This window comes from Archocentrus centrarchus, chromosome 1 (assembly GCF_007364275.1).
Source record: "Archocentrus centrarchus isolate MPI-CPG fArcCen1 chromosome 1, fArcCen1, whole genome shotgun sequence".
In the NCBI taxonomy this organism is placed as follows: domain Eukaryota; kingdom Metazoa; phylum Chordata; class Actinopteri; order Cichliformes; family Cichlidae; genus Archocentrus; species Archocentrus centrarchus.
This window is the reverse complement of record NC_044346.1, coordinates 7,220,960-7,472,525: the sequence shown is the minus strand read 5'-3', so window position 1 is coordinate 7,472,525 and position 251,566 is coordinate 7,220,960. Positions and strand designations below refer to the sequence as shown.

General features: G+C 41.9%; 8 protein-coding genes across 16 annotated transcripts; 5 read left to right on the top strand and 3 right to left on the bottom strand.

The window, feature by feature from the left end:
• The first annotated feature begins 25,346 nt into the window (after positions 1 to 25,346).
• On the top strand, positions 25,347 to 40,383 carry c1qtnf6b (C1q and TNF related 6b). Of its 2 annotated transcripts, XM_030744178.1 has the most exons (3): positions 25,347 to 25,427; positions 29,728 to 29,920; positions 37,116 to 37,663. In XM_030744178.1, the coding sequence occupies exons 2-3, from the start codon at positions 29,731 to 29,733 to the stop codon at positions 37,661 to 37,663; spliced, it is 738 nt and encodes a 245-aa protein (XP_030600038.1). In that variant the 5' UTR covers positions 25,347 to 25,427; positions 29,728 to 29,730. The 2 variants fall into 2 exon arrangements, with proteins under 2 accessions (XP_030600038.1, XP_030600047.1); XM_030744187.1 differs by lacking the exon at positions 25,347 to 25,427 and having other exon boundaries at positions 29,731 to 29,920; positions 37,116 to 40,383.
• Positions 40,384 to 87,772: 47,389 nt separating this feature from the next.
• Positions 87,773 to 136,276, bottom strand: mgat3b (beta-1,4-mannosyl-glycoprotein 4-beta-N-acetylglucosaminyltransferase b). Its single transcript, XM_030738884.1, has 5 exons — positions 135,805 to 136,276; positions 92,871 to 93,276; positions 90,207 to 90,844; positions 88,505 to 88,787; positions 87,773 to 88,306 (listed from the first exon to the last, which is right to left on the bottom strand). The coding sequence occupies exons 2-5, from the start codon at positions 93,273 to 93,275 to the stop codon at positions 87,809 to 87,811; spliced, it is 1,824 nt and encodes a 607-aa protein (XP_030594744.1). The 5' UTR covers position 93,276; positions 135,805 to 136,276; the 3' UTR covers positions 87,773 to 87,808.
• Positions 136,277 to 152,064: 15,788 nt separating this feature from the next.
• On the bottom strand, positions 152,065 to 177,373 carry tab1 (TGF-beta activated kinase 1/MAP3K7 binding protein 1). 4 transcript variants are annotated; one of them, XM_030734596.1, is made up of 11 exons: positions 177,309 to 177,373; positions 174,470 to 174,600; positions 173,535 to 173,688; positions 172,458 to 172,553; positions 171,822 to 171,960; positions 166,450 to 166,566; positions 165,087 to 165,198; positions 163,502 to 163,646; positions 163,014 to 163,227; positions 155,040 to 155,193; positions 152,065 to 153,067 (listed from the first exon to the last, which is right to left on the bottom strand). In XM_030734596.1, the coding sequence occupies exons 1-11, from the start codon at positions 177,339 to 177,341 to the stop codon at positions 152,842 to 152,844; spliced, it is 1,521 nt and encodes a 506-aa protein (XP_030590456.1). In that variant the 5' UTR covers positions 177,342 to 177,373; the 3' UTR covers positions 152,065 to 152,841. The 4 variants fall into 4 exon arrangements, with proteins under 4 accessions (XP_030590456.1, XP_030590535.1, XP_030590615.1 ...); XM_030734675.1 differs by having other exon boundaries at positions 152,065 to 153,064; XM_030734755.1 differs by having other exon boundaries at positions 174,470 to 174,603; positions 177,309 to 177,361.
• A 3,230-nt stretch (positions 177,374 to 180,603) lies between these two features.
• syngr1b (synaptogyrin 1b) lies at positions 180,604 to 227,773 on the bottom strand. 2 transcript variants are annotated; one of them, XM_030735262.1, is made up of 4 exons: positions 227,618 to 227,773; positions 186,961 to 187,198; positions 184,737 to 184,882; positions 180,604 to 182,440 (listed from the first exon to the last, which is right to left on the bottom strand). In XM_030735262.1, exons 1-4 carry the CDS (start codon positions 227,717 to 227,719, stop codon positions 182,222 to 182,224), a joined length of 705 nt encoding a protein of 234 aa, XP_030591122.1. In that variant the 5' UTR covers positions 227,720 to 227,773; the 3' UTR covers positions 180,604 to 182,221. The 2 variants fall into 2 exon arrangements, with proteins under 2 accessions (XP_030591122.1, XP_030591200.1); XM_030735340.1 differs by lacking the exon at positions 180,604 to 182,440 and adding an exon at positions 183,453 to 184,482.
• Positions 198,874 to 202,825, top strand: LOC115783900 (serine/threonine-protein kinase pim-2-like). Its single transcript, XM_030734923.1, has 8 exons — positions 198,874 to 199,012; positions 199,870 to 200,286; positions 201,265 to 201,359; positions 201,445 to 201,492; positions 201,600 to 201,821; positions 201,930 to 202,107; positions 202,217 to 202,390; positions 202,513 to 202,825. The coding sequence occupies exons 1-8, from the start codon at positions 198,958 to 198,960 to the stop codon at positions 202,650 to 202,652; spliced, it is 1,329 nt and encodes a 442-aa protein (XP_030590783.1). The 5' UTR covers positions 198,874 to 198,957; the 3' UTR covers positions 202,653 to 202,825.
• LOC115784048 (serine/threonine-protein kinase pim-2-like) lies at positions 205,940 to 209,890 on the top strand. Its single transcript, XM_030735140.1, has 8 exons — positions 205,940 to 206,078; positions 206,936 to 207,352; positions 208,330 to 208,424; positions 208,510 to 208,557; positions 208,665 to 208,886; positions 208,995 to 209,172; positions 209,282 to 209,455; positions 209,578 to 209,890. Exons 1-8 carry the CDS (start codon positions 206,024 to 206,026, stop codon positions 209,715 to 209,717), a joined length of 1,329 nt encoding a protein of 442 aa, XP_030591000.1. The 5' UTR covers positions 205,940 to 206,023; the 3' UTR covers positions 209,718 to 209,890.
• On the top strand, positions 213,006 to 216,957 carry LOC115783974 (serine/threonine-protein kinase pim-2-like). The gene is made up of 8 exons (XM_030735036.1): positions 213,006 to 213,144; positions 214,002 to 214,418; positions 215,397 to 215,491; positions 215,577 to 215,624; positions 215,732 to 215,953; positions 216,062 to 216,239; positions 216,349 to 216,522; positions 216,645 to 216,957. The coding sequence occupies exons 1-8, from the start codon at positions 213,090 to 213,092 to the stop codon at positions 216,782 to 216,784; spliced, it is 1,329 nt and encodes a 442-aa protein (XP_030590896.1). The 5' UTR covers positions 213,006 to 213,089; the 3' UTR covers positions 216,785 to 216,957.
• Positions 227,774 to 227,867: 94 nt separating the features above from the next.
• Positions 227,868 to 239,819, top strand: ift27 (intraflagellar transport 27 homolog (Chlamydomonas)). Of its 4 annotated transcripts, none has more exons than XM_030735531.1 (7): positions 227,868 to 227,951; positions 229,251 to 229,330; positions 237,364 to 237,423; positions 237,723 to 237,782; positions 237,996 to 238,113; positions 238,419 to 238,528; positions 238,697 to 239,819. In XM_030735531.1, exons 1-7 carry the CDS (start codon positions 227,936 to 227,938, stop codon positions 238,799 to 238,801), a joined length of 549 nt encoding a protein of 182 aa, XP_030591391.1. In that variant the 5' UTR covers positions 227,868 to 227,935; the 3' UTR covers positions 238,802 to 239,819. The 4 variants fall into 4 exon arrangements, with proteins under 4 accessions (XP_030591391.1, XP_030591309.1, XP_030591473.1 ...); XM_030735449.1 differs by lacking the exon at positions 227,868 to 227,951 and adding an exon at positions 228,715 to 228,890; XM_030735613.1 differs by lacking the exon at positions 227,868 to 227,951 and adding an exon at positions 228,743 to 228,886.
• The last annotated feature ends 11,747 nt before the right edge of the window (positions 239,820 to 251,566 follow it).

Sequence of the window (251,566 nt, the reverse complement as noted above, 5' to 3'; positions counted from 1 at the left end):
ATTGCTTCCAGTGTGCATGCAGCTTTAAATTCAATTCAATTCAATTTTATTTATATAGCGCCAAATCACAACAAACAGTCGCCTCAAGGCGCTTTGTATTGTGGGTAAAGACCCTACAATAATACAGAGAAAACCCAACAGTCAAAACAAACCTCTATAAGCAAGCACTTGGCGACAGTGGGAAGGAAAAACTCCCTTTTAACAGGAAGAAACCTCCAGCAGAACCAGGCTCAGGGAGGGGGGGTCATCTGCTGTGAGGGGGCTGAGGGGAGAGAAAAGACATGCTGTGGAAGAGAGCCAGAGATTAATATCAATTAATGATTAAGAGTGGAGTAAAAACAAAGTAATTAAGGTGAATGAAAAGAAACAGTGCATTATGTGAACCCCCCCCCAGCAGACTAGGCCTATAGCAGCATAACTAAGGGATGGTTCAGGGTCACCTGATCCAGCCCTAACGATAGGCTTGATCAAAAAGGAAAGTTTTAAGCCTAATCTTAAAAACAGAGAGGGTGTCTGTCTCCCGAATCCAAACTGGGAGCTGGTTCCACAGAAGAGGGGCCTGAAAGCTGAAGGCTCTGCTTCCCATTCTACTCTTAAGTATCCTAGGAACCACAAGTAAGCCAGCAGTCTGAGAGCAAAGTGCTCTGTTGGGGTGATATGGGACTATAAGGTCTTTGAGATAAGATGGGGCCTGATTATTCAAGACCTTGTATGTGAGGAGAAGGATTTTAAATTCTATCCTAGATTTAACAGGGAGCCAATGAAGAGAAGCCAATATGGGAGAAATCTGCTCTCTCTTTCTAGTCCCTGTCAGTACTCTAGCTGCAGCATTTTGGATCAGCTGAAGGCTTTTCAGGGAGCTTTTAGGACAGCCTGATAATAATGAATTACAATAGTCCAGCCTAGAAGTAATAAATGCATGAATTAGCTTTTCAGCATCACTCTGAGAAAGGATGTTTCTAATTTTAGAAATATTGTTTAATATGTGCATTGAAGGACATATCCTGGTCAAAAATGACTCCAGCAGCCAAAAAAAAAAAAAAAAAAAAAAAAAATGACTCCAAGAGACTAACTGTACATATGCTGATCACATAATTTGAGACTTTGACCGTGTTTGTTATGATCATTCCCCACTGAAACAGAAAGATAAAACATAGATTTGCTTTAAAAAAGTACCTGTGTTACCCAATACTGAGCATCATGTTTTTATTCAGTCATAGTTTATGTGAACTCGCCTGTTCATGCTAATGTTTTAGCTTGTTGCCAGAATTAATTCAGCATCAAATGCATCTGAACTTAATAAAGTGGTGAGCAAATAGAAAGCCAGTGTGTGTGTCTGTGTGTGGACTAGTGTAGGTAACAGATTTCACAATTCACAAATGCTAGCATGGTGATCCATTCAGTAATGATGTCAAACACACTCTGTAAAAACAAACTGATACTGCCATGGAAACTACAGTGCTGTGGTGGATAAAGACAGCTGCAAATTTTACTTCTTCTGTATTTGCCAAAGTTTAATAACTGTCTCCAAACCTGGCAGCTCTAAAATCCTGTACACGGGATATTATTCTGCCTTATTCATGTGTGTTTTAACCTCAGCAACTAAATCAGGGATTCTCACAACCCTCTGACTACACATCAAGATTAAGATTGGTTTAAGACTGGTTCAGTTCAGTTAACAGAGTAAAACCAACCAAACAGTGATGCAGGTTTTGTTGGACTCATTTATTTCACTCGTCTCAATAAATGAAAAAATACTGAGCACTGAAAAAGCAAAAGACAGAAAGTGTCAAATCCTCACTTTTATTTTAAATCAAACTCTTCATAAGCACAAATAAAATCTGGGTTGTATTACTTATCATTCAGTTGATTGTTTTTTGCCTTGTGATGCCAACTAGGTCTTTCTATTTTTTAAAGACATTTTTTTCTGTTTTCCCTCTATTGTTCCCCTGGTGTGTGTTTTCGCCATGGTTTAGATTGGGAGAGATGGCTGACATGGGAGAAGGGTGTTTAAAGTGTGCAGCGGTCCAGCAGCAAATATGAAAGAGAGCAAAAAGGCAAAGCTATTACTAAAGACTGGTGCCTGAGGAAAAAAAAAACAATAAGTTAACATCTTTGAGTTAAAATCCTGCTCTTACTGGCTGTATGCTTTTTTTCTTTTTTCTTTAAAGTGGATCGTGACTCAGACAAAAATCATCCTTAAGGACCAGGTACAGCATTCAAGCTTTACCCACGTTACTTTTTTGTCATCTATATTCAAATTATGCTGCCATTCTAAAGAAAAAAGTAATGTAGCTAATGTAATAATAAATGCTAACTTTCCATTAGGTGAGTCTACTATTGATACAGCTTGTTTAGCTAACGTGAAATTAATTTCAGTCACAGGGTAGCCTAGTGCTGTTATCCATGGTCAAAACAGTCACACAAAAATTAGTTTATGAGGGCGTTCTAACATTATAACTCATTAGCTTTATAGCTAGCAGAAATAAAAAAGGATATGATGCCACTGACAGGTGACCAAAATGAAATAAAACTGAATTAAAAAAAAAAAAAATCAGATCTCTGTGGGTTTGGAAACTATTTGAAATATTTGGGCTAATGTAAACAGATAAGACAAAAAAAAGATATAGAACTGATCTAGATGAGTTTAAACCTTTTAAGGCAGAAAAGCTTCATATTACGTGCCAATGCCATTTTTACACTGAGACAGAAAGACCCCAAATGCAGGACACAGCAGAAGCAGTTTAATAAGTTTATTAAAATCAAACAAATGTGCAACAGAATAAGGTTCAAAGTCTAAAATCCACCAGTAAATAACAGGCAGGCTGCAGAGTGGGCAAAAAACAGTCTTTTGACCGACTTCCACTGAGACAGGTAGGGATCCAAGGTTTCAGACAGGGTCCAGTTCACTCCAAGAGAATGCTGACAGCAGCAGTCTCACACACACACCAGAAGGGTCCTGGAGAAAGCAGATGAGTCGAAAGGTAAGTACACTAATACACATGGTTGAAAGAGACTAAATCCCAAGAAGCCTGAGGTTTGCACTTTGACAGCTGAAACAATGGCAAATGTGGAGGGGAAAAGCTGATGCTTTGGTAGTGCAGTGAACTGGGAAGATGAGAAACAGGTGTGCTCACGGCTGCGGGCCCCATTATGATCTGTCAGCCAAGGCACCGGGGAGAGGTGTGAGAGGTGAGATGTGCAACCAGGCCAGGCCTAGCTTTAAACGAGTTAAAGAAAGCTGCAGTTCCTCATCAGTGACAAATGGTGAAATCATTTATAAACCAGACATCTCAGATCACCTTTTTAAGATTCATGGGATGTGCGTAAAAAAAAAGTGTTTAGGATGACCATAATCAGTAGATGGATGCAGCGACTGCGATATCACCCGTTGGTTTTGGACTTTGCATTTTGAAGCTCCAACATTAACATCCTGGCTGCCGTCACGTTGGGTTTTTTGAAGATGAAAGTTACCTTTTATAGATGAAAGGGTGAGGCGGTGCTTTATCAGCCAACACTAGCAAGCCTGGTCACCAAACTGCATTCATAAACTGTTGCAGAAACACACACATTGGCAAATTAGTGCTAAATAACTGCTGACTGACATAATGCTAGAATTTTATTAACCAAACTTCTGGGATGTTCTGTACTCCTCAACAAGCCATAATGTTAATCAGGTCTATAGCAGCACAAACACTGTGAGGAGGTCCAGACCGATGACTTGAAGTAGTGGTTGAGGCATAGCAGCCACTTATCAGGACACCTGCCACTCAGCACAGCCACACCTCAACCCAATTATGCAGGTGGATGAGTTATAAAGAAGTCACCCACTCAGAGTTTTTATGATGGGGAGAGTATCTGTTTTTTGTTTTTAATGCTGCAAGTTTTAACACTGGAGTCTGCAGGGACTGGCTCCTTTTTGTATTGTTGTTAGTATTTGTATATGTGACCATAATATTAAGTAAAGCACATAATGCTGTAGTTCTACCCAGTTAAAGAGTTGGTGTCTAAATCTCTGCCAGCTGTGTCCTAGACATTTAACATAAGCCTGCATTTCCAGGAACCATTTGGAGGTCCTCTGGCGTGAATCATCCTGATCAGGCTATTATGACGTGTTTTAGCCCTGACATTTTAACTTTCAAGAAGGTTGCTGTGTCAGGATGTGGCATGTTTATATACATTCAGCTTAATTGGGATCAGACGTGTCTCGTTTTCCAGCTGGGATGCCCACAGCTCTCTGTGCTGCTGGCCATTACTAATTTCATTTAGGGGTTTTCTTTTTTTCTTTTTTAAGAAAGGTAGGCTCTTGGAAAATTACAGCAGCAATGTTATAAACTTTCGTGTGAAAAGGGAAGTTTTCACAGGAGTCTTATGAAAAATCCCTGTGATTCAGTTGCTTTTAGACCCACCTGTAATGATAAGTGTTAACTAAGGTGTCACCAGCAGGTGTCAGTGTTGTACGAGAGCCCACGTAGGAGGTGTGGAGAAGAAGACAAAGAGTTAAGATGGCAGTTCATGTTACATGTCAAGTCTGAGTCTTTTAATAAATGGCTAGCTGAAGCTAGCCCAATGTTCTTCAAGCTCTTTTATTATAAATAAGACAAGAACATTACATGGTACCAGGATCGGGGTCGAGTAAAGGAAGCAACACAACAAGATGGATGCAGTAAAACCGCCGGGTCCGCTGAAGCTGACTGGAAATGTGGATGCAAGTTGGAGAGCTTTCAAACAGCATTTGCAGCTGTACATGGCGGCAGTCGGAATAGATCGACGAGCAGAGGAAAGAAAAATCGCCGTGCTCCTCACCGTTGCCGGCCCAGAAGCGATAGAAGTCTTCAACACTTTTGTGTTTGCTGAACCTGCCGACAAAGACAAGTTTGACGAGGTCGTAAAGAAGTTTGATGAACACTGCCTGACAAAAAAAAATCAAACGTGTGAAAGATACGTGTTTCGCTCACGCCTACAGCAACAGGGTGAGTCATTTGATAATTTTCTCACAGACCTCAAGATTAAAGCTCAGTCATGTAACTTTGGCGATCTGAAAGACTCCATGATAAGAGATCAAATAGTTTTTGGGACTAATGAAAAGAAGCTCCGAGAGAGATTATTGAGGGAGTCAGACCTCACATTGGCCGAGGCTGTTAAAATATGTCAAGCCGCTGAGTTAGCACGATGCCAGATGCAGACATTTCAAGGCCCTGTGCTAGGAGAAAAGCACCAACAAAATGGCGTAGTGAACGCTGTGGCGCCAAAAAGGACGCAGCGGAGCAAGTTTAATGACAGTGCCGACAGGAATAAAATGAATAATAAAGGGATGTTCGCTTGCAAGCGATGTGGTGAAAAACATGAAGCTAGAAGGTGTCCTGCCTTTGGTAAACGGTGCATGAAGTGCAAGGGACTGAATCACTTCACCAAAATGTGTTTCTCAAAGGGGAAGGAACAAAGCGTGCATACAGTCCAGGAAGACATTGATGACAGTGATAACTTGAGTGAAACCTTTTTCATAAAGACGGTGTCACATGGTGAAAATGTGACTGTGCAGTCCTTAGCTGATGTAAGCCAAATGGTTAATGTAGCAGCTAATGATAAATGGACTGTTCCTTTGCTAGTTAATGGGACGGTGGTGACATTCAAAATTGATACTGGAGCCAAAGCTAACTTGATTAGTGAAACGGATTTCCAGACATTGAAAGAGAAGCCTAAAAGGTTTGCAGAAAAAATCGCTCCTTTGAAAGCTTATAATAATCAGCCGATTCAAACAAAAGGGGGATGTAATCTAAAGGTGACAGCTAAAGGCAAACAGCACAACCTGCTGTTCACCATTGTGCCTGCTGGACATGAATCGCTGCTAGGAGACAAAGCATCAGAAGACTTAGGTCTGGTTAAAAGGATTTACCAGATAAACACAGACAGCCTGGAGATAGCTGAACAAAATAAAAGTGGTACACCGCAGCACTGTGAAGGGACTTCTGCTATAGTGGAAAAGTTTACCTCTGTGTTTCAAGGACATGGAACATTGCCCCAAACTTACAAAATTCAGCTGAAAGAAAATGCCAAGCCTGTAGTGCATGCTCCAAGGAGAGTACCAGCGCCACTTAGACCAGCTTTAAAAAAAGAACTGGAAAGAATGATGCAAATGGGTGTCATTGAGCGTGTGGAAGAGCCTACAGACTGGGTCAACTCTATCACATGTGTCAAGAAAAATACAGGTGACATTAGAGTGTGCCTTGACCCTAAAGATCTCAATGAAAACATCAAAAGAGAACATTATCAGATTCCAAAACGAGAAGAAATCATGAGTGAGATGGCTGGAGCTAAGTTCTTCAGTAAACTTGATGCCTCACATGGATTCTGGCAACTGAGACTGGACCCAGAAAGCAGCAAATATACCACCTTTAACACACCATTTGGGCGTTACTGTTTTCTGAGGCTTCCATTTGGCATCAAATCTGCTCCAGAGATCTTTCACAGAGCTATGGAATCTGTAATTGAGGGTCTTGAAGGTACCAGAGTCTACATTGATGACTTGGTCGTTTGGGGAACAACAAGGCAGCAGCATGATGAAAGGTTGAAAAAACTCTTGGGGAGGGTCAAAAAGAATGGACTCAAACTGAACAGGGACAAATGCCTTTTTGGGGTCACGCAAATGACCTTTTTGGGTGACAAGATCACAAGTGCAGGGGTGGAACCTGATCAGTCAAAAGTGCAAGCTGTACTTGACATGCCAGCCCCTACTGATAAGAAAGGTGTACTGCGAGCCATGGGAATGATTAATTTCCTAGGTAAGTTCATTCCTAACCTAGCTGTCAAGACTACATGCCTTAGAGAGTTGCTACGTCACAACACGGTGTTTGAATGGACAAGGCGACATGAGGACGAATGGCAGAGATTAAAGCAGACTGTTGCTGTTGAGCCAGTGCTCACGTTCTTTGATCCAACAAGGCCAACAAAAATTTCCACTGATGCCTCAAAAGATGGCTTAGGAGCTGTCTTGCTACAGATGCAAGAGGACAGTTGGCAGCCGGTAGCGTATGCATCAAGGTCAATGACAGAGACTGAACAACGTTATGCTCAGATTGAAAAAGAGACTTTGGGCTTAGTGTTTGGTTGTGGAAAATTTCACAGTTATGTCTATGGCTTACCAACGTTTGCAGTAGAAACTGACCACAAACCGCTCATAGCAATCAGAAAAAAGAACCTCAATGACATGTCACCCAGGATTCAACGCCTGATGATGTTTCTACAAAGGTATGACTTTGAACTGATTTATACACCAGGCAAATACATTGTTCTGGCGGATGCACTGTCACGAGCACCAGCTCCAAGTGATGACACACAGTGTAGCCCTGTGTCTGTTGATGTTGAAATGCACATAAACATGGTGACTGCTTCTCTCCCGGCATCAGATGTAATGCTACAGCAAATTGCGCAGGAGACGGCGAAAGACCCGCAACTGCAAAAGGTAATTCACCTGAGCCAGAATGGATGGTCACGAGGTGTTTGTCCGGGTTGGTATCCTGTGCGTGCAGATTTGTGTGTGGCTAATGGTCTGCTTCTGAGACAAAACAGGATTCTCATTCCACAGTCTATGCGTCGAGACATGCTACAACGCATTCATGAGGGACACTTAGGAGTGGAGAAATGCAAAAGGAGAGCGCGAGAAGCTGTGTACTGGCCAGGAATCAACAGAGATATAGAGGAGATGGTTCAAAAGTGTGAAACATGTCTTAAACATCGGTACAAGCAACAGAAAGAGCCGATGCTGATTGCAGATCTTCCCACTGCACCATGGCAAAAAGTAGGTACTGATTTGTTTCATCTACATGGAAAGGACTATCTTCTAGTGGTTGACTACTACTCTAATTATCCTGAAGTAGCGCAGCTTTCCAGTACATCAGCACAGTCTGTCATCACACACATGAAAAGTTTTTTCTCAAGACATGGGATTCCCCATTGTGTGGTGAGTGACAATGGTCCACAATTTGACTGCAGTGAGTTTCGTGATTTTGCAGTTCAGTACGGATTTGAACATGTCACCTCTAGCCCTTTGTATCAGCAGGCTAATGGACAGGCAGAGAAAGGGGTCCAGGTTGTGAAACGATTGTTTAAAAAAGCGAGAGAATGTAATGCTGACCCTTACCTGGCTTTATTGAGTTACAGAGCCACTGCCCTGGAATGTGGAGCATCTCCTGCTGAGTTGCTCATGGGTCGCAAACTGCGCACCACACTTCCTCACATGCCAAGGAAGGATGGCTACAGGAGTGACAACAAGTGGGCTGACAAAAGAATGAAGCTCAAGCAAAGACAGAAGAGGAACTATGATAAAACAGCAAGGAATCTGGTGCCTCTGCAGGAAAAGGATGTTGTGAGGATTGATGGTCCTGAGCTGTGGGACAGAAAAGCAACTGTACTGCAAGAGGTAGGACCCAGATCGTTTGTTGTCGAGACAGAGAATGGTCAAGTTTTAAGGAGAAACAGGAGGAGTCTGTTAAAGATTCAGAATGGTGAGAGTCAAGAGAAAGAGACAGGATGGGAACAAGAGAATGTTGCGACAGAAGTGCAACACAGTGAATCTTCTTCATCATTGCCAGTGACTGTAACACTCAGAAGGTCCACTCGACCTAAGAAACCACCTGAGAGGCTCATAGAACAAATATGAATGAAGTAACGGGTTAACTGTGTAAAGAAAGTGGTAAAGCGTTGCTGACTTTAATGTGTTAAAATGTGTTCCTAATGGTTACAGTTACAGGAAGTGAAAGAGTCATAGTGTAATTTTAAAGACCAATGCTAGTTTGTTTGTTGAAATGTGTTGAAAATACCAAGCTTGAATATATTTCTTTTGAGCCATATGCATACATTGAGTTACAAGACATAAGGAAAGTTCATTACTGAAACATGTATGTTGTTGCATTCTGTTTAATATGTAAGTGCTAGTGAAGACTATGTGAATGAGGAATAACTGCTGTGACACTGAGGTAATCTTTTAAGCAGCTGAAAAAAAAAGGGGGATGTAATGATAAGTGTTAACTAAGGTGTCACCAGCAGGTGTCAGTGTTGTACGAGAGCCCACGTAGGAGGTGTGGAGAAGAAGACAAAGAGTTAAGATGGCAGTTCATGTTACATGTCAAGTCTGAGTCTTTTAATAAATGGCTAGCTGAAGCTAGCCCAATGTTCTTCAAGCTCTTTTATTATAAATAAGACAAGAACATTACACCACCGTTAGCAGCAATAACTTGAACTTTGTCTCCCAAATCATTATGGAGAATTTTGGCTCACTGTTCTTTACAACATTGCTTCGGTTCATTGAGTTTTGTGGGAATGCTTTAATGCATGGCATTTTTCACAGCATTTCAACTGGGTTGAGGTCTAGACTTTGACTGGGCTATTGCAACACCTTGATTTTCTTTTTCAGTCATGCTGTTGTAGATATTCGGACTGTCCTGTTGCACAGCTCAATTTCAGTCCCAGTAATACCAGTTCAGACCACACAGCACGCAGAGAAAGTGCAAAACAAAACAAAGGAAAACAAACAAACCAAAAAAACAGGATCTACATGGCAGACTCTACAGGCCTCAGTTAGTTACATTACACAGAGACAGAATAAGACAATATGTAGCCTTCAATACAATACAAAGGTCAGCTTGACACAGAGAAGTAACAGGATTAGGGCTGCACCTATTGATTATTTTAATAATCAAGTATTCTATCGATTATTCCATCGATTAATCAAGTAATCGAATAAGAAATACCTTTGTCTTATAACCTGATAACACTGGGCAATCAATGCTGAAGTCACTAAAGAGGGATTAAAGCATCAAAAATATTTTGACAGAGCCCCTCGTTACCAAACGGGGTTTCCCGTCGTTACCAAATGATCATAGAATTAATGGCGGCGCCTGCTAGCAAACTGTGGTGATAGCGATCCGTAGCTAACAGCTGAAATTCTCAGCCCAGCGTGCACAACACACACACACATACACACACACACACGAGTGTAGAGAGCAGTGGAGGTGTGGAAAAACGTGTCAGCGATGATCCACTCGGTGTTAAAAGGTTGTTTTTTTCCAAATGACAGAAATCCATTGCAGTGACGGAGACGTTTAATGCTGCTAATGTGGATGAAACGCTCCTCTTACACGGAGACTCCTGAGCGCTGCAGAGTTTAAACAAAGCATCGAAGCAGCAAATTTGTGTTGAGGATTTTTCATGATCTAGTTTTTCAAGTTACTCGAGGAATTGTTGCAGCCATAAAGATGATCTCAAAAATTTCCAGTACGTTCCTCCATTTTGATCATTGATTGATTGCACAAGTATATCACATTTATGATATAAACATCAGACCCAAAAATCCAAATATGTTTAATCTAGGTCATACAAAAAGGAAGTTACTGTTGATATACACAGTAGCAAGCAGTGAGAAGAAATAATAATAACAGAGGTAAAATATTCATTTTTACATTGAACTCATTGATTCTTTGTCAAAGCCAAATAAGGTGGAATCCAGTCAGCCTCAAGCATGAGCACGGTGGTGGAGGGCTGATGATTTGGGCTTGTTTGCAGCCACAGGACCTGGGTGCCTTGCAGTCAGCGAGTCGACCATGAACTCCTCTGTATACCAAAGTATTCTAGAGCCAAAAGTATCAAATCTGTCTGATTTGTTAAAGCTTGGCTGAAACTGAGTCATTCAACAGGACAGTCTACAAACCACAAATCTACAACAGAATGGCTAAAAAAGAAAATAAACACTTCCAATTGCCCAGTCAGTCCAGACCTCAACTTGACTGAAATGCTGTGGTGGGAGCTTAAGAGAGCTGTGTGTAAAAAACCTCCTGCAAATCTCAATGAACTGAAGTAACGCTGTAAGTAAGAGTGCGCCAAAATTCCTCAACAACAACGTGAGAGACTCTAAACTGAATCATCAGGAGTCCTTTGTTTTTCCACAGGACTTTGTGCAGTCATATGGAAAAACTTGTTTTCACATGACACAAATGTTTTAGCCTGAATTTTTCTGATGATTTCACCAATTTCCATACTGCATTCTACTATGAATGCTACTATAAATTTGGACATTAAAATTCTCTTTTCTTGCCACTGTTAGCTAGTATTTCAGTCACGTCCCTTTCACAAACATTACACCTAAATCACTAAAGTTATTCATCACACTTCATAAATAATCTCAGGTCACCTACTTATCGGAAGGTCAGCGGTTCGAATCCTGGCTACTCCAGGCTGTATGCCAATGTGTCCTTGGGCAAGTTGCTCTCTGATGCAACCGTTGGAGTGTGAATGCTAGGTAATAAAAAGCACTTAGCTTGGATAATCATGGAAGTGCTTGTATGAATGGGTGTGAACGGGGTAAATGTAAACATGTTGTATAAGCGCTTTGAGTGCTCAGAAAGAGTAGAAAAGCGCTATATAAGAACTAGTCCATCATCCTGGGCCCTGTGCTGTGCTGTGCTGTGCTGTGCTGTGCTGTGCTGTGCTGTGCTGTGCTGTGCTGTGCTGTGCTTGCTGTGCTGTGATGTGATGTGCTGTGCTGTGCTGTGCTGTGCTCTGCTCTGTTATGCTGTGCTGTGCTGTGCTGTGCTTGCTGTGATGTGCTGTGCTGTGCTCTTTATGTTTGGTTTTGCTCCCAGATGTTTCCACTTCTCTAATTATCCCTCTGATTGCCTGCTGTGTGTGCCTTATGTTCATAGTTCATAGTTAAGTTCATAGTTCATGTTAAACCCATAGTTTATAATTAAGTTTTTAATTTGTGCTGCTGGCTCCCAACCAGTCCTGCTTTGTTGTACATTTGCAAATAAAGCCAAAGTTTAAATGTAGCTCTTGCCTCAGAGTCCTGCATTGGGGTCCTCTGCTGTGCCTGCCATAACGATATATTCCAATTAACCCGGCTTCATTCAAAATTTATGCTTGTTTAACACTGTGCTGATCATTCAGACACTATTTTAACATGGTGAATGTGAGTGTGACTGAGCTTTGCAGCACATTTGTAGGCAGGAATCTTTCTAGATGTCTCACAACTGTCCACCTTTGACAGTTCTGAGAACATGTTCTCCGTCTGCAGATACTGCACAGAGGAAAAATGTGAAAAAGTTCCTCCCATCATCGCTCTGTTTCAGTGCTATATATGTCATAAGCTGGTAAGCCCTCCATTTCTGTTGTCTGTCATGCTGCTTCTCAAAAAACAAAATGCTTTTCAGTGTTTCCTGTAAATACCAACATATTTTAACTCCAGCTAAAGTACTAAAAACCAGAAATAACAAGGACAAAGCGGACAGTAAAAAGCAAAAAGTATCACAGAATATCATATGCCAGCTGACTTGGAGAAAGTGATATGAATGCTGTGATGAATGTAAGTAAACATCTCAATACATTGTTTGTTTAATTACTAGATAACAACGCTGATTTTTATTTAACTTTGAAAAGGGATCAAACAGCAGGACAGACAGCAGGACAGCAGTCTGCATGCTTCTTTTTGACAAAGAAGAATTACAGGTGTATGATTTATAGGGACAAGTTATCTATCTGCCGTAGAACAACACTGTGTAATAAAGGATTGCACATCAACATGTGGCATAGCTGAAATATTACATAGAGACAGAATAAGACAGTATATAGCACTGGAACAGATGGGCTGCACTTTTTCACATTTTTCCACTGTGCAGTATCTGCAGAAGGAGAAAATGTTCTCAAAACTGTCAAAGGTTGTGAGACATCAAGAAACATGCCTACTTACAAGGGCTGCAAAGCCTAGCCACCATGTTAAAGTACTGCATGAATGATCAGCACAGTGTTAAACAAGTGGAAGTTTTGAATGAACCCGGGCTAACTGGAAGCAAGAGACATTTAAAATCACTTCACACTAAACAAAGCAAATAAAATTGAGTTTTGTAAGATTTACAAGTGTAACTAGATTTTTATCAGCGGTGGTTATTTATAAAGTGTGATGAATAACTTTAGTGGTTTAGGTGTAATGTTTGTGCCTGAAATATTAGCTAACAGTGGCAAAAAAAATATAAATAAATTTAATGTCCAGATTTGTTAATGATTGATGGTTTTAGAAGTAAAGTTTTCACTCTAGCTAGTGTTATAGAGTAATCTTGTGGAAATGATGACTATGATAGTGGCATAGCAGTATGCAATATGGGATAAAGAATATGAATCATCTGAAGAATTCAGGCATAAGTACAATAAATGAGTTGAGGGAAGAGCTCAACTAAAGGGAGAGAGTAGACTGGGCACAAAAGATATAAAAAGAAGGAAATGTGATTGAAAGATGATAAAGAGGTGAGGAAAACAGTTCAAAGTTACATCAAAAAAGATGAGAAATGAGGACCATAGGAGGAGGATATGTGGAATGAAACAGTCAGATAGAAAATGACCCCAAAGCCAAAGAATGAAATTCCATAAAGGCAAGCTCCAATCAAATAGACAGCATGACCGAGAGATGAAAAGACCTAAGTGATGTGAGGGAGTGGGGGCGGACAGTGAGGAGGACAGGAGATGACAGAATGGTGGAAGAGGAGAAAATTGGATTGAAAGAGTGAGGGTGATATTAGAGTGAAAAAGAGATAGAAGAAGAAAAATGGTGGGTGTAGAGAGCCTGGGATATGGAGGGAGAGCTGAAGGAGGGGGTGTTAGAAGCAGTAAAGTTTGGCGACATCTCTGATTAGTTAGATTAGTTAAAGTTTTCCACTATTAAATTTAACTCCAATACACGTGACTGAGTTGTTCAAGGCAATATAACCACATATTCATTTGAAAAGGGGCTGTATAGAAAAGAGCTAAAATGCTTGGAAGTGAGCATTTATTCATTTATTTATTGCAGTTTTTAAATGATTTTAAATGGTTTAATATATTATGGGATAAAATCTATCCAGACCTACCTGGTCCTGTGTGAAAAAGTAACTGTCCCTTAAAACTAACAACTGGTTGTGCCACCCTTGGTAGCAAGAACTGCAGTCATGGAGGACTTTCCAGCATGAACGGCCTTTCTAAGGTCATGCCAAACCATCTCAATCGGATTTAAGTCCGGACTTTGACTAGGCCACTCCAAAACCTTCATTTTGTTCTTTGCAGAGGTGGGCTGCTGACGTGTTTCTGATCATTGTCCTGTTGAATAACCCAAGTGCTCCTGAGCTTCAGGACACGAACTGATGGCTGGACATTCTCCTTCAGGAGTTTCTGGTAGAGAGCAGAATTCATGGCTCCATCAATTACAACAAGTCATCCAGGACCTGAAACAGCAAAGCAGCCCCAGAACATCACACTTCCACCACCATGTTTGACAGTTGGTCTGATGTTCTTTGTATGAAATGCTGTGTTAGTTTTATGCAGATCTAATAGGACTCAAATGTTCCAAGAAATTCGGCTTTTGTCTCATCAGTCCACAGAATATTCTCCCAAAAGTTTTGGGGATCTTCCAGATGATTTTTTTGGCAAATGTGAGACGAGCCTTTGTGTTCTTTTTGGTCAGCAGTGGTTTTCTCCTTAGAGCTCTCCCATGGATGTCATTTTTGCCCAGACTCTTTCTTATTGTTGAATCATGAACTCTGACCTTAACTGAGGCACGTGAGGCCTGCAGTTCTTTACATGTTGTTCTGGGTTCTTTTGTGACCTGCTGGTGGTCAGTGGAGTAATTTTGGTAGACTGATCAGTCTGAGGAATGTTCATCATTTTTCCCAGTTGCGTGGATAATGGCTTTCACTGCTGTCCAGTGGAGTCCCAAAGCCTTAGAAATGGCTTTGTAACCTTTTTCCAGACTGATAGATGTCACTGACTTTGTTTCTCAGCTGTTTCTGTAGATCACTTTATCAGAGAGGTTTTATTTAAGTGATTTCTTGATTCAGCACGTCTGGCAGTACTGGCAATTACTCTTTCACATAGGGCCAGGCAGGTTTGGATAACTTTGTTTTCTTTAATAAATGAAATCATCATTTAAAAACTGCATTTTTTATTTACTCAGGTTATCTAATATTAAATTTTGTTGGATTATCTGAAACATGTTCAGGTGACAAATATGCAAAAAATAAATCAGGAAAGGGGCAAATACTTTTTCACAGCACTTTATAAACGGTGAACACTTGACTGATAGCATTGTAGCTTACTTAAATCAGAGATACTTTCTGCCATCCAAGTGCTTTTACATATATTCATATAAAAAACAAAAAATCACCACTCGCCTTACAGGTGGTCTTTGTCCCCCAAGCTCGGATCCTCTACCAGAGGTCTGGGAGCTTGAGGGTCCTGCGCAGTATCTTAGCTGTTTCCCGAGCTGCGCTCTTCTGGACAGAGATCTTGGATGCTCCTACAATCTGCTGGAGCCATACTCCCAGTGTGGGGGGGACCGCAGGGACCACTGTTACCTTCACCTTCCACAGCCTCTAGCTCCTCTCTGAGCCCTTGTTACTTCTCTGGCTTCTCGCGTTCCTTCCTGCTGATCGTGCTATTGCTATCACTCGGTATTCCTACATGTATCACTACAGCTGCCTTCTTCTGCTTATCCACTACTACTATGCCCGGTTGGTTAATCCTCACCAGTTTGTTCGGCTGTATCTGGAAGTCAGGATCTTAGCTTGGTCATTCTTGACCACCTTTGGGAGCATATCCCATTTTGACCTCGGGACTTCCAGGCCATACTCGGCACAGATGTTCCTGTATACTATACCAGCCACTTGGTTATTCCATGTATGCCCTGCCTGCTAGCATCTTGCACCCTGCTGTTATGTGCTGGATTGTCTCAGGGGCACAGCCCACACCTGGGGTATTGGCTGTTGTGGTACCAGCCTCTATCAATCTTGCGCTTAGAGCTTGTTCCTGTGCTGCCATGATTAAACACCTTAACATCTACATGCACATTTTAAGAGATATAACAGAGTTTTAAAGCAACAACATTATTTCAAGGTTTATGTGTCTGAGTTATCAGTATAGAGTTTTTGGAGACGGAGGGCTACAAAACACTGTTCTCCTCTGTTTAAGTTAAAAACCTGCCTTATAGTGAGCGAATGGTAATTCAAAGTATCTACACTGACAGAAATGAGAAGCACAGACCAAAGCAGATATTTGTATGAAGAGCAGATTGTTCTGGTATTTATGTGAATCTACAAATAATGGTTAGAAAGCCTTTTAGAAATAGAAAATTTTAATGCAATAGGTAACGCCCATGCAGAACTGAAAGAGTTACACGTGGCATGAAACTTTAGCAGGTTTGATTTATTTTTTTATATATATATATATTTTCTCTGCAGAGGCATTTGAAGTAACAGGAGACCCTGTGGAAGTCATATTAGAGAGAGACACATAAACTAAACAAAAGCACACACAGAGAGAATGAAGTGTAAACATTTTGGCCCAAATCTGCAGCTGTAGCAGTAAATCATCTCAGTGTTTTGGTCACTAACTGGAGCTCATCTGTAGCTGTGAAATAGTAGTTTTAAGGGACGGAGAAAGCAGTGAAATCAAAGTTTGCCAGGACATATGGGAGAGAGAAATAGAAGAAAAGTAAAAGAGCATAATTATTTATTTTTGTCAGAAACCATCCTCTCATCTGTAATTACTGTTTATCACTTTCAGCTATCCAAAAGAAAGAGAAACCCTGAAAGAGAATCAGTGCAAATTACATCACACGCACACACACACACACACACACACACACACACACACACACACTCGGTTAACTCTTCTACCATCTGTTTAATTTTCTTCCATGTTGAGTGGACCCGAGGTGTCATGCTGAGCTGGGAAATGATACAACTCCGTTCAAAAAAAGAAGATAGCTGGTAAAGCTATTGAGAGATGTGTAGACACACAATGAAAGGTAAGGTGTCAGAGAGACAGGAAGTTTCATATACACACAGGCGACCAGAGGAACTGAACTGGGAATAGTTTTGACAAGTGGAGAAAAACACCAGTCTGAAGAGGCTTATAATACTTGCATTGAATGTCTACACAAAGATCACAGCTACACTAAGTATGATCTTCAAGGAAAAGTGCACCAGATTTATGGGTGTGTTTCACCTTTTCCAATTAGTGTGTGCTTTGATTTATGCTGGTGTTGACTGTAATCTTTTTGGCGTCTCTGAGCAAAACAACCTTTCAGCCTACTGTCTGCAGTCCGCGAGACAAAAGAGACTTCTTATTTTCATTTTTTTTTTTGTTTGTTTGTTTGTTTGTTTTGTAGGATTATCTTGTTATGGGAGATTTTGGCCAACTGCAGGTGCAACCATCAGTTTCTAGCCATGGAGGTCTGTGGGAGGGACAGTGAAGGGGGGGGGGGGGGGGGGGGGGGGGGGGGGGGCTGCAGGAGGACGGTTCCCTTTGACCTCATCAGACCTCATTTTATATAGAAATATTATGTGTCCTCTGAAAGCTTTTGGCTGTATGGCTATTCATAAATAGGGAGGTATATCATAACCTGCAAGTGCAGCAGACAAGGAGTTTATTTGAAATTTCTGTTAAAATCTGTTAAAAAAAAATATTTTTCTCTGTTTTATTCTCCACCAGGTCCTGAAATGTAATAAATTAAACAAAACAAAATAAAATATCTCTTCAGCAGCTCAATACATACCTTCATTCTTCAACGTGTTGTTAACTTTGTTTGATTGAGAAAGTGCGTACTGTGGATTTTTAGGGATTTCATTTTGAAACTGCTGGAACAGTACCAATGAGACTGAACCAACAAGGAAGCAGGAAATCTAAAATGAGTTGAAAGGCTCTTAAACATAAATGCCAATAGGTTTAGCACCTCAAATGATCCCTTTTAATTCATTGATAATTTGAGCCTATTAGTTCATCAGTGGTGAGCTGACACACTGTGAATAACTGTAGTTGTAGCTGTGAATAAATATCTAATCTATATTTATATTCACCTATTTGGAAATCTGGGACTATTATTACACAACTCTGCCTACAGGTGGCAACACATGTGTTAAAAAAAAAGACTTGAAGATACCCCCACCTCCACCTTAACTGTAAATCCTCCCAGTTTTCTCCACACACACTCTTTACAATAAGCGGACCAACTAAACAGACTCCATGGAAAACCACATCTGCAGCCAAGACATGCAGCACTCCTCTGTTAACACTAATTATGTACACCGGATAATAAAGCCGGAAGCCAACGAATGGATGGAGAACTGAGAGGATTAACTTTTAACACATGAAGGGCCAGTCGTTAAAGAAAAATGACTTGGATGAAAATGAAGAGCAGCTTCGCCAAACATGTTTCTTTTGTTAAGAAGAGGCACCAAAATACTTGCTTTGAAGTTTGGAAGGCGGTTGGTTCGTTGGCCCTCTGGCTGAAGGTGCCAAAAGACAGATTGTGTTTACTGCAGCTCGTACTGTGACATGTGTCTAATCATTTTGTGCACGAAATTAGGTTTCTTGTATGTAGACTGTACAGTGATAAAAACCTACTAAATTATAGACTATGCATGGTCACACTAACTCAACTATGTCTCTTCATGTTGCGTCCTCCACTGTTTTCATGGCAGCCGGACACATCACACAAACAAACTCCACATCAAATTCAGCCTGATTTTTTTTTTTTTCTTTGCTGGAAGCTCGAGCATTTTGTATTAAATGTTTTACCTCTGTTATGTCTGGGTCTGAGTTTTCTTTCAGAATTTTGTTGCAGGTTATTGTTGGTGCCAAGACAGTTACAATGGCCAACTTTAACCTCTCTCACAGAGCAACCTAAGACCCGCATCATGGAACCACAGCCTAAAATCCTATACTAGAGCATCTCAAATAACTTGAATATCATGAAAAGGTTTGTTTTTCATTTTGTTTTAATTATCACATAGCACATGAAAATCAGAAATATAGTATGTCATATTATTAGAATATTTCATTTTGAGTTTGAGTAAAAAAGTATTCAAACAGTGTAAATACCATGCATCTCTCTAGTTCAGTATATGCAACCACAATCAATGAGAACACTGCTGACTTGACACTTTTCCAAATTCAGTTCAGTTCAATTCAGGTTTATTTATATAGCTCAAAATCACAACAACAGTTGCCTCAAGGTACTTTTTACTGTAAAGTACAGACCCTGAAGATTGTTTGGGTTTTCTCCAGAAAAGCAAGCACTTGGCGACAGTGGGAGGGAAAACTCCCTTTTAACAGGAAGAAACATCAGGCAGAACCAGGATCAGGGAGGGACAGTCATCCTAAACGAGAAAAAAGAAGACGAAGATCACTGACATCCTCCATGAGGGGGGTAAGCCACAGAAGGTCATGGCTGAAAAGACTGTCTGTTCCCAGAGTGCTGTATCAAAGAGTACTAATGGAAAGTTGACTAGAAGGGAAACGAGTGGTCGAAAAAAGGTGCACAAGCAATAGGGATAGGGATGACTGCAGCCTTAAGAGGATTGTCATGAAAAGCCAATTCAAGAACTTGGGGGAGTTTTGCGATGAATGGATTGAAGTTGGTGTCAGTCCATCAAGAGCCACCACGCACAGACGTCTTCAGGAAAGGAGCTACAACTGTCACTTCCTAATATGAAGTCATCAGAGAGGTGGGTCTTATAACAGAAGTGTCTTACCTGGTCTCAGGACAAAAGGAACTGGACTGTAGGTCAGAAGTTCAAAATACTCTTCAGATAAAAGTAAATTCTGCATTTCGTTTGGAAATGAAGGTCCTAGTGTTTGGCACACTTTGCCAAATACTGCTATATACTCAATACCAAATATTTGCAAAAACTACTACCAAATGGTCTGTTGACCATGTTTTTACTGTGTTTGCAACCTGTGCTTCAACAATCTCTCAGCAGTGCCGCAAACTGAGCACCTCCATGCCATGCCCCAACTGATGCAGGAATTCATGCCAAAGGAGCCCAAACCAAATAGTTTTTCATCAATCTTAGGAAATATTCTAATAATCTGAGAGACTGGATTTCTGATTTTCATAAACTATAAGCCATAGTTATCAAAATGTAAACATAAAGGGCTTGAAATATTTCACTTTATGTGTAATGAATATAAAATATTTGAAAGCTGACCTTTTCCATATGAAATTCTGAAAAAACAAAAACTTTCACAAAATTCACATTTTTTGACATGCGCTAATTAGCTCAGCTCAGCTTAGCACTGCAGGACAGAGTGATCCAAACCATCATCACTTTAAAGCAACACATTCACCACTGCGTGCTTGTCCGGGGGCTCAAATGGGATACAGCAGGTGGGTGAACCCTAACATCAGGTGTAGCGGTGCAGCCTGGAGAAAAAGATTAAATAAATCACACAATAACTTGTTCTGTGAGCTAAAATTTTCTTTATGTGCAGGCTGTGATTAGCTGACCTGTGCTGATCCTCCAGTTTCCACCGCTCTTCGTAAATTTAAAGGTCCAACTGAACTCAACAACATGAAGCAGATGCTTCACAATCTATACAGCTGATTTCCATCCTCAGTATGATGCCAGTATAAAAGGTGAAAAGGTGAGTGAATCAAAAACATCCCCTGATGCAATCTAACACTGAACATGAACTGCCTGCTCTGTTCCAGTGCAGCATAGTGAATCACTGCAAAATTCAGCACACTACTGCCAACTAACCAGTGTATTCTGCACTAAACTACCTGGTATTCTCACACAACCTTTGAATAACACAAAATTAATACTTCAGTTTGTTTTGCAGGACATTAAACAAAAACATAATTCAGCAGCACAGCTTGTATAGATCCAATATCTGATTTAAAAACTCTAAAATGAATGAGGGCATCACAGATAAGCTTTAAATTTGCAGTGTATCAAATTTCCCTTGCTGAGCTGTCCTTACCTTTGAAAATAATCTCTCATCTTCCTCTACTGTTCTCTCTTTCTTGCATCTTTCTCCATCTTGAAAAGTTGCCTTTGAACCTGGAACTTAAACAAGCTTTACTCCACTTATCCTTCTTCTGTGGCCCCAGCTAGATGCTGAAGTATGGTGACCACTTTATTTGAACACATCATGGGGATGAGAAGGGGGGGGGTGTGAGTGGGCCAGGGGGGTGTCATTATTTTCATTATTTTCTTATTATTGAGCAAGTATCTCCATGCAGTCACTTGAACCAACTACAGCACACACAAAAAAATCCCTCTCTGGTCAGTGATGTGCCTTTCAGATTTAAATGCTCATTAACTGAAGGTGCTGTTTAACCCCTGGGCTTGTCATTTTGAATAGAGTGGAGTACTTGCACAAACACAAGAAGGCCTCTGTAGTTCATAATATTCACAAACTGAATTCCTCAGTTCCTATTAATAATAATGCTGATGAGGCCTGGAGTCTATCCCAGCTGAAACTGGGTGAAAGGCGGATACAGCAAATCCAATACATTTTTCACTGTAATCAGTTTCTTGTATCTGAGAAACCCTGATGTGAATGCTACAACAACCCTTAGCCCATCATGAGCCAACAAAATGTGGGTAACTGTAAAGATAAATCAAGGCTGAAAAAAAGCTTTTATAAGTAAAAATTCACACTGTGTAGGGAGAACATGAGCCAACTTCCTTCACAGGTTCGGGCAACTGAAAACACTGTGGAAAATGTGTGGTTTAGAACTCAAAAGCATGCCATGAAACAGGTACTTGATGCAGACACATGAGCTGAAAAAGAGCCAACAAAAACGGGAGTTCCACAATAAAACGGGCAGAGATAAACGGTAGGCCAGAACGACATGAAAACACAGACACACACCCAAAAACAATCTGTGAGTGAAGTGGATGGAGAGGAGTAGGAAGCTGGAAAAGAAATCAGCTGCTTTTGTCCCCAACAAAACATAGCAAAGCATTTTATTAAACTAAACAATGGCACATTTACATTGGATGCCCTGTTATAGCACCCGAGTGTTGCACCAGAGGCAGCTGATTCATTAGTCCAATTTCAGTCTGGCTCATTCCACATGTGCACAAAGGGACTCTCTATTAGTGCTTTCAAATGGACAGTCTAGTCCCAGCCAGACCAAATCACTGTGTGCACTGACTTTTTTATATGGTGAGGCTTATGTGCATGTTGCTGCTGACTGGGTAAATGTTCCTCAAAGACCAGTGCTGCACATTTTTAACAGCCATGTAGCAACCCAACACAGAAGAGCCAAAATGTGCATTTCCTGGTGTCACTAAACACACATGCAGCCTGGTACAGTACAAAATAGTTTTGGTCTATTATGGATAATTAAAAAAAAAAACTGAGTCCTCAAAATGCAGAGTCCATAAATCAATAAGTGACATCAATGTGACTGCACATGTCTTTCATATTATTATTATTATTATTATTATAAAAAAAATTGCACATGATGATCTAATTGAGTGGCTTGTGGAGAAATAGGAACACAGGCAACCAAAACAGAGCGAATACTGAGATGTGAAACCATGAATCTTCTTTCTGTGGAGCAGTGTGAGGTTTTATATCTTTATGCATTCACATTTATAGTCTTGAACTTTTGAACTCGTGTGCTCAGCAGAGCTGCCAAAACAAACGTGTAAATGACAAACTTGAGAAATACTTTTTTCAGTAGAATTTCTCAGAGGTGGCGATGGCTGCTTTGCATGAAATGATTTGTTGTGTTAAATTCTGAAAATAAGACATATGATAGAGTGTAATTTATGTGCAATAGGGAAGTCTATGTGTATGGTGGGGAAGTCTCCCCACCATACAGCAAAGCCCTACAGGGTCAAGATTATCACTGCGTGGGTCAGTCGGTTGCTCTTCACACAGAACTCCCGAGTCTTCTTTGTGTGTTTGTTCTGTTTGGTACTGTCACTTCTGTGGCGTCTGCTTGGCTGGGCGCTCAGCACTGAGCTGGACAGGAAAGAAAGCATGAAGGACAGCCAAGAACCCCAGAGAAAAAGAGGAAAGCCTGTGTGAAAGAATGCTAGAAGGAGGAGAGGGAGGCAGGGCGAAGTACAGATGAAGACAGACTGTGAGAAGTTTTGGGAGGTAACTGTAACATAATTTTATATTTTTATAAAAGACCTTCTACTGTCTTTCCTCTGGACTAGAAAAAGAGAGAAAACGGCCAAAATCGTGTCTATACCCCAAAACCCATGACATCATCGCTAAGCCTGTAACCTGGCTGTACATGGAGTTTGAAAAGCTTCTGACCCTGTGGGCTACTGAGGTGTGATGCAGAAGTTCACTGAGGCAGAGAGTTGGTAACAAATGATCTTTATAAGGCAGCACCGGGTGTGCTTGCTTTATAATTAGCTGTTTTTACCATCACAGCTATCCTTTTGTGTGGGTGTTATCTAACGAGTGCTAAGTGCTAGCTGGCTTCAGGCTGAGGCCACTAAAAAAAGTGACTTTGTTCCAGTTTGACTCTAATCAGTGCTTATAGAAGGGAATTTCCCCTCAGTTGACATTACAGAGATATCCCAAATGAATGCTTCACTGAGCACGAAAGCACTGGGCTAGATTTATTTAGCCAAAAACAACAAAAACACCCAAGTTAATCATTTCTGTTAATGATATTCTACACAGACTAACAAAGGCAGACGATCACGTAAAGGTGTTACCACGTGATTTAAGAATGAAAGCAAGATAAACAGAAAAATGTGGAGTGGTTTAGAGCTCCATACCGACTGTGAGGTAATCGGCTTGGAGGAAGGTGCCTAGTTAGGCTGAACAAATGATGGAGCAGAGGATTCTTTCAAAGGGACTTATCTGGAAGTAGTTGTCAGGCTCCAAGCCGAAAGGACCCACTGCATCGTGGTTCCTAGAAAACTGGAGGGTGAGCCACTGAGACCAGTGCAGGAAAGGTTCCCACCCTCATCTGAAAGGAAAAAAGCATCTATCAAAAAAAGGTTTGGGTATCTATCCTCTCCGATCCAGAGTCACTGCACTTCACTTCAACCTGTGTTTCAAATGTATCTCATGAGAGGAAACGTCTAACTGCCATGTCAGTAACTGATAAGGCACGTTCATATGGACAGGATCATTGGTGGAAGTTGGACATTATAACAGGTAAAGTGGGGGAAGATGCAGAGGATGCAGATGTCTGTTAAAGTTCTGCATCATTTTGTCCCTGCGATAGACTGGCGTCCTGTCCAGGGTGTACCCCGCCTCTCATCCTGGGACATCCACCCTCCCTGTGGACCTGAACTGGACAAGCACTTAACAAAATAGATGCATCAATAGATAGTTTGGCATCCAGTGAACTTCACTCTTGGTTTGCAGAGATCTAAGAAACACTTGTGGATATAAAGGATGGATGGAGCCACCTCAACATTAGCATATTGCATTTTTGGGAGGAAGAAGTGACCGTGTTTATGCAGCTGAAGAGCTAAGTTATCAGCTAAAGCTAGCAGTCTGGATTAGAACTACAGACACCAGTAGTTTTTGTACCATTATGTAAACATGTTATTTTAATAACTGAAATTGTGCGATGGGGACTGAGTCTCGTTTGGAGCCAGCCTCAGCTAGCCATTAGAGGAATGGCCGTTTTTGGCATTTCTGCACTGGCTTCATTTTTCAGTCCCTGAGTTTGCTGATTGGTTAAGAGCCCACTTTCATTATATTGCTATCACCTGACTGAAATCTCTGGGAACAGGGTATTTGCACTGGGCATAAAAACCACCAGTTTCATGTTTTAAAATATCACTGAGCGTGAGATAAAATGTTTTACCACATTTTCTTTTTGTTAAGAATTGGAACAATTTCATATACCAATAAAAAATAAAATAAAACAAATCTAAATTGGCTTACTTATGTTGCATCTTATGCACACATGCATTGCACCACCAGGATGCCCAGATGTTAGATACTAGATTCATCTGATAATGTGCAGCACATGTTTTCCTCAAAAGTACCAGGAGCTACAGCACAGTGAGTGAAAGGGGATACTGGCGTGACAACTTGGTCTTTTACATAGAAAGACAAAGATTTGGGGTTGAGTTTCCACAGTGTTAAACTACAGTGGGAGTTTATGGAGGTGATAGTTTTGGGATGCAGCGCTGGAAGTAATGGAACAAATTAAATCAAAGGGTGCTGCTGCAGTCCAGAATTTGAGTCATGGGTGTCTGCGCTGTGTGGGCAGAGGGAGTAATGACCTATATTAGTGTTTGCGTGGTGACAGTTCCTTCGTGCCACTTTTAGCTCCCTGTTCTAAAATTTCTGGATGGGAGCACAACAGTCTCACTCCCTGTTAAGTAAGACTGATGGATATGGAGTTCAGGGAGAGAGGCTTTGTGTGTGGAGGAGGGTTTGCAGGAAATGGACACACTGGAGAGTAAGAGAGAAACACTGACTTTATGTTATTTGAAGAAAGAGGAGGATTTGTTGTCCTGTGTGAGGCTAAGTTATATACGTACAGGAGTGGGAGGGAGAGAGGGAGGGAGAGAGTGTATGGGAAAGAGAGAGAGAGAGAGAGAGAGCAGGTTTGTTCTCAGTTGTTCCTCCTCTCAATCTGACACCAGCAGTCTGCTTCTCCTCCTCGCCTGAAACTCCTGCAGGTAAGAAAAGCGGCCAGACACTGACAGGATGTGACTTTATGACTTTATGGCGATCGCCCGACACGGATCTGCATCCTAATGCTGTGCAAAAAACAAAACAAAACAAAAAAGAGAAAGAGAGAGAAGGTGGAAGAAGTTAAAGAAAAACGCACCCGGCGGCGCGTTTGCAGAGACGTGCAAGGCTGTAGAAGTTATAAGTCGACAACTCAGCAACAGTTTATTTTTTTGTTTTTTTGTTTTTTGCAAAGTTACATCAGCAGCTGTATCAGCGCGCACCCGCGTCGGCCTACTGCCCGACATTGTGTGTGTGTGTGTGCGCGCGCGCGCCCGCTTTATCCGGAGTGCGGTTTTATGCCAAGCTGATGCTCTGGGGTTTGTACACGTGGCTTCTTAAATGAATTCATTATGACAGCTGCATGTGTGCATATCGCTAATCAGCGCTCAGCTGATTAGCGGTTGTTACTTGTTAAGATCACGGTGCAAATTATCCACACAACACTGTGGGAGGGGGTGCTGATGTCCTGTGGGTGATCTAACAGATTAATTTGGTTCCTGTAGTCTGACAAAAGAGTTTGATGACGTTAAACCAGTCATACAATGTGACTAATCGTTTTTCCTGTTATTACTTTTGTGCCTGCATAGCTTTTAATAACTTTAATACGTTTGTTACACACTTTTTTTTTTTCCTGCCTCAAAGCATCTAATCAATTTGTCAGCATGTTGCATAATGAAATAAGGCCAGGGGTGTGTCAGCATGCTGTATGCTTGCCAGAACTCTGGAAGAATAGCTTTTTATTTTCTATTGATTGCCTTCGCATTTTTGCAGCATTATAAATTTTGAAAATAAAGAAAGCTACTGCCTGAAACCACCACAAGAGTCCTTGATAAAGCAGACCATTAATGTGGTCATTCATTTTCATAACATGAACACCAATTCAATGTAGAACCTCTTAGAGACAGATAGAGATTTCATTAAAAATGTAAGAAGAAATTTTAAAATACTTACTAAGCAATTTGGAAAGAATTGGCCAGCTTAGGATAAACCCCCTGCCGCGGATATCTGAGACAAATGTCATGGCAATTTAGTAATTGCCAAGACATGTTACTAAAAGCTACTAAAGGATAACAGATGGTGCTGGAGGAAATGCCAGAGGATCACTACTTCATTCTCTGGAGACTGATTGTTAAAAATAAATAAATCTTGGGGATCTGTTTAGCAGTTGTTGAGATATTACAGGTTAGACCAAAGTGGGCACACTTAGGGGCAAATCTTAAACACTACCACCAAGTGCACTTTTCCACCAAAAACTGGTGCCACCCACTTCGGGCACACCCCTTTGCCATGGACAGTGGTTGGCCCGAAGCCACGTGATTATATGCCCAACCCAGAACTCCTGTTACCTTTGCGTCTATTTGCGTAGGTACTTGGCTACCAGAGTGAAGGATTTGGGGTGTGCATCTTTTGCAGATGTTTTTATGGTGGCCCTGATGAAGTGCAGAAGCCACACAGTGGCTGTTTCATATGGCACAAATATTGCTGAAGCTTTGACCTGTTAAAACTGTGTTCACACCCACACACACACACACACTGTCAGGTAAGTCCTGAAAAAGTTTAGGGCCCCAGAGGTACTTTGGAGAATGCAGATAAGATTGGACATTAGATGGCCTTTAACCTGCCAGTGGTGGCACGGTGGCACAGTGGTGAGCACTGTTGCCTCACGGGAAGAAGATCCTGAGGTTTGAATCCACCAAACTTTTAACATGTGCACAGGTTCTCCCTGTGCCTGCCTGGGTTCTCTCTGGGTCCTTTGGCTTCCTCCCACAGTTCAAAGACATGCTCGTTAGATGAACTGGTGATTCTAAATCAGCCATAGACATGAATGATTGAATGTCTCTCTTTCTTAGTCCTAAAGTACAGTAGTGAGAACACATCTGTTTCCTGCCGCACGCTCCATGTGAGAAAGGACAACCGAACCACCTGATTCTCCTCACTATCTGAGGCTGATGTGCAAAAACTGCTTCAGAATACCTAAAGATGCAGTTTCTTCATCTCAGTGCACAGCAGCTCAGCACTGACCAACACCTATATTTTCAAGGAATGGTTCCTACTGTATGTTGGCACTATAGAAATACTACTTCCTGTTACTAAGGGTTTGAATGTGGTAGGCTGACAGGTTGATGATCGCTGACTCCAGTTTAACATTTCCACTCGCTGGCTGTCTCTGGGGCCTGGTGGGCACGGCAGTCAGAAAATGTGCCTATGTTTGCCAGGATGTCAGTCAGTCAAGCAGAGTGTCTACTGAGTGTTTCCCTTTCCTGTGTGCTGCATTCCTGTGACGCTGGATTTACTGTTAAAATAAGCTACCCAGTGGAGGACACTGTGGTAACTGGAGCGCAAATATACAGTAGCATGTGGGATTCTTTGAAGTCTCCAAATATATATATATATTTGTGTCACTGCAGTGAATCTGCAGTTGACAGCTCTCCAAGAAAAAAAATCCAAATAATCACTTAGATTCTCCACACCAGCTCAGCGTTCCAACGTAAGCACTTTCAAGCTGCGCCATTCATCCTCTTCTTATGGTTATTCCTTTGTGACAGAAATACAGCTTCAGTTTGGATCGTTTTTAAAGAGAATCGAAGCCCGGTTCTTGTTGCAGTCACTGCAAAATGTCAGAAATATAAATTCATATGCTAAATCTGAAGCTAATTTTTCAGACGTGTTGCAGAACAGAGCAGAGATGTGTTATGCGACATCTGACAGGCTGTAATAGTGAGGCAGATAATAACTGTTATATTTTATTATCAGTAGTCAGATAAAAAATGTTGAGGCAGCTCTCCAGTTATTTCATTTTCTCACAGTCGTGCTCCATCCGTCATCCCAAATCCTTTTAACATTCATCCATCACTGTTAAAACCTCAGGGAATCTCTCATCTGTCTCTTCCCTGTTTATTTTAATGTCCTCAGTTTTCTCCTTCTCTCTCAAACGTTTCCTCTCTTTCGGTTACGTTTTTTCCCTCCTGCCTTTAAAGACGCAGCAGCAGGCCTCCAATTCTATCAAATAAACTTTTCTGAAGACTCTGTTCAGAGATCTCGAGAAACTTTTCTGAGGAGATGGTGAAAATTAACACACATGTAAAAGGAAATAAAATCAGATCAATGTTCAGATTTATTGTAAGGGTGGTTTAAAATTTGGAACACTGAATATGTAGTTAAGAACAGAAAAAAACAATGTGCTGATGGCCTTCTCGGCTCAGGAGGTCGAGGGGGTTTTCCACCGGTTGGACAGTCAGCGTTTCATCCCTGACTCCTTTGGTCTTCGCTGGGTTGTAAGCGTTACTTGAGAATTTCCTGAGTATTTCATATCACATCAAAGTTTATGCCTCTATTTATGTGAGGAAGCTCAAAGATAAAGATCTTAGCATGCCTTTTTTAACCAGTTGGATTTTATGGTTTTGTGTTTCTCAGTGGTGACGCTGAAGGGTGGGAGGGTTCTGGCTGCCTCTGGATTATCCATCTCAGAAACATATGTACTCACTTTACCATAAAGCACTCTGGGTAAAGCATCAACCAAGTGTCATATGGTCTGTGTTACGTTTACTGTTACTGGGGTGGACAAACTTGTTTGTCGTAACCTTAAATTATTTACTTATTTTTGATCAATTATTTTGAAAAGATCATAAATGAACCGAAATATCATAACATTGGTGCGGTCGAGTTTCCCAGCTTCTGAAAATGTTCTCACTCCTGTTTTCAGTTGATAGGAAGGCTCATAGTTCTCACTCCCTCAGCCTCTGGATCCTATACGATAAGGTCTTAAATTTCAAGTGAAAATCCCTCCTGAATCCTTGTACAGTATATTATTGAGTATGCTCTCTATTTTCAAGCCTTTGTTTTTGAGCATGTTTTGGCTGCAGCTCTTACTAAAAATCATAATGTCGTGGCTGCATTCTAGTATATCTTGTATAGAGCCCTAAAAGTAGGCACAAAATGTTAATAAGGACTGCAAGGAAAACCTGTGAGTTACTGTCAGTGCTACCATCTCTTGAGACGATGCTGTTGACGCTTGAGCACATTTCCACAGGAATGTGAAAATTGCAGCACATCAACAAACAATATAACTAACCAAAAAATGTTGGTTTGGGATTGAACTTTTGTTTTTTTTCCACTTTCAAGTTCTTCTGCAGCAGAGAGTAAAAACACCGTTATTTTATGACACATAGTTAGAGCTGCATGCCATTTAGCATTGCCCTGCACTGTTATAATCATATATTTTTTTTCCTTTTATTCCACCCTCAGGTTATGACAGCCATGTTGACAGGGTGTTTGAGGCTGCTTTTGCTCCTTCCCTTGGTTTGCTGTGTCCCCTCTCCCTCCAGACCCCCTTCCAGACTCTGCAGACGATGCTGCGACCAGCAAGATTCCCCAGCGGCCACTGCTCAATATCAAATGCCCGAAGTCCGAACTGTGATCAACATGACCATCCTCAAAGGTACCAGAGCTTCAATTAGCTTCTGTTAACGACTAAAAATTGTTGATTCCAAGTTGTGTTCAGCTGAAAATGCAGCTTCACTCTGGAGCTCTGTGACTTTGGTTTGATGGTCAAGTACGGGAGCTTTTGTAAATGATACAGTGATTGCTGCTTGTTAATTTGTAAAAAAAAAAAAAAAAAAAAATCATCCACCCTTGAAAGCCACATTTCCATAATCAGTGCTTCTCCTTCTCCAGGTGGCCGTGTGTGTGTGTGTGTGTGTGTGTGTGTGTGTGTGTGTGTGTGTGTGTGTGTGTGGCAAGAGTGCTACTTAATCAGAAGAGTAATTATGTATATGTAATAATGGAACAGAGCTGCTAAGTGTAGCCATGCAGTGATGGCTAAGTGGAACTGAGAGTAATATGAGAGACTGTCTGTGAAAAGGAAATTAGATACCCCCCTAATAGAAGGAACCTGGAACCACTTCAGAAATCAAACGCTTTTCAGCATTTTGAAAAGAAGCAGACAGCCAAATGCTAGTGACAATGACGGCTTTTGACAGTATCAGTTGTAGAAAATCAGGATCAATATATGAATGTATGCAAATTTCATTAAATTTCGTTATTAATAAAAATAAAAATAAACACATCAGTCAACAAAGTCTGTCAAAGAAGCATGTCACAATATCTGTATCAGCCAAAGACTGTATAGAAAAGATGGTAGTAGCCTTGGAGACCCACTGAAGGCTTGACCTCTGCCCTGCAGTCACCATCTTTTTTCTTTTTGTTGGGGGGGGGCAGACTTTTGATCAATCAAGGCTAATCGCAGCCTATTAGACTGATGTATGTTTCAAGCCAGGCATGAATGAAAGTCAGTAAATACTAAATACTGGAGGTCTGCGTGGGTTCAGAGCTTTAAAATGATCCATAAATCCAATTCTGGACTGCACCTAACATGAACCTAACAGGCATACATTCGCTCTTAGGAAAATGGGTGACCTGATTTGTGAGGGATTTGAGGATAGTCAGACTTGCTCTGAAGTAAACTCGAAGAAAATTACAACTTATCCAGAATGGAGCCAACCCAATGTGGCCTATTTAGAGAGAGAAAACCAATATTTGCAACAGTATAATTCACCAGGATCTAGACTGGATTGCCAAGTAAGTGGGCAGCCGCTGTGCTATCCCAGACTTTCAGTCGACCTTAAAGGTCCTATGGTGTTTGGTTTCAATAGCTTCTACTAATTATTCCCCAATTACTCTATAATTATATGCTTTTTTCTTTTTTCTCTTAACAATTAAAGTACAATATTAACAGAAATGTAAGGAACCTTAAAGCTTACCTAATCTCGAAACTCTATCTTAATCCACTGTTAATGTCAAATATTTCTGAGCAAATGATACTCACATCATGTATTTACTTAAATAAATATGTGGTTACTTGAAAAAAAAACACACACAAACCAACTAGAGTAAACCAGGGCTAGTTTACCCTGCTGTGGCCACATGAAAGGAGCAAGGGTGAAAAAGGACCCGCAAAATGTGTCCTGCTAACAGAGACAGCCCAGGCCTGCTTCAGTTATAAAGGACTCAACTAGATTAGATCAAACTTGGAACTGGTCCAAACGGACTCCTCAATCTGCCCTCCTACAAACACCGTAGACCCATGAAGACCTGTAATTGTTGCACATGGTGGACTCAGTTCCATATGGTCACCGTAAGGCCCGTCACAGTCAAATCTGTGACAGCTTGTTTGAGTTACTGTTACTGCAGGCAGCGAGGAAGGCCAGGAGTGCCTGTGTTTGTGCATTTGTGTTGCTTTATCAGTATGCGCACATACTAGCACATATATAAGCCTGGAGGAAAGAGAAGGAATAGGAAGTGTGACAAGAGAATCAGCGGGATTAAAAAGTGTGATCTCCTAATGCAAGAGCTGTACAATCAGAGCTGGAGAGGGATTTATGAGAACACGTGTATTTAATATGATAAGCCAAGCAGCCAACTCAGCCAGAGGAGTCCAAAAGATGTGTCATCACTCTGTTGTTTTATCTGTTGGTTCTTTGATTACCGGACATGCCAAGTCTGTTCTGACCCACAGTCAACCCGCAAACCAGTCCAACCGTCTGTGTGCCACGGCTCAACTCTCCCCATCAAAGTCCAACTGTCATCTCATGGATTCAGTGGGGAGCCAAAAAAAAATATGAGCATCTAACTGCATTATCAAAAAAAGCTGATTGACTCGGCCCAGAAAAGGTTATAACTGGACCTGCATAACAAAGTACAATCCATGCCTTTTTTCAGGATAATAATTGTATGGCTGGTAATTGGACAAGCAAACAACCTTGCAGAAATGCATGTGAACATTTTCATGCACTAGCACGTGCTACTGGTTTTACTCAGGCAGCGTGACCCACAGTCAGTCTGATTGAGAGTGACTAGACTGCCAAATTTCTCCAAAGAAACCAGAAGCCTCGGTCAGTTCCCAAATTAAGATGCAAGGTTGTCTTCTAAGTTGCTCGACCGATGGGTCTTGGTCCACTTTCAGGCTCTAGAGCCATTCCGAGTGAATCAAAAGCAAACAGAAAAAGACGTTGCTTCAAATGTACAGGATATATGGGACAGCAGTGTCCCCATTCCAGCTGCATAGCTGTGAAGAAACGCACTTTAACAATGCCATTAGCTAATCAGGTTTTGTTATGTGAACATGAGTTTATCATTGCAGCAATTCTCATTTAACTTCTCATTTGTAACCATTCTTACAGCCTCTGTCCACACTGCCATGTATACTGCTTTAAAGGCCTCAGGTCTGGAAAAGGAACACCATCTGTAATCTTTTTTCCAGACATCCAGTGACTCATAACCATCTGATCGTAATATCCCAAACATACAGACAGACTCATAAAGAGCTGCATTTGCCTACAAGAAGAGCAAGGAGTCCTGCAACACATGGTTCATTTATTTTAGAAGTTTTAGTACAGTTTAACATGTTATACTGTATGCAGTATATTATTAAAATGATCAGATGACACTTAGTAAATAAACTAAACCCATGACCTAAAAGTGTATGTTCCAGATTTAGAACCATTCACTTGTTTGACGACATATTTTTTGTTGAACATGAAAAAAATGTACTAACAGAGCAGATTTAATCAGTGGTGAGTTTTAGGCTTCTCATCCAAAGAAACAAAACAGTAACAATGTATTATTGCCTACTTACTGGAGGTCATCATGTCCAGATGTGCTGCTAAGCTACTGTTTGTGGAAACTGCTGTAACTCTGCTCAGGACTTTTTGTTTGGACACTGGTCACAGCTGGAGAGGTCATTGTGGCTCTGTGGAGAGGATGAGCAGTGTTTACCCCTACAGGAAGTGTTGGTCATGGTCAGTGAGGGAAGCACTGTGGCTTCTTCCTGTGGGGTTTAGCTGTCCCAGAGGTCTGTAACTCATAGCTGCAGTTATAGCTGCCTAAAGAGATGAAAACTAGATAGAACGCCTTAGTTGTAGGTTTCTTTTCATTACCCGAGCCTCAGAGCCTCTTAAACCGACACAGTCTATCATATCAACAGCATTTTCTTTTTTAAAGAAACTGTAGCATAGTGGAACCTTTTGCTTAGTGAGCAAAAGGTTGCTAGCTCAATTCCAACTGGAGACACAAATTCCCTCGTGGTTATGTCGGGAAGGGCGTTGAGTATAAAACTGCCAACTCAAACATGCAGAGCTACCTGTGGAAGCTGTTTCTGCCACTAAAAAAAAAAAAAATGCCATCCATAACTCAAAATTTGGAGTTAGCTCTGTCAATCAAGAAGCTCAATGAAGGTACATCATTTGCTTGTTACCTGGAAGAAGGAAGCTGAAGGCATCAGCTGTTCAACATGAAAACATTGATTTCATACCTTTTATGCAGCCCTTATTTACTAGAAGGCATTCAAAGGTCAAAAACTTGCAAACGTGAACAAAAATTTGTTCACGTTTGCTATACACTGCTAGCTAACAGATACTGTCGCTACCTGATTTTGAGTGCGCATGCATTGGCGTCATCTGCTTCTGGGTAACAAGGAAATGACCTCTTTCACGTGCTTCGCAGAGCCAACTTGAAATTTTGACTTATGACTGCAAAATTTTGAGATACATAACTCCAAATTTTGAGTTATGATAGCAAAAAAAAATTTTTTTCAGTGGCAAAAACAAGCTTCCATAGCTACCTGCTGGGGTGATAAGGGAGCAGCTGAAAGTAGCTTTTATTATGATAATTTCCAACTCCACATTTTTATTCTTTGAGTCCAGAGGAGGCTAGAGAAACTTTGCATGATTCATAATTCAAGATAATATCTTATACTGGGACGTGGTGCAACCTCTTGGTTCATCCACTGTCTTACACAAAATGTATGTAGCTTCTTTTTAGCCATATTTCTTCTTACTGGTTGTCTCTCACAAACATCTGAACAGCAGGTGGCTGGGAGCTTCTGTGTCCACAGTCTCAGATGACCATTTTAGGGATATCCACTCTGTCTGACATGATACAGAAAAGTAGAGAAAAAAAAAAACCCTCTGAAACACTTTAGAGTCCAAGCTGATGCCTCATACTGATGCTGAACTCATTATTTAAAACTCTGGCTATGTTCAACATGAGCATCCAACAGGATATATGGATTCAGGTTCAGTTCAGGTTTATCTATATAGCGCCAAATTACAACAGTTGCTTCAGCCACTTTAAGGTAAAGACCCTACGGTGCTCTGGAGAAAACCTCAAAAGTCTAACGACCCCCTATGAGCAAGCACTCATGCTACAGTGGGAAGAAAAACTTCCTTTTAACAGGAAGAAACCTCCAACAGAACCAGGCTCGGGGAGGGGCAGCCATCTGCTGCAACCAGCTGGGGGGTGAGCCGAAAGAGAAGAGAAGAGAAAAACAGAGCAGGAGACAGACTACGAGAGAGAGAAGAGAAAAACTGTACACTCACTGTCCACTTCATTAGGTACACCTTGTTAGTAGTGTTGGACCCCCTTTGACCTACAGACCTGCCTTAATTCTTCACGGCACAGATTCAACAAGGTGTCGGAAACATTCCTCAGAGAGACACCGTTGCTGCCAAGAGAATTTCCCCCCACATCGCTGCACCACCACAAGCCTGAATTGTTGATACAATGCAGGATGGATCCATCCTTTCATGTTGTTTACGCCAAATTCTGACCCTACCATCCAAATATTGCAGCAAAAATCGAGACTCATCAGACCAGGCAACATTTTTCCAATGGTCCAATTTTGGTGAGCCTGTGTAAAAATTGTAGCCTCAGTTTCCTGTTCTTAGCTGACAGGGTAGCACTCGGTGTGGCGCTGCTGCAAGGTTAGACACATGCATTCATAGATGCTCTTCTGCATACCTCAGTTCTGATGAATGGTTATTTGAGTGACTGTTGCCTTCTTATCAGCTCGAAGCGGTCTGTCCATTCTCCGCTGACCTCTGACATCAACAAGACGTTTTCACCCAGAGAGCATTCTCTGTAAACCCTGATGGCTCTGTGGGAAAATCCCAGCAGATCAGCATTTTCTGAAATGCTTTTCTTTCCCATTCTGATGCTCAGTTTGAACTTCCTGACTATGTCTACATGCCTAAGTGCATTTGACTTCTACCATGTGACTGGCTTATTACATATTTGCATTAATGAGCAGTTGGTCACATATTCCCAATGAAGTGGCCATTGACTGTATATATGGCAGAAAATAAGGAAGAGCCCACGTGGCTGCCTTTAGGCTCGACGAGACAGTTTTGAATCTAGATCCTTGACGATGGATGATTTGAGCCGAATCTGTCAGCTGAATGTGAAACTCGCCAAAATGGTCACCAACTTTTCATCCACTAATTTCAATAAGCTGCACAGTTCCTAAATTGGCTTCTGTTTATGCGTATGAGAGAGCCTTTGCATAGCTCACGTCTCTTTTACAGCTGCTTCACAGTGATATGGAGATGACATTTAGCAGGGCCTACCACATAAGCAGCGTCTCTTGACATGCAAATGTGAAATCGGCTCAAAAGCATTTTTTTTGTGTGTGTTTGGGGAATAATAGCACCCCTCAAAATGTTCACGTAAGCAGAGACATTTCAGTCAGTGCTGACAACAGGAGGGCACACGAAAGCCCATTAATCATTTTCAGAGCTTGTTGTCACGTTACATTTAAATTTGAAATCCAGAGGAAGGTTTGGCATCTGATATAAACAAGAACAGAGCAAATTTAAAATCTAAAAACATATCCTAGTCATTTTTTAACAGCACAGGTTCACCTGAATGTATGAATTAAATGGTTTAGATAATAAGTTTGTATGGCCAAAGAGGAGAGAAATTAAAGGAAGCAACGGAAACGTGGCTCACGGTGAGGAAAGTGAGGTCACCATTTTGGTTCCTTTGGACTCAGTATTTGTTCTTTTATGGAAGCTTTTTGAACCGATATGTTTAATAGTGCGCTCCACCACCATCACGTAATCTTTAGAAGAATGATGCTCATGTTGTGTTGTCCCGGGATCACAGATGACCTTTATCTTGCCAAGACATCTCATGTTGTTTTTTCCTATAATTTGTCTCTTCTGGAACCCCAAATTACCCAACAGCAGGAGCAAAGGCAGAAACACATTTATTTAATTTAAATTACTACAGTTCCTGCTGGTCTTAGGCTGTGGAACCGATTAGATAAAATTTCACGAGGCAGTAGATTCTGGAAACAAATTACTTTTTTCATCCTTCCGTGTTCCACCTGAACATTTTTTGTCTTAAAGTCCACGAGGAGGTCAAGTTCAAAATAAGCACAACTTTAAATACAAGAGCTCCTTTAGATTTATGAGCAGGATTTGAAATGTCAGATGTAAAAGGCTTCCTGGAATTTGTTACTGTTTCTAGATTTGTAGCCACTGTGAAAGCCTTCGTGCTTAATGGCATTCTGCGCATGATAAAATGGAGAACTCAAGAAACTGGGAGACTTGAGAGAAAATCTTTGATGAGTTGCTTTCCAGCTAAAGGCTACACTTTGCTAAACGGCAACATCACTCTGTGTCCATGAAAAAACACCTGGTACAGCCAACTGGGAATGAAGTAAGGTGGTCTCGGCACTTGGATGCTGTGAGCAATAATCTCCATCTGAACTGAACAACAAATATGCCTCACTTAGCAAACGCTAACCACTTCCTTATTAGACCGTCTATTAAGAGCATTTCATTCTGTCCCTTCAGGTGATAAAGGAGACAAAGGAGACAAAGGTACACCTGGAAAACCAGGTCAGGAGGGCTCTCCTGGCTACCGAGGACCCATGGGCCCTAAAGGCAGCAAAGGCCAAGCAGGTGCGCCTGGAGACGCCTGTAAGATCCCTCACTCTTCCTTCTCCGTGGGACGTCGCAAGTCCCTGCACAGCCTGGACTACTACCAGGCACTGGTGTTCGACACAGTGTTCGTCAACCTCTACGAGCACTTTAACATGTTCAAAGGCAAGTTCTACTGCTACGTGCCGGGGATCTACTTCTTCAACATCAACATCCACACCTGGAACTTTAAGGAGACATACCTCCACCTGATGCACAACGACAAGGAGCAGGTGATCCTGTACGCTCAGCCTAGCGAGAGGTCCATCATGCAGAGTCAGAGCGTCATGCTGGATCTGGCTCTGAATGATGAGGTCTGGGTCCGCCTCTACAAAAGAGAGAGGGAGAACGCCATTTACAGTGACGACGTGGATGTTTACATCACCTTCAACGGGTACCTGGTAGCTCCTAGTATCCAGTGAAGAGAAGGCAGGATGGACGGACTGCCTGGATCACATTATTAAGTCTTTGTCCCAGGGATGCTGTTTTGTGCCAAGAAAGAGGAACTAATTAGCGCACAAAACAAGTTAGGTGCTTCTTAAATATTCCTTTCAACCTAGAGAGGAAAATGCTGTTTTGTTAAATCCCAAAATGTTCATACCTAAAGACACAATTTAAAAAAGAGAAAGGTGGCACAGCTGGCACAGCACAGCAGTTAGAAAAAAAAGTTAAAATAATTCCTTTGCACTAGAAATAATTATTGTACAAAGATTTTTTTTCTCTTATTTCCGTGCCGTTTCCCTCAATTGCCTCCTTTCAGGTACTTTTTAATGCCACGTTATACCAGTAATGAGGAATTTTAATTCTGTGCAATCAGTTTTATGCAACATTTGTGGTGTGATGACTCTCAGTGAGAGAGATTCTGTCAGAGGGAAATGTGTTGTGACAGACAGCTATCATTGGACAATTATGTCCTTCGTGCCTTTCGCTGAAGCAATTTAAAATGTCAGTTCATCCAAATTACAAAAACGTCCCACTTCCACTAACAGTATGTAGCCATGCAGAAATGTAAACGCTGAAGCTAAAAGAGGCATCATCCTAATGCAAGGCAGCGATCACGCAAACAGCCAGCGTAGAAAAAGATCCCAATGAGGAGCAGGCAAAAGGCAAAGCTGGTGAAGCAGTTCAGAGGTCATGCACAGAGAAATAACTGTGAACATTGAGAAACAATAACAAAAGAGGCACAGAGCATTAGGAAAACTACCAAAAAACAGGGTGGGGCACGCAATCTCAAAGGAGGGAAAAACTAATAGAAACAAAACTGATGGTTTAAACATGCCAAGAATTAGAGAATAAAACAAAAAGCCGTCATAATCGTTTGTTTGTCTAAACAAAACAGCCAAAAATTAATCCAGCGACTGGGAACAAAGATGGGGATGATTTAGGCGAAGTCATATTCATGACCAGCAGTTATGATTTTTCATGGCAGCAGTAGGATAAATGTTTCACTGGGTCTGACGGGACCATTAAGCACAGCTCTTCTTTGCTACTGAACTGCGCCCTGTTTCGTCAAGTGGATCGCAGTGGATCTGAGCATGCTCCATACCTGCTCTCATCCTTTGTAATTTTGGTGAGCTGACCGTTCAAACCTTTCCCAGCATATCACAATGAATACGGTGCTTTATCGAATGCAGCAATGCATTTGACAGTTATGATGCGTTCTCTCAGAGATTTCAGGCTGCAGAGCAGTTTATGTAAATAGCTGTAAATGAGCTCTCTGTAATATGTTTTACCACTTATGCCTTTGGTGCTGGACTGTGTATGTGTGTGTTTATATAACAATATTTCCTTCACTAGCCAAGTTTCTCCTTGTTTGTAATAGTGAGCAAAAAAAAAAGGACTCATAATTTTATATAAAATCAAGAGCTGTGTATTCCATCAATATGTGAAAATATCCCTTTTTTGTATTAACGCGTCTGCAGGAAATTTTCCTCACCTAACTAATTCTAATACAAGTGACACTCCAGATTAGCGCTTGGCTCACATCTAAGCCACTCAACCCTGCGAGGGGAGCATTATTGGAGATCAAACCCAAAAAAAACCTGGCAAGATTTCTAAAGTAAACCAGCAAACAAAAATGCTTCTCAAACTCTGAGAGACAGCGGATGAGTCCACAGCGTGCCAGCTCCATCTGTTTGGCCATATATCTCCCATTAGCTGTAATGCCGTCCTCAGGGAGGCTCAGGGAGGAAAGGCAGACTGCAGCACTGTAAACACTTTAAGCCTTCGGTGGCGATCGGAAAACTCTGATGGGAAACAAAGCGGGACATCTTTCCTGGATCATCAGCCCAGACTAGTGGAGGCTGTTCCAACATGCACAGCGGGCAAGCTGTTAGTTAAAACGAGCACTTTAGGGGTATAATAGTTTAGGTTTTCCTACTATGTTTTGCTGTTATAGATGGAATATTTACATACTAATAAATGAGTCAAAACAAATAAAAGAAATTAAACGCGGCATTAGACTTAAAATGGCGGAAATAGGAAATATATAAATTAGCAATGAGCCAAAGACAAAACCAGCAAAACTCCTGATTGTAACTCGCACAGGAAAGTGTGCACACATACTGTGTAATCTGACTCACTATGTTGCCCATTAAAAACAACAACAGCACTTGGAATAAATACTCTCACAGTCGATTAAAGCGACAAGCCCAATTAAGTGAACTTTTACAGGATTCATGAAAACAACCGGCCAGTTTGGGCTGTTTCGACTAATCCCATTAAACTTAAACAATGAACAACCAACTGAGACAAATTTTCCTTCCAATTATCCCTGATGAGTGAAAAACACCAGCTATCACAGTGAGCAGTAATGAAATTCTCATTTCTTGTTTGGCAGCGTTCTTTAGTCCGTCTGGGCTGTGGATGAAACTTTACTCTCCTCTCTTGGAAGCACATCTGACCTGAAGATCACGACACACTAACAAGCTTTTTTGTTTTTCCTTTAGCCAAGGGGTTCTTATGCTTAATGTACATGCTACACATTCATCAATTCACATTTAACATGCTAACTGAGGTCTGTAGCTCTTTGGTTTTCTGTAGTTTCTCTGAGCTCTCCACGGTGTGACCTCAGGGTGAATTTGCTGGTACTGCGTGTCCCGTCACATGAGAGATGTTCAAAATAAACAAATGATGCTGAGAACCTTTGGGTGAAAAGCAGCAGTGGTGTCTGATTTCCACGCCTGTGAGCAATTTAGATGATGGATCTTTGTGTTTTGGCAGTTGTAAATGATGCTAAAGGCTTTGGCTAAATTTGGCCCAGGTCATTTAGTGTAAATGGGCAAACACACTGAAGCTGCTACAGCAATGACTGCATATATTCCATCCATCCATTTTCTGAAACTCTTCTGGGTTCAGGTCACAGCTGGAGCCTCTCCCACCTGCTGCAGAAAATGACAGCTGTCCCCAGTGGAGGGGAAGCAGTGCTGTTCTTTCTGTAAAAAGAGCTGCTTATTAGATATAGTTAATTTCTTCATCTGTATTTTGTTTGCACTCAAATAACTATCCAAAAAAAAAAAAAAAGGTTTTGATATAACTTTGTCAGGCAGGGCTGGATCTCAGTGCAGGAGGACAATGTGGAAGTCAAAAACAGCTTTATTTGTCAAACTCTTTTGACAATGTCCAAAATACAAAACCCCCAAAACCAAGGTCAGACATTAAACCACAATGTGACACACTCAGAAACTAAAAGGGAAGGTGCACACAGGGACCACAGACAACAACACAACAAAGAACAGGGAAAAACTGAGGGTTTAAATACACACAAGGAAATTAGGGCGAGTGGAGACAGCAGGGAACAACAGGTGAACCAAATGAAACTAATAACACAAAGGAAGCAAAACCAAACACAAAGCACAGGGAAGACAGGACTGTCAAAATAAAACAGGAAGCACCCAAACAAGACAAACGCAGACTTGACACAACACAAGGAATAGAATACACAAAGGACAAAAGCAAAGAGACACTGGAACGCAGAGATGGGGGAAGACAAGGACGTGATACTATAACTAAAAGCAGAATTCAAAACTATAACAAACCGAGAATCTAAAACTAGTGAACACAACCGGAAATATGACAAAAAAAAAAACAGAACTTCACCAAAAGGACTCAAAACACTGGGCCACAGTCCCGGGATCATGACAAACTTAGAATGAACTAATGAGCGGCTTCTCTCCCGCTGATGTCGGTTCTCTCAAGGCTAAAGCCCAACTTTCTTCATGCTGACAGACTTACAAAAATAAAGCACTAAAGGCTGGAAAAATCCACAAAGACTAAACCTGGGTAATAAGAGCCACCTGCAAAGCAAAGCAAGTTGGAACCAGGCCTGAAGATGCTGGAAATAGTTTTTAAAAAGGATAGGAAATGGAAGCTTGTTATTAGTCCTCAAAGTATCAATTCTGAAGCGTTCCTGTCTCTCAGTAGTCCTACAGTTATGTAACTGGCCAAGCAAAAGGATATCAATGTGTGGAGCTTGTGTGGTGGAGGGGAAGGTTATGATAAATGTTATGAGACTATGAAGACAGGTTAAAGACAGTTTTATTTAAGTTGTAGCCTTTGAAGGCTGAGCCTGAGGCTAACAGCTGTTTTCAGGACTGACTGAACTGCAGCCTGCTCCCCCGTAGATTAGAAACAGGAAGCAGAGCCAAGTGCTGAGGCAGGACTCGCCTAATTACAAACACATGACCTCTGACCACACTCATCTGTCACAGGGAGATGGGACTGAGGGGAGAGAAAGAGGAGCTGGAAGGAGGAAGAGGAAAGGAGGCAGAAGCAAATAAGGAGCCTGGCAGAAAGAAAAACGAATTAAACTGGAAGTTGAATGAAAATATGGACGGCGAATCAAAAGAGGCAGCCCAGCTCCCGACAGATTCTTGAAATCGCAAAATTACAGCTCTTTGAAACAGAAAACCCCAGGATATAAATCTCTAAAATGTAGCTTCTAGATCTGCAATCTAGCACTGCAGCATAAATAGAGCAGACAGGAAGGCATGCTGACAGAGCCAACTACCCTTTCATACTCGCTCCCAAAGTAAGCAACATAATTTCAGAGTGCTGCCGAGTCCTTCTAGATGGAGTGCACATGCAATACCAGTGAGCTACAGTGTGTCAGTGTGTGCATGTGTTACTTAATGGAGACACATTGAGGTCATTCTGAGTTTTATGTTGGCACCAGTCTGCAGCTGCATTTGCTTTTTCTTACTGAGGGATGGAAATAAAGGAATCACCCCAAAAAAAAAAAAAATCAAGTGTCTCATCAGGTTTATGTTGGCGGGTTTTAACATAAACACATGAAAGGAAAGGAAAGGAATGATCATTTACACACTTTCCACTGTTTGCAAGCTGGTTGGTGTTGGTTTGCTTTACAGTCGTGGGACATAAATGCATACAGCACTTTTTTCATTAATCATGTACAAAGACTACAAAATGGGGAAAAAAATGAGGTGCCACATATAAAACTATGTTGGACAAAACTGTAAATGTTTGCCAGCTCTCTGCAGCTGTAGCCTACAGAGGGCAACATTAGCATGTTAATATGTTCATAGTCACAATAACAGCAATGCCAACGTGAAGGCTTTATATATGTTTACTGTTGTTGTGGTTATATTTAAGTATTTTACCAACATTTGAAATAAACGCAAAATATGAGCTTCCATGACTCCTTAGCAAAAACTATTCAGATAGTTTTCTGAGACCATCTGTTTTGGCCTTCTCCAAAATATAGGGTTAGGGTGGAGTTACCACCTGTGATCACTAAGATCATGGAGACTTTGCAGTCAGCTAAACAATACACTGACAAACTGTATTAGAGCTACAGTATACTGTTCAGTAGTTATCGCTTTACAGCAAAGCTTCATATTTAATGTCTGTTTGCACACATCTCAGAAGAACTGAACAAAGTAAAAATAGAGACCTGAGGATAGCACTGCCTGAACATATTATTGAAAATTCATCCTGAGCTTTAATTGGATGTGATTGACTGTAAAAAATAAAACAAACCCAAAAATCTCATTAGCATACTGTTTGTATCTCACTGAGCATTTATCTGAATAATTTTGCACTGCTCTCAGGGGCTCTGCTACTTATTACATATTCAGGCTGGCAGTGGTCTGTTGTTTATTGGATTCTGCTAATTTTGTTTCATTTTGTTTGGGTATTTATTCCCATCAATTCCTCGTCTCGTCTCGGATTCCAAAAACAGATCTTTTTATACTAGTATAACCTGCAAAGGTTTACTTCTACTGTCGTGGTAAAAATAGAGTCTCATCCTCATTAGCATTCAGATAGGGGTGAAATATCACCTCTATCTGAATGTGTATCAGGACATGATAAAAAAAAAATAGTCCAGTGCTTAGCATTTAGGTCTTAAAATGAAGCCAAAAATACAGAAAGTAGCAGCCAAGTGCTGCTAATCAAATGTGCTTGATTAAGTGATCAGCAGGTGTGACCAGGGGTCAAAGTGGGACTTGGCAGGTGGAGGAATCCTTAGTTCAGGTGTAGCAGGGCACTGGGGAGGCAGCTATGTTCTACACCGCATTTCCCATTATGGCTTCTTTCCAACTCCTCACCAGTATAAAGAATTTGACAGCGGTTACTAAAAAAAACATGATGAGCTTAAATTCAAATTGATGACATCTCTTACAAGCACGTCCTCTGACTTACTGTAGCAGCCATATTGAAAAGCATCTGACCACTTATGGTTACAATAATTTTTAAGCATTATCTAAATGATCTTTCATTTTAAAGATCAACTAGATACATAAATCTATATGTATAAAATATTCCGTTAAATCTGATACAGATCGCCTAAAAGTTTGCTGACTTTGCACATAAATAAGATTTTAAAAGCTTCTCCCCGAGTGGTTATACTTCCACCGCTGACTTTCAATCTAAAAGTCTCTTATAAGGTTACAAATGATCTTCTTATGGCCTCTGACAGTCAACTAATCTCTGTGCTAGACCTCAGTGCAGCGTTCGATACTGTTGACCATAATATTTCATTACAGAGATTAGAGCATCCTGCAGGTGTTAAAGGTACTGCTCTGCAGTGGTTTGAATTATATCCATAAAATAGACTCCAGTTAGTTCATGTATGTGGGGAGTCTTCTTCACACACTAAGGTTAATCGTGGACTTCCACAGGGTTCTGTGCATTTAATCACTAGCTATTAATCTCTGGCTCTCTTCCACAGTGTGTATTTTGTCCTGTCTCTCTCCCCTCACCCCCAGCCAGTCACAGCAGATGGCTGCCCCTCCCTGAGCCTGGTTCTTCTTCTTCCTGTTAAAAGGGAGTTTTTCCTTACCATTGTCATCAAGGGCTGCTCATAGGGGGTCGTTTTGACTGTTGGGTTTTCTCTGTAATTATTGTAGGGTCTTTACCTTACAGTGTAACATGCCTTGAGGCGACTGATTTGGTGCTATATAAATGAAATTGAATTGCATTCATACATTTCAATTCAGAATTGGGTGCTATGTCTCTTTTATAAAGTCTCTGCTGCTATGCAGGACCTAACCCAGCAGTGACCAAGGATACCATAGTCTGCATTGCACCAGTCTAATATAGTTCATCACTGTAAACTGCACCACAACACTGCAAACTTTGAATAACGTGGAATTATTTTCATTGAATTTGCTTTCAAAGAAAATTTAGAATATGAAATTTTCAGATGGCTTCAGTAACAGGTCGTGTGCAGATCCAATATCTGATTTAAAAGCTCCAACATGAATTAGATTATTAAAGCTTTAAATTTCTAGTTTATCTAATAACACTGGCTGAGCAGTTTTGCCTTTGCCTGTTGTAACAAGGCTTCTTGGCAATAAATCTCATACTGTTGGAAAGCATATTTATTTCCCCTTAAATGGAGCCACATTTGTAAGGAAAATGCATTTGTGGGTTGAGCAGCAGAGTTGAGCATGTGGGCTGCGTCCATGAAAAACTTGCCAATTCTTCTCTGTCAGTGCTAAATAGCTTATTCTGCTACTGACTTTATGCATATCTCCCAGAACAAATAGCAGGAATGAGATGGCGCCATGCCCAAAGCATGGCTTAAAAGTGCAATTGCTTGCAAATGACCATGTTGATCTGGTGGACTGCTGTTACATCATCAACAGTTTCTAGAATTCCCATATTTATTGTGTTGTGTAACATCGACCTAAATAACTGTCAGTTCACGTCTGAGGACCCAAAAGCACAAAGAGAAAGCAGTAAGAGCAAAAGGGGGAAAAAGTGGAGAAGAAAGGGAGAGTGACGGATGCAGGTGAGTGAAGAAGGATCAGGGCTTCGCCCAGTAAAATGTAGCCGATGGTTTTGTTTTCTTCAAAATGAGAACACACCCAGTTATGTTAACCAAGGCTTGCCTCTCTGATAGCTCCTTTATTGCGTGCACTAGCTTTTTAATACGGCAGAGTTTATATACACATCACAGACAGGATAACTCTTTTGATATACCTGCCAAATGAGAGAAAATGCATCTCAAACCCTAGTGGACACAGTTTCTTGTAAATATGCTGTAAAAAGCAATAAGTTGCGCAGTGTTTCCAGACTGTGAGGTCATAGGCAGGAGGGTGGGGGCGACGAGGTCAGGAGAGTTAGATCTTGGGAACAAACCAAGCAGACTAAACATGGATGGCAGAGTACCGCACAATGACAATAACATGTGGTAACATATTCAGGAAAACAAAACTGCCTTAAGCCTACACAATGTTTTATGTCTCGCAGTCATGTAAGCATGATGACAAGCATCAGAAATGCTTAGATTCGCCTCCCATCATTGGATTCCCAGTTTGTTATTCACTGCTCTGACTTGGCTTCATGTGCTTAGCGTATGACAGAGGAAGGCCATCATGGTGTTTACTGGAAGTAAAACCACATTAAAATTCAGATCCTTAAAAATAAAAGCATTAAAAGTTTTAACCTTTTATGTGAACAGATTAAAGCCACTTTGAGACTGCGGACTGAGTGACGCCTGATCTCAGAGTTTCAAACTGCTCATCGTAGTTGATCGTTACCATAAGACACCACAGTGCACCATGAGGGCTCACAGAAACTCTTAATGTGCATTAAATGCTACGCATAATGGATTCTAAATGGCTCCAGTTAGCTCCAGAGACTGGGCTCCTACATAGTGAAGGTGAAGTTTTGAATGTTAGCGGAGGGAGGGTGGGCTATTTCTAGTGTGGTCAGAAATAAACACTGAATCATAACAACCTTTGAAAGCATCGCACAAAAACAACTGAAGAGGCCACAGTTCAGATTTCCTTCTCTTTCAATGCTAACCCCGTTTTGTGGTTTCTTGTTTTTGTTTGAAACAGGCGTTCTGCAATCAAACTGTATTACTGTATCTGAGTAATCACACAAGCGTCCACTTACATTTAACTTAAAGTCAATTTCACCATTAAGACGCAAGACCGGCTTAAGTTTTTCAGGGTCTAACAGCCGTCTCACTGTCTCCATTAAATATTTTCCCTTGCAGTGTCTCTCCTTCCATCATCCCTCACTCCTCTCCATTTCGCTTGTAAAAGCCTCACTTCTTAATAATTGGGTAATGGCTCTTAGGAGAGCACTGCCAGAGCGCTGCTGGATGAGTCAGATACGAGGCAGGGGAGGGGGGTATATGACACTGCCAGACATGCTCCGCTGGCTTTATTTTATCTCGCTGTGAAGGTCATGAGTGGAGCAAAGACAAGCAGATTCAGGTCTGCGCAAATGAGGTGAAATCTCGTCTTGAGCCAACGGAGCCGGCGAGTCAAGTGAGGACAGCGGCGGGAAGAGTTCCTCAAAACACGATTTAAACTTTTAATGACAGAATCCGGTGTTCATGCATGTTCAGAGCTGGGAAGTTGGTGCTGCTTGGTTCATGTGTGGGAGATTAGCAGAAAGGAAGACGATGATGCCATCTGACTGTGTGCAAGTTTCTGCTGATGACAATGGGCTTCTCTAAGCTCCTGTTTCCAGTAGCCTGTGGTTTGCATGTGTGGAATACTAAAGGTATCATCAGGAAGATTTTTTTTTTTTCCATTATGTCCAAAAACCTTGATATGTGCCAAGCTTTTTGGACATAACAATACATAATCAGCAGTTCTTGACAGATTTGAGTGGTGACTCTGTGTTTTCTGTCCAGGTGTCCACTGGAATTAAAGTTAAATTACATAATGCTTAAAAAATCTTGACGTAAGATGAAGACGTTTCAGGATAGCTGCCAAACTGTGAGACTTGCCTCTGGAAGAACTCTGTTCTAAACTGCTCCCACCAGAAGAGCACAGGCATTGCTAAATACTGGTCAGTGCTTACTTCATGCAGGATTCAGCCATTGCACAACGGATGTCTGACATCCTACATGGATTCTTTTATAGTCGCTTATAATCTTAACCTGAAAATGAGTGAAAAGACCTGAGATTGGCCAAAGCTTCCCAATGCATTTTCAATGCAACTGATTTTTTTTTTTAATGCCTCAAAACAGAATCCAGGTGTACTTGTGTCCAGTAACACCAAATAAACAGTGCTTAGCCCTGCTCTAGTGACAGACTCAGCAGACTGTAGTTTACCAGATATACCTGGATTTTTTTTTTACACCTTTATTTAATTAAATTAAAAAAAAACAACAAAACAAAGAAGTTGGTGCATGATCCTTACGACTACAATCACCACTAACGATTTCAACTTACTTTTTTACAACAGCCCACTGTGAGTTATTTTTTAAAATCCCATGCTGGCAAAAACAAAGGCTAAAGGGTTTTTTTTTTGTTTTGGGGGTTTCTCTGCAGATGTGTATAGAGACAGAAAAAAGTGCTTCTTTTTCCCGACTTGTCTCTCTATCAGAGACTAATTTAATAGTTTGATTGTCTGAGCCAGGGAATGCAGCTGACAGGGCAATCCTTGAGACGACAGATAAGGTTTCTCCTCTGATCCAGGCCCTGATCTGTCCCAGCGCTCTCTCTGGTCCTAAACACTCGCCCCAGGTCAGAGCTCTTATCTACCACCTATGCAGTGTGTGGTGCTGAGCTGGGAAAGAGAAAACGGATTCTCCAGTCAGCAGAGATACTTCTGTGTCAGCGTGCTTTTGGGAGGTACGTGTATGTAGCGCTGCCAGAGAGCTATGGTATATGTAAAGGTTATTTATGCTTGAAAAGAAGTGTCTCATTTGTCAAAGACTAAAAGACTGCTTTCCACAGGATGGCCTCAACCAGGTGTTGTTTGGGAGTCATTTGAGTTCAAGAAATCTTTTTCAATCACTGCTTTTTATTCATCTGGAAGCTTCCTGAGGTCATCTGGGGCCACACGGGATCTGAGGCCCTGGCATGTTTTGGGTCTTCCCCTGTGTTCATGAGCACATACCTGAACTGTCTCAGCAGGCTGTTTCTGCCACAATAAGCAGTCTAATGCTAACATAAGTGACAGAAGGGTGCTTATAATAAACTATTCTCTGCACGCTCAGTAAGTCACAATCAACTCAAACATCACAATTATTTATTGATGTATTATATTATAGGCAAATCAAATCACAAGTTCCTTTTTAATGTAGGCTGCTCACAGAGTTTCTGTGTGTTAGTCTGTTGTGCATTTATCTACATACTGAGTGTAAGGCTAAAGGTTTCATATTAAGCAACAGTGAGCAGCTTTTCTCCTTCAGGTTGCCCACTGAGCTTCAGGCAGCTACATGTCTATAACAGCTCAACAATTTACGACCATGACAGACTTCTAGCAGACCGTCCCCCCTGTTGCTGCTGCTTGAGGGCTGGAAGGTGGTGTGGAGTATCGAGACACACAGCTGAGCACAGACGACACAATATTCGCATCTTACTTTGACCATAAATTCTTGCTGCCTGGGACACACAAAAGAGTGCGCATTGGCCACCAACCAATCACAGGAACAGATTAGTTGACTTGAGCTAATTGATTTTATTTTTTCGGCAGCACGTTATTATCTAATTTTACTTCTTTTACTGGGTCTTATTATTTTATAAGACTAGTGCTGATTTTACTACTTAGTTTTCACTTTGTTGTGTTTTTATATAGTTTCATTTATTCCTTTGTTTTTCTATTGACTTTACATTATCGATAAGATTTTGTAGCTGCAGCCGCTGTGGTTGCTTATTTTTGGTGCAGCACACTGTGCTTCTACCTGGAATGAAATCTACTGTGTAGATGAAGTTTTGCTTGCTTGCTTGGGTAGGCCTCAGTTATGCAGGTGTAGAGACGGGTCAGCAACCACCACCCCACCCCACCCCCACCAGATTTATGATTTCATGAATCATCAGCCTGCAACCACTTGCCAACTGACTGGGGAACACGCATTTTCCCTAGCAACTGGTGATTGCCAGGTGGTCACCAACCAGTCTCTACACCTGTGTGACTGAAGCCTACGTTGATGACGTGATACAGATACAGTCATGTGAACAGTGGCATAAATAATACTTGTTGCTTTGTGTTAGAAACACATACACATGCAAAAAAAAAAAAAAAAAAAACTACATTTTTCAGCCCATCTTTCTCTTTGTTGAGTAATACACATTGTGTACCTGACCCCAACAAATACATCATAAAAGTTGCAGCATTCCCCAGAAATTGACCACAAAGGCCTTTTCTACAAGCTGTAGTTGTTATAGTTAAAGTGCCCTTTAAAAATCATGCAAATTATTGTTTGCAAAATGAGCGCTGATATTCTCACCTGAAAACCTGATAACGTGCCTGAAATGTGCTGCAGTTACAAACCTGAACCACCCACAACAACAGCTACATATAAAGTCAACAAAGACACAAACACACGCAGTACGCATATTACACACAAGCCTGCAGGTACTCATTCAGTCATGCACGCACACACAAAATGACAGGCTGTCTGGCTTCATTTTGGGGTTCCAAATTACAGACTTTTGCTTGCCCTAGTTGCCTGACTCCACCCCGTGCTTTTCTGAGAAGCTACACACACACACACACACACACACACACACACACACACACACACACACCACCACTACCATGCAATACAGGAGCAATACCGATTCATTCAGCCTGAGGCCTTCTGTAATTTCTGTCATCCAGCGCTGCAGCAGCTATCCAGAGTCTTCCATCTGCAGGAGGTTCATGGAAGTTATTATCATTAATGCTGACACGCAGGGCCTCTGGCTCTAGCCTGCTTTGCTTGATTTTCTTGTAATTATTGTGACTTTTCTGCTAAATGTAGTACACTGTTGAGAATTTCAGGAAAAGTGCTGCAGGAGTGAGGGGCTGTAACCCACTGAATGCTGTGCATGATGTGTGTGTGTGTGTGTGTGTGTGTGTGTGTGTGTGTGTGTGTGTGTGTGTGTGTGTGTGTGTGTGTGTGTGTGTGTGTGTGTTCAGGATTTCAGGCACTTGCTTAGAGAGAAAATACCAGCATCAGGACCAGCATGAGTGGTGATGGCTCGGTCTACATCAGTAGTAATAGTTTGGTGGCCCTTTCACACCTAGGTGTGATTTTTCACACCTAGGTGATAAAAAAGCCTTGCGCGTGCGTGTGAGGTGCGTGTGCGCGTGCGTGTGTCCGTGCGTGTTTGCGCTGACGTGTGATAATGACGTATACGGTATCCGTTCAAATCAGCTGATCTCATTGTCTCTCCTTACAAGGGGGCTTTTTCCCAGACGGACATCAAAGAGGTTCAAACTCACAAGACAGTGGCTAAATAAAAATACAAAGGTAAACAATCTAATATCCGAGCCCACCTGTGGTGCATAAAGCACACAACACAGTGCCTAAATTAAAATACTATGGCTAAATAATAGCCGTATATCCTCCTCAACAGTAGGGCTGTTCATTTACATACAGAACGGAGGATGACCCAGTCCTGATTACACATTAATCAGATTAGTAGATTCATCCCTGAAACCCAAGGCATTTATTTAGACACACACACAAATAATTAAAACAGTGGTCTTACTAAAAAACCGATGCACTGTTAAAATAAATTTAAAAAAAATATACTGACATCCACAACATATCCCAACATCCGCTTAGCAATGTGTAACTTTTTAGAAAGCCATAACCCGGCGACAACTTGGAGTACGACCCTGACCTGTGTCAGTACAGGGCGTCTGTGTTAATAAAACTGCACTTCCTGTATGGGATCACAAACATGTGAGTAGGTAATGCAAAGTTAGCTCAAAAATCTCTGAGTTTTGCTTCTTCTAGCAATCTGTCCCACAGACTTTTGTGATGTTCTTGAGTGAAATGAGTAACTACTTTTACTGTGAAAACCAAAGAAATTCCGACAGTATTAAAAATATCAGACTATGCTCAAACTAGGCAATCCTATATCAACATTCTCCTCACAGAGTTAAGACAGAAAAACAGAATCTCACGCTTATCATAAGCTTTATGCGGTGAGCAGTACATTATTTTTCCATGTTAAAGCGTGGAGCGATGAGAGTGTGATCAGCTGAAACGGAGTTCTTTTGTTGTTCTTTCAAATGAAGGCGCAAAGGATCATGGGAGTTCTCATTTCGGCGTTTATGTGTTTAGTTACAATGTTATCGGTCATATTTTGCGGATCTCTCATCGATATTATTAATTTGAGATATGAATTACGCATGCGGTCAGGTACGGAGACTAACTAGTAATGGAACACCGTGACTGAGATGTCTGTATCCGCTAAGGGCCTACCGTCACCGCGGGTGTTTCAGAGCAGCACGCTTGTGTTTCTTGTCAATAAAGCTGTAGTTCCTGGATTTGACCAGTGAGCGAACGTCCGAAACTCTAAAATCAACTCGAGTTCTCCAGTGTTTCTTGTATTTGAGCGTCACAAGACCGTCTCAAACGTTGGTTGTGAAGAGAATCGTGTAGCTTCTTTTTCCCCCAAAGTTTTTCTTTCTAAACTGACTCTGGCGTAACGCTACACTCGGACTTTTAAATGGATTCAGGTAAGCATATACTTTTACACAAAATTATGTGAACCTAAACTGTATTCTGTATAGCAACTCATTCCTTTTTTTAAAAAAAAAAAAGAAAAATAAATAAATAATTGTACGTTTGTGTATTTTGTGTATATTACATTAATGATAACTAACGATGCATGTTTTCCAGACGTTAAAACTTCACCGCCACAACCATCACGGGTGATGACCGTTCCTCCTCCTGATTCTTCATCTTCTTCATCTCCACCATCTCGCCAATTACCTGAAGAGCCGCTGTCGCGGCGCGGGGTCACGGCTGTTAAGATCGCTACACTACACATTCTGTGTAAGGCCGTGCAGAACTATCATGAAGGGATATGCCACGGATGTCGAGTCAAACACCCTAGCTATGATCAGCACAGCTGTAAGCAGGTTATTCCTAATTTCTTTTACGCGCCCCATTACGACGAAGTGATGAAAATATTCTGGACAGATCGTCTCATTCCTGCCGTTCGACTCTTCTTGTGGTCTAACAGTCGGGACGACGCACGTAAGGATTTCACATGGATTGTGGACGCTCAGGTGTCTGAATTGTTGCATGCATTAAACATCTTAGATGCAATAGACAGTCTGTATCATGATCTGAGGGAGGAATATTTCTTTGAGGACTTACCAGCAGAGCTTATCATGGTGGAAAACTACTGGTTAGGCAAACACAGACTGTGTATGTAATGCATACTCTGTATTTTTGGTTTATGGGTTGAAATAAAAAAAAATCAATATTAAAAACTGTACAGACTCCTCATTTTTAAACTCTGCATTCCTCACGGAAAACAGTGCAATATATGTTTAAAACATCTTTTCATTCATTCATAAATACACCACATACTATGTCCCAACAAAACAAACAAACAAACAAAAAAACAAAAAAAACTATGGTTATAGCAATAGTTGTGTATTTTTCCTATCTAAGGTGCGTTTCTTACACCATTCTTGTAATTCTATTTGTTATCACATCTGCATTTTTCTTAAAAAAAAAACAAAAAAACACTAACCGACTCTAATTCTCAGGTACAAAGAGGTCGGCACTCACACGACGTTCATTAGCTGAACTTTCACTCATGTACACTTTAACTATTCATCCCTATTACCAGGGTGAGTTACTTTAGTTTCTGTTTTTAGCACCGAAGATGTTGTCACTGAGCTTGATAAAACCTGACAGTTTGGTGAAATCATTATAGGTGCAGAATCTCATCCTTTTTTCCACACAGCATACCCCAAAGCACGTTTCAAACTCACAACAGAATATCACACAGGAGGAAATAATGTCTCAGTGACGTGTATAATCGTATTTTTGTGTAAGTCAAAACGATGCACCGATTTACCCATTATCCGTGTTTCTATTCTTTTTTTCATCATTAACAGAGGATCTTAGCTTGTTAATGAAACATCTCTGCACAGTTTGTCTTCATCAGAATCAATTCATTAGAATACAGCAGAATAAAAGTTTATTACAGGGTGTTGTTAAAACACATCAATTCGGCTAACATGTTTAAACAAACTCCCACTCCTAAATAACCTTTTATAAAATAACAATGCTAACAGACCGTATGTCTGCATCATGCAGAAGGATTAGGATGTTGATAAATCAGATCATACAGACTAGCACGTTTTTTTTCATGTGTAAACTTTGTTTTTCTGTATCTTAGACTGCATAGTGCCCACAGGGCTAGAGCCAATCAAGGGTGGGCCCCGTCAGAGCAAAGGATCATGGGAGTTCTCATTTCGGTGTTTATATGCTTAGTTACAATGTTGTCAGTTATGTTTTGCGCTTCTCTCAGCGATATTATTAATTTGAGATGCGAATTACGTACGTTTGTCAGGCATGGCGACTAGCTAGTAATTGATCACCGTGACTGAGAAGGGTGTAGCCCTTAATGACTCACGGTCACCGTGACTGGTTCAGAACACGCATATGCTGCAGTACTTACATATGACCAGTAGGATAAGGGCAGGACCTCAGGAGTTGGTGATAAACGCTTGTCTCTGTAGTGTGTTATTATTCACAATGGCCCAGGAGTATGATCTGGTGGGGGTGCATAACTTCCCTGTGGAGACGTGTCAGCTACACGCGGTCGTGCTCGACATTGTTAACCTTACCGTCAAATCCGTTCTAAACATGCTTATTCAAAAACACAAAAGAGAGATTTGCGCAGGATGTGAAGCCTCACACCCCTCACAAAGAAGACACACCTGTGGGGCTCCTGTAGATAGACACTTCTTTTTCAAGTATTATGACCATCTATCAAAAAGATTTTGGAATGGACATTTTATACCTATATTGATGCAAATTCTCCGTTTGGAAGGTTTCAACCCTGACAAACACAGGCTTATGGGTGCAACGGAGGCTTATCTCCATGAGTTAAGAGAGGTCAATGATATTGAACGGGCGCTTTTTGAATTGGAGGACAGTGTTATTGGTGTCAAACAGTCATCTGTTGACCATGTTTTAAATCAAAAGTATCATCTGTGGAATTAACTTCATTGTATGCATTTAAATCGAAATTGCATACTTTTTTTTTTGGCTGGGTCCATCGTTTGTACTTGATTTACTTAACTTTTGTTATAATTTTTTGTTATTTTATGGCTATTTTATGTATATCTTTTAACTATGTGATGTTTGTATTTCTGTTTTACATGATTATATTCTACTGATGCTTATCTTAGTCTGAACACCCATGAAAATAAGAGATTTTTAATCTCAATGGTTCCTTTCCTTGCTAAAATATCAGCTTAGTTTGATATCACTATAGTGGACTTAAGTAATTTTTCATAGTATCATATCATTGTTTGTTGATGTGCAAAGTCTGCAACAATATGTTTTTTAAAATAAAAGTTTGTAGTGCAGTACTGGTGAGGCACAGCAGCGTTTTTATACACAAATCTGCACACTGAGGTCTAGTGAACGTGTAGGCATACAAAGTATTTTGTTTATCTCCACAGTTTGTATATCACTCCTATTGTGGTTTTAGTTTAAAGCAGCTGTATAAGAGAGAGAAAAAGCATTAACTATATTCTAACAGTACATGTGAAAGAAAACTCAAAGTTTACTCAAACAGGGCGGCAGTGCGCACATCTACTATGAAATGGGTGAATATCAGTTAGGATTATCTACTAGGCTTTGTTTTGTGAGTAAAAAATCACTGTACTGAATTATATTACTTAAAACTATGAGGTGAAATTAATACCATCACACAAGGTTGTGATGTTTATGTATCCAAAAATCAAAACATTCAGCGCACTGAATGCATTATTGGCTCAGTGTCCTTTATACACACTTTACAAACTTTGTCCCAATAAAAGTTTACAGATTAGGCAAAATGGCCTCTAAGCAAATGCAAAACCCCACAGACTGGGTGAGATAACTCAGAAAACCTCATCCACACAGTTCAACACCTACCCCCCACATTCACAATTCCTACCAATACAGACATACCCCCCCCCCCCCCCCCCCTCCCCATCACTTCTCCCCCCATCAGGTCAGGACTATCCCTTCACAGCCCCACTATGCCTGCAGTCTTGTGTGTGATTTAAACTATGTTTTTAACTCACACGGTATAACCGCAAGGATTTTATTTTGCTTATGAATGGATCTATACCAACTTTTCATCAGTAGACTATACCAAAGAAATATGTTTCTCTCCACTAAATCCCCCAAAGTTTTTTTTTATTGGAATAAAAGACCTATGAATTTACCGCTGTTTTAACTCCTTTCACGCCAAACCATCATGAGTTATGTTTGAGTAAATTAACCATGTATTTTCAGAGCCTACATCAGTGGTAAGGGGAATCTGAAACTAAGTTAGATAAAAATAATGCAGGTGCACGAGGGTTGTAGGGGTCATACTTACATCATACCTGATAGAGGAATACCAGACTCATGTAGTTGAAGAAACAATTTTAATACATTTTATTTAACAAGATACGGTCACACGTATTTTGTTGTAACCACAAGTTTATTCTGTAGTGAAGATCATGAAATTTTTTTAACATGTGTATCAATTTTAATGATCAGATACACATGAACAGATGTGTTTAATGTGACAAGAAAAAGGTGAAAAGAATCGTTAGTTTGCACATATTGTAGGTGGGGGAAAAAAAAGAGCAGTAAGCACAGAAAAAAGTCCTTTTTTCTTTTTTGGAACACAAAAAACTATAACTTTTAACCCGTACACAAAACGCTGTATCACTCCTGCTTTTATGAATGTTTATCCCATCACATATCACAAAAAACAACATAAGACAGCAAATGATTTATACACATAGGCATATCAAACAATCAATTTTCTCGTAAAATGCTTGTTACTGTAATGTTACAGGTTGTCTCAAACTGATGTGGTGTTTGAGGGGGTCCACCATTCAGATACATAGGGTATGGCCTCATCCTGAATCCAGAGCGGCTCAGGTTCAGATGCTTTCTCCTCAGCCCTGATACGGTTACGTGGGATGTCTAACATTGCAGCTACACCGAAATCCCATCCATTGTTCTTGTTGGTGTGGATACGACGGCGACGTATGTGGAAGTTTGGGTCGCACCACGAACAGGGGCATATTGCTGTCTGTGGGCCGCTCCACCAGGTCAGATCACATGATGAATCCTTAAGCGGTTCGGGGACAGACGTTTTCTCATTACCCGTGGACCCGATGATACCCGCTGAATTCTTTACCTCACTGCGTGGCTGGTTAGGATTGTCTGTCATGACATCTTCAGACTTAAGTGGCTGAGGGTCAGATGTTTTCTGTGGTCCGACGAAAGGATGCCAGGACCACTCTGTTGTATCGATGACTAGTGAAGGATTAAAATGCCACAAATCTTCCTCATCATCCTCGCTGGGTTCAATAGTCCAGGGTTGCGGAGGCGAGTCATTCCAGACAGACGCATCGTCAACATCATACCGTTTTTCAGATGTAGGGATGCAGTATTCAGAGACTTCAGAGTTTCCACTGACTGTACTGTTTGTACTTTGTTTGTCCAGGTTTGTCTGGTCAGAAGAGTCGTAAGACGCCATATTCTCGCCCCAGAGTCTGTGTTGTGAAAATATATGACCTTACAACAATTGACCACGGCTTTTAAAGACCGCGTGTGAAAGGGGGAGGGTATCAAGGTAAAACAGGCGTTGTATTACTAGCATCTAAACTGCAACAGGGAGACTATGCTGTAGTCACGCGAGACTTTGTGAATCTCGGCAGTATCGTTAATGGCGGCGTGACTCTATCAGCAAACATTTGCGTGATTAGCCTTTTTTTTTCTCGCCAATTTATAACTAGACAGGCTTAAAACTAAAAAATATAGGTAGTTTCTTAGCCTAACTTAAATTATTTTCAACAATCTGGAGGACGGTGGAGAGGACCTGGATAGTTTGCTGCGGTACATCGACGGGTGTTTTGAGCGAGTCGTCATGGGGAAAACAGACAAGACGCCGACTCCCTCCACCAGCAAAGCAACGCCGTCCACAAAAAGAAGCCGCCCAGAAGATTCCCCAGAGGCAACTTCGCCACCCACCACCAATATTGTGGACATTCTGGAGTCCATTAATAACAAATTGTCCAGCTTTGACGCCCGCTTGGCCCTGGTTGAAATCCTTCACAAGGAGTTTCAGGCCCTGCGGGAGTCAGTCGAGTTCAGCCAGCATCAGGTGGAAACACTGGCTGCTGAAAACGCTGTCCTCAGAGAGTCGGTGAATTCCCTCACCGAGGAAACGACCCGGCTCTCAGAAGAAAATAAGAAAATTAAAGAATCGATTATCGAGCTTCAGGCCCGCAGCATGAGAGAAAATCTTGTGTTTTCAGGTATCCCGGAGAAGGCAGAGGAGGACCCGGAGGCTACAGTGAAGGAATTTATCCAAACTCACCTGAAGCTCCCGGAGGACGCCGTGAAGACCATCGCCTTCCATAGAGTCCACCGCCTGGGAGGGAAGCGACCCGGAGCACGCAGACCCAGACCGATCGTGGCCAAATTCGAACACTTCAAAGAAAAAGAGCTGGTGAAGAGCCGCGGCCGGGAGCTGAGAGGGACGGACTTCAGCGTCAACGACCAGTTTCCAAAGGAGATTCTGGAGCGACGCAAGGCCCTATTCCCCATCCGGAAGAAGTTCATGCAGGAAGGCTCCCGGGCTGTCATCGCCGTGGACAAACTGTATGTAAACGGACAGCTTTACCGAGACAAAAACACCACGCCATGGCTCAGCTGATCGATCAGGTGATCTGTGTCCATATTAACGTTCTTTTCTGAGTTTTTTTTTCAACTATCTAAACAGTACCATTAAATAGTCTAAATCTGTCTAAGTAGTACCATTAACGCCGACGAGTCAGCATAGTACCGTGATCGTTTGTTTGGTTGTTTGTTCTGTTTTGTTTTCCCCTCATCTAATTTCATTCTTATGTCACTTAGTTCACTTTTTACACGTCTTTTTTCTTTCTGCACTCAGCAATATGTTTACGTCACTTACAATGCTACAGTTTACTACACTAACATACAGCGCAGATGCACACACACCAACATACAGCGCACATACACACGCACACACCAATATAAAGGGCACACGCCAACATACAAAACATATGTACACACACACACACATCCTTAGTGAGCACACAACAGTCCATCAGTTAGTTTAAATATGAGCACACTCAGATTTGTCTCATGGAATGTGCACGGGGCTGGTTCGAGGGAAAAGAGACTAAAAATTTTTAATCGGTTAAAAGACTTAAAAGCAGATGTTGTTTTTCTACAGGAGACACATGTGTCCAAAACATCTGTGCTCACTCTTTCCTCTCCACAGTTCCCTCACACGTACTCAGCCTGCTATAACTCCAAACAAAGAGGTGTAGCTATATTGATTAACAAGAAGATAAACTTTAACATTAGCAACAGTACAATAGACCCTGAAGGTAGATTTATAATACTTAATTTATCTATACAGAATACAGATTTATGTATTGCTAGTATATATGGACCAAATGTTGATGACCCCTCCTTCTTTCATGCTTTGTTCACTTCACTCTCAGATCACTCTGACACCACACTTGTAATAGGAGGAGACTTCAACCTGGTACTTAATGCAGATATTGACAGGCTCAGTACAGCAGCGAGTCAGAGGAACTGGCAGTCTGCAGACATTCTTAAACAGTACATGAAGGATTTTGGACTTTGCGATGCTTGGCGTTCACATCACCCTACTTTGAGAGATTATAGTTATTTCTCACAAGTACACAAATCTCATTCCCGCTTAGATTACTTTTTAGTTAGCAGCTCCATAATGATGGATATCACAGACACTCAGATTCACCCTATCACTATTAGCGATCATGCACCGGTGTCTATGTCTCTGACACAGAAAAGAGTCACACCACCAATCAGGAACTGGAGATTTAATACATCATTACTTAAAGAAGAAGATTTTATTAATTATTTCAAAAAGGAATGGTCAGCATACTTAGAATATAATGATATTCCAGGAATATCACCATGTGTTCTTTGGGAAGCAGGAAAGGCAGTAATGCGGGGCAAAATAATATCTTACTGCTCGCATAGGAAAAATAAAGAAAAAGCACTTGTGTTAGAATTAGAACAAAAAATTAAATCTTTAGAAACTGCTTATGCCGCTTCACCACAAGAACATACAATTATCAGCCTGAGGAAACTGAAACTGGAGCTAAATGAAATAATTGATAAAAGGACACAATTTATGTTGCAGAGGCTGCGTTTGGAAAACTTTGAGCATGGAAATAAATCTGGAAAATTCCTGGCCAAGCAATTAAAACTGAATAAAGAAAAAACAGCTATTTTTTCTATTAAAGACTCGACTGGTATTATTACTCATGACCCACAACAAATAAATAACTCTTTCAGAGACTTCTATGAAGCCTTATATTCACCACAGATTAACCCATCTGATACTGAAATTGAAGAATTTCTTAATAATATAAATCTACCAAAACTAAATGACAGCCAGGCTGCAGCTCTGGATTTACCTCTTTCATTGTCTGAACTTAGTGAAGCCCTACAGCATCTCCCAAATAATAAAGCCCCAGGCCCAGATGGTTTTCCAGCCGAGTTTTATAAAGAATTTTGGTCTGAGCTAGCTCCCATTTTTTTCAGAATGGTAACTCAGATTCAGAATGACCACATCTTATCTCCAACCTTAAACTCTGCTAACATTAGCCTGCTTCTTAAACCAGGCAAAGACCCCACACTCCCATCCAGCTACAGGCCAATCTCTCTCATTAATGTAGATCTTAAAATAATTTGCAAAGCCCTTGCCAAAAGATTAGAAAGTATTACTCCATTTATTGTACATCCAGATCAAACAGGCTTTATCAAGGGTCGGCACTCAGCCAATAATACACGTCGACTGATAAATATAATAGACTATTGTTCTATTAACAAATTAGAGACGACAATCGTGTCTTTAGATGCAGAGAAAGCATTTGATCGGGTAAATTGGAAATTCTTACTAGCAGTTCTGCAAAAATTTGGATTCGGTTCATCCTTTATAAACTGGATCAGAACACTACACAGCTCTCCGAATGCGCGAGTTAGGACAAATGATCTCATTTCACAAAGTTTCAGTCTGCAGAGGGGCACTAGGCAGGGCTGCCCACTCTCTCCCTCTCTTTTTGTAATTTTCATTGAGCCGCTAGCAGCAGCAATCCGTCAAAATGCAAATATTAAAGGGATTCAAACTGAAAATATGGACCATAAACTTAGCCTTTATGCTGATGATGTATTACTTTTCCTTGGGAATTCACAAGGCTCTCTTTTGAAGACTATCACACTGATAGATAAGTTCTCATCTATATCTGATTACTCTATCAATTGGAGTAAATCAACAGTTTTGCCTCTGAATTGTAATTTCCAGAGAACCTCTAGGACCCCACTAAAGTCAGGAAATATTAGATATTTAGGCATAAATTTTTCCGCCAGGCTCTCAGACTTGGTACGATTAAATCATATCCCCTTATTAAAAACAATAGAGGATGATCTCACACGTTGGAACAGTTTACCTATATCACTTATGGGGAGAGTTGCTGCCATTAAAATGATGGTTTTACCAAAAATTAATTATCTATTTTCATTGATCCCTAATAAACCTTCTATTCCTTGGTTCAAGTCACTAGATTCAAACATCTCAAAATTTTTATGGAAAAACAAACCGTCAAGAATAAGCTTAAAAACTTTACAAAAGCCAAAACACAGTGGAGGTCTAGAATTACCAAACTTTTATTACTATTTCTTAAGCAGTAGATTGCAGTATATTTCAAAGTGGATCAAATCCAACTCATTAGACAACCCATGGCTGGATCTAGAACAGGCGTTTTGTGGAAAAATAAAAATCTCAGATTTACCTTTCATTAGTTCCAGTATTAAACATCATAACTGCTATAAAGTCCTTAGTATAAATACCTCTCTGACAGCCTGGTGGGAATTTTTAAAAATAACTAAGTCTTCACTCATCCCCTGTAAACTAACACCCATTTGGAACAATCCAGATATTTGTCAGAAAAAGAAAATGCTGAATTTTCCGTTATGGCGTGATAAGGGTATAAATAACTTAGAACATATTATCCAAGATGGAAATTTTATCACGTTCCAAGAACTTATATCAAAATATAGAATTGGCAACGGTAGATTTCTGGAATATCAACAAGTTAAGTCCGTCCTACAGGGAAGATTTAACCTTAATCAATTGAATCTAGAAATGCCTACTTGGGTAACAGAATTTCTTAACCTCTGTACCCCAAAATTGTTATCAAAATTATATAAATTATTAATAAAAACTGATGATTCAGTTTCCCTCCCAATTACAAAATGGGAGCGTGATCTTTCTGTCAACCTGGATCAAAATTTATGGACAGAAATATGTTTAAATATCTTCAAAATGACTAAAAGACCCCAAATACAACTTGTACAATATAAGATTCTCCATAGAACATACTACACTGGACAAAGGATGTTCCAAATGGGCCTTACACACTCAAACATATGCACCCACTGTACAAGCAATTCAGAGGATAATCATCTACACGCTCTGTGGTCTTGTGTACCAGTTCAGAGATTTTGGCAGAGGATTTGTGAAGATCTATCCACATGGTTTAGCTGTCATATCCCAACTTCCCCCAGACTATGCATCTTAGGTGATGTCAGTGAATTAATTATGGAGTTAAATATATCACACATAGTTCTTACTGCCTTGTGCATCGCTAAGAAGATGATCCTCATGAACTGGAAGACAAAAAATAAACTATGTATTACTCAGTACAGAAATTTATTAGTAGATCATGTTAGTTTAGAGAGAATGTCTGCTTCTTCTAAAAACAAATTGGAGGAATTTGACTCTCTTTGGTTCCCACTGCTCAGCTCCATTACTTAGTGGGGGTGGTGGGCTGCGGGCTCTGCTCCTGATGTGCTTTGTGGGGGGGTGGGGGGGGGACTCCGGGGGCCTGGGTAGCTGGTAGCCTCCTGGGGCTGGGGTCCTGGGGCGACCTTCTGGTGATGTCTGTGTGCCTGTCCTGGTTGATGGTGGTGGGGGCTTGGATGGTGCTGCCTTCGGTCCTGGGGTGTGGGCGGGGTGCTTGGGGGGGTGGTGCCGGCCCTCGGTCGGTTGGCTGGTCTTCCCTGTATGGCTTGGGGGCTGGGGTCTGGGGCCCCGGCACTGGGGCCGCGCCGGCTCCCGGTGGGCCCCCCCTGGCGCGGGGGGGGCCTCTGCTGTCCCGGCCGCGCCGCCGGGTGGGGTGGGTTGGCCTGACGTCGGGATGTCCGGTCTACGCTTTTGGGGCCCTGGGGTGCCTGCATTGCAGGGGGGTGGGGTGGGGGATGGGGCCGCGGTGGGGTGGTTGGGGGGGACTGGGCACTGCATTTCCATGCCCAGGCCAGTATGTCCTGTCGCCTGTTTGTGTCTATTGTTGAGTGAATGGGCATCTAGGAGGAGCGGGCCGCCCTCTGCGGTGGGGGCGAGGGCGCCAACCTCGGGTGCTGCAGTGCTCCGGGATGCTGTCACCGCGGCCCCGGGCTCACCTCCCCCTGCCCTGTGCTGGGGTGTGGGAGGTCGGGGTGCCTATTGAGCCAGCGGCCAGCTGGCTCTCTTCTTCCAGGATTTTTCCTGGTCATATTCCCCCCCCCCCCCTCCCCCTCCCCATACACAAACACACACACACACAGAATACACATCACTCACAGATGTAGGATGGAGAGGCCACGTGGAGAGCTGCACCACCACTTGCCTCTCCGTTTTAATTGCACTTTAGTCATTATAACTCACAACACATACACACTTACACCCTGATACACATAGGACCTTTGGGGCAGGCATGTTACTCAGAGGTTGATGAGATGGGCCGCTGAGGTGGCCCCACTCGGATCCTCGTCACTGTCTGTCTCCAAATTTTATTTGCACTTTAGACATGGAGGGTTTTGGGGGGGCAGTGTGGGCAAGCGCTGACGACCAACAGTTGGCGCTTGTGGCATAACTGTCCCCTCAATTTTAACTGCACCCTATACACCTCATTCACTCACAAACATTAACACATAGACCTACAAGTTGGGGAGGAGGAGGGGTGGATGGGTCATCTTACACCCCGATTTCTTGCGTCTCGCCCGGGGTAGGGGTCGGGTGGTTCCTTGGGGACCGGGCTGGTGGCGTCCTGGGGTCGCTGTTGGCCCTGGGGTGGTTTCCACTTGCCCCGCCTTCAGAGGGTGGGTAGCTATGGATGAATGTGTGTCTTTGTGTATTTGTCACCGTCTCCGTGAGTATGGGTGGGTGAGTGAATGTGTATGTATGGCATATCTGTGTGTGGGTAAGTATGTATGGGCATGTATGAGTATCTGTGTATAAATGTGTACACGGGTGTCTGGGTGTGTTTGTATGTATGGCTGGACCTGGGTCTGGGCCTTGTGCCTTGCCTCCTGGCCGCTCCTTGCTGGTTGCCTCCTCCCCCCTACCCCCCTGGGATGGGGGTGCCTCGGGGTTCCTGGGTGGGGCTGGGTGTTCTGGCGTGGGTACTGGCCTGCCCCTCTTGGGGGTGCGGTGCGGGGCTGCGTTGGCTTCTTCGGCGTGGGGGGGGGCTCTGTGGAGGGTCGGGCGGTCCTTGGGTGCCGTGGGCCCGGGAGCCCTGCCGCCGGCCAGTGCAGGGGGCTGGCCGCTGGGGGGGGGCTGGCTTCTCATCGCCTTGGGTTCCCTGGAGCCCTCGCTCCTCGACTGGGGGGGCTCCGTCTGAGACCACCCTCTCCCGTCTGCTGGGGTAGGTGTGCGGTTGCCTTTGGACTGAGTGGCCGGGGGTCTTCCTGGCCCTTGGTGGGCTGCTGGTGGCCTGGGGTTCTGGGGGCTTTCCGTACCTGCCTCTGGCTTCTGATGGGTGGAGCTGCAGCGTTTTGCCCTCATTGGTAAGTACGTTCCATGACACAGACACAAACATGACACAGACACAAACGCCCACTCAATCACAACTCAACAAAAGTGTTGGTGTGCGTAACATGCTTTGTTAGTTTTGTTTTTCACACACAAATTTATTTTTGCAAGTATTGATAGTATTTTTTTTTATATGTTAAAGTGATGAACTATCTGATTAATAGACTTGTGCTCTTTCCCCTTTTTTTTTTTTGCTCCCTTTCTCTCTCCCTTTTTCTTCTCTTTATTTTCCTCTTCTTCAGCCTGTCAGCTCTGGCTGTTACATAGTATGTGGAAAAATAACTCAGATAAATAAAATAAAGGGTTAAAACAACAACAAGAAGAGCCTATTGAGAACCTATAGAGCTCATCTTGAAATAGCAAATATGTTTGGCACAACAACGCATTCAGATCACAGTTCTGCTTGCAAGATCTACCAGACATGACAGGCTAAAAAAAAAAAAAAAAAAAAAAAAAAAAAAAAAAAAAAAAAAAAAAAAAAAAAAAAAAAAAAGACCGCGTGTGAAAGGGGGAGGGTATCAAGGTAAAACAGGCGTTGTATTACTAGCATCTAAACTGCCTGTAAATTCATGCATTTGTCTATGGTACGAATGTTTGATTCATATCAAGCATAAAACAAAATGATTTACAGGCAGTTTAGATGCTAGTAATACAACGCCTGTTTTACCTTGATACCCTCCCCCTTTCACACGCGGTCTTTAAAAGCCGTGGTCAATTGTTGTAAGGTCATATATTTTCACAACACAGACTCTGGGGCGAGAATATGGCGTCTTACGACTCTTCTGACCAGACAAACCTGGACAAACAAAGTACAAACAGTACAGTCAGTGGAAACTCTGAAGTCTCTGAATACTGCATCCCTACATCTGAAAAACGGTATGATGTTGACGATGCGTCTGTCTGGAATGACTCGCCTCCGCAACCCTGGACTATTGAACCCAGCGAGGATGATGAGGAAGATTTGTGGCATTTTAATCCTTCACTAGTCATCGATACAACAGAGTGGTCCTGGCATCCTTTCGTCGGACCACAGAAAACATCTGACCCTCAGCCACTTAAGTCTGAAGATGTCATGACAGACAATCCTAACCAGCCACGCAGTGAGGTAAAGAATTCAGCGGGTATCATCGGGTCCACGGGTAATGAGAAAACGTCTGTCCCCGAACCGCTTAAGGATTCATCATGTGATCTGACCTGGTGGAGCGGCCCACAGACAGCAATATGCCCCTGTTCGTGGTGCGACCCAAACTTCCACATACGTCGCCGTCGTATCCACACCAACAAGAACAATGGATGGGATTTCGGTGTAGCTGCAATGTTAGACATCCCACGTAACCGTATCAGGGCTGAGGAGAAAGCATCTGAACCTGAGCCGCTCTGGATTCAGGATGAGGCCATACCCTATGTATCTGAATGGTGGACCCCCTCAAACACCACATCAGTTTGAGACAACCTGTAACATTACAGTAACAAGCATTTTACGAGAAAATTGATTGTTTGATATGCCTATGTGTATAAATCATTTGCTGTCTTATGTTGTTTTTTGTGATATGTGATGGGATAAACATTCATAAAAGCAGGAGTGATACAGCGTTTTGTGTACGGGTTAAAAGTTGTAGTTTTTTGTGTTCCAAAAAAGAAAAAAGGACTTTTTTCTGTGCTTACTGCTCTTTTTTTTCCCCCACCTACAATATGTGCAAACTAACGATTCTTTTCACCTTTTTCTTGTCACATTAAACACATCTGTTCATGTGTATCTGATCATTAAAATTGATACACATGTTAAAAAAATTTCATGATCTTCACTACAGAATAAACTTGTGGTTACAACAAAATACGTGTGACCGTATCTTGTTAAATAAAATGTATTAAAATTGTTTCTTCAACTACATGAGTCTGGTATTCCTCTATCAGGTATGATGTAAGTATGACCCCTACAACCCTCGTGCACCTGCATTATTTTTATCTAACTTAGTTTCAGATTCACCTTACCACTGATGTAGGCTCTGAAAATACATGGTTAATTTACTCAAACATAACTCATGATGGTTTGGCGTGAAAGGAGTTAAAACAGCGGTAAATTCATAGGTCTTTTATTCCAATAAAAAAAAACTTTGGGGGATTTAGTGGAGAGAAACATATTTCTTTGGTATAGTCTACTGATGAAAAGTTGGTATAGATCCATTCATAAGCAAAATAAAATCCTTGCGGTTATACCGTGTGAGTTAAAAACATAGTTTAAATCACACACAAGACTGCAGGCATAGGGGGGCTGTGAAGGGATAGTCCTGACCTGATGGGGGGAGAAGTGATGGGGAGGGGGGGGGGGGGGGGGGGGGGTATGTCTGTATTGGTAGGAATTGTGAATGTGGGGGGTAGGTGTTGAACTGTGTGGATGAGGTTTTCTGAGTTATCTCACCCAGTCTGTGGGGTTTTGCATTTGCTTAGAGGCCATTTTGCCTAATCTGTAAACTTTTATTGGGACAAAGTTTGTAAAGTGTGTATAAAGGACACTGAGCCAATAATGCATTCAGTGCGCTGAATGTTTTGATTTTTGGATACATAAACATCACAACCTTGTGTGATGGTATTAATTTCACCTCATAGTTTTAAGTAATATAATTCAGTACAGTGATTTTTTACTCACAAAACAAAGCCTAGTAGATAATCCTAACTGATATTCACCCATTTCATAGTAGATGTGCGCACTGCCGCCCTGTTTGAGTAAACTTTGAGTTTTCTTTCACATGTACTGTTAGAATATAGTTAATGCTTTTTCTCTCTCTTATACAGCTGCTTTAAACTAAAACCACAATAGGAGTGATATACAAACTGTGGAGATAAACAAAATACTTTGTATGCCTACACGTTCACTAGACCTCAGTGTGCAGATTTGTGTATAAAAACGCTGCTGTGTCTCACCAGTACTGCACTACAAACTTTTATTTTAAAAAACATATTGTTGCAGACTTTGCACATCAACAAACAATGATATGATACTATGAAAAATTACTTAAGTCCACTATAGTGATATCAAACTAAGCTGATATTTTAGCAAGGAAAGGAACCATTGAGATTAAAAATCTCTTATTTTCATGGGTGTTCAGACTAAGATAAGCATCAGTAGAATATAATCATGTAAAACAGAAATACAAACATCACATAGTTAAAAGATATACATAAAATAGCCATAAAATAACAAAAAATTATAACAAAAGTTAAGTAAATCAAGTACAAACGATGGACCCAGCCAAAAAAAAAAAGTATGCAATTTCGATTTAAATGCATACAATGAAGTTAATTCCACAGATGATACTTTTGATTTAAAACATGGTCAACAGATGACTGTTTGACACCAATAACACTGTCCTCCAATTCAAAAAGCGCCCGTTCAATATCATTGACCTCTCTTAACTCATGGAGATAAGCCTCCGTTGCACCCATAAGCCTGTGTTTGTCAGGGTTGAAACCTTCCAAACGGAGAATTTGCATCAATATAGGTATAAAATGTCCATTCCAAAATCTTTTTGATAGATGGTCATAATACTTGAAAAAGAAGTGTCTATCTACAGGAGCCCCACAGGTGTGTCTTCTTTGTGAGGGGTGTGAGGCTTCACATCCTGCGCAAATCTCTCTTTTGTGTTTTTGAATAAGCATGTTTAGAACGGATTTGACGGTAAGGTTAACAATGTCGAGCACGACCGCGTGTAGCTGACACGTCTCCACAGGGAAGTTATGCACCCCCACCAGATCATACTCCTGGGCCATTGTGAATAATAACACACTACAGAGACAAGCGTTTATCACCAACTCCTGAGGTCCTGCCCTTATCCTACTGGTCATATGTAAGTACTGCAGCATATGCGTGTTCTGAACCAGTCACGGTGACCGTGAGTCATTAAGGGCTACACCCTTCTCAGTCACGGTGATCAATTACTAGCTAGTCGCCATGCCTGACAAACGTACGTAATTCGCATCTCAAATTAATAATATCGCTGAGAGAAGCGCAAAACATAACTGACAACATTGTAACTAAGCATATAAACGCCGAAATGAGAACTCCCATGATCCTTTGCTCTGACGGGGCCCACCCTTGATTGGCTCTAGCCCTGTGGGCACTATGCAGTCTAAGATACAGAAAAACAAAGTTTACACATGAAAAAAAACGTGCTAGTCTGTATGATCTGATTTATCAACATCCTAATCCTTCTGCATGATGCAGACATACGGTCTGTTAGCATCGTTATTTTATAAAAGGTTATTTAGGAGTGGGAGTTTGTTTAAACATGTTAGCCGAATTGATGTGTTTTAACAACACCCTGTAATAAACTTTTATTCTGCTGTATTCTAATGAATTGATTCTGATGAAGACAAACTGTGCAGAGATGTTTCATTAACAAGCTAAGATCCTCTGTTAATGATGAAAAAAAGAATAGAAACACGGATAATGGGTAAATCGGTGCATCGTTTTGACTTACACAAAAATACGATTATACACGTCACTGAGACATTATTTCCTCCTGTGTGATATTCTGTTGTGAGTTTGAAACGTGCTTTGGGGTATGCTGTGTGGAAAAAAGGATGAGATTCTGCACCTATAATGATTTCACCAAACTGTCAGGTTTTATCAAGCTCAGTGACAACATCTTCGGTGCTAAAAACAGAAACTAAAGTAACTCACCCTGGTAATAGGGATGAATAGTTAAAGTGTACATGAGTGAAAGTTCAGCTAATGAACGTCGTGTGAGTGCCGACCTCTTTGTACCTGAGAATTAGAGTCGGTTAGTGTTTTTTTGTTTTTTTTTTAAGAAAAATGCAGATGTGATAACAAATAGAATTACAAGAATGGTGTAAGAAACGCACCTTAGATAGGAAAAATACACAACTATTGCTATAACCATAGTTTTTTTTGTTTTTTTGTTTGTTTGTTTGTTTTGTTGGGACATAGTATGTGGTGTATTTATGAATGAATGAAAAGATGTTTTAAACATATATTGCACTGTTTTCCGTGAGGAATGCAGAGTTTAAAAATGAGGAGTCTGTACAGTTTTTAATATTGATTTTTTTTTATTTCAACCCATAAACCAAAAATACAGAGTATGCATTACATACACAGTCTGTGTTTGCCTAACCAGTAGTTTTCCACCATGATAAGCTCTGCTGGTAAGTCCTCAAAGAAATATTCCTCCCTCAGATCATGATACAGACTGTCTATTGCATCTAAGATGTTTAATGCATGCAACAATTCAGACACCTGAGCGTCCACAATCCATGTGAAATCCTTACGTGCGTCGTCCCGACTGTTAGACCACAAGAAGAGTCGAACGGCAGGAATGAGACGATCTGTCCAGAATATTTTCATCACTTCGTCGTAATGGGGCGCGTAAAAGAAATCAGGAATAACCTGCTTACAGCTGTGCTGATCATAGCTAGGGTGTTTGACTCGACATCCGTGGCATATCCCTTCATGATAATTCTGCACGGCCTTACACAGAATGTGTAGTGTAGCGATCTTAACAGCCGTGACCCCGCGCCGCGACAGCGGCTCTTCAGGTAATTGGCGAGATGGTGGAGATGAAGAAGATGAAGAATCAGGAGGAGGAACGGTCATCACCCGTGATGGTTGTGGCGGTGAAGTTTTAACGTCTGGAAAACATGCATCGTTAGTTATCATTAATGTAATATACACAAAATACACAAACGTACAATTATTTATTTATTTTTCTTTTTTTTTTTTAAAAAAAGGAATGAGTTGCTATACAGAATACAGTTTAGGTTCACATAATTTTGTGTAAAAGTATATGCTTACCTGAATCCATTTAAAAGTCCGAGTGTAGCGTTACGCCAGAGTCAGTTTAGAAAGAAAAACTTTGGGGGAAAAAGAAGCTACACGATTCTCTTCACAACCAACGTTTGAGACGGTCTTGTGACGCTCAAATACAAGAAACACTGGAGAACTCGAGTTGATTTTAGAGTTTCGGACGTTCGTTCACTGGTCAAATCCAGGAACTACAGCTTTATTGACAAGAAACACAAGCGTGCTGCTCTGAAACACCCGCGGTGACGGTAGGCCCTTAGCGGATACAGACATCTCAGTCACGGTGTTCCATTACTAGTTAGTCTCCGTACCTGACCGCATGCGTAATTCATATCTCAAATTAATAATATCGATGAGAGATCCGCAAAATATGACCGATAACATTGTAACTAAACACATAAACGCCGAAATGAGAACTCCCATGATCCTTTGCGCCTTCATTTGAAAGAACAACAAAAGAACTCCGTTTCAGCTGATCACACTCTCATCGCTCCACGCTTTAACATGGAAAAATAATGTACTGCTCACCGCATAAAGCTTATGATAAGCGTGAGATTCTGTTTTTCTGTCTTAACTCTGTGAGGAGAATGTTGATATAGGATTGCCTAGTTTGAGCATAGTCTGATATTTTTTAATACTGTCGGAATTTCTTTGGTTTTCACAGTAAAAGTAGTTACTCATTTCACTCAAGAACATCACAAAAGGCTGTGGGACAGATTGCTAGAAGAAGCAAAACTCAGAGATTTTTGAGCTAACTTTGCATTACCTACTCACATGTTTGTGATCCCATACAGGAAGTGCAGTTTTATTAACACAGACGCCCTGTACTGACACAGGTCAGGGTCGTACTCCAAGTTGTCGCCGGGTTATGGCTTTCTAAAAAGTTACACATTGCTAAGCGGATGTTGGGATATGTTGTGGATGTCAGTATATTTTTTTTAAATTTATTTTAACAGTGCATCGGTTTTTTAGTAAGACCACTGTTTTAATTATTTGTGTGTGTGTCTAAATAAATGCCTTGGGTTTCAGGGATGAATCTACTAATCTGATTAATGTGTAATCAGGACTGGGTCATCCTCCGTTCTGTATGTAAATGAACAGCCCTACTGTTGAGGAGGATATACGGCTATTATTTAGCCATAGTATTTTAATTTAGGCACTGTGTTGTGTGCTTTATGCACCACAGGTGGGCTCGGATATTAGATTATTTACCTTTGTATTTTTATTTAGCCACTGTCTTGTGAGTTTGAACCTCTTTGATGTCCGTCTGGGAAAAAGCCCCCTTGTAAGGAGAGACAATGAGATCAGCTGATTTGAACGGATACCGTATACGTCATTATCACACGTCAGCGCAAACACGCACGGACACACGCACGCGCACACGCACCTCACACGCACGCGCACACGCACCTCACATGCACGCGCAAGGCTTTTTTATCACCTAGGTGTGAAAAATCACACCTAGGTGTGAAAGGGCCACCAAACTATTACTACTTACATCTATGACCCAGAGACCAAATAGCAGAGACCAAGAGTTCACAGCGACCATACCTGAATAGCAGCACATCAGGTCAGGAGTGTAACCAGGACTTCTCTATGCTTCTCAATAGAGAAGTCATCCCAAAAGTGACCGTGCAGGGATCTATTGTAATCTCCTGATACACCTGAGTAAGAGCAGTTGTTGAAAACCTCCTAAAGTGTGGTGAGTCCCAAGGTTCTTCAGTTCATGGCACTTCAAAAAGGTCAATGAAAAAGGAGGAGGTCCACACACCAAAAAGCTCCTTGAGAAATTTTAATCCATCACTATTTTAAAAAAGTGACGTTTCGGGCTGGAATGCCCTTCTTCAGACTTAACAAGGTAATGTTTAAATACCCACCTGTCACCAAGAAATTGAGTGACAGGTGCCATTCAATGTCCAAGAAAAAAATAGGACAAAGAGAACACTAGAAATCATGGATGTACCAGAATAGTCTATCACATAAATAAGAAACAAATAAGAAAGACCATTTTTAAAACTTCACATCAGTATAGCATACCCAAAAACATCTAAGAATACACCGTTACAACAATCCTAGTCACAATAAAGAAATAAGGGGAAGAAAGATACAAATGAATAAAAGTAAAGTAAACCATTAAAGTATACACTAAAAATTCATCTCCGATCCACAAACAACAAAGGTCCCACAGTACAGTGTCATAAATACACGTTATTGTTAAACATCGTCTATATCAAACTGGAAACAGTCAAGTTTCCGATACAAAGATAGAAAACATTACACTAGCCCATATGTACTAGAAGTGGCAACTGACCAACAGGGCAATTACAGAAAGGGTCTTAAATCAAATTCTTCATTGAGTCCGAACGGAGAAAGGGTATTGAGTGTGAATCTCCAATAAGCTTCTCTTTTCAGTAAGTCGGAATTAATGTCACCTCCGCGTGGTGACAGAGTGACAGATTCTATGCCAAAAAACTGCAAAGAAGAAACACTATGTGCGGCCTGTGTGAAATGCAATGCTACAGAAGGTCACTCACCACCTGCCCTCCTTCCCATACTCGGCTGAGAAGTACCCAAAGAAAAATCAGCTTATTTAGACACAGTAGTGTCAGAATTGTACTTTCAGGGAGGAATCCACACAAAACAGGAGATCTGTGATTGGTTCAAGTAAATCAAGTTTATTCCATTCACAGGACACAGGACATGAGGATGGGTAACAGGTGGGGGATAATTACTGAGGACACAACAAGGGGAAACAAAACTGGATATAAGGGCAAGGGACTGGCAAAAGCCTCCTTAGCATATAATGCAGAACATGTGCAAGTACTCTAGTTTTAAGGATCTCGGCCATATTTTGATGTTTTCAGCAAAGCTGACTGCTATGTATAATATTTAGCTTTTCCCATTCTAATACATATAAATGCTGTAAAGCAAAAGGCTTGAGTCATAATGTTTTTGCTTGTTAATTGTATTCTTACTTTAAAACATTCATTGCTGTGATTAAGGTGGTGCTTGGTATTGCAAAGCAAAACACACACACAACAGATAAACAATGTACAATGTACCAAGGCTTTAAAATATTTCTGCGTCATCATTTCTGCAGGAAAATTATATTATATATATTTTTTTTTTATCTTCTCCTGCATTCGGGAGCCGTGCATTTGCTGCTTCATAATTCACTTCCATTTATTTATCCATCTTGGTTCCCCACATATAACTTGTCTATTGTAATTCTCGGAGAAAGAGCAATTTAATTGAAAGTGCTGAGATGGTGGTGCAAGTCATCAGCAATTAGAAAAAAAAAGAAGCACACGGATATTACCAGATGATGAGAGGAGCTTTACTGCTCGGAAAATGAGGGCTGTGTTGAAAATAAAGTGTTGAATAAAGACAAAGAAGGACCAATAAACGGAAATGAAAAACTTATAAGGATATAAATAAAATACTGTGTTTATTATGTTAAAGTATAAAGTCCATTATTTTCTCTCTGATACTCAAAGATTTACAGCTTCGACTGTGCATCACTAATGGTTTGATAGGAAAATGGGAGCAGAGCTGCGCTTTGTGTGAGTTATGGCACAGCCCCGTGCCTACAGTCATTCGGATGTGAATCGTTTCTGTGAGTTATTATTCAGATATCAATTTTAATAATGTATCTGTGTTGATTTCTGCTATCATTCAAATGGAACCTGTGAAGGAAACTGCAGAGAAGTTGTTCCCTGAAAGGAACGCACCTCAGCAGGTAACCCACCTCACAAAACTGCAAGATGGATCATAGCTTTGGACTGATGACGGCGTCTGTCAGGAGCTCTGACTGGGCTTTCACACCAAAGGCCACAGAGATCTAAAGAATGCAGTCTGACTTGGATTTATCCAGTACATCTGACATGTTGCATAAACAGGCAGAGAGAAGTTAAGCGACCCAACTACAGACCTCCGACCTCTAAACCTAAGATGGGAAGGTCATTTTCAGCATTGTTCAGGAATGATTATCATTATGTCAGAGTTATAAAGGGCTAAAGGTTTTGTTATATAATCCCCACAGGAACGGATAAAAATGAAAGTTTAATCAGTAGCTTAGACGTAGGTAGGTACTTTCAGCTGCTCCCTTATTTCCCAAGGGGTCCCCACAGTGGATGGATCTGCACATTTGATTTGGCACCCCTCCCATTTATCAGCACTAAGTATCACAGTAGCTTGTGTCTCCTCCCAGATATTTTTTTGATCTTCATCACTTGGGCCTACGGTAGGCCACAAATCCAGGACAGGGTGTCTCCTGCAGCCCAATTTGGTAATGAAAAACGTAAACACCCATGTCAATGATAAGTTATTGCAGCGTGAGCTCAGTTTAATAATTTGGTTCACGGTAGTTTAGTGCTTCTGCGGCAGTCGTGGTAAGCAGGGTGGCTGAAGAGGACAGCGAGTGGATGGGCCTGTGCGGGTCAGACTTTGGGAAGAACCCCTCGTGTCTCTCTGAAAGTAAAAAGAGGTCATTCATCGGCCTGTGCAGCTAGTTTTAAAGCGTGACAGTATTGGAAAATTGCAAAACAAATGGAAATGTGCTGAGGACATTGTGCACTCACAGCCAACTCTCCCAGTGTGTGCTGAGTTCACTGATCCACAAATGCACCCTTGACTCTGCAATCTGAGACAGATATTTTTGCACTTTTGTATCTACATGAAGCTACATGATTTGTAGCTACATGACTGTACTGTGCATGTAAGGTTGTAATTATGCATATGGAACCTGTGCCAGCCCATTTTTTTTTTTGTTTTATTTCTATTTTTTTAATTAATTAGCAAAGTGAATTGAGTCAAATGGCCCCCTGTCAGAGTCTGCCGACCCTGCATACAGGTTCCTTAAAGGAAAACAGCACAGAGCACGATGTTGTGTGGATAAAAAAAAAAAAAGAAGTTTAATTTGAATAATCTTACTTGAATAATCAAATTGGTGATCTTAGATGGATGTTTTGGAGCTTTGACCTTCAGGGGACGGCTCTACTTTATAACACTCATCAAATCCAGAAACCCATTAGCTACTGTCTGATGACTCAGCTTATTAATATACTGAATAACTGACATTTGGGACAAGACTTTGACTTCTATGCTGCTTGAAATTGACTTAAATAATAATAATAATAATAATCACTGTCAAGTGATAGCTTGAGTTTTGAATTTGCACTTGAGCAAATCTGTTCCCTCAGCCGTCCTCTTCATCTGCTCACCTGCACGCAGACGATACCTGCTCAAATCTAATTTCCCAGAACACTGTAAAAATGACAGATGGCACCTTTACTTCAAAAGCTAAAGCTGTGACAATTCATTTGATTTTAATTCCTTTTCTGAAGCATTTGAAGAGGAGTTGAATTACATTCAAAACTTCATTCAACAATACTGCATAACACACGCGTGTCATTAGCATTCTTTAAATGCAGCTATAGCAAAATGAATAACCTTGGTTAGTCCAAAGGTCTTGGGGTAAGTTTGTGTTCTGAAGGAAGAAGCGCGCGCCGCTGAAGCTGGAAATGTATTGTTGGCCTCAGTGGAATATTATAATTGGTGGAAAAAGAAAACACAGCTGAGCGGGTGCAGACGGCATGTTTTAAATACAACATGCTGAAACTTTCATTTGAATGTATGGTGACACACGATATTGTCCACATTAGCTTTAAACTGACGTATCCATTTGGGATGTACCGAGCGCTGCAGTGCTTCATGAAACTGAAAGAGAAGCACAGAACTGACTTATCCTCTGACTTCTGTCGTATTACATTTATCCATTTGATCCAATGTTTATTAAAAAATAAATAAATAACCAATCGACTGCTCCGTGTTAGAAACTGTGGACATGTTCTTCTTTGAGGCTGTGCGACAGGAACGGTCTATTTATATTACAAAGACATTTATTTTTCATAATTACCCTCGTGCAGCACTTACATTCGCAGTTGTCGCTGTCAGTGTGTGTTTTCATGCATCCTGCTGGCTGAATGTATTAATGTTTATTTCATGTCTGTGCTGTGCCTGCAGCTGTTGGCAGTTACTGTGTGTGTCTTCAGATATTTAAAGCCCTTTTGTTTGTGGGATTGCCTCCAATTCAGACTGAGAAAAACAGCAGCAGTACATTCCTTGGTGTGTGTGGCTGGGCTGGGAGCTGTTACACCCTGGTCCACTGTGGCTGATCTGGCACTTAAACTCGACATTAACTGAAAATTTAGACAAAGTGGCTCCGTTCTTCCAGCTGAATGCATCGTGACATTACATTTGTCTCTCTTTTGTTTCCAAAAATGAAAACCTTAACTGATGTGGCTGAATTTGTTGGCTCTTTTGGGGTAGCATGCCAGTCTTTTGTTTTTTTACTCTGTACTTTTTACGCACAAACTGAGTTTTGTGGTTATGACTCTCTGCTTTTAGAGCAGGATAGATATTCTCCAGTCATAATCTTGGTCGAGGTGTAAGACCAGTAAAAATGGACTCACGATGAACTAATAAATACAGCACCAAGCAACTATGTTACTGCATAAGACAGGTTAATTCCTCCTAAAACTGTCAGAACTCCCTGCATTTACTGAAACGAGCCTCACCCCATTCTAAAAGTGAGGTGACCTTTCACCTCCAGCCTTTCTAGAGCCTTTCAGCTTCTGCCAAAATGAGAGGTACCAACAGGATCGACATCTTCTGACTCTGCAGAGATGGAGCCGTTATAATACAAAAACTTTGCACTTTAAGACAAGTTTTTTTTGTTTTTGTTTTTTTTTTATGAAAATGGCTCAAAGTAACAAACATTTTAGTTTATTGGTTTATTTGTATATTATTGCTGCTTAATACAACTGCACAAATTGTGACTCTGCAGCACTTAGTCAAATAAAACACCTCTTTCCATTAGGAGTTTTCATCATTAAAATTTTGCGATTAAAGTGAGTCCAGAGCAACAAAGTTTGCACTGTGATGCATCCTAATGAGATGTAATGATGTGTGTTGCAGTGCTGCCCTCTAGTGAGATGATGCAAGTCGCCGCAATCCATCAGCCCATGCTTCGAAGTAAAGGACGGACAGAGTTAAAATTTTAAAATTAATTTATTATATGTCTTTGTCATAGAAGTCATTACTTTGTTCATGGTTAACATACAGTCATTCATATAGAGAACAAATGATTTTTTTTTTTATTCATCATTTTCAGTTAATTTAAAAATTTACACTCTTCATTGTGACCCAGCGGAGGAGAAAAATATCTTTTTTTTTTTTCCCCCCTTCCCCAAAACTATCTTCTCTCAGTTGTTCCCCTTGAGGGAAAAGGCCCTCTGCACTCTCCTCTTCCTCATCGTTCTCTCCCTCTTCCTTTGGATGAATGGACGTGGAGACAAGGGAACACCTGAACACACTGGCACGATGATGAACACAGGCAAAGGGCTGATGTGCAATGGGAGCCGAATACGGAGCCACGAAACATACAGCCTATACCTTCCCTCGCACACATACAGTAAGATACAGTACCTACACACGCGCGCGCTTGCTCATACAAACACACACTCTTTCCAACAGAGACCCATTAAACTGCTTTAAAACAAAAACATAAAAAGAAAATTAAGCCCCAACAATGATATAAAAAAATAAAACTATGTGACCATTTACAATCTATCAGTGCATGGGGATAGGAGGAGGCGGGGCATACAGGTTCTGTAACTATATTACAATGTTGGAGGTGGTACACTCACATAAAGCCACTGTGGAAAAAAACAAAAAAACAAAAACAAACCTTATGACAGTTTCTGCAAACATGTTTTGAATGTTTAAACAATGCAATCTTCATTCATTTACCAAAAATAATAATAAAAAAAACACAAAGTGCTGCAACCCAGTCAATTTCACTGGGATCTTTCCAACAAAAACATTTTCAGTATCCCTGTCATGCCATTTTTTATTATTTACTTTAAGTAAACAAAGTCTGTGTAAAGAGTGGAAAGCTAATTCTGGCAAACCGGCAGGAGGTTGGTGAGCATCAGATGGATATAGATGTGGCTAACTGCCCTGTTGGTTAATTGGCGGCAGACATGACTCTGCCCTGGGGACATGAGACCGGGTGGCAGCACCATGCCGAGTGCCAATCATCTGCTAAGGCTGCACCGCAGATATGTGCATGTGTGTGGTGTCTTACGTTAAGTGTTATTTGTACTTTTCCCAAGGACAAGATGGACGGCAGGTGGATGTGTTTGTGTGGTATATGACGGGGACGAGCAGAAAACCTCCGAGCGGTTTCTGTGCGAGGACGGGCGAGCGTGTGCGCGCAAGCAGATGCAGATGTTGCTTCGCTAAGCAGCAATAAGCCAGGCAATAACGCTTCAGTATCTTTCAGTTGCTTCTACTTCTTCATTTTGGGCCACTGACTGTATATAAAAGATGGACTTAGTGTCCGGGTTTGAGAAGTCAAACAGGCAGACGTGCCTGAAACCTGTATTTATTCTAATGGCCAGCAGGGGGCAAATCATCTAGTTGCAAAAAATTTGCAGATTGTAGTGAAATCTAAGAAAAGATCCTTAATTTCCTTACGCATTTGTGGTCTTAAATGCCAACTTCCAATTTCAAGCCTATTTAATGCAACATGTTATTTTCTTATGTAGTGTTCCCATTTGGAATGAAATACCTAATAAAGCAGGGCACGCTGTAGAGAGCGCCTTCTGTGAGACTGGAAAGTCCACAAACCAATGGGCAACAGCACAGGCTACCATCTTTTATATACAGTCTGTATTTTGAATAAAACAGATTTTATAAAAAAAAAAAAATCTTTTGAGAAAAAAATACACATGCATTTTCTGATGCTGCTTAGTGAAGCAATCGTGCTGCAAACACCAGTGACTGAATCAGTTACAGTGAAGTCTGGCATTAATAAGCACAACAACCCTGTTTAAGACACACATTTCCTGACAAGTTGACAATTACACATTTTATCTTAGAAGTAAACAAACAGTATACATCCCCCTTTTATTTATAGTTCTGTATGCAATAAAAAAAAAATCCCTCCAGATAAGGTGCAATTCATAGTTTTGTAGGCAGAAGTAGTCTCTGTATTTCAGCATGCATTAAAAAAAAAAAAAAAAAAAAAAAAAAAAAGCTATTTTCCCAAATATGATTTGTTTGTTTTTGACATCTTTGTCGGTTTGGAGGAGGAAAAAAACAAAAAACACAAGAAGCAGAAAAAAAAAAAAAAAAAAAAAGCATCAAATCAGCACCACGCTGCTGTGTGACAGGACATTAAACACGAGGGAATAAATGGCAGGCTTTCTTCTGTATTCAGGGTTGCTCTTGGGTCAAGACTCTGGCCCAAACTGGTTCTGAGTGGCTGAGCAACGACAAAAATGTTTTTTGGTCACACAATGGCAGGCCTTCATAGTGATCGCATAACAGCGAGGGCACAAACAGAGCGCCTACAGTAGTCTGACTGTTCAACCAGCAGAGGACACAGCCACAATCAGAGCACAGTTAAAAAAAAAAAGAAGAACAGAGGCTGGACTGTGTGCATCTTTGTGAGCATGTATGTATAATGTGTGTTACCTCCTATGTGTAAAACTCATTCATGAAAATCAAAATAATAATAAAAAACAAACAAAAACATTTAAACCCTTGAATCAGGTGGTTATGCTGTGCTGTCGAGGAAAGGATGATGTCATCAAAAAAAAAAAAAAAAAGTCCCAGAGAGGAAAACAAGATGGCCGCCACAGTATGAATTCCCATTTACGCCATCAAAAGAGGTAAAAGATCTGAGGGTGAGAGGAAGTTACATGTAGCAGTAGGCTGAGACAGTGCTATTGAGCTGACACACACACACACACACACACACACACACACACACACACACACACACACACACACACACACACACACAGCCTTTAAAAGACATTAAATATCAAGCTGCCAAGAGGATGAAATTACCAAAAAAAGTACAAAAACAAAGTCAAATAGAAAAAACAGACGCTCATCTCCTCTCCCTGTTTCTCACACACACACACAAATAAAGAAAAAAAAAAAAAAAACTTTAAAAACAAAACTCCAGAAGGAAAGACATCGATTGACTTCACATAAAAGCATTTAAGTGCAAACCAAAACAAAAAGGGGAGAAACTCTGAACGTGGAAAGTCTGATTTTAAGGAGCGCTCCCTCCCTCCTTTCATCTGTCTCTGGTTCTGATCGAGGGGATTTCAAACCCCCTCCGGAGGCTCACTCTCACCCTCTTTCCCTTCCCCTACCCTCCCCTTCATTTGCCTTTTTTCTAACCTCGTCTCTCTTTCTGTACGAGTTGAGGCCAGGCTGCTGAGTAACAGGAAGTTTCTGATTGCAGGGAGGCTCGAGTTACAAAGCAGATCGCACACAAGCCACACGAAAAGGGACACATCTACATGAAAAAGAGCATGTGGACGGCCAAACGTTACACCTGGGCGTGTGGGCATTAGCGTGCCAGCTCCTTTCTATGAAGGACTGGGACATGGACACAAACAGTTAAGGTTATTTCACACTAGGGATTTCTGTTATCTTATTTTTACTGCCAGTTTGGACCACAGGCAGCATTAAAGTTGGGTGTGCCTTCCAGGTCTGAAAATTTAAGCCAAAGCAGAAGTGCCTTAAACTTGCATTCTTTTAATGGCCACCAGGGGGCGATAGCTGCTGTTGCCTGTTGTAGCTGTGTGACTGCTGATGAGTTTATGGGCTCATGTTGAATTAAAAATGAAGTTCATTCAGAAAGCACGATTATCTGGGATACGATGATTGGCTAACGACTCGGCAGGCTGTTTGCCGATGACAGCACGGTTTTGTAATTAGCTCCACCCCTCTCTCCTCACATCCGGTTTAAAAACACCATCAAGATGGCTACGGCGAAAATGCTTATCAAGGCTTCAAAACAGGACTTCAGAAACCTGTGGGTGGCGTTATCAGAGCTACGTCCGTCTTTTATACTGTCTGAACTTTTATCAATACTGGAAAAAAAAATGCATAAAAAAAGGCCTTTTGTCTAGAAGCAGGTGTAAATATTTTATCCATTTAGCTCCATACACTGCTACTCCTTAAAGACTCATGAGCGCCCTCTAGATGAACTGCAGCCATTTTCGGTACATTACTGGAAAGCAGAGGCTCTTCAGATGTTTTTTTTTTTTTTTTAAACTCTGAAGAAATAGTGCCTGACGATATGTTTTAATTTTGATTGCAGTATTCTAGTCACAGATTTTTAATATTATATAGAAATTTTAATTCAAATTCTCAGAGGCCAGGCCCAAACCGTGAAAAACGCCTCCATACGAGCAGCAAGTGCAAACGCACCGATCGGGATGGCTTCATACTTCTGGCCACATAAACGCGTACGCTCCTCCCTCCGCTTCAGTTTCTGATGGCGTTTGATCTGCTGCCAGGTGTTGGCCTGTCTGCTCGCCCGACTTTTCTCGCACGTACAGTTATGTGTCACTGCGTCCATCTGTCTCTGCGGCGCTCCACTGACTTTCATCTTTTTGATCTGCAGTGTCACAACATATGGACTCCTGGACTTGCCAACAATCTGTCCTGGAACACATTCACAAGTGTTATGACTTCTGACTTACAAGCATGTACACACACACACACACACACACACACACACACACACACACACACACACACACACACACACACCTGTCTTATAAATACCAAGCACAGTCGTTTGATGCATCCCGTTATGTTTACAGAGGATGAATTTGCCAGCCAATTCCACTATTTCATATTCAACACTGTTTCTAAACTGCTCGTTAATATGTTAATGTGTTTCTTTGTTGATGCGACATTGTGTGATAGAGCGAATCTTTTTCTTTCACACCAGTTGGCTGCTTTGCTTTAACTGGAGTGCAGCCATTTGATGAACTTGACTGTAAACAAAAAGGGAGCTTTTACATGTCAGTGCTATGAAGGGTTAGTTCACTGAAATATCCTAACTTGCCACTAGTTTTGATTTGAGTGTTTGGGATATCTTAAAGAGGATCAACAACAACTATCAAAAAACAAACAAACAAACAAAAAAGCATTGCTTACTCCAGCTCATCCACAGGACTCACTGTCAGTAGTTGTGGTAAGGACTCGTTCTTTGGTATTTCCAAGGAAGACTGAAATGACACTAATCTTTAAATACTCTAAGCACCAAAAATGATACATGAAATCCCATTCACCACTAATCCCGTATTAGGGTGGTGGAAGAAACTTCATATCACAAAATGCGAGCAAATAAAACCAAATCTGGAGCATCACATATAAGTGGGGGAAAAGTTCCTTTTTGGTATTTGAGTGAACCGACCCTTTAGCACTTTTGGTCTGTAATACAAATTGATCTAACACTGACAAATCAAAGCCTGAAGGATCAACTAAGCGTAAAAAGATGGGGTAGAGACTTGCACTTGCTTTGTTGCAGCACTTGCGGTTTAAGATCGAGTACTTTTCAATTAGCGGTGACACATCGATGCAGCTGTCGGGGTAAATGTGATTGCTCGGTTTGTGGAATGTAAGCACTTCCCGCCTATTACACGAGGAGAACAACAACATGTTTACAGCCAAGACAGCGGCCCGATGGCAGGCATGTTCCCTTCCCTACAGAGCACATATTTTTCCCATACATTTCTTCCACGCTTTCCAGACTCATGTAGGAGGCAGTAAAAAGAGAGAGAACAAAGAAACGACTTGAACAAAAGTCAAAAAAAAAAAAAAAAGGACCTCCCCACACCCCCTCCTCTCTTTCCGGCCTGCTTCCTGCTAATGTTTCTTGGAAAAGATCAATCGGTGGGGGGCCGCAGGGCTGGCGGGGGGGTGCCGAGGCCACGATGGCATGTGAGCCCCGTAGACGGGCAGCTAGTCGGCTATTCTGCGAGCACAACAGCAGATGGGTGTGGGTGGTGCAGAAACATCTGTGCAGGATACACAAATGCAGAACTATACAAGCATATGTTGATGATTAGAGTGCGAGTGCTGAAAAGAGGGCCGGACCGATATTGGGGGGGGCTTCAACTCAATCTAATTCAAGTGGATGAACTGGATTTCTCAAAGGCGTTTGTGTTGTTGCTGCTTTTATTTGGACATTTTTAATGTGATTTTCAGACAATTTAGCTTGCTGTGCAGTTTACTGTACTCACAGGCTGTTACTTAGCACTAATTAGCAGGTATCTGTTTTTGTGCGATGCGGCTCTACCAGCTTGTTCACGTCCAAATATCGTCATGTTGAGATGACATCACAATGGTTGTGGCCATTTTTTATATGCATCTATGCCTCAACCACAGCTCCTGTTACTGCTTTAAAGGCTTTAGGTTTGATAGTGTCAAAACGATGCAAGCAACAGGCCAGAGCTGTCCAAAACATCAACGTCCCAGTGCTTCAACGCCTGCTGAGTGGTCACAATCAAGTGTCCTTGAGCAAGACAGACACCCCTATTCGGTACTCCTGCCAGCCCCTTTAAAAATCACTGCAAGTCCTGGGAGGCAGCATAGACAACACACCAGCCCATCAACATCACAGCCTCATCTTCACTTAAACTGTCACTGGTTTATAGATTTTCTTTTACGGGGATGATGAGGCGCTCCCTTCATTTGGAATGGTTTTCATTTCATCGCCATGATGGCTCTCTCTCATCAAAGTGAAAAACCAAAGCCGTTCCGTCAAGCTTATTACCTCCCTACTCCCTACGCTTCATCCAATAAGTCTGTCACTGGGAACAGCAGCAGAAGGACTTTTTTTTTTCTCCAAAATGTCTCTTTCTGGATCCCAGTCTCCATTCACCAAGCTTCAGCTTTGTATATTAAAAAAGGACTAATGTTTTTTTTAATTATCATTCTTGTTTTCCTGTTTCTGCTCAGTCTGAAATATGTTTCCCTTCATGTTTCATCCCCAACTTATACCAAAAACTGATTTTCCTATCGACCTTTTCTCCCTCTCATGCAAAACTGTCTGCACACCGTGACGAGCCAGTCAAACCATAGGAAAACAAACACTCTTTTTAAACTCGGGTCAGGTTCTGTATGAAGAATTAAGTGGAAAACTGTATGCATACCTCTTATTATACTGGCCTGCTATCTTGGCTGATGACATCAGCCTGTTCGGGATCTCGGGAACGCATCGAGGGGATTGCGGCGATAACGGGGCAACGGGCCAAGTGAGGTTAACCTGTCTTGTCTTTCAGCAGGCCAGACACCCTTATCTGTCAGCATGTATACTGCACACACAGACACACGCAAAGTACTGCCTAGCAGATATGCAAGCATGCACGCTGTTCACCAGATGTGCAAACTTATTGCAGCAGGCACAGAGTTAAGAGTTTCAACTTTACTTAAAAGCCTCTTGGCAGGTCTTAAACACAAACACACACCCCAGTCCTCGATGGGACCGAACCGACACCCCTGTGATCGCATTTCAGAGATGACATCTAACTTTAAAGCAACTGTAAAACTGCTTGCCCCCCCCCCGCCCTCAACAGAAAGAGTGAGTTTGCACACGAGCACGATCTGAGGCCCTGAAATCAGAGGGAAGCTGGCAAGTTTTGTTTGTTTTGCATGTCAATTTAGAAACTTTGGTCAATCTTGTGTTAAGCGGTGACATCAGAAAAGAGCATTTTTGCAAGAAGCTTTGATATCTAACAGAAAATCATTTAAAAAAAAGAAGAAAATAAGAGCTTCAAGACAAAATAGCCCACTGCATTCATTATTTGAACCAGTGTTGAACCAGGAACCTAGTTACCCACATCCCTTTAACAGTCATTCTGCGTTTCATCAATCATGATCAATCGTTACCTTTTCAAGAGGCAGAAAATCTAATTTAGAAACAACGAGCACTGCATCTGGCATTGTCATCGTTTCCTCTCTCATCAAATCCTATTTAAAGCTCTTTTCACTGCAGCCCCTCTGGGGTTGGATGGGGATTTGGCTCTCGGCATCAAAACCAAACCCCTAACAGATGCCGCCGCAGACCATCGAGGCAGTAGCGCAGACCCTGACACAACTGTCGGTGGCCTGCTGGCTAATCTAATTTTCGCGCCAAGAGCTCACAGTTTTGAGAAGGGATCCACTGGGAGGAACTGAGCAACAGATCTACATCGCAACTTAAATAAAAATTTTTTATATATATTTAATAATAATCTAAGCTTTGTCAGTGGCCATGCAGCTGTAAGCAAAGAGCCGTGTTTCAAGGACTGACTCAAGGACACTTAAACAAGGTGAAAACAATGAGAAAAGAGCATTTGAGGCATTCGATGCGTAGCTGCGTCAGTGTCTTCTGAAATTAAAGCTACAACATAAAATTTTTTTTTAACTAAAGCTTTTGATATATTGTCCGACCCCACAGCAACAGATCATGTTTACCACAAGAAAATTGGTTCATACCTCTTGAGGAGGTCTTAACATTGAAAGAAGCCAGAAGCTAAAGTAAAGCCCAGACAGGCATTGAAGAGCAGATGGGGGATACAGTCAATCTGCAGTTAAGAGAAAAATCAATGCATTCATCATTTTTTGATCGCCATGTGTCTGCCCATTGCACACCTTTCTAAACTGTAGATATTCCTGCTACGATATCCTTGCCCTGAACAAGAATTAATCCTAAACTTCCCACTGGGCTCAAACAATTTTTTTTTTACACACCCACACACACACGTACCCTTGCCAAATTGTCCACAACATCACCAACTTCTGCCAGACCACTTGGGGGTGGGGATCTGGGCATCTATTCCACATCGACAGCTGTTTACAGCAGGGAGGAGGCAAGAGGCATGAGTGCTGCTGCCTAAATGTTTAGATGATCGTGATCTGTGGGGCATAAGAAAGGCATCGCCATGGCAACCGCTGCCCTGCCCAGTCAGGGAAAAAAAATAAGAGGGAGAGAAATGAGGCATAGAAAAGATAAACAGACCCCTATTACTGAAATGGTGCATTCCTGTGAGGATTAACAGGAAATGGATACACACCCAAAATAGGTAAGATCCAGTGCAAGCCTGAAGACGAGTGTGCGGGTTGGAGGATGACTTGGAGAATTTGAGACCGAGCAAAATGGAGAAAGTGGAAAGAAAGAAAAAAAAAAAATATGGAATTAAACACACAGACTCACGGGGTGAGGGGGGGGGACACACGATACGTGAAAGAAAAAGAAAGACAGCCTGTGATTGGCAGCTGAGTAGAAGGCAGAATATTTAACTGAGGGGCCCTAAAGTCGGGGTTGACCTCATCTGAATACTGCCACTCCTTGCCTGATATGAACCCACCCACTCATCTTTATAAAAAAAAACAAAAAAAAACACCCATCCTGTTTCCTCCTTTCCACATAGTTTCCAAGGAAACAAAGTGCTAGACAGAAAGAGCTGAAAAACAGTGAAGGGTGATCTTCACCCAACCAGTATCAGACTGGACGAACAAATAATGGCAGCAACTGACTTAGATGCCATAGACGGGGCATGATTTATTCAGAGCTGTCTGTGAGCTCTGGGAAACACTCTCTCTCTCTCGCTCTCAAACACACAAACACACAGAGCACACACATCCCTGCAATTCTCACGTGTTCTCTTTCTCATTCCTCCTCCTCCTCCTCTCACCTTCTGTCTCAGGTTTCTCATCCCAGCATCCCTCTGTCCTGCTCCCCTCTGTTTCTTTCTTGCTTTCCATTTCTCACCATATGATACAAAGAAAGACCACGCATACCCCCCCCCCTTTTTTTTTCTTTTACAAGCACACAGACAAGTCTAAGGCGCATGTAGATGAATATGAGCATATGTATGAGCTGAAATTTCTCCACTGAGTCATTCCCTTTCATTTGGCAGTCGGTGCTCCAGGGGGGTTTAAACAGGTTTTGTAATGTTCTACAGAGACTCAGGAATAATGAAATCTCTGAACAAGAGTTTGTATCTGGAAGGAGGTCACCAAATATGACAGGAAGACATCTGGAGGTGGAGAGTGAAGCGGGAACCATCAGTAAACTTCAGTAAACACAGACAGAACCAAAACAGTCCTTCCCTTCCGAGTTTGTCATATCCACGGGTTTCACCCGCCTGCAGAAAAGCCGGAGGGTATTTGGCTGCCCTTTTCTCTCAGAGAACAGGCGTGTTGAATTGGTGGGTGAAGGAAGGGCAGGGTGACAAATAGAGCGATAGCTTGGGTTCTCCCTGAAAAGGGGAGGAATGAGAAAATCTAAGATTCTGTTTATCCAGTGGTTGTATCCTCGCAATGTTCTCTTTCAAAATCCGTGGTGGATGTGATTCAGTGTTCCCTTTTTTTGACCCCAATGTAATGATTTTTAAGAGCAACATCAGTGCTGCCTGGTGGAGATACATTTAGTTTCACTCCAATGAGAGAAGCAGTTCATCGGTATCGTTCCACCCACCAAAAACCACTTGGGCCCTACTAGTCATTTCACATATTTTTATTTATTTTTTTTTTTTGCCAACTGACACCTAGCCTTCACTCAGTCTGGACTCTTTTCTGTAAGGGTTCTCCAAGAGGTAGCGATACCTGTCGTAGTTCTCCAGCATGTACTTGGGGGCGTACATGTGCTCTTTGGGGTCCACTGGGGGATACTCCTGCAGGGAGCCATCGAACCAGCCGCCTGTCCGGATGAGATCGCGGATGTAGCTGAGATCACGTTTGTCCTCGTAGTCGCCCCACCGCGGGAAGTCTCCGTTCTGCGCTGACACCAGCTTGAAGTAGATCCCCTCGGGTGTGAAGCACCAGGAGCAGTGCCACCCTGCAAAGTGGAAGGGGCTGCCGACCGACCACTGCACCAGGATGTGGCCGGTGTCGTTCTCGTATTTGCGGAAACCCGGCATGGTGTAATATTCGCGACGGCGCAGTTTGATGCCGTCGCCGTCGTACACGTCACGGAGCATCCTCAACGTGCAGCCTGAAACCACCTCTAGAGACCCAAACTGCTTCCAGAAAAAGCCATACAACGACTGCACACGAGGAGAGAACAGAGTTCAGCAGAGTTACAAACAGTGAAATATGTTGCATTTGTTCTTTCTTTAATCTTAAACAGTAAAAAAAAAAAAAGAACACAAAGAAGACAAAGAGATCTTAATATCCTGTATTAAACTGGCTGCTCGTAGAAAAATCTTTAACTTGCTCCACAAAAGCTGAGATATTTCTGTTACCTTGCGCATGTGGATGGCAAAAGGCTCTGTCCATCCATCAAACAGCTTGAGGAAAAGGAGGCCCTCGTGTGCTGGGATCTCGTCGGCATCGTTGATGACGAAAACATCATCCGATCTGGCGCCAACCACCCTGGACATGCCATTGCGTGTCAGGAACGTACGCAGGTAGTCATCGGCAATCCAGCCGTCCTGCCGCCCTCCCTCTGGAAAATGGTCGAGGAACACGTACAGGATCTTGTGTTTCACGTAGTCGTAGGTTCCGTTCAGAAGGAGCCGCAGGAAACTGTGGGAGGGATTACAGAAATATAATTCAGTGGATTCTTGCATCCAAATGAACAGTAGCATGGATATTTTTTATAGGTCACCATTTTCTCACACTGTTGCGTTTAGATCTTGTGATGCATTTTACCTGCTGTTCCAGGCAGCCATTGGTTTCATTATTTACCATGTAGCAGACATATAAGTTAGCAAGAGTGTAAATGCTTCCTGTCAAGGTAGGTTTGCTGTTTTAGCTCTGCTAAACTTAAATGCTAACCTGGTGAGGGTGCATGCTAATGTTAGCTGTTTAACTATTAGCAGTTATCAGCAGTTGGTGACTGTTGAGGAACACCGAGGAGGGAAATCAATTCAGTACACTTGTTGCACATTGCCTTTTGTTGTAAAACACTATAAAGATAAATTTCCTTCATTATAAGAAAACTCCAAATGCTGGCTTTAAACTGCAGTGCCACACGTCCATAATGTGACATGATATAATGTGCACTGTAATGGATTTCACAGGTTTTAAAAAGGCTGGTCATTTTTTTTCCCCTTAAAAACAGTACTGCATTAAACAGTAAATAAAATACATTCCAGCTGTACCCCATTTATAAAAGGTTGTCAAAATGTGGCAGAAGAGATAAAGAAGCGGGTCAGAAAGGCACTTGTTTGACAAATGGCCCCTTTCAGCACAGAAAAGCCACTCTCTCCTTGCACCAAACTGCCTGGAAGAACAACTCAATTAACCTGTTGATATGCATAGCGAAGAAACAGCGACGGCTGAATGTAACCGCTTTCATGCGGTGTCACATCCGATGACTGAACACACCAATCTCTCCCTTCAAGGCTACACGCAGAGTCAATCATGCTGCTCTTGTCATAATCTGCTGTAAAATTGCTCTCGAGGCATTTCATGTTGTCGCCGCAGGAAAGCTAACTGTAATTGTTATTCAGCACACTGATACTCGAGGGCGGCTGTAAACAAAGAGTGTGAGCTGCAAACAATGACGACTCATCGGAACGACAGAAAAACGACAAAAAAAAATTTGGGAGTGTGTGCAATTGATGAATTATGGACTGCTGGTTATAATAGTTGAGCACAAATGGAGCATCTCTGGTTCACAATGTGGCTTCAAATAAACTCCTTTATCCATATAAAGACAAAGATAAGATGGCGTGGCTTTCGTAATATAGATACACATGCTTTTCTCGTGACTGCATTGCCCTACTAATCCCACCCTGGTGTTTTTAATCCAGCTTAAAGTTTGCTGAGCATGCATGCTATTTTACAGTGCTGTACTGTCAGGCACTAGAGAGTCATAAACTGACGGCCACAGAGCAGCTCAGCGGAGGATTACACATCTCACATAAATACACCTTGACCGCAGGGGGACAGCTTTTATAATCTCCCCATATACACCTGTCCAAAAACTTTACACCATACCTGAGAGGCCGTTTCTCTCCGTAGGCGGTGAAGTTCGATTCACAGACGAGGAACAAGTCCACGGCCTCGTCGAGCTCGTGAAAGCGTGCATGCAGCAGGTCAAACTCATGGTTGACGTTGATGGCGTTGATCACCCTCCGCGGGGTTTCTCTGGGAGTCAGCCGCTCCTTAGTTGGCAGATTGGAGTGGTACACTATTGTGGGAACCCCGCAGTAAGGTCCATGCCACCCAGGCCGACAAACACACTTGACCAGCCGCTTCCCGTTGCCCTTGGCCCGAGCTTTGACCTTTGGCACTATGGTGGGCTGCTGATGAAGCTCCAGAGGTTTCCGTTGCCCAGGAGCACTAGCCCGACCAACTGCCCCGTTAGCCACAGACCCCCCTGATTTTGCAGAGTACTCTTTTGGGGTAGCTACCTCTGTCCCCTGCCTGAAGCAAAGGGCTCCAGCTTTGGTGCGGACAAAATAAGGTGTTTTGTCATCTTGAAGCTGGTAAGTGCGGGTATGAAGGTCTCCCATAAATTCTAAGGGGTCCTTATATTGATGCTCTTTTCCTGCTGGTTGCTGTGGACGGTCTAGCCTGTCAGACTGTGCAGAGTGGACGGGATTCTGTGGCCTCAAACGGTCCTCAGCTCTCATCTAGGTAAAAGAGAGTAACGGAAATGGTTACACAACTTCCCTTTAAAATAAACACTAGTTATACACATTAGACTCACATTAAACTGAATCTGCCTTGATAAGAGTTTTACGGCAGCATTTTTGTATCTAACCAACATGTGCGGCAAAGCCGTGTCTGGGAGCGTTTGGGAGACTTTAAAGTTTCTTCTAATTTGGTTGCTAAACAAATTTTGAAGAGCAGATAGTGTGACACGTTTTCTGATAGTGGCTGAATTGTAGTTTAAGGCAAATAATTATTTTGAACTGTGAAAGAGGCTCTTTGAGAGCAAATATGACTTGACGATAGTACAGAAAGAAAGCAAAAACTGCGGCTCAGCTGATGGCTGGGTATGCCAGTTTTTTGCCTCATTTACATCAATTTTGTCCATCATGAGAACTAAGAGATGCAGTGAGTTCCAATAACATGCTCTCTCTTGCGAAAACTCAAAAGACTAAATGTGAGTCATCCTTTTTAAAGCATATTTTTGCACAAATGCATCATTTCCATTCAGGTGTCAGTGGGAACAGAAGTGAAAATTATTAACTGACTGTAAGAAAAATAGAAATATCAGGCCAAAACTTTTCCATTTGTGATAATACCGCCCCCCCCACGCACACACATATGCAAGGTCCTTGAAACTTTGGAAACCTGTCTCACAGTCTAAAGCACAGCAGCCTCATAGCCTGCCTCTTTATCTGTGTAGCTACAAAGTTACACGACCAAATGTGAGTTCATGTAAATGAGGGCGAATGAATGTTAATGTTTACAGTTTAATTTTTTTACAGTTTCTTACAGTAAATCTTTTGCATAAACATGCAACATCAACAGGTTTAATCACAGAGTTGCATCATCTGTTGAGGAATTATGACCGTTTCATGCACAGCCTCCGATTTTCAGACGCTCAAACAGAACTGGACGGTTGACTGAGAAGCGGCGTCACGGCCGGGTGAGACCCGTTCCCTCGTTATTCCACGACAACTTGAGCAGGTAAAAGATCTGGAGCGATTCCAAATGTTGAACGAGCATTTGGAAGCTATCCTCTATCTGCTGACACAAGATGCTCTGCTGGTGTCAGCCTCAGAATTTAAATGTGCCTAATTTTCACAGGCATAGCTTATTAACTCTGCTTTTAGACTCTGTTTTAAGCATAAGTGAGGCTGTAATGCTGTTAGAAACATGCTGGTGCAGTAGACAGCACGGTAACCACAAGCAGAAATTGCAAAGATGCTTATGCATCAACTAAAACAGCTCCTTGTACTGTTTTAGTTGCAGGAGAAACATGTTGCCTATGTGGTTTAAATAGATTTTGTTGACTTGAGTCAGCCCTCTGTCACGAGTGTGTGTGTGCATTTTTTAAATCATCACTCAGTCTGGATTTAAGTGATGTTATATTAGCTCGCAGCATGCTCCGCAAGATTTCATTTCATATTAGATTATTTTAGTATCCTAACTGCAACCCCCACTGAGATCCCCAGGTAAAGCAGCACAGGATTACGGGAACGCATTTTAACAGACTCGAGTCCAGGGTCGTCTCATCTGGTTGCAAAATGCATCCCATCATTCTTGGAGAAAAGTCAAACGCACTGCAAAACGTCTCTTCAAAGCCACCAGACTGCACTATGCAAAACACACAACCTTAGTTTCCTTCTGGCTCGCCTGGTTAGCCATTTGCATTGCTGCAGTTCTGGTGCAAACTAACATTTTAAAAAACAACAAACTCACTCAGCTGTAGAAAAACAAACTTGGATTTTTCTGCAAGTTAAAAATTTGTGTTTTTAATGACTCGAGTCTGGTGGATTTAGCAGCTTTAAAACAGCAGGTAGCAGTGACAGTGAAACACCATCAGAAACAGGGATCAGATCCACAGGCTTGGTGGGGGTGGGGGTGGGGAGGGGGGTAAATTATGTGGCCTTTAAAAGTAAGCTTTTGAGACAGAGCTGTTGCTCAGCTACACTGTGATGCTCATCTCTCACTGCACGACTGCAGAAAAAGGTTTGCCTGTTTTACCTCATTTGCTGCGTCTCTCAGCTGGTTTTCCTTTGGTTTTTCCCAGGGGTGTGGGGGTGCTGGCTCCTCCCTCTGCCTCATCACATCCGGAATCCCTGGGCCAAACCCTTCCCCTCCCCCTCCTCCCCCGAGACCCACCACACCTCCGGCTTTGGTGTCTGATTGTTGGAGACCAGGTAGTGGAGGGGCCTCTTCGGGAGACGCGGGGCTGAGCGGGGTGGCGGCCATACCCTTCTCCCTCCAGAAGAAGCCGGTCACCATGATGAAGGACTTGATGTTGGGGTATGGAGCCGAGAGCTCACGCAGCAGGGAGACGTAATGAAGGGCCTTGTAATAGTGGAGGAAGGAGATGACACACAGGCCCACCGTGCACAGCAAGAACACCCTGTGCCGCCGCATTTTCATCCTGGAACAGATGGGAGGAGGGGGCATGGGGGAAAGGAGAGAGATAAAGAAACATCAGACAGACTAATATCAGAAGAATAATTCCCCTTCTGGATTGTTTTTACTTTTGTCCCATCTGCACCATTTACCTCCACTGGTGAGCCACAAGTAACATAAAGCAACAGCCTTCAAGTAGATAAAAACAGCCACAAACCTGCCTTTTCTCCTTCTAATATTACACACTTGACAATGTTCACTTTAGGGCTGCAACTAAAGATTATTTTGGTAGTCGAATAATCTGTCATTTTTGTTATCGATTAGTCAACGATTATTTCAATCTTAACTCACCTGTTCAAGCCTGCCCACCTGTTAACATCACCTTGTTCTCTTCTCACAATTAAAATAATGATCCATAAAAATACGAGTTTGGAACTAATCAAATGTATTTTTAACATTAATGTGACCATCACAATAAATATCAAAGAAAAAATGCATATTAAAGAAAATGCAATTTTTATTTTTAAATGAAAATATAAATGTGCAAATGAATAAAAATGGCCTCTGTCCAAAAGTTCAAATAAGGCTTCAAATTAAATCAAAAAGTTTTTTCCCTCCAAAACAGCTGAAAAGTTTACAGATGATTCAGTTCATACAGAGATTTATTATTCAGAATGAACACTGATATTAATTACAGGAGCCAGGGTAGCTGCTCCTATTGTACTTCACTCGTTAGCTAACATAACTGAAATGGCGGTGATTAGCAAACATTATCCACGAGGACTTGTTTCCGACAGGTAAACTAACACAAACATTACTGTACAAACATCAGGTATCAACGACGCCCTAACTACCCATCCAGAGCTGACGTCACAGCTGCAGGGTGCCGGCGTTTTAAACGCTCAGCACTGCAGCGATACTGCCGTGGAAGGAAAGCTCTGCTTTGCAGTCTGCATTCAGCTTTTATTTTTGTTTCTGTCAAATGTTCCCACACCTTTGACAGTCTGTCTCCATTTTCTTTCATTTTCTCCACCCTCCTCTCTGTTCCACTAGCGTTACGCTGTTGTGTTACTTTCTTCTTCTTTGGTATTGTTGTTGCTGGTAGACAATGGAGGCAATACTGCCCCCATATCTTCCTGTGTATTGCAATTACAAAAATCACACGATAAGCGAAACAAAATAGATGGACGGGTTTAAAAGTACGACGCTTCGACGATGAAATTCCACGTCGACAAATTTTTGTAGTCGAAGTCATCGATTACGTCGATGAATCATTGCAACCTTGTTCACTTTGTTCAGTGTTACTTCTTAGAGCCGTTTCTTCTGTTAGCTGAAGGGTAGTAAATATACCCATTAAAAAAAAAAAAAAAAAAATCGGTCTTTGTTCTTCAGATATTGAGGTTAGCTTGAAGGGATTGTGCACAATTGGATGGGAGCGGAGAGCGTTTTCGAACAGTAAAATATACAAGAGAAAAATTATTTTTAAAAAAAAATAGCTGAAAATAAAACGGCTTATTTAGCAGCTAACGATCCATTAATGTTTTCTCAAGAGTCAGTAGAGACCAAAACATTGCTTGAATTAAAGTAAATAACAGACTTCTAGCCATCAGATGGTTGCAAACAGACTCCAAATCCATGAATAAACTAACTTCAATTTTCAGCCTAAAATGTTGAAAAATTACTTCCTACATTCTTAATTGGCCACATCAAAGTCTTCTTTCATGGCAGAGCGGCAGCCTGACCCCATCCAGTGAACTGTAGATAATTCATGCTGATGATTATGATTTAATTTCATCATCATGTAGTTTTTTAAATAAAAAGGACAGTTTTATAAAAATGAGGCCTATACACAAGTAAGAACCATGCATCCAGTATGCATCATTATTCATACAGGCTGAGCTACTAATGGATGATTCTGATGTCCAAAACTGCATGGCATCATAGACAAATTGTAGTCCTTTCTGGCCACGTCCACCCAATATACCGAGTATATCCAGCATATCCATTTTCATGTACTGGAGCCAACAAGCAGCTTTAAAACAGGATTTCCCTGGTAGCCATGCACGGGCACTACAGTCAAGTAACCGGGAAAGCACGCGCCTACACAGCAAGATTTATTCTTACATTTAAGCCCATCCTTTAAAAAAAATAAATAAATAGTAACATGTTGGCCATCTGAACATATTAAACTCAGATGAATAAGAAGCAAAATACTGAGGTAATATGCTCGTCTACTAGATGTGAAATGAGTGTGAAGAAGGGTGGGAAGGAGTGAGGTCCAGCTGAGAGGAGGAGAGGTTGGGAGGACGCGCTGTCGAGAGATGTGGATTTGTTTCACTGGAATGAGGACGGCAATGATCGAGCTGGTTGAGCAGGATATCAAAAAGGTCCATGTTACGAGCTAAACACAACTGTTGCCAGCTTGGTCTGTGTGAATCTAAAGCCCCAACAAAGCCTTACTGCCCAAAAAGGTATTTTTAAAAAGGGATAAACTCCTGTTCCGACTCCCGGCTGAGTTATTTAGGCTCAGAGTCTGGTGGAAGTAAAGATCAACAAGTCCCAGGCCAGGCTAAAGCTGTAAACTTCAAGAAGTTTCAAAAAGCCGTTAAAGAGGTTGCAAGCAGCTCAGTAATAAATAAAGGAAAGCCCACACACACCAGAGGTCTGCACTGGGGCTTATCCAGGTAACTTCAGGGTTAACTCAGGGTTTTTCAGTATTACAAAAGGACGATCATCTTACCAGGGTACATTATGCTGCAGAGCTAACCTGTTTATGAGCAGTTTATGTTTGAGATAAGAGATCAACAGGTATGAAATTACTGCCTGGTGCACAAAAAAATTCTCCAGAAAACAGTGTCACTATTCCTGGAAAATCCCTCAGACCTCTGTGCTGAAGTTTTTCAGTAGCCTCTGAAGTCTCAGTCTTTCCTCGATGCAACTTTATTCCTTGATGTGGTCCCCCCCCACCCCCCAAGCCTACATTTGAATTCTGTTTTATTCTTTATTTTCAGACTTAAATACCACCGAGGCTGCAGGTGAAAGAATAAATAAATTGAATACTAATTTAGTGGAATAACAGTCGTAATCTGTCAGATTCTCCTGTGTGTCAGCGACAGCACAGACACTCTTAACAGTCAGCATTTTTGCTGGCTTCAAACAGGCTAAACTTTATTAAAATAGATAATTTCCAGTCTTACCAACTGAAGCGCTTAAAGAGCGCACACACACACACACAGCTTTTACTACTATACCACTGTTCTGTTTTTCCTTTCCAGACACTCATACCTCTTATTTCTCTGCAGCAGCTGGTTCCAGTGTTTAATCACGTCACATTTTTTTGAATACCACAGTTTTCTCTTTCTGTAACAATCTGCTGCTTTCTGCCAGTACGCTTATTCGTGTTTGGTCACATGCTGCCAGCTCTATCCCTTTTCCTGTGAACATGTGCAAAGCTAGACTGTTAAACTTATCGAGCTGAGAACCACATTCGTGTGACCAGTTACCCCAACATCGGCAGTCAGGCTAAGTGAAGCCAGAAAATGGAAGGTTACCCCGGGTATGTAGAACTCGCTTCATAGCACATGGCCCAGCAGCAGCCTTTCCCAACCTAGAACACACCTGGATCTTCAAACGTAAAGCTCCAAGCTCATTATTAAACCTAGGTCTAAAGACAATCACATAGGTAAAAATGAGCTAAGAGAAATCAAAGAAGTGATCAAGTATCTAATTCAAGTACTTGCATCAAAATACATAATTTGATAGTAAGTAAGAGATAAGAAGCACAATGTCTTTTTAATTTGCATTCTAATGAAGACAATTCTCACCAAATTTAATTGAAATGACACCAGGTTAATGAAATATCCTGCTAACTAAGGTCACACGAGACTGTAACGTCACTGACAGGAGTAAAATAATAAGTACTGCAAGTGCAACAAAGAAAAAAAATGAGATGAAAGCAATCCTAAATAAGCTGTCGGCGCTGTTTTGAGGAAACGCTGTGAGAGAGCATCCTCCACCAGCACAGCTCGCCTTGAGTTAACAAGCCCTGCAGAAATACAGAGAAATATGCAACTGCTGAATACAAGAATAGAGATGCTTCACTGTGTTTTCGAATTATAGATGAAAATACATAATATTTCACTCAACATGAGCCTACATTGGAAGAGACGGAAGGGTTAGCGGGTGCAGAAGGTGGGAGAAGTCAAAAGGTAAAGCAAGTAAAAGATGAGGTGGAAGCTGGTGGTGTTTCGTTTAACACTGCTGCACCACATCCTCTCTCCAAACCCTTTCAGTTCCCCACTTTATTTATCATCTCTAATTCCCCTTCACATTCACTCGCTCTCCCCGCTTCACTTCGCTCTTCTCCGTTTTCCACACAACTTGACATGAAATGGAAAAAAGGAGGAAGTGATGAGTGAAGGCGCATCTCTCCTCCTTCCTCCCACGCACACAGAAATTGAAAGACACAGATACAGAGAGGATTTCAGTTTTTGTTTCTCACGACAGTGAACAGTGAGTGGACAGGAAAGCAGGCGAGGGCGGGGGTGGGGATGGGTACCATGCAGCAAATGGCCGCAGGTCAGCTTTGACCCCGGGCCGCTGACTTTCAGCCCGAAGGCGAATGGTCGCCTGCTCACGCCGTAAGCTAATCGGGCACAAAATACATTTCAGTTTTTCACGTTCGCAGATTCTACCTGAAGATGCACAGATGACCAGATAAAGAGTCAGCTGCAGGCACACTAATGATTTTGTATCGCATCTGCTGTGATTCATACTTTCAGGACTCTGGCTTTCACTAGAACCAAACATTAAAGTGGAGCTAAAGTCTGTCCTCGGGTACCCTTCCAGTGTGTGTGGCTAAGACGTGACGGTTTCTATGCTTAGACACTCTGGCCCCGTGGGACAGATTTACTTTGCATCCTGATAATGTTATCTTAGTGAATTAGCTTTCAATTTGGCCTGCCTTACGACCTTTTAGAGAAGCCTTTACAGAAGCTTTTTGCTTCTTACCTTTCCTGCACAAGCAGGTGTGTTCCAGTGTGCATCTATGTTCCAGTTTTGCCTCTATGTATGACTTCTGTAGCTTTAATTTGCAAATAAAAATAAATCACAATTAGCACTATATAAAGAGCATTTGTTTTTAATCTCATAATAATCCTTTTTCATCTCACACTGGGCCTCGGTGCAGCCCCCCGCCCCCAGTTTATCCACTGACAACCCAGTTTAGTGCCCTTTAGGCCCACTTTTTTTTGTAAGGTCGGCTCCTCCTCGCAAACAAAACATTTAAATTGCAGGTCATGCTGCATCCAGAGCCAAGAGTGGCACAAACAGTCTGAGACGGTGTTTCGAGCACTCTGAGGTCGGAGCTTTTGGGCTCACAGACTGTTACTTGTGAACACACTCACAAAAATAGGTGAAATTTAAGCATTATTAGTGTAAATAAGAAAAACAGTATCTGAGCTACTTCAGTCTGAGGTTGAGGATTCCAACATAATCAAGAAAATCCAGTTACTGTGGGTTTTATCGTCTGAGACACGCGTACCTCAACAAAAGAACAACAGTGACCCAGGGCACTTTCAAACAGACACTCCTTTCCGTTAATCTGATGTTTCAGTTTCACAACTGAATGAGCTCCACTTTTCTGTAAAATCCAAAGCAACGTTACATGGTCGAAGCTCCAAGTATTTACAGATCGTTTTCAACGGGGCCAAAGTCTTCTGCCTGAAAGAGAGCTTAATTCACCAAGAGACTAACAACTACTGCCACTTAATGCTTTCATTTGGAGCTTTTAGGGATACATTTGCATTTACTACTAGCAGTAAGAATTCAGAAAAAGAAGTTTTGCACTGAGTTAGCCCATCACCAGTTTTGCAGAGCCCACCACCAATCCATATATAAAGGCACTTACAAACACAGTAACCGCCGGCATCGTGTTGGCATTTTGTGCAGATTCAGGGATGCCCTGGTACGTCTAAGCCAAGACATGACGGCATGACTTATTCCAGTGTGCTCATACCAGCAGTCGTTGTCAGTCTGCTGTTGCAACCTTCCTTTCCCCTGCGGTGCTGCCTGTCAGATAGTGCAATGCAAAAGGTTGAAGCTTACAAGGCATAGTGTCCACCTAACTAACACACAATTCTGCTTTTACTGACCAGAATCTTTATGGTTTATATTTACCATTACAATAAGTGTAAAAATCAGTGTTGTCTCAAGTTAAAGTTTAAATATTATAAAAGCAACACATTAAAAGAGAAATGTAAGAGAAAAAAAAAAAAAAAAAAAAAAAAGGATCAGCATTAATACTATAAGTGTCTTAGTGAGGGGCACCATAAATCCTGACAAATAATTAAATAAAAGGTTCTGTGTGTCGTGGGAAACAACTTCTAGTAATCCTTAGAATCTGAATAATAAAATGCTGAAGTAAAAAAAAAAACAAAAAAACAAACAAAAAAAAAAAAAACACAGGAAGTACATTAGCCTGTCTGTTGAAGTCTCTTTAAAAAAAAAAAAAAAAAGAAGCAGCAAATTAAAACAGTTCACTGGAATAGGAATGCACTGAATTGAAGGAAGGGGAAAACTTCCTGTGTTTATACTGTGAAAACGTTTATCTGATCCCATTCAAGGTGGACAGACAGTGGCGCCGCCCTGTAGCACCGCCGTGTAGTACCTTTCTGAAACGTCACACTTTGTAAAACTGAACTGGTGGAACCTCATATTCTCTCTTTAACCCAATCTTGGCCTCTGTGGGATTTTAGCACTGCTCACGCAACACTGGCGAGTTTAGAAAAGCCCCCAAACGCTGGCTGACGAAAGCAGCAAACATTTGGTTTACGGGCTCGGAGGCCGAGCCAAAAAGATAAACAGCCACAGAGAGGTCTGTGTGCCGGGAGGAGGAATTTCCCTAGTGCGCTAGTCTTAATTATAAGCATTGTGTGTGTCATCATGGCAAAAAAAAAAAAAAAAGCAGTCCTGGAGACACCCACTGACCCACAAATGTGCTTTTGAGAACTTTGGCATGTGTTTATGTCCCTGTGTGGATGAGGACATTCATTCATCAATGCGACAGTGCAGGAAAAAGAAAACTACTTCCACTGAGTTCATTTCTGACCCTGTGTCAGCTCTTTGGAAGGATTTCTTCCAGTTTCTTGAGGACAGGACCATTTTGTTTTAGGCCTGTCACTTCTTTTGTCACCCACTTCTCCAGTTTCCTCTATTTTAAACAAGTTTTCAGCTAATAGTTCTTTGAGAATCACAACCTGTGCTTAAATCCTTGGCTTTTTTTCAGAGATTCAACTAAAGACATTTGAACGAATGTGTTTTTGTGACTGGCTGCTAGTAACAAAGTGGCTAAAGAGATCATTTAAAATTGGTTCTTTGCTAAGTTGGATGAACCTACACAAACAACCGTCACCATTCTCCCCAGGCCACTTCCCATATACAGTTTAGACGCATCACTCTTCTTTCGTTACACTTCTCAGTGCCACTTTAAAAAGCGATGACACACAGTATCTGTATAACTCTATAAAGACTGTTTCTCACACATAATTGTTTCTGTAGTTAAAACAGTTCAACAGCCGGACTTTTGTTCAATGAAAAGTGGCTTTGAAATTTTTACCACGTCAGCAAAACTGTTTCACAGGTGGAACGATAAATGCTGCACTGCTTCCCCAAATGGCTTAAAGGCTTTTGTTCTCTAACAACTCAAGGCAGTAAAGCTGTGTGCGTCTGTCTGTGGGAGCGAGCCACCTCTAAATCCCCTTCTCTCATGTTTGACCATGCAAACACACACACAAACATTTTTCCACTTGGGAAAGGCTTTCCTACGGTCTCATCTGGACTACAAAGAATTTCTCAGCTTATTCAGCACCAGTCTGCTGGTCTCACCTAACAAGCTCTCCGGGGGGATGGCAAAACAAAACAAAGCACCTTGGGCGCAGCAGTTAGTGAGCCCAGCTCCCAACCAAACGATCAGCAGCACAGCCCAGTCAGACTGCCCTTAATTAAGGTCCTGAACTTTCAGCCGGAGAAGTGCTTCTCTCAAAAAAACCAAACACCTAATTGCACCAAACTGAACTGAGCTACATTTGGAACACAAATGTATCACCTGAATACCTGTCACTATCAAAATAGAGTATCAGTATCACATAGGTGGGCACGGGCTTATACAAATGCCCACACTGACACCAGAAAGGGGGGGGGGGGGGGGGGGGGGGGGTTTATGTATTCACACCCCCAGCCTGCAATCTGTGCGCGCTGCAGATCAGAAACCGGATACTATGATCTCCAACTGAAAACTTACTGTGCGTAAGGTGAGAGGTGGAGGCTTCAAGGCCACAGTTTAACAAACTTTAATGTCTTCTGCTTCATTTCAGGAAAACACACACACACACACACACACACACACACACACACACACACACACACACACACACACACAGCAGTAGGGTATAGGGTAGAATTGACTACTTCTGATTTTATCTTTATAGTTAGCCTTAAAAACTGCCTTGTTTGGCATCATTTTTTCCCCTCATCTCAACTTCACGTGACCGTACAGTAATTCCCCCCGCCCCCCCATACTGACATATTGTATTAACACTGAACCTAAAAATTGTGCAGATTTCAATACTCGTACACGTGGCTGATCTCCAAAAGAGGGAGACAAAAAAACCCTCTCATGTTATAGATTTATATAGATTTTATTTATATAGATTTTGCCAAGCAGATGTTGCAGAGGTGCATGCAATAGTCAGCAAAATCCTACAGGATATAATCAACTTATCCAAACACTGTTGTTTCTACATCTTGTGACCATAGTTTGCTTTTAATGCCCGCTGAGGCACCTTTCTCAATCGGTCGCTCCTCCATTAGCAAACAAGTGTGTTTGACTAAAAGGATGCTGAGCAAATCATCCAAGTTTTAAGGCGCCTCACACTCGGCTTAACTTTAGCCTCTCTTTATTTGCTTTTCCTCCTTTGTTGATGCACAGGGAACTGCTCAAAGCGCTGCTGAGCAGCAAATCTGGTGCGCTGTTTTGATGGTTTGAACTGCTACTTTTAGAGTAATGGCACAGCGTCTCTGTGCCTCAAAGCAGAATGCGAGACAACCACATCTCTTCATACAAGTGGTTTCGAATGTATGCTGCAGACATCCGTCCTAAGATGATCTGATAGAACAGATACGCCCTTAAATTAATCAATGCGTACGAATCTTCACACGAAGCATAGCGGCATGTGCTGTGCTTGTGCCAAGTGCCTGTAAATGCAAGTTCCAGCACAGAGACATCAAACTACCAACTACCAAGGATTTTTTTTTGAAGTAGACTCCCTTTTCCAAGAATGACTTCCCTGATAGTTCTGTGTAGCTAGTGTGCCCGTTTATTTCAGGAAAGAAAGCATCATAAATTCATAAGATTTTACAAGGTCATAAAACCTGGCGCTGGTCACCACCACACTACATGGGTCCTCCTTTTGTTTTGAGGTTGATTGTGGGATTTAAAAACATCCATGTGTTGCAACCCAAACTATTTTTAATAAGCCAGCTCATTTCAGAAGCTCTTACTAGCTCCTATTGGTGTTTAATACAGGATGAGATACCCAAATGTGTCCAAGCATACTTGATTTTGCTGCTTTTATATAGTTATGTTTAAACATGTAAACATTTGCAAACGCCTTCACTCATATTACCATAAAAAGCAGCTTATCTCTTGTTCATACTTCCTACACAAGAGGGAAGCTCGAAGGTGGTTAAATGAAGCTCTTCTTTGCTCGTCTCTTTGAATCAGGAAATTCTGCTCCTCGTCCCTCAGCTTGCGGGTCACTGGTTTGGTGAGTGAGATGTCAGAAGAAAGCCAGTGTGCTAAGTGGGTTTCAATAATGCAGCACGGTGAGGGCCTCAGAAAGGTTGTGTGAATGTGTATGTTACGGTGGATCTGGGGTTTAGGTGTACATGAATATTAGGAAGCAGAAGGCTGGAGCTGCAGTGTGGGAATACATGCTGCCTCTGAGGGGACATGATGGGTGCGTGATAGGAATATTGTTTCAGGTGTAGCAGATGTGATTGTGTGTGTGTGTGTGTGTGTGTCTGTGTGCACGTGTGAGTGATGGAGCATGGATTGAGAGGATGGGGAAAAGCCTGTGGAGTGCCTCCATTCCACCGATCTCATCTATAATTCAGCACCGTAGCGGTCCGTGAGGTCTCTCTCTCGCGTTCCCCTCTGTTTGCTCTCTGTACTGAAGGTGGAGACTAGTGTTTCACCACATCTCCACCGTCTCTCCCCATCTATCCATTCCCCATCCATCGCTAACTCTCTGGAGGCCAAAAACCTGTGAGCAGCAGCTCAGCGAATTTCACTGAATGAAGTCATTCTGAACACGGAGAACAAGCTGGAGTGGGGTAAGGCGTGTGTGCCGCAGCCTTAACCAGGTTAAAACCATCTCGAGCAGCTCTCAAAATGTTTGACTAAATGATAAACAGGAAATCAGTTTATTTTAACACAGCGTGCATCTAATAAATGTGGTTATGGCAGCTCAATGGGTTTTACAGCTTTGCATTAGTCACCCCCATCGTAGAGGTGTGGGGGAAAATCGATGTGAACATCAATTATAAGCTTCCTTCTGCTTTTCAACTGCACATGTAAAGAAAATGATGTGCCGCTGAATCTGAATGAGTCATGATCAAGCACAAATAGTTCACTTTCTACTTCTGTTGTGTTGCAACCCAGCCCCTCCCTTACTTTCAACTGAACAAAGCAATCCAGCACATTTTAGTCCAGTGTATGTGTGAAGCTCTGAAAACATGGGCTCCTACATTTCCTATAATACAACTCAGTAACATCTTTCAGAGAGACTCTGTACAGATATTAGCTCACCCACTGTGACTTCACCCATTGGGTGTGAGGCTTCGAACTGAGTGTTTTGCCATCTTTGCCACAAATGTTTCTGATAAGGCTGCTGACTTTATGGGGAAATCACAATTTGCACAGTAAAACACCAAGCGCTGCAAAATAATTCAATTTTATTCATATAGCACCAAATCACAACAACAGTCACCTCATGGTGCTTTATATTGTAAGTTAAAGACCCTACAATAATAGAGAGAAAATGCCAACAATCAACGGAGTGAAAAGAGGTGAATGAAGAAGAAACACTCGGTGCATCATGGGAACACCCCCAGCAGCCTAGGGCTTAACTAAGGGAGGGTTCAGGGTCACCTGATCCAGCTATGAGGTACAACCAGGTGTCTTTTTTAAAACCGGAACTTTGCCCCCTGGTGGCCATTATAAAGAATTCAGTTTCTGTGCATTGGCATTGATTGACCTGGTAGTTGGGTCCATGTTTCAAGTACAGTCCATGTGTGGACCCCACATTTGTAACAAGTTCTTCCTATTATAGGTGTGCAATGTGAGAGAGAATCACTAAAAGCTCATCAGAAACACCCTCAGGCGAGACTGCTCTTACCTGGAAGATTACACTAGAAGGTGCAGCAATTTATGACTTTTAGATTTATTAGTATCAGGAAATACTAAGTACATATCACTGTATATTGTTTCAGTATTAATGTGTATTTTGCTTTTATGTACTTGTATATCCTTGTGTGTGTGTGACAGTAAAACGACTGCAGAGTGAATGCACCTCAGGGACAATAAACGTCGCTCAGCTGAGCACTTCCTTTTTCCTAACAGCTGATTCAGCTATTTTCTGTTCACGTCTTTCCTTCCATTCATTTCAGCTTTCTCTAATGGATTCCCAGAGGCAACAGAGACATGTCGCAATCCCGAACTGGCCCTCAGCGATACTGAAACGTTTTCCTGTTTTGGATTTCTTTCGCGCCGTTTCTGCAGCGTTTCACTCCTGTCGAAAAAGGTGGCTCTGACTGCAACGCCACACTCTCCTTTTTTCACTTCCCCCAGTCACACATGTAAAGGTCACATGTTCCTGGAGCCTGCAATGATTCACATGCCGTCAGGAAAATCTGTCGAGCTGTGAGAAAGTCTAGTTTAATATTGGGCCAGTTATTTCCAGTAACAGTAACAGACGTCACTGTGATAATAACTGCTTCACACAGTGTATGTAGATGATGCTCGGGTGGTGATGCTCCATGTATTAGTGTGTGGGTCTATTTTGATTAGCTAGATTTTAGATGGGAAAACTCCAGACATGCAACATTGTATTTTGGACATAAAACTGCACAAATTTAAGAAGATCACAACCTGACCAATGAAAAATAACCCTTGTTCTGTGTTACTGAGCTGGTGGTCTGTAGCCAGGCAGATTTTGTTAAGTCCATCAAAAGAATTTCTACTTCTTCAAAAAGATCCAAATATTTTTATTTCACTCTAAACTTCTTCTATCTAGAATCAGAATGGCAGCCGTTTACATTCACAGCTAACCAGACTTCACCTTTTTGTGTCAAATGTCAGCAAAATTAGCACTGGAACTTTTGAGTTAGGCCAAAATGCTCCCAAAATGGGCTCAAATTATGACCAAATTCTAACCAGGTTCGTGAATATTTTTGCCAGATATAAAGAAATCTCTCACCAATACCTGAAAGGTATCACCATTGACCAGGAGGAGGCACCTCAGAGGTCACAGTGACCTTGACGTTTGACCTTTGTTTGTGATAACCAAAAACATAATGGCACAGCTAGTGCTGATATTGAGACACTGGCCCTATTTCAATGTACACCCTGAAGCCTAAACACCAACCCCTCACCTCACAGTGTGGATGAGAGGCAATAATCAAACAGTTTCCTTGTTTTCATCAAAACAGCATCATTAAGCAAATAAAGGTTTGCACTAAAGCACAGGCTGCATTCCAGTTTTCTTATTCCTTCCGTGACAGTTGCTCCTCCCATGCTTGTTTGTAAGGCTTTCCCTGCAACACTGTTTTTAACTTTACACCGCTTTGAACTGTGGGTAATTCCCTCAGGCAAAATCTGCAGAAATACAGACTTACAGAAAGTGTGCATAAAGTGCTAAAAATGTTTGCCAGAGGGCCCTGATGCACTTCACAAATTGACGACGGGACAGGCCAAAGCCCTGACCGGCTTAGCGGAAGCTCGCCTCAGGTCCTGTGAGTCTGGGAGCGTGAACATTGGGACTGGGTCCACGATATACAGCTGGAGGCTCTAGAAGGTGGCTCGAGTTATGATTATTTGGTGAAACTACTATTTCCAAGCTCAAAAATGAAGGCTTAAGCTTATATTTTGTAAGTCTTCTGATAACTGTGTAAAACCCCAAATATGACAAGACTAAACAGGAGGAAATAAGCGGCCCATAATTCACTTGGGCAGCCTCGTCAGCCACCGCTGGCGGTCTTACATAAGAGAATGTGCATATTTTAACCAGCTAGTTGTAACTGAAAGGCCACGTGCCTTCCAATGTTGCATTTCAGGAAGAACGAGAATAACGAGTTAGCAAACGGCCACTGAAACATGCGAGCAGTTTTCTAGGAGTCATCGCCATCACCTTAGTTCCCGCCAATCCTGACAAGAAATTAGTTTTCCTCCATCTGTTTCCAGAACATCCTCTGTCCTGGAAAGCTAACGGGACACCCTGCTGCCCGCTGATCTTGGATCAGCCGCCACAGTCTCGGGCCCTTTTGACTGAACATCAAATTAAAAAGGTAAGCCAATTACACATCTGAGGCCTACGGGAAAACATCCCTCCAGTGCAGAGGCGTGAGTGTGGCTTTTCCCAGTTTCGTCCAACCTCCTGCACCATCCAGCATTGCTGTGCAGCTCCACTAATGAACACTGCTCTCTTAAAAAGCAATCCTCACTGCAGTGATTCACCCTTTTAGTCACTTGCAGCATCCACCCTTCTCTTGTTATCTATGCCCACTCACTTCTATTCTATTAGAGGCTAAAAGGCCAACTGCTAAATCTAGGCTACTGTTAGCTCGTTACTGCCGTGCATCGTGATCGTAAGGCGGACTGAGCTGACTCACGCTGATGTTTTTGTTTAACACTGGTGGTAATGACAGGGCTCTGCAGATCATCTTGACAGTAAACAAAGATTTCTTGGCTCGCAGCAAGGCTTTCCCCAGGTGTGTGATTATCGTCGAGACAAGAATGAAAGCACCAAATCTACTGTCAGGTTTTCCCACCTCTCGGTCTGAGAATTGTTTGCTGCAGTGGCTCTTCGCTTGTCTTTGTCCCTCAAATACCGGAGTGATTATTATTGTTTGGGTGTGTGGATGTTTAAGAGCCAGCCAGAGGGGGTGACAGAGGTCCCTGTGGTGGATCTGCGTGTGCTCAACTTGCTGAACACAGAGGCCTCGTCCTGTGCAAACACACAAGTGGTTTCCTGATAATCATCTCAGTCAGCTTGTTTGCATACACCTCTTACCGTGCTGGTTCGTAGCTGATGCACATCTATACACATCTTGAATATTAGCATCAAAGGCAGTAGCCTTTAAAATTGTTTACTTGTAAACTGAGCAACACACACACACACACACACACACACACACAGGCATGTTCAGAGAGCTGGGATTAACTAAAGTAGGTCAACATCCAAAAAAAAAAAAAAAAAAAAAAAACACAAGGCTGGAGAACTCATTGACACACTCCTATTGTCTGCACAGCTACCATTGTCATTACAGAAACAGGAAGATGGGGGCCATTAGAAAGCTTCCATTTTATCTCTGGTTAAGCCTGATGGTCTTTGCATTTGTCTACGGTCCAGGCGGTAATTGCTGAACGCACAGAATCGGGCCTGAGAATGGCGCCATTGTGTCCGGTATTTTGCTGCGTTATGCACAAAACGGGACGCTCACAGCTGAAAAATGGCCACATCGGTTTAAAGAAAGTAACCACCAGCAGCCCTGAAATCGACAAGCACGCGGTCGGTTTTTGCAGGGTTTGCTCAGCTGAAACTTTCCCCCGGTCTTGTGTGAGGGGGCTAATGGGCACATTTATGCATTTTGCAGCAGATGCAAGGAAGAGCAACGGGACAGCCGGAGTGAGGCGTTACACCTGAACGCAGCTCCTTCGGCCTGGACAACTGTTTTTAATTACAGGGCAATCGAGGCAATATAGGAGAAAGCCTCATCAGGGAGAGGAAAAAAAGAAGGGGGTGGGTGGGGGAGCAGTGATTAAAGAGGGGAACAAGATCAAAAAAGAAGAGCCAGCTACAGGGAGAAATGGAGGCAGATTCAAGTGAAAGCATGAGTGTGAGGAAAGAGGAAGATTAGCGCAAGAAGTGGTGCAGCGGGACGCAATGTGGCCTCAGATGTGACAGAGAAGGAAGGACGGAAGGAGGAAGAGACAGAAACAGGCAGAGATGTGGGGGAGGAATGCAATGGCAGAGCTGAATAAAATAAAGCCAGAAGCCGTGTGTGATTTAGATCACAGGGAGAAGGAGAGCGACAGAGAAACCGATTTGAGAGAGACGCAGTCGAAGCAGTCAGTCCGTTTGCACGCCCGTGAATTAACTGAAGGGGATGTACAGGTTAATTACAGCAGCTTGACTCAGGAGACAACAGAATGTCCACGATGACCAGGCCTACTGGAGTTTTATGGCCAGTATCATTATTATTTTAATATCATTTGACATCAACCTCCTTTTTTTTTTTTTTTTTTTTTTAAATAATGTTGCAGTATCGGCTCATAGTCGCAGCAGATCTCACTAAAAATGACACTTAAACCAAAAACAAACTGATTCCTTTGATCCTTCTCTCACCAGATGTTAACACAACTGCAGCTATTAACAGTGTTAAAAACAGCTGTTTATCTGCCACCCCACAAAACGGAGTACTGTTTTTCTTTCCCCATCGCTGCTCGCAATGCCCCCCCCAGCAGCAGAAGGAACTCACTAAGCTGTATAGGTGCCAAGAGGAATCTGAGTAATCCAGCTGGGTTAATCGAGTCCTGCTCCTGCGATTACAACCTTAATGCGAATAAGATAAATCTTAAGGGGTTTATCTGACAGTTGCAATATTACCCTGCTGGTTCTAATCAAATTATTCAAATACATGTAAACACAGTGAGTGACAGAGGAAAGGAGGGTTAGGGAAGGATGGAGGTAGGCTGGGGCATCAGGGAAATCAAGCTAGAAAGAGATGCAAAAAAAAAAAAAAAAAAAAAAGAGGGGGGAGGTTAAGGTGATTCCTGTCAGCTGTGTGAACATGAAAAGTATAAAGCTGGGAGAAAACTGCTATTAGTCCTGCACTATGGGGCTCTGCTGTCAGCTGCTCCGTTTTTACTGAGAGCACAGCCAGAGAAAAGTCTGAAAAGCACTTGGCATCTGTACCAGTCCCCTCAGATGTGCTCAAAGCCTTCATGATCGTTTCCTAAAAGGGGGACGCAGGGGAGCACTAAAAAAAAGAATAAAATTAAATAAATAAGTGAGATGTATAGTATGACATGGAGGTATAGATTCACTTTACATCAGACTCACAACTTCTTTATTTAAAGGGATTTGGTGGAGTGCTGTACTGTGTTTAAAAAAAATAAGAAGTTTAGTTTGTGTGGGATCAACAGCGCTACACGCCTCCTAACCTTCATCAGCTAAAAAGCAGGTCAGTCAGTGATCAGCACACTGGGAAAAAAATGTATGCAACATTTTCCAAAATATCTGAATGCTTAGGGAACATTTTGGAAACTTTGTCAAAAATAGCCAAACTCTGGCTAAAACCAGAATAAGGCATAAAGTCATAGCGCAGTGTAACAAAGTGATCAGTAATTTTTTACATCAGTAATTTACCATTTTAAATGTTCAAATCAATGTAGAAGCCATGCCACATGTTTTACAGTATTTTACACTAATAAACTGCCAAAATAAAAAGAAATATTGAGATAATACTGTATTACAATTACTATAAAGCTTATATGCAAAACAGCACACTGCTGGAAAGTTTTTTTTTTTTTTTTTTTAACACAGCAGAAAACCACTGTTGTAGTTTACAGCAGCTCCACTTAAAAACAGCTGAATTTAACAGGGATTTCTAAAGTTCATGTAAAAACAAGAAGATATTCAAAGCTCGTTCCCGAGGTGACTGCTGTGTTGCTTGACTTGGCTGAGAGTTTTGGGCTGTGTATGTATTGTTTAGCTATTATCTCCATCCACATCTATCACAACCTGCAACAGAGGTCTGAGCACATGAAGGGTCACGTGTGGTTGATGCTTAGAAATACAGACTGATCCATCTCCACAAAAGTCTATATTTATAAATGGTAAACACACAAAAAAAAATAGTCAATCGCAGTGAGAGCGACGATTAGCAGAGGAAAACGAGCCCACTAAAAACTGCAGTTGAGTCGGAGATCTCAGTCTGAACACTGGACCGGACCGTGCTGGACGAAGCAAAACTCTGCACGCTGAAAGTCATTAAACTGTTGGTGGTGCCAATAAAAGGCTGCAAGTCTGGACTTGTTTACATGCAGAGCAATATTCTGGCTAATAGTTGTCAGAGTGCTGCACAAACACAGCTCTATCACAGTGGTGAACAGTTGGCAACATTTTAACAACAGATGAAATGCTCATCAGATCCCCACCACCGCCACTCAGCTGGACTTTCAAAGTTTAAAAAAAAAAAGTTGGCCGTTTGAGACTTTTCTTACAATTTCCATTTCCTCGTTGGCTAGGCACCTGTGATTAAGCCCCAGTTTTCACTCAAAGCTTTTCATTTGTCATATGCAGCTCTGAAAACTCACATAACAGTTTAAACCAACAGAACCACTTGTAAAAGTTGACACAAGCTTCTAATGAGCATTTTAGCATTCATCTACATAATCTTAACTTTCCCTGTGAGTCTGCAGTTTGTAATAGTGATTTAATTGCTTTAGAGCGCAGCCATTTTTTTTCTTATGTTTTTATTAAGCTGTTTGAGACACTTTAAACAGAGATCTAAGAACAGCTTTGCCTGTAAGGCTGTCTTCCTGCCACACAACTGATTCCAAGACCCTTTTGTTGACTCATACCATAACCATGCAACTCACCTCACGCAACCCCGGAGGAGAGGGAAAAAGAAAAAAAAAAAAAAAATTTCAGACCTGCATTACTGATACATGTGCAAACACACACACACACACACACACACACACACACACACACACCCACCACAGAAACATCCTGTGTTTCCTGCCCCTCACGCTGCCCACAGCTCTTTTCCCTGTCTGAGGGAGAGTTTTCAAGCAGCGTGACAGATTGGTCAGCAGTTGCTGTCGCAAGTGTGAGAGCAAGTGTCCGATCAAGTTTGGCACGTTTCGGCGACCGTGGCGTTGTACAGGCTTGTAGCAAGTCCGGTGCCAACTGCGATCACAAGGCCTGTCTGTGCACTCCACAGCTCACTTATCTGTTACAGGCACAGTTCAGGAGGTGCGCCGTGCACGCTGGGAATTCAGGGGTTCTGTGTGTGCATTTGTAAAGTTGACCACGCATCTTTGTGGCAGAAGGAAAACCAATATGCCTTCTTCCTGCACAAGTGAACACATGTTGATTAAAAGGAGACAGTGGCTTTTTGTCTGTTGCTGTTATCGCACTAACACACCGGTCTTAGCGCCACACCCGCTCTCATGTTCAGACTTGACATTTTGGAAGTTAATTTTAGTAAGTGAACAGGGGAGCAGAGCTATTGGAAAGCGAGTCCGCAAAAAGCACTATGCCACAGTAAAAATGTCAGCATATATAAGCTCTTCAAACTGAGTTCCACTGCCTTTTCCATGATCCATGGCTGGCCTGTGGCTTAAAAATCACGCTTTAACCTCTCCGTGAACCATCCGAGAATAAAAAGGATAATTTTTAAAGAAAACAGCCTGGGTACTAACCCGAGGCTACACCGTTCTGTTATACTTCCGACACCACCACGCTGCTCTGTTCCTAATTGTGTCGATTCAACAGTGGATCTAAAACGTTTGGCAGATTTATGAAATGCACTGACCTCTGACACATTTCCACTTACACAGCCTTCTTCAATGACTTTATTCAGGCTTACAGGGCACAAAAGTAGAGGAAATAGTGACAATGCAAATCCCACTCAAAATTGGTGTATTCGCAAAATACTACTTAGATACATACTGTGAGCTATTTCCAGGAAGAAAAAAAAAAAACACAAAAAACAAAAGACAAGCTTGTGAATCTAAGAAAAAAAAGATCTTGCAACATTACCCACAACACCCAATGCAACTCAAAAGCCACTTATGATGACGCCGTGGATCCGCCTCCAGCAGTGGTACCATAGAAACGTCACATTTGAAGAGGCTGATGGCGTGCATCAGTTTTCTCTTTGAGCAGATTTCACAGGATTTCACCAGAGTAAGAACTGTGCCGTTCAAACCCTTCTGAGCACAATTTAGTATATTGTACACACTTCTGATAGATGGTACCACTGCATGTAAAGAGCTGGATAACAACAAAACTACACACACACACACACACAGACAGACGCCATCTTTGACCTCAGTGCGGTTACATAATAATCCAAATGGCAACAAAGACAGGGTTACAGGAGGAGAAAAATAGTTACAGTAACTTGTATGCCCGCGATTTCAGACCAAATAAACGTGGAAATGCTACCAGTGGATAAAAATTGTATTTTAAGCAAAAGCACATTTTTGTGCAGTTTTGTGCTTCTCTTAAGGAGAGAAAAAGAAAAGGAAAACACTGAAAGAGCTACAGAACACAGCCTGTATATAAAAGAAGGACACAGCATCCAGGTCTGAAAAGCACCCTTAACCTGCATTCTTAATCAGCAAACCTGATTAAAAGTTTTGAATCAAGTATCTATCTTCCGTGTCTTTACTACCACATTTTCATACCAGTCAACTTTTGTATTTAAAATATGTGAAACTTTTCGCTGCTGAAAATAGAAGTCGCTATATGACGTCATCGCCTAAATTGCATAATTGGTCATTTGCATGTAGTTGCAAATCGAGGCTGTTGGAGAGAGGAAAAACATCTTTGGAGAGAAAGTATAGAACAAAAACACCATAAATATGTTTAGAACTACAAATAAACTTTATGAAATAACTTAATAACTTTAATTCTCTGCCTAGACCCACATTACACAGATCAATTTTGTCCTGTATTGTTTAATGTTAGAATATCAAATTTAACGAAAACACTGTGGGGTGCGACTGCTAGCTAAGTTCACCGCTCCTCCTTTATCTGGGCCACTGTTGCCAACTTGTATAAGAAAACTCGTTGTTGCCTATCTCAAAGGTTGATAAAGGCTGAAGCGAGGACCGGGGATGGGAGCGGAGGGAGGCTCGGTGTTTAAGTGAGGTTCAGGAGTTGGAGGGTGGAGTCGAAGCGAGGTCTGGGCAATGCCAAAGTGCATGAAGGGACACAGTAAAAAGGCTTTATGTACACAGAACACGGCGACAGTGGAGGATTTCGCTGTCACTAGTCGCTTTTTGGGAAAGGGAAAAAAAAACTAACCTCGCGAGAACTGCCACCTGCAGTAGCTTGGGTGGCAGTTCTCACAAGGCTAGTGACAATTCAGTTTGGAGCGGCAGGAATACTTTTTCAAAATTATATTAAAATACGGGAAATTTACAGGAAAATAATACGGGAGGACGGTGGGACAGAGGGGTAAAATATGGGAGTTTCCCGGCCAAAACGAGAGACTTGACAGGTAGGCATTTTAAATAACCTTATGCTAAATGTAAAAGCTGATAAGCTTAATAAGAGCCATTTCATAATTGTGATTCATAATCCGATTAGTCAAACTAATCGTTTCAACAGTCGATGACTAATCGACTATCAAAATAGTCATTAGTTGCAGCCCTACAAGAAACCCTGGCAAACAAAATTTGTAGACTGCAGTGGCTTCAACTGGAATATCAGCTCTCCATTACTGACCCGCTGCTGTTCTCATGTCAAAGATAGTGTTCTCTCTTACACACACACACACACACACACCACACACACACACACACACACACACACACCAAAAAAAAAAAAAAAGTTCTTCCTTGATGTCGTTTTCCTTTCAGAATTTTCCTGAAACAGTACATGCAGGAACAACCATCCATTCAACCCCTTTAGCTCTACATCTGGCTCCTGTTTCCCTGCCAGCGTCCACCTCGACCGTCTGGCACACCCAGCTAACCAACTTGCATCTCAAGTGCTCTTATCTCTGCCGACCTTTCTTCCCTTTCGGCAGCCTACCTGCGCTAACCAGAAAGGTCAGGAATGCACAGGAAAAAGAAAATCGAGTGGGGGGACAAAAAAAATATAAAAGAAAATGAAAAGAAAAATGTCAGACAGCCTGAGCTTCTTGTCAGCTGGATGTGTGTTAGAAAGGCGAGGAGGCGTGCTAGCATGTCCGATCCCTCTGAGAGCCCGGTAAATAACCCTGAGCTGTTTGCTGTGCTCCCTCTCCTGCTAGTGCTCATGCTAATCTTCACAGAGATGTGCACACACACAAATACCGACTACTGTCAACATTTTCAGTCTTCCCCTAGCTGATACCTCATTGTCATTCTCCTCCTTTCCATCCCCTACTGTCTCTCTCCGTCTCCCTCTTTCACCTCTGCGCCGGGATTTTAAAAATAGAAACTCTGATTCTGCTAGTTTTAGCTTCTCAGGGCCTACAAAAGAGAAAGAGGGGGGGTTGCAAGGTTTTTTTTAAAAGTACAATACATCAGCAGCTAAACGCTCAGAGCTCCCCGCAAAGTCATTCAGCACATCAACGTAGCATGGCACATTTTTCATCATCATTACGCTGACAAACCACCAGACAACACAACAATGAACTCGAGGTGCGATTGCTACCAAAACACAATATCTGTATTAAGTCAAATGATGACAGTGCGAGCAAGGAAGTTCGATTGACCGGGTTCAGCCATCAACTTGACACCAAGTAGCAGGATCATGATGTGTCAGATTAGCACCAAAAATCACGAGTCCCTGCCACAATTTTCATTTTAGAGCTCGACATGAGCGTGGAAATGGCTCAATTTCAGATGGAAAAACCTGCTCGGGTCATGATGTGAAAGTACGAAAACAGCTGTTTTGCATCTGTTGAATGGAAAGAGCCGGCACCTGAGGTCACCTGGTCAGAGTTTACACTCCAGAATAAGTGCAGTGACAGAATGAAATAACTTTGTTTTGAAAATCTTTATTGAAATATGCCAGCTTATATTTTTCTATGGAGGACTCAGGCATGATCGCACCTAAACAACAAAAAGCAAAGTGGGAATTCATCTGGAGCTGTTTATTACAATATCAGCAGATGGAGACGGCTCAGTTTGTGAAGTTAGGGATCTTTAAAGAGTGCTATTGTGATCAATAAAACAAACTCATAGGTCATTTATGGATGAGACTGAAAGTCAGCAGGCCTTTTACCATTTGTGACAACTTCATTTGCAGTAGATAAATGCCCATCTACCCTTAAGGTTTCCAGATTTAGATTCTACCAGTGCCTCTCAAATGAGTCTTATCCTGCGAATTGTCTCCAACTCCGTCGCCTTGGACCGCAGCTGCCGAGAGCAGTCTTTGTTCTGCTCTCCAGCCTCGCCCCGTCAATGAATTCTCCACCTGCTGTACGTTCTGCTGCAGTCCAAGAAGGTGGAGTTGGCATGTGTCTGACCGAAGAATGAGATCCTTCTTTGATAACGACATCAATATGGCCAAAAGCTGACTACTAGGGAAGAAAGGGGGGGGAAATAATAATTATTTTTTATATATATATATATATATATATATATTATATATATATATATATAGATATATATATATATATTATATATATATATATATATATATATATATATAAGATTTAATTTTTTATATATATTTTTATATATATATATATATATAAAAAAATTAAATCTATCTCAAGAGGTGGGAATCATTGCAGAGACAGACTCATCCCCTCAGGCACATAAATAACAATAAAAATGCTAAAACGAGTCTCTCTCCCTCTCATATATATTAAAAACAAACACTAGCTCTACATCTACTCTGCTGCTACTTTTGTTTTTTGGGCTGACTCTCCAAAATCAAACTGGAGCAGATGGCTGTCAGGGGTTTGATGAACCACTTAGGGCTTCTCCCATGCTTTGCTTGATTGAAGGCAAATGGAACATTTTATTTTGAAATGCAAATGATCTCACTCTCTTTACAGTTTTTTACTGCTTTAATGAAGTGATTGCAAGAGCAGAAGGAAGACAAAAATCTCTGAATGAAACTCTCTTCTTTGGTGCAGTCCCTGTACAGGAGCACTGGCAATCTTGTCTCGATGTTTCTTTTCCTGAGGACTAATTTATATCTACAAAATGGATTTTTGCAATTCGTGATTGCATGTTAAAGGTTCTCTAGTATTCGTTTTCATCTTGCGACACTGACATGAATGGCAAGCGTCCACTGGAATCAGAAAGTGTTTTTAACTGCACCATAATCAAATTTGCTGGCAGAAACCCCACCACAGGCAAATGATACATCCAGCCAGACCTGCCCACTCAGCTTGCCATAAATGTAGCACCCAAATTATTTACAAGTTACTCAAACAGCAAGCATACACAATTCGTACCCATAGGCCGACGCAATCCGCCCAGAAGAAATGACCTGCCACTAATAAGCAACTGTCCCATCAAGGTTTTCCACCTGCCTCTGGAGGGAAAAGCAAAAGGAGGGAGAGGTGACTGGCAGCTCATTATACTCTGCAAGACAACCTGTTAATGATGCAGGCGGTGAGTGAGTGACACTCAGCTAACACCTTACCCCCGCTAAGATAGAAGATGCAATTACACACACACACAAACTAAAGCAGACAAAAATAATACTGGAAATTGGGTCATTTAAAAAAAAAAAAAAAAAAAAAAAAGGTTTCCATCAATGGATTTCACAAACTAGTTATTGTGAAGGCACTGCTTAATTTCTCACTCTGTGCTCAGCTACACCGCTGCTCTGCTACATGTGCTGCGAGCATATTCTAAACATACATGTCTGACAAAGACAAAAAAAAAAAAAATGGCTTCTTCAGAGTATGGAAAAACTCACCTTCTCATGCACAGTGAAGCATATTTAGCCACAAATGCAATAGCTCCTATGGAGAAATGAAGTCTGAGTTCCCGGCATGTGTCAGTACAAAGGGCCTCTCAGTGATGGTAAGCCCTCCTTCCTGTGATGGCAGGATAAGAGTTTATTATTAAAGGCTGCTGTAGATTTGCACACGAGCTGTTTTGCATACAAGAACACATCAGTTCAGCTAAATAAAGAGCCACAATTCAGGTGCCCATGAACAAAACAGAGTTAATTTTTTTTTTTTTTACACCTTCCCAGACTGGACGTCTCCATACTGACATCACCAAAACTCATTTTTCAGTACATTTGTTGCACTGGGTTATGCAGGCAAATCTGATTAAACCTTAGATGACTGTCCTCTGGGATTTGTGTTTTCTAAACCATCCATCAGCTCAAGCTACCTGTTCCCCCAAACCAAACACCTGCTTCTATTCTTAGACAGTTTAATATTAACATTTGTTGCTCCTTTCTGTTTGTCTGCCATCTGTGTCCCATCTGACTATTTATGCCTGCAGGTTTGTCTCATGAAGAGAGTCTCGGAGTTAAAGCACATTTAGAGCCTTGCTGATATACAAAAGCTACCTACAGCTACCCAGTACTTTGAAACCATGGAGCCAAGCTGAGCTGTAAGAAGGGAAAATGCGTAAATCTACAGTGCACCACCATAAATCATTCAAATAAAACAATCTGAGAAGTGGAAATACCTTCTTTAGTTGTGCTCGCAGCCCAGTGAACTATACCCTGACAAGGTTTCACAGACCAGAAAAAAAATGGCTGTGGACCATGCTGGCTGACAAGAGTGTGGCAACGTTTCACAGCTGAAATACACCAGCAGCCCTGCACTTCATTGCTCATTCAATTTCCTGCTCCTTTGCATTGCTTACATTTTTTTTTGGACGAGGAGAAGAATAAGGTTCATTTCCTGGATCACTTCTGTTTCAATCACCCAACTGTATGAGAACGCTTCTGCTCCCCAGCAACAAAGGAGAAAAACAACATTGCTTTCACCTAAAAAAAGGATTGTGACAAAATAGACTCATAAATGAAAGGGGGGTGGGGGGGGTGATAAGGCAGACTTATTTAATGAGATTAATTAGTCTGAGGAGGGCAGGACAATGTAGGAGACAAAACGTGACTCGGTGGGGTGACAGGAGGTTATTCTTAACATGATGAGTTTTTCAGCATATGGCATCTTGTTCTTTGACAAAGGTGAGGCAGTAAACCCACTTCCATTGTTAATTTTAAAGCGTCCCATCCATGTATGTGCTGCTGAGCGAGTGTGCATTGTGTTCTTCGATTCGCTGCAAATGAAGTTTCCCGTTGAGGCCCAAAGAAAGTCTTGAACTGACACGAAGCAACAAATTCTTGAATTAAGCTGACAATGGCGAGGCAGTCCATCTGGATGAACTGCAGTTCAGTCTGAACACACACACACACACACACACACACACGCGCTCAGATAAATTGGATCATATATACGCACAAACAGCCTCTCTCTTTTCAGATAAATGCAGCATTATGTGCCTGAAACTGTGGGGTGCAAAACAGGGGGGGCTTTTCTCCCAAGTCAGTGAGTCTTTATAAGCAAATTACTGACATTCAAATGTGAAAGTGTACTAGTATGAATGCACAAACACAGTTCCTGTTTCATACCAACTCAAATTACTCAAAAATGGCCACAATTGTTCAGTTTTCAGTCTCCATTACGATGCAGCTCTGTGCAACTGTTTTTTATGCCAAGGTCTCGAGTCCACTTGACATAGGACTTTTAGGACATAGATATTCGTTGGTTTAAAAATCCAATATTCCCATACATCAGCCAGTGTCTCTCTTACAGATACATGAAACAAACCGCATTTTTTGCGTGCAGTCATTTGCTCAAAGGCTCTACCCGACTCTGCTCGGATCAGTTGGTTGTCGTGTCTGCAGCTTTCCAAACATGTTGCCAACAGGGATGTTGTAGAGTTCTCTCTGGTAGGCAAACTATGCATCATCAACACTCATAACATGGTTGAAGACCGTTTCTCTTTGTTTAATCATCATTTATCGGCCGTTAGAAATGCTAATACGATAAATCAGCAGCTAATACTGGCCCATATATCAGTCGGGCTCTAGTTTGTACAATATGAATTTTAACTCCCAAGTCCAAAACCATGTGCAGCAGGCTTTGGGTCACCTTAACAAAATGAGACATTTAGCAGAAAGACTTATTCAGAAATAAGAATCCCACAGAAAATCCAATGCCTCTTGCATTACAGCCCCTCTGAGACGTGCACTTTTTCACACCAGCAGTATGTTTCATCTGGGACAAGGGAAACAAAAGGCAGTAAAAGTTGTGTAATGAGATCTACAGATTTTAATCCAACCATTCAGAAGACGTATGTGCCAGAGAAGTGCTTGCTTACTTCACCAAGACAATGCAAAAACCACGTTCTCCGTGTATGGCTGCATCGTAAAAAGAGTGCAGGTGCATTTGTTGCATTATGAGAGAAAAAAAAAAAAAAAAAAAAAAAAAAAAAAAAAGAGAGGAGGCTTTAAACCATTGAGCAGCCAAGATCCTGTATAAAGCAAGAATGGGGGAAAAACTGAGCTCATTTCCCAAATGCTTAAATAATCTTAAAAGACAAGTTAACAAAAGCTTCTAAAAGGCAATACAAATTCTCGATATTTAATATGTTGCATTTGTGGGTTTAGATGATTTGGAAGTCTCGGTTTTATTGACATTTAACAGTGTTTGCAATTTTAATCAAGGATTTATATAAAGAAGGTCATTTGAGGGATAACAAAACTTTCTTTTAGAATAGTTTCCATCATAATCCCGCACTAAAAACGACTGTCCTCTAACATGGGGGAAAAAAAACAAAAAAACACTGATGGCAGATTGTCAATAATGGCAGCGTGAGCTGTTCCAGGGTCAGTCAAAGAAAATGATAAGACAAAAATAGTGGGACGCAGTGAGCTTCATGAAATAATAAAATGGGAAAGTGTGTGTGTGTGAGATTAGACACAGGTCCTTGTGATCATAAGCACAGCTCTGAGAATAAACACATTTCTCGATCTGACTACATTTTAATTATCTGGTGTGAAATCTTCTCACAGGTAACGAGGGAAACCAACTTGTGTATTTCTGGTCTGATTAAGTCGAGCGGGTCGGCTCGAGCCAGGCGACCGCTGAGCAAGATCCTTAACACCAAAAGTGTCTCAGAGAAGCAGCTCAGCGAGCCTCTGTTAATGATTGCAGTAATCCTGAGACTGAGATGTGAGACTTTTGCATGTTTGTTGCTCTCTTTCAGAGCACCTAACTAAATGTTTAATGCGCTTCTTTGACATTTGAGGGTTGATATTAGAGGTGAATGGCGGCTGCTGGGGCTGGTATCATTCCTAGTCATTGTGTTTCAGTTGTTCAGTGTTGGCAGTACTTGGAAATCTCTTTTTAGATATTCCAGTCAGATAAAGAGCAAATAATCAGGAAAGTGATAATCGCGATGGTGATAATTCGCCGATTGTACTGTAGAGCATCAGAAGAAAGACAGCAAAGAGCGAGCTGGGATTTTTGCATGACACGAATATAAAAGTGTCGGAGCATATGCACATGTGAGCAAAGACAGACCTAACAGCTTGTGTGGACACAAGAGACAGCCTACAGCGTGTGTGTTTGCCCTGCAGACCTCAGTGTAATTTTTTCATCACACCTCTTTTTCCTCTTTTACTGTGACTGCAGCTCTGTAATACTCCTCCTCACAGCCATCAGCAGTTCAATAAGAGTCACAATTAGGACTGTGAAAATAAAAAAAATTTCAGATGCTAATCAATATTAAATTTACTATCAGATCAGTCACTCATCTGTAACTGTACCGACACCAACAGATCTGCCTTCGCCTCCTCCGGCTGATATACAACTTCACACGGCCCCTCCCCTCCTAGCAGCTGAAGTAGCTGACATTCACAACACTGAAGAACATTTTAGGAGGAAGTTTTCAAGTTCAGTAAAGCTCCTGTTTCAACATGACTGAATTATTAAGCAGCTGCCATAAATATTAACCTGACCGGTGTACACATTAATGCTAGCAGCCTCAGGGGGTTACAAGCTGCTGTACTCCTAGTGCCAGTCTCCAGCCTGGATAAATCGCAGAGCTGCATCATAAAGCACATCCAGCATAAAGTCTTATACGTCATAAGAGATGGTTTTATTATCAGGATACTTGAACAAAGCAACTAGACTTAAGCCCCCCCCCCCCCCCCCCCCCAAAGTTTCAGAGACTACCATGACCTGGATGACTATACAGATATGTAAAAAAAACAAACAAAAAAAAAACCAAGAGTGAGGCACTGTATTCATTTTACTATCATTTGTTTTGCAAATCTCAGGCAGGAAACACACTGTGACAAATGAATGGACATGTGTGATGTAGTTTCTTCAAGAGATATAATGTTACCTGTTTGGATTGAACGTTAAACATTACATCAAGTAGAAGGACACATTTCCACTATTCTGAAACTTCAAAATAAATTACGTTCTTTGTAATTAGTTCCTAGGTCACTCTAAATGAGCCCTTAAATTTGATTCAAGTCAGCTTTAGCACAAATTCACAACAACGGTCACCTCAAAAACACTTTATATTGCAATGTAGACTCTCCAGTGTTAAGAGAGAAAACCCAACAATCAGATGATCCCCTGCGATCGAGCATTTGGCTACAACGAGAACTCCCCTTTAAACAGGAAGAGAACTCCAGCAGAACCAGGCTAAGGGAGGGTCAGCCATCTACTGTGAAGGGTTGTGGTGAGGGAAAGAAGAGAAAAAACAATGGAGAGCATAGAGAAAAGCTGAAATCTGAGATTTCCTCAGTATATTCACAGATCAAGTTTAGCCAAATGGTTCAAAGAAACCAAAGCACATTCTTCCTGTGTATGATTCTATAATTTCTCTGGAAACATGAACAACTAAAAATGAGGCCTAGTCTCCATATGATCTCTGTCAAAACAACAGATTTCCAACAAGGCTGAGGCAAAAGAAAACTGGCTGTATTTCACTTTGCATTGTGTCCCAGTGTCCCAGGTATGAGGAGTCCCAGAGATAGGCAGAAGCTATGTGCGTGCGTGTCTGAGACAGTGCAGTTAAAACACAATGAAGCCCATTCAACTCCAACCACCTCCTGTCTCTAAAATAGTGCTGTGTCACAGCTTCTGGTGGGGAGGGGAATGTGTGTGTCTAATATATGAGCAGCCGCGCACTAGCACATAATTCCTAAAAATCTTTGAGTTAAACTGATGTGATCCTTCCTCCATGAAGAAAAAAAAAAAATGTGATGATGGCATCAGATCCTAAATCCTAAGATTGTTTTAAGAAGAAGCATTTGGGGAAAGAGTTTCAACATGAAACATCCATATCATGTTTTTATCTCTTGAAGCAGTGTGATGAAATGCATTTCAGACGGTAATCATATGCAGAGACTGAAATCAGTATAAATAAACTGTTACTTTCTGTTCCCTGTTTTATGTTAGCACTGTACCCACCTCACATTGTCACTGTGAGCATGTTTGCATGCTATAACAGATACTAACAGAAAGAAAATATATGTTTAAAACTACAGACCTTTACAGTAAAGCATGACCTGAATTCTTCTCTGGGTTTGTTATTACATACAGAAAGTATCAGATGGAATGCATAAAGTGACAGTCATACAGCGATATCCTATTTTAAGCAATGCAGTGTCACTGGGCTAAAGAAGTCTCTTCAGTTTCTCACTACGTATGCAAGGCGTGTAAGACTGTTTCCACGGCTGCTAAATGTGAGCTGGCGCCCGCTGGTAGTGTGTGGCCAAACTCCCAAACACACCTGATCTCTCACACAACCTTTCTGCACAACCAGTCATCCCTCAGCTCCTGATAGATAATAAATAAGTTGTGGTCCAATGACAACAATTCAACTACCCATGAATGCGAGATACAGTGTCATTTGGAGTGGTGTGTGTTTACACAACCTTACTGCACTGTGTGGTGGCAATGAGGTGATACACACAAAAATAATATTCAGAATTTGGCTACGCAACAGAAAGAGCAGGAATCTGTGGGCTTGTTGCTCTACTGGAAACATGCATTACTGTCTAAACTCAAAAGGGAAACAAAGCTTCAAAGTCTGGTCAATGCTAAGAAGATTGTATCATGCTAAAACTATACATGCTGTCAAATTTCACAACTTTGACAGTATGGACACACCAAATGAGGTTGTATTTTTAAGTTTGGTCCAAAATACAAAAAGCCACGTTAAGCCAAATTTAAGACCTTTTGTCTAGATATGAATATTTGGAGTGACAATGTGAAATGCTGCTTCTGTAAACCAAGTGGTTAAGCTGTATGGCGGGCAGGTCAAGGACTTTTACAGTCCAATCCAAATGTCTTAGTTTTCAGTTTCTTGTTATATATCTAATGCTTTCCATTTATTTGGGGAGTATGCAACCTTCTGACTACTGTAAGTGGGAGGCAAATGGCAGAGTTTAAGGTTTTAAACTCTACCATTTGCTACATGCCGTTTAGGGATCGGCTATATCAAACAGGTAGTTCTTGCTGCTGGTACAGTAACAGTTTCTTAATACATCTGTTTGTCATCATTTAACCATCTCAGTAGGGCATGGTCTAATAATAATGCAGTAATTAAAGTTTCCACTATGACTAGAGTGGGCTCATAAGTTTAATGTAAACTTTACTTTTCTTAAATATTGATAAAGTTGACAAAGGCCGAAACAATTATATCTATATTTTCATTTTATTGCTATTTCTTAAAGTACTAAAGATTGTTTCAGTTTTATGTTTTTTGAAAAGCTTTTTTTTTTTTTTAAACAGTTAACCAAAATGCATAGAAAGTTTTAGCCAACAATAGCCAGAAATCTCATACTGGCTAGCGTAAAGCTCACTAGCTTAAAATTCAGTGTTTATCACAATGCAACACAAGACTATAATGAAATTTCAGTTGTAACCCGTTTATGCAACAACCACACCAAATGAAAAAACAAAGCTAGAATTTGTGGTGAAACCAGTCACGTCAGCAAAGTTCAGACTGCTTAGCTAGCTAACCTTAGCTTTCTAAGACTCTGGCTGTGCAGAATAAATTAAATCACCCAACTATGAGCAGCATTACAGTGAAATATAGCAGTACAAGGTAAGAGCGCACGCAACTCTGAATCTCAAACACTGTAGGATGGCTGGTCTTGATATAATGTAAAGACAAATAAAACACCAGCACTTACTGATGAATAAACTTAATGTTTATTAAAGTGCTAATGTCCACGCTGCTAGCTAACTGACAGTAGTGATCCATTCCAGTATCGAACAGCGGAAATTATCAGGCGCTAGCTAGAACCCTGAATCTCTTACCAAAACAGTAATAAAAGTGCTGCTTGACGGTGAAACATACGAATCAGTTACCCATTTGGTCTATATATCATATGTACAATAGAAATGGGATTCTTCAGACATGCTTGAGAGAGGCATTTATGCTCAGTATTGGATGTAAGAACACTCAGGAATTATCTAAAGCATAAGTTTTAGTGTAGGATCTCAGAACATTTTTTTAATGAGACCTCTGGCCTCGAGTTTCCATGTGTAACTACGGCTACAGAATACAAAGCAGCATACTGCTATCAAGGCTTTCCTCCTGGCTGCGGAGTACTGAGGGTGGGCAGGAGATTGGAGATGCACAATGAATAAACAGTAAAATCAGGTGGGTGGAAAACCCACCGAGATTCAGCGAGGATAAACGAGTGAACCCCACAAACATACACACACACAAACACACGCGCGCGCAACATCCAGCAACAGTGTCTTTCTTGAGGGGCCACAGTGTAGCAAGCAGCTTTAAAGAGGGGCTTTCCTGGGCAAACTGAGGTGAAGTACAGCTTTTCCAGTTTTTGCAGCCTCCTGCAGCATTGTGTTTGTGTGTGTTTGTATGTTCAGTAAGCACTGGGCCACTTTCCCAGATGAGATTCTATGCTGGAGGATAATCCTGATGAAAATGTCTTTGCTTGTGCTCTCCCTCTCATTCTCTCTATCCATCCAGCCAGCCGGCCGGCCGCCCATCCACAGACAGTTGGCCTTGCTTTTCCTCTCCCCCCTTGTGTTCACGTCTCACCTCCCTCACAGTACCAGCGACAGCCTCCTCACTGACGTACGCATCTCTCAATAGCCAAAATGATGTGATAGCCATGCGTCACCGTCATTCTTACAAAACACACTGAAAAACCGAGCTGCTTTATTCATTGTATAAAATGAATCATAATCCCCTCCTCCAATATTTTTCTTCCATCTCATATCTGCTTTTATCTTTTTTTTTTTCCCCACGTTCAGCCTCATTTCCCTACCGCATACTTGAGTGCCCTCCCTCTGTCGATCACCATATGCCAGTTCTTTTGAGAGAACGCTTCATTGTTCTTAACACCTAGTTGGATTTGACAAGTTAAGCAAAAGTATGTCTTAATTTTTGTGCTCAGTGAGACAGTGCAAGCACTGCATGATATTTTAAGGCAACACTTTAGTCATTTTGGGACATGCTGTGGGGTGGCAGGAAGCAATAAAGCATAATTGTCAAAAAGTGAGTAAGCACGGCATAGCGACAGCCTTCCAGCCAATCATGTACAGCTTAAAAAAAAAAAAAAATCACACATATGAGAGGATAAAGAGCCCACTGGTTATTTTCTGCAATGTCATGCTGACCTCTGTTCTCCCGCCTCTGGTTATGACTATAAATTCCCTTAAAACAATCATCTGATCTGGATTAAGCAGCATCTGCAAATAGTTCTCAGATTTCTTTCAAGTCAGACTGTTAGGCACAGAGAAGTATTACAGTGACAGCATTACACCACACTGTGTTGCCAAAAGTTATGAATACACTGGGTATGTATATTTAAGTCAGCCAATGAAATATTTATGCAGCTCTAAAATCATGTAGTGATTTTTCAGTGTGAAGCAGGAACTAAGTACACAATAATCCTTCAGACCCAAAATGTTTTTCCTGTTAACTAGTGTACCGAGGGTCATGCAAACAGACAAAAACAGGTCTGTGTGAACTGAAAATATTTCAGCATAATGGTTTGATGAACTGACTTTAGCTGGAGACATACAAATAACTGCTTTTTCTGCTGAGCTCAGACATTAATCAGATGGCTAAAAATAAAGACGCAGTTTCAATCCAGCCTAAAGGCTCATTTATAGTCACCGCATTGGTCGTTATACGTGACAACTGTGGCGTCATCAGAGCCCTATAATGATTTATTGTGGCGCACCGGAGTGGCTGCAGTTGAAAAACAGGTGTCGCCACTCACAGAAAAAGCTCCTGAACCTCAGTCTGTTGCAACATCTCCATTTCTGGAACCTGAGAATCTCCGAGTCCCTGCACAGATTAACCTCTGCAATGATGGTAAAGACTGAACGCTTGGCTATGCACACCAGGTTGCAAAAACCAAGCGTGAACGAGAAGTGGAAAAGATACTAAAGCACAGTGTGTAATGTCACTTATTTGCAGCTAAGGCAAAGCTCTAAGAACTCAAAACTTCAAGTCCCATTTTGGTTGATAAATCAGCATTGTTGAGAAGCCATCCTTCCATTTTCTTCTGTTTAGTTGTTGGGGCCTATCCCAGGTGTCACGGGGCGAGATGCAGGGTACAAACTGGACAGGTTGCCCAGTCTTTTGCAGGGCCAACACATAGAGACAGACAACTGTCTGCACTCACTTTCACACCTAAGATCATTTAAAATGTCTTTGGACTGTGGGAGGAAGACAGTACCCCACACAGAGCATGCAAACTCCACACAGAAGGCCACCAACTGCCCAGTGGATTCAAACCCAGGACCTTCTGGCTAACGGCGTTAACCACCACGCAAACATGTCGACTGAATCCTTAAGTGAATCACTAAATCATAAAGATAATAAACACCACAGCTACAAAGACAATAGCAAACAAAAAGTTAGCAAAACTACTGAAAGAATTTTCACACTGGAGAAAAACATTTATACATTATGTGGGAATCTCTCTATATGCACATTTGTGTATATGCATGTTTGATCTTCAGTGACAGGACAGAGATCCAAGGGTTAAAATAAAGTCGCTGTTTTGCTGAAACACTATTTACATGCAAAGTGAGCTCACATTGTAGCCAAATGTGCCCCAGTTTTTACCTAAATGCACAGATGTCCTTTAATCTGCAAACCACCAAGACTGTGCTTAATGAACAGAGAATCAGGCCCAATATTTTATTATTTTAACTTCTTCTGTTTTGTTCTGCATGGCAAACCCAAACCATCTGGTCCACCACACAGACAGAAAACACACAAACATATCTACGCAGTTCATTTTTGACCCATGCACTGCCATGGTACTTCACTTCATTTCCAACTGGCATAAGACATCCCCTATAAAATGAGCAGCAGTGGTACATTCCAGCACTGCAGCCTTAATAAACACACATGCTGGGTCGAGGGCAGGTCAGCACCATTTTCTCACCCAGGTGGGTCTCCTGTGGTGTCCCCAATGTCTCTGCAGCACAGACATAACTGTAAGGTGACACTAAGGTGACCGAGCCGGGAAGAGAAACGACCAAAAAAGCGAGAGAGAAAATGGGGCACTGGAAGAAAGAAGGGGAGCGATACATCCTCAGGGAGAGACAACTTCTATTTTGGCCTGGTGGAAAACTCAGCTTGGCTGACAACACAACACATCTCTGTGTGTGTGTGTGTGTGTGTGTGTGTGTGTGTGTGTGTGTGTGTGTGTGTGTGTGTGTGTGTGTGTGTGTGTAAGGGGGTGACGAGGACATGAGGGGAGAGAGTGCCTTTTTTTAGAATAGGGGGAGCACCAACCAAACACCGTGAGGGGAGGGGCAGACAGGAGCGAGCGAGAGCAAGAGAGAGAGAAGGGAAATGTTGCTCCTTTGATGGTCAGTACCATCCTTGACAAGCAGCAGCGGTACGAGGAGTGCTCTTTATACACCCACACATAAAGCCTCGCCACACTCAAGTTTGACCTGCCAGAGCAGAAATCCATTTTTAATCATCACAACAAGTGCCCCCTAAAGACCCTGCCTGGGAGACAGAGTGTGTTTGTGCATGTGCGCGCGCGTGAAGCAGGATTTATTAACTAGGCCCAGCACTGCGTTGTAAGTCTGAGCTTTAAAATACACCATGAACAATATATCTCAGACTATGTGAGAGATGCCCGTTGGTGCAATATTGATTAATGCGCTTGAGAACAAGTTGTTTTCAAGTTAGCCTTAAGATTCGTTGAGGGTGGTGGAGGCACCTTCAGCTTCTCCCAAAACTGTGTCCAAAATTAGGCTGGCAGATGCCACTTAGGCAAGGTCACAGTAAAGACAAAGACGACTAAAGTCTGCTGTAAAAGTCAAATTAGCAATAAGTGCACATACAGCAGCAGCCAATGGTTGGGTCTACAGTTAGCAAATATTAACCCAAAACTCAAACGGTTGACGTTTCAAACCTCAGAATTTGCATAACCGGTGAGTAAGAACTGAAGACATCATGTTGTACAGACTGATTCCCTTTGGATCAACTCTGCCACGAACACAGTCATTTTAACTGGAAAAGAAAAAGGCTTGCAAAGCCTGCACGAAACATTCAAAAATCAATCTACAAAAGTGAAAGCCTCCTCAAACCGACAAGTAAAGCAAATTAAAGCTGCGCCTTCACGTCCCCGTCTTGCGCTCCTTTTCATTAATCTGACAGCATCTATGATGTTGGCTCTGAATCGCAATCAGGACCTCCTCACGTTACTAGATCAACGCTTATCACTCTCAGCACAGCAGGAGTTGGAACCGCGTGCATAAATTAATGGAGAAGCACGCACAAAAAACAACAACTGCACAACTTTCACGCCACATGAGAACTGACACAACCGTGACAACGGCAATCGAGAGCACCAAATGTTCACCAGAGGCTGACGATAACTGCTGCCATGAGTGCAACCTTAGCTTTCTAAATATGATGCACACAGACACACACACACAAAAAAACCCTGCATATCATCACTGTGGTGGGTTTATAGGATTGAATGTGTGAGAATTATTAATATTAAAGTGACCACTGACAGAAGGATGCCAGACAGGCCTGGATAATATACACAGACAGCCTTAAAAAGAATATGGATTATTAATTACTTTTGTTCATTTAGACATTATGGATTAAAAAATAAATAAATCAAATAAGCACAACAACAGACAGCAACCTATAAATATCAAAGCACTGCCTGACTCAAACGCAGCTGTACAGGCTGACCGTGTCATCACACATCAAAATCTCTTTCATCAGCTCAGCCCGCCGTCATTCAGAAGTCAAATTAAAAGTTTGCTTTATATAATTATTGTCAAATGACTGGAGGTCTTGCCTCACAAAAGGGGGGGGGGGGGGGGGGGGGGGGGGATCTGCTCGTGCAGCCGACGTGACCGCTTCACAACTTTCAGAGTCAAAGTAGAACACCAGAGTGCTACCTTTCATGTGCTGAGCTGCAGGATGATATTTTTATCTGCGCAGCTCGTCGGGTGACAGCAGGTAAGTGGTGGGAAAACTCTGAGCTCTTCGTGCATCCAGGCATCAAACGCTCTCCGACCGACTAATGAGGGCTGGGAACACTCGAGCCTAAGGCGAGGGGGGAAGTACATGTTGGCTGAAACAGCTTCCCTCAATCCTCAATCCTCCATCCTCCTGAGTGCTGTCCTTAAACACTTGATCCTGCAGCGTGCGTGGGCAGAGGGGTGATCACAATGCAGGTATGTGCAGCAGATTTAGATTCGATGAGATCAGATAAACACGTGAAAGGGCTTCCAAATCGATGCTCTCCGTTTTTACTCACATTTTACACAGCGCTGCTTATTTTCTAGGACAGGGTTTGTATGCACACTGCTTGAAATAGATGTCAAACAAGGAAAGAGATGTATGTGTTTGTCAGACTCTCTCTCTCTCTCCAGGAACAGTGGGAGCACAGCCAGAAGGCCCAGTCTATGTGTGTGTGTGTGTGTGTGTGTGTGTGCGTACAGATGCCAGATCAGAGGTGGAACACAGCTTAATTCCCCCAGCAGCAGCAGCAGCAGCAAGCTGTGCTCAGCCGTATGTAACCTGTTGGTGGGTTTAGCTCGGTGCTATCTGGACTTCCTGGAAGCTGGGACGACCCCACCTGCACAGCAAAGATTACAGGATATAGCGGTAATGATGCTACAGATATTGTGTAGATATTGTAGATATATATAGATATTGTGTATAATCCAGATAAATGGAAAAAACAAGGCAACGAGGTGCAAAATGCACAGAAACTGATTTTTAAGCCCCCCCCCATGTTGCTGCATGTTTTAATCTCCACTGGAGACAATGTCTTCTAATTGCTTTAGTGCTTACCAGGGTTTTTTTTTTTTTTTGCCTCTGTGTCTCAGCACTGAAAACATCCCTCTCTCTCCCACTCACAACCACTGGAATAAAGAGCATTTTAAAGCCAAATCCCACCACAGGCAGGAAGTAACAGTAACCGCTGGGACCAATATGGCCTCCAGCATAATACAAGCTTCCCTCAGCCTCACCTCTAGTTCCACCATCCAGCATTTCTCACTGCGGAGGTAATCTAGAATTACTTTAAGTGGGAGCCAGCCATCCTTTCTATTTGCTTAAAGATTATTCTGCTGCTACTCTATTTTAAACCTGCTCAGCAGCTCCCTTCCACTAAACAAGCGAGTGCAACCAGGAGCCGTTTGAGTTCATCTACAGCTGCTGCTCCAGGACACAATTTTGCAATTTTTGGAGTCTACAGAAAATGTGGTGTGAGCTGAATTTGCATCCCAAAAGCATACCTAGTTTCAGTTGCTGTCAGGGCGTTACAGCTTCATAAATTACAGTGCAGGGATTAACCCGCAGTCACATGCAACAGTCACTTTTTGTGCAAGTTTCTTCACTTCTCACTTTCCACTCTTTACTTCAGATACACACTTTATCGCACATGCACACATTTCTAGAAGATCCCTTAAAAAAAAAAAAAAAAACACTTTGCTTTCAAAGATAAATGGTGCCTGATGCCGTTTAAGCACTTTACACAACACACATTAAGTACTCGGGTTAGGTTCTTAAAACGACATCCGGTCCCACATCGCTGAAAATGCAGTACATTCCCACCTTGTATAAAAGTCGCACACCAGACCAAGATGGGCATGCACCGTTTTTGTGACGACCCTGCAGTACCAGCATGTGAAAAACTGCAATTTTAGGTAAGCGTGCGGAAAGTTTCTTCTTTCAGATGAATTTTAAAACAGCATCAACATGTCGACCTCTGCTTAAAGCCCCCATCATGCTGCAGACGGGTCGACCATCCAAACAAAGCTACTGACCACAACACATGCAAATTTAAAGAGCCCCTGAGGAGGGATTCACACAAAAATTTTTAAGGCGTCACAGCTCTTACCTCAATCCACTTTAACTGGGGTGACCTCATGCATGGCAAAGCTGAACTGTGGATGTGTCACTCTGTTTGTGCCGCTTAAGCTGAAGACTTAAGAAAAAAGTTGAACTTTTCGAGCACCAGTGCACATTAGGAAAGTATCCCAAGAGAGTGAAGCAGCTGCTCCTGCAGCCGGTTGTTTGGCATCAAAATGAAGGAGAGGTGAAGATGGTGGCGGTGAGTTATCACCCTGCTGTACATGAGCAAAGCTGGCCTCAGGCAGCTAGTCTGGCTCCATACTAACTGCTAATCAAAGCTCTGCTAGTTTGCCTTGTGAGTGACTGATTGCCTAAGATGATCACACCTGCCAGGCACATCCACTGCCAAGCACTGCAGCAACATTTGCTAATTCTGAAACCATTATTTTAAAGAAGGCTGAAGACACGCTTCTTGTGGCGGGGTGGTACTCCAGTGCCAGAAAGGCAATTTGACTAAGCAGTGGTCAGACAGCTTCATTGGTCTGATCTGGGATTTTCCTTTGCCTGTGCAAAACTGTCGTTGCTGCCCTTTTGCCGTCCTTCAGCAGTGTTCACACACTGCGGGATATCAGATGTCTGCCTCCATCTGCTTCTAACAACAAGCCTGGTTTGTGGTCGTTTCCTGCAGACATTCTCACTTTATTCGCAAAATGCATTCGACTTGGGAAAAGATGGAGAGGCATATTTTCTTCTAAGATTTAAGAGCGTCAAACATTCCTGATCTGAATTCGGCTTGTGAGTTTGCAATCAATGTTCATTACAAGGAATTTGACTGTTGGGTGAATCAAGGCTAGTGCTTGATTTCCTAAGAAGAAAAAAAAAAGGGGGGGGGGGGGGTGAAAAACGGGACATAGTGAAGTAGGAAAAAAGCTGCTGATCTGAGCGCATAAACCCAGATCACCTCTGGCAATATTAACTGACAGCCTCTGTGTGTGCCAGCAAAGCCATTTGTTTCGGCCTTGCAACCTGAGTCGCAGGCAGGGAAAAAAGAGGGCACACCATAATGAAAAAGCTGTGTGAGAGGAGGAAAGGATGGATGAGTGGGAAAGGCTGCATGTCGATTAAACAACCAGGAGGGTGGGTAGATGGTGGTATGGCATGCAAAGAAATGGCGTAACCTAAATATATTTTGAAAAAGCTTCAGTATTCCATATGTAACACAGAAACCGGTCGAATGATGAAAACCATCCTCTTCTCTTAGTGGAGAAAGACGGGAACGCCACAGGAGCAGCAGCTAAGTTTGTGATCTGCTGCCATTGGGAGAAACACACGGAGGACATATCGTCTGTCAGCCTGCGTTTCACCGCCTTAAACGACAGTGACACTTATTTGCTTTCTCGTCAAGAGCTGGATAAGGAGGGACTCTGGTATCTGAAGGGTAAACACAGAAACTTGGAATTTTAAATTGAAGTTGACTGTTTTAATAACAACTGCAGGAATGTATTCTGGGTGGTGCAGTTGTTACCACTGTTGCCTCACAGCAAGCAGGTCCTGGGTTTGAATCCATCATCTGGCTGGGACCTTCCAGTGTGGAGTTTGTATGTTTTCCCAGTGTCTGCATGGGTTTTCTCCGGGTACTCCGGCTTCCTCCCACAGTCCAAAGACATGCAGGTAGTGGGGTTAGGTTAACCGGTGATTCCAAATTGCCCATAGGTGTGAATGGTTGTCTGTCTCTCTGCATTAGCCCTACGACCTGTCGACGGTATACAGCGCCTCTCGCCCTATGGAGGCTGGGATAGCCCCCTGAACTGGATAAGCGTAAGTAAATTAATGGATGGATGGAACCTATACTAGATTAGGATTTTCCTTAACAGTCACAAAACAAAAAACTTCCTGTTTTCGACTCCCTTATCCGCAGTTGCATGCCATGTCAATAAAATAAACTGGAAGTGAAATTGTGACTGTGAGAGACAGAGGGAGAAATCTCTTGAGTGTTCTTAATCAAATCTGGCAAATGGCATGAGCTTCAGCTGTGGGGCTCAGGTGGATCTGCTGAGTCCAGGCAGTTTTAAGGGCAGATGACTGGATAATACACCCCCCCCCGGCCTACTGAGTCCTATTCTTTCTCATTTTCTGTAGTCATCTTATGCATCTGTTCACTCGCCATCATCCTCAGTGAATCTCTTCATTCTGACCACAGTGGCTACATCTCAGGTCTGAGCTGTGGAACATGATTCAAACCCTTGAAACCTTTTCAGTTTCTGCTGCTCCTCCTTCTCCTGAAAACACCACCACCATTACCACACACACACTCACACACCTCTTAGACTCTTGCACAAGCCCGCTGCCCTGTCTCTTAGCATCAGCATCAACTGTGAAGTTAAAAGGCCGGCATTCCCATGAGAGATGGTCTTTGTTGATGCTGCTGTTTGAAACGTGGGGCTCCGGGATGTTTGTTAGGCCATCGTGGACCATTTGAAGCCGCAGTGAGATAACTACCACAGCAGCAGTAGCAATACCTCTGTTTCATTCAGCTTATGCTGCTGCAAACACAGTGAAGTACTTCCTGCTCCCTCAAGCTCAGATTCATTCCCTGTCTGTTCTCTTTATACCCTGCCAGGGTACTGATCTGATACCAATCTGATGCCCAAACAAGTCAAACAATTAAGCCACAATCTCATTGTTGATTCCACTACACCTGCACGCTGTCCTGTTTTTAGCACCCCAAAGTTCTCAGATGATTACCCCTACCCAACAGACAAAAAAAACCAAGTTTATCCTTGGGGAACGGACTGAGCACGCTCATCAATGATGCTCCGCGTTGCACATTCACACCTGGGCTCTGCCAGGTAGTACAGTCTGCCACTGTTACACCACAGAGCAGCTCTAATGGAGTTACCGCTGATTAATTGCTAAGCTCAAGGGTAACGTGACGAAGTGAAAGGGGAAGAGGTTTGTGTTTTCTTTCCACAGGGAATTTCTTAATTGTCAAAACCTTTGTGCGTTTTGATCAAGTTTACACAAAACTTGCCCATCACGGATCAGCTTACTCAACCCTTCATATACTTGCACCCCACTGCAGCCTTGGATCAATATCCCAAAAGCAACAGCTGGAGCTGGAGACTCACTCCTGTGGGAAATTAGAAAGGAATTCAGCAGACAGTGATGTCTGGTTTTGGTTTCAGTTTGACTAGGCATGAAAACATTTTTAGTCAATGAAGGCCTCAGTGGCTGCAAACAGACAACTGCTTGGAGCAGGGTGATTCAGACCTGGTGAGGTCACGTGTTGCATGGACTTTCCCCTCTTACCCCCGCCCCCCAACTGGTCTCTGCAGATGGCTGCTCCATCCCGAGCCTGGTTCTGCCTGAGATCTCCTTCTGGTAAGAGGAGTTCTTCCTCCCCACTGTTACCAGGTGCATTTTCATTGGGGATCATCTGATTGTTGGGGTTCTGTCTCTAATATTACAGGATCTTTCCCTCACGCTATAAAGTACCTTGTGAACTTGTGCTGTGAACTGGCGCTATATGAATAATTTAGTTAAAAATGTAACTGAACATGGAAACAGTAGTATTAACAGCTCTTAAGGTACCTCATGAATGGATAACCAAACTGAGAGTAAAACACTAAAAGCTGGCAGCTTCAGTGCACCATTGAAATATGAATACAATTCTCCTGGTCAGCAGACTTTAGTGTCTCATATCTTTGTTTCTTTGTGGCTGATTTGCATCTCTTCACATTATTTTGCGCCTCTTTCTGTGACATTTTGCAGACGAAAGCAACCGGCATACCCTGACCCACTGGCCCACAAGGCCAGCTGAGTGATCTATCGTGGTCCTTGAAAATGAAGTCTCACATACACAGGACAAAGGGAGTGTGGCTTGTGCCACATTATATGGTACAAACCGCACTCCTAAATTTCCAATAAATCCAGTAACAAATGTCCATCTTTTCCAAACCCACCCATTTCTTCTTCTGTTTTATGAGAAGCAACTTCCTCGACCTCGCACACGCACATCCACCCTCTTACACTGCAGTCTTATACCCTGGGCTAAGTGCAATGCCAGGGGTCTTCACGTCACAAGCCGCCCTGCTCTCCTGCACATTCCCCGCCCAACCTTTATATCCGGGAATCAGCAAAAAAAAAAAAAAGGAAGAAAGCAAAAAGGAGCAGAGCATCTCCCCTTACCCATCTGTGCCTGTGTCGGATGTCTTTCAGAGGGTCATGGTGGATGAGAGCCCTGCTGATCTGAGTCGAGCCTGTTCGTTTTGCTGCAGAAGCCGCTATGCCATCGCATTGGTGATGCTGGAGACTCGGTGATAACCGGGGGCCGGGGTCTCTCTCTCTCTCCTTAAGGTGGGTTACTGTACAGTCATCTCGCCTCGTTTCTCCCACCTCCAGTTTTTATCGGATGCGCGGATAATCGTCCCAAGCGGGACCCGACCGGGGATCCTATCGGTCGCGGTGATGGCTCAGCCTCTTCTCTTGCCCCTGATGCTCCTTCTCCGAAAGGCAAGAGCAGTGGTTTGCCCACAGATAACTGAAATCACCGAGCTACAAAGCAACGAGCTAAACGGTGCGAAAAAAAAAAAAAAAGGCTGGAGATGGAGAGATGTGGAGGCACACGGGGGTGGCAGTTGAGGGGGGTGATCGTTGCTGTCTGCCGTCCTATTCGCCGTTTTCTGTCGTGTTTACGAGCCGCTGTCGCCTCCTCCCTCCGTCTTTTCTATCTCTCGCCGTGATGCGTCTCCCTCTCTTCCGTCCTCCGCGCTGCGCTCTGCACCCGCTGTGACGCCTTTTCCGCTCCGAAGATAATAAGAACCCCCACTACTCACTCCTCTTTTACGTCTTTTTCCATCATCGTCCCTCTCGATCGGACTGCAAGGAGCAGGAGGAGGCGGAGATGAGTGTGTGTGTGTTTTTTTTTTTTTTTAGGGGGGGGGGGGGGGTCTAAGGGAGAGGAAGGAGGAGCCCGCGAGAAGAGAGCTCCTCCCCGTTATATGCTGCTTATCAGCGGGACCGGGGGGCGCCCGTCATGAGATAAAAGAATTGAAATATGATAGACGGGCGACTGTAGTTGACCTCATACATATAAGACCGTTATTACTGTGAACTCACCGTGATATTTATTCGGCCTGTAAGAGCTGCCTGCATTTAGGTAAAAATCCACTTTTTTTTCTTCTTTTTTCCTGCAGAGTCTGCGAATATATACCAGGGACCCCGTGAGGCTGCAAGGCTCACTGCATACCACACAAACTGTAGCACGGATACATGAGGAGACAGACAGCAGTGCTATTTGTAGACATTTACCACTGCTGCTCAAAGAATGTGAAGCATGACCTGAAGGCGGCGCCAGAGAAATAGCAGGTTGGCGCTGACAGATGACTAAAGGCGTGCTGCCCTTCAATCAGATGGACACACAATTCTTATGTTTTTACACATTATTAAGCCAACAGCCGGTTAAGTGTAAATTCTGGGTATACCAGGACTAAATATGCATTGTTTCTGAGCCCCTACAATACATTTGCATACAAAGTATGGCTCTCTCCCAAGTTTGATCAAGGTTTTAGAGGATCCATATTATTGTGATGACTAGAAAAATTTTAAAGGGGATCTGTTATGTTCCTTCCTGGCTTCATATTTACATTCTTGCAGTCCACTAGAGTAGCTTTGTGTGATTAGAAGTTCAAAAGAATTATATTATTATATTATATTGGACCTTGGTGCCACCTGTCAGTTCACCCACTGTCTGAAACAAGGTTCAAAGGCAACCTTCCTTTGATTGGTTGCCCCTCAGAGAAGGTGGGTGGAGCTTCCATGCTCACAGTCAGAGCTGTATATCTGAGATTACCATGTTAGGTTAAGTCCACATATACATCAGTAAAGTTTAAAACTGGGATGTCCTGCTTTCATCCATCCAGACAAGCACTGCCATCAAGAACTCTAACCTATAGAGACACTGGCCAATCAGAAGCCTAGGAGGAACAATAACAAGCAAAAAGTGTCCCGTCTGATGTAAAAGCGCAGAGATACAGGTTCACACCTTTCTCACCACAAGACACAATTTAGATTTTCTTTGTCTCCACATGAACAGTTTCTGAAAATCTTCACTCGGAGAGTTTTTCAAAAGCTCAAAATGCATAGAAAAAGCTACTTTTACCAAAAATATGGCCTTAGAGACTTTGATGTATCACACATCCGAGAGCAGAAAAAACTGAAGCAGAGCACTTAGAAGCACATCTTTCAGCTTTTAGAAATATTTTTCTTTGAGCCTTTAGAGCCTGGGTTTAATTCATTTTTATTCTGGTGAGGAGTTTTATCATTATTTTTAGTAGTAGTAGTAGTAACCTGCCAAGTGTTTCAGTTTGTTGATTGCATGCACCTGTGTCTCGTTCCTTTCCTGTGTCTTATCACTAATCAGCCGTGCGTGTGTGTGTGTGTGTGTGTATTTTGTTTGGGTATATCTATCAGCCACAATAAAGGCTCATTTTTGCTTTAGTATTCTGCCTGCAGTGTCCTGCATGACAACCCGACAGCTTGTACATATGTTGACTTCACTATTTGAAGTCAATTTACAGATGCTGTAAATAAGGAAAAAACAAATAGGTTCACAAAAAATTCCAAAATCCCCTCTAAAAATGCTTCAGGTCAGATTTAATGTAATTTTTTCGATTGTGTTTTTTGTCACTTTTTTCACAGGTAGGTGGAGCGAGTGTCTGTGACCGTGACTGCAGCTGGATGAAGATCAACAAATCGAGGTCTAGCGTCTGCTCTCAGTGGAATAAAATAACCTGCAGGGGGCAGAGAGCTTGTGTGTGCGAGCAAACACGTCTTTTTAACACTCTTTAATTGTTGTTGTTTTTTTTGTTTTAATACTAAGATTATCTTCCATGCCAGTATATCACAAAACCCTACTGCCAAGCTGATCTGGTTTTCTGATTATTCAGTGCCACGCAACAGAGTCTAGGCAGAAACTACAGTAGGTTCATCCTCAGTTATTATTCTGCATCAAGAAATGAGCCAAGAGTGCAGCCAGACAGACCAACACGGGCTAAGCAGGTTTCTCCGTGCTCCACGTAAATGTCATAAAATATGCACAACCTCATAAAAACACATTAAATGTGAGACTGTATCTAAGCCTCATCACCTGAGGTCTCCACGGTTTGTGCTTTACCAACATCATGACTCAGGTATCTAGCTGAAATCAAACAAGGAAGCACCGGCGTTGCACGAGCCTCTCCCTCTCTTCCCATGTCCGACACTAAGTCATTAAATGCCAAAAAAGAAAGAAACAAATAAATGAGGTATGAAACTAAAACTAAAAAGCTAAAAGAATATGCAAACTGATCTGGCCCAAAGTGAGCCATCCTCTCATCACAAACACACATAAAGGTTTGATGGCAGTAATGAAACACTAAAATTCCTGCATGCATGCAGCACAGTGAGAGCACAGAGAGTAAGAGTTTAAAGTAGCAAAAGTTCATAACTAGCTGTAATAAGTACTTTATCTCTCTAATATGTCCACCAACTTACTGTGCTCTCCACCCCACCCACCTGTGGCAATGGTTGGAGGACTATTCATGGTATTCAAAGCTATTCATGCTTGAACAAATAGTGGTGCGAGACACAACAAATCCCACCCCTGGCAAAACGTTTAAGCTGGTCTGAGCATTGTTCATATTATTAATGTGTCACTCTCCAAACACTGAATCACCGAGATAACACATAGGTTGATGATAGATTGATGGCGAGTCAAAAGTTGCATATCTGGATCATACCCGATCAGCTGTTACATGTCTATGGACAACAGCGATATGCTTCTTACTGTAACAAACGAGGAGGATGTGTCTTTTTTTCAGCTGGGAAATGGCTGAAAATATCAGTTGAATGGAGTTTCCCATGTTAAATTCAAGTAGCCTGTAAATCTGGAATCTGGATGAATACACAACACACTAAACACATTACATTACACACTATCTATACAGTTTAAAACTATAACTCGACTCCAGAGGGCCAAAGATTTAATCGTGTGATCTAGCAGTTACTGGCCACCTTTCGGGCAAAGTATGAATTGGACTGGTAGTTTTGCTGCAATTATTAACTAATAAATGGACAAACATACCAAAAACAGTATCCTGTTCTTCCTCCAGGGGTGATAAACTGGAAGAATAAACTGCATTTACCAGAACATGGCGTATCTTCAGAAGTGAAAATGTTCGTCTTTTGCAGATTACTGAGCTTCACTCGGGGTTAGTTTGAAGACATGCAATGAAACCACCAACACAGCTGATAACTTCCTGTGTAAAAAGAAATCAAACTGCTGCTGGTTCTTTTTAAGGCTCACATGAACAAGGAAACCGATTTTCATTGGATTTGAATACAAGCTGTGCATATTATAAGCCTACATGGTACAAGTTTGTCAGTCTCTGTACCCCAGATCATGGTCTCTTCCAAGTAGATCTGCAGCTTAAAGTGATCAAAACTGTGTGAAAATAATATAACACAATACTTTCAACGTATCAAACATCTATACATTTTAAAATCAACCAATACAGTCAAGCATCAGAAGCTGCCTGTGGATAAACAGAGTTTTATGAATTGGAGTTGAATACATCTAAAGAGATCTAAAACTGCAGAGTAGATAGCGGGAATTATTTCATACTTTGTACATCTACCAGCACAAATCACCACAACTTCTTCTGACTATACTGATTTTAGAGACTCAGGCCTGGGGGGAGCTCAAGAAGTCTAGATGCTCGTTATTTGGCATCTCTGATACAGTTCAGATTTTTTTACAGTCTATGATCCATTGCTTTTAAACAGGTGTCTGCATCAGTAAGTCTGTGAAGTTGGCAACATCTCAGCCTATTAGTGATACAGTCATTACAGCTTGAGATAAAGCCTCCTAGAGTGTAACAACCCTCATAACAGCCTGAGATCTTCAACCTCAAAGCCTCAGTTTGTGCTCCCTCAGAGCACTCAGCAGCAGGGAGGTTTAGAGACCTACACTGTTTCTGCATTTTAAATACTGATATCAGCCTGTCAGCAGTTTGAGTGGGACACATTTTTGTGGCTGACAGCAGAGGTCTGTCTCACAGAGCAGAGCGGTAGGGCCCACCCTCCACAGCTCTGCCCAACAGGGGTCGAGGCCCAGCCATGCACAGATATACGGACACATACTGGCCACGTACATGCACATACTTATACACACACAGGCCACTCTCTCTCTCTCTCTCACACACACACACACACACACACACACACAGAGCCGGCCCGAGGCATAGGCGACATATACGGCTGCATGGGGCCCCCAAGCTCACCTACATTTGAGATGAAACTTTGTTCTTTTTTAACATGCCAGTGTCCTAAAAGAAAGAAGAAACGACTCCACCTCCTCATATTTGTACAATTGTAACAACACTAATTTAATGTGGTGCTGACTGACTGCGTGTGTCAGCGTGAGTTCAGGTAGTTTGGGCATCAGCAGTGCTCCAGGTGACCTGATGCTCCGTCAGTTTCGGTCATTTTTGGATGAAGCTACAAAACAAAAATGTGAGGCAGAGAGGAGGGAAAGGAGAAGATTAGAGGAAGAAAAAGGACCAAGGTATGTTTCCATGAGTAATTACAAGTTTAGTTTGTAAGCAGCTCCACATGTAGTTGGTTATCACTAGCTGGTATGTATGATATTTATCATGTCACTGTGTCTCTGTCAAACACAACCTGCCAGCCTGTGTCACCGTCCTCAGTGTGTTTCTAGTTAATATAGTTTTGCTTGGATCTTACTGTCATGGTTGTGGGTTTATGACACAGCATTTTTGGTTTTAGAATTTTCATTTTTCCATTGTTAGTGTTACTGTTTGATTCCTAGTTTATTGTGTTTTTTCAGTTTTGAATTTTTGTCTTTTTCTGGTAATTCTCGCTTGGTTTCATTGTTTCTATCCTCAGGCTTTTTGGTTTAGTTTCTTGGTTTCACTTTCTATTGAATCCTATTTCAGTTCTCAAGCTTCCTGTGTTCTCAGCTCTGTTTGGTGTTTCATTGTTTCTGGTTTGTTCTGCTGTTTAGTGAATTTTAGTCCTGGTCTCTGCTATATTTAAGTCCTCCTCTTGTGTCTAGTTATGATCATGTTGCTCTAGTGTAGGTGTTGTAGTCCCTCAGTGTGTCTGCTTCCCTGTGTCCTCAAGTCAGCATTTGTTTCCATGTCTACTTCCTGTTTTACTTTGTATCATATTCAGTTTTACTCCCGTTGTCTTGTTCAGTTGTGCTCCCTGATGTGTTCTATCTCCCTCGTGTGTGTATCGTCTGTGTCCTCCTCTTTGTCACATCGTCTCACTTAGCTAGTGTGTTTCCTGGTTCACTGGTTTACTCACTGTTCCTGTGGTGACAGCATTTTGTTGTTTTCACACTGTGGTCATGTTGCATATATAGACTAGTAGACCTCACTTTTGTGCCTCATTTGTGCTCTTGGGGTACTTCCACCATGCCATTTTGTGGTATAGCAGCATAATAACATATTTCCCCACACTTCTTGTAGCACTGGGCCCCAATTGCTGACAACTTGTGTTTGATATTATTCCACTGATGCTCAGCAATTCTGTACACCGAATAATTATTTATAGAATTACAAATGGCTTTTTTACTAGTCTGTATTTAGGTGCATTTATGCAGTTATGCAAAACTAAACATCTTTTGGATGAAAACAGTCCAACATGTCCAAGAGCAGGTCAAACACCTCAAATCACATATGTCCTAAAAATCCTGTAGATTGGATTATAGCCTGTAGACTGGACATGCACTGATACTGATCCCACCATCCTGAGGACGGGGTCCTCAGTGTCGTGGACATAGTTTTACAATGTATATCATACTGAAATACATTGTTTTTCAATGGGCTGTGACTGAAACAGCGATGCATCCCAAAAAATTTATATTCAACTTCAACCTTTTGGCATTAATAACAGTTAGGCTTAGGGGACAATGAAATCAAATTTTGCTTAGGGCCCCTTCAAGGCTTGGGCCGGCTCTGCACACAAACACACACACAAAGATAAATGCACAAATACACACACCCATCCACATCAACCGACCCTAGAGCCAGCAGAAACCCCAGGGGACAGCCAGCACAGCAGCCGAACCACCCACCAACACTCATTAGTGTTAAAGGTGACATGTTGGGTGCATGTGTTGGTGTCTGTGAGTGTATGAGGTGTAAAGGATGAGTATGACTGTGCGAAAACTAGGCTATGTTCACACTGCAGCCTGAAGTGACCCAAATCCGATTTTTTTTTTTTGCCCTCATGCGACCTGTATCCGATTTTTTTCATGCCAGTCTGAACAACACATATCCGATCTTTTCAAATGCGACCTGTGTATGTACGGCCAGGTCGCATTTATCCGACCTGCACGTCACTGATACTCGACAAACGTCACTATTCTGCGTCCCGTTACGCGGACGCGGGGAAGAAAACGTGTGACTTCCGCAAACATTGAGCGCGCTCGCTAAGTGTGACGTTATCGCGTCCTCTACTGCGCATGCGGGACACTTTCAGGTTCGTTTGCTGGTCACACACAGATCACATCCAAGTCGCATATATTTGGAAATGTGAACAACCATGCAAAAAAAAAAAAAAAATCAGATTTCACAAAAAATCGGAATTGGGTCACTTCACACTGCAGTGTGAACGCAGCCTTAGAATAAACCATTTCAAGATGTTTCCAAGAATGTGTACACACATACACACACACACACACACACACACACACACACACACACAGACACACACACACACACACACAATAAAATATTCAGCAAAAGAGTCCTGCGATATAAGGGACTTTGATCCAAGCCCTTACTAACTCAAACAAATCTGTTGCCTTCAGGTTTCACATCTGCAGCCTCTGAGCTTTCCTCAGTGACAGAAATCTGGATGTGGAGGTTGCCCATCAGACTGTGCATAAGGCAAGTTTAAACAGACACACAAGTGCACATTATCCAGGCTTTAGTTTTATGAAATGTAATGGCTGTAGTATGTAAACAGAATATAAGGACAAGATGTGTTGAGTCATTCCCGTCCAAGGCTTTATTACACAAAGGAAGAAATCAGCGCTTATTTGCTCTTTCCTGGAGCTAGGGTGTGGTTAGCTTGGACTTGAAAAGCAGACATGTGTAGGTGGATTTGCAGTGGTTTAAAGGTGAGAGATTACTGCTCATTTGATTTATTTCCTGTTTTTGCCATCTCTAAAATGGCTGACCACCTGTTTTCTTTGGGAATGTTTCATTATGAGGGAAAGAAACTAAGGACACATTTCAATATATACTTCTAATGACATTTTCCCACTTTATGTTCATCAGCACGAGCTGCAGGTAAGGAACAAAAGAGTAGGGCTTGCTCTGGTGTTTACGCTCAGACACCGAGTGTCAGACTTCATTACGCTCACAGCAGGAATTTCAAAACACTTGACAGAACAAAGATCACGGGACTTTTTCACACCACTGAAACAGTGGCAGGCATGCTGTCACGCCAGCATCTGTTTATACGCACAGACACACATGCACAGACACACATGCACAGACACGCAAACAGCTCTCCACTATCCTACAGAGATATTTCAGTTGGTGGTTTTAAATATTAAAGCTGTATATGTTTACCTTTCCCAGTATTCTTCTGCGTCTTGCAGCCACAGTTAGCGGTCAAGCACCAGGTAGACTGTGTCCTGTCTATTGTGCCTTTTTTTTTTTCCAGGTAGGTAATGAGCACTTCCATTAAAGGTGAGAAGTATCAGGTGAGTGTGGGCTGAACAAACACGGCATTCTGCAGTCCCCCTTAGTCACAAAGTACAGCAGCTATTACACTTCATTGGCTTTGTTTATGCTCTAAACACACCCATATGGTGGTAGAGCTTTCATGTCATTGGTGACTGTTTAACACCATCCCAGGGAATGAGGACACAGTATGATGAGTTGTGATAATAGTTACTAGTCTTCTTTGGTTATTTATTTATTTTTTCATGCTGAATCTACAGAAAGAACAGGGTCAAAAATATTTTTTTTTTTCTCTTGCACAATATTATTGGCTGTCATGATGACTGAGCCCGGAAGCTTCACATAACAGAACGGCTGCTGCTAAAAGGAAATTGAGTATGTAGTTGAAGATACTCGAAGAGACCGTTTTCATATTTGGGAAACTAGCTCCAGATTGCCATCCGATGGACTTTTTGATAGTAACAGGAAAATGAAAGCATGAGAAGCAGCTGAAGAGGCTTCGGCAAGTCAAGAGAAGAGAAATTATGCTTTAAAGCTAAATCATGTCTGAAAAAAAAAAAAAAGGTTTTAAAGGCACAGCAACCCTAACAAGGAAACACACAGAGGGGATGGTTAAAACACTGACGCACATGAGCTGATGGCGTAGCCTGATTTTATTGTAATCTGCAGTTAAATCAACTTTAACCCATGAACAGTAGCAATGATCCTGTACTGTTCCAGTTATCTTATCTTCACTGGAACATTCTTTGTGTTGTTTTGTAAGGTGTGAGTCTATTGTTGTCACATATTTGGAGAAATAATACAGATTCCTCCAGGCTAAAGAGGAGAGGGCCATCGGCTTGTTATCCGTGCTCAGCTCATTAATGCACCCCCATCTCTGACAGGGGTGCATTAATGTCTACAGAATTGGCAGCTTGCATATCTGGAAAGGCACCATCAATATAAACAGGTTTAAAAGCAACATGTTCTCCAGCCCAGAGGACAGCTTTTTCAGGGAAAGCCTTGCATATTTCAGCAAAACAATGCTAAACCACACACTACAGCATAGGTGTTGAACTGGCCCATCATGAAATGAAAAATATTAAAAAAAAAAAAAAAACAGGACTGTTGAGCAGCTAGAATCCTCTCTCAGACAAGAATGAATCATTGAACCTAGGGTCACACTTTGTGACATTAAAAACAGGGTAAAATGTAACCTACCTTTGACCTCTGCTGATTTTATGGGGAATCTGAGGGATCTGAATGCTTAGCTGAAAACTGTAGATGAATTACTCCAGAAATGAACAGTCATCATCCTCCGAGGCCACACTGCTTACATCTGGCTCATCCATGCAATCATCCATCAAAGCAACACAGGCGGTCATGTTCATGCATAGTAAATAATGTGATCAAATTAGTAAAGTGTCTGGAGTCCACAAGAAGGAGTTAATGAGATCCTGGTCACAAGGCCACTGAAATGTGTTGTACTTTGGATTTTTGTGCATACGGGATACCGGGACTGTCTGCCAGCCCAGAGAACACCATAGACCCTCTCAGCTGATGGTGATTGAAGATGGGAGAAAAATAAGTGCCAAGGAGATGGAAATAATTCAGAAAAAGTATGCACGTTTTTTTTCACCAAAGATATCAGTATGCACTCCCCCGCTGCTCCAGGGAAGAAAATCAATAACTTTATTAGCATTAACAAATTAAAATGTGCGAGTACAGCGAACGTAAGAACCATCTGGAAGACAAAGTTAGAGTTTTAAAGATTGGCTCCAAGGCAATCAATGTTTCTAATTAATGTACGTCCATGTTTAGGATTCATAGTTTTAACCAGCGACTCAAGAAAGTATGTTTTCTAATCTATAAGGATGTGTGTGTGTGTGTTGACCATAAGGTTACAGGAATTTGACATTGGACTCTCAGTCAGAGTTGAATTCATTAAGTGGGTCTTTTTTAACCTTCTATATAAATCGAGTAAAACCATCTGCAGCCCGGATGGCAGCGTGCTACTAAAATTTTTATATATATACACAGTTGTGTTCAAAATAATAGCAGTCCAACATGAATAACCAGATCAATCAATATTTTTGGTAGAAATCATATTACTACATGGCAAATAATTTACCAGTAGGTGTAGCAGAATCATAGAAAACCAACAGACCCGACATTCATGACATGCATGCTCCTGAGTCTGTGTAATTGAATAATTAACTGAAAGTGGCATGTTAAAAAAAATAGCAGTGTAGAGTCCAATCAGTGAGGTCATTCAGTCTGTGAAAAAACAGGCGTCAATCAGGTGGCCCTTATTTAAGGATGAAGCCAACACATGTTGTACGTGCATTTCTCACTAAAAAACCTGAGAAAAATGGGCCGTTCCAGACATTGTTCAAAAGAACAGCGTTCTTCGATTAACATGTTGATTGAAGACTACCATTCAAATGGATTGAAGAATACCCAGGATGGCAAAGACCCAGCCAATGATCAGCTCCAGGGTGATCAGAGACAGTCTGATGTTACCTGTGAGTTCTGTGACAATTAGAAGACGCCTGTGTGAAGCTAATCTGTTGGCAAGAAGCCCCCATAAAGTCCCACTGTTTAAAAAAAGGCATGTGCTGAAGAGGTGGCAATTTGCCAAAGAACACATCGACTGGCCTGTAGAGAAATGTAGAAACATTTTGTGGACTGATGAAAGTAAGATTGTTCTTTTTGGTCCAAGGGCCCCAGACAGTTTCTCAGACGACCCCTGAATACTGAATTCAAGCCACAGTAACCAGTGAAGCATGGTGGTTCAAGCAGTATAGGGATGTTTCTCTTACTATGGTGTCTGGCCTATTTATCGCATACCAGGGATCATGAATCAGTTTGCATATATCAAAATCCTTGAAGAGGTCATGTTGCCTTATGCTAAAGAGGAAATGACCTTGAAATGGGTGTTTCAACAAGACAAAGACCCCAAACGCACCAGTAAGCGAGCAGCATCTTGGTTCCAGACCAACAAAATTAAAATTATGGAGTGGTCAGCCCAATCCCCGGACCTTAATCTGATAGAAAACTTGTGGGGTGACATCAAAAATGCTGTTTCTGATGCAAAACCAAGAAATGCAGAGGAACTGTGGAAAGTTGTCAAATCATCCTGGGCTGGAATAGTTGTTCACAGGTGCCAGAAGTTGGTCGACTCCATGCAACACAGCTGTGAAGCAGTTCTCAAAAATAGTGATTATGGTGCTAAATATTAGTTTAGTGATTCACAGGAATGCGAAATCCTAAAGATTTTTCAGTTCATAAAGTGAATATTTGAGTTTATAAAGAAAAATGCAGACACTGCTATTTTTTTTAACAGCCCAACATTCATTTTTCTTAATTTCCTGTAAAGTAATTGGAAAATCTATACATTTTTCTACATGTTTGGATTTAGAATATAATGTGCAGTGTCCCCAATGCCTGTAAATAAAAACTACTATAAGGATTCTGAGCTTTATTCATGTTTTTGAATGCACTGCTATTATTTTGAATACAACTATATATATAAATATAGTTCATTAATAAAAAAGGCCTTCACAGATACGCCATGAACTGTAATGCTGGTTGTACCTCTGTCCCTTCATGGATGCTGAAAAAAGGCATTCTTCCAAAAGTAAGTCACACTTAATTTTGACCTTAGCAGGCCTTCTACTGAAGCTCAAGAAGTCCCATAAAGTCCCATTTTTTTCATTTTGTGCATACAAGTCTGCATTAAATTGTGCAAAGTATGCAAAGGACAAAGTTTTGCCAATCTTACATGCAGATATGTCTTGCTGTGGACAATGAGGAACTGCATCCTACTGAGGAAACTCCCCTGTGGGCATGCAAGAGCATAAAAAAAAAAAATCACTATGACATTTTGAGCTCAAACTAAAATTAGCCTCACTGCATTATAAGGTGAGTTTATGTATCTGAACTTGTCAGACATATAAATTAACAGTAAAACATAAATATCCTGTGTACAAGATAAGAATAAATAAATAAATTACAGTCCTTACTGAATTTTTGGGGCTTCAGTGGATGTGAAAGGGAAACTGAGCAGATATTTGTTGACTGCTATGTGACCAAAGCTTTAGAAGTGGATCCACTTCCTTAGCAACAAGAACAAACAGAGGCTTCAAGCGGAGTGGAGCTCATTTAGAAGTCTCATAGCTTGCTTCAAGTTTTACATTTCCCTGAAAATGAGCCTTTAAACGAGCAATTAGCAACACTCCTGCATTTGCTTTGATACCAAACGCTCTGCTGCGGTACAGTTTGAACTGGTGACTCGAGGGTTTAATGCGACACAATTCTTCTTCCATTTATTGCTTCTTCGTGTGTTCTAATCACTTCTCTGATTAAACCAATTAGGGCTTCATAACAGTGTGAAGTTAATTTAGGCAGAGATAACATCCCGACTTCCAAGGGGGAGGGGGGGGGGGGGGGGGGGGGGGGGGGGGGCTGTGCAAAATAAGCCGGATGATGATAAACGTAATAACTTTTAATTCTATCAGATGCACATGGTGACACCATGTTAAGATATTTCAAGTCTAATAGATGGATAATTTTCAGCTATTAGGTAAGACTCTCTTCTCGCCAGCAGATTGAAGGCCTCAGTACCTCAGAGTGCCGTGCGGTTATAGTTTGCATATTTGCACCTCTGACACTGATGGAATATGTCAAAGCAGAGCTTCTCCCTTTGTCTGAAAGTAAGGTAAAACAGGAACTCAGAACTGCAGTCAGTGTGTGTGTGTGTGTGTATCCTGAAATTCAGTGTAGATGGAAAAAATGATTTGCAACAGCGCAAGATTAAGATGGACATTTTAATTTTAAACTTTCAAGTTTAAAAAGTAGTAACTTCTGACTGTTTGGTCTGACATCATGGCAACACGAAGAACCGCACAAACCAAAAAGTAACAATTCGGTTTGACTTTTATGGATGCCTCTATTTGCCCCACTAATCTCTAAGATCTTCCTTCCCTATCACATGGCTGCACATCATGTGTTTAATTCAATGCACTGTGAACACAGTGTGCTGGTGCTACAGTCACCATGCCCACCATCTATCAATGTCCCGCAAGCTGCCGGAGAGTCATAGATCTTTCGTTCCTGTATCCTGTCATGCCGACAGAGCAGGCCTCGCTTTACATCCGAGGATTCAAATTTGTTATTATGGTACAGCTCTTGTACTTGTCACGCTTGAAGCATGTCTCGTTGACCATTAACCACTAAATGTCTTCATGGATGAAGCCGAAGGCCTCAAGGTTCAGCCCTTTGGTTGTTGTGTTGTGTCTCTACACCACAGTAACTGAACTGCTGAAACTTTGTAACTTTCCAATTTTTTTTTTTTTCTTTTTTACACAAGGTCAGTATATTCACGTTGACATTAAAGTGGGCCTATCGTGGTCATTTACAGCTCTATGAATTATATTAGTAGATCTTGGAATCAGAAATGATCTTTTTTTTCTTTTTGCCTTTTAAGCCAGCTTTCTTCTGATTGGCTGCCCTTCGTAAAGGGAACTGAACCGTAAGTGGGTGGGTGGAGCCAAGTGCTCACAGTCATAGAGGTGTGTCTGATATAACCATATTACAGAGATCACTGACATCATACAGAGCCAACAGTTTAAAAAACAATTAAAACAAAAAACAAAACCAACCTCATTACTTGAAACTCCGGCCATGTCGATCACTCAGGGTACCCAACATTTTAAAAATGTAAATATATCATTCTAAATGGTTGGGATGTTGCATAAAATGTAAATAAAAACAGAATGCAATGATTTACAAATCTCATACAAACACTTTAAAAAAAAAAAATTCATAACACAGAAAACATCAAATGTTCGAACTGAGAAAATGAACCATTTTTAAGAAATATATTAGCCCATTTTGACTTCGATTGCAGCAACATGTCAAAATAGTTGGGCACCAAAAGGCTGGAAATGTAAGTGGTGCTAAAATAAAACTGCTGGAGGAACATTTTGCAGCTAATTAGATTAACTGGCATCAGGTCAGTAACATGATTGGGTATAAAAAGAGCACCTTAGAGAGGCAGAGTTTCTCAGAAGATGAGCAGAGGTTCACCAATCTGCACTAAAACTGTGCTACAATTTCAGAACAATGTCCCTCAACATGTGAAGACTTTGAATAGCTCATCTTATACAGTAAATAATATCAAGTGTCAATCTGGAGAAATCTCTGTGTGCAAGGGACAAGGTCAAAACACAGTACTGAATGCCTGTGCGGGCCCTCGGGCAGCACTCCAAAACAGGCAAGATCCTATCACCAAAATCACTGCATGGGCTCAGGAACACTTCCGGAAATAATTGTGAATGCATTTTGTTGCGCCATCTACAAATGCAGGTTAAAGCTCAATGATGCAGAGAAGCCATCATGTGAACAGGATCCTGGAACACTGCCATCTTATCTGGGGACTGAAGGAAAAAAATAGAAAACGGTTCTGTGGTCCTCTGGACCTGTTGTCAGTGTTCACATCTAGAGCGACACATGCTTTCATCCCCAGGACATCTTTTTCCCAGGAAAGCCTTGTGTAATTCAGAAGGATGATGCTACACCACACACTGCAGCCATTAGAACAGCATGGCTTCATAGCAGAAGAGTCTGGGTGCTGAACTGGCCTGCCTGCAGTCCACAGCTTTCACCAGCTGAAAACATTTGGAGCATGAAATAAAGAAAATATGACAAATAGAGCACAGGACTGTCGAGCAGCTAGAATTCTTTATCGGACATAAATGGGACATTTCTCTCCCAAAAGTCCAGCAGCTGCTCTCCTCAGTTCCCAGACGTTTATGGACTGCAGTGAAAGGAAGAGGGGATGCTTCACAGTGGTAAACACGGCCCTGTCCCAACTTTAAGACATTTAGCTAGCGACAAATTCAAAATGAGATTTTTCTTAAAATGGTACATTTTTTTCCAGTTGAAACAATCGACATATTTACTATGCTCTATCATGAATAAAATAAGTTTACAAGATTTGCAAATTCATTTGTTTTTATTGCCATTTTACACAGTGTCACAACTTACTTGGAATATGTACATATGACAGACAAAAAGCATAATATTGTCTATGGAATCAGATAACTGTCAAACAGGTGTGTGCACAATTCTAACATTCGTAAATGAGAAATTGTGCAGATTAGGATTGTTTTTCTGTGAGTACAAATCTACAACCTGTGAGTGCAAAGTCTTGTGAATACAGCTCTAATTTCTGTGACTATGAACTCCTCCATTCTGTGTGGACACGAATCCAAGTTTGTGGGTACGAGTAGAAAAGTGTTGAAATGACGTCACAGGGCAGAGTAATGATCCGCCATTAAACCAAACACAGCATGCTCCAGTTCAGGTGACACATGTATCCAGTATTTATATAATACATTAAGAAAAAAATGTACTATTTAAAGTAATACCTGAGCTTGTAGCTCCACACGGTCCACTGTCCTCAGCCATCTTTGAATTTGGAGCATGCTGTGTTTGGTTTAATGGCGGATCATTACTCTGCTCTGTGACGTCATTTCAACACTTTTCTACTCGTACCCACAAACTTGGATTCGTGTCCACACAGAAGGGAGGAGTTCATAGTCACAGAAATTAGAGTTGCATTCACAAGTCTTTGCACTCACAGGTTGTAGATTCGTACTCACAGAAAAACAATCCTAATCTGCACAATTTCTCAATTACGAATGTTAGAATTGTGCACACACCTTTTTGACAGTATTCTTACTCCATATATGTCCACTTTAAATCAAGCTGCTGAATACTAGTTACCATCACAGCTACAATGCTGGTAGCTGGTTAAAACTAATATAATGAACTCCCTAAAATCTTCTTACTTATGTTTAGACTTTTAACTGTTAATCCCTGAATTAAGAATAAACCTCTGGGACATGTAGAAATGACCATACAACCAAAAATATAACTATAGTGTGGCCACTCGTTACTAGTTAGCTATGGTCATAACTACCATACAAGCAGATCTTCTGGCTCTTTGAGGTTCATCTACTGATGAACTATTTGGGAAGAGTAAAGCCAACAGAATGCACTGATTAATCTGGTGATACTGTCATCACAAAAAAAGCATTCATTCATTCATTCCATTTTAAGGCCTTGCAGTATAACAACTCACAACTCCACAAACTCCCTGTTCCATGAGATTCACATTTTGTTTTGTTTTTTTACATCTGACAATCTGGATTACATTTATTCACTCATGATCCTTTGTCTATTACAGATGCGCAGACATCAATTTGGAGTGTGAAGTGACACCATTTTCTCAGCATTTCATTGTCTTTCCACCCCAGCTGATTGCCAAGTGTTGAAAAGTGCATCCCCATGCACCTTTAGGTCACTTATTTGTAGTTATGATACATTAACAGCATAATATTAGTCATCCCACCACTTCTAGAAATCTTTGTCCCTTTAAAAATCCATGTGCCTGCTTTGCCGCTATCCCCGGTCTGCCTCACTGTGGTCCCAGGCCTCCTTGGCTGCTCTGGCCATCTCCATGGTCGCTTCCCCACAGGCGGTAAAACTGACTGAAGTCCACGTACGGCGGGACCCTGCCCGTCTCGTCTGGCTGCGCGGCTTGACTCCCCCTCTGGCGGAACAGGCTTCCATCTCCTGAGCTGGAGCTGGAGCTCTGTGTCTGGGTGTTGGTGGACTGGAGAGTGGCCGTGGGGCTCTGACTGCTGGGGAGAGTGGAGAAGCAGAAGGAGGAGGAGAAAGGTGGGTAGTTGGAGAGGGTGAGGGGCGAGGAGGAGACAGGTATAAGGGTTGGAATAGAAGAGGAGGATGTGAAGCAACAAGAGGAGGGGAGGGGGCCCATGTCATGGGTGGAGAGACAAAGGAGAGAGGTGGATGAAGGGAGAGGACGTGGAGGACGAGGTGTGGTGGAAAGAGAAAAGAGGGAGGTGGAGGAGGGGAGAGGAGGAAGAGGGGAGAGGGGGAAAAGAGGGAGTTCACTTATGGGCTGTAGGATGTCGACGGAAGCTTGGCAGGTAGCTGGGTGAAGCGTGCTAAAGGAGTGGAAAAAGGAGAGGCAAGGACAGAGTGAAGGGTGCAGGATAGACAGTGGCAAATCAGGAACCAAGGGGAAGAGAAATACAGATGTGAGTCAGACAGCGAGTGACAGACGGGAGCAGAGTGGAAATCTTAGAGGAAGAAGAGCTGAAGAAACAATCCTGCAGGATGACTGTGCAATGGGAGGACAAAGGGAAAAAGAATGCACTTGCAGCAGTCCCAAGGCAGCAGGAACATTTAGAAAGTGCAGTTGCAGACAGAGAGCTATTCATGCTCAGTCATTTAATAAAAGGTGCTTTCAAGCAAGTGGTCCGACAAGGTAAATGCACATTTCAGGTATGGTAAGAGAGGCTGTCAATCATGCATTCCAATAAGTACATATATAATTAACATGGGCTATTAATGCACAATTACCACCGACACGCACAGCAAATGTCACATTCTGAACTTTAAAAAGTCTGAATTGAGACACAGGAAAGAGGGAAAAAAATGCAGTGTATGGAGTGGCCTCTGTGGTTTGACAGGTACAAGGCTGACATGAGCTTGTGTGAGAAAGAACACAACCCTCTAATTCAGGAGAATTAGGGCCAGTCCATATGTGCAGCAGAGGTACCAACGCATGAGACCCAAGAAGGAGGAGGAGGAGAAGAAAAACTGCTTCATCATGCTGCGTTACAGATGACGTCCATTATCAGGCGAAGTACTTTGTTGGCTAATCAAATAACTGCATAAATGCAAATTCCAACTAGATTCCTTTGGAAGATCAAGACAAGCTTCCAGATTTGTAAATGCTGTCTGTCAGTATTCCCAAACTGGGAATATCAGGGTGTTACTCACCCTGATATAATCCAGGATCCATATTTCTATATTCCGAGTCTGTATTTCATTCTCTCACTGGTACCTTGTACAACACTCCCCCGCCTATGCAACCCTTCTGTGTTGTTTCAACACAACTGTTTGTGGCCTGAATCCCTGCCAAGTCTCTTGAACCTGCAACTAGACCCAGCTGGGCCATACATCTCTGTGGCACAGCTTGTGGGGACAAGCATGCTCGTCCCTGTTAGTCAGCAGAGGAAGCAGGTCTGAGGACATTTAAGCAGCTTTTTGTAAACGGCTCAATTTTTGGGAAAAGCATTAACATGTTCCTGACAACACTAACATCTGAAAAGGAAAAAAAAAAAAAAAACAGCTGTGGAATGAAGTTGAATATTCAAATACTTTTCCCATCTGCACTTGTTATGTTCTGAATTTCAAGCCTGTGAAATGAACTGATGGGGAAGTGAAAAACATGCTTACACGTAAATAAACACAGAAGAGGAACACAAGGGGGGGGTGAAAGTCAAACTCACCTAAAATAAATATAGCAAGGGAGGGGGGGGACTTTTTGCTTATTTAAGAATAAAGCGCAATAAATTTAACAGTAGGGAGGATTAGGTGAAGGCAGAACAAAGCTCACACAAAGTACCCACCCCACAGCAGTGGAACAGTGGAGTTAAAATGAAGTTTATAAAGCAAAAAACACAACAGAAGTGGGTCAAAACAAAAAAACAAATGCACATCGGGCTAATTCAGAATACGCCCAGCAGGAGAAAGTAGGGCTAAACCCAGAGCGAGCAGAGATTCAAGAGAACATAAGCTTACCCTGGTGTGGGGGTGCCTTCCTCCAAAGTGGAGGCCGTGTTGGTTCCATTGGTCAGGGTGCTTTGTGAGGGCATGACCAGTGAGAGGGTGACACTGGTTTTACTGGTGCTCTGGCTGTTTGAGTAGGGCACAGACACGGGGTAGATACGACCACCTGAAAGAAGAAATAGAAAAAATAAAAGTTGAATCCTGTTCATTTCTGTCACAAGCCGGCGACAAAGAGGAGAGACAAAAACGGCCGTGTTGCCAATCATCATTTGATTTACCACAAAAGGAAAATAGCCGGAGGTGTCATTCCTGGGAGCTCAGGCCTACTTATGCCAAATGGTAGGCCCAACACAGATAACCCAAATCAACCGAACAACCCACTCCAACACTGAACCTCTGCAGGAAAGAGAAAAAAAAAAAAAATAGAGGGGCCGTGACACCCCCCATCATAAAGCCAAGGTCCTTGACCAAAGCGCCAGTCAATTTTCTGACCAGTAACTCAATAACTACGTGCTGCCAAAAAGAAAGATGAATGATTTAACCCTTTTCATCCTGATGTTGGCCATAAGCCACAATGCTATGTGTACTGGTACATCACCATCCACCAACCCAGCAACTCTGGAACCAATAGGAGCAACTGAAGAGAGACCACAGGACCATCAGCAGTACGCTACTAGTTTATGGGTGTACGACATAATGGGTCAGCAGTAACATTATCTGAGCCCTTAATATGGCAAATATCCAAGTTGTATGGCTGAAGAAACAAAACCCATTGTGTCAACCTTTGATTTGGGTTTTGCAATGACTTTAAAAATGTGAGGGGGGTTATGATCTGTATACATAACCAATGGAAACACTCCAGACCCCACATAAACAGAGCGCTACAGAGCCCACACCAGTGCCAATGCTTCTTTTTCAATAATAGTAGTTCAGTTGATGTTTATTAAACTTCTTTGAAAAGAAGCTTACTGGGCGATCTATTGCATCCTCATTCTCCTGTAAGAGCACAGCCCCAGCACCCACTTGGCTGGCATCCACTTGGAGTTTGAAAGTCCGGTCAAGACATGGCGCCAACACTGGAGCTTAGCAGAGTAACATTTTCACTCCCTCAAATGCGTCCTGGCACCTAGCAGTCCATACAAAATAAGCCCGGGCTTTAAACAGGTCTGTCAGTGGGGAAACTACTGATGCAAAGTTTTTACAGAACCCTCGAGAATATCCCACCATCCCCAAGAAGCACATCGGATCCTTCTTTTTCCCTGGATGCAGGAACTGTTGCTTTGTACTGGGCAAAACTGACCTTGGCCCACCACCTTTCCCAGGCAAGTCAGTGGCCCTGGCAAATTCACATTTTGCCAGGTTTATGGTTAACTGTGCCCATACCAGTCTTTAGAACAGGGCCCGTACATGCTGGACGTGCTCCTCCCAGGTGTTAGAGTAAACCACCACATTATCCAAATATAGTGCACACCCTGCCAAACCTGAGACCACCCAGAGCGATAAATGCAGCCATCTCTCGTGCTCACATGGTGAGTGGCATTTGCCCTTTCAAAAGATCAAATTCACTTATATATTTATTCTGCAACATATACTTAACTTCAGCTTCCAGTTGCCCTTTCTTCTCCTCTGAAACCCGATAAGATCTTTGCTTTATTGGGATAGTATCTTCTACATCCATGTCATGCTGTATGAGATGAGTTTGAGATGGAGCGTCAAAATAAACTTGGATAACTTCTAAGGAGTGTAAAAACTTCCTCACACTTCTCTGCATCTGAATGTGATACCAGGGCATCCAAGATCTGCAGTGTTTCTGATTTTTTCTGTCAACCTGTAACACCTCAGATGCCACCTCTATGTCCCCCCCAACTACAATCAGAGCTGTAGCTACAGTAATTGCAGCAGCAGCTCACCCTGGCTTTACAACTGAACTGTTGGAACCCCCTAAATTTCCAGAGAACCGTAGGGCTTCACAAGGTTTACATGACAGTTTTCTAGATTTCCTATAGCCAGGAGTTTCTATCAAGCGGTTTAGATCAGAGACCTAACGCACCGCTGTAAAGGGACCACTGTATTTTGCCAGAAATGGTGAAGAAGCAAGGGGCAAAAGCACAAGGACGCGATCTCCAGGACCTGTCATAAATCTTCATCCTTTCCTGTGAGCCCTCTAACCTCTCTCTAGCCCAGGGGTGGGCAACTCCAGGCCTCGAGGGCCGGTGTCCTGCAGGTTTTAGATGTGTCGCTGCTTCAACACACCTGAGTCAAATATAGAAGTCATTATCAGGACTCTGGAGAACTTGACTGCATACTGAGGAGGTAATTCAGCCATTTGATTCAGGTGTGTTGGATCAAGGACACATCTAAAACCTGCAGGACACCGGCCCTCGAGGCCTGGAATTGCCCACCCCTGCTCTAGCCATTTCACCTGTCTTATATAATTTAAACCTGAAGCCATTTATATGTTCAAGGTTTTGAGAAGGCTCTTCTGGCAACTACCCATCTTTCAAGAGGACAATGTACTTTGGGTCCAAACACCAGATCATTTGGACTGAAACCTGTGCTTTCTTGGACACCTTCCTGAGCAGCCATCAACAACTAGGGTAACCTTCCTCCCAGGCTCGCAGTAACTCAGTGCAGTAGGCACACAAAGATTTTAGTGTCTGGTGGAATATTTCCACTCTGAGCACAGAACACAGTAGACATGTTTGACATGCAGCAGTTTAAGCACCTGGACAGACAGACGAAAAGTAAAGTTGGAACCTTGATTAGGTCGAACATATTTGGAATTCCAAATATGGAGATGAACTGAGTCAAAGCCCTTACTACTGCCTTAGTCTTGATAGTATACAGCGGATAGGCAGATGGATATCTAGTCACCTGACACATCACTGTCAGTAAATAACAGTGTCCTGATTTTGACCGGGGAAGTGGACCTACACAGTCAATGATGAGATGTTCAAAAGTTTGATGTTAGGGCACAGGGGAGCTGGCTGATGCTGGCAACGCTAAATGCTCTGGTTCCACAATAACCCGTGAAGCATGGGTAGTAGCATGTGTAATGGCACAAACTGGAAAAGTATCAGGAGACCAGTTGGGAACTAGTGTTCATGCAGCTCATTGGGAGGGTATTTGTGCACTCCAAACCAGTGGGGTGAAAAGAGCAACCAGTGAACTGGCAGCCCACAGAGCCACGGAGGTGCTCCGGAGCTAAAAGCTCTACCCACGCTCACCGCCACCTAGACACCAAACAGCAAGAGTTCCCTACTGAAACTCAATGCTAAGCCCAACAGTGGATAGGTCCTCCAGCCCAAAATGACACCATAAATAACCCTTAGCTAGAGGCAAAGCAAACTGTCCTACCATAACTTACATCCCAAATGAGCCCCTACTTGTCACAAGCCGGCCCTCAGCCAGTGACAAAGAGGAGACACAAAAACGGTCATTATTTTATTTACCACAAAGCAAAATAACAAATATGAGGTAAGAGGAACAGACCAAGAGCCGGAGGCATCATTCCTAGGAGGGAAAAGAAAAGGATCGTTAGCTCAGGCCTACTTAATCCATAGGGTGGGCCCAACACAGGTGTAACCCAATCAGCCTAACGACCCACTCCACCACTGAACCTCTGCAGGAGAAAACCCTGCTGTTCAGCTGTTTCTGAAATGAAAATGAAATTCTCCTTGTTATTTATTATTTGGCTCTATTTGATATTCTAGGCTACAAATTGTAAAATCTCTGACTTCTTTTTCTAAAGGCTCAGATGCAGATTTAATCCTCTCGTATTTTAAGATCTTTTTTGAAGCCAAAATCTCTACTAGTTACACTTTCCATGGCAAACAGGTTTCTATCCATGTCTGAAAAACCAACCACAAAAAAGCCTATTCAGTCCGAAGCCAACTTACTTTTATTTTTTACTTTCATTGTGGTTCTAATTTTTTTTAACAGTTCTACTCAAAGATCAATTATGTATTTCTGGCCTGGAATCCAGTCCGAGTTAAAACTGTGTATCTTACAACTGTGATCCAATACAGTACATCTCTAAATCCTGATCGCATCTTATACACAAAAAACAGCTTTAGAAAGAAGTGGGACAAAATATTAACCCATCACTTCCTCATATAATACAATTACTGGTGCACTAGTGCCAAATTTTTATTAAAATAAATATTTGTTCTTTGATTAAGAAATGGTCGCTATGGAAGAACACCTGCAGAAGCACAGGAAGGACAAAGTATGCAAACAAGAACCCTGAATAATCTTGCTTTGAGGTGACTAGCCTGAGCCATGAGCCACTTCAGGCCACCTCATAGTGCTGCTTCTCACATGCAGGAGAGGAAAGTGAAAAGAAGTTAACTGACTTGAGGTGAAGTAGAAAAATAAACTCACACAGGGAAGTAAATTAGAGAGTTAATCATTTGAAGGGAAACATTAAAATTGAACAATAATGAACACACACACACACACTGCATTATTTTTAAAACAAGATGGCGCCGGTGAGGTCAGCAGCCGTCGTACCTGCTCCTACGCTTTGTTTGTTTATATTAGGTTTAGCTCTAATTTTGGACTTTATAATTCTGCCTGCTCTGTGTCATATCACGTATGACAGACAGACTCTTTTTAATATCAGAATACAGCACTCTGGCTGTATTCTGACACCTTTTTCTCCCGGCCCGACTTGGCCTCAGGAAATACTGCGTTTCCAGTGGGCCAGCTCAAACAAAGGACCCAGGTCACGGACAAGGCCCCGAGGGAAAAGAGCCGGCGTAAGAGAGAGGCTGAGGCGCAGAGCGCACCAAACGCCACTGCCGAGCATCCTGTTGGCTAATGTCCAGTCACTGGATAACAAGCTGGACGAACTCAGGGCCAGGATACAGTTTCAGAGGGACATAAGGGACTGCAACATCATCTGTCTCACGGAGACATGGCTGACCCCCCTCATACCGGACCACGCCGTACAGCCGTCGGAGTTCTTCAGTGTTCATCGCACGGACAGAACGAGTGAGTCTGGAAAATCAAGAGGAGGAGGTGTGTGCCTAATGATTAATAACAACTGGTGTGACAGTAGGAATGTTGTCCTTCTGAAACAATCATGTTCACCTAACCTGGAGCTCCTAACCCTGAAATGCCGTCCCCACTACCTGCCCCGCGAGTTCACTTCGGTCATCTTCAGCGCCGTCTATATTCCACCTCAGGCGGACACAAACACTGCACTATCCGAGCTACATGAGGCTATTTCCACCTATCAGGCTAACCAGCGTGATGCGGCTCTCATCGTAGCCGGGGACTTTAACAGTGCAAACTTGAAAAAGGTGATACCGGAATTGATTCAACACATCGACTGCCCCACCAGAGGAGAGAGGACCCTAGACCACTGCTACTCTCCATTCAAAGATGGCTACAAAGCAAAGCCTCTTCCGCCTTTTGGGAAGTCTGACCACACCTCTGTACTTCTCATGCCGAAATACAAACAACGGCTCAGGCAGGAACCCCCTGCTGTGAGAGAAGTGACACGGTGGTCTGATCAAACAGAGGCCGCTCTGCAGGGTGCGTTGGATTCAACCGACTGGGACATGTTTCGCAGCAGCGCGGGCGGAGACATCGAGGAGTTTATGGAAACTGTTGTGGGATTTATTGGGAAAGTTGTTGAAGACACTTCACTTAGGAGGACCATCAGGACTTTTCCCAACCAGAAGCCGTGGGTGGATAAATCTGTCCGCGACGCCCTGAGGTCCCGCACCGTTGCCTACAACTCCGGCCTCGCCTCTGGGAACATGGAGGACTACAAGGTTGCATCATACAACGTCCGCAGAGCGGTGAAAGAGGCTAAACATCGCTACGGCCGCAGACTGGAACAGCAACTACAACAGTCTGACTCCAGGGGACTGTGGCAGGGACTACGCACCATCACGGACTACAAAGCACCACACACACACCTGGTGAGTGCCGACGCTTCTCTGGCTGATGAACTCAACATCTTCTTTGCGCGCTTTGAGTCGGGAAGCCGACAGCCCGCTGCGCTCCCGGCCGGAGGGGCGGAGACACTCACTGTGACGGAGCGCGACGTGAGGAGGGCGTTTAGACGTGTAAACACCAGGAAAGCGGCTGGACCAGACGGTATTAATGGACGTGTCCTTAAGACCTGCGCTGACCAGCTGGCACCTGTGTTTACACTGATATTCAACCTCTCACTGAAACTGTGTGTGATTCCCACCTGCTTTAAAAAGTCCATCATAGTCCCTGTCCCAAAGAAACCACACCCCAGCAGCCCCAATGACTTCAGGCCCATAGCACTCACCTCTGTGGTGATGAAGTGTTTTGAGAGACTCATCAAGACATTCATCACCTCCTCACTGCCCACCACCCTCGACCCACTACAGTTTGCATACCGGCCAGACAGATCCACAGATGACGCCATATCCTTCCTCCTCCACAAGACCCTTTCACACATAGACACTGGTAAGGGGAACTATGTAAGAGTGCTGTTTGTAGATTACAGCTCAGCATTCAACACCATAGTTCCCTCCAGGCTGGTCTCTAAGCTGCTGGACCTGGGCCTGGGCCCATCCCTGTGCAGGTGGGTTCACAGCTTCCTGACCAGCAGACCACAGGTGGTACGAGTGGGTCACCTCACCTCATCCTCCCTCACCCTCAACACTGGATCCCCCCAAGGCTGTGTGCTCAGCCCTCTGCTGTACTCACTGTACACCCATGACTGCGAGGCCACGTCAGAGTCCAACATCATCATCAAGTTTGCTGACGACACTGCTGTTGTGGGACTAATCTCTCACAATGAGGAGACAGCCTACAGGAGAGAGGTCTCCCGCCTGGAGAACTGGTGCCAGGAGAACCACCTCCTGCTCAACGTCAGCAAAACAAAGGAACTGATCGTGGACTTCAGCAGGAAGCAGCAGAGGGACTACCATCCACTTGTCATCAGTGGTGCTGAGGTGGAAAGAGTGGACACTTTCAAATACCTGGGAGTGACCATCTCACAGGACCTGTCCTGGACTCATCACATAAACATCACTGTGAAGAAGGCCAGACAGCGTCTCTACCTCCTCAGGCGGCTGAGAGACTTCAAGCTCCCACTCAAGGTGCTCAGGAACTTTTACACCTGCACCATCGAGAGCATCATGCGTGGGAGCATCACCACCTGGATGGGAAACTGCACCAAGCAGGACTTCGGGGCCCTAAAAAGGGTGGTTCGTTCAGCTGAACGGACCATCAGAACCACCCTCCCCAACCTGCAGGACATTTACACCAAGCAGTGCAGGCTGAGGGCCATGAAGATCCTAAAACAGCCCAGCCACCCCGGACACTCTCTCTTCTCCCTGCTCCCATCAGGCCGGCGTTACCGCTGCCTGAGGACTAAGACTGAAAGTTTGAAGAAGAGTTTTTACCCACAAGCCATCCGTCTGCTCAACTCTGAGCCCTAACTGGACCATTATTGCACAATGTAAATATTATAATTTATAAAAGTGTGTATAGTGTATAGTATATAGAGTATAGAGTATAGTGTATAGTGTGAATTACTTTTTTTTTTATTTTTATTCTTCTTATTTATATGTGTGTGTATATATGGTTGCAGGTACAAAATACATTTCACTGTGCATTGTACTGTGTATAACTGTGCATGTGACAAATAAACACTATCTTAATCTTAATTTTAATCTTAATTTTTAAAAAAATGCCTTCTATGGGGTGGTTTTTTTCTTCTTCACTTATACAGATATTGTGATGACAAGAAAAACAAACCTTTTGCTCAACAATATGCAAATTGTTCCAACCTTAGCCCGACACCTTTGGCTAAAGTTGGGACCCTCTTGTCATAACCTTTTTTAAGGTGTTGCATGAATAATGCATCATAATGTGCCTAACTTCCTAAAGTTTTAAATGAGGAACGTTGTGTTGGTGTAGCCAGAACAGACGTCCACTCCTTAGACACCCTTTCCACGAGATGTGAATCAATCCCTAAATGCCATATCCTACCCTGCGTGGGTGTGAGCGCTGCATCGGCCAGTGGGTAGTTGAGCGTGCGGATGAGCAGGGTCATGTCTTCGTGTCGAGAACAGTAAGTTGCCCTCTGACGGCCGGACACGAAGACATCGTGGTGAAGCCGCTTGACTCGCTCGACCACAGACTGAGCCACCGCCTCCAGACTGGTCTGCTGGGCTAGTTCTGCTGCTACCATGGCAACAATTTCCTATAATAGACAGCGGGGTTATAGAAAGAAAGGTTAATGTAACAGTGGGAAAGAATTAGATCTAAAGACAGAAAAAGGAGCTCATCAGAATAAAGGAAACAGAATATGTGCAGAAAGGAAACAGCAACGGACACTCAAAAGTGGCCAAGAACACAAAACTTGAATGAAAGAAAATATTAATGAAAGGAGGTAAAAGGTAGAAGGTGATGAAAAACAAAAAAAAAGGAACAAATCAGCTGAGGTGAAAAGATCCCATCAGAATGAATCTTCTAACCTGATTGGCCTGTTCGGGACCGTGGGCGGACTCGAGGGCATTTATCAGACCCTCTGACATCAGCAACAAGAAGCCCGTGATGCCTTCCAAAGACTGGCCGCCATGAATCTCTGGCTCCGCAATGACTGGCTTTGCCTTGGCCGCACTGATGGTGAAGGAGGACAGACATGTCAGCAGTTAAAGTCATATCAGATGGATAAAAGGAAAGACAGTAAGAGTGAAGACTGGAAGAGATGCTGATGGAAGGTGACAGAGGAAGAACCTAAGATCAAAGAGACTTAAGTGCCCCTGACCTCTATATAATAAACCAGCTAATCTTATAGATCCAAAGAAGCGCTTACATGGTTCACATCAAATTTCCTGCACTCTCTTTGATGGCACAAAGGAGGAAATTCTATAAAGACTCTATTATGTGTTTTATTGAGGATCATAATTGAAATGATTCAAAGGTTTTTGATTCAGTTGGCCTCGACAGCAGACAAGAATATGAAAAGAAAAGTGTGTGTGCGCGCGTGTGTGTGTGGTGGGGCTGAGAGTGGAATTTCAAGAGGCTCACATGTGGCGAGGGAGAGGCCGGAACACTATCTGATCTGATAATAAAGATCATAATATGGGGACAGATTCCTATCCAGGCATCATTACACTACACACACACACACACACACACACACACACACTGGTGAATATGCACTTTTTACATCTATGTCTTCATTTGGTTCATTATATTTATTCCTGCTCCAACCCGAGTGTCAAAGAATAGCTTCCTTGGGATAAATGTGATTTATCAAATAGAATTCTATAAATGAAATGGATATGGTGAGACTGTGCTGGTCTTGTTCTGCTCAGTACTGTAGTACCACAGCGTGTAAAGGGGCTGGCATGGTTGTGCGTTGGTCCTACGCAGAGCTGGAAGCAAACTTAAATGTCACGCTGATTATGAATGCAATTTGCACGTGTTGACTGATCAGGCCCAGCTGAACCAAGTCTGTCCTCGTTTTGCTCTGCATCTGTAAAGTCAACAGACAGCCAATGTAGTGTGTCATGGGTAAAAATTGCAGCCTTATCTTGAGCTCGCTGTTAAAAGTCTGCCTAGTTGAAGCAAGACCACTAAATCTCAAAGGTTGCTAAGTTGGCAACAACAGGGTAAACTGAAGCGTGATGATCACTGCTGTACCGGAAACAGATGTCACACTCCCAGATGACACGTTTCCAGATTAAAAAAAAAATAATTAAAATATGTACACTCCTTCTGGAAGCAGCCATCATGGTCATGAAGAGGTGAACTTGGTCAGCAACAGCACTCAGGTAGGCTGTGGTGTTTAAACAATCCACCACCGGCATCAAGAAGCCCGAAGTGTGTCTAGAAAATATTCCCCAAACCATTACACCATCACCACCACCACCAGCCTGAACCCAGATACAACTTCAGAGATGCTCTTTTGCATAATTTGGCTATAACGAGTGAGTTGCTATTGCTTTCCTGATTCAGTATTTCTACATAGCCAGGTGTTTTAGTGTATTCTTTTTCCAAGTTTTATCATTTGATGAACTGACAAAACACCTATTTTGTGATTTTTGGCCTCACCCGAGCAGGTCAGTCTCGTTGTAGTTAAATTTGACTCGGTAGTCTCCAAGTCTCCTGGTGCTGCTCTGTCCCGCTATCTGGCCTGCTTGTCTTATACGAGCCGAATCCAAACCTGCGGGAGCAGAGGGAAAATGGAGACACACACAGGAGATGGTTTAGCAGATTTTTTTTTTGTTGTTGTTTTTTTTGAAGGGGAGGATGGAGCAAAAGCACAGAAATGATAAGTAGAAGCAGGAGGTGGGGATGGGAAGAGAGAGGGGTGCATATATGTGTTTGAGGCTGGATGAAAATGCGATGGGGGGGTAGAGGTCACCTTGGTCTGGGTAAATGGGATGACTGTCATTTTTTTTTTCAATCATTAAGAGAAGGACCTGAACAATGGAATAATAATGTGAATCCCAGCCAGAGACAAGAGAACAAAGAGAGGCAGAGCGCTCGGTCTGCTCTAATGGTGTGCTGTGAAATGCTGAAACCCCCCCCACAACAATGCAGCCATTTCCCCATTTTATCCATTACCAGGCCAGGCTGCAACACGTTGTTCTATCGGCAAAGCTAATTACGATGTATGTATTTTTTGTTATATCCACAACCCTCATTACTGGACCATTAGCCTGGCTGTCCACCATGGATGAATAACCCTGCATCGCTCTCTCTCTCTCTAATGGCTGTGTCTGTGTTGAGTTTTATATCAAGCACAACACGCGAGGAACGTAATGCAAGGTAAGGTGTGTCTGCTACCCGGCTAACATAATATTTTCCTGTACTAATGTGACAAAGATCAATTTCTGTCTATCACTCAGGACCAAAAACAACAACAGCAAAAAATGTATTAAAACAGAGTTGGAAAAAAAAAAGATAAACTCTGGCTGTATCTAAAACGCTCAATTTTGCTCAAAGTATCTGAACTCTGAGTGTCAAGTTCAAGCTTTATACACCCACACTGAGCAGATTCTAAATTTAGTTTCTACCAACTAATAAACACCAATAAACTCAGAGCTACAGTTTTCAAGAGAAGAGCTAGAGATGCTTATACATGCTCATCTTTCTTCTCCTTTTAGCTACTGCTATGCATTTTTCTTCTCACTTAGTAAGCCAGCCCTCGGTCGCTTGCATGCTCTTCAGAGCGCTGCTGCTGCACTGCTTACTAGGTCTTACAGATGGTCTCATTACTTATGTCCCTTCACTGGGTCCCAGTAGTGTTTGGGATCCAGTTTAAAATTCTCAACCTCACATACTGAGCATCAGCATCTTTTTTTTAGTGTTTGTTTTATATGAAATTTCTTGCATTGCTTTTATTTCTATTATTACACCAGTTTAACTTCAGGGCTATCTCTGCATGTATACACAGATCTATGCGTCTCACCCAGTGCAGCCAGTCTCTGCAGCTCGTCCTCGTTGTCAGTACTGTGCGGTCGACCGATCTGATGCACCTGGTTCTGGCCGTCGCTGCTGGACTTGCACAGCAGGACTCGGTTAGTACCTGGAACCAAAGCAAAACGTATTTAAAGTTAGCCTGAAATCAACAAGAGCTAAAACTGTTACTGGTAGATCTCAGCTCAGTGAAGGAGATGCAGTAAACTCTCTCTATAGCAGAAGTTCTTACTTGTCAACGTAGCACAAAACAATATTTTGCCAGGACTCTGACATACACAGCCGGTCTTTTTCAAGCACAGGCGCCTAATAATATTAGTGGCTCCTGTGATTTGTCTGCTTTAACCTCCTGAGTTATGAGCTCCTGCTTTAATTTCTTCTAGATATTTGTGATTAGATGGACCTGATATGTATGTAAACTAAGCTTCCTGTTCAAAGAGGAAGTTGTATTTTGTTACATGGTTGTTACATACTTTCATAATAATAAATAAATAAAGTCATCTGATAGGGACAACGAGTTTATTTTACAGAATAACACAACAAAGTCAACAACAAAGTATAAAACACTACTGAGCAGACTGAAGTATAAGGTGCAGCAAAGCCAAACTGTACTGTCCCCATATGTGGACGCAAGTTTTTAAGAGGTTCAGTTCAAATGCCAAAGGCTCTGCTCCTGGCACATGTAAATGGAAAGCAGCCATTATTGTTAGACTTTAACCTGTGTTCAACAAGTCCAAATGTCTGCCATTAACAAGGCCCATTACACCTGTGCCACCAATGTTTTCACTGACGCTCTCAGGTAAGAGTAACTCCGGGGCCTTTTGTAGACTATGTTTAATTGTGGTGGTTAGTGAGCTGAATTACACTGAAAGCTGATTTCAGCGTTTTGCCTGCCCTGTTTAAAAACATGACTATTAGTAGAGCAGCAGCATCAGGGCCACCCAATGGTCAATGTCCTCTAGTTGTGTGTTCCTTTCATAAGGAAAAAAAGCACTACATCAATAACCTTTCAGGACAGATACATTATTATTATTATTTACTTCCTGTAAAAAGCCCTTCTGTGTTTTCATGACTCACCAAAGCTAATGTTGACTGCTGGCTTAATTCATGTTCAGTTTTAATGAATTTTACTCAGAGTTGGCTCCAATCTAACTGACATCTGGTCAATGAAGTTGTTTTCCTGGCTGTACAACACGCGGCCCGTGCAGACTACATTAAAAGGTGGGATGTATCCACCTTCAGCTGATAGGCTGGAGAGGTAAGTCATCAGCTCTCCAACCAAATTGGCTTGGTCAACCATGGTGAATCCATAAATGCTACGGGTGAGTTGCACATACCTGCTACTCAATGCTAACATTACTATCTGTATAATTGCATTAAAAGTTATTCAACAGGCACCACAAACATGGTCAGAGGTCCAGTTCAGAGACTCAAATTAGCGCAGGGCAGGACTGGCAGACAGCGAGGTGCTAAAACAGCCATGCCCTTAATCATGCACAACTTTAATCTGTAACACAATTTAAGCAGATGGCTTATATAATATACACCCCCCGCCCCCATCTTGGAAAGGCTAAATAAGCAATGAAAACTGAAACCAGCTTTGTAAACAGGCTGTAACCATGTTTGTGTGCGTTTATGGGACTGTATTTATTATACAGGTACCAATAAACTAGAGCCTCAAGGTCCAACTTACATTTTTAATTTAACATTTTTCACCTTTATGACTAAAAAAAGTTTCTCAAACAAAAACAAGAAATAAATGTTAATGAACAAAAATACTGACTCTTCTTTTTCAACCCCTATTCATATTCATGAGACATTTGGGCCTCTAATTTCTGCACGCATTAATCATGCAGAGACTCTGATGTTGCTCTGAGGTTACTCACAGGTCCCACTTGCCATCAATTAACGAGCTAAGACACTGTGGTACTTTTAAAAAGCTAAATATTAATTATTTGCCTCCGCAGCCACACAAAAGCTGAGCAGGGAGAGATAAATGATTAATTCACTTTTATATTAATAGTTTGGGGCCACTGAGCCGAAGCATGGCGCAGTTCCACCCCTCCCAACCAAATTTTATGTTCCAAAAATGACTGCGGTTGTGTGCGTGCGCTGTTCACCTAATCTGCAGGTAAGGGCATCCAATCAGCCACATCACACCGGGAGGGGCCCCTGTCCCCTTCTATGTTAGTCAGGTAGTGCTGAGCTTAAATCTGATGTGTTAGTCACAAAACTGCATGTGTGTTAATCTGTAGAGAACAGCCACCCGTCTCTGATATTGAATGTTTATGTATCAGTGCCCTTCCCCCTTTTCCAAAACACTCCAACTTGCAGCTCAAACTCTGGGTTACATGACCTTAGCTGTCAAACACATTTCACATCAACACACAGCTGGGAGTGATTTTCAAGCACACTTGCTCCTATGTTTAAACCTCCCTAGGCCTCACGTGCTGTCAACTTTGAACTCTTGACCCCCGCCCCTCACACAAAGCACCAGAGAGGAGAATGGTCCTCCTTTCTACCATCTACTAATTACTACCCCCCCAATATTCTGTGCTGTGCCACGTCCTTGAAGACTAAAGAAAATGAAACTCAGAGGGAGAGTGAGGGGCTCTTTTTGCCCCCTAGCATCAAATCTGGAAGCCAAAAGAAAGAAGCGCTGCTTTTAAATGTTTTGGAAAACTGAGAGACTTTGCATGAGTAAAATGTATCCACTGGATTAGTGAACAAATCAACCAAAAATAAGAATATCCAGCATTCACATTTATGTGAAACAAAGCTCAACATGCAGCAGTGCGTGCCTTTGGCAGCAGCTTTGATCATTATTAAATTGAAATCCTTCAGGGAATCAGTCGCTCTTCAAAGCTGCTGCGCCTGTGTGGAAATCACTGCACCCTGCCGTCCCATTTGAACTTTCTCACAGTTAAGGCCCCAAAACGGCCTGCGGGTTTGTGTTTTTAAATATTAACGGCTTGCTTGTTTTCTGCTCTGAAGCTTAAAGTACACATGAACGCACACAATAAATCATGCAGGCAGAACAAGCTATTATAATCCTGGCCCTACAGCTGTTGTCTGCAGGAGCCTGACTTGGCAGCGGGGATTCAAAAATATTGACAGACATTGTAGATATGGTTTGAATTAAAAGAGTCAGTATCCTTCCATAACTCCATCTGTCTGTGGGTCACAGGGGACGCAGCATGTGGCAACGCATTCCTTGTTTGCTATAGAAATAAACGTTCTGGGCAGTATGGAGAGCACTTTTACTTTACAGGGTGCTCAAAGTTTTGTCCTTATGTATATACTGTAGCTCAGATACACAGCAGATATAACATACACTGTCAAAATGGTGTTTGGGACTTTTAAGAATTTCTTTGCTCCTTTTCCAGTGTGGAATTATGGCACAACATACAGCTTTAAGGACTTAAATTGAAAATGAATTTGAATTTGTTTTGGATGGTCTCTAATCCACACAGGGACAAAAGTACACATACACCCCTCCAGGAATATTTGGTTAAAAAGCCTTTAGCAAGTTGCACCTCGATGCTTTTAATTGCCGTCAACAAGCTTCTGGCATATTTGTCTGCGCTTCTTGGAAGGATCGGCAGAGTTCATTTAAACTTGCTGGTTTCCTGGCACAGACCGAGCTTTTAAGCACAGTCCACAAATTTTCAGGAGGGTTGAGGTCGGGGCTTTGAGAAGACCATTCCCCAGCTATAATGGGCTATTTCTAAACAACTGCATATTCCAGGATCATCAGTTCAAACAACTGCACATAAAGTACAAGTTATTCGGATGTGTCACCACTTTGCCGAGGTCTGGAAGAAGAACCAAACTGTCACCCTCAGTTGAGGGTTCAGGTTCAGGAGCAACCCAGTACCCACCAAGGTTCAAGCCTGCTATGAACTGGAAACTGCAGGAACACCAGTGCCACAGACCACAGTGTAGCGAGTTTTACATCACTGTGGACTGAAAGGGTGCCGGCCAAGAAGCCCCTGCTCCAAATTCGACACCTTTAAGTTCAGCTGAACGTTGCAGCTGCCCGCATGGACGAGCCAAATGCCTTCTGGATAAAAGATTTATGGTCAGACGAGATAAAGACTGAGTTATTCGGCCACTATGACATGAGGTACGCTTGGAGGAGTAAAGGACACTATACAAATATGATTTACAATAAGAATACTTTAAAGTGGGCCTATTATGCTCCTTTCTATTCTATTAAAGCTTTGTATGATTCACAGTTCAAAACAATCATAATTTATCCTCCACTAACAAACTGTTTTAGCTCCTCGGCTGCCCCACTCAGACAAAAAGTCTGAACAGCAGGTGGGTATGGTCTCACAGCCAGAGGTGCGTACCTGAGGTGTCTATATGAAGGATATTTGCTATCATTTACAGCACTGTGCCAAAGTCTGGAGCCAACCCTTGTATTTTGCTGGGAAAATGGGAAATAGGTGCAACGATGTACTGAAACATGTGCAATCATAAATGGGAAATAAAGTATATAAGGTGAAAACAGAGCCTGTAAAATTCAAATGAGCTTGAAACTCAATATTTGGTGTGACCACCTTCATTCTTCAGCACAGTCTGAACTCTCTTTGACAGCTTTCTTTGTCATTTCTTTGAGTAGTCTTCAGGAACAGTTCTCCAGGGTTCTCAAGGTCATTCAAAGCTCTTCTTTGGATGTTGGCTGCCTTTTGTTCTGTTCTCTGTCGAGATGATCCCCACCTGCTTCAATAATCTTGAGGTCCGGACTCTGTGGAGGCCAATCCATGACTGACAGCCTTCCACTGTGTGCTTTTCTATCCAGGTATGCTTTTACTGCAATGGCAGATTTTAGGATCACTGCCGTGCAGAAAAATGAAGCTGCTGCCGATCAGACGGTGGATCGAAATCTGACGATACTTTTCTGTATTCATAATTTCATCAGTTTTGACAAGATCCCCAACACCACTGGCTGAAATGCTGTGTCAAACTATGACAAAGCCTCAGACAATCCTCCAATCTTTAAAAAGCAAGGTATAGTTTGCTTCTGCCAGTGAACAAGTGCACGTCATAACTATATATAGACACTATACTTAATATTTAATGAGATCAAATATATACTCATGAATGTTAAAGTCTCTTGTTGCAGCAGCTGCCCAATAACGCAGGTTTTATACTGTAGAGATACCATGTAATTTCATACTGAAAGTGGCCAATAACCAAACACAAATCTGTGTGAAGCCTGACACCTACTGGTGAAGCGGCTTTCTGCTACCGGTTGCTCTTTTGGTGGCACTGCTGTCGACTGTTTTTGTTGCTAATTATCAAGTGCACTCAAACATTAAAGAGCAAATCCGAGCTTGTGCAAACATGCAAACTTACCAACGTTGGCAATGTAGAGCTTGTTATTGAGAATGAGCGCCACCACAGCCGTAGCACCTCCCGACACCTCCTGCTCTAGCTCCTTCAGCCGCTCCAGCATCTTCTGACTCTGAGGAGAAAGCTGGTGGAATGAAACATTCTGTTCGGCCGAGAGGCGAGAACAAGACGGAGAGGAAGAAGAAAATGAAGCAAGTGGGAAAGTAAGAAAAGGGGAAGAAGGAAATGAAGGAAAAAAAAAAAAGAGGGAATTAGACAAACACCAAAACACCAAGTGCAACCATAATGACTTCTCAGAACTGCCTAATCTAAGTTAAATACAGTATTATATGCTACAGGGGGAGTTACAAATACACTATAAATGTGGGACAGGAGTGGACTACCCCCCCCCGCACCACAGCACTTCAGTGGGTCTTTGCTGATCAGACCACAACCATCTCCAGCCTTCATTTTAATCTGAACCACACACCTGCCAGGTCTCCTCACTGAAACCAAGACAAGCTTATCTAATGAAAGAGAGTGATGAGCCCAATTAAAAAATAATAAGCTCCTTCTTCCATGGCTAAATATATTAACTCACATCAAAGCCTAAATCTATGGTTGCTATGGAAACCAAAACAGAACCCCAAGTGTTGGTACCTCGTTGTGCGGCAGGAGGTAGTTGGAGAGGTTAGCCTTCTCAGCCAGCGCGTCGTCTATGGTTTCAAAGTAGCTCTTCTCCACCACATCAAAGGCCTGCAGCAGCAACAGCAGCAGGCACAGTGTCACACGTGTGAGACTGAGTGTCACTACTGAACACTCAACAGCACTGAAATGTCAACTCAGTGTTTTCATCTCCCTCCAGAACATTAATCCTCCATTTATTTTATTAAATAAATGGAGGATTAATGAAGAGCGAGTTGCAATAATCTGAAGATCAGAGCACGTACTCAAACACCTGGGTCTATGTGCATGAATATGGTTCATTTCAGTTTACAGGTACTTCATGTTTATCTTTTTCTGATCTGACCGGCCCATAAATGCAGTGCACTGTTACGTTCCATTTTGTTTAAAGCACACAAAAAAAACACTTTAAGTCGCATTAAACGAGTATTAAAAAGTCAAATAGGAATTCCATATTAATTATGGTTTAATTAATATCCGTAAGTGGTTTTGTAATGAGGGGGGAAAATTCAAACTACAGGCTTAAGTAGTCAATATCTTAAAAGCAAGAATGAGATTTTTACACTTTTATTCATTTATTAAAATAATCACCACTGTTCCTTAAGGGAGGATTATTTTAATAAATGATAAGACTGGATTTTCTCCAGACTTGCTTAATGACATGTTTCAGAAACGCTGCTTTAGTAAAGCAGCCTTTACCCAGTCCATCTGAGTGTAGGTGATAATGAGCTTTTTGTTTTTCTTTCTGAAAATAAAGACTATTTTATAAAGCATTTACATTCTTGAAATACACTTTTAATGGCTTTTGAAAACCTTAATAAGTTAAATGTCACTTTATTTTTAAAATACCCCGACTGTAGTCTAAACATATAAAGATTCATCTATGAATTCGGTGTGTGGAGTGTTTTGAAGTCACCCGCTCTGCCCTGACAGGCTGCAAAAGTGAGCAAAAAAAAAAAAAACTGCTTGTTTCTAGACACGTTACACCAGCTGATTTCAAGTTACTGAACTGTTGAAACATGTAACACAAAACGCAGACACACAAGCGCAGACCTGCGTGAGGATCCTGCGGACGTCGCTGTCTGTGTGACCGGAGTTCAGCTGCCCCAGCAGCAGTTCAGCTGTTAGACACTGGGAAGCAAAATTGGCCACTCTGCTGCCATCATAACCGTTAAACACCCCGTACAGGAAACAGCCATCCTCACCTCTGGAAAAAAAAAACAAAACAACAAACACGACACGTGTGTTTCCAAAAAAACTGGATAAAAAGAACATCCTCTGTCCGTTACTCTCAGAGCTGTGGGATCGTTTGATGTCTTTTGGGTGTTTGTTGCAGTAACAACTGCACATGTGAGAACATCTGGATAAAAATGATTCATTTACACATCATCAGATAAGCTGAGTCTGCAGCCACGAGGTAAGCCTGTTCAACACATTTCTCTGGCAGAGCCTGCTGTTTGCTTTCATGGCCATACAATCAGTAATGACAACTGCATTACTGAGCTGTAACCCAACACCCCCATGTTCAGAATTCACTTTCATATAAGGGAGAAATACCAACTACTTATTTCTTTACTGCTTCAGTGACTCAAATATTACCAGTGCACATCTAAAAACTACATTTTTATGCGTTTCACTGATGTTTGTGTTTTTATAAAAGTCTACAGGTGGTAGCGGATGTTGTTTTTCTGCTAAATTAAATAAGAAACAGGTCAAGGTTTTACTATTTTGGCAAGAAACGCTGCAACAGACAAGATGTTTGAGCATAAATCTCAGTAAAGTTTTAAGTGGATGGCTGTTTGAGTCAGCAGGTTTCCAAACAACATTAGCAAGGACAAGGAAAACAAACACCCTCAAAGTGGATGAATTATGCATGTTTCCAGCTCTGTATTTTTAATCGTTGCACCCCAATAAAGTCGCTTTGTGTGCTTCACAGTTCAAAACATTGGTCTTTGTCTTTGGCCTCGGTGCAGTCTCGTCTCACCTACCTGAACCTGAGGTGTCCGTCCTCGTTGGGGTGGCTCTGAGTTCCTTTGCCATCAGGGCCGTAAACACAGTTGGGTGCTGTGCCAACCCCACACATCTGACACAGAGGCAGGTCATCCGTCCAGCTCTGATGCTGCTAAAGAAAGGCAACAACAACAAAAACTTACTCTACGTATAAAAATTGAATGGGAAAGCAATATTTGTTTAAAATAAAGGTTTAATTCACAACAGAAATTAATTTAAGTGTCATCACAAACATTTTGCTAAAATTCATGTTCATAAAGTTGCCATAACTGAGACACCAACCAGCTTTGTTATGTAAGGCTTCATTCACCCAAGCGTGATGGACATTTTTTCATTTATTAAATGCTCCAACAGGAAATTGCATACATTTCTGTCAGCTGCAGTAACAGACTCCTTATCTTGACTGCATGGGGGCCCACCATGCCTATGCGTGTCCTGTAGTCACCCTCTGAGCCAGAAAAAGATGTCATTCATGGGCAGGTGCTCCTATTTATATTATTATTTTCTGTTTTATGCTGAAAGTTACTCTTTAGCACATTTAATGTGTCACTGATTTTCATGCTACACTGTGTCATTAATTATTTAACAAAATTTAAACCAAAATGCAGAATTAGTGTGTGAAAAACCTAAGCACACCCTTACTTACACTGCTTCCACAGGAATTAAGAGGGTAATTAAGATCAGCAGCAAGTGAGCGCCTCTATAAAGGCTGATGTTTTTGCAGTTTGTAGGTCTGGAGCACTCGGGTGTGTATTAACACAAAGGAGGAACAACATCAGCGATGATCTTCGAGATGCAAGTGTTGCTGCCCGTCGGTCCGGCGAAGGCTTATAAGCTCATTTCCAAACAATTTGAAGTCCATCATTTGAAGTCCATGAGAAGGATTATTCACAAGACCTGGCGACATGGTGCCAGGACAACAATCTTTCCTTAAATAGCAGCAAGACTACGGAAATGACTGTTGATCCAAGGAGGAAGAGGGTGCAACACACACACCACTCTATACAGAGGTAGAGGTGGAACACCTTCAAATTCCTGGGCACTTACATTAGTGACGATCTCTCCTGGTCACACAGCACCACTCATCTGGTAAATAAGTCACATCTTGAATCTCTCTTGAAGTGCAAAACATTCACGACAGCTGCCAATCTTTCCAGGAGCGGACCTCTCTGCTAATTCAACCCAAGTGGCGAAAACCACACACAGCATATCCTCCTCAGACCTTATCTCTTCCTTAGTGGTCACAAAAAATTTAAATTGAAAGATCCTTTTTTTTCTCCCTCCCTCGGTTCTCAGGAGGATATCAGCACAAACACCTTAAACCAACTGTCAAATGTCAGATGTGAGGACGTCTGTCTGACAGCCCAAGCTTGGCTATGGGGGGGTCATGCAGCAAGACAATGATCCCATGCACACCAACAAATCTATAACAGAATGGCTGAAAAAGAAATTAATCAAGGTGGTAGGGCGGGTTGTCTACCAATTGGAGACGTCCCTGTCTCCTCCTGTACATGTGTCAAAGTATCCTTAGGAAAAAATACTGAGCCCTGACTCAACACCAATGCATCAATTTGAGTTTGAGTGTGTGTGAATGTTAGAGAGAAGCGCTTAGGTACAGATCAAAGCACCGTGTGAACGTGTGTGCAATTTGGTTGAATGAGACTTGTAATAGAAAGGCCCTGTGCAAGTCCCCTGCAATTTACTATTGTGGCAGTGGCCCAGTCAAAGTCCAGATCTGAACCTGACTGAAATGCTGTGGTGGGCCCTTAAAAGAGCTCTGCATAAATAAAATACCCACAAACCTAAATGAATTGAAGCAACATTATAAAGAAAAGTCATCTGCAATGAAGTGAGAGGCTGAAAGTCATACTGAAAAAAGTAACTTCAAGAACTGCTGCTAAAGGTACTTCTACAAACTACTGAATCACGGGGTGTACTTAGATTTCTACAGACTGCATTTTGGCTTAGTTATTGTTAAATAAATAATGGCACAGTGTAATATGTCATGTGCTGTTGTTGATCTGAGGTTGCACTTACCTAATTTGAAGTCCTGCTAATGACAATATTATTTATATTGCTTTATTTTCCTGATTGTAAAAGAGTAGAACTGAAAAAGGGCGTACTTCAGTGTTCCCCGTGACTGTAGCTGCCTTGCCTAAAGGCACTGTCTCTGCTGTGTGCGAGGATGTGGCACGATTAGAATCAAATGAATCGTTAAAGTCACTGAAACTGAATGTTACATCTGCAGAGTACAAAGGACCTAATTTTAGCGTGAATCCTTCATGCCCATCAGAGACCGAAAGTATCCTTGCGTGGGGCAAATAGGAAGCTGTCTCCTATAAAACTGTAAGTGTCCAGAGACCTGCCCACTCACAGAAACGATCGAGAAAATCAGTAAAAGCAAAGCACCTGAGCATTTAAACTCGAGGGCGATCGTTTGTGTTTGTTTACAGCTAATTAACCGTTTATGACACTTAAGTTAAGCTAATTCGCACAGTTTACCTGGGGGATGTGCCAGTGACTGCGAAAACAGCATCACTCATATTATTGCCTCCTCCTACTTCAAGTGATATCATCTCTCTTTACTGATTATATACGTGCCTACATACTAGTAATCTCATTTTTAAATCGGGTGCCTAGCTAACTGTTAGCAAAACACTTAATAAGCTCAACCACATTAGCAAGCACAGCCTGCAACGCACGAAACTAAACCATCGACGGCCACCACCGGGTAAAAAATTCAATATAGTATTCTTTAAGAGTCGAGAAACAGATAAAAAGTTACTGAGGGGAGCAAACTGCAGGCTTTTCACTTACGCTCTGCATTAAAGTCCTACGCTGCGCCGCCATGTTGAACGAAGCTCGTTGCGTTCACGATTCATCACAAAGGTAAAAAATCTTAGCTTCGAGGTCTTAAAGTCTGTTAATTGCCTTTGTGGGACGCAAGCTAAACGAAGGTAAAAAAAAAGTTGACAGCTAAATTCACCCTTACCAAATCGGATGGTAAATAATATACGGATATAAAACGTGACGCACAGGAAACGTTTTTATTTTCTTTTACATTTTTTCCCACATAATCATTGGCATAGTGTTTTTAGAACAGGATTCGCCATATAGTTCTTGTTTTCTTCTATCCGTCTCTCCTACTTATACCACATGCAAATGTACATCCCATTATCAGGGTCCTTCAAAGGATATTGTAGACATTCTCCGAAGATTTGAACTCGCTAATTTGCCTAATAGCTTAAAATCTGACAGCACCTGAAGGCAGCATACAACTATCGTGAGGTCGTTTTCTTTTTTATTTATTTTTAAGCTTTTTAGGCTTGTCATATAGTTTCAGAATACTTTTTGATTTATTACATGTATGAAATGTGAAAAATATATAATAATTAAACGACGGAAAAGAAAGGAACAAAAACTCATGGACTCTACTTCTGGTTTGTTGCTCGACCAGGTTTCTGTGACAACACTGCCACCTAATGTGTTCAACATGTACTGCAACGAACGGCTGCAGTTTATATGTATATTTGCAGTTTTATATATATATATATATATATATATATATATATATATATATATATATATATATATATTATAAATACGCAAGCTACGCATATATTCACTCGTGGTTACAATGAGTAACTACAAACATTTTTATATTAATATTTTGTGATTAGAATTTCGGAAATCATGACTGCAAAAACTGTTCCACTCCAACTTGCAGGTAAAACTCCTGCCACCAGAGGGAGCTGTTTCTTATAAATAGTGGATTTAACGTCTCAAAGGATGCCTGCTGCTGCTGACCATTTACAAGTTTGAAAAATAAATGCATAAACATTTCCTACACAAGGAAGCTCATCCCACGTGTCCTTTAACTTAAATTTAATTTTTGTTCGTTAAGCCACTCAACACTGACCTATGAATCATTCAGCCATGAAAAGGCGGAAGTATCTTTTTAAAGATACTTAAAAAAAACATTTTTTAAGTATCTTTTTAAATCGAAATTTTAATTTTTTTTGCACCACCAATTGATTCCCAAAGAGCTATTAGCTGAAAACTTGGCATATCTCAGCATGGTGTGCAGTGAATCAAATAAAGAAGTGGGAGACCTAAAAACTAAAGCAGATGAACAGTACCTGAAAGCCATGTCCTCAAGAAACGGGTAAAAAATCCAGCAACAACCTGACACCGGACCTGAGATACATCTGTCCCTCAGCTGATCAATCAGCTGTTCACCGAAGCCTCATTAGAAATGGTCTCAAGAAGCCATTTAAGGAAGGGGAAACGGAGAAAAGGCTGAAGCATGCCACATTACACAAGAACTGGACTGAAAATTAGTGGCAACAGGTCTGATGGAGTGAGGAATCCAAATTAGACATTTTTTTGGTTCAAATCGTCCTCAGTGTGTAAGGAGGAAGTCAGGAGAGAGGCACAACAGTGAGTGTCTGCAGCCATCTGGAAAACACGGTGGAGGCTCTGTCATGGTTTGGAGCTGCATTTCAGCCAGTGGTGTTGGAGATATTGTCAAAATTAATGGAATTATGAATACAGAAAAGTACTGATACATTTCAATCCACCATGCAATACCACCCGGAAAGCATCCGATTGGCTACGGCTTCATTTTTCAGTGATCACAATGATCCCAAACACACTGTCAATGCAGTAAAATCACACCTGCATAGAAAACCACACAGTGGAGCAAAATCAGTCATGGAAGCCTGGAGAACTATTCCTGAAGACTGTTTAAAGAAGTTACAAGAGCGTTCAGGCTCACGGGTGATAAAGGTGGTTATACCAAATACTGACTTTCATGCTTGTTAGACAAACTGTCTTATGTGCTGTATTTCCATTTTGCCAATAAATAGCTACCCCCCCCCCCCCCAAAAAAAAATAATCCAGCATCAAACATTCATATCTTTACTTAGTATTTTTTTTATTTTTATTGATTAAAACCACATCAAAAACATACATTTGTACACAATCTTTTTCTTGAATCTTACTTTGCTTCGACAGATTTCACAGAAGAACGTCACACATTTCTACGTCTACACGGATGTACGGTGTGAAGTATATATGTGCATATATACTTTGATAATTCGGTCACATTTTACGTAGCCATATTTTTCTTTATATTTAATGTTGTTATCCCAAAATAAAAACTTCTCCTTACCCCGAAAGCAACACAAAGGACGAGGCATGGACGACCTCACCACATATCTTATCACGATAACACTCAACAGACCAGAGGAGCTTTCCTTGTCTTTTCTTTTTGTATACAGAACTGGCTTAATGCCCTAAAATAAAGCAGAATCTTTTCTTTTTCAAACACTAGTATATACTGAATTATAGATTTACATATATTTATACAGACAGATATACTTTAGTCGTTAACAAAATGGAGCAATGCATGTTCATAGATACTGAGGATGTCCACGGTTGCCTCACCTGGAGATTTATTGACAAGAGTGGGAAACGCGCTACAGAAAAATCCTTCATAGTACCATCTTCTCTGCAGCCCTGCTGATATACTCTTTGTTCAGTAGCTTTAGGACAAAAACAAAACCAGATTCATTTCTGTACATTAAGATGCTGTTTTAGTGCGTTATGGAGGCTTTGTTCCTGCGTTTGTTGGATTTTGCTTGGCAGTCAGCACTAAGGCAACAATTGAGGAAAGAAAAAGCTTTACAGGGAAACATAAAAAACATCCACGCTTCAAGGAAAAAAAAAAACAACAAAAAAACAGACAAATTTCAATACACTCACACACAAACACACTCTCATTATTCAGTGGAGGGGACTAGTTGCCTGATACGCCACTGCTGCTTGTTTGTCTACGCTGATATCCTGTAATGACCCACAGAGGAGTTTTGTCAGCAAAAACTTGTTCTGAGCATCAACACGCTGTGAACCTGTGCTGCGGTACTTCAGTAACTATGTGTGTGTGTGTGTGTGTGTGTTTTTGGAAAGGGTTTCAACTATCGCACTCATTTTGCTGACTGACTGAAGACCTCAGAAGTTGAAGGCAGTGTGGTCACAAGCATTGATCAGCTACAGGGTGACCTGCCGATTGTTTCTTAGCCCCCCCCCCCCCCCCCCCCCCCCCCCCCCCCCAATTAACCCCTTCAGTCACCGCCTACACAATTGCGTACATTTTCTGAGAAGAATTTTCCACCAAAATTCCTGTATCGTGACTGAAGGGGTTAACAGTGGTGTCTGTTTGCATCCCGTAGCCCCTTCCCAAGAATCCTACTGAATCCACGGATCTTTTTCTCCCCAGTTCCACCTTCCTGAGTTCGCGCACCATTCCCAGCGGTTACCGATGCATCCAAATTCTGGAAGATGCCCAAGATTTCTGACACAGAAATGAAACCTTTTTTTTTTTTTTTGGTATTTTTTATCTGATCAAAAAAAAGCTGGAAATTGACAGTAACTCCCTCACTGTGATCACCACACAGTGTTTGTCACGTGGGGTAAAAATTCACCGTCGACTGTTGGTGTTATTCTTAAATGACTGTATTTAATCAAAGTGAAATATCACAATCTCTCCCTCATCATTTTAAAAGTACTTTTTTTTTCTTTTTAAACCGACCTTTAGTAACGTGTGTACTTTGCAGTTTTTATTGTCACAGGCACAATATTTAACCAGGGGTTAAAGTGGGCCGGAAACAATTCTTGCACCTTAATAATGAAATCTGAGGTTAATGCGAATTACTGTGGAATGAGTTCATTTTTGCCTGCCATCGCTTCCACTGATGGCATGGAGCTCATCCCACGGACCTCTCACACGTTCAACACGCCCCCTTTTCCTGCATTCATGGTGCAGATGTAAAGTTGCGGTACTTCAGTGTCGAGCTCGTGCTAAACAGGAGGAGTGAGCATAAATGGAGTAACTTGCTGTATTTCCCAGGGAGAGAGAGAGAGAAAAAAAGTTAATCTCAGAGATGACGATGTCAGGAGAGGAAGATGAGAGATTACTTTAAAAACTAAGGACTGGAATTTTTTTTTTTTTTAAACAGGAAATTTAAATCTTTCATGTAACGTCCCAAATCATTTTAGAGTTTTTAAATCAGATATTTGAGCCACACATGATGTGTTGTGAAACGTACTGCAAAAATAACTGAACTATACTTAATTTGCTATTCAAAGGTTGCGTAAAAATACTGTATTAAGCAGTTTTGTGCAGTTAGTTTGCAGTACTGTGATAAAGTTTACAGTGATGCACTATGGTGGACTGGCACAGAGCAGGCTGCGGCGTTCATGTTAGGTTACGTCAAGGCTAGCTGATTACATTCACTCACTGAATCGTACCTTTCACACCAACTTTATACTGTCTATGGGTTGGAACTCAGCCTTATAGCTCATGCATCTGCTTATATCTTGTTGAATTGTGTTGGCTAAATCCACAAAGAACAGTGAATATCAGCGTCACAACCTGTACACAAAATAAAATCTACTGGAGCTCAGAAAACAAATTAGGCTGTTATGTGACTTATTTCTGCACCGCTACACCCGAGCTTTGGGTTCCCTCCACCGGCCAAATCCCGCTTCAACCCACTTTAACAGGCCAAAACTTGAGGTTGTTGTATTAGAGTGCAGCCAAAGGTGTTCTCAGGGGTGCATTCAGTGTTTCTTGTGTGACAAAAGAATACAAATATTATTTTGAATTAGAAACTTTGGGCAACTTCATCTACATACTTCTCAGCGTACATATATCTGCCCCTAACATCTCAGTATTCTTGACGCTGGTAGCCTCCGGCTCCATCAAAAGCCCCGTCACTGTTAGACTGGCCTCCTCCTCCTCCTCCCGGGCTCTCCAGGCCGTCACCGCCGAAGGAGGTGTAGGGGGCTCCGGCTGCATCCTGGCTGGGGTCCGTGTAGTCCTGGGAGAAGAGGGCCGAGTCGGCCCCTAGCTTGTATCTCTGGAAGGCCAGGAAGGACTGGCCCGCCTTGACGACGATGATGGTAAATGGAAAAGGGGGAGAAGGCAAATGAAGGTGCAGAGAGGTGGCGAATGAATGGTGAGGAGACAGATGATGAAGCAAAGATGCAGCAGTGTTAGAGCGGGGGGGGGGGGGGGGGGGGGGGCACGAGAGAAGACAGAGAATAAGAGAAAGAAGGACACAGTGGTTAGTTTGCTGGAAAGCTTGAGAAGCTTATTAGACAGTTTAACTGAGTCAGTCACAGTGAGTCAGGCAGCAGCACAAAAAACACCATTCATCAAGCTTTAGAAGAACAGCACAAGTTCCACTTGTGTTGATAATTTAGAAACCAAACCACGGGACAAGCTAGAGGGCAAACCGAGCAGCACAGAGATAAAAACAAGAGCACAGAGAAAGTTAAGCTGTTTGAAGTTCTGAAGCCTGGAAAGCTACGCAAGGAGATTTTCTTTATTATTGAGATGCTGCAGACACTTCAATAGCTACAACAGTGTATCAGTAACAGTGTATCAGTAACAGTGTATCAGGCTGCTGACTGTCCAAAAGAAAGAGTTCCACAGTAAATGCTAAGAGAAAATTTGTTCTCATTATAGTCTGAATTTCATAGACTGATATTACAATATTACACATTTTTTGGTTAAAGAAGAACATTTCATTATAGCACTTGCATAATAAAATGTAGCCATAAAAGCCAATGAATTTGCAACTTTAAATGACTAAAACCGCCTCTCAGAAAGCTCTGAGACACCTCTGCATTATAAATTTAATAAATCCGTGAAAGGAGAAGCTTGTATGTGCAAACAGAGGAAACTGACATCCCTTTAACATACGAAGCTGTAGCCTGTAGCCAGATAACTCAGCCCAGGTTGTTTTCTCCCTAAAAACAGTTAGTTAGCTCCATCTGAAGGTAAAGAAATCCAACAGAAAGCTTTTTAACATGTCTACAGGAAGCAGAGAAACAGCCCGGCACATAAACAAAGTCAGTCATCTTGAAAAACATTAGGATACTTATTTGCTTAGGCATTATCTAACTGAGCTTTAATTCCAATGATCAGCAGGACATAAAAACTGTAGGTACAGAAACACCAGTCAGATCTAATAAAAAGAAACTGCTTAAAATCTCCACTATAAGTTATACTTCTACCACCAGCTGTGTTGTTGTGTTATTCTCCCATAGATTTTAATTCAGGATTTTGAGTGTGACATCGCTATCTGTGACAATAACCCTCTCAACACTGCAATGTGCTCCAGATGGTCAGCAAGTGTTTATCAAATTGTTCCTTTAAGTGAGAGACTGAAAATTAGGCAAAACAAGCGAAAACCCTTTTAAGCAATGCACTCTGAGCAATTTTACAAAAACTCATCATGAAAATGTTACTTTCTAAAATAATCACATGTGAAAACTGTCACCTTAAAAGAAGCACATGCACATCAAAGTCCATCATGTGAAGGGTTAGAAAAAAATGGTATCCAGTCCTATAAACTGAGACAGCACTTGCTTCAGGGCTCCAGGTTCGGTGGCGCAGACACTCTGTTGCATTGTATACCCAACAATAAACTTTGACCCCTTCGCGTCAGTGAAAAAAAAATTTTTTTTGTAAAGCTTCATCATGAATTAAAAAGATCTCTGCAATAAAATGATTTAATTAGGCCCGCCTGAAATTCCAACAGAAAGGACTCTGATTTCAAAGCTGAGGTGTTTACAGCCATACATGTGTACATTTTGCTGTTGAGTCTTTTGACTGATGAGTAAGCCTGATGAATAATTCAGTCAGCCTGCTTGCTATGATAAAGTGTTTGGGTTAGGAAATATGTTTTGATGTCTGTGTGCCAGCAGCAGCAGTATTTGCTGTTAGAGGGCGCCCTTAAGCACGTGCAGCCTCAGTAAAGAAACAGGAGCGTGTAGGACCTGCTGCAGATGGTTAAGGCAACAAAGAGAGGAGACAAAGTCAAACAAAGGACTGTTGAGGCTGAGGAGGGAACAGCTTGGTGTATTCCTCTTCAAACGACACATGCTTTAACTTCTCCATAGAGAAGAGAGCCTGGGCGCCCTGTTGAAACAACATTTACACACTCATGAGTTCACATGTTATAAATAGTAGGCGGTAACCAAAAAGAAGATGAAGGAAGACACATTTATCTGGTTACATCAGCAAGCCAAGGATAAGAGCAAAACAGATGCACAGTTTTAGGTTTTCAGTCTCATCTTTGGTTACAGCGCTGTACCAACCTTTAAATAAAAACATCCACCTCATGCTGATGTTATGCCATGTTGTGCTATACAGATCAGCAATGAGATGCTTACCCAGGTGAAGATGGAGAAGAAGGAAAAGGTGATGGCTGCCCGAGCAGCGTCCCCTCCCTCCTTCAGTGGGTTGTCCTCAGGCTTAGATACCTGCCACTGGTTGGCCAAGAAACAGAAACCCACAAACCACATGAAGGACCAGAAAGCTGGAATAAGGAAAAAAAAACAAAAAAACAGAGAATCGGAGTAAAAATGTTACCTGAACAACTACAAGATGTAACAAATTCTCTTGACCTCCTTTTATTTAACTCCAAAGTAACAGAAGTAATAAATGCAACTCATGTTAAATAATATTAGCAAATTAAAGAGGAACATATTTCAGAATTCATTTGTTAAAAAGACCAGTTCAAATATTAGCTTTCTTGTCCTGATGTGATTAGATCAATACTGTGTTCATGTTTGTATGGCAAATATGGCTGGTTAGTATAATATACGCACTAGGAGCAGGGGAAAACAACTAGTCTTCTTATAAGAGTTACAAAAACTGCCAATCACAACCTTAGTAAATGACTCATACTCATTTTATAAAATGCTGGTTGGTGGATACATTGTATAATTGTAACAGAGCCAAACTAAATGTTTCCCCCAGTTTCCAGACTTTTAGCTTAGCTAGGCTAACTTTCTGCTGCCATTTGCTTAACAACACATGAATGGTTTTACAGATAATTCTCAGAAAGAGAATGACAAAGCATATTTCTCAAATGTTCAAAGAAATTTAAAATAGTGCAGTATTATGACTAGATGTCTAAAGTGGGAAATTAAACTGGGTATTATCAGCATAACAATGAAAAAGTGGAGACAATCAACTGAGAACCACAATGGACCCAGGAATGACCCCTGTGGTATGTAAAATGCGCAGTCAAACAGCAGGATTTACTCATAATATCAAATATGAGTTTTTGCTGCTGGCCATTGGCGGGAACTTGAAGGGGAGAAAGAAATAAAAAGAGCGGGAAGTGTTGGGCCAATGGGATGATGAGGTTCCCTTGTTTCTTCAGTGTAGAAACCATCTCGTATTACAACAGATACATATGGCAAGAGAAATCAGAGTCTCAGAGTGTGTGGGTGATGAAAACAGGGAGGGAGAATTCTGTCTGTGACAGGAACTACCTCATTAACCGATCCAACACTTCACTATCTTGTCATTATATCTGAGTTCACTGCAGTAGCAGTGCAGTAGAGAAGTGGAAGCCACTGTGAAAGACACCAACGCACAACATCTCAAAGGCTTGTTAGTGCCAGATGAGTACTTGTCTACTTATTATCCCTCTCACACGTCCTCTCCTTTTGTTGTAATAGCCTATGTGGCGTTTTTAATTTATGACAAAAGGTGCTGACATCTCTTCATTAGGTGGGGTATTTTGACTGGCTATGATAATTCAGAGAAAGGCCTCTACTGTGGAGCATACATGGGAAGTGGATTTAGAAATAATTCGCTATCTAAAAAACCTGATGCCTTCTTTCATTATGGTACTTATAAAAACAGCCTAACCCTCAGCTGTTTGTAGAAATCTTTGTCAGGTCCCAGAAACACAGACCTAGAGACCAATTGGCAACCTCAGACAACTCCTTATGGCTAGGGAATAATGTGTGCTTCCCTGACCAGTTGGTTGCTGACAGTCGCTATGGTTGCATAGAGGTGTACAGCGCTGCACCAAAAACCTCCTTCTGACTGCTTTGGTCACTATCAGATTCCCGCAGTCGCCTGATTTTACATGCAAGACAACATCTTGTTTGCAAACACTTGCCAACTACTTTGCAGAGTAGTGAAACTGTAAAAAGTGTGGCACAAACTGAAACATTCACCTTCAAAGTAAAACATGTTCATTGTAGCAGTAAGGCACAACTTCTACTTTACTCTGGTTTGCATTGCACTTTTTCAAATTTCACTACCACTCTGCAAGTAGTTGGAGAGTAGTCGACATCTTCAATGCAAACTATGGGTGATCGTGGCAATCTGCTGGCGACCGAAACAATCACAAGGCTTCTGCTGCAGCACCCTCTTTACGGCCGACAGCACCTGGCAACAGACAGCAACCTCCAGCAACCATTTGCCAACCTGTTGGGGAATGCACATAGTCCCTGACCAGTCTCTAGACCTGTATGACTGAGGCTTTAGCAATCTGTATAAAAATCTGAGAGATGAAAATACAAAGTCAAACAAGATGCTTCACAGCAGCAATCTGTTGTAAAGAAATAAGGTATGCATAGATAGTGGGTTTACCTGACACCCCGATATCAGCCAGCACAGCCTTCTTGCGGTCTTTGACGCTGCTAATCTGAGGGAAATAGATGTCCAGAGCCAGGAAGGCCACACAGCAAAGAAATGCCACAGAGCCCATAAAGACCCCATAATGGCAGGCGTTCTGGTTGCGGTTGAAGATGCAGTACTCCTCTACTTCATTGGGCCTGTTGATGTAGCCCTCATTGGCGATGCAGCCAAAGATCACAATGGAGAAGAGCTGGAAAGGAGAATACAAGAGAAGAAGAGATGAAAATGTTGCAACAGATACAATTTTCTGTAAGAATTTAAGTAGAGTTCACAAGACAGAATTTAATGTCTAAATCTTTCTTATCTAGGAAATCCATTTTCTTTACTAGGGTCATCGAGGGCTGGAGCCTATCCCAGATAGTACTGGGGTGAGTAGAATAGTACACCCTGTGTAGTGTCACCAGTCCCTTACAGAAACAACCATTCACGCTTACATTCACACCTACAGCCACCAATCAATCTAACATGAGTGTCTTTGGATTGTGGGAGGAAATGGAGCACCCCCCCAAAAAAAATCCATGTAGAAAATACAAGCACTCAGAAAGGCTCTGAGCTGACCAGGAGACTCAAACCCAAAACCTTTTTGCTGTGAAGGAACAGCGCTACCTACTGCACCACTATATCACCCCAATTAATATCACCAATTTTCTCAGGGTTTATACAGGAATCCTAGAGTTAAATTTACTACCTTTTACTACCTATTTTTACTACCTCTAAAATATTTTTACTACCAGGACGAAATCGAGCAGCAGCCTTTTTTGGGGTAGCGGTGGATTCACAGCACTAAGCCATGTACAATGATCGCCCATCTCTCACCAAAGATAAAACTTTATCCCACTTACTTGAAGGTGTAACTGTGACCTTGTCTTGAGTAAGACCTCATACACATTAATATTCCAAACACATTTCAAAAAGTGGCGCAGTAGGTAGGCGCCTGTCTTGCAGCCGGTGGTTTGCCGGTTTGAGTCCCTGTACCTGTGCTGCGTTGTGTCCTTGGGCAAGACACTTAAACCACATTGCCCAACAGTAGTGCCGGTCTCTGGCTGCATGACCGCAGATGCTCGTCTCTGGATCAGTGATCTGGAACAATCATTTCATTGTGTGCCTTGTGCGCACAATGACAATGAGTTGAATCTGTCTATCTAAATTAGTTTTTTTAAGAATATAAACAAAATTCAAGTTTCACAAGCCGATTATTTATTTTTCAATACAATATTGGAATACCGGTTTGCTGCTGAGGTGTGATGGCAATACTTGTGCTCGTAGCTGACCTTGAGGTTGCAGTCGCAGCGCTTTGTGTAGCACCAAAAAACAAAATAGGGATTTGCTCCCTACGCGCATGAATCCACTGCTGGTGAACGGTGGATGCTCGGTGTGATTTGATCGCCGTCACACTGTTTCAGGTCAAATTTATATTTTTTCTGCACACTTTAGAATACGCCTCTTGATCATTCCCCATGACCGGCTTAACCCTCTGGGGTCCAGGGTATATTTGGCCATTTTTGACTATTTTTGCTTTTAGCTTCATAGTTGATCTTAGAAACTGTTTACCTTGCCTTGTTTGGTATCATTTTTTTTCAGCAGGACCTCATGTGTGTGACTGTATAGTTATTCTTTCATTTTGACATACTGTATTAAGACATTGTACTTACAATCACATAAAAACAGAGTAGAAAAAAGTTAAAAATCACAAACATGCTTAACAAATTATTTTTACAATTAAAATGCAAATATAATTTGTAAATTTGCAAAACTTGTGTAAAAAATATAGTAAATAAAGTTAAATACAACTATTCACATTAAAATGCAGGAAAGGGCTCAGGTGTTTTTGTGTACAACTATTGGCAGAGCAATCAGGACTCACATTAAGATGCTAGACAAATTATTTATGCCACCTCAAAAAACAGTTTCTGTCCTCCACAAGACTGAGGGGCCCATCACAGGCAAAACTTGCCAGTAATGTTGTCTCTTTTACCACTTTTTCACCTGCTCCGCAGCAGTCAAATGCACCCAAATGCATCGTGTTACCGCATAATTTTCTGATTGGTTGATTTTCCCACCAATAGGAAAGGGGTTGTCGGGAATTTTGTTTTGTTGTGTTTATTAGCAAGCACTTCCTGTTAGCGAAACTCACATTTTCGCTGTTTCTTTCTGCACAAAATGCGCATCGAAGGTGAGGACAATATACAGGAAAAAGCATGGCGTAAATTATTGGGCATAACTCTGGTTTTACTTGGCCTATCAACGTAATTTAAAAACTGGTACATAGTTTGAAGTCTGCACTTTCGATTCATGGCATCAGCTACGTCATCTAAAATCGGCGATGTCATTTTGACACGCCAGCGCGTCCGTGCACTCCGGAGGGTTAAGCCAGTCTTTGCCGGGTCATCGAGCCAAAGTTGTGAAAACTACATTTTCCCATGACGAGGCGCAAAATGACTCTGCGCATGCGCACAGCAGATCAGACAGTGGAACCGCTCGTCTATCAACGTCAGCTCAGGTCCTGCTGAGTATTTATATTTCTATACAGATCTTATAGTTAAACGAACTTAAAACAAAAAGTTTGCATCAATGGAAAAGTCAAAATATATTGAAGGGGTGATGAAAAATGTACTACCAAGTCAAATTCTGTTTACTACCTTTTACTACCTTTTACTAGCCTTAAATTGACCTCATTTAATTTACTACCTTTTACTACCCCACGGAAACCCTGTTTCTGTAGCTGGGGGAACCTACAAACTGCACACAGAAAGTCCCCAGTCAACTGAAATAAGGAGCAAAATTTCCTTTCACCACATATGGAAATTAAAAAAAAAAGAAACCTCAGTGGGATGTTTGGGAGTGGGGTGGATATGGAGTACATTTCACTCTTGTTTTAATGTTTTATGTCTTTGTTTATCTTTACAAAGACTGCCACTCCTCATAATGATGTCATGCTGCTGATTCTGACTTTCCTGCTCAGGTTTATATTTGCGACCCTGCGTTGTGCTCCCTGTTTCTATGTTTGCTGAGCACGTCACAAAAGCCATTTCCAGGCCATAAAAACACTACTTGCTGCAGCAGCATCATATATTTAGATTGACTGGGTAATGAAGAAATAGCTTTAACTTGGTGCTTTCAGCTCACACTGTCACAAAAAGTCTGCAACAGACTTTTATGAAAAATCTCTTTCACATGCCTCTAAATTTTCTTCCTGAAAAATTGGCATTTTTCTGCATTTCTTTACTGCAACATAATACAACAGCTACTAAACACACAAAATAATTCATATACAACAGTCCAAATTCTGTGTGAGTTATATGCATTATGTGAGTAATTCTTCAGTCATTATATAGAGCACCTAGATTACGTAGAGAACACACAGATCACCTTCTTTGATTTCTCAAGTGCATTTAACAAAACCGAGCTGCTGCTACTGAGAGAGAAGCTACAGAAAATGACAGTAAACACATCCACCATCTCATGGATTATTTACTATCTGACAGACAGGCCGCAGCATATGAGACTGGGCCGTGTGCTGTCTCCATTCCTGCCCACCTTGTACACTTCAGGCTTTCGGTGCATTTCCAGAACATGCCACCTACAGAAATACTGACGTAAGGGGAGGACTACATGTGCCTGGGCATCCACATCGACAACAGGCTGAATCAGAAGAGCGACGCAGAGGCTTTATGCAAAAAGGAGACAAGCAGGTTCTATTTTCTAAGGAAGCTGAGATCCTTCTGTGCATGCAGCAAAATGATGGAGATTTTCTATCACTTGGTTGTGGTGGGCGTAGAGTCTGCTGGGGGAGCGGCATTGGAGAGGGTGACACCGACAGACTGAATAAACTGAGTACGTAGGCTGGCTTTGTGACACTTCTGAAGCTGTGGTGGAACAAACTGTTATCCATCATGGATAATCCTGACCACCCTATGCACCATTTACTGGACAGACAGCAGAGTACCTTCTGTCAGATAACATTGGTATTACTATTATTATTATTTCATAAAGTATTTCTCATCTCATCATCTTCATAGAACTAGTTCAAGCAAGTTCATTCCCAGTTTTTTTAAGCCTGTCATGGTCCCAGGGCTTTCTTTTTTCTTTCCGACTCTTGTCTTTATTTAATGTTCTGTTGGCTCTCAGTTTACTCAGTATTGCTTATTCTTTTTTCACCACAGTGTTACGCATCTTGAGTTTTAGTTCTTTCAGTTTCCAGTTATTTCCTTGTGCACTCTGCCTTAGGGTTATTTTGTATGGTTTACTGTTTTCTTAGTCTTCCCTCTATGTCAAGTTTGAATGTGAGTCTGTCATCTGTTATTAGGTCCCATTTTATTTTGATAGTCTCTTGTCTCATGTCTTGTATTGGGTTTAAACTTCCCTTGTGTCGTTATCCCTGATTTGTGTTTCCCACCTGTTTTCCACTAGCCTCTTTTCCTTGTGTATTTATTGCCTCCCCCTTGCCCTTTGTCGTGTCGCCACACATTGCTGTGTGCTCCTCACTTCCACGTTAGTTCCTTTACATAATCTTAGGTGTACAAAGCATGCCTGCCTATGCTTGTAATATTAAATGCAAAACCATAGTCTGCACTGCCCCTGCACTGACAATTATTTTAAAGGCACATTTTAGCATTATCTGCTACACAAAACATTATGCTAATGTCATTTTGGTGGTATTTGCTACTGGCACTGTAACACTGATCTTCTACAATGCTGAACATGCTGGTGAGGATTTATCCGTCCAGCGGTGGTCTGTTAAAGTGGCGGCAGGGACCCTGACAGCGACAAAATGGAGCCAACGAAAGGACAAGGTAACTATGATAGCAGCCGTTCCCTCCCTCCTTTGTATTTCCCATCATTTTCGTTGCTTCAGTCTCAGAGTGCCTCAAGGAGTGCAGACACAAAGGGATACAAAATGAAGTCAATAAAAGGAGCAGGTTAATAAGATGTCATCTAATTCCTGTCTCCTCTCCCCCCCTTTTCAGAGCAGTATCACGGAAACATTATTCTCAAGGCCATAAATACAGTACAAACTGTGTAGCATACTACTTTTCGTTGCTAACAGCAGATCAAACACCTCCATCCAGCTGACAAACCCTCAGACCCTACCTCCAGGGAGTTATTTCTGTCTGCTTGTCTGTATGTGGTCTTTGCTGTGGTGAGTGATGGATTTAGAGGGTGCCTTTACCTGCGATTCAGAGTAAAAAGAGAGATAGAAGGCTAGAAGTGAACCTTGGGTTGGTGTGTACAGTTTACCCAGCTGTTGTGTCTCTTTTTGTGCAATACAAAGGGTGAATACACATTAAAGTGTACTTCCACTGACAGCCCTGATCATGAAGGCTAGCTATGAGGCCGGGAGGTAGGCAGGGATGCCAGTCACGGTGGGATTACGGCACAGTTTTTCTCTTCAGCTCCTTCCTTCTTTATCTGCTTTCAAGCCCTTCAGCTTCTCTCTACTGTCCGGTCCACGCTTGGGAAACCCCAATTTCATTTGACATTGAGTACTTGGTTTCTGAAGTGCCAGCTGAAGCAGAATATGACTCTATTAAATTTGACAGACTGGCCATTTTCTTTTTAGAAACAACACATTAGGTCATGTGAAGGGGAAAAGCTCAAAATCAAGTCACTATGGGCGGTGGAGCTTTAACCTGTACTGATTACAATAAATATAGTGTCACATTAGTAATGAACTGCACAGAGTCTCAGTGATGAAATGAGAACTAGATTGTGGAAAACTGTTCCAGTGCATAAATCGCACAACATGGCCAGTAATATACATCAGAATCCCGCCCGAATAAAATGTGGGAAACCCTGTGTATATGCAGAAAGGTTTTCTAAATAATAAATATTAGACAAGTGATGCAGGTCTGAACTGTGATGGTGTTGATGTCTGAGTTAGCTACACAGTCTCACTTAGGTCATAACAGAACAGAAAACAGTTTAATTCATATTCATGAATATGACCGTGTGTATGAGCATGACTTATACTTCTGAATGTTTATGCATTCACAGATGCAGCCATGTATTATAATTTGTATTAAGCATTTAAACTGGCTGTACAGCAGACTGAACAGAAAAGGCAACATTTCTGGAACAACATCCAACCCAGGCTTATTAAAAATATCTGTCATGTCTACTAAAATTCATAGATTTCATTACATCTTTCTATGTGGTTGTTCAACATGCTGCCTGTATTGAAGTCGGTCTGATCCTCTATCAAAAAAAAAAGGTGCCCACCCCTGACAAAAAGCCTTATCAGCTGGGTACACCTGAAGCCCCACAATAATGGCCGCTGTCTCTTTTATATACAGCCCAATGTTATAGTTTGACAGATAGACTGGTGATGATAGTAGCCTAATAACATTACGGGCAGCATTCGGCTCAGGTTATGAGCAATCACTGCATTAGCCTAAACAAGATAACGTTAGGCTTTGTGAACTGTGTGCATGAGCCCTGAGTCCTGCCTGAATAGATGGCGATTACACACTAAAAATTGAGTTTCCACAGCTGTATTACTTCAATAAAAGCAATTCAGCAGACTCTCTGTATGGTAGACACAGTAACATTCATTCATTTTGTTCTATTTAGCAACAAAACCGAGTCTTATTTCCATTTTAAAGCCAAGTTCATCAGACATATTCAGAGAGGAAATACAAGCTGGCATTTAGAATCTGTGTCTTGATGGCAAACTCTAACAGCATGCACAACCTTTCTGTTCCCTCCACTCCTCCCTCTGTCCACTTTGTGCCACTCTGGATTCTGGCCCATCTCATGCACTCCTCTTTCCGATTAAAGGATGTATGGGGGAGGGCAGTAATACCTCAATCCTCTCATTCATCTACCTGCAGTCTTGTTTTCATTACAGAGAGAGATGATGAAGAACTAAAGGAGGAGCCGGTGGGATTGTGAAGGGGATAAGCAAAGGGAAGCGTCGGGGGTAGAAGGGGCATGGAGGCGGTGCTATTTTTAGACGGGCTGCATCATTGCTCCCTCCCTCTCGTCTGTTCCCTTCTCCCCTCGTTACTGGCCCTGCCTCTGCCCACAAGCATTCTTGAGAAAAATGAGCACGCTCCGACACACATCCTCACGCAGCTCAGATGCACGCACAGTTTGTCCATTGCTTCACATGGCTTCACCAGTCCCCTGACGCAAACGCACACACATAAAGCCAATCACATAATGTGGGACGTTTTCAGAGCACTCTGCCAGTTCAAAAATATTACCATAATAACTTTATTTGCTCACTTGCTCTATTTCCACTTTTAAAAACATGCTCCATTTATGGATTTTATATATACGAATCTGTGGCTCTGGGTTAAAAGCTTTAGAGAAAGTGGCACATTTGCATGTACAATAAAAACGATTTACTGCTGTCACCAGGCAGGTGACCAAAATTATTTTTGAGATCTCTACAAATACCACAATGAACCTGTCAGTACCCAAAACAATTTAAATTCTATTCTTTCAAAATGAACTGGAGAATTCACACTTCTCTATGTCTTTCTTACCTTCGTCTCTGCCAAAACTACCACAGCGCCTATTCAGAAATGTGCCTGTTTGGAGCAGGGTGAGCACTAATTACACCTTAAATACACAGGCCATATACAAATACATAGCCTGCTCTGACTCCCAACTTGACACATACACTTGACTTCTGGGTCCCCAGTGATAAGTGTGAAGTAGATTGTTAAGAAAACACAGAGACACTTCTTCCTATATCTTTTAAATACATAAGCACAATGTTGTTAGCACGCTTACCTGTTAGCACGCTTACCTGTTTGTTTGTCACTGTAAGTTTTTAATAATGTGTTATCAATGGAAAAGCCCTCACCTCAGGTTTTATATTTTATTTATATATTCTATATTTTTAATTTAGAATTTATTTTCAAGAGATTGTAGAAGTGCAATAAATTTAAAGTATTCACTGTTCTTTAAGTGCAATAAATGCAGTGTTTACAAAGTCAATGAGTAATCATGTTAAATAACTGTGATTTCAATATTGACCAAAATAATCGTGATTATGATTTTTTCCAAGCATCCCTATCCTGGGTCTGCCCCGGAGTCCCACTTGGACATGTCCAAAACACCTCACCTAGGAGGCATCAAGTAAGCAGCCTAGTCAGACGCCTGAACCACCTCCGCTGTCTCCTTTCAGTGAGGAGTTTGGTGGTTGAAGGCTACCCAGAGTTATTCAGGCACATTATCTAAATTAAGTTTAAACCTAAAAGCTCATGTATAAAACCACCAATCACCAGAACAGCTTAAAATGTTTGCTGATTTTGCCCCAAATTAAGGTTTAAAAAGATTTTCCAGCCTATACAGTACAGGACTGGTACTGTATAGGCAAAATTACAGTATCTCCACTCCTTGATTTTTTTTATTTGAATACAGGAAGAAGTCTCAGTGTCTGTAACAAGGACAGAAGTACCTGCAGGGCCACGAGTTTTTAGTGGTGTGACACACTTTGGATTTGTAAAGCTCCCCTGAGAATCTCCACTGGGAAATAAACTCGTCACCAGGGACTCTGCTGTATCTTCCAAAACCTCTTTTTTTTTTCTTTTCCAGCTTCAAAGACACAAATCCTGAATGCAGTAAAACTCATCCTTGGAATACGAATTGGTTTTCACATTCATTAACAGCCATTCTTATTTGATATTAGCTGGAGACTATTCGACTATTCTTCAATGAAATGTCAAAACCCAAACAGCTCATAAACAACTGCATACCTGTGACATATTAGCTTTACCTGGGCCCAGTTTATATTATTGGACCTCACTTTGAGTTAACTTTTAATAACACTGAAACTTCCACACAGAACTTGTTGGCTCTGCATTCCCGTCAACCTCCCAGTGCCAAACATGCTTTCTTAGTTAGCAGCATAGACATATATACACTGAGCGGGTCACCCGTTGCTGTGATACGTCAGTGCGTCCGCCATATTGGATGTGGCAGATCTGCGCTGTAAACTAATACAAATAAATGGACTAAACTTCATAAATGGCTTACCTGCAAAGTTCTTTAAATGAATGCGTCTCATTCATGTATGTTTAGGGTGCAGGCATCAAACCAGCAAATGTATTTCTAATGTTTTTATAAGTGTTTATAAATGTTTGTAACGCTGTTACTGTGATATAAATGTTTACAGTGTGCTGGTCTGGAGCATTCATGTGTTAACACAATACCACAATCTAGGAGTGGAAGTCCCAGCAAATTCACCCGAAGCTCAGACCGCGCAGTGCTCACTGCAACAAAGCCAAAAGCTCCATCTCAGACTTAGCAGACTCTTTAAAATTAGAAACAGACTGAACAAGTATGGCTTGTTTGGAAGGGCTGCAGGAGAAAGCCTCTTCTCTCTAAAAGAACATGGAGGCACAGCTTAGGTTTACAAAGCTGCATCTGAAAAAAACACAAACGAGACCACAGTGGAGATGTTTGTCCATAACGCACAGCAGCACATTTGGAGGAAACCAAACTCAGCACAAACATCTCAGAGCAGCTGTCAGCACGGTGGAGGAGTGCTGAGGATTTGGGCTCCCTGCAGTCACTGAGTGGACCATGAACTCCTCTGTATACCAAAGTATTCTAGAGGCACATGTGAGGCCATCGGTCCCACAGCTGATGCTTGGACCAATCTGGGTCATACATAGGACAAAGATCCCAAGCACAGCAGCAAGAATGAAGGTGCTGCAATGGCCCGTCAGAGTCCAGACCTCAGCCTGACTGAATGCTGTGGTGGGATGAAGGCTGCAAACCTCAAAGAACTGAAGCTATGAACTGAAGCACCTCAGAGGAGAGAAAAGACCTGCAGCGGTTCATTAAGAATTAGCAAAGATCATTGTTGCCCCTCTCCCATCCAAGGAACAAATTCACTCTGCCCGACTGACAAAAAGAGCAGAAACAAATCAGGTCGGATTACACACACCCTGGACAATGTTTTTTGGCACCCTCCCCTCTGGCAGGCTCAGAGTCATGAGGGCATGGACTGAAAGACATAAACACAGTTCCTTCCCCAGAGCCGTGAAAGCTCTGCTGTTAGCTGGAGCACAGACTTCACTCTGCACCTTACCCACATCCACACTTTATGGACATTTAGGCCTGTATTACCTCATTTATGTTGCTATTTACATTTAGCAATATTTATATTTGTTGCTCTTTTCTTGTTTCTGTTTTTGTTCTTGTTTTTATTTATTACGTGTGCAATTTATATCTTGTTCCCATTCATATGCTGCCGTGAAGAAAGGGAGAGCTGTCAAACAGAAATTTGTTGCATGGAAATGACAATAAAGAATTTCTAATTCACCAATTAACCTAAACATGTGAAAAAAAAAAATGATCTGAATGAAAAGAGAGGCAGCAAAGTGCATTAAAAACAAGCATGTGCCACTGCTTTCACTGTTTTGATGTGTGTACTTGTGTGGTCAAAGCCTGCTGCTTATATCCATGGTGCTGCTTATTTTCTCAGCTTTCATTTTTTTAATAAAACCTTTTTTTTATGTGCATGATTAACCAGAGATGCCAACATATGAACAGCAGCTTGATATGTTGAATTGGCGAATGTGTTAAATGTTTTTTCTGATGTTTGGACTAAAGGTTCTTTTGCTCTGTTTTTGAGGATGTTGAGGACAACCAAGAAGCTGCAGTGACGAGGTTTCCCTGTGAAACGTGAACATGCAGAACCCACAGATGACCTGGAAGGTGCTGGAGTCGTCTTCAGAGGTGTTTCACAACATTGGGAGACATGCAAAATGCTTTATTTGGACTTGAGCTTCCCATCACACTTTAAAAGCATATATATGGAGGGGAACAGCCTCAACAAAGGCTCAAGGGCTAAAAAAAAAGAAACTATCTGAAGGAACAAGATATGGCAGGTAGACTGGAACATTATTCCTGTGTAGTGTTTAATGTGTGTTCACCCTTTGTGTAGCTAAATCTTCAGTTCATCCTAATTTGGAACTATTTCCATTGCAGAACATCACTGGCTCTGTGCAGGTCCCATCAGATTGCTATCTAATGTGCTTTTGAATTCTTAAATTAGGAAGATTAAATTTTTAACATTTTATTTTGACACTGGCACATAGAAATGACAGATGCTGAGAAATGCTTCCTCAGATCAGCTTTAGGAGTGAATAGAAAGTGTTAACTGTGTGTACCATTTTTATTTGTGGTATTTCAGCTGATGGTTGGTATACAGTTGAACTGTGAGGTTGGGGACTTTCTATATTTTTTGTACTGATAACAAATAACATGAAAATGCCATAAGCAGCAGTCTATTAACAGATATTGCTTATGCTTCCAAACTTTGTCACTGAGCCCCGTTGTTGTTCAGTGGGTCTTTGGATAGGATTTGTTGACATGAAGAATACAGCAAACCAGCAGTCCTGTAACCCCAGGATAGAGGAAGCCAAGTGTGTCAGAGTGAACTGGGTCCCATTTTCAATTTGTTTACATTTTAGAAACAGTAAAACTGTCAGCAGATTGAAGTGTTGGTTGATATGAGAATACAAATCTATTGTTAGCTATTGGAACACAGGCAGTTGGGGAGGTAACTTAGGTTGGTGGAAACTGTTAGCATAAGAGGATTTAGTATTGGTACACTGTCTGTACAGTATTTCTATATGTGCTCAGTTCTCATAGGGCTGTGATGGGGGATTCACAGTAAGACATTTGAAAAGGGAACCCAACATGTTTTTGAGTTTTGATTTAACTTTTGACTGCCTTATTAATTTTAAAAAAAAATTCTTATTTTGGAATGTTCAGCCTCTTCTTTGCCCTCATAGAAAGACATGATAGAAGAACATCACAGAGTGATATCACAAAGAGATGGAATGGAACCTTGGACATCAAAGTCAACACACAGCACTTAACACACACTTCACTTGCACAGTCACAGAAGCAAGATCGAAGCAGCTGAATTTAACATCTGAATATTTGCGGCGGCGTGTTTTGGAAAATTTTCAAGTATTCAAAATGTCTTTTAAGACCATCAATGTCCTTAGTCCTGCGGCTTCTCAGAGAAACTCAGGTGAGTCAGCTGCTCCTGCATAAAGCTTCACATGGAGCCTTTTTTTTAAAGTTGCTTTGAAAAACATCTGCTAGTGCATTCAAAATTTTTTCAATGCAAATGATTTGAAGTATTTTCTGCAGTTCGGCTCATTTTCCCTGGTTTTAGTGCAGTAAGCTGCATTCCTCTTTTTTGTCTTAAGATCCACCTTCTGAATGTTATTGGAAACAGATCGAATGTATTTTCACGGCTAGATTCTTCACGTTTTAATGAAATGCAGTTTATTTGCAGTATGATGGTGCTGTGATTCCACAGCTCGGCCATCAGAGTCAGTAACCTGTTTAAAGTGTCGTCACCACGGCCTGTGTTCACATTTCAACTCAAGTTAAAGAATAAAAACACTTGTGTGCACTAATTATATTTTACAATTACATACAAGCAGCAGCTTAGTGTCTCTGTCGAGGTCATTTCCTCTTAAAGTAGCTTCTACAATGCTAAATGCTTCATGTGATGGTGTAGCAGAAGGTGGAGAAAGTAGGCTGAGTACAGACCTGGAGTAATTTTAAGTGTAGTAATTGTTAAGTGTAGTACTTGGGTAAGTGTACATGTGTGTAAACGCAGTGCTGCTGGATGTGCTGTAGAATGTGTGCCTGCAGACAGGTGGTTGTGTCCTCAAACTAAACTGCAGTCTTTCTCCAGACTGTAGCTGTCATTTATTTTTGTACTGATTGATTTATTTTAGATTTTTAAAATGTTGAACATTAAAACTTGATGACACTGAACATCACCCAGACTTCCTGGACACAGTCTGATGATAGATTTAAGGAATCACTGCAGTACACGCAGCTTGATAATAACTGGTTTTATCTCATTTGTAGAGAGCTGTGATATCACCACCAAACCCAAAAACAGCTTGGGAGAGCATCGCAGCATGCCTGCAAAGAGGAAGGCCAGCGCAATGCCAGAGTCCCCCACAAAAAGGCGGAGGTGTGCCAGCGGACCCCCTCAGCTGGCATTCCAGGCTGTCCAAGCAAAAAGTGGCAAAAGGAAGGCCAGCACTGAAAGGGGGACACCAGGAAAAAAACTCAAGTGTGAACCCAGCTGCACAAACTCCAGTGACACCATCAGGGGGGCTAACTGGAAGGAGAAGGACGGAGCTGAGAAGCTGCCGGAATCAGAGACTCCTGGGAGAGCAAACAGGAAGCGCACCCGTGACCCCTCCCCAGGCTGCAGCAGCCCATCAGCCTCCGTACCAAGCAGTGGGAAGGCATTCCTCCCATTCACACGTGACAGAGGTAAGCTGAAAGCGTGATAGTAACAGTGAGCTTAAGCTTGCATTGTTTAGTCAGGTTTGCAATTTCTCTATTAGCCTGCAGGTTTTAAGCCTTTTCCCATCAACACTTGCCACATTTACCCTCACTGAATTTCTCTCACTAACAGTAATCATAATAATTTGATGCAAACAGACGTCAGTTTCAGGGCTCATAGTGTTGCGGTCAAATGTCAGTAAGCAGCAGTACAAACATGCAAATATTTCACAAGTCAAACAATCATTTCTGAGTTGGAGCACAGCATCAGTCTCCTCCTCAACACTATTTTGGAGCCCTGTTCAGCTTCCAGGTGCTTTTCTAAAATCTGAGGCAGAGCTGCTCAGCAGCTGATGGACACTTTTTATGACTGACACAAAATGCTGAGTGTTTACATGATGGCCGCCCTCTTTAACATCACTCTAGCAAGCGTACACAGTATGTGTAAGGGTGTCTGTGTATGTGTAACATACACAGACACAAATGTGTACGATTGGATACATTCCACGATACAGCTATGTGTAAAGAAGTTGGAAGATGATGGGAATATTGTGGTATTTTCTTTTTGTTTAAGAAAAGTTATGTTAATGATACGTGAGCCTAGGTGAGACCTGACAGCTAGCAATTGTGGAGCTTTTGTGCTTCCTTCTGCACGCTCTTTCCTGTCAGCTCCTTCAAATAAACCAGAGTATTTCTAGTTGTGCAAACGTCTGAATTTAACTGTTTCCTGCTGTATCCTGCAGGTGAGAAAAGGAACACATAAGTTCAAAGCTGAAAACAGTTTTTTTTATTAATCTCAAGATAACGTCATTACATATTTCCATGTAGGTAAGCAAGTGAGGGGGATTAGAGATGAGGTATGTGGTATAAAGTGCTATGAGTGCTCAAGCAGAGCAGAAAAGCACTATATAAGAACCAGCCCGTTTCCTATTTACAACAGTAAAACCTGTATTTGTGTTTGTGTAGCTCACTTTGAAGCAAAGTACACGGAGGATTACCTGCTTGGAGAAGGAGGCTACGGTTCAGTTCTTGCTGGGAGGAGAAAGGCCGACTACTTACCAGTGAGTATAACGTACACATTCTTATATGTCTTGCACATTGCCACCATTCCCTGCACTAACCAAAGTACTCCTGACTGATCTGTAGGTGGCCATCAAACACATCAATAAAGACGATGTGGAGCGGAATCAAGTGGTGAGTGATTTAAACGTTTAAAAATGTTTCAACTTCCTGTAGCTTTGCTGTTTGTGAGGAAACCAGACAGAAAAACTCATGCACTCGTTCACTTTTCTTTTCTTTAGGTCATAAATGGGAAGACCTACGTGGTCCCACTGGAGGTTCTCCTTATGATAAAAGTCGGAGGTGGACCAGAGTCAGTAGGCACTCATGCAGCGGTCTCAATACTGGACTGGTATGACCTAGAGCAGGAGGTCCTCCTGGTGATGGAAAGACCAGTCCCCTGTGTGAACCTGCTGACCTACATGCAGAACAATGTTGGACCCCTGGAGGAGCATGTTGCTAAGGTACTTAAGTCCGGCCCAGAGAAGCTCCACAGAGCTTGTTTGATAGTTGCCACACTGACGGAAATGCGTCCCTTCTTCAGCTTTCTGACTGTCCTCTTTGTGTTTCAGAACATCATGAGGCAGTTGGTGGATGCAGCCATAAAAATGCACACCAAAAGAGTCTTTCATCGCGACATCAAGGCTGAAAACCTGCTCGTTGAGACCAGCTCCAGTGACCTGCGAGTGCGGGTCATCGACTTTGGATGTGGCTGCTGGGTGCAAGAAGAGCCATTCACCAGCTTCCTTGGTATGACATCAGGCTACTGCCCTTGATTCAGCCTTTGCTCTGCAGAGTGTTGATTGTGATTTCAGTCTGAACCTGTTCCTCATCCTTCCTTTCTGTCTGTGCATTGCAGGAACCTCAGCATACGCCCCTCCAGAGTTTTTCATATGTGGGAGGTATGAGGCTGCCCCCACCACAGTCTGGCAGCTTGGCACGCTGCTTTACAAAATGCTGGACAAAGACCACTATTTCACCACCTTCATGTTCCTCCGTAGGAACATTTCTTTTAACAATGACCTCTCCCAAGGTGAGACAATGGTAGAATAGCTGTTTTGGTGCTGACACTGTATAAATGTTTTGCTTACAATTTCCAAAAGATTGCTGCAGTTTACTGATCTTCGCTTTGTTTTCTGTCCTCTCTCTAATCAGACTGCCGGAACTTTCTGGAGCAATGTTTAGCTCTAGAACCAAAAGAGCGGGCCACCTTAGAAGAGATTCAGCAGCACCCCTGGCTGCAGAATCAAGCTCAAAGCACACCTCAACCACATGCCGAGACGCCTGGTCTTTAAGCTCTTTTATTTCTTTACTTATTTGTGTTTTGTTTATTTACTTTTGTTTGATTAACTACTTGATAGTTACCAGTCGCGGCAGATGACTGCCCCTCCCTGAGCCTGGTTCTGCCGGAGGGTTCTTCCTATTAAAAGGGAGTTTTACCTCCCCACTGTCGCCAAAGTGCTTGCTCATAGGGGGTTTCTGGTTATTTTCATTTTTCTTCTTGTTTTCATTATTATTATTAGTAGTAGTACTAGTAGCAGTATTAGTTGTATTGTTGTTATTTCACTTGTTATTCTTCTTCTTCTTCTTACAGTAGTAGTATTAGTAGTAGCATTAGTAGTATTTTTTTTTATTATTTTTAAAATAAAAATAATCAACTAAAAAAAATAATCAACTCTAACTTTCTTGATATGACTTTTACTTTTGAGCTTTGTCTTGTTATTTATGCAACTATTGTTTAAAACAATCTAATAATGCTCAACATAATGTCACTTATAATTTGAGGCCTCAACAGTCACCAGTTACCTGCAGCTATGTAGGTAACTGGTGACTGTAGAGATGAATTTCAAAGGTACTCAGCAAGTGACAGTTGATGAACCTGCATGTACAGAACGAGAATGGGCAGACTGCTCAGAGCTGAAATTCAGTCAACACTAACTCAAATATCAACTTATTATAACCAAAAGATGCAGAAGAGCATAAAGCACAAAACATCAAATCTTGACTACGAGCCACAGCAGCAGAAGTCCACACTTGGTACTACAAGTCCCACTCAGCTAAGAACAGGAAACTGAGGCTACAGTTCACACAGACTCACCAAAACTGGACAACAAAATACTGGGACACCATTGCCCCACTGTCTAATTTTTTTTATCCTTGTTTAATCGACTAATAAATTAGTTTATAAATGTTTATAAATGTTTGTAACGCTGTTACTGTGATATAAATGTTTACAGTGTGCTGGTCTGGAGCATTCATGTGTTAACACAATACCACAATCTAGGAGTGGAAGTCCCAGCAAATTCACCCGAAGCTCAGACCGCGCAGTGCTCACTGCAACAAAGCCAAAAGCTCCATCTCAGACTTAGCAGACTCTTTAAAATTAGAAACAGAAGCAAGAAGACCTCAGCCTGACTGAATGCTGTGGTGGGATGAAGGCTGCAAACCTCAAAGAACTGAAGCTATGAACTGAAGCACCTCAGAGGAGAGAAAAGACCTGCAGCGGTTCATTAAGACTTAGCAAAGATCATTGTTGCCCCTCTCCCATCCAAGGAACAAATTCACTCTGCCCGACTGACAAAAAAGAGCAGAAACAAATCAGGTCGGATTACACACACCCTGGACAATGTTTTTTGGCACCCTCCCCTCTGGCAGGCTCAGGGTCATGAGGGCATGGACTGAAAGACATAAACACAGTTCCTTCCCCGTGAAAGAGCCGTGAAAGCTCTGCTGTTAGCTGGAGCACAGACTTCACTCTGCACCTTACCCACATCCACACTTTATGGACATTTAGGCCTGTATTACCTCATTTATGTTGCTATTTACATTTAGCAATATTTATATTTGTTGCTCTTTTCTTGTTTCTGTTTTTGTTCTTGTTTTTATTTATTACGTGTGCAATTTATATCTTGTTCCCATTCATATGCTGCCGTGAAGAAAGGGAGAGCTGTCAAACAGAAATTTGTTGCATGGAAATGACAATAAAGAATTTCTAATTCACCAATTAACCTAAACATGTGAAAAAAAAATGATCTGAATGAAAAGAGAGGCAGCAAAGTGCATTAAAAACAAGCATGTGCCACTGCTTTCACTGTTTTGATGTGTGTACTTGTGTGGTCAAAGCCTGCTGCTTATATCCATGGTGCTGCTTATTTTCTCAGCTTTCATTTTTTTAATAAAACCTTTTTTTTATGTGCATGATTAACCAGAGATGCCAACATATGAACAGCAGCTTGATATGTTGAATTGGCAAATGTGTTAAATGTTTTTTCTGATGTTTGGACTAAAGGTTCTTTTGCTCTGTTTTTGAGGATGTTGAGGACAACCAAGAAGCTGCAGTGACGAGGTTTCCCTGTGAAACGTGAACATGCAGAACCCACAGATGACCTGGAAGGTGCTGGAGTCGTCTTCAGAGGTGTTTCACAACATTGGGAGACATGCAAAATGCTTTATTTGGACTTGAGCTTCCCATCAGACTTTAAAAGCATATATATGGAGGGGAACAGCCTCAACAAAGGCTCAAGGGCTAAAAAAAAAGAAACTATCTGAAGGAACAAGATATGGCAGGTAGACTGGAACATTATTCCTGTGTAGTGTTTAATGTGTGTTCACCCTTTGTGTAGCTAAATCTTCAGTTCATCCTAATTTGGAACTATTTCCATTGCAGAACATCACTGGCTCTGTGCAGGTCCCATCAGATTGCTATCTAATGTGCTTTTGAATTCTTAAATTAGGAAGATTAAATTTTTAACATTTTATTTTGACACTGGCACATAGAAATGACAGATGCTGAGAAATGCTTCCTCAGATCAGCTTTAGGAGTGAATAGAAAGTGTTAACTGTGTGTACCATTTTTATTTGTGGTATTTCAGCTGATGGTTGGTATACAGTTGAACTGTGAGGTTGGGGACTTTCTATATTTTTTGTACTGATAACAAATAACATGAAAATGCCATAAGCAGCAGTCTATTAACAGATATTGCTTATGCTTCCAAACTTTGTCACTGAGCCCCGTTGTTGTTCAGTGGGTCTTTGGATAGGATTTGTTGACATGAAGAATACAGCAAACCAGCAGTCCTGTAACCCCAGGATAGAGGAAGCCAAGTGTGTCAGAGTGAACTGGGTCCCATTTTCAATTTGTTTACATTTTAGAAACAGTAAAACTGTCAGCAGATTGAAGTGTTGGTTGATATGAGAATACAAATCTATTGTTAGCTATTGGAACACAGGCAGTTGGGGAGGTAACTTAGGTTGGTGGAAACTGTTAGCATAAGAGGATTTAGTATTGGTACACTGTCTGTACAGTATTTCTATATGTGCTCAGTTCTCATAGGGCTGTGATGGGGGATTCACAGTAAGACATTTGAAAAGGGAACCCAACATGTTTTTGAGTTTTGATTTAACTTTTGACTGCCTTATTAATTTTAAAAAAAAATTCTTATTTTGGAATGTTCAGCCTCTTCTTTGCCCTCATAGAAAGACATGATAGAAGAACATCACAGAGTGATATCACAAAGAGATGGAATGGAACCTTGGACATCAAAGTCAACACACAGCACTTAACACACACTTCACTTGCACAGTCACAGAAGCAAGATCGAAGCAGCTGAATTTAACATCTGAATATTTGCGGCGGCGTGTTTTGGAAAATTTTCAAGTATTCAAAATGTCTTTTAAGACCATCAATGTCCTTAGTCCTGCGGCTTCTCAGAGAAACTCAGGTGAGTCAGCTGCTCCTGCATAAAGCTTCACATGGAGCCTTTTTTTTAAAGTTGCTTTGAAAAACATCTGCTAGTGCATTCAAAATTTTTTCAATGCAAATGATTTGAAGTATTTTCTGCAGTTCGGCTCATTTTCCCTGGTTTTAGTGCAGTAAGCTGCATTCCTCTTTTTTGTCTTAAGATCCACCTTCTGAATGTTACTGGAAACAGATCGAATGTATTTTCACGGCTAGATTCTTCACGTTTTAATGAAATGCAGTTTATTTGCAGTATGATGGTGCTGTGATTCCACAGCTCGGCCATCAGAGTCAGTAACCTGTTTAAAGTGTCGTCACCACGGCCTGTGTTCACATTTCAACTCAAGTTAAAGAATAAAAACACTTGTGTGCACTAATTATATTTTACAATTACATACAAGCAGCAGCTTAGTGTCTCTGTCGAGGTCATTTCCTCTTAAAGTAGCTTCTACAATGCTAAATGCTTCATGTGATGGTGTAGCAGAAGGTGGAGAAAGTAGGCTGAGTACAGACCTGGAGTAATTTTAAGTGTAGTAATTGTTAAGTGTAGTACTTGGGTAAGTGTACATGTGTGTAAACGCAGTGCTGCTGGATGTGCTGTAGAATGTGTGCCTGCAGACAGGTGGTTGTGTCCTCAAACTAAACTGCAGTCTTTCTCCAGACTGTAGCTGTCATTTATTTTTGTACTGATTGATTTATTTTAGATTTTTAAAATGTTGAACATTAAAACTTGATGACACTGAACATCACCCAGACTTCCTGGACACAGTCTGATGATAGATTTAAGGAATCACTGCAGTACACGCAGCTTGATAATAACTGGTTTTATCTCATTTGTAGAGAGCTGTGATATCACCACCAAACCCAAAAACAGCTTGGGAGAGCATCGCAGCATGCCTGCAAAGAGGAAGGCCAGCGCAATGCCAGAGTCCCCCACAAAAAGGCGGAGGTGTGCCAGCGGACCCCCTCAGCTGGCATTCCAGGCTGTCCAAGCAAAAAGTGGCAAAAGGAAGGCCAGCACTGAAAGGGGGACACCAGGAAAAAAACTCAAGTGTGAACCCAGCTGCACAAACTCCAGTGACACCATCAGGGGGGCTAACTGGAAGGAGAAGGACGGAGCTGAGAAGCTGCCGGAATCAGAGACTCCTGGGAGAGCAAACAGGAAGCGCGCCCGTGACCCCTCCCCAGGCTGCAGCAGCCCATCAGCCTCCGTACCAAGCAGTGGGAAGGCATTCCTCCCATTCACACGTGACAGAGGTAAGCTGAAAGTGTGATAGTAACAGTGAGCTTAAGCTTGCATTGTTTAGTCAGGTTTGCAATTTCTCTATTAGCCTGCAGGTTTTAAGCCTTTTCCCATCAACACTTGCCACATTTACCCTCACTGAATTTCTCTCACTAACAGTAATCATAATAATTTGATGCAAACAGATGTCAGTTTCAGGGCTCATAGTGTTGCGGTCAAATGTCAGTAAGCAGCAGTACAAACATGCAAATATTTCACAAGTCAAACAATCATTTCTGAGTTGGAGCACAGCATCAGTCTCCTCCTCAACACTATTTTGGAGCCGTGTTCAGCTTCCAGGTGCTTTTCTAAAATCTGAGGCAGAGCTGCTCAGCAGCTGATGGACACTTTTTATGACTGACACAAAATGCTGAGTGTTTACATGATGGCCGCCCTCTTTAACATCACTCTAGCAAGCGTACACAGTATGTGTAAGGGTGTCTGTGTATGTGTAACATACACAGACACAAATGTGTACGATTGGATACATTCCACGATACAGCTGTGTGTAAAGAAGTTGGAAGATGACGGGAATATTGTGGTATTTTCTTTTGTTTAAGAAAAGTTATGTTAATGATACGTGAGCCTAGGTGAGACCTGACAGCTAGCAATTGTGGAGCTTTTGTGCTTCCTTCTGCACGCTCTTTCCTGTCAGCTCCTTCAAATAAACCAGAGTATTTCTAGTTGTGCAAACGTCTGAATTTAACTGTTTCCTGCTGTATCCTGCAGGTGAGAAAAGGAACACATAAGTTCAAAGCTGAAAACTGTTTTTTTTATTAATCTCAAGATAACGTCATTACATATTTCCATGTAGGTAAGCAAGTGAGGGGGATTAGAGATGAGGTATGTGGTATAAAGTGCTATGAGTGCTCAAGCAGAGCAGAAAAGCACTATATAAGAACCAGCCCGTTTCCTATTTACAACAGTAAAACCTGTATCTGTGTTTGTGTAGCTCACTTTGAAGCAAAGTACACGGAGGATTACCTGCTTGGAGAAGGAGGCTACGGTTCAGTTCTTGCTGGGAAGAGAAAGGCCGACTACTTACCAGTGAGTATAACGTACACATTCTTATATGTCTTGCACATTGCCACCATTCCCTGCACTAACCAAAGTACTCCTGACTGATCTGTAGGTGGCCATCAAACACATCAAAAAAGACGATGTGGAGCGGAATCAAGTGGTGAGTGATTTAAACGTTTAAAAATGTTTCAACTTCCTGTAGCTTTGCTGTTTGTGAGGAAACCAGACAGAAAAACTCATGCACTCATTCACTTTTCTTTTCTTTAGGTCATAAATGGGAAGACCTACGTGGTCCCACTGGAGGTTCTCCTTATGATAAAAGTCGGAGGTGGACCAGAGTCAGTAGGCACTCATGCAGCGGTCTCAATACTGGACTGGTATGACCTAGAGCAGGAGGTCCTCCTGGTGATGGAAAGACCAGTCCCCTGTGTGAACCTGCTGACCTACATGCAGAACAATGTTGGACCCCTGGAGGAGCATGTTGCTAAGGTACTTAAGTCCGGCCCAGAGAAGCTCCACAGAGCTTGTTTGATAGTTGCCACACTGACGGGAATGAGTCCCTTCTTCAGCTTTCTGACTGTCCTCTTTGTGTTTCAGAACATCATGAGGCAGTTGGTGGATGCAGCCATAAAAATGCACACCAAAAGAGTCTTTCATCGCGACATCAAGGCTGAAAACCTGCTCGTTGAGACCAGCTCCAGTGACCTGCGAGTGCGGGTCATCGACTTTGGATGTGGCTGCTGGGTGCAAGAAGAGCCATTCACCAGCTTCCTTGGTATGACATCAGGCTACTGCCCTTGATTCAGCCTTTGCTCTGCAGAGTGTTGATTGTGATTTCAGTCTGAACCTGTTCCTCATCCTTCCTTTCTGTCTGTGCATTGCAGGAACCTCAGCATACGCCCCTCCAGAGTTTTTCATATGTGGGAGGTATGAGGCTGCCCCCACCACAGTCTGGCAGCTTGGCACGCTGCTTTACAAAATGCTGGACAAAGACCACTATTTCACCACCTTCATGTTCCTCCGTAGGAACATTTCTTTTAACAATGACCTCTCCCAAGGTGAGACAATGGTAGAATAGCTGTTTTGGTGCTGACACTGTATAAATGTTTTGCTTACAATTTCCAAAAGATTGCTGCAGTTTACTGATCTTCGCTTTGTTTTCTGTCCTCTCTCTAATCAGACTGCCGGAACTTTCTGGAGCAATGTTTAGCTCTAGAACCAAAAGAGCGGGCCACCTTAGAAGAGATTCAGCAGCACCCCTGGCTGCAGAATCAAGCTCAAAGCACACCTCAACCACATGCCGAGACGCCTGGTCTTTAAGCTCTTTTATTTCTTTACTTATTTGTGTTTTGTTTATTTACTTTTGTTTGATTAACTACTTGATAGTTACCAGTCGCGGCAGATGACTGCCCCTCCCTGAGCCTGGTTCTGCCGGAGGGTTCTTCCTATTAAAAGGGAGTTTTACCTCCCCACTGTCGCCAAAGTGCTTGCTCATAGGGGGTTTCTGGTTATTTTCATTTTTCTTCTTGTTTTCATTATTATTATTAGTAGTAGTACTAGTAGCAGTATTAGTTGTATTGTTGTTATTTCACTTGTTATTCTTCTTCTTCTTCTTACAGTAGTAGTATTAGTAGTAGCATTAGTAGTATTTTTTTTTAATTATTTTTTAAATAAAAATAATCAACTAAAAAAAATAATCAACTCTAACTTTCTTGATATGACTTTTACTTTTGAGCTTTGTCTTGTTATTTATGCAACTATTGTTTAAAACAATCTAATAATGCTCAACATAATGTCACTTATAATTTGAGGCCTCAACAGTCACCAGTTACCTGCAGCTATGTAGGTAACTGGTGACTGTAGAGATGAATTTCAAAGGTACTCAGCAAGTGACAGTTGATGAACCTGCATGTACAGAACGAGAATGGGCAGACTGCTCAGAGCTGAAATTCAGTCAACACTAACTCAAATATCAACTTATTATAACCAAAAGATGCAGAAGAGCATAAAGCACAAAACATCAAATCTTGACTACGAGCCACAGCAGCAGAAGTCCACACTTGGTACTACAAGTCCCACTCAGCTAAGAACAGGAAACTGAGGCTACAGTTCACACAGACTCACCAAAACTGGACAACAAAATACTGGGACACCATTGCCCCACTGTCTAATTTTTTTTATCCTTGTTTAATCGACTAATAAATTAGTTTATAAATGTTTATAAATGTTTGTAACGCTGTTACTGTGATATAAATGTTTACAGTGTGCTGGTCTGGAGCATTCATGTGTTAACACAATACCACAATCTAGGAGTGGAAGTCCCAGCAAATTCACCCGAAGCTCAGACCGCGCAGTGCTCACTGCAACAAAGCCAAAAGCTCCATCTCAGACTTAGCAGACTCTTTAAAATTAGAAACAGAAGCAAGAAGACCTCAGCCTGACTGAATGCTGTGGTGGGATGAAGGCTGCAAACCTCAAAGAACTGAAGCTATGAACTGAAGCACCTCAGAGGAGAGAAAAGACCTGCAGCGGTTCATTAAGACTTAGCAAAGATCATTGTTGCCCCTCTCCCATCCAAGGAACAAATTCACTCTGCCCGACTGACAAAAAAGAGCAGAAACAAATCAGGTCGGATTACACACACCCTGGACAATGTTTTTTGGCACCCTCCCCTCTGGCAGGCTCAGGGTCATGAGGGCATGGACTGAAAGACATAAACACAGTTCCTTCCCCGTGAAAGAGCCGTGAAAGCTCTGCTGTTAGCTGGAGCACAGACTTCACTCTGCACCTTACCCACATCCACACTTTATGGACATTTAGGCCTGTATTACCTCATTTATGTTGCTATTTACATTTAGCAATATTTATATTTGTTGCTCTTTTCTTGTTTCTGTTTTTGTTCTTGTTTTTATTTATTACGTGTGCAATTTATATCTTGTTCCCATTCATATGCTGCCGTGAAGAAAGGGAGAGCTGTCAAACAGAAATTTGTTGCATGGAAATGACAATAAAGAATTTCTAATTCACCAATTAACCTAAACATGTGAAAAAAAAATGATCTGAATGAAAAGAGAGGCAGCAAAGTGCATTAAAAACAAGCATGTGCCACTGCTTTCACTGTTTTGATGTGTGTACTTGTGTGGTCAAAGCCTGCTGCTTATATCCATGGTGCTGCTTATTTTCTCAGCTTTCATTTTTTTAATAAAACCTTTTTTTTATGTGCATGATTAACCAGAGATGCCAACATATGAACAGCAGCTTGATATGTTGAATTGGCAAATGTGTTAAATGTTTTTTCTGATGTTTGGACTAAAGGTTCTTTTGCTCTGTTTTTGAGGATGTTGAGGACAACCAAGAAGCTGCAGTGACGAGGTTTCCCTGTGAAACGTGAACATGCAGAACCCACAGATGACCTGGAAGGTGCTGGAGTCGTCTTCAGAGGTGTTTCACAACATTGGGAGACATGCAAAATGCTTTATTTGGACTTGAGCTTCCCATCAGACTTTAAAAGCATATATATGGAGGGGAACAGCCTCAACAAAGGCTCAAGGGCTAAAAAAAAAGAAACTATCTGAAGGAACAAGATATGGCAGGTAGACTGGAACATTATTCCTGTGTAGTGTTTAATGTGTGTTCACCCTTTGTGTAGCTAAATCTTCAGTTCATCCTAATTTGGAACTATTTCCATTGCAGAACATCACTGGCTCTGTGCAGGTCCCATCAGATTGCTATCTAATGTGCTTTTGAATTCTTAAATTAGGAAGATTAAAGTTTTAACATTTTATTTTGACACTGGCACATAGAAATGACAGATGCTGAGAAATGCTTCCTCAGATCAGCTTTAGGAGTGAATAGAAAGTGTTAACTGTGTGTACCATTTTTATTTGTGGTATTTCAGCTGATGGTTGGTATACAGTTGAACTGTGAGGTTGGGGACTTTCTATATTTTTTGTACTGATAACAAATAACATGAAAATGCCATAAGCAGCAGTCTATTAACAGATATTGCTTATGCTTCCAAACTTTGTCACTGAGCCCCGTTGTTGTTCAGTGGGTCTTTGGATAGGATTTGTTGACATGAAGAATACAGCAAACCAGCAGTCCTGTAACCCCAGGATAGAGGAAGCCAAGTGTGTCAGAGTGAACTGGGTCCCATTTTCAATTTGTTTACATTTTAGAAACAGTAAAACTGTCAGCAGATTGAAGTGTTGGTTGATATGAGAATACAAATCTATTGTTAGCTATTGGAACACAGGCAGTTGGGGAGGTAACTTAGGTTGGTGGAAACTGTTAGCATAAGAGGATTTAGTATTGGTACACTGTCTGTACAGTATTTCTATATGTGCTCAGTTCTCATAGGGCTGTGATGGGGGATTCACAGTAAGACATTTGAAAAGGGAACCCAACATGTTTTTGAGTTTTGATTTAACTTTTGACTGCCTTATTAATTTTAAAAAAAAATTCTTATTTTGGAATGTTCAGCCTCTTCTTTGCCCTCATAGAAAGACATGATAGAAGAACATCACAGAGTGATATCACAAAGAGATGGAATGGAACCTTGGACATCAAAGTCAACACACAGCACTTAACACACACTTCACTTGCACAGTCACAGAAGCAAGATCGAAGCAGCTGAATTTAACATCTGAATATTTGCGGCGGCGTGTTTTGGAAAATTTTCAAGTATTCAAAATGTCTTTTAAGACCATCAATGTCCTTAGTCCTGCGGCTTCTCAGAGAAACTCAGGTGAGTCAGCTGCTCCTGCATAAAGCTTCACATGGAGCCTTTTTTTTAAAGTTGCTTTGAAAAACATCTGCTAGTGCATTCAAAATTTTTTCAATGCAAATGATTTGAAGTATTTTCTGCAGTTCGGCTCATTTTCCCTGGTTTTAGTGCAGTAAGCTGCATTCCTCTTTTTTGTCTTAAGATCCACCTTCTGAATGTTATTGGAAACAGATCGAATGTATTTTCACGGCTAGATTCTTCACGTTTTAATGAAATGCAGTTTATTTGCAGTATGATGGTGCTGTGATTCCACAGCTCGGCCATCAGAGTCAGTAACCTGTTTAAAGTGTCGTCACCACGGCCTGTGTTCACATTTCAACTCAAGTTAAAGAATAAAAACACTTGTGTGCACTAATTATATTTTACAATTACATACAAGCAGCAGCTTAGTGTCTCTGTCGAGGTCATTTCCTCTTAAAGTAGCTTCTACAATGCTAAATGCTTCATGTGATGGTGTAGCAGAAGGTGGAGAAAGTAGGCTGAGTACAGACCTGGAGTAATTTTAAGTGTAGTAATTGTTAAGTGTAGTACTTGGGTAAGTGTACATGTGTGTAAACGCAGTGCTGCTGGATGTGCTGTAGAATGTGTGCCTGCAGACAGGTGGTTGTGTCCTCAAACTAAACTGCAGTCTTTCTCCAGACTGTAGCTGTCATTTATTTTTGTACTGATTGATTTATTTTAGATTTTTAAAATGTTGAACATTAAAACTTGATGACACTGAACATCACCCAGACTTCCTGGACACAGTCTGATGATAGATTTAAGGAATCACTGCAGTACACGCAGCTTGATAATAACTGGTTTTATCTCATTTGTAGAGAGCTGTGATATCACCACCAAACCCAAAAACAGCTTGGGAGAGCATCGCAGCATGCCTGCAAAGAGGAAGGCCAGCGCAATGCCAGAGTCCCCCACAAAAAGGCGGAGGTGTGCCAGCGGACCCCCTCAGCTGGCATTCCAGGCTGTCCAAGCAAAAAGTGGCAAAAGGAAGGCCAGCACTGAAAGGGGGACACCAGGAAAAAAACTCAAGTGTGAACCCAGCTGCACAAACTCCAGTGACACCATCAGGGGGGCTAACTGGAAGGAGAAGGACGGAGCTGAGAAGCTGCCGGAATCAGAGACTCCTGGGAGAGCAAACAGGAAGCGCGCCCGTGACCCCTCCCCAGGCTGCAGCAGCCCATCAGCCTCCGTACCAAGCAGTGGGAAGGCATTCCTCCCATTCACACGTGACAGAGGTAAGCTGAAAGTGTGATAGTAACAGTGAGCTTAAGCTTGCATTGTTTAGTCAGGTTTGCAATTTCTCTATTAGCCTGCAGGTTTTAAGCCTTTTCCCATCAACACTTGCCACATTTACCCTCACTGAATTTCTCTCACTAACAGTAATCATAATAATTTGATGCAAACAGATGTCAGTTTCAGGGCTCATAGTGTTGCGGTCAAATGTCAGTAAGCAGCAGTACAAACATGCAAATATTTCACAAGTCAAACAATCATTTCTGAGTTGGAGCACAGCATCAGTCTCCTCCTCAACACTATTTTGGAGCCGTGTTCAGCTTCCAGGTGCTTTTCTAAAATCTGAGGCAGAGCTGCTCAGCAGCTGATGGACACTTTTTATGACTGACACAAAATGCTGAGTGTTTACATGATGGCCGCCCTCTTTAACATCACTCTAGCAAGCGTACACAGTATGTGTAAGGGTGTCTGTGTATGTGTAACATACACAGACACAAATGTGTACGATTGGATACATTCCACGATACAGCTGTGTGTAAAGAAGTTGGAAGATGACGGGAATATTGTGGTATTTTCTTTTTGTTTAAGAAAAGTTATGTTAATGATACGTGAGCCTAGGTGAGACCTGACAGCTAGCAATTGTGGAGCTTTTGTGCTTCCTTCTGCACGCTCTTTCCTGTCAGCTCCTTCAAATAAACCAGAGTATTTCTAGTTGTGCAAACGTCTGAATTTAACTGTTTCCTGCTGTATCCTGCAGGTGAGAAAAGGAACACATAAGTTCAAAGCTGAAAACTGTTTTTTTTATTAATCTCAAGATAACGTCATTACATATTTCCATGTAGGTAAGCAAGTGAGGGGGATTAGAGATGAGGTATGTGGTATAAAGTGCTATGAGTGCTCAAGCAGAGCAGAAAAGCACTATATAAGAACCAGCCCGTTTCCTATTTACAACAGTAAAACCTGTATCTGTGTTTGTGTAGCTCACTTTGAAGCAAAGTACACGGAGGATTACCTGCTTGGAGAAGGAGGCTACGGTTCAGTTCTTGCTGGGAAGAGAAAGGCCGACTACTTACCAGTGAGTATAACGTACACATTCTTATATGTCTTGCACATTGCCACCATTCCCTGCACTAACCAAAGTACTCCTGACTGATCTGTAGGTGGCCATCAAACACATCAAAAAAGACGATGTGGAGCGGAATCAAGTGGTGAGTGATTTAAACGTTTAAAAATGTTTCAACTTCCTGTAGCTTTGCTGTTTGTGAGGAAACCAGACAGAAAAACTCATGCACTCATTCACTTTTCTTTTCTTTAGGTCATAAATGGGAAGACCTACGTGGTCCCACTGGAGGTTCTCCTTATGATAAAAGTCGGAGGTGGACCAGAGTCAGTAGGCACTCATGCAGCGGTCTCAATACTGGACTGGTATGACCTAGAGCAGGAGGTCCTCCTGGTGATGGAAAGACCAGTCCCCTGTGTGAACCTGCTGACCTACATGCAGAACAATGTTGGACCCCTGGAGGAGCATGTTGCTAAGGTACTTAAGTCCGGCCCAGAGAAGCTCCACAGAGCTTGTTTGATAGTTGCCACACTGACGGAAATGAGTCCCTTCTTCAGCTTTCTGACTGTCCTCTTTGTGTTTCAGAACATCATGAGGCAGTTGGTGGATGCAGCCATAAAAATGCACACCAAAAGAGTCTTTCATCGCGACATCAAGGCTGAAAACCTGCTCGTTGAGACCAGCTCCAGTGACCTGCGAGTGCGGGTCATCGACTTTGGATGTGGCTGCTGGGTGCAAGAAGAGCCATTCACCAGCTTCCTTGGTATGACATCAGGCTACTGCCCTTGATTCAGCCTTTGCTCTGCAGAGTGTTGATTGTGATTTCAGTCTGAACCTGTTCCTCATCCTTCCTTTCTGTCTGTGCATTGCAGGAACCTCAGCATACGCCCCTCCAGAGTTTTTCATATGTGGGAGGTATGAGGCTGCCCCCACCACAGTCTGGCAGCTTGGCACGCTGCTTTACAAAATGCTGGACAAAGACCACTATTTCACCACCTTCATGTTCCTCCGTAGGAACATTTCTTTTAACAATGACCTCTCCCAAGGTGAGACAATGGTAGAATAGCTGTTTTGGTGCTGACACTGTATAAATGTTTTGCTTACAATTTCCAAAAGATTGCTGCAGTTTACTGATCTTCGCTTTGTTTTCTGTCCTCTCTCTAATCAGACTGCCGGAACTTTCTGGAGCAATGTTTAGCTCTAGAACCAAAAGAGCGGGCCACCTTAGAAGAGATTCAGCAGCACCCCTGGCTGCAGAATCAAGCTCAAAGCACACCTCAACCACATGCCGAGACGCCTGGTCTTTAAGCTCTTTTATTTCTTTACTTATTTGTGTTTTGTTTATTTACTTTTGTTTGATTAACTACTTGATAGTTACCAGTCGCGGCAGATGACTGCCCCTCCCTGAGCCTGGTTCTGCCGGAGGGTTCTTCCTATTAAAAGGGAGTTTTACCTCCCCACTGTCGCCAAAGTGCTTGCTCATAGGGGGTTTCTGGTTATTTTCATTTTTCTTCTTGTTTTCATTATTATTATTAGTAGTAGTACTAGTAGCAGTATTAGTTGTATTGTTGTTATTTCACTTGTTATTCTTCTTCTTCTTCTTACAGTAGTAGTATTAGTAGTAGCATTAGTAGTATTTTTTTTTAATTATTTTTTAAATAAAAATAATCAACTAAAAAAAATAATCAACTCTAACTTTCTTGATATGACTTTTACTTTTGAGCTTTGTCTTGTTATTTATGCAACTATTGTTTAAAACAATCTAATAATGCTCAACATAATGTCACTTATAATTTGAGGCCTCAACAGTCACCAGTTACCTGCAGCTATGTAGGTAACTGGTGACTGTAGAGATGAATTTCAAAGGTACTCAGCAAGTGACAGTTGATGAACCTGCATGTACAGAACGAGAATGGGCAGACTGCTCAGAGCTGAAATTCAGTCAACACTAACTCAAATATCAACTTATTATAACCAAAAGATGCAGAAGAGCATAAAGCACAAAACATCAAATCTTGACTACGAGCCACAGCAGCAGAAGTCCACACTTGGTACTACAAGTCCCACTCAGCTAAGAACAGGAAACTGAGGCTACAGTTCACACAGACTCACCAAAACTGGACAACAAAATACTGGGACACCATTGCCCCACTGTCTAATTTTTTTTATCCTTGTTTAATCGACTAATAAATTAGTCATCAGGAACGTCACTAGTTTTGGCATGACCTAGTTCACTAAGCAGGAAAACGCACACTGTCTTCAGGGTCACAATTGTATTTGGTGCCACATGGCAGGGGGCAGATTGAATTACAAAGCTTTTTCTCAGGCTTGAAGCAAAAGTCCAGTGGGGCTTGTATCGACTTGAGCTTGAGCATATCTTTTCCATGCACGGTTAGTGCATATGCAAGATATGCACTAACTTACATGCACGTTTAAGAAATAAAAACACAGAATCAAACATACAAATGCATAAAAAACAAATGAAACATGAAGTTTCTGCACCCAAGCATTTCCCACGTGCTTAGAAACCATAACAAGTGAAGCGTGTAACACGGTTTCATATGTGACTTGACTTCTTTAGGTGTATGTGTGTGAGTGTCTGTGCAAAGAGAAGCTTCCCCACCCTACTGAATCTGCAGAGAGATCACAAGGCTTCTGAAGGTGGTGAAAGCAGGCACTGTAGTCTCTGGTCTTATGACCAACTGAGGGTCACTCACAAATTGTCCTTTAAGAATACTGATTACAAGATTTGTGTGTGTGTGTATGTGTGTGAGCGTGCGCAAGCACATGCTTCTGAAATTGTGTGCATGCATGCGTGAATGCATGTGGTTCCTCCAGAATCTCCCTTTTAAATTCTTGCTTTGTGTCTCGCCATTCAGTCTTTCTTTAGAGCTTTAAACAGAAATTCTCATATTTGAGAAATACACGTGATTGCTGCAGTGCAACACACACACCCGTACACACCCACAAAGACCCATATCAGCTGCTGCCTAGACCTAAATCACATCAGTCCAATCTGGCTGTTTGTTAATGATTTAAAGCTGCTGTTGTGCTGGCTCAAAGGCCTTTTTGCTTCCATTGTAAGAACCAGACAATTGAGCTGGGCCTCATGTCACCCCGCTATTCATTCACTGTACCTCACAAAATCCTGTACTAGAAGTAGCCACACACACACACACACACACACACACACACACACACACACACACACACACACACACACACACACACACACACACACACACACACACAATGACCTAGCAATGTCCCAGTCTCTGTGGCTGCCATTTCAGCACGGTGTGCCCATATTCAAGGAATAAATACTGTAAAATGCTGAAAAAAAAGTTTCTCATCTTTGCTGAATCACTGATTCACAGATTTAAACTTATTTTTGCAATATTTTTACACTCGCAAATTAAAGTTGTAAACCAGCACATTTCATAGTTCAGGTGCCTTCACCTGAGGAAAAAAAAAAAGAAAGAGTAAAACAAAGCAAAACTAAGAGCAAAAGCAGCAGGATAGGAATCTTGGCTTCTTTTTCAGTTTTGTTATTTGAGCAACTACCACCCCCTCTTTCTTATGTGGCGTTTGTCCCACTTTCACATAGGACTGTTTGCCCTCAGAGCTTAAGAGTAACTCCAGATCAGCTCATGTCTGGGAAATCACCATCTCCACATCTGATTATATTACATGATAATGGTGTAAGATGACTGGAAAAGAACATTTTATGCCTAATTTTCAGATTAACCCCCTTCATGCTGAGTGGGCGACACAAAATCTGGGAGCTCTGTAAGAAGAGGTGAGACACTGACCTCCTTACAGGACCAAAATAAGTTAATGGAGTGAATCCAGGTGGCGATGCTGCAGATCTGCATGAAGGTCCCACAGAAGTTGCATAGATAACTCATGTGGCCTATTATTTGCAATTGTCAAAACCATGGGATCATTGATTAGCTTCTAGATGATCAGGGTAAAGGTACTTCAGTGCTCAGGCCTCCCAAAAAATGAGCAATGCCCACTCAGCGTGGAACGGGTTAATCTGAAAATGAAGCATCTCAGGATTCATCCAGAACTAAGACTTGCTTTATTACAACGTATTCAATCACACATAACTGGACCCTGAGCAATAGTGATGGGTCGGTCACGAACGATCCGGCTCTAGGAGCCGGCTCCCGATAGTGAGCCGTTTCTTTTTTCATTTCGTTTTTTTTTTTTTTTTGTGGAAGCCGCACGTGATTGGTTAAGATGAATGGTAGCATATGATCGTCTACACTGAGCGGGAGGGGAGGGTCCACGGACACACTGCACAGTGAGTAAACAAACACCAGAGAGGGAGGGGCTCCTGCAAAATGCGCTCGGAGACAGGAAAGAGCCAGAGGAAGTTGCGAGTTACATAGAGGCTACACGCGGGAACGGTGAGGAAACTGAGTGACGGAAAGCGTAGCAAAGACTGGAAACATTTTAACCTTTTACCTCCAAACATGTAAGAAACAGCGTACTTCAAAAGTGCCGGCATTTGCGGACTTCCGGTCACAAAAATCGTAATACCACTACATGACTGTGAAGTGCAATTTCTGAGCTTTCAGGAACCCTTTGAATTTTTCCGATAGCACGAATGGTCGCGGAGTTACCTTGAAAAGCCAGCTGATCAAGTTCCTTTGACCAGCTGACTCTGCAGTGAGACGCTATATCTTAATCAGCTGTTCGCGCATTGTAAGGTCAGGAAACCCGAGATTCAGCAGCGATCGCCTGGCGTTAAAGGATTATTCTGATAGAGAGTAGACTGCGAATTTAAAATTTAATATTGAGCAGGCTGCAGAAACAACCTACATAGGTATACTGTATAGGAATTGTTCATCCCTCAGTGTAATTAGAAGAACAAAACAGGGCAGGTCATCAGGCAGGAGAAACAGGATCAACTCCCTTTGTGTTTCTGATTTCCAATGTTTTGTTTTATAATTTGTATTTGGAGCACTCTATTATATGTTGAGTATATAAAGAAATGTTTGATATAGGCCTAATTGTATGTTTTTACATTAGTAATTCATTTTACACTTTTATTTTTTTTTTAAATTAAAATCTAAGGAGCCATTTGGGAGCTGAAAGAGCCGGCTCTTCTTTGGGAGCCGAGCCTAAAGAGCCGGCTCTCTGAAAAGAGCCGGAATTCCCATCACTACTGAGCAATCCGGTGTTAATGGTTACTGCTGTTCTGCTATGTGTATACATGTGCACATTGCAGCTATTTTTTTTTCTCTGTGTGCTGCAGGCAGTAAAGCCATCCATCAGTTTTCCTAACTGCTTATCCAATTTAGGGTTGCATGAGGGCTGGAGCCTATCCTTGCTGTCACAGGCCAATGATACTGACATAGAGTTGAGAAAAGTCAACTTTAAGGTTAAGGCTGAGCAAACAAAACTGTTTATGTTGTAAGCACCACACCCTAAGACACACCAACCCATTAAACAGACAGGAGAAAGGACTAAAGGTGTTTGTAATGCTTTCAGGACTATTAAGATGTCAAGCTGCCACAGCGAGTATTGAACCTCCTAACATCAATACCCTTTATTTATCCCAGCAGTGATTAAAACAATGTGCAAAAAGAAACATTTCAGCAGCATATTGTAGTACCTGTATTTGAAGTGTATACTGTGCTCTCAGTGACATGAATCCACTATATAAATGCAAAAAAATGAAGGAAATGGCCATTGCTGCCCAGCATCATGATATATTTACAGACAGAGAAGATGCTGCTGCTGATGCAGACACAATCAGATCTCCCCCAGAAAGAACTTGTAAATTTCTGTGATTTGTTTTCCATGTGATTTGACCTGAAGTGAACAAAACAAAGCAAATGCAGTGAATGATCAGTAAAAGTAACAGGGGTGGGGGGGCGGAGAGCTATCTCCTGCATAATACAGGATCACTGTTGAAGAATATTACATCCTGTGTGCGCGCGAGGGTGTGTGTGGGCTTATTGTCTGCTGCAGCGTGTCGGTCCAGACTGGGGATACCTGATTGCTGTTGTCACCATGGCAGCAGCTGCTCATGTAATGAGAGAGAGAGTGAGAGAGACAGGAGACCTTGTCAAAGTACAATTCAAGGAGAGCCACTGCAGTACCAAGGCTACACAATGAGACAGAATCACAAGTCCAGAGCACAACCGCACTCTGCTGTCTGTTCTGTCGAGTCACTCATTCACAGACACACACACACAGACACACACTGCTCTCCTCGATATCTCTCTTTCTTTTTTTGTTGCTTTATTATCTCCTTCCTATTTGAAATGTGGTGGCAGTTAGTGAGAACATGACCAGACGAGCCCAGAAAACAAGCTTGTACCAGTGCAAAAAAAACAAAAAACAGACGGTCCCTCAATCTTGTAAAGCCGGGCGTAACAGAATCAAGGGAGAGCGGAACTGCAATCTGGACTGTTGCTCATTCAGTTACAAGCCTGCTTTTTTTAATGGCGACAGCAAGTGCAACTGAAAGGGCAATTTTGTTGTGTGTTCAGCCAGTCCACGGATGAAAGAAAAGCTGGCCGTAGCCAAAGCGATGTCAACCAGTTATATGTGGAGTCCCATCTTAATACTTTGAGTTATGAGAGTTTACACAAATGTCTCAAGGCAAACCATGTTGATTGTCAGGTATTTGCATAAAAAATGCTTCAAACGTCACTAAAACAAATAGCAGAGGTGTGAGGCCTAGTGGCTACAAGTTGCCATGCTCTAACAATGGAAACTAAGCCTTGATAAAATTGTACACTTTCATTTACACTAGATTAAATTGAGATTAAATCAGGTGCAAACAGAGAAATATAACAAGCAAAAGATTTCCACTACACTGCAATCTCCTATATACACTAATGAGAACTGACAGGGTAAGATTTATAATAAAATCTCTCTACAGCAGTATGTTGTTATCAGTGGGGAGTTTAGGATGGTTGCGACACTGGCCAAAAAGCAATCTCAAGGATGTATAAACAACCTTAATTGATAGGACATTAGGTTCTAGGCTTTATGAATATTTAATGCAAACATCTGCAGAGTTTCTGTTCACACTTTTTTTACTACAAGCAGATTAACCCTCTGTACCCCCGTAACAGCCGTGGCTGGCTTGCATGTTTCTACTACTGTCCGTGTAGGAAAACATTTTTGTACCCACACACTATTTTAACATATTTTAAAAGGCCTACTTGTGATCTTTAAATCAAAACTAACTTATAATTGACACTTTATAGCAGCTACATTTAAAGATGAGAATATTTATCAAATTCCACCTTTCTTTCAGAATTCTCAGGAATCTCCAATTCTACAAGAGTTCTACTGGGATGTAGAGAGCTACAGCATGCACGCAACATAAAAATGCAACTTGCTTCTTAAAATAGCTTTCAAACTGTCTGAATTTTGACGTGTAGGTACTAACGGACTCTGTGGGTGTGTGAGTGTGAGTAACAAGGAGCTGACGGAATGCCCTGCACTCATACGTGTTTCTGCTGGTGATACAAAATAGTTACTCATCAAGCACAAAATCTCTTGACCTCTGAAATGCTAATCGCCATCGCAGCTAATTTTAAAATGCTATCCCACGCTGTTTATATAAGAGTGTTTTAATTAGGGAGGAAATATGAGAAAAGTTGAATTTTCCAGAGCAGCTCACAGTCAGACTTTAAGACTAGGTTTCTGCGGTCTGCTCAAAACCACTTTAACAAATGATAAGAAAGTCTGGATTCTTGGAAGAAAGTACTTTAGGCTGAGCTAAAACAAACAATTTAGCAACTTTGTTGGCAGTTTTCAATCCATCTGTACCCCAGTTTGATTTTTAAAGACATATTTAAATTTAAATAATTGTACTGATGAGTATGTATATCTCTCATTGTATTTGTTTTAGCTCTTTTAAGCCTAAAAACAGATATTTAAAAGGTTTTAACATGTTTTTAAGGAATAACTGAATGTAATCTTTTGCCCGTTTTGACAGTAATAATATTCATGGTTTGTTCAAATAGCTATAATGTTGTTTTGACAATTTCTGACCAGAGTTTTGAAATTTCTTAAAGAAAAACTAAATTACTGTGACAATTCTCTTTTGAAATGTCATTTATGTTCCTGATAGTATTTTAATTCAAAGGCAGGATCTGGTGAATGCACGAGGAGTCCTATTACCACTGTCTATGTAAACAGAGGTGCCTGTTGCAGGACCAACACTCAAAGTACAGCGGGATTTGAGATAACCATTTTAGTCTTTCAATATAAAGCGTATGCATGCGTGCACGCACACACACGCACGCAGCAAACTGCACTTTCTTTTTTCGAGAGTTAAAAGGTGAACTTTGATCAGCACTTTCACCCCGCAGGGCAGACAGGAGCTCCGCTTTGGGCATGTTGACTTCTGAAAATGCTTCCCTAGCAGAGTTGAGCACAAAGCAGAACAGCATATTTAGGTGTATAATGATTTGATGTTTTATGTTACCCCTGCAGTAACCCGAATCCTTGAACAGCAGCAGAATTTAAGGAACTACGGTCAAAGCAAACAAGAATTGATCCAAGCTTCAAAAGTAATTCGCTTTTAAACGCACATCAAAGTAGAATCACAGGCAAACAATGTCATGTTTATTTTGCAAGTCAGGTCGACCCTGTTCAGCTTAATTAAATCCAAATATTTTTATTTCCTCAAACAGAAGATTATCACGCACACGATATTTTCCCTGCACCTGTCTCTGTGTTCACTGTTCCTCTTTTCATCCATCCAATCTTCTTCATAAATAAAATGCAGGACTGACTCTCTGAGGCGGGCTCACACGTCATTATCACGTCCACATTCAGCTGTCGTGAGTCACAACAAGTGGGAGATAGATGGAAAAGAGAGGGCAGAGAATCCTCGACCAACATTCATAAACTGTTCTCCCTCTCTGGCAGTGACGTCCCCCTTAAACAAATGTTTAAAGGAGAATTCCACTTTCAGCTTGGTGTTTCATCCAGTAAAGTGGTTACTCTCGCTCTGTGGGTCATGCTAACTTTGTAGGGATTTAGGAGAACCAGAAGCCAGACAAAAAGCATGTGAACAGTGTTCAGTGGGGGCTGCCTGATTCTTAATGTTGGTTTTCCATGCAAAAGTCACCTTACAGAGTGTCTCAGGGATCTCCATCCCAGATACTGGCCTGGTTCTGTTAGCTAACTGCTGAAAGTTTCAGCCCGGTGTGACAACACCGCAGCAAGGCGCATCACCGGACGATCAACCACTAGCTAGAAACCTGCTTAAAGTGCTTCATGAGACATCATCTGTTTGTGCATGTCTGCAAATCTGGAAGCATGTGAGCGGCTGACGCTTTACCCTGGTCACTGAAGTCTTGAAAAAAGTTGAGGCCAGCACATTTATTTGCTGCATGTGCCAATTTTTAACTTCATTGAATGAAGCTTCCATTGAGAATGACTTGAAGCCAGCTGCCTTTTCACCCTAACAGCCACAACAGCTGTACTACTGGGAAATATACCTGGCATAGGAACTAAGGGATTCTTCTTTACAGTGCTGTATGTGATAGTTTCCTCCCCCACAGACTGCTGCAGACTCAGTATGAACATCATCACACCAAACATCACAAGCCCAGCTATGCCTGTTACTATGGAGACATGTTGCTGCTCTGCTGACACCTCAGGACGGGGCATGAGATGAGGAGTCATAAAGACACTGCACGCCTGTAAAGCATTGTCTCAGTATCACTGAAAGTCTGAAGTAGTGCAAAATTGCTAAATGTTTAAGAAATTCACTGCTGAAACAATCTGTCACATAAAAAGTTTCTTAAAAGCTTATCTGAGGACCATGAAGCCCTTTTATTAGGAATAAGATCTAAACATTTGCTGTTTTGGTTTCTATTTTCAAGATCTGAATGTCCTTCAAGAAGCCTGGAGAACTCTTTCTGAGGAAATTACAAGAAAGCTGCATTGAAGAATAAAAGTGATCACACCAGATATTGACTTTCAATTGTACAAGCTCTTTTTATAATATATATTTCCAAGCATGTTTGCACAGTTCAATAAATCGCTGTACCTATTTCCCATTTTCCTAGCAAAAATATAAAGAAATAAGGGGTGACTTGAGACTTCCGCACAAGAACAGCTCTCAAACTCCTTTTCAGTTCAGTTTACTGTCATGATCGGATAAAACCCAACAACTGTAGCTCAGTTAGCTTAGCAGGCTAATAGGTCACATAAGCATTTTTTATTGATAGTAAACAGAAAGAAAGATAAGTAGCTCTCAGGGTAGCACCCCAGAGGGTTGCTGCCTTCGGGTAGTCCCCGCAGCTGTGGTCAGGAAGTGCCTTTGGTCACACGTGAGACCATTTTAATGAATGCTATATTGAAAACGACTCATGCATGTTTTCCTGTTTTTGCATGAATCGAGGTGGCATAAAAGCATTAGTTTAGCCTCTTTTTTAGACTAAAAGTGCAAATATTCTTTTTCTAATTGAACATAAAGTAGTCAGTTCAAATTGAACAGTGAGCTAAAACGACAGTGTCTGGCTGAGTGGTAGAGCATTAGTTCTATACATATTGTCTAAATGTGTTAAAAATAATAAAATAACAAAATAAACAATATCCCACTGTTCCAGGTTTGAAGCACCTCTGATGTACAGCAGTCTGCTTTGAAAGTTTTTCCAGCCACTGGCTTTAACCACCAAGAGTACTTATTATTCTCAATGCATTTGTCATTAAACTTACATATTCCCTGTTCCATAGACTATTGAGCAGGCTGGTTAGCAAACCCTTCTTCATTACTGTGATTTCTGTGTTTCTACCAGTGTCCTAAAAGCCCAAAAGCCTGCTGGGCCTAAACGGACCTCCCAGGCATAAGCACGGGGGATTTCTGTATTATTATGAATGACTGAATTAGTAAATGTATCTTATCAACCTACTGTTACTGCTAACTGATTTTACACATATATAAACAGCCTAAAAGCAGCAGTATAACTATAAAGCACAGGGTTAACAATTATATGATTTAAATATAGCTACAGAGGGGTGAAAATAGTACAGAAAATTCTTGCAGCACCCCAGCAAAAAGATTTAAAACCCACACAAAGTTAATTAAAGCCAATTTAGTATTTTTAAGGCCTTTTATAATTATTTTTTGTTTATTAAATGTAACTGGAAGACATTTAAGACTTTATAAGGGCTTGCTGACACACTGTATAATGTGGGAAGTTCTTTAAATATTGCATGCTTTACCTTACAGACTGAGGGCTCACATTTTGCTAGTCACTGTATTTTGCACTGCTGCAGTTTGCCGAAAGATCCTTTTTATTTTTATTAAAAATTAAAGGAAATCTTAATGCACTCCTAATTGCTGCCCATGTGAAACAAGGGTCACTTTTTTAAGACAGTGTCTGATATTCATCACTTGCCACAGTTTATGAAGTGGTAGAGTATATTTATTTCCTTACCGTCTATAGTAAATGTACAGCAACCAGATGATTCTGCTTGATGCTCCCCTATGAAAACACCATATAATGCATTTGACTCCTCTTAAAGCTGATATTAATTACAAAAGATGCAGCTGCGGGTTAAAATCTACAACCCCACAACAAATATACTCACATCAGGAGTTGACTCTGACCCTATAAAATGCCACTTGGCGGTGGAGCGTCCACTTTGGGGACTTTTGTTGCCATCTGTTTACTATGCTTCTTAAAGGTGTTCCCCTACTGCTGCTGTTCCTTTTCATTAGCGCCCCTCCTCCTCAGGATAAGGAGGGTGATCACTTATTATGAAAGTATTTGCTGCTCATTAGAAAACATCATCTGGTCACTAATGTATTATCTGTGGAAGGTGAATTTGGTGCACACCGATCAGGACTCATTCTAGTAGCCCATCAACCCACTGCGTGATGAGAATATTATTTGTAATATAAGGTAAAAACATGAAACGCATAAATAAAGCAACACATCAAAAGCATGTTATAGCTTCCTTCAACATCTACAGGAGCTCCACACTGAAGGGAAGCCTCTCTGGGCCCTTGGTTGACTAACTCAAACCCACGTTTGACAGTACATATGCATAATAATAATAAGCGGTGGCCTGTTTAGCTACTCTGTATCTAAGAGCAAAGTTATTTTTCGTTTATTTATTTCTCCAGCTGGAGCGGTCGCTCACCCAAGACACTATGCGGAGAATGGTCTGAGGCTGCTGGAGGAAGGTGACGGGGTCGAAGGCTCCTCCGGCTTTCCCGGCTCCGTACGCCTGCATCCCCTCCATGGTCCTCCTCCTCCTCTCTCCTCCCCGCTGCTGGCTCAAAGGCACAGGGCGTGTGGAGCACCGGGCAACCGAAACTGCTCCTAACACCACCACTACTGTAGCACCCCTGCTTCTGCGCGGCTGGGATGCGCGTCTCTTTCCCGGTCTCCTCGGCGCCCCGCTCTCTCGTGTCGCTGGTTTTAATTTAACCTCTAATGTCCCAGTTGTCTCGTGGATATGCGGGCAAAGACAGGTTTGTGACAGTGTAACGGTGATGCCTTTCCTCCGTAGCTCAGCGCAGAAGCCGGTGGCGACCCCGTGAACGCGCCTCCGCTGTCACGCCTCGGACGGAGCGCTCCTCATCAAAACAACAGCAAAAAACAGCGAACACGCGTAAGTGTTTACGAGGGGGGCGCGCATGTACTCACGGGACCACTACAGAGAGGCACGCGCTCTCCGTTTATCGACGGTGGGCGGGAAAGGTGACAGAAAACAGTGATTAAACCGGAACATAGTATTAACTAATTAATTAATAAAGGTTATACAATTAAGGTGTGTGCACTGAAAAATAAAGGTTAGTTCATACGAGAGCACTTATGAAACCAATGCTGAAATGCTTCGACATTAATAAACAACAGTATAACATTACCAACACCCACCACCTCCAACTCCATGATTGATGGTGAAGGTGTATAAATTCCGCCCTCTAGTGGGCTTACTAGACCAATGCAGGAACTTCATACTTCATTTCTCCTTCAGGCTGTATAAATGATATTGCACTGTTTTTCCAGCAAGCTACATCAATCTGTCGTCATGTCTGCTCGGTGCTGTTATAAACGGTTACACACATTGGTATTTACGTTTGGACGCTGTTTCAGTAAGCTTTGCCTAACAGGCACACTCCGGGGAAAAGTGGCCTTTACCTCGCTCTATGGCCTCACAAACAGCCAATGACAACACAACTACGCGATTACGTACGCGCCGTCTGGACCAATGAAACAACTCCGTGGCCGGTTGCTAAGAAACGCTTTCTGTCCATGTTCCCGAGGCTCCAGGAAGGAAATTTAGATGCGTGTTTGGAGGGATAAACAGTGAAATATAGCTCGTTTACCTTCAAGAGCATTTTTACCTGGCAGAGACTGGAGGTCGTCCCATGTAATGGTGAAGTTAAGGGCGAGATGTCTGCTGGTCGGTAAGGGTTTCAAAGCAGCCCAACCTGATATGTAAGCAACGGGGGCTAAAGCTAACCAGTTAATACAGAAACATCCGCAGCGAAAGCCTTAAGGTCTTCTTATAATGTTCAGCCTACTTGTTACAGGACTGGTAATAAATACATGACTGATACTTTTCTAAATGTAAAAGATAATATTCGGTGGGTCTCTAGTATCTTGCAGGTACAGTCATTTAGCCTTCACAAACCAGTCACTGCCGAGTGAAGCAGTTTGATTGACAAATGGATGATTGACAAATTCACAAAAACTACATTGTAAACGCACACGCGCATGTTATTATAGTTGTATTCTTTTGTCTGTCTGTGTGTGTGTGTTTGTAGGAGATGCTGCAGTGGGTAAAAGTGCTCTTTCTCATATGTTCTACAGTGATGGCACTCTCTTCCAGAAGAATTACAGCATGGTGAGTGCATTAGCAGGTAGTCAGTGAATGGTTTGATCCCATGAGTGGGATGAGTTTCACACACTCCTCATAATTCAGACTAATCTGTAGGGTTAGACCAGTCTAATTTTGGCTCATAGATTAAACTAATGCACGTTAGACTGTTTCACAAAAATAAAGACTGATTTAAAATAACAACAACAACAACAAATTTAGACCCTAGGCTATCTCGGTCTAAGGTTTCCATTTGCCACTTTGGTCGCTTCATGCACTGATGTGATGTCAGCACACAGCCACATCCATGTATACTCACTGTTATGGCACGAATACCTGCTGAAGTATTCTCTTGAATTATATGTGTTGCCACTCAGACAAAATCTCTGCATCAGCACTGGTATAAGAGGAGAAGAAGCAACATCTCTGAGCTTCTGTACTGATATATATAATTATAATGGTAGAAAAAAAAACAGTACGATCGTACACTCATGTCTTCAACCCGACCACAGCAGCAACAACGCAATGCACCAGGTTACAAAAATCGAGAAGTGCACGGCTGGCTGACAACACCAAAGCAGTGGAAGGTGCCATGTGAGAACTGCAAGCATAATGGGACCCTAAGATTGATGTTGCCATAGTAGTGACACCTATTTTGACTAGTAGCAATCAGGAATAAACAGAGAAAAACATGGCTTATAATTGAATTGTTTGCTAACACTATTACGGGGAGAGCAGTAGCCTTTTGGAGCTATGCAGCTCTGAGGACATGTCAGCCATTTTTGTTTGGCCAAGGAAACCATCCTGAGCCTGACTGAACAATGAGTGTGAGTACTGAGCCCTGCTACATTTAGAAGCCAGTCTGGTTTATCTTTTGTTAGTTTATGTAGAGCAGCTATTATACTTGCTGCATAAAATCGAGCATACACTTGGGTCCAAGTCACTAATTTGGTCGTTAAAGGATGAATGTGAGGCTCCAAGCGGACGTCTGGCTGCCCTTCGGTTTTTGCACCAACTATGGATGGGTCCGTCAGGCAGATTCCAAGCAGGTTTGAAAAAAGTGTGTTAGGAATGACTACTTGTCTGTGGCATCTGCAGCTGTCCATGTCTGCGTTCACAAGCAAACAGCAAATGGACTTAGTGCTTTTCTACTTGAGCACTCAAAGCACTTTGCACAACATGTCTTCATTCACACACACACAGACACATTCGTACAAGCAACTTAGGTTTCAGTATCTTGCCCAAGGGTACTTTGGCATTCAGACTGGAGCAGCCAGAAATCGAACCACCAAACCTCTGACTAGCAGATGAACTGCTCTACCTCCTGAGAATGCCTGAGAAACTGCCCCCTGGTGTAGTACTGTCACATAACACAGAGAAAGCAAACTTAGTGCCAGATATACTGCAGTGTATGTGGAGTAGTCAGCATAACATGTCTCCTAACAGTAGGGATGTGCTGTATTTCATTCACACAATCAGCAGAGGAATGGAGCTGTAAAACAAGTTGTTGAGGGATTTACAGATTGGGCTGTACTCCGTGACTAGCCACAGGCATGTCTTTTTGTATTCAGGTTGGGTAAGTGAGGTGAATTGGGTTTGAAGGAGCAGCTCATCAAGTGTAATGTTGGCTCATTGCCAGCACAGTAGTTTCTGGGGAATAGCCTTATCTGTGAGCTGTGAAGTGCTCCAGAATTCAGGTGTTCAGTCCTTCCTGAGACTGCAGCAGCTAATCAGCATGTAATTGGCAAAATGTGCTTCTTTAGTAGGCACACTTGTACTGATAACTAGTATTAACCTTCCTGAGACCTATTAAGGTCTTAGAAGGCTCTGTATGTATTTATAGATGTAGGCAAAGCGGTTAAACAGGGGGTACTGGTGCATAGTTAATCACATATAGTCAGTTACCGATTTGCGCAATCCATCAAGAACTGTAGAATTTGCAGATTAATGAAACACTTACTTCACCGAAGATGTAATTACACATCAATAGAAAATCAGCATTTCTAATAATAGTCAATGATGATTATGTTTATATTACATGTAGTGGAACTCCTTGCAAGCTTTTCAAGGACCTGCAGAGGTCTTTACTACAGGAATCACTGAAGTGCACAAGAGCACAATGTACCAATTAATGCTGATGCAGAGAAGGACTAATCTGCATTATTTATGCTAATCTACACGAGGAAAGGAACCATGTCATTAACGTGACTCTGTGATATACGGGGCATGGCTGCTCACTGATTTCCTCAATGTTCTAAAGGACTAGTGCACTGCAAATGTAAGGAAGTGCAGGTACAGTCCACTTGTGAATATGGATACATACTAGTACAGTTTACTCACAGTACACACACACTCACATTTAGTGAGCTTGCCATTAAGCCTTGCAGCTGGTTATTGGACAGAACAGGTTGGTGAGTGAATTACTGGACAAGCGCCAAATGTGTGTGTTTGCGTGTGTGCACACCCGTGTGATTGTTCAGGTCTTGCTGTGTCAGCAGTTTTGGGGCTTCTGAGGTGACAGGAACGTCGATAATTAATACAGCAGGATTCTGGAAAGCCACCAGAACAGGTACTTAAACTAGCAAACACACACACACACACACACACACCAACAACAAAGTTGAGTTTATTCATACTGCATAGGCTTAATACAGTCACTATTTGTGATGCTGCATGTGTCTCTTCACGGTGGACTAGCAGGGTAGTAATAAAGTAGAAAGGGAATGCAGTCATGCTACCTTTTCAATTTGTTATGGCCTAGCATGCATGATTGCTGAAATCCAGGCAAGCCATAAGACTTCTTTTCAATTAATACGGCTAACATGAAAATATCTAAAGAAATGATACAGATGAAATTGTGTGAAAATCTTCAGTAACGTAAACTGCTTTGAAAGTAAATTCAGGTCTGCGTTTGTAAATTAAGGCTGTGTGTCCAGTTGACACCACTTTATTAGCTGGATGCACTGAAAGAAATGCTCATGGGAAATTGCTGGTCACAGTCTTTGCTGTTGCTATGCAACTGTTGAAACACCTATTTGTAGCCAATCTCTTGTCTGATGCTAGTTGAAATATTTTTAATTTCTTAACTCACTTGGTGCAAAGTGCTTCATGCAAAAGGAACTCCACTTTTGGGAAAAAAAAAAACAAACCAAAACAATTTTGAATCTGTTAAACTATGAATTTTTCATCCAGGAGTTACTTTGTTTTTTCAAGTTGGTAGTAATAGTGAAATGCAAATTAGGCTTCTAGTCCAGTATTTGCATGAGAAATATGAAAAAATAATTTACTGAGCTTCCCCTGAGAGGAAGCTTTCCATTTGGTGCCATCCTCAGGTTAATCTGGAAGGACTGCTGAGCACATTAGTGCTCACTTTCATTTTGACTCCATAGACTTTGCTCTAAGTTGTGTTATTTTGCACATTTTTATTGGCCTGTTTCATCATTACAGGCAATACAGTAAGAATAGCCAGTTGATTTCAAACAAAGTGCATAGCATGTGTTTTAAGTAGTGAGTGAACAGGTTCAGGTAGCAGCTGAATGCTACAGTTCACACTTTTAACTTTTAAAAAGGAGCTTTTAAAACCAAAGCTAATCTCATCTTTTTTATTCCTCTTAGCGTCGATGCCTAATTTAACCCCACTTTTGGCTTTGAGACTTTGATTTTGTTCTAAACGCTATTTCCATCATTTTACAATATACATTTTAACAGTGAGACTCTAGTTCATATGACTGTATTATTAACCAGACTTGTTACTAATACAGTCATGTGAAGAAAGGTTTTCACAGGATTCTGTGCAGTCTCGCATGTACACCCCAGTGATTCAGTAGCTGGTAGAAACACTTTTAGCAGCAGCAACATGAACCTCCACAATGGTGGAGGACTTTTGGTCTCCTGTGAGGTTTGTGAACATTTTGTTTATGCACAGCTCTCTTAAGGCCCTGCCGCAGTCGTTCAGTCAGCGGTCTGGAGTTTGACTGATTTGCTGGTGTCATTGTTCTGTTGCATGACCCGATTTTGGCCAAGTTTTAGCTGTCAGGCAGACGGCCTCACACTTGAATACTTTGGTAATACAGGAGAATTCGTGGTTGACTCAATGACTGCATGGTGCCCGGGTCCTGTAGCTGCAAAATAAGCCAACTTGACAGTTGGAAAGAGGTGTGTTTGCTGGGTTTGGTGATGTGCATTTCAGCCAGACATCTTCACTTTGGTCTCATCTGTCCAAAGGACGTTGCACTAAAAGTCTTGTAGTTTGATCAGATGCAGCTTTGTAAGCTTAAGCTGTGCTGCCATGTTCTTTTTTAGAGAGGAGAGTCTTTCTCCTGGCAGCCCTTCCAAACAAGCCATGCTTTTTTAGTCTTTTTCTAATTGTGCTGTCGTGAACTTTAACATTTAACATGCTAACGCAGGCCTGTGGAGTCTGAGATGCAGCTCTTTGGTTTTTTGCAGTTTCTCTGAGCATTGCATGGTCTGACCTGGGATTGAATTTGCTGGGATGTACGCTCCTGGGAAGATTGAAGCATTTTGTTAACACACACCTCAATGATCCAGACCAGCAAACTGCCAAAACGTCTGCTTTTGTAGAAGTGCTCACACTTTTTGATGGTCAGTCAATCGAGTGCAGTTGATTAGCAGTTTCCAGATTCTTCCAGTAGCTAGTTTTGCTGCAAAAAGTATTTTTAATTCAGCACCCCATCGCTTTCTTTTCAATTTCCTAAATACATCAATCATAATATAAAAATTATGATGTAATACAAACATACAAAGGAGGCAGTTTATTAAAAATGTTAATAAGTTGTCTCATTTGTAAAAATCAAACCATATTTTTTTTAAAAAACTTTGTGTCATTTTTAAAAAATGTAAATTTTTTTTTTTACAAATATCATGACTGCAAAGCTTTGGACGGGTGACTGGGTGACCCTTCTAACCCATTATCCCTGTTTATTTTCTATTACACAACTGTGTTTTCTCTTTAAGATTTCACTAGTGATGGAAACAGGACACAATGTGTGTTTCTTTCATTTGGACTAACCAGTGCTGTGAAGGTTTAGTCATCCCGCATGTTCTTCAACTTTTGGTTTTGAAGGGTAGCCGAGGCTGTCAGCCATTCTGCTCACGTCCTCCTTTGAAAATGTCAGACGGCCTGTTAGCAATATTCCAAGCTTATTTGCTACTAATAGGCTCTCATTGACATTCCAGCGAGACGCTTCCTATGCATCACACCAGCTCATTAGCCTGCTCTGAAGTGGGACTGCAGCATGCTCCGTATGTGTGTACGCGTACAGCCAGATGCTTGTTATGAACTCTGCGTGTGTATGAATTGGGTAAATGTTGGGCTGAGGTGTGCGTGTGTTTGTATTTCACAGAGGCAGTGAGTTTTCACAGCGTGTGTGTGTGTGTGTGTGTTTGCAGGATTTTGGTCTCTTGCATTTGATGTGCTTCGTTAAGTGTGAGCTCAGGAGATCAGATCAATTTAGAGTTAGATGCTGATGTGAAGAAACCTCGATTCACTTCTTCAAGGTCACCACTGATCTCATACCAGTTTGTAGCTGGTGGGGGGAAAGGCAGCCTGCAACTATCCGCTCCATTTAGGATTTCTTTAGATCTCATAGCTTGTAAAGAAGGTGCATTTGTGATGACACAGAAGTTATATCCATATCCTCCTTCCCCTCTACTGCCTGCACTTTATCTAGTTCAACAGCTACTTCTCTTTGCTCTGTATTCATTTCTAAAAGGTGTCCACTTTCTGCAGTTTGTCTTACATTAAGACAGTTTGACCAAAGTTCAAATAGCCACTTTTTCTTAAATTGCAATTGGGGCAGATTCAAAAACACATCTGCCGCCTCCAGCTTACAAAGAAGAAGGAAAGTTTACCAACCAGCACAGCCAGTTTTGTGTGATTCTTATTGTTTTAAAATATATTTGCAGCTGCTTTTATGTGATGTATATTCAACATTTACAAGTTATAGCTTAGCAGGCTGCTGTCTTTAGAGGAAAAAGTTCTCAAGGTCCTCTGTAAGCTACCTGCCCAGCACTAAATAACAGTAGGGATAAGCTGTTTGCTAAAAGGACACTGGATATTGATACATACATTCATTAGCTCGGTATGGCTCCAAATGCTACTGTAACATTAGGTGACTGCTCATAAGTTCACTGCAAATCTCTAGTATTGTTTCAGAGCTTATCCAGCCAACTGTGAGATTCAGTGTTATACAGTCTATTAATGACAGTATTGTTGCGACCATCTTCCCACCACAACCATCTGTTTACCTAACACATTTATTCCCATTAAACAACTACAATATACAGTGCTTAACAAATTCATTAGATCACCTGCCATAAAAACAAGAAAATATAAATATTTTAGACATCAGTCAAAAACGTGTGTAAAACTGCAAATGATATTGTTATTTATGGGGTAAGTAACAAACTGAATTCATGTTTTTATACTCAAATTTGATCCGGCACACTGGATTTCTGTGAGATGTCAGACATTCAAACATAACATTCAACCTCTAAAACTACTTTTCCATTCAGTAATGCAAGTAAATAACTGTAATTTGGCATCATGATTGAAAAAAATAACAATGTGCTTTATTTTTTCTCCTTTTTTCCTCTTCTATTGACCATTTTTGGTGAGTCTGTCTAAACTTTAGCCTCAGTTTTTTGTTTTTAGGGGACAGGAGTGCTGCTGCTGTAGCCCAATTGGTTCAACGTTTAATGTGTTGTACTTCCCTGGTTGTAACGGTTGTAATAAGTGGTTATTTGAGTTACTGATGCCTAGAGCAGTCTGGCCATTCTCCTCTGACCTCTGGCATCAGCCAGGCATTTTCGCCCAGAGAACGGCAGCGGACCGCTCTCTGTAAACCCTACAGTTGGTTGTGTGGGAAAATCCCAGTGAATCAGCAGTTTCTGAAATACTCAGACCAGCCCGTCTGGCATCAACAACCATGCCATGTTCAGCATCACTTAAATCATCTTTTTTTCCTCATTCTGATGCTCATTTTGTATAAATACAATGAGTTGCTGCCATGTGATTGGCTGATTAGATATTTACATTAACAAGCAGCTGAACAGGTGTACCTAATAAAGCGGCCAGCAAGTGTATACTGTTAAATGTTAAACATGGCCAAGTTTCAAGCAGTGTGGTCAGCATATGTGTAAGTAGTCCTGATTAAAGTTCAGACTTTGTAGTGGATGTCCCAAACATGATCATCTCAGACACACAGGTCAGGCTGTGAGCACAGCAGCCCCACCCACCTGCTGCTCAAACCCTCTGCAGGCAACCAGAAGAGAGCTGTTTTAAAGTGATGGCTAAGGAGGTGAAAACAGCTTTCTTCAGACAGTGCATGAAATGCATGCCTGCACCAAGGCCCACAATAATGTAAATAAGGAGTATCTGAATTGTGAGTCATGCAGATACAGTATAAAAAAGCTTGTAGGGAATGCCCAAATGACCAGAGACTTGCTACAGCCTTATCACAAAGCAAATATATATATATATATATATATATATATATATATATATATATATATATATATATATATATATATATATATATATATATATATTTTTTTTTTTTTTTTTTTTTTTTAAGACATTAATAAAAATAAGCATCAGTGTAACAGACACAGCAGCAAGATTTGGCAACAATTTGAATTCTAGGACTGTGGAACTGCCTTCAAATTAAGCCGAGCTTATAATTAGTAATGCTGATGATAAGACTAGACAGCTTCTTGTCCAGCTGTAACTCTGATGACCAACTTTCTCTCCTCTGCTCTCCTCTCCTCTCCTCTCCTCTCCTCTCCTCTCCTCTCCTCTCCTCTCCTCTCCTCTCCTCTCCTCTCCTCTCCTCTCCTCTCCTCTCCTCTCCTCTGCTCTCCTCTCCTCTCCTCTCCTCTCCTCTCCAAAACTTTTGTAGGTGTTAAATGTATTTGGACAGGCACACCTATAATGTGACAGAAAGAATTATTGTTTATGACAAAGAAAAATCATGTGCCTTTTTTTTTAAATTTTACCTCACGTAACAAATTTAACATCTGTAGCTTTGTTTGTTTGGCAGACAACAGGTGTGGAGCTGCTGATGAAGTGCGTCAACATCCCAGCGACCAATGACAGCGTGGTGAGTCCAACCTTTGTCTCCTCCAGGTGCAGGCTACACTGTGCTGAATGAAGCACCAGGTATTAGGCACCCAGCCGAGTTCTTGTCTAATTTAAAAGCCAGTTTTAAAATGCTGACAATTGGAATCCATCTCTCGTATGGAAGAAGCTTTCCCAGACATGTAATATTGTTATTTCTTCATCTGAATTGAGTATGCTATTTGGCAGCATTGTAGGTCTGAGATTAATGTTCTTATAAAAGAAAACATCCCATGAACAACACTTCTTCCTTTTCCTTTTTTCCTTGCATTTCCCCTCCAGGAGCTCTACATCATAGACTCTGCAGGGAAGGAGACATTAGTGGAGTCCTGTGAGAAATTGGTGAGACTTGTTCTCTAGATTTCTTTTTTAAATTTGCATGATAGTGAAATTCATCATCCAGAGCTTCACTTCCTGTCATGGTAACATGTTATTTAGTTTGTTACAGAAGTAGAAAGAAAGTTGATGTGGCACCAATCCTGTGTCTGCCCCACTTCCCTCATTCCCTATATATAAAAACCAATATTTCCCACCTCATCACATTCCCTTCCACAGTGGGGTGAACCTTCATTGTTGTGCCTGGTTTTCGACCTGACCAATGAGCAGTCTTTTGCTAACTGCAGCTGCTGGATGGAGCGAGTCCGTGCTCACTGCCAAGGTCTTCATGTTCCAGGTAACACCATATGAAACAACATATGAAATACTGGTAGACTGACTGTAAAAAAAGGGAGGGAAATCAATCAGGACCACTACGGTCAAAAGAATACTAATATTAACATCTGCAGTAATTTTATATGTGGCAGCAAGGCTCAACAAGGACATTGTTCCAGAAGGCTTGTGGTTTGTTCAGTTAATGTTTTAGAGACTTGTAGTCAAATGTAGTTTTTTTTTTTCCATGGAGACAGAAGCAGTGCATCACCTTGGCTTGAATCTGTGTTTATGAACCCGTGTGTGTGTTTGTGTTTGCGTGTGTTCCAGGTGTCCTGGTGGGCAACAAATCAGATCTGTCTGCTAGAAGAGAGGTCCAGGCATCTGTGGCCAAGGAATGGGCCCAAAGTCAGGGACTGGAGTACCACGAGACATCAGCTGTGAGTGAGCGTATTGTACACATCACAATATATACAGTGTTAATGGTTGGGGATAGGGTGGGCATTAATAGTACCCATATCTCAAGGATGAACTATGCAGAAAATAGCCTATTTTTTAATATAATACAGTGACATTTATCACTGTGCGTTTGTGTTTGCCTCTTACAGAAGGAGATGGAAAACTGTGATGCGCCCCTCCTCAGTTTAGCTCGGGCCTTCCACACTCTGTACCAAGAGCGTCGTGAGACCATCCAAAATCTTAATCCAGGCTAGACCCCTGCCCGCTCACTCATCTTGAGTTTTCACCATTAGGACAGCAAACAAAGGATCTCTCCTGAGAGAATCTCAGAGGCTGAGAGCTTTTGAAACTCTTGCAAATGCAGATAATGCACAACAAAACACTGTTTTCATTTCTACCAACCAAGCTTGGGAGTGTCTTGTTCAGACAGATATTTTAATATGACGACAAATAAAGTTGTTTTTCTGTGATAATAGGTGGTTAGCTGTCTCTTATCTGTGTTTCCTCTGTGCTCAAATAGTGGGTTTTCTTTCACAGTGATGGCTGGGTGATTACCAAAACCACAATAATACTTCAGCTCATTGTGGGGGGAAAGGAACGCCTGTACCTCCTCTTTTCTTTTTACAGCTCCTCTTCTGTCGCAGTGGTTGTTCCTGATTTTAGGCAGCACAAATGTTTGATCTCCTCCTCTTATTTTTTTTTTTTTTGCCTCATACACTCACCCTCGTTGTGTTTTCTTTTTATTTCCTGGCTTCAGCTCGGTTTAAGCTTGCCTTCTTTTGCATTCGTTCTTTCTCACTCATCCTGGGTTGTTGCTTGTTACTCTTTTCTCTTTCCAGTTCAGTTTCTTTCTCCCTCTGTGTATCTAGCACTTTCTCCCTTGTTGTGTTAACTCCCCGGCTGCGGCCCTCTCAACATCATTTCAGTCATGTCCCCTGTGCGGCGCTAACAACCAGTAATCACCGTTCTAATTAGCGCTCTCCCATTCAAACCAGGTCAAAGCCATGTCCTTGTTCTTTCCCTGCCTCTCAGACCAGCTGCCACCATTCAAATGAGGGCACGCTGGTTTGAGGCAGACACAATAGTTTTTATCTCATTATACACCACATATAATGACTGCTGTGTTTACTGATGATGGCTCTGTCTTGTTTGGAAAATGTGTAGTCCAAACGCAGTCGCAGGATTTTATTTTATTATTTTTAGGACATTTTGAAAATCACAGCTGCGTTTATTCCCCAAACATATGCAGTAACTGAATAACATTTAAAGGAACTGATCTGGAAAGTTTATCTCCTGTAAAATGGTTTGTAATAAAGTTCTCCACAAAATCTGCATTAAACAACTTATAATTGTTATTGCAGCTTTTGTTCTCATTGAGTGGGTGATTATAATCATAGCAATTAGGCTCTCTATCCTTCTCAGTCTTTCTCTCCTTATTGTTTTGTGTCTGTAATTGGTATGTGTGTTTGTGAGGGTATCTGCGTGTGTTTTCCTGTGTTCCTTCGCTTTCTGCCCAGCAATATGCACATGCATCTCTGTAAATGTATGTGGCACTGGTGACTGCGGGTGCCTCTTCAGTGTGGAGCCTATAGTGCAAGTGCATACATGTGATGGATCTTTTGGAGTGCGAATTCATAAACCTGGAAGGCTCAGGCTCGGAGCCTTTTTGAAGTGTAATTACCTGACCGTCATCCGTTTGATGTCTTCTATTCTTTATCTGCAGAAGCCTCAAGGACAACTGGGCTTATTGTTGATATAGACAATCACTGCGTTCTCTTTATAATCCGGGAGGAGGTATATAAAAAAAAGTCTCTGTGGAAGGTAGGTCATAGCTGCTGTAGCAGGCGAGCTCCTCTCTAGCTGGTTCCAAGTGCCAAAAACTGCAGTTCTTCAGATGGCCACTTGAGGCTCGATCCAAAAGTGTCAATTCCCATAGACTGTAGATAAAAGATTGACAGTTTTATGATCTGAAAACTGAAGCCTTAAACCTGCATTCCTTTTAATGGCTAACTGGGGGCGAGTCTTCTGGTTTCAAAAAGAAGCCTTGTTGTATTGAGGTTTCTCATGTGATGTCATATTGCTCAAGAGTTGTCCACCATACCGGATGTTAGAACCAATAGTTGCTAGGGAAAATGTGTATTCCCTGACTGGTTGGCAGTGGTTACTGGAGGTTATTGGCTGGGGTGAAATCACTTGGAATGAAGGTGCTGTACCAAAAACATCCTAATGATTGCTTTGGTTGTCTGTAGTTTGCCAACTAATTACAGTAAAACATAAAAAATATCCAATCAAAACCACAAATGGAGAAGTTTTACATTCACAGTAAAAGTTGTGCCTGTTGGCTAGATGCTGTTGGCCTCCGGTCTGAGGCACAGCCTTTACGTTGAAGGCGAACCTTCTCATTTCCAGTTTGTGTTGCATTTTTCACAGTTTCAGTACAGCTTGGCAAGTAGCTGGACGGTATCTGTAGGCAAGTTTGTCAAAACCATTCAAACTGATACGGCAGCAATATGCTAGTGACCAAAGGAATCACAAGTAGGTTTTTGAGGAATGCACCTTTTTCCCTTGTGACAGGTGCTTGCCAGGGGATCACTGGTCAGTCTGTAGGCCAGTGTGGTACATAAAGGGAAAAATATACTAGATATACACAGGGCAGGAGCCAGAAATACACTAACTAGGAAGCATGGGAACACAGTGAAAGGAGAAGACAAGACAAGGACACGAAAAGAACGGAGGAGACTCAAACACTATATACACGTGAGGTAATCGGGGAGAGTGGACACAGCAGGGGAGAACAGGTGAACTGAATCTAACTAATGAGACGAGGGAAGCAGAACTGGACACAAAGCACACGATACAAAGGACTGGCAAAGTAAAACAGGGAGTAGACATGGAAACAGAAACATAGACTTGAGATAACAGGGAGGTAAGGGCACAAATCCAAATAACAGTACACATGAATGAACTTATCAACTCAAGCAGGCAGTGAACAAAAGGCACAGAAAACAGGAGACAAACCTGAATGGGGAGACCAGACATCCACGAGGACACTGAGAGGCAAAACACACACGAGGACACTCAGGAACACCAGAAACAACATTAATAAGACATTACAAAACTCCGACATCTGACACATACTGGGAAAAAAAGATGCACACAACTAACAGACTACTTAATAACTTAAACTATGCATGGTGTGTGTAGTCAGTACAATCAATGGTGTAAAGGAGTGCGTGGGTGAAGAAGTGGTGTACACAAAAAACAAAATCCAAAAGGTGTCTCAGGGAGGTGAGCCACCCAGCAACTGGGCTCTGAGGGCTTTTATAGAGCACTGGCACACTGAGCCAGGTGTTGCCAGTGTCACTGATCCAAAACAAGCCACACCACCTCTCAGTGCCTGCAGATGACACCTGCCACACAAGAGGCTGTGACTGCCATCAGCCTCTAGCAACCACTCACAACCGGTCAGGGAATACTCCTTTTTCAGGTGGACAGGTGGTTGTGGACCGGTGGTTGTGGACCGGTCTCTAGGCCTGTGTGACAGGGGCCTTATTCACTTGATCCTACAACTGTCACCATGATTGTCACGTATCCAAAATGGCAGACAAGTTAATGCCATGTGCTTAGTGGTCACATATCTGCAAAACCTCAGTAGAAGTCAATGGAAAATGGTCCTTGGCTTCCTTGCTCTGATATCAATGAATATTCTCCTGGTGAGATTATGGTCTCCATCAGTAGTTTCAAGCTACAATGAATCCAGCAAGATGTTAATTTGTTTTAAACTATGCTCCTCATTAGTGTCCAAAAAGATGTTAAAGTAAGGTATGGCTTATGGCAGGCTTACCTAATGATTAATAAGTTGCTTCTGTATGGGCGTGTTGTGGTTCCCTTGGGTCCAGTGAGACACAGAGCACTCAGCCGGAGGAGTCACAGTGGGACTAACACAGGGACAACATCAGTGCGATCATCTTTTATGTCTAGCCTACAGTCAGTCCCCATAGAGTCATATGTTAAAATTAATGTGTACAGCCTGGTTCAAAAGCAGTCTTGGTCTTTATAGCTAATGTCAGAACAATTGTTGTGAGGTGATTTTTTTATAACTCATCCATGTGGGCTTTTTTTAAGGCTTAAAGCTGGGAGAGTGGCCACTTTGATTGACAGGTGTGCCAACACAGAAACTCCTTAATATCAAGTATTTCAATAATGCAAACATATCTGTATTTTACACTTTATTTTTGCATGCAGAAAAGCTTTTCTTACAGAATTTAATTTCCATAACAACACACACGTCTTCTTGTCTTTGAGGACACTCAGTGACAAAATCATTTCCCTTAAACAGCACTTTGAAGTTGTCAAGAGGAACATCCAAAGGTCCAAACCACACACACACACACACACACACACACACACACACACACACACACACACACACACCAAGGTTTAACACAAGTTCTTGACTGTCCTGGAAAATTATTATTATTACTTAAACAGTATCCCCACCGTTCTCTATTCAATTTAAATGGAGCATCTTGCCTCGGGAATATCTCTTAATAATATCATAAGACAGAGTGTGGGCTGGTTCTTATTGCTTTGGGAGACACTTCTTCATTTCCACAGATATGTGAAATTTTGTCAGTCCACAAATTTTGTGCCACTATAAAATTAATACAGATTTTTTATGGTTTTTCATTTCTTTCTATGCAGTTTGGTTGTAAGTGGCTTAAATTTACACTAACCCTCACTTTAATTATGAAACGCTGAGGATTCTCTTATAATATGGAGTAATTAATGCTGGGTCTTTTTGCAGTATTCAGCAGATTATTAAGGAGCATTTACTTAAACGGTGTCATGTATGGGGCACCAAACTGCAATACTGCCGCTGCTTCCAAGTTGATTGAATAGTTCATCCATTTTATTCCGCTTATCCTTTTCGGGGTCGTGGGGAGGCTGGAGCCTAACCCAGCTGTCATAGGGTGAGAGGAGGAGTATACCCAGGACAGGTTGCCAGCCAGCTAACACAGACAACCATTCACATTCACACCTATGGGCAATTTCCTGCGGCAGTTGAAGAAATTCAACTTGCCAGCAAGGACCATGGTGCAGTTCTATACTGCCATCATTGAGTCCATCCTCACCTCCTCCATCACTGTGTGGTACGCTGGAGCCACCACTAGGGACAAACAGAGACTACAGCGCGTTGTGCACTCTGCTGAGAAGGTGATTGGCTGTAACCTCCCATCTCTCCAGGACCTGTACACCTCCAGGACACTGGGGCGTGCAGGTCGGATCACAGCCGACCACTCTCACCCTGGGCACAGACTTTTTGACCCTCTCCCCTCAGGCAGGAGGCTACGGTCCATACGGACCAGAACCTCCCGCCATAAGAACAGTTTCTTCCCCTCTGCTGTTGGACTCATGAACAATTACCCTAAGACTGTTACCACCACCCTCCACAAACGCTGATGACCCTATGTCTATGCACCTGTCTGACTGCACTGATGTGCATATTAGTGGAATATAGTCTACATTTTTTTATCTTTTAATTAGTCTCTGCACTGTATATTTTGTAATTTTGTAATATTGTGCTATAGTTATAGCTCTAATATCTCTGTATATTTGCAATTTGTATACTTGTATATTGTCTTATAGTTTTTATACTTATTTGTTTTTTTTTCTGTAAGCACGAAGTACCGCAGCAATTTCCTAATGCTGTGAACCTGTTCACCCATATGGCAATAAAAACCTTCTGATTCTGATTCTGATTCTGATTTAGACTCACCAATTAATCTAACCAACTGAGCAAACCCACGCAGACAAAGGGAGACCATGTAAAATCTCCACAAATGGTGGATTCATCAGCTTGCAGTTTAGATTGACTACTGTAGTTTCTGTTCAAATTAGTGTAACCTACAGTAGATTATTTTTTTGACAATAGTTTACAAGTTTTTATAGCATTTTACACCATGATAATGATGACATTTTGTGAAAGTTTTTCACGTCCCTCCACAGCCTTGTTTGAGTTTGAAGGTTTGAGTTAGCCAAACAAACTCATGTATATGTATTTTTGCCCCTCACATAGAGTGGAGCAGGCAAAAGCCTTTCTATGGGAAACACTAGTAAAATAAAACACCCTTTAGCCAAAATATGAAAACTGCTCATTTAAACTTCACCAACCTTGGCACTGCACTTAACTGAGCCCCTTTGATAGATTTGCCAAGTTGAAGGAGATCGCATTAACAGTTATTGAGATAAGTGAACCAAAGATTTCTGAAATTACTATTAGGTTTAATGGTCTGTACAATTAATTTTTGATCACTTTGAAACAAAAAACCCCATGTGGGGCCCATAGCAATTTTACCCTTTTGCACCCTCCAAGACAGAATTCTGTGGGTGTCCCACTGTGGGCTGCCCATAGAAAAGCCATGTGAGACCCATGTAGGCTAGCCCCTGTGGGGCCCATAGCAGTTTTGCCCTTCGAGGCCTCCAAATCTCACACAGCCCACTGCATACTGCCCACTGTGGGCCGTGTGGATCTGCCTAATGTGGCCCTACACGGGCCCCTAGAGGCATGTTTGCTGGGATCCTGCATAGTGGGAGCCCTGTTGTGTTGACATGCTGACAGACATACAGTTTAAAGACCTGCCAAGTACATAAACTGGCTTTGTTCCCCCGGTAGTTCCCCACAGCTAGCTTTTTTCCTGAAACAAAACACTAGCAGCCTTGCTGTTGTGGCTGATTAATGAAAATTTGTGGATACTGAAAAAATGTGGATGAGAAAGTGAATTCATTAAACGTATGAAAAAAATTTTCAAATGCAAGCATCCTTGCTTTGACTGATAAATTATCATTTATGTGGTATCAACAGGTTATTTAATACAGTAATCAGTTTTAATACAGTGTGTTGAACTTAAAGCAGAGCCTAAGCTGCTGCATTGAAAATCTCCCCTTGTGCAAAGGTTGAGTAAACACTTGAATCACTAATTGCTATGTTTGGATACAACCTAATTGACACTTTGATTACCTAAAAATGCCACAATATGTTTGCATTTGAGCAAATTATACTTGCTGTGCTCTTTTACATCTAATAAAAATGCATCAGGCATGTTTAATGGTTTGGCAGCGGCTGCATTTTAAAGCTGATACATGCTCTTGCCTTAGTAACAGTACAGCACATCATATCTGTGGAAGGTCTCAGTGTGCTTTGGGACCTGAGGACTTGATTTGAGCTACATTTCACTGCAGTGCTCCTCATCCAAACAAACACTAACACAGAGTTTTGTATTCATGGCACAGCCTGAACACAGGGTGGAGAGCTCTAACTCACATCTTACACCTACTCTCGCTGTTTTTCCGTTTTTGTCGCCCTTTTCCTGCAGATCAGCTTTCTGCCTGCCTGCCTGGTGGCTTTCTCTCTGGAAGAAGAGAAAAATCTGTTTGCACGCACTTAACACGTGTAGTTTTTAAACTCACGGCTTTCTGCTCGCTTTCTAACGTGCTCCTTTGCAGCAGACCGAGAAAACTGACACCAAGCACAAATCAGTGCGGGACTACTATCAGTCAATTGACACACCAAATTATGCCATAATTGGAACTATATTCAGATTCACAATCCTATAATTTGATTTCATTTAAACAGAACTGACCTCAACCCTGATTTTCCCTTCTTTGTTGCTTTTGTGTCTCCGTGTCGGCCTGTATCTAAACATGGTTTGTTCCATAGCCTCAAACTGTCCATGACCTACAAAGCTTACTAATTGCAGGTGAGGGAGGACACAGCAGCTGTTCCCCCAGATCTGCCTCCCTATAATAATCAGCTACCAACGCCTCCGAGCTCATCTGTGTCACCACAATTTTTTTTGTTTGTTTGTTTTGCTTGCTTTTTTATTACATTATCTGCCATTTGAGATGCCATTTATTAAAATAGCAGCCGTTGCATTTGCATTCTAAAACAATTAGGTAACCTCCAGGAAGTATTGTAAGAATTGTAATATTACATCTGAGATAACATTAACATTTATATGTTGTTTTTTTTTGTTTGTTTTTTTCATTTTGTGCTACAAGGTAATCCAACAGATGTATTGTAAAGCCTGGCCAGGGTTGCACAAATTGTAAAATGGCCAACAAAAAGTAGCTAAAAATCCTCAGGACAAAAAAAAAAAAAAGAATACTTAATGTTTCTGGCAAATGAACTGAAATTCATTTCATATCCCTGTAAAATCGAGAGCTCTCAGCCAATAAATGTACAATGCTGTGCAAAAGTCTTGAGCCAACCCTCATTCTTCATAGTCCAAGGAGCCAGACTGTCTTGTAGTTTTTAAAGTGGATTTAAGCAATAGTTCTCCAGGCTTTCAAAGTGTTTCTTTGGACATTGGCTGCTTTTTCATTTTCAGTCTAATACTTGTACCCGACCATTTACAGAGAAATGTTTTTTTTTCCTGTTTGTTTCCTGAGTCACTCAGTACTGACCTATGATTCAAGCATAAAAAAGGCACCTAACTCAAGAGATGAGCCAGTGTTGTGTCTACAAATAAGCAACCAATTTTAAAGTGTATCTTTAGGTACTTTGTTAAGAGCAGCCTGTTGCAGAAACACATTTTCTTTAGCTAAATCTATGAAAAATGTCAAAGATAACAGTTTTACAGGCATAAAATACTCTTTTTGTACCAACAAACTGAGCTATTAGCTTAAAATTTGGCATATCTTAAAAGATTGTCCAGTGTGACCTTAAAAACTGACAAGTGAGGGACAAAAAAAAAGGCCTAAAAAAAAAAATATATATATATATATATATATATACACACATCTAGATATAGATACACATACACACACAGTAGATCAGGGATCCTCACATCCATGCCTCGAGAGCCAGTGTCCTGCAGGTTTTAGATGTGTCCCTGATCCAACACAACTGAATCAAATCGCTGAATTACCTCTTCAGTATGCAGTCAAGTTCTCCAGAGTCCTGCTAATGACTTCTATATTTGACTCAGGTGTGTTGAAGCAGAGAGACATCTAACCTGCAGGAGTTGAAGACCCCCTGCAGTAGATGAACAATATCTGAAAGTCATATCCTTAAGAAATAGGAAAATATTCAGCAAAGACCTGACACAGGTCCTAAGAGATGCATCTGGCTCTTCAGATGATCATCTGCTGTTCACTAAAGCCTCATCAGAAATGGTCTCAGTGGCAGGGTGGTTGTCAAGAAGCCATTCTTAAGGAAAGGAAACAGGGAGAAAACGTGGAGGTGTGCCAGAACTGCACCAAAATCGGTGGCAAGAGGTCTGATGGAGTGATGAATCCAAATCAGAAAATTTTGGTTCAAATTGTCATCAAAATTATGGAGGAGGCCAGGAGAGATATAAAACAGTGAGCATCTACAGTCATCTGTACAACACAGTGGAGGTTCTGTCATGGCTTGGAGCTGCATTTCAGCCAGTGGTGTTGGAGCTCTTGTCAAAATTGACATAATTATGAATGCAGAAAAGTACTGTTAGATTTCAATCCACCATGCAATACCATCTGGAAAGCATGTGATTGGCAAATTTAAAATTTTCACCATGACAATGATCACAAGCACACTGCCAGTGCAGTAATAGCATAGTTGCGCAGAAAAACATACAATGGCCTCCCCAGAGCCCGGACCTCAACATTACTGAAGCAGTGTGGGATCATCTTGACAAAGAACAAAATTTAGCCAACATCCAAAATGTCCTGCAAGAAGCCTGGAGAACTATTCCTGAAGACTACTTAAAGAATACCAAATATTGGCTTTGTTGTGCAAACTCTGATTTTACCTTATACACTGTACTTCCATGTATGTTTGTATGTTTCAATAAATCGCTGCACTTATTCCACATTTTCCTTGTAAAATATAAAGAAATGAGGTGGTTCTCAATACTTTTACACAGTACTGTGGCTTTGACTGAAAAACAAAACAAAAAAAGAAGTTAGGCTGGCTCTATGATAAAGTAATAAAGTTTGCCTACTCCTAATGGGAGTCAAAAACATCATGTAAGCAGTCTCACAAATCAGCCACATGGGCTCTGAAGGCCCTACACAGGCGCTGTATGTTAGGAGTCAGGTCATAATGTACTGTCATGTAAATCTGTTTATAAATTGTTTAAAATTACATGCTGTTAAACTTTACAATTACACACCAAATCCCATATTATCCTGCTCTTCAGTTATTAGTCTTGAATGATCAGGATTTGTCATATCTTAAATATTTCACGGTGCCATCCAGTGCTTATCCAATTCTGCTTATCCCAGCTGTCTTGGAGAGGTGGGGTACAGCTTGGACAGGTTGTGAGTCTATCGCAGGGGTAACGCAGAGAGGCAGACAACTATGCACACTCATGCTCACACCTATGGCCAATGTATACTTGCCAATAAGTCTAACCCATGTGTGTCTTTGGACTGTGGGGGGGCTTGAGCACAGAAGCCCAGTGAGAACATGCAAACCCCATCTGGCCTTTGGATTCAAATTCACACCTTTTTCCTGTGAAGCAACAATGCTAACCACTGCACCATCATGCTGCCACGCTATCCTTACAGAGCACTTTGCTCCCAGCATGCAGGCTTACCTGTGGTTTCTTCCTGTTAAAAGGGAGTTCTTCCTCACACCCACTGCAAAGCATTTGATCGCAGGAGTAGTTTTTGGGGATGTAGGATTTCTCCTTCTAGTATTGAAGGGTTGTTTCCTTACAATATAAAGTGCCCCGACCTGGCTTTTGTTTTGAACTGATGCTATTAAGGGGTTTAAAACCATTCTTGAGTTATACTGATGTAAATCTTACAAGAATGCCAATAAAATTTAGCCTCTACTATATTGATGGTGCTAAAGCACACTGCTGTGGAAGATTTATGTTCCCTGGCTGCATATTGGTGAGGTCACCAAGTTCAAATTTTGGTATGAGGAAAAATCATGATGTACCTCCGCTCCAGATGGGGGCAGCGTGTTGCTGTTTGACTCAAGCTGAACAACTACTCCGCTCCCTTTCCTCCCTCCTCCTTCCCTCCCTCCCTCCCTCCCCCGCTCGCTCGCTGCTCTTCAGTGATCACAGCAGTACTGCAGAGAGACATGCCAGCCTCTTTGATCATCGCACCGGGAGAGGAGAGAGAGAGGGATGGAGGAAAAGAGAGGGACAGACAGCACATGAGACAGAGTGTCATGCAACACGCAGGACATTGAGACTGATGTTGAAGAATTTGAGATTTATTCCACAGCTCGTGGAGATGGCAGGACAGACAGCTGACAGAGAGAAACAGAGGGGGGGGGGGGGACGAGTAAAAGAATGACAGAAGGGGGGAGAGTGAACAGGGCTGTGAATGAGCGACTGAGGAGGTAAAGATGAAGCGAATGAATGAAAGTGATTCTTTAGAAGGTGATTTGAAAAAAGTACAGACAGACAAAGGGCCAAGTGTTAAACACAAGTTGTTGTGAACACTGTTTGGACCCTGGAGAAATCTCACCTTTCCTATGCAACATAACCCAGCAATATGTGTGACTTTTCTACCCACTGAGTCTCAGTGCATGTGTTTGACTAACAAATGACCAACTTTGTGTGCTTAAATGCAACATAAAATTGAGTTGGTGATTGCAGCGTACATGCCAACACAGACAAACAGCGCCTAGTTAGCAGTTTAGACATGTGGGTGGGTGGTGGGTTGCCAAGTGACTTGCACCAACTGCAGACAGGGATAAGCGGGTTAAATAGTGCACTCTATGTGTAGAAGTGCATCAGCTGAGCCAGCATGTGCTGATCTGCCAGGACTGGCTGGGCTTGAATTCATCGCCTGCTTGAATGAATGCAAACGAGGTATTTTACTAACGAGGTATTTTACTGTGTACACAACATCCCTCCAAAGATTGCACTTAGTGTTTTCATTTTTAAGCAAATCCTGTGTGAAATTTGGCTACACTCATAACAGCCTGTTACCTTGGCATTATTCTCGGTGGGAGAGTGACACCATCACATTCAACAACAATTACTAGACTTACCATCAGCAGGGGACGATGAAATCACTAAAGCTGAGCTGTTTGGGCTGAACCAGCTTTAAGCTTTTGGAAAGGTGTCACTCATACTGGTAGGATCCCTCTGATCTAATGCCATGTAGTGCTCCAGTGTCACAGCTGTAGGAAGTGGAATGTGTTGCCCACTAGAGCAGAACAATTAATGTGCTAATTGCCAGATTTTTTTTTGGCCTATTTTGTTTACATTACACACAGCGACCCAACAGTTATGTGACCCACCGGGAGTGCTCCCGAAGCTCCCACCTGGCTGCTTCTGCATTGCCCCATGCCTTATCAAACAGCATGAAACTTCATGTAGTGGTTCAACAGGTACTACGGCAAATCTGCAAAGTACTTTTTAGAAGCTATACCACACATTTGTATGTCATTTGTGAGAAATGACACTTTACTGTATCGTCAGAAGCAAGGTAATGAAGCATCCTGGAACACTGATATTCACATACTGAAAAGCCACATCTTGGAAAAAACAAAACTTGTGGGCCCATTTATTATTAGCTTGTGCGATGGCGAGGCATCAGTAGTCTGTCCCTCCAGAATTTACTCGAATCACCACTCCTCCAAAAGCATTGGTCACATTTTAGTAAAACTTACTCTACATACAACAATCACTCGATGTGTGTTCAAGGTCATTTTATAGGCACTTTTCCATTTTCAGAAGAATAACTGCACCTTCTAGAGTATTAGTCAGGTTTCAGTGAAACCAGAGTCATTTGTCCTTGGTATGTCTGTTTGTGAGCCTCCTTGAGTTTGACTTTCAATAGATTTTCATTAGTTTGTGCAATACAGACAACCAGTGACGCAAAAACGTTCTTTCTGCGCTTCACACATTACAATAACCAGGGAACTGTGATGGATTTTTCAGCCTGATGAACTACTGCATCATTGACATTCTGGTCTTGCAAAACTCATTTTCTCATCGTTTACATAAAGTTTTAAGTTTGTCGGCTTTGACTTCGGTTGTGATCTTAGACCAAATACAACACAA

Coding starts and splice junctions, on each gene's coding strand:
- LOC115784048 (XM_030735140.1), top strand. CDS start 206,024: ATGTCTTTTAAGACCATCAATGTCCTTAGTCCTGCGGCTTCTCAGAGA. Junction 206,079..206,935: donor GGCTTCTCAGAGAAACTCAG/GTGAGTCAGCTG, acceptor TCTCATTTGTAG/AGAGCTGTGATATCACCACC. Junction 208,425..208,509: donor GAAAGGCCGACTACTTACCA/GTGAGTATAACG, acceptor ACTGATCTGTAG/GTGGCCATCAAACACATCAA.
- LOC115783900 (XM_030734923.1), top strand. CDS start 198,958: ATGTCTTTTAAGACCATCAATGTCCTTAGTCCTGCGGCTTCTCAGAGA. Junction 201,493..201,599: donor ATGTGGAGCGGAATCAAGTG/GTGAGTGATTTA, acceptor TCTTTTCTTTAG/GTCATAAATGGGAAGACCTA. Junction 201,822..201,929: donor TGGAGGAGCATGTTGCTAAG/GTACTTAAGTCC, acceptor TTTGTGTTTCAG/AACATCATGAGGCAGTTGGT.
- c1qtnf6b (XM_030744187.1), top strand. CDS start 29,731: ATGACAGCCATGTTGACAGGGTGTTTGAGGCTGCTTTTGCTCCTTCCC. Junction 29,921..37,115: donor CAACATGACCATCCTCAAAG/GTACCAGAGCTT, acceptor CTGTCCCTTCAG/GTGATAAAGGAGACAAAGGA.
- tab1 (XM_030734755.1), bottom strand. CDS start 177,341: ATGGCGGCGCAGCGTAGGACTTTAATGCAGAGC. Junction 171,961..172,457: donor ACCTCCTGCCGCACAACGAG/GTACCAACACTT, acceptor TCGGCCGAACAG/AATGTTTCATTCCACCAGCT. Junction 166,567..171,821: donor GCTCTACATTGCCAACGTTG/GTAAGTTTGCAT, acceptor CTTTGGTTCCAG/GTACTAACCGAGTCCTGCTG.
- syngr1b (XM_030735262.1), bottom strand. CDS start 227,719: ATGGAGGGGATGCAGGCGTACGGAGCCGGGAAAGCCGGAGGAGCCTTC. Junction 187,199..227,617: donor TTCTCCGCATAGTGTCTTGG/GTGAGCGACCGC, acceptor TCTCCTTTCCAG/CTCTTCTCCATTGTGATCTT. Junction 182,441..184,736: donor TCTTCTCCATCTTCACCTGG/GTAAGCATCTCA, acceptor ATCGTCGTCAAG/GCGGGCCAGTCCTTCCTGGC.
- ift27 (XM_030735449.1), top strand. CDS start 228,857: ATGGTGAAGTTAAGGGCGAGATGTCTGCTGGTCG. Junction 229,331..237,363: donor TCCAGAAGAATTACAGCATG/GTGAGTGCATTA, acceptor TTTGTTTGGCAG/ACAACAGGTGTGGAGCTGCT. Junction 238,529..238,696: donor AGTACCACGAGACATCAGCT/GTGAGTGAGCGT, acceptor TGCCTCTTACAG/AAGGAGATGGAAAACTGTGA.
- mgat3b (XM_030738884.1), bottom strand. CDS start 93,275: ATGAAAATGCGGCGGCACAGGGTGTTCTTGCTGTGCACGGTGGGCCTG. Junction 88,788..90,206: donor GGAGAGAAACGGCCTCTCAG/GTATGGTGTAAA, acceptor TCCCTCCCACAG/TTTCCTGCGGCTCCTTCTGA. Junction 88,307..88,504: donor TTGCCATCCACATGCGCAAG/GTAACAGAAATA, acceptor CCTCGTGTGCAG/TCGTTGTATGGCTTTTTCTG.
- LOC115783974 (XM_030735036.1), top strand. CDS start 213,090: ATGTCTTTTAAGACCATCAATGTCCTTAGTCCTGCGGCTTCTCAGAGA. Junction 214,419..215,396: donor CCCATTCACACGTGACAGAG/GTAAGCTGAAAG, acceptor GTGTTTGTGTAG/CTCACTTTGAAGCAAAGTAC. Junction 215,625..215,731: donor ATGTGGAGCGGAATCAAGTG/GTGAGTGATTTA, acceptor TCTTTTCTTTAG/GTCATAAATGGGAAGACCTA.